This window comes from Centruroides vittatus, unplaced genomic scaffold (assembly GCF_030686945.1).
Source record: "Centruroides vittatus isolate TY-2023 unplaced genomic scaffold, ASM3068694v2 contig_482, whole genome shotgun sequence".
NCBI lineage: Eukaryota > Metazoa > Arthropoda > Arachnida > Scorpiones > Buthidae > Centruroides > Centruroides vittatus.
Window position 1 is genome coordinate 958,265 of NW_027122272.1, and position 288,358 is coordinate 1,246,622.

The 288,358-nt window shown below is 27.9% G+C and overlaps 2 protein-coding genes across 4 annotated transcripts; both read right to left on the reverse strand.

Moving 5' to 3' along the window:
- Nucleotides 1–4,394: 4,394 nt before the first annotated feature.
- On the reverse strand, nt 4,395–232,637 carry LOC136977914 (metabotropic glutamate receptor 3-like). Of its 3 annotated transcripts, XM_067273517.1 has the most exons (10): nt 231,429–231,534; nt 230,637–230,788; nt 71,737–71,953; nt 37,623–37,755; nt 18,976–19,130; nt 16,913–17,041; nt 11,511–11,702; nt 11,212–11,359; nt 7,070–7,991; nt 4,395–5,378 (listed from the first exon to the last, which is right to left on the reverse strand). In XM_067273517.1, exons 2-10 carry the CDS (start codon nt 230,649–230,651, stop codon nt 5,049–5,051), a joined length of 2,241 nt encoding a protein of 746 aa, XP_067129618.1. In that variant the 5' UTR covers nt 230,652–230,788; nt 231,429–231,534; the 3' UTR covers nt 4,395–5,048. The 3 variants fall into 3 exon arrangements, with proteins under 3 accessions (XP_067129618.1, XP_067129616.1, XP_067129617.1); XM_067273515.1 differs by lacking the exon at nt 230,637–230,788 and having other exon boundaries at nt 231,429–232,637; XM_067273516.1 differs by lacking the exon at nt 230,637–230,788 and having other exon boundaries at nt 4,396–5,378; nt 11,227–11,359; nt 231,429–232,637.
- An 8,992-nt stretch (nt 232,638–241,629) lies between these two features.
- LOC136977900 (uncharacterized) lies at nt 241,630–242,718 on the reverse strand. The gene has a single exon (XM_067273491.1). The coding sequence runs from the start codon at nt 242,716–242,718 to the stop codon at nt 241,630–241,632; it is 1,089 nt and encodes a 362-aa protein (XP_067129592.1).
- Nucleotides 242,719–288,358: the final 45,640 nt, after the last annotated feature.

Here is a 288,358-nt window from a genome sequence, read left to right on the forward strand (position 1 = left end):
CGATGATTTCACTCAGGTTCAGGGGAAGATTGGAGCATGTAGACAGTAGCGGGAGAAGTTTCATTACTTACAATAAAATTAATAATAATTCATAGAAAATATAAAAATAAATTGCACAAAAATAAGTAAATTCCATGCTACTTTTAGAGTAGCTTGGAAAAGAGAATTAAGCTGGCGCAGTTCATAGCAATTCGAACAACCAAACGACTTTCGTAGCGCAAGAGTAATTTCATATAAAAGAAAAATAATTTTTAAGGTAATAAATTTAAATTATCCGATGCAAAATATATAGAATTTAATGAATATATTTATTTTTTATATAAAGGCTGAATATAAATTAATGCTATCTTTTATACAGAAAATTCGAATTTGAAATTTCAAAATAGCATTCTAGTTCTTGAATTCTTAAGAATTGTACTATACAAAACATTAATAGGTATATCTATATATATAATCGAGACGAGTTAATAATAATAATAATAATCAGCGCAGAGCCCAAACGGTTAGGAGTTGAAAGTTGAAATTTGGTACACCGTTAGGGTACGTCACGAGAATGCACACTAAGAAGGGATTTTTTCGAAATTCTTCCCCACGGGGGAGAGGGACAGGATTAAGTCTTAACACTTCCATCAACAATGGAAGTGTTAAGTAACAATGGAAGTGTCAACAATGGAATTGTTAAGAGAAAGCGACGTGCAAGACGCAGATGTAGTTGTTTTCGTTTTTGCGGGAAATCGAACATATTTTTAGACCCATCTAAAAATTCTCTAATTAGTCTGGAAACAGGGGATCTCAATTCTTGCATTCTGTGAAAACGGGTAAGGTTGACTATAATGTAATAATCTTAATCTTCACTATCATTAATTTTGCCCGAGCAACGCCGAGCCCACCCGCTAGTATAACAATAATTATTTATTTATTTACACTTAAATAAAATTCCAATTGTTAAAATGCAATATATCTTATCTTAAATTGTTTAGTTTTACATTTTTTTTTTATAAAAGTGCAGTTAAAATTTGTTGAATGTACGGTACAAGAAAGTGGACAGTAAATATAAAGATAATCCAGTGTATAGTGTTGTTTTGGTCGTCAGTAATTTCCTACGAGATTTAGAAAAGCAAGTGTTATCAGGAATAATTTTTTATTTATTTAGTATAAATTTTTTTAAATGACTGAAATAGATAAAATTATTTAAATCATGATGCTTGACTTTAAATAATTAAATATCAATGTTCTAGAGATAATATTGATGTATCGGTACTAACTAATTAATTAATTAATTAATATTAAATGACAATTAACTTCCTATTTTAATTATTGAAAATTAATTTTCTAAAATAAATCATAATTTTCTATCTTAACGAGCAATTATTTATTGCGACATTGTCACAATGCCGGGCTGCAATTTTTAATCGCCTTTTAATTTAAAAAATTACGTGACTTCTGGTCAAGACCGCAAGTTCGTCTACACAGTATTTAATTGGGATATTCGGCTTCTAAGATTTCCGTATTTGTGTTGATTTTCATGGTATCTTGTGCATCGTTCTTCTCTTGATAACAATCGAGTCATGCCGGTCGTCTATCTAACTCTATGGTAGAGAAAATTTTGAATTGAAATCACGTGAATTCCGTTTCCTCTCGAAAGTTCGTATATACTTAATCGCGGCCTCCGGCATTTAAGCTTTCCCTATTCTCGTCGATTTTCATGTGTCTAACTCCGTTTTCGAGATTAACGAAGAAGAAACAGTCAGATCACCAACAGATCGACCACAGTAGGAATATATAGTTTTGCAATTTGAAAACTGTAGCCCAGCAACTACACTTCTGTATTTTTATTTATAAAATAATTGTACTTTAAAACAGTGAGTGGCAATCAGTTCCGACCCGCAACTAACGCGTAACTAGAACTAACATTATAATATTTTCATACGTAATTGGTCATTCCAGAAAACACTTAACGGTAAACGCGAAAAACATTTAGCTGAATGCACTAATAGAAATGAGGGTCATTAGTGAACACTTTCACTGAATGAGTTGGTATCACATGATAATTCAGCACGTTCGTATTGCTACTCTCATAAATCCGGTGCTGTACATGTCTTATTTGGCAAGTGACAAATGTTTGCCTGAAGATGTACTATTTGCCAAACTGTTTGTTAAATTACGAGCTCACGTGTGCTTATTTATCGAATGTCTGGATCGCTGTTCTGCATGTGGCAGATACTTGTCTGTTTTCATGTGGGTGAAAAGACCGACTCTGAGCGGTAATAGACAAATATTAGGATATATTTGGCTAATCCCGAACGTTTACCACAAACTACCTATCCACACTACTCTGTATTCGCCTAATTACAAACATACGTCATTCAGGATTTTGTAAACACATGTAGTACCGGCTTAACTCTATATAGAACACCTTGGACTGATAAGTTTGCAGCCGGTTAATTTGTATATCATAGCGAGATGTTTACTGCGGGTTGCCAATACTCCATAAACTGTAGATAGAAAGAATGAAGCACAATTCTTTTAATCAATGGTCATTTACTTTCATATCGCTGGATCAATTTTCCAAATCTTACGTTTAAAAATAATTTAAATGACATAGCCATTACCAGTATGAAAGTAATAAAATCTTTAAAAGCTTATGGATAATAGATGCACGACTTTGACTTAATGGAAGGGAAGATAAATGTGGAGTGGAAAGTAAAATGTAGTAAATATGGAGAGCGCAGCTGAGAAATATGGTCAATTTTAATGGAATTAAGTTAATTTTAAACAAAGTTTTAAAAGACGCCTGTACTGCAATGAGTAAATATTGGTATATATATATACAGACAGAAAAAAAGTAAAACGAGAGTAAGCTCGTAATCATTCTATTTTCGTAATCATAAGCGAAAAGATAAAAAAATTACAGCACATCAGCACAATTGGCAATTTAAACTCTTTGTCAACTCTGCTGATTTGATATAATCTTAGAAAGAATCATTATAGTTATTTCACTTAAAACGTTCGTCATATCTTTACTGAATGACATATTACAAAATTTTTTTCATTCTTAATGTCGTTTCCTTAATTGAAGACTGGTTACCATAACAAAGTACTACGTTTGTACTTCAAAAAGCATATGTAATTAACTAGAGTTGTGTATTTAAAAAGCGTTTTCATTTTTCCATTCTTGCAACTCTTGGTAATTTGGTTTATATTGAATATTGAAAAACTGATTCTCACGAAAAAGATCCTGTTCTAAACGAACGCATCTGTTTCGAATATCTTGAGAACTGGAATACATTTATTTTACTATCTTTAAACTTGTATTAAAAATTGAATCTGTAAACATGGTAAAAACCTTTTTACATGATCAAGATGTATATGTAATTTCAGAAAGTTTTAACTACAACTAATTAATTACTTGATTCATTTTAATAATATCATTAATTAATTTTAGTATTCAGCACCAGCTTTCGATAGGATAAACGTGATACCTGCAGAGATTAATTGAATATAGGAACAATTTCAATTAAAACATCTAAAAATGTGCCAAATAATTAACAAAATCATTTATTGCTGCAGCATGTTACTTAATATTAGAATTGAAGACATCAGTGGATGAAGGTATTATGTTGAAAAATCAAAACTTTAAGTTTTTATTTTATAATTATCTTGGTAAAATTATTGTAAATTTACGAAATAGTCGAAGAGAGTATTACAATAATTTCTAACACGTTTAATTTCTAAGATCCTTTATGGTGGTACATGATAGCCGGATACATTACATTGCATTGGATCATCCATGTATTGTATTGATTAAAGCATAACATCTTTATCCATTCGTGTCTTCAATTAAACTTTTTTTCCATTAAGTTTTATAATTGATACATTTCTACTACATCGCCGATTTTCGACTAAAAATAACTTTTAGCTTCTGAAATTTTATTATTTTTTATTAATTTTTAATGGTTATTTTGTCCTTAAAACATCCAAAAAAATGTAATTCTATTAGCTTAAATTTATGTAATTCTCGGAAAATACTGATTTTTAAAAAGTGGAAATTTATGAATGTATTATTTATCATTGATCATTATTCATTTTGGAACCTCTTAAGTGCTAACCAGTGACCGAGTGGTTAAAACTAATTAAACACTTATATTAACATTGATCGCCCTTACGTCGCGGTGCCTTATCCTATCAATCCAAACCAATTTCCTAAAGAATATTTTCAGGATATTAATAAATAATAATGATAATCATTAAGTTCTTTAAATCACTTTATTGTAATCAATTAAAATTTATATAATTTATTAGATTAAATTAATTTAAAACAAGTAAATTATTATTATATATGTATATATATATATATATTTATTTATCATAGATACATCCACTCATAATCCGTAAATAATGACTATTCTATTGACTGTAAATACAATATACATAATGTCAGTACTTATTTTATATGTAATAATGTGCGATTAAATTTGAAAATATTCTTCAATTCATTATTTTTCTTTCTTTCTGAATCAATTTCATTAGAAATTATATTCCAAGTTTTTAACCGATTTCTTTTATGAATTTTGGAATATTTAAATTTATAATTTATGAAATTTGTTAAAAACTTGGAATAATAATTTTGCCAAATAAAGTGACCAATGAAATTATTAGAAAATGAAACTGTTATTCAGAAAAGCTAGAATGATAATGAATTGCATTAAATGGTACAGAATTTTAAAAATTTAATTGATGAAACAAAATGGAAAATCTGAATTAACATTCGTTATCCATTATGATTTTAATGATCTTTTAACAATAAACATTTTAAAATAATTCATCTCAGTAGTACTGAGTCGGTTTTCAACATTTTCATAACATCATTTGGTCCATATCAGTCACATTGAGCAAATATAATTGCTGTTATTTCATTAACTTTTCAGTTTCTATAAAAAATTTGTTTTTCGTTAAATTCATTCTTCTTCACTTACCCCGAAAAAAAATAATACATCACATCCATCAATACACACGTTTAGCACGTTTAATATAGAAATATATGCACTTTAACTCAGACTGCTTTCTTCAACACTGGGTGAAGTTATCTCGCCATTCGTAGTGGATCGAAAGTCTGTCTCAATGGCGGGTCTTGCAGAACCGATAACGGCTGCTGTTGCAACAGTTGCAATGGCTGCACTGGCATTCGGTCGTGCAAACCTCATATTATGCGAGTATCCAGTTCCCATCCCGCTACTCGATGCTGTACTGCAGGATGCGGCAGCCCTAACATTCTTGTAAGGCTGACATAAAACGATGTAAATCTTTGGAGTGAAGAAACATCCCAATGCTACTGTAGCACTGATATTTATGCACATACAAAGACTTGCAATTTGTATCTGTAAAAATTATGAAGTGTAAGTTATATTTAAAACATGTTTAATTTAATAATAAACTTGGTAAATATCTATGAAATATACTACACAGGAATTGGATGAAAATGATTAATGCAGTCAATTTTTGACTGATAACAAGAAAATGCGTTTTCAGAATTTTTGTGTAAAAATTAATTGTAGCTGGATTTTTTGAATTTATTATTTTCAGCTATTTTCTAGTGTTATTAAACACCAAATTAAAAATTTCTGATTTAGTCAGTCATACTTTTTTAATGCCATCAATATATCGACGTTGCTTTAATTTATTAACGAATAAATCGCAATTTAATTTAACAACTATCATTTTACGAAAACTTATTTGAAATATTGTTTAAATTTATTAATTATAGAATTCCTGATTAGAAAATAAATGTATTAATATATTACTTTCGTATAATTTATTTTCAAAGGCGAATAAATAAATAAATATAATTTAATAAATCAGAATAAAATAAATAAATCAGACATTTTATAATTAATAAATTTCAACAATATTTCCACAAAATCGTTTCTTGATTTTAATCGTAGGTTATGCAGCAATCCAAAATTTACAATTTATGCCAACGAGAAATAAGGTTTGATGTGGTGTACAGTTAATCGAATTCTAGACAAGAATTTTGATATAACACGTTTACACGTTTCTGGGTTCACGAGCCGTAGCACTCCTGACCCTGATCTTGAAAGCTTCTAAGGTTGCAATTTTGTCACGGAACACTTCATACTTTGGAAAGTAATCGCACAGATTTAAGTTCGGAAAAGTAGGAGGTCCTGAATAACCAATGTCAAAATGCTGGGAACAGCGATGCGACAGAAGCTTTCGTCAAACTTCCATTCAAAAAGCTTCTGAGATCAGAGTCAGAGAAATTTTACGGCTCGTGAATAGAGAAATATAAAAACATTTTATATACAATTTCATGTCTAAAATTTGATTAATTGCCAATAATGCGGACAACACATCGAAATGTGTTGTCCGCATTGTTGAACCTTATTGTCGCAAAACTTTTAATGGGAAAAACACGAATAATATAGCTTTGTATTGACATAAATTGTAAATTTGGATTTGCAATCGTTGCCACATAATCTCATATTAATTAAAATCGTTTCTTTTTGGTGGGACACTGAACAATTACAAATGTTTAAACGTTTTAGATTGAATATCATTGTTTTTCTTCGATAAAATCTTTAAAAGATATTTAAAAGTGACTGACAACATTCATTATTGCTTTTCCAAATATTGTTTTTAGCCTTTTTATTCTAATCTTTTACTTTTTCTATAAATATAAAAATATTTAAACTTAAATCCTTTAATTTCTATAAACTGGAGACTAACTTGTAAAATAATAATTTGTTCTACAGGGTTCCCATAAGTCACGCACCATAAGGAAAATAATTGTTCAGATGATACGTTCGACGTGATTGCCATTCTGTTTCACAGAGGTTCAGATGGATGATCCAATCATTACGCACACCTTGCAAAATGTCAGGAGTCCACGCCTATGTGATTATAGCCTTTAAAACCCGTTACATTACACTTTGTATACGGAGAGTGATATATGGGAGACCCTGTATGAATAGTTATTACGCATTATAAATATTCTTATATGTGAAAGCACTTTAGCAAAAGATTTAACAGTATAAATTTGTTTAATATTTACCTTATAGTCATTCTTTGTGCCAAAATAAATTGGGATGAATGCTAACCAGACAATACACGTCGAATACATGGTAAATCCTACGTATTTTGCTTCATTAAAGTTCTCGGGAATTTTTCTTGTTTTGAAAGCATATGTTGTGCAAAGGACAATTAAAATCATATTATATATGAGTGAAACGACGAGAGAAATGCTAGAAATTCCACATTGTAATACAGCTGATCTGGGATTGCTGTGATAAACTTCTTTTAGACTAGGGGGTTCTACAATTAGCCACGTTATAGCAAAGATGAGTTGAACGGATACTAAACCCAAACAAATAGCAATCTGAGATCTGGGACTGGTATAACTTGGTCTTTTAATACTTTTAATTCCTTGATTAAAAATTCTAGAAATTCTGTTAGTTTTAGTGAAAATTGCCGAATAGCAGATGCTCAAACAAAGGCCTAGGCCAACCCTCAATAACATGCAGGTTATCGTAGTAGGCTTGGCTAAAATTATATAGGTCATAGAATAACAAAGAAGAATTCCAATTAATAGAACATAGCAAAGTTCTCTTCCGGAAGCCATTATTATCGGTGTTCTACTGAAGTGAAGAAATACTGTGAAGAAAAATAAAGTACATAGGATGCCGAGTGATGCAAATGCAGCAGGAATGATTGCCCAAGGACTGTTCCACGTCATATATTGAATTGGCAATTTTTCACATTCAGTTTTGTCAACTCGAGGTTCGTGACCCGGAGGGCAAGGTAAACAACTGTCATTTGATATATATTCATCTGATCTGCACGGAACACAGATCCAACAGCAAGGTTGTCCTTGATATTGTCTTACATAGCCAGTATTACAAAATTCACTGCATCTTGAAAATGGAGCAGAAATGTTACTGTCTTCCCATTTAATCAACGTCATATTTATTTGAAGGCTGCAAAATTAAATAGTTTATAAATTTACTAGATATTAACAATTTAAAATTACTTTAAAATTAATGCACATTTTTAAATTTACATTAATCTTTTCTAAATTTAGAAGAGATTTTGCATTAGACAAGCGTAAATTCTAACAAAATTGATAATCTAACAAGTTCTTTTTTTGTTTAAAAAGCTTTTTACAAAATAAAAAAGGATATAAAATACTTCTATACTCTTCTCGCTCTGTTATTCTTTATAAAGAATGTATATTCGTTTTTTTTTTTTTTTTTAAATTCAGAACTGCTATTTTGTTTCTCGATCATCGTAAGAATGTTTATATTTTTGTTTTGAAAACAACAAATTTTTTCAAGATCTGCAGAGATATTTCAGAACAAAAAATTCATATCAATATAGAAGATTCGGTTGGCATACGTCCCCCATAGAATTGGTTAAAATACCTACAGATAAAGTTTTAGTGCAGTTTTATTTCACTGTATTGTATATCTGTAGTTATTTTTAGAAAACATTTCAAACTTTTTCGAATTTATTAGTTAAGAGTGAGTATTTTTTTAATCCACATATCCTGGTGTACTGCTTTATAATTCTCTTTCCTGTATGTTAGCTAGCTACTAACTGAAAGTGAGTTATGTCATAAAAAATAGGTCTTAAATATTTGTTTATATTTATACCATTTGATTTATAAAAGTATTCGAAATTTTAAAAAATTAAAACATTAACTGAATTTCAAAATTAGAATACTATTTAAGGCTGATTATAACCTCTTTGGTTATGTACGCCATCTCCAGCAGATGGAGTTAAAAATGTAATACTTTTTCTATAGGAAAATACATTTCAAAAAACTCTCGAAAACGGAAGCAGATGGAATCAAACGATTTGTTGAGTTAAAATCGTATTTAATTCTTTTATTAACGTACGGTTCAAATGTTTAAAAAATTAAATCTGTTAATTTTCTATGATTTTAAAAATTTATAGAAAACTAACAAATTCGATTTTCGATTTTCTAGATATAATCTAGGTATAGTGTAGAGAACATTTCATTTCGGAAATTAAAAATAGTTTTGTTTAGTTAATTAATGGAATAGTAAAAAAAGTGCTTTGTTGCACACAAAAAAAGCTACAAGTAAAAAGTTTGTATTCGAAAAATAATTGTTTTTGTAAAATTTTTTACTGGGAAAAGCTGTTATTACGAAATTAAAAATGAAAATTTTTATAAAGCATATGCCAAAATATCATAAGTAAAGATGGACTATATAAAGTTTGGTATTAGTTTTTGCAAAAGAATCTTAAGTTTTAAATATTTGGAACGTATCCAATTGAAGTGTATCACAATTTATCTTTTATTTATATTGGCATTTCCCAACAGTGGCCGAGTGGATGAAACCACTGAAAACTGATCGGTTCACCAACACGTTGGACACACGATATTTCCTGGATTTTCTTCACGTGTGTAACATTTAAATAGAGACAAGTTTCCTATAGAAAGCTCTCCTGAAAGCGTCCTCCCTTGGCAGATCGCTCTCGTTTTGCATTGCCATATCTTATCAAACCAACCCACTACATTGACGTCTTCATGAACTTAACGTAAAACAAAGCTATACTGTATTAGCATGATTTAATATTCTGAAGGATGAATTTCGACCATTTCAGTCCCATAATTATTGCCAAAACTTTTATTATCGTTTCTATCTTTCTGTAATTTCTTTTTATTTAAGCAGATAGGAAAAAAATCTCAAAATTTACATAGCCAACAGTCTTCTTGTAAATTCTGATGAAATTTAAGTCTACTTAGTGTAAATCTAAAAGTCAAGAATGGTCTCTATAAAAATTTGTTAGATTATGATTAATGATACAACGAAAATTTATTTGTTCGAATAATATTTTAGTATTTAGCTAGATATTATATAAACATTATAGTTATTTATATTGTTACAGTAATTCTGTAATGCAAATCTGCATTTATCAATGGATCCAATTATTACAATAATTTAAAAAACTCTTTTTCTCTATTTGATACAGATATTTTTCTTTAAAATAATAAATGTTAGCAATTTAAACAGATTCAAATGTAAATTTCCATATTGAATTTTTATGCTGTGATTTCGTCCATCTAATAACAATTTTCTGATTTATCAACAAGTACAAAAACTTGTTGATAAATTAGAAAAATGTTGTTGTTATAAATTCGAGAGATATTTTCAATCCATTAATATCTCCTACTCGGAATATTTGTGACCTAATTCCGAAATTGTCGATTTTAATTTTGTGCATCCAGAACAGGGAAAACATCAATTTGATACTGCAAATAGCTGAATAGGAATGAAAAATTGAAATTTCGACAAAAACTATGAAAGCAATTATCCCAGAACTCCATTTTTGTAGTTATGTCACTTATGTTCTTAGCAGGTGATATGTTCTGTTTTTACTGCACACGACTTAATCTTCATATTGCATAAAATTATCACAAACGCCCGAGATGATCTTACTTGAGAACTACAATACGAATTTAATGTAGAACAATTAAGTGCAGAACAAAGATAGAACAACAAAAACGACTTCATAAGAACGCAATTAAATCGTTAAAATAATTATCTACAGTTTATCTATGATATTACTACGAGTAGGAGCTAAAATAATAAATAAATAATAACAATTAAAAATTGTCTTAGAAATTAAAGAAATTAATTTAAATACATTTCAAATCGCACTTTTTACTTATAATACTATTAATGCATTTATAAAAATGTAAAAAAATTGATTTATTAAATAATATACTTTTGTAGTGTAAAGTTTCAAAAATGTTAAATAGATTTATTGATAGGCCTATATCTAAAATAGAAACTCAGAATTTATTCTTAAATTTCTTTTAAAACTATTTAGTTTAAAACCAAACTTAATAACTTTATAAATTAAATAAATCGATAAATATTTGAAATCAGTTTTATTGGACAATATATAAGAAACATTTGTCCAAAGAATAACGTGTAATTTGAGTTATATGTAAATATTTAAGTAGAATTTAACGAATAGCCAAAGATTTAGTTTTAGCGATAACTATTCAATATTCGATGAATTTATTATTCGTTGCATCATTAATTATAACTTCATTTAATTATTAAACATTTATATTTGACCACGGAACTAATAGTATTTTGAAAAATAACTAAATAACTAAATGTAAATAAACAAAAGATGTGAAATATACAAATAAATTACATGTGATAAATTAACCTTTCAGTCCACTCTCCAACTACTTTATAATCATATTTATCCTGTCCTGTTTTCTGATATTGATAAATATGATAATTTCCAGGAGCATCGCCATCTTGATTGAATCTAACAATTATTCCTTCACCTTGTCTACCTAAACATTAAAGAATATAAATTTACTGAAAATATATACGTATGCAATTTTCATTAAATTAACAAAGTTTTAAAGTAGTAATAAGTTGTAATTATTAAGTTAAATTTTCTATTTTTAGAATAATTTTTCAACTTAAAAAGTATATAATTACTTGGAAATGAAACATTTTTGATATATTGCAGCAAATCCTTTCCTGAAGGTGGATTCATATCCTTGCATAACAAACTCGGTGGGATACAAACATTTTGCATCATATTATGCAATGCATAAGCCATGGCGTAGACAGCATCAACAACAAATGTAACAAGCCCTTCTTGCTCATACTTTGTACGCAAATTTTCGCCTTTTGTAAAATTTATAAATTAAATTAGTTGATTAATTTCATTAAACAACATCTAATAAACAATTATTCAAATAATAACATACTACACAATGAATATATAATAGAGAGAAAACAAATAAATTTTGTGGTATATAGTTTAAGAAGTTTTACGATAATTAAATATACAACAATACACTTTAATTTAAAAATTAAATTAACTAAAAACCTAAATGTATATATTCAGAACAATTGAAAATTTGCATTTATTATTTCATTAGAACATATTTTAAAATGTTTAAGAACATTTATATTTAATTAATTATAATAAATTATTAAGTAAACTTTAAAAGAAATTTTTATTAGGCCATTATTATTAGAAGATTTAATTTGAAAAATGTGAAAAAGTCATAAGTTGTAATGGAACGTATTCAATTTTATTAGATGTGCAATATATAATAAATTATTAATAGTACTGATTGACTCTTTGTGCATTTCTTAGTAAAAAGGATAGTAAGAGCGTTTTGTAATTAGCGTTTTGTAAATTTATTGTAAATTAAACTTATATAAATTGGTAAATTGCTCCAATGTATATAATAGGTTCAGCAGACATATTGAGGCGAACTGTTACTAAAAATAAACTCGCTTTGAAACAAAACCTCATTAAGCCGCTTTTAAATGAAGTGTTTATAATGCACCAAAAATTTCTTAATGCATGCTGTAAAAAGTCGCTGTAATGATCTTTACGAGAAAATTAAAATGAAAGATTGAAGTTTAATGTTGTTTTATCTTATGAAAAAAATTCGAGTTACTGTTAATAGAAAACTCTCCTGATGACTATACTATTGACTTTTTAACAGAAAGATTAAACGTCTGATCTTCTCATTTACTTGTGGAGACTTTACATCTGCATCTCGATGGTTCTCCCGTCTGTCTTGCAGGAGTGCTTCCGAGTTCCTGGAAAAAAGCAGCTGGAGAGGGAGAGAAAGCTCTGTAGCTTTTTTTCTTTTTTGCAGACAGTCGCTACCTCTCGAACTGCGAAGACGACTACTACGATTATCGAAAGACTGCCAGTAACAAACTACTCCAATAAGCTAATGGAAATGTTAAATGTTAACTGTATGCAAAACTTTTGTGAATGATCAATTTTAAAATTTGAAATATATAAAGATGATAAGTACGGATTTTTACCGTAGTGACTGTTTTCGTTTTAAAGCATGAATTCAATTTCAGGTTTATGTGAATCTGTTTGAAAAAGAGGTGCAGAAAAATATAGAGATAGTCTCACGACATTATTTACATTTTACTCTTGCTGAAAAAAGAATGCAACTATAGTTTCCCCCTTATTATGACTTTGAGTAATCGAACTAAAACTGAAAGAAAAATAATGACTTCGACTATTTTGAGTCATAGCAATATTTTTTATTTGAATGTAGAAATCCTGTCTGACAAATATTTAATAGACCTTTTTCGACGTTTGAAAAATTCAACTGCTTGAGATTGTATGTCTAAAATTGACTATGGAAAATTTCATAACATTTTTTGCTTGAGTTTAACGGACTGCCATCATAATCAAGTTTTGATATGAACTTTTGTATTTTATCCAAGCGAAGAAATAAGGTTACTTCAATACTGTTTCTTCATTTCTAATGACCTAGTAAATAAGCTTATGTTTTAATGGATTTTAACTATTTTTTAATATGCTAAGCTATAATATGTCAAAAGTAATTTTCCACATTCTAGAGAAACGTTCCTCAATGTAGTGAGAATGGAAAATCACTTCAGTTGTTTTATCAGTTAGGCGAAGCACCAATGTATATTTGCAGGTGTATATGAATGTAGTACGTAAGTTAGATTTTCGATAATATATTCTACATACGAGGGCTATTCGGAAATCAATCCCTGGTGAGAACTTAGAAAAAACAGGAAATGAAGAAAACAATTTTATTATGCACAAAAGTTAGCTAGATGCTGAGGCTACTTCTCGACGTAATCGCCTAGTAAATTCAGGCACTTGTCATAGCGTGGGACGAGTTTCTATATCCCCTCACCAAAGAAATTTCCGCTTGGGAGCTGAAGCAGTCATTTATATCATCCATCAGCTCCTCATTTGTGTGGAAATGCTGCGTTTCCACTCAGACCTTCATCCGCAATAAAAGATGTAAATCGCTGGGGACAAGATCTGCGCTATACGGTGAGTGTGGAAATAGGTCCCAACGAAACTGCTACAGAGAGCTTATGTGCAAACAGCTGTGTGTGGGAGCGCATTTCCAAGCAGAAACACAACACCTGACGTCAACATTCCTCTTCGTTTGTTTGAATGGATTTAGGCAGCTTTTTAAAAATTTCACAGTACATTTGTGAAGTTATCTCCCAGGCGACAACTGCTTTGATGAGGAGATATAGAAACTCGTCCCACGCTATGACAAATTCCCAAATTTACAGGACGAGAAGTAGCCTCGATATGCTTTTGTAACCTTTGTAAATAATCAACTGTTTACTCCCTTTCTTGTTTTTTAAACTACTCATAAGAAATTGAATTTCGAATAATCCTTATATATTCATGCTAACGGTAACTTTAAAGTTAAAGTGATACGAAAACGTATTCTTGCTTTATTTTTTGCTCCCGTGAGGACAGAAAAAGTTATTTTACGAATAAAAATGGATGAAAATAGAAAAATCTTCCCAAGAGTTTTCAATACAATATTCTTTTATTAAAACTTTTAATGTTCAATTTGAAGAAAGTTTGGTTAATAATAATTTTTCTTAAAATGGGCCGAATTTATAAAGTGTTATGTTGTCATTTTCATTATTATGAATGCAACCTCTTTTATTTTTCAGTTTGTCTCTTTTCATTATAAGAAAAGCGATTAAACGAAAATATTGAACCAAGTTATTGCTTCAGTGACCATGTTTAGTTTCAGAGAGATGTTTTAGTTTTGCTTTTCTGTAAAATTTCCCAACATAAGTTATAATATATTCAGATTATTAGCTTAACATGAAAAACCAAACATCATATTAGCCGTGAAGCATTATGTTTTTTTATCTTGTAAAAGAGCAGAATCAAATACATAATCATCGGCAGTATTATTTAAGAAAGTAGAAATTTGTATTCTTGTGTTTGCTGGTGTATAAAATTATTTTGTATTTAAAATGGTCAACTTGGGTGCGTCTAAATGGCAAGCAACTAAGTAATGACGGAATCCGTTTTACATGAAACGACGTATATCATTGACTTGCTTACTTAAATGCTTGCCACGAGACACATCCTTGGTGTGATTATTCATTTTTAAATTTTTGAATAGGAGAAAAACGAAATGTATTGAATTAAATAATTAATTAATTATTATAATAATAAATTCCATAACTAAATAATTACAATAAAAATTAAACATACATCGCTAAGAGTAAGTTCAGAATAAAAGAAGTGATTGTGATGGATTTCATTAACCTTTATTCTATTTCTTTTGACAAATATGAATAAACAGAGAATAATAATAAACATAACAGTTAATTCAAAATTAAATGTTTATCGGATGAATTCAAGATATAGTTGACAACTTTTAGAATTGTTTCTAATGCAACTTTATAATTTTTATTCTAAAATTAGTTCTAAATTCAATTTTAAACAATGGATCACTTGTTAATTAACAAAAGCTATAACGGTTTTACCGTAAGATTCTTCTTTCAAATATTTTCTTAAAAGTACATATCCAGAAGCCCTCTACCAGAGTCTATTCTGTTATTTTTGATAGATTACAAGTTAGACTTATTAATCAAGCTTCTGTGGTATTATATAAAAGAAACAAAAGTCTTCTACTAATCTTGAGATACAATAAACGTAAACTTGAGTAAAACATTCTGCAAGTCAGAAACAGAAACATTTGATTTTTTTCTCTTGTTTTTACAGGAATTGCGTGTAAACAGCACACATAGCAAGGATGACTTTCAACTATCACAATATATTAATGCTTCAATACCTTTTAGTTTATACAGTAATTACACATCTCACTCTCATTTACCGTATATTAATTAAAATTATAGTACTTTCAGTAATAGAATAACAACAACGACGAAATTGTCTATTTTTCGTATTTATCATGCAGATGATTCACGGAGCACTGTTTATGACGGTTGAGAAACCTACTCCAGAGAGATAAGTTACTAATTATTTAAATAAATAGTTGAAATAGGAGATCACAATACAAAAAAAAAAAGCTTTATAATCGTTAACTTTATTTGCTATTTATTTACGAAGCGTAGTATCATTTTTACTGATGAGTACATATTCTGTTTTGCTATACCTAAAAATTATTGTTTAATTCTGATTCAAAGTATAATAGTTCTCAAATTACGCGTGTTTCAAATACGTAATTTTAAAGTAATGCGATAGAAAAATCAACATGCAGTACATTGTTTAAAATTCATTGACGATTTAAAATTATACGCACGGCATAACTATACTTTTTTCATTAATGAGTAACGTTTACATACGTCATATTATTCTGGTGATGTTGACGGAAAATGCGTTGCAATGTAAACCTTGAAGAATAGTTAAATTATTCAACTATTTTATTGGTATACTTGGCTTCGTCGAAGATCCACGCATCCACAACACAAAACCTTCATTAAAATTTCAAATCTTTACTCGTATTTACAGAGATTTTTTATTTTAAAAACTAAAACCTTTAAACATACAACTGTTGAACTAAAACTAAATTTTTAAGTTTAAAGACCGTTTCTTTTCGTTTTCGTGTTTGTTCTCTCTTCTTTCTCGCCTGCAAAATGCAACTATGGCATTCACCATTAATTTTAATGGCAAAAGTTTGTTTATGTTACGCGTAATTCGAAAAAAAAGACGTGACTTAGTAATTGTAAAATATCCAAGTGATTAAAGAAGTGACATTGTCTTAACAGAAATATCGTATAAAATATTTTGAGTCATAATTTTTGATAAATCGTATTGTGTTTATAGCCTCTTACTTAAGAGGCTATAAACTACAATTTTCTTAAGAGTATTTTAAACTTATATTAATATGACGTAAACCAAGTTTATTCGAAGAATGGAAAATTGTACTTTAAACATACGTTAGCTTTCATTTACGTGCTATAGTGTAAGTTTAAACGTAAAATACATCCTGTTTGAATTTAAATAAGTAAAATAGAGAATTTCGAACATTCTCAATATATACTTAATGATAGTTGATATAAAATATAATAAAGAAAAACCGTACCTTTACATATTCGTTTTGCTGCTGTTTTGTTACTAAAAGTACAGTTAAAATGTTGTTTCCAAAACTCTTTAAACCAAGGGTTTCTTTTATTGTTGTCGGGAGTAAGAGACACAAAATATGTATCGAACTCTAAAAGCAGAACATAAACACATTATTTTAATCATTCAAAATTAAGGTAATAATTTCATCAAAATTTTTATTTTTATTAAAGATTTTATTTTGAGCTATAGACTGTCTTTTCAGAATAAACTAAAATAATATATAATAAAACAAAAGTCACAAAGAGATAATTTTAATTGTTTGCATAAATATCGATATATAATATATATTTCTAATACTGTATATAAATAATATAAGCATTTAGGTTTAAAGCCTGATGACCACGCGGTAGGACATCAGACTAGTGTCTTGGAGAATCAAATTCGAATCAAAATCAGATTTCCATAATTTATTACGCAGAATATGGAGTGGGACATCCATCTCGATCCACTATTAATATTGCATATTGGTTGGACCACATTTCCAATCGTATCCGCTCGTAAGCAAAGAAATTGTTTACACTCGTCTAGCGTTATCATATATAGGCCATACAGCCTCAATTAGTGCCGTGCGTTAAATAATTAATCGTTATAATGCTTTCAAACACTTCTAAACACAAATATATGTCATTCTATATGAATACACTCTTATAGAATTAAAAAAAGTAATTTAAAAAGTAAAAAAATGGCCGCTGTTTAGAGGCAACCGTTGTTGGATGTTCCACTGTGTTTAATTTAACTATCGAATTACTTCAAAATTACATGCTATTTGTGTTTTAATTTACAAAACTCATTCTCAATTATATTTATAAAAAGTGTTACTATACGATTACAAACTGCAGATTGTTGTGCTTAATAAAAAAAATTAATGATGTAAAATTCTATATTAATTAACTACCTAATAGTGCTCTGTTGTTCTAATTAGCAATTTAGAAAATAAAAATAAATTATATAATTACGAAAAGCCATATTTTCTGTAATTTAATACTAAAAATAAATTGATTTTACGTAGCTAACCTTTATATAAATTAACATGATTTTATATAATAGAAATACATAATTACAATCACTACTGTTTAACATAACGCTACATTGTTATGTTAATTATTATAGAATCCGTTTAAATATTTGTTATTTTAACTCGAAATTGCCTTGGTCTAAGACGTGTTCTATTTACTTGAAATGTGAATGAAAAATTATAAAAATTTAAATAAACGATTTCGGTGTCACTTTACTTAATACAAATGTAAATAGTTGAGCGTTTTAACAATACATTTTAAATGTAAAGAAAGGCTTTTCGTAAATCATAAAAACGGTATTATCAGATAATACTTATGCCCAAATAAACTATTTTTTATCTCTGAATCTCGTTACTAAATCATATTTCGCAATAAAGATCATGCAAATATTCATACATTTTTTACGAACAAGCCCGTTAACAACGAAGCACAAAGCACATATCTAAAATTATATTCATTTAGATTTGATTAATTTATTATTTTGTTAAAATTTAATTTAATAAATAATAACGGTTATTCTTCATTATAAATAACGTTAAACATAAATGTGCGCATGGATTTAAAGACTTTAGCTTTTATGCATTGCGATTAATTATAAAATGAACATTTAAAAACAATTATTTATCGTACGAGATTTTATTTTTTCCGTACTCGTGACAACGAAAAGTTTTATTCGATATATTCAGGTTTACTTTTAATCAGAATAATTTCAATTATCGGAAAGTATTTTTAGTTAATTATCGTTGTTACGTGTATAATAAATAAAATATTCAGTGAAATATTAAAAAGTTGATGTAATAATTTAAAAGATTGATTACTTTCAATTACCAGAGAAATAAGTTTTCTTCCAAGAGGAGATGTGAGAAGTTAAATTGCTTTATTTTTCTGATTTAATCTGATATCATTGTTGATAATATATCTGATATCAGTTTGAAAATATAAGTTATTTATTTCTAAATCTCATCTAAAATAACATGGTAAGCAAATATCGGAAAACTATACTTACTTGTAAGTGGGTAACGTTTTGGCAAAATGGTGATAGCTCCTTCAGCTGCAATTTCTTGATCTCTAACTGGATGAATTTTTGCACCCCAACTGTCACTTCCTATCCATAAAAAGTGACCACTCATGTTTTTCCTTATAGAGGCGGCCAACATCTTTCTAAATGCAATAAAATAAATAACTGTATTTACGAATTTAATTTGACTTTTTATTCTTTTTTCATTTGATTTTAAAATAGCTTGTCTCACAAATAAAACTTATAATTATTATAGCAAGATTTCTTTACACAATTTTAATTATATACAATAATGTCTATGATATTAAGTTTAAAACATCATTTATTCTTCAAGGAATTAACCAAAAAGTTATTATAATGATTAAATCATTAGAATTATATTTAAAATTAAAAATACTGTGCAGTACAGTACAAAGATAGTGTAATGTTAACGATGGGATTCTCTGAGAGGGGGAGTTTTCTCCAAGGAGACGAGACGATTAGAAAAGGCAGGGAGAAAATTAAAATTAAAAATTGAAAATTTAATATCTATCAAAAGTTACCGTACTTGTAGTCTGTATTACATGAAATATATTCACTCATTCAACACAACTATAAAAATCCAGGAAGGAGTTGCGTAACTTTCCCGGCAAAAAATTTACAATTGTAATGCTATCATCTGTTATGATGTTTTATTTAAAAAACTTTGCATTTATTGATTATTATAAAATGGCAAAAAGTTTAATATTGAAGCTAGGTATGAATTTTATAGATGCTAATAAAGAGTAAAATCTTCAGTAAGCCCGATCCCACTCGAGATATGAAACACGATCCCCTCTATCTTCCCACTCACCGACCTTTAACTATCAAAATGAAATAGCATCAATCCCCCTAACACGCAAATCTCCCTGCAAAATTTCAGAATATTTTGACAGAAAACACAGAAGTTATTAAGCTTCAAACTGTGTAAACAAAATCGTGCTCCTCACACAAGCTAACATTCATACATACAGAAAAAAACCCCCAAATTGTGTTTTTGCATTTCTCGACGTTTCAGGTCCTCTGAGTCCAAAAATGTAAAAATCTTGGGGGGTTATTTTTATATATAACAGTCGGGAAAGTAAAAGTGAATTACAAAATTTCTTTATATATTACATTTAAGGTGGTGAAATCAAGTACACATGTATACATGCAAGTACAAACAAGCAGTATACATGGAAAATATAGTGGGAGATTATCAGTGCGGTTTTTGTAATAACAGATCAATTATAGATCAAATCTCCACAATAAGTTTAATTCTGGAGAAATGCTACAAGTATAATATTGAGATACACCAACTTTTTATCGACTTTAAAAAAGCTTATGATAGTATTAGAAGAGAAAAAGTTTGGGAGAGTCTCCAGGAACTGGGGATACCTCAAAAACTTATAAATATAACAAAGTTAACTTTAGAGAAGACGGAAGGCAGAGTTAAGATACAGGGATATATGTCAAGAGCATATGCAATAAAGAAAGGACTCAAACAGGGAGATGCACTTTCTACAGTTTTATTTAACTTAGTATTGAAAGTGGTAATGAGAAAAGTATATGAGGAAATGGATGTAGATGCAGGAGGAACTATTTTTAAGAAACATTTACACTGCTTAGCATTTGCGATGATATAGTTATATTGGGGATCTATATAGTTATATTAGTTATAGTTATCTAAAGAGGTAATCGAAGAGGCATTTAAAGTAATGGATGAAGTAGCAACAGATAAAGGCCTAACAGTTAATGATTAAAAAAAATATATATATATGAAGTTAATTAGAAAAGATTGTCAGGGGCCAAGTGGACAAATTTTACATATAAAGGACCATAAACTTGAACAGGTGAATAAATTTCAATACTTAGGAACTCAGCTAACAGAAAAGAACGAAATTGATGAAGAAATTCAGGCAAAAGTGACAGCAGGAAATAGAAGCTATTATACTTTAAGACGAATTCTAACATCTAAAAAAATATTAAGATGCAGTAGGATTAGAATATATAAAACTACTATAAGACCAGTAATCATGTATGGCTCCGAGGCTTGGATACTGACGAGCAAACATGAAGAACAGTTGAGACGATTTGAGAGGAAGATTTTGAGAAGAATATATGGGCCAATACAAGAGAGAGGAGAGTGGAGAATAAGAAGTAATAAAGAACTTGAAGATTTATACGACAATTCTGATATTGTGACAGAAATCAAAAGAGGGAAATTTCGATGGATTGGGCATTTGGAAAGAATGGACCCGGAGAGAAATGTGTCTCAAGTGTAAAGAGAAAGACCAGAGGGGAGAAGGTGGAGAGGGAGACCACGGAAAAGATGGGATGAGGATGTGGAGGCTGATTTGAGAAGGATGGGTGTAAGCTGCTGGAGAAGGAAGGCTCAAGATAGAAAAGAATGGGCGAAAATCCTGGATGAGGCCAAGGTCCTTCAAGCACTATGAGGGCCAGAGAGAAGAAGAAGAAGAAGAAATCAAATAGAATCCAATTTTTCTGACAAAGTCTACTGGCTAACAATTCAGTGAATCTGATATAGAATTGTTACAAAATCTCAATAATGTGCAAAAATTTTCTTATCCACTCCCTACACAAAACGATAGATTAATTTCTGAAATTTTAGAACCCGACATCTCCGGAATCATCGGATCGGAAAACAAAAAGCTTATTGCACGTCTCAAGTCTGTAGACCCGCCTCTATCAATCAACGCCTAACATCCAAATACGCCAAGAAATCTAGGAGGAGGAGTTTGGGTTTACAATAATCTCCTTAGAGTAATATATAGATATGGTACAATATATAATTATATTCCCGTTAATATTACGTATCTAGTTCCAAAAGCAATAAAAGTGTACAATACATGGTAGTTATCACGCGATTAATTAAATACCAATTTACGAGAAAACACTTACCGCTAAACTATGAGAATTAGGAATATGTTATCTTAAATTATTGGAAAATGCATATATTAATAATAATAATAATAATAAACATAACTCACTTATTACTTAATTTAGTTTATTCTCACTTTTAAGGTTGGATTTAAATATCTTATGTAAGATGGAACTTACAAATAAAAATATTTATATAAAATACTATTGATAGTTACTTCAAAAACGTTCTCTATATTCATTTTTATTATTCGATTATATTTTTGAAAAACCATTTACGCAACATTTCCTTGAACATTATGAGTACTTGAGCACCGCAGTTAGACTTTTGTCAATGACAGCAGAGTTTTCGAAAACATTGCCAGAAGAAATTTTCCTCTACTTCTTGAAGATTGGCTATCGTCACTCATTGGCTTTCTTGAAATATCGCCTAATAGTTTTTCTAGGAAAGTGGTAAAAGTCGTTCGACATTAACTCAGTACCCTCACATTACCGCATTACCAAGCTGATCTATTTGCTAAGATATTGTAGCAAAAAATAAAACCATAAATTGTTTCCGGTGGCAGAAATTCTGACTGTATGATAACTTCTTCAATACTGGCTTCTGTTTTAAATGTGCTTGGTCATGTATAAAACAGACAGCAGACGTATAGGCAATTCGTGTCACATTATTGCATATTACTGTATAGTTAGATGCATTAAATTTTAGACAGTGAAAAGATGTATCTTCCATTTGTTTTGTAGGGTGAATAAATATACAGGTTACGAAAAGCAAGGTGAAGGAATTGCTATAACATGAAGTATAGTTTGTATAGTAGTAATATGACAACTTACTATAGAATTTATCATCAATTACTATAACTATTTTACAACTTTAACTAACTTTAAACTGTAGAATTATTCCCTCTACAAAACAAATAAAACATACCATCTTTTTACTGTCTAAAATGTAATGCATCTGACTGTACAGTACAGTACATTGTGCACAACATCGACTTGAGTGCATTTCGGGATTTTTATCTCGTCCTCATCCAACTGTATCTACTATCTCTCAAATTCTACGAATCACAAATAGCACTCAATATAAGGAATATTTTACAACATATCATAAATTTCTTATATGACTCCCTTGGTTATTTGTAATGTGTCCTCCTCATGCTTCTCCACATCCGTAGACATTCTTTTAAGAATTATTTGTAAAGTAGAACACCGTCTGTAATTTAATCTTGGCCATGTACTGTACTGTACAATATATACTTAATATCAGATATACTAATATTATTGTACACTACGTAATATACTTAAATATACTTGGTCAACCGAAGAAAATATCACTTACAATAAATTCGTTATAGGGCATAAAAAGGTTTCTTAATGTCACAAGGAGAAAGACTTTATCGCAAGTAATTAATAAGTATAAAAGCGATATTACGAAAAGAATATATTACACGAAATTATTAGAGAAAATTTACAACAAAATAATAGATGTTAATATTGATAATGGAGTAAAGTTTATGCATTTAATTTAAAAGTTAAGAGTTAAATAATCAATACAATGGCAGACAAGAAATTGCTAAAAACATAAGTAAAGAAATTCACCTTAAAATCTTGACACTTTGTATTTAATTAAGTAGCATTACTTAAAGTGAACTATTAATATTTTATTTTAGTTTTATTTAGATAAGAAAACAAATTTCTTATCTAAATAGAAACGTCAATTACAACAAATAGGGTTTTAAAAATGAGTAATTAAAAATGTTAATTATAAGAAAAATATTACATTTCCAATGCTGACGTGTAGAAAGAGTTCTTTTTTAGTTTATAAAATAATTTGAAAGTTTAAAAGGTCTATCTGATTTTCGTTTTTAATCAATTTCTTATCTTTTCAATTGTAGTTCTATGAACGGGATTGGAATTACTCGAAAACATTAAAGTCCTTAAAAATAGAACTCTTGAATGGAGAGTTTATTTAGTTTACTTTTGTTAAGTGAATAAATTTCGTGCTGGCAAAACACTCATTGCATCAGCGACCTTTTAAGGGAGTTCATTCACATCGAAACAGATATATTTAGATTTAAGAAAAATAATGTAGAGAATTAATTTTCTTTTAATTTAAAAAGTGATCAATACGTCGAGAGCTGTTTAGTTTTATAAATTAAAGTTTTAGCGTAATAGATCAAAATAATTATACTTAAAAACATCTATTTAATTTAATTTGGAATAATTAAGAAAATCAAATAAATCTTTTCATTTAGATTTTATAAGTGAACGACCGAAATTAATATAGTTGTATTCATTTAGATGATGGAATACAGATTTTCAAAAAGTATTTTTGGTATGTCATGAATTATTAAAATATTGTAACTATAAATTAATAACATTAATAACATGAATATTTAAAATAAAATATTAAACCGTTTAAGACGTTGAATTCCAAGCAAAGCACTATAAATGGACACACAAAGCATAAGTTTGCCACTGGAATTATTTTGTATAGAGCTGATTATATTATTGATCAACTATATCTATATATATAATCGAGACGAGTTGATAATAATAATAATAGTAATCAGCGCAGAGCCCAAACGGTTAGGAGTTGAAAGTTGAAATTTGGTACACAGTTAGGGTACGTCATGAGAACGCACGCTAAGAAGGGATTTTTCGAAATTCCTCTCCACGGGGGAGAGGGACAGGATTAAGTTTTAACACTTCCATCAACAATGGAAATGTTAAGTAACAATGGAAGTGCCAACAATGGAAGCGTTAAGGATGGAAGAGTCAACAATGGAAGTATTACGTAACAATGGAAATGTTAAGAGCACAAACGGTTAGGAGTTGAAAGTTGAAATTTGGTACTGTACATAGTTAAGGTACGTCACGAGAACGCACACTAAGAAAAGATTTTTCGAAATTCCTCCCCACGGGGGAAAGGGACAGGATTAAGTCTTAACACTTCCATCAACAATGGAAGTGTTAAGTAACAATGGAAGTGTCAACAATGGAATTGTTAAGAGAAAGCGACGTGCAAGACGCAGATGTAGTTTTTTTCGTTTTTGCGGGAAATCGAACATATTTTTAGACCTATCTAAAAATTCTGTAATTAGTCTGGAAACAGGGAGGACCCAATTCTTGCATTCTATGAAAACGGGTAAGGTTGACTATAACGTAATAATCTTAATATTCGTTAAAACGGTTAGGAGTTGAAAGTTGAAATTTGGTGCACAGTTAGGGTACCAGATTTAAGTACCAAAGTGTTAAGTAACAATGGAAGCGTTAAGTAACAATGTTGAACAAGAGAAAGCGACGTGCAAGATTTACGGCGCTGGAAAAAAAAGAAAAAAGAAAAAGAGTAATATGTTGGAACATATTCGATTTTCAAATTTAAACAGATTAGTTCGGTTTTTCTCGACCTTTCTTCTTTAGAACATTCGATGAAAATCGAACGATATAATCAGAACACGTCGTGAAAATCGAACAATATTAGAACATTCGATTTTCAAATTCGATCTTTCTTTAGAAATACTTAGTTTGTTGATGAAATTACTCTCTTTCTTTTGTGACTGTAACGTAATAATCTTAATCTTCGCTATCGTTACTTTTGCCCGAGCAACGCCGGGCCTACCTGCTAGTTATATAGATAATTGATATTTTCCACACGAAATTTAAGGTTATAATAATCAGTTTTACTTTTCGTTTTCTGTTAGAACATGAAGGTAATTTGGCATATTATTAAAACATATAATTACTTTATATATTGGCTATATATATATATATATAATTTCCAATAGAAGAGTTTGAGATACTTGTTGTTACACTAAAACTCTTTTCAAAATTATTTGGTTGCGATATTATATATATATATATATATTGGTAATGATAACGCATTCCCCCAACAATATTTCTGATTAGAGACAGAAAACAAGTGATAATGCACAGTAGCGGCCTTATGGGGTGGCTGCTCGCCACCCCCTAAGGTCACCTGACACTTATTTTGCTAGCAGCTGTATGCGTTACATAATCGTTTGTGTATATCTTTCAGTAGGTAAATAAACATTAAATGATATTAAGTTTCAGTGAATCTTACATTATTAACAATAATTATAGTAAAGAGTGAATTGTTAAAAAACTGTGTAAAACAGCTTGTAAATTATTTCTGAATTAGTTTTATGTGCGAAACAAGATTTATGAAATGAGTTCGCGTGATCGTGATGCCGGTAGAAAATTTGAGTCGGGTGGTTCAAAAAGGAAACGAGCTATCAAAAGTAAGCGGATAGAAGATAATCTACGTGGGCCTTTATACAAATATATAAAAAGTGATGGTCAAGAAACCTCTAAAAACCCGTCATTGACTGAAAGTGACACATTATTGCACTGTAACCCTAACCCAGCTGAAATTATTCCTTCAACATCGTCATGGGTACCGCTGCCACCTAGTAACAACAGCGAGGATAATGAGTCAACAACATCATTGTCTCTTACACCACCACCACCACCGCCGCCGTCAACACTATCCAGCCAAGAATACGTATCTGAGTCTATGTCTATATCCATGACTGGCGGAATTGAAAATCTGAATCCTCAAAATGACCCAGGTTTGTGGCCATTAACAATTACTGATGTAGACCGAACTGAGATTGTATTAAAAGGTCCAATCCGGAATAAAGTTGATTTTTTTCCCTTAAATGATAATGGACGGCAATTCAGCGAATATCATCACAGTAAAATATTAGCTAATGGTGAAAAACTTGGCAGGCGCGGGTGATTTATTCGCAAACAAAGGATGCCGTTTACCGCTTTCCGTGTCAAATGTTCGGACTAGAAAATACAAGAATTGGATCACAGTGAAAGAGTGTGTGATTGGAAACACTTGGGTGATTACCTAAAGTCTCATGAATCTAGCCGACTGCACAAAGATTGTATGTTGAAATGGTTAAATTTAGAGAACGGGTATACCACTATTGACTCATTAGCCCAGACTCAAATTGAACAAGAAAGGCAGCGTTGGAGAGATATTTTAGAAAGACTACTTGCAATTGTCAATTTTTCACAATTTGGTCTTCAGAGGTCATAGAGAGAAATTAATATCTGACTCAGATTCAAGTGAGGCTAGCGGCAACTTTATAGATTTAGTAAAGTTAATAGCCCGATTTGATCCAATATTGCGACTTTACCTAAAACAAGTAACAGACAAGACGACTAATGACCACTATCTCGGAAAAAAATATTCAAAATGAGCTTATACAATTGATGGAAAGTCACGTGAAGGCTCAAATTGTTGACAAAATAATAAAGGATAAATATTACTCGATTATTCTTGATTATACTCGTGACGTTTCTCGTATTAAGCAACTGTCAATTATTATAAGATTTTTTAATACAAATACAGCTGACATTGAAGAACATTTTATTGGCTTCTTAGCCGTCGAAAAAACCACAGCTGAGAGTTTGACTAATTATATAATCACAGAGCTAGAACAGTTGGGTATATCATTGCAAAACTGCATAGGCCAAGGATATGATAATGGAGCCAATATGCGTGGAGAAAAAAGTGGTGTACAGAAGCGTATACTTGAAATTAATCCACTTGCTTATTTTTTACCTTGCGGGAGTCACAGCTGGAATCCCATCCTAGGAGATGCAGCATCGTCTTGTGTTCAAGCAAATTTTTTTTTTTTTTTTTTTTGGTTTACTACAAAGGCTGTACACTCTGCCGGCTCGAGTCAGAGGTGGGCTATTTTAAAAGCACATGTAAAATCCTTATCGCTAAAAACACTTTCCGAAACTAGATGGGAATGCAGGGTAGAATCGGTGAAGGCCGTTAAATACCAACTAAGCGATATATGTGATGCTTTGAAGGATTTAGCAGAAAATACAACAGATTGTCAGTCGGTTAGTGAGTGAATGCCATTCTATAGAAAAGGAAATAACTACCTATTTGTAGTTGTTCTCGTCGTATGGTATGACATTCTTACAAAGACAAATTTTATAAGTAAAATGTGGCAGAGCGAAAAAATGCACCTAGATGTGGCTATACAACACCTAGACGAATTTACACATTGGCTTGATAATTATCGGGAAAATGGTTTCCAATCATCCTGGGTAACAGCGAGAGAAATAGCTCAGGAAAATAATATTGACAGAACGTTCAAAGTCGTGAGAAGAAGACGTAAAAGAACGAATTTTGATTATGACGAAGAAGATGAAGCTCTTGAATTATCTGCGGAAGAGATTTTCAAAATAAACTACTTTTATGTCATTGTCGACACTGTGCGCGCAAGCTGCCAACCTAGATTTGAGGCACTTAAACATCATGAGAGCATATTTGGTTTCATGTATAACATAAAAAGATTAAAGGAAATTAGTGATTTGAACCTTTGAAGCAATGCAGCGACTTGCAAATCTCTCTAACAGTAGGAGAAACATCTGATATTGATGTACATGAATTGTATGAAGAACTGAATATGTTTATCCTTGTATATGAAGGAAACGACGACATTATCTCGGTGCTGAAACATATAATAGAAAAAAATTTAACTGAAGTGTACTCCACTATCGAAGTAGTCCTAAGCATTATTGCCACCACACCTATGACAGTTGCGTCTGCAGAGGGGAGTTTTTCAAGGTTAAATATTATTAAAACATATTCGAGGAATTCGATGACACAAGATCGGCTTTCAGCCCTTGCTATTCTTTCAATTGAAAATGACGTAGCTCATTCGTTAGATTATTGTGCTTTAATTAAAGATCTTATTCTTAGGAAAAGCCGCAAACATGATTTTTAAATCCCTGCGTATATCTTTTAAGGCATTTATGTACCTTAGTTTATCATCATTAATAATTTGTCGTCTTTATGTTTGTCAACTTTTATAAATCTTCTAATAAAATATTTTAAAACTCTAAATTTATTTATTTATAACTTCTGCATTTTTCGTCAATCGTCAGAAATACCTACTTTCAATTCACATATTTTGCACAAAGGACAAGAGCCACGCAATGGTTAAGTCCGCCGCTGATAATGCATATAATTGTCAGAAATTCGGGTTATTTGATTGATCCTCTCACTATTGTAATTTCTCAGAAAAGTAATTATCTAACACAATGTAATTCATACCTTCGCCATTTAGTTGTTAATGAAATGGTTTTTCGTTTCCAATCAGCAGTGAAATGGCTGCATATTATTTTTTAAATATCTTTCATTCATTCAAAGTATGTGAATCAAAAATTTCATTAAGGTAAATTATGAAGATTTATTTTGTTTAAGTGCTTTTCAAAAAGATATGTTATATTTTTTACATCTGTATTACTTATTGTTAACAGACATTTCTATCTGATTAATTATTTATTAATTAATACACAATATTCTTAGTCTTATTTAATGTTTTCATTTGTTATGCTGTTAATCCATTTTTAGTGAGGAACTATTTGTTGTATCGGAGATAATAATCTGTTGTCTACACTGCATTACTTATAATTGGTGTAAAAATACATAAAGATATAAAATGAATTCACCTGTTTAAAGCCTTAGATTTTAAAGAAGAAAAGTAGTATTTCGAAATTTAAATAGTTCCATATCAAGTTTTATATAGGATGTTCCGCAAGAAAGAGGTAATATTTTTATAGCGTGTTGTAGAGATTCAAAAATGTTTTATAACCCTAACCTTTAAAATGCACTGTTTCAGCGCTTGAGGGAGTTAAAGTTCAGACTAGCTACACTTTAAGATGCTGCTCTATAGCACTGCTAAGCGCTGCCGAAAAGTCTCAAATATTTTGCCCTTTCGCTTCTGTTCTGTATTAAAGTACCAAGAAATTAAAGCGAACCTTACGATTTGCAAAAACGTAAGAAGATAAAAATCTGAAGAAGAACGAAATTGAGGCTATTCCACAACGCTTACCAATGCACAAAATGCATGAGAAACAAGCGCTTTTCAGCTATAGCAAGACCAAAGCGTTTTGAGATTTACTATAGCAAAATAAAGTTAACTTTTTATGTTACTTTATGTAATGTTGGTTTTTACCCTTTAGACTCTTTAGAGTCAGATATTCTTTGCACGTTATGCTAAATCTTCTTAAGTTAGATTCTCTGCCGTTATTCTTGCGCTCGAGAGAGAGAGAAAGAGAGAGAGGGAAAATTTTAGTTATTTACAACGGGATTTAAACAGGACTTCCTTTTTGAATGAATTTATTTGTTTTACTGTAAACATCTCAGTGGAACTATGCACATACTGCAATGCTGGAAAGATTTATTTTACGCCTGGATAAATTATTTACTTTTATAGGAAACTGGAATGGTAGGATTCAGTCTTGGTAAAATTTTACCAGTTTTTGTCTGGTAGAATATTACCAAGTCTTTCCGAGAGGACCGTGATTGGGGATTGTTAAGTTGGTGACCAACCCAAGACGAGTTGAGAAGTGTAGGGGACTGCAAGTTAGTAAGACATTTAATTTAAAAAGTTGGAAGAATAAAGAATTTTATCGAAAGACTTTCTGTTTGCTACCTTACAAAGATATATAATAATTTAAAAATACATTTCCTGTATAACACAGAATTTCTAGTCGGGCAATTCGTCAAATCTAAATCCTAATGAAAAAAATCAAAGTTTATGCATTACACATTATGTAAAAATGATATCAAATAATAAAGCGATGTTTGATTTTCTTCGTTATGACGAAAAGAGATAACAAATAAAAGTTTTTAGATTGAGTAGAAATTTTTTTGTTTTGAAAATCGGAAGTGTTTTGAAACTAAATTGGAATAGAGAAAAGATTACTATTTTCTGGTGACTGTTTTCTCGTGAGAATATTCTCTTTATCCCCAGAAAACCACATAAGAAGTAAATTGAAAGATTTTTATCCTTTTTAAAAATTTAATTGAGTCTCAATTTTCGGAACCACCGAAGAAGAATCGAATGGATGAAAATATGTAATGAATAGAAAAGAAAGTTTTAATAGAAAAATAAAATCTAATATAAATTATTACACGGTACCGTTGTCTGTATAATATAAACTTGGCATAATTAGAGTTTATTAAAATATTTCTAAAGTTAATTAAAATTCAGTTTTAAAAACTATCGATTTCTAGAAGTTGATAAAACATAGTTATTGATTTAACAGTTAGTAAAACATGATGAGAAATATAACATAATAATAATTTCATTTGCATTAAGGCTAAGCCTTGTTACAGGGGGTTTAATGATTACAATATTTATTAGTGTACTGTACATTTTATATCCGACAAACAAACAATATGCATATTCGTTATAGTCATCCATAACGTTACATTAATACATTTAGAAGAACATTAGTTTCTTTTAAACTATTTTAGTTTGAGTAACATAATTGGTAATCAATAATTATAATTCTAATAATTTAACATATATTTTTAGTTCTTTTGCAATTTGAATAAAAAATCCGTTAATTTTAAACATTTGACTTAACGTAAGGTTGTTTAATTTGGTTCTAAAGTCTTGATTTTTCCTTGTATATAATATTTTTTTAATTTTATATTTCTGATAGTATGTATTTAGTCCTTCACAGTCCCTTAGTAAATGATTCAAAGAATATTCAATTGAGTTGCACCAATGACATCTGTTTTTAGTAAAATAGAAATAAGTATTATTAATATAAAGTGAATATATAATATATATAGTGATAGGATTTTCCGGAGATTTGAATTCCTTCAGTATCACTTAGAAATAATTTATCAATATCATGTAAATAAAAATTAAACAGGTATGGCGATAGCGGTTCTCCTTGTAATAATCCACGGTTTAAGTTTAGTTCTGGAAATATTTGGTTATCGTGACTAATAGTAATTCTGTAGATTGAAAACAGTTTCGCAATAGTATCCGAGAATTTTTTCCAGAGCCACAGATTTGTAGTTTATTTATCAGAGTTGGAACATTGACTGAATCGAAAGCTTTGGATATATCGATGAAAGCTGAGTAGATTTTTCTGTGCCTTTTTATTAAGTAGATCTTTATTATTGATATTAAGAAGAATAATGCCATTTAAATGCGAATTGAAATCTCGAGTTCAAATTAAGTTCCTCTGTCCAACGTTGGAATCGTAAAGCCAGTATAGAAGTAAAGCATTTTCGCAGTGTTGGCAATAAGGCTATTGGACGATAATTTGCAGGGTCTTTTCTGTCTCCTTTTTTGTAAATCATTAATAATTTTGCTGTATTCCAAGTTTCCGGAAAGTTTGCTGAATTATAGAAAGAATTAAATAGTTCAAGCAGTACACGTTTTCCAGATGGTGGTAATAATTTTAAAAATTTCACTGTAATAAGGTCGATTCCCGGTGAGGATTTTGTTTTCATTTTATTAATTGCTTGGAGATATAACATGTAAAATCATACCATGGTTTCTTGAACTTGAGTTTTTTTTATTATTAAATTTTTTTATCTTAATGAATTTTTTAATTTGATTTTCCAATTGAGAATATATCTCTATTCCATTACCCGATAAGATTTTTGGCAAATTTTTATTTTTTTCTCCAATTAGCAGTTGAAAATTTAAATAATCATAATTTATTTTGTGGTAAGGTTGAAATTTATTATTATTAACTTGGATATTAGACACTTCAAAAACAGTCTTGACCGGGAAATGATCAGATAAGTTGCAATTTAAAACTAAAATTTCTACACATAAATCAGATAGCAATTCGGAACATATCGTTAGATCTATTACAGAGCTTCCAGTATTAGTAACACAAGTAATTTCAGATGGATAGTCATTTTTTATTCTTCCGTTTAAAATTATTAGTTGCGATTGTTGAGTATATTTTATTAGTTGAATACCCAATCTGTTATAATTTTTATCTTTTGATTCTCGGTTAGAGTGAATTAGCTGATTTGGACCTTTATAATCTGAATCTATCATCTGTGCTATTCTAGAATTAAAATCACCAAGCAGCAATATATATGAAGAAATAATTTTCCATTTTTCAAGATTTTTAAATATGTCATTTAGTAAATCTGACTGATCTGGTGGAACATAAACTAGCATTACTATAATTAACTTTTTGAATAAATAATGCATATCAGAATTATCGATTTGTAATAAGGTTAAAATATAATTAGCTGCTTTTTGTATACATTTGATCGAACCAATGTTTTTTCTTATCAGTAAACAGAGTCCTCCATACGGGCCCACTGGTTTCTGTGCCTCCACAGATATAATTGTATATTCTATTTTATTACTGAAGGTTTCATTGGCTGGTGAAACTAACCAGGTTTCGGTTATGCCCAAAATATCAGAGTTAAATAATAATTGAGAAAACTCCTGGGTTTTTATTGTGGATTAATCCTTGGGAATTCCAATTTGTGATATTTAATTTAAGATTACTTGAGATTTTCGTACCTAGATTGATTTCATATTCTATTTCTGGAATAATTAAGTTATTGGGTTTTTCTGAAGAGAACACAACAAAAAATCACCAACGTTTACTAATTTATTCTGAATATAGCTGTATGTAATTTTTTGACGATTTATTATCAAATAATCATCACGGAGTTTTACTTGGAATCCTTGCTTCTTAAAGTCCAAATAATATGGTAAAAGGTTTTTTCTTCTTTTGCGAGAATCTTTGGTCAAATCGGGTGACATATTAATTTCTTGCCAGTTACCTAGTGTCTTGTTATATTTCAACTTATTAAACGCTGCAAATATTCTATTTCTTAATTGATTTGATTTTAGTATTATGCAGTTTATATGAATTTTCGGATTGGGTATTGAGTAAATATTTTCAATGTCTTCTGATTCATTACATAGTATTTTTAAAGTATTGGAAAAAATTTTGCTAAGTCATTTTTCGTAATATCTTTGAGCTGATTAGTATAATCAAATATAATTATTTTATTATTATTCATAGTGTTAGTCACAGTATCCATCTTATATCAAGTTAATTCATTTTCTAGTCTTAGTTTATTAAATTCCATTTCAATTTTATCATTTCTCATATTTATTTGTTGAAGTTGATCTTTAAATTCTTTAATTTCATTTTGAATTATATTTATTTCTTGTCTTATGATTGTAAATTGACTAACCAACTTTTCATTACTATCAGTTATCAGATCAGCTATCTTAGTCCATAATTGTGCTGTTGAAATGTCTATTTGTTCCGAAGGCAATTGTTCTTGTGAGGAAGTTAAATTAATTAGCTCACCTGTTTGTAATGATGATTCAGCTCTTCTAGGATTGATATACTCGGTGATAAGATTTGATTCCGGTTCCAACGATTTGATATTATCTGATAGCAATTTTTGTCGAGTAAGTGGTGGTCTTCCTCGCTTTGTGGGAGTTTTCTGCAAGGGTCCAGGATTCGGTTCTATACCAGCAATTAGTAGCAATATAATAAGAAACTTAATATCATTCATTTTTGTCAAAAAATTGAGTATTCTTCATTTCTTGAAAAGAACCAAACATGATGAAAAATTATATTAGAAGTAAAATGTTTATTTTCTTTCAATTGATTTAGAAATATATTCAAGTCAGCTTTATCATTCTTACAGTTTCAATTGACATACAGCAAATTACAGTAAAAAATTCGTTATTTCGAATATTAATATTTCAAACTTAAAACTTCAATATGACAATAACAATGGTAATCAATTTGTTTTAATTTATTACGATTCTTAATTTATTATTATAAATTTTTAAAAATCATAAAAGAAAAACAGTTTATTATAGAAGAAATAGAAAAATGGATGTAGAAAGATGAAATAAATAAAAGTATAGAACATACAACTGTAGTTAAATTATAAGAGTTTCGTTGCAAGTATTAATAAGAGATTTTCTGAAAGCTTAATTAAAATTTATATTTAGAACAAACGTCAATTATATTTCTTTTAAAGCTTATCTGAATTGCTTCTGAAATAATATACGAATCAAATATATTTATGTATTGCCAACATATCAAAGATATTATGAGGATAATATGGATGATCTACTTACAAAGGACTTGATTTGAAGGAACTATAGTGCTTCGTAATCGAATTGAGTAAGAAATAAGCTTGATTTGCATATACAGTGGAACCTCGGTATACAACCTTAATCTGTTCCTGATGTTTAGACTTATACCGAATAGGACGTGTACCAAACCAACTTTCCCCCTTTCCCATAAGAAGTAATGTAAAAATGATTTAATCCGTTCTCATGTAAAAAAACTCCTCTTGATATGGTATATTAATGGGGTTGTAAAATAATTTAAACACTGTTTGAGCACATTAATAAAAATAAATTTTATTATAGATTTTTAAAGTTATTACAGTAATAATCGCAAATAATTGTTTCTGATACGCTGTCTCCAACACACTGTTTTTCAGTTATCCAAAGCAAAAGCAATTTCTCAACATGATCTAATGTCTCCGATCTCTGTTTAGAAATTGATTTAACCCCTTTCGCAACGTTAGCAGATTTAATAATGTCTTTATTTTTCACGATTGTCGATATCGTCGTTCTCGGAATACGGTATGCAACAGTTAAATCTCGACACGCATGCCACCTTCGTATTTCTCAACAATCTCTTTTTTCAGTTCCATTGTGATTCTAGTCATTTTTTTTAGTTTTCTGTTGCTTTTCATTTGCCTTTTTGCAATTCATGATTAATAAAAATAATAATGTTTTACTTACAAATTAAAATCAGAAGAAATTTAACAAAGTTATAGACCGTGACACCGCGAACGTCTAGTCTGGGCTAGTACACCGACAGGGCTACTTGTTCATAGATGGTGTGTATAATTGAATTAAGTCGTATACCGAACAAAAGTGTATACCGAGCAAAATTTGTTTCGTCCAAACAGGACGTACTCCGAATTCGACGTATCCTAAAGCAGACGTATACCGAGGTAGCACTGCAAGTTATAAGAATTTCATGGCCAATGTTAAAATTATATTTAATCTTATTGTGTTAGAATCGACAGACATTTATAGATGGGATTTAAAATGAGCAGTACATTAATCAAATTAAGAAATAAAAAGAACATTGGCATCTTTTAACAATTTAAAAATTTCAATTTTAGTCCAAGATTGTCATCTATCAATTCGGAATATAGAGCCGAGTGTAGGATATTTATTAGAGATAAATATCCTATAACTGGAGATAATTTGTAACAAATGTTATAACTTTATAAATGTATAGAATAGAGTACCTTATTATACGTCAATGGTACATACATTTATTTTTCGTATTAATTCAAAATTCTGCGTATTCGTTGACAATTTTATTTTATAATTTACGTTTGTTACATAAATTAAAAAAGCGCACTTATAATTGATATATTTCATTAATTTTAAATGTATAAGCATATTAAAAATGCACTGTAATTATTATTACATAAGTAGGAAACACCATTTCATGTAATAATAATAGAAATAATCAGTTATCATTTAAGTTTGCCGTGAAAATTTCTAAAAAGACTTTTATTATTCGCAAGTATTAGAAACTAGCAGATGAGCCCGGCGCTGCCCGCAATGGTTTATGAGTTAGTAAAAAGAGATAAAATCAGGGGAGAGAATGGGGTATCCAGGTTTCCTGATAGTTAAGCGTTCTCGTAAATATCGCGTTTAAAGAAAAATTAGTAAAATTAGTTTAGTGTATTTAGTTATGGCAACGCGACACGTGAGCGATCCGCCTAGGAGAATGCATCCCGGATAATTTTATATAAAGCTGGCCCCAATTGAAGTGTTACTAACGCGAAGAAAATCCAGGAAACTCCACGTGGCTAGTCCGTTGGCCATGCATTACCACGACCGATTACCGAGTGATCGGTGATTTTACCCACTCGGTTACTTAAAGGCACTTATTGGATTGCAATTTGAAAGAATTGTAGACCTATAAATTCCCACTCTTGTCCGTCCGTCTCTGACCTTTCTTAACCTTGAAAACGGAGTTAGATAGATGAAAGTCGAGACTAAACATGGAAAACGTAAGAGAGAAGGACCTGATTACCTATATATGAACGATTTGCACCGCAAATCACGTTATATCAATACAAAAATTTTCCCCCGAACGGAGTTAGATATATAACTGGCACGACTCTATTGCTAACAGGGAAAGTATGATTTACAGGTGCAAAACACTACTACACGCTAGCAAAAAGTGCTATGTGCTACCTGTTACAGTAATGGAGTAATGGCGCATCTATTTCGTGCTACATCATTGTCACAGTAATTCGGTGAATATTATATATATATTTTAAAATTATATCATTTTTTGTAAGAATTATATTTAGTTAATTATTTTTTAAACTTTTTTGCCAATAGATGGCTCTACGTGTAACTCAGAAAATTGTATGTATATAAAAATTAATAGATTTATAAAAAATTCAATCGATATTTTGGGGTGGAATGTACGACATGTTCTAAGTTAGAAGAATTTAAACGTAACTACCGAGTTTCATAGCTATTGGCCAAACGGCCTAGGAGTTTATAGCGTAAAAACAAACAAACATCCTCATTTATATACTGTATATAAATAATCATTATGCTGTGATTCTCTATTGTTTGTTGATAAAAATCTTCAAAATTACACACATTAGCAGAAAATTCAAAAATATATATTATATTAAAATAGATATATTTATTAATTTACATTACTTATTAAAAACTATTTTAAAACATTTTAAATAAATTAAAATTATTGATTTTCCATTAATATTTAATAACAGAGTTAATATTTTAGAAATTTCAGATGATATCACATTAGTTTTAGAATATATAAATGATCCAAAATCAAACCTGCAGTTATCTTCATCAACAAAAACTACAACGCCTCTTGCTTTTGGTTTTGAACTCAAATGTTCAATAATTTTATCAAAATCTTCAGGTTTTGTATTTCGAGTAATTTTCTCCGATACTGCTATGCATATTCCTACAAGAAATTATATTATGATTAATAAATTTTTAAGGTAAATTCCATTTTCTATTTATAATTTCGATTTTTAATATTAAATTTTATTTCCAGTTTGAAAAACTCTTAAAAACTTTCCAAACTAATCCCAGTCTAATACTTATTCGAAATAAAATATTAATAACAAATATCAAAAGTAGAATTAAAAATTAGAAAAATCCAATTACAATATTTAATATTCATCTGAAATTACTTTCATCCAGAATATTAATAACATTTAATTTTAAATAAAATTCATATTTTTATTTGCCCCCATTATTTAGTACAAATACACGTCGAAAAAAATCTTTGCATAAAATTTACAAATTATAATAAAACATATTCAGACTATCACAAGTATCATAAGTATTTATAATTCTAACCATTAACGAGCAATTATTTATTGTGACATCATTACAATGCCAGGCTGCAATTTTTATTATAATGTTTTAAATTTATTTAATTTAAAATATATGCTCTCCACCTCAAATTAGTACTGTCTTGCCCTGTACATAATACTTTTCCAGCTAGCAATAACAGGAAAAGTATAGTACATAATATATTTCCTGTTAGCAACAGTCATGCCAGTCATTTATCTAACTCCTTTCAGGGGAAAATACTTGAATTGAAATAACGTGTTTGCATCGAAAGTTCCTATATAGCGAATCCAGACCACCAGCGCCTAAATTTTCCATATCTGGTCTCGACTTTCATCTATGTAACTCCGTTCTCGAGATTAAGAAGGGACAAACGGATAGATGACAGTGGGAATTTATAGGTCTACATTTTTTTTCAAATTACAGCCTAATTAATAAATTTAAACCGCGTAGAATGAACTACATCTTATTGAATTCCTGGCACAAATTCTCCATACAATTATTTTCCAGGATGTTATAACATAACACGGGTAAGTATTGTAACCGTCTCATATTTGACTCGCCAATCTCTGAACTCAAAAAATCGAAAAAACGGGCAAAAGTTTATTGTGTGTTGGCATCTATTTCGTTTAACATCTTAGAATGGGGTAAAGATAAACGAAATTTGGAGTGGTAACTCGTATATAAAAGGCATTGATGCTATCATGAAACTCAAGGATGGGGAGATAGAGGGGATTCATATGTCATATTTCGAATAGGTCGAACTTAGTGAAAATTTTTCTCGTTATTGGCATTTGCAATACTTTTAGAAACTCTTCATTACTCCAGTTTAACTTTTTATTTTTTTAAAAAATAAATAATAATATAACAGATGGTGCCACAAACAATTTTAACTTTGAGCTAATGTCATAGTATTTTTTAAACTTATAATTAAAAAAAATCTCCATTTAAAAACAATATTTAATTCAACAAAATTACTCCTATTATGCTTTTTATTACTTAAATTGTATATTGTAGTATAATTGAAAATTATCGGACTTCCTAATGATCGTCTTAACCTGCAGTTCGAATGCCGGAAAGTCAAGAGTCTTTGCCAGCTTTTTTCAATATAAATGACAATTCTCTTAATTAAGTTATTCTCTTTTCTTATGATAATTTGCATCAAGAACGACATTTGTGTTTATAAATGTATTTAAGAAATTTATTGTTATCATTCAATACACGAACTTAAAAGAAAAAGTGTAGGGTTTGGAATCGCGTAGGCAAGCGATTTCCGCCCTGTTTTATTATAACGAACTTTCATAGCAGAAAAACCGTTATAAACGGCCGTTGGAAACGACCGTTAGAAGAACCGTTGAGTTTCAAGTCGACGACAGACGGACGATTGGCTGGCGGGAAATGACCGTTGGCCAGACGTTGTGGAAACATTCAAATTTGATTGGCGGACGATTCAAACGCCGGACACTATTTAAGCAGTAGTTTCGGCGGGAACAGGAGCTCGTATCGGGAAGATCGGATAAGATCGGATCGAGATCGTCGTTATCGAAGTGCTAACTAACTCTCTCGTTGGACGCCACGGAAATCTGGATAAAGTAATCTCCAGTGGTTTAGTACGAACTTGTTCCTGACTCGGAGGTGGTGTTAATTACAAGTCTGTTTGTGGAGGTCGTAAGGAGTTTCTTTCGACGAACGTGTACGGGAATAGTCGGTTGTCGTTGGATTAGTGTTTGTGCATATTTAATTGTGACTCTAATTTGTAGTATTTTGTACATTTATATTGTAAATATAAACTTTGTGTTTCGTTAAACCGACTGAGTGGTTATTTTGAACATTACTAAAAGTTTTAAGAGTTATTAATAATTTAATTTCGTAACTTTCATATAAAAATTATACAAATTAATAATCAGAAAATTAAATAACATTAATGTAATATAAAAAGCAATTAAGAATTAATTATTGCTTTTATGATTTATTTAAAATACTAAAGGAGTAATAAATATTTTTAATGACGATCTGTTATCGACATTTTATATGATTAAAAATCTAATTTTAACAATTTTTAGTTTAGAAAGCTTTTTTAATTCTGTATAAATATGAAAATTGTTTTAATCTAGAAATATAAAAAATGGATCTCGCTTTGTAAATTAACAATTAAAAAGAAAAACTAATATACGTGGTGTCCCAAATTCTTTTTAGAGTTCAATAACTTCGTGTTATGTAATTACTGGAAAAGTAAATTTAGCAAAGGGAATGTCTATAGATAAGTTGAAGTAGAATCTATAATATTTATACCTAATTACCTCGAATTAATTTTCAAGATCCTGCAATCTCTAATCTTTTAACTGTTGTAGCTTGCAAAATATTCAAATTATAGATTTACAGACCGAAATATTTAAAAAAAATCTCTCGTTTACAAATATATAAATCTAAAATATGTTTTAAATAAAAAAATATCATAATCATAAACCATAGAAAAGCATCATTTATTTGAAAATTATTATTAATATTACATAATAACAACAGTATATTATTTTCTGGCTGTTATATAACGAAGGGAAAGTTTGGCTAACTGTCAAAAAATGATCTCAAGATTCTTTCATTTTCGGATTCGGGAGACCTTGAAACGTCGAGAAATGCAAAAGAGTTGGGGATTTTTTCTGTGTGTATGGATGTTAGGTGTGTATGTGTGTGAGGGAACTGCATAATTTTTTCATCTAGCTTACTAACTCCTGTGCCTTTTGTCGTAAATTTAAATTTTTTAGGGAGGTTTGTGTATTAGAGAAATGCTTTTAGAAATTTTCTAGAGAATCGGACCATTGGTTCGGGAGATATTAAATGATGGAAACATATCTCAAAAAACTTCCAAGTTGTGAAAGGTTTTTTTTACTCGTACAAATTTTTAGTGCCAAAAATAAATATATCTGTTTCGAAAATTTTTTTCTAGAAATCACTAATATTAACGTGTTTTTTTTATATATTTTCTTTTATAACTTTAGATAGAATAAAGCAATTAGTTATAAAATTTTCAAATTAAAACTATATCTAGGTTCCACGTAAAAATATCAAAAAACTATTTTTTAATTAAATTCTTTGAGATAAATATTTTTTGTGTTACCGAAATTACACCGAAAGATCTTTATATGTCGAAGAGGTCAAATAGTTAAATGACCCCCATTTTACGAGTTTATCATTCGTATTAGTAATTTTATTTAAATCTGAAGACTTAAATGTAATGGTAGCGATTTTTAGAAATGAAAATAAATGAATGCTAAAAGAGTCCAGCAATAATTTCAGTTAGATGTATGTTTTCCTATAGCAACAGATCGAGCGAAGAATACTTAATTTAAGTATTATTTTAATCTATATATTATATAAGTATTATATATTTTATCTCTTATATCTATTATACATATATGTTAATTAATTAAAAATTTGTTATGCGAATTGATAGGTGGACCTATACAACAAGACTTACTTTTTATTATTAAAAAATGTTTATTTTAATTTTTTTAAAAATTGAAATAAAAAACTATTCACCAATTAATAACATACTTTATAAGTATTATTTTTCTATTAAAAGTTTTAAATATTTTATAAATCAGTTTAAGATTTTAATAGAAAAATAATTATTATAGAGGCGTTATTTAATAGCAGTTGCTCAATATTGTATATTCTAAAATATAATTCAATACTAATGTTTTCCCATCAACTGTTATATAAAAATATATGCGGTAAAGTAATTATACCTTTGGCTTTTAAAAATTTCAATAACGTTTTTTGATTTAAATTAACATTAGATAAATGAGATGGCAAAACTTAATTTAGTTCCAGAATGATATCACATGTTACAATTTATTAGATTCAAAGTAAAATTAATGAAAATAAAATTGCTAGACACTTTATATCTTCATCAATATCTTTAGTTCTATAAATTAATTCTATTTTAATATCAGATTAAGATATTACACGAATATGAATAAAAATACGGATATAAAATGAATTTATACGCTGAGAATATCTCGGTGTTTTGTAAATACAGTAAAAACATATCTAAACGGAACCTGAATAAAACAGAAGTCTGTCTAGGTGGAAAAATTCGATTTCCGTTTACATAGACTTTACTGCATTTTAAAATTCAAAATTGTTTGCATAAATTTAAAAAATGACGAAGATAAAAACAAGAAAATAAACTTTATAGACTTGCTTTCTTCCTTTCAAAACCTTCAAATCGGATATTTCTAGAATAAATAAAATTGTATTTTCAAAAGTGATTTCTTCTTTTAATTAAATGAATTTCACGAAGAGGTTTCGAAATTATTACTTATTTACTAATGGAGTTATAGAGTTTTAAACATTTAAAGTTTGTTTTAAACGATAGCAGGAAATTAATAAATGAATAACCCGAGAACATTTAAAATTGTTATTTATGCGATTAAGAGAAAGCAATAAATACAAGAATTATAAGCAATTTAACAAAGTCTCTTGTTCTCACGCTGAAGAAATGATTACATATTTGTTATTTATAAGAAAAAATAATTCTGATATACAGGAAAAATATTATACAGTGTGGATGGAAATCTTACAGATGAATACTTCATTACTATACGCATTTTAAAAATTTAAGTTTATTTCAATACTGTAATTTTCTTTTAAATGAATTAAAAATTAATTTTTATATAAAAAATCATAATGTAAGTTTTTAAACTAAACTATTCTGAAGTTAGTCAACTAATTTTTTGGAATATTTTATCAACGTAACGAAAATATATTTATAAGATGCGGAAGCAGTTCTATTTATTTTAAAAATTAAATACATTTTAAATAAATTATAATATAGTGTCATCATTAAAGGTGAAGGCTAATATTGAATTATTAATTAATTTACTTTATTAATATATTTTAAAAGCCTTATTAAAAGCGACGTATGAAATTAATTACAGTGTAATTATTTACATATCCTCTAGTTATCATAATAATCAGAGTTTTATTTATAAATGAATAATAAAGTGTTCATTTGCATAGACTCGTCTTAGGAATGTAATTATTATTATATTTTCATAAATAGTAATCGTGAAATTATCTATTATTGAGAGAAATTCCAGTGTAAGGAGGATAAAGTCACTCAGATTATTAAAAATATTAAAGTTCATTTATTGATAATAAAAATAAACATATAAGCTATTATTAAGTTGAAAGGAGAATGAACAATATAAAAAAATCATGTTATGAAATTTAAAGTTGCAGAGAAATAAATGCCATTAAGACGTCAGCCTATCGCTTTTTAACTATAGGAAGATAATGTTAAAGAAATAAAAATTTGTGTACACATTATACAATATTTGCACAACGAAATAAAAGGTTTATAAAATTCAGCATTTATTTAAAGTTTCCTTAAAATGATGCTTAATTTATTTTTTTTAATCCATATTATAAAGAAGTTAGATCTCATGCTTAGATCTCTTATCTCATGCTTTTCTATTTTGCACGTATTCCAGCAAAGACAAACATGTTGCACTTATTTTATAAAATTCAACAAACTCTCCAAGTACTTGAAAATCAGAATATATAGTACTTCGTGGATTCGTCAAAAATCGTATTTTGCCGGTATTTTAACATTCCGATTTAAGGAATGATCCCGATCATTCGCAGAAATATTTGTTTCTAGAGAAACTTACTTTTACGTTAGTATCATTTGAACGCGAATTGTTTCTTTTCCTTCGTTAATGAAATAAACTTAAGATCAAACCTCATTTCTTCTGACACCACAAAAATAAATAAATGTTATTGGGCTGCAACTTGAAAAAAACTTGTAGATTTATAAATTCTCACTGTCGTCCATCTGCTCTCTGTCTGTCCTTCTTTAATCTGGACAATGAAATTAGATAGATGAAAGACGAGACAAGATTTGGAAACAATTGACTAGGAGAGGAGGATTGATTAACTATATAAGATCATCATATTATTTCAATTCAAACATTTTTTCCTGAAAAGTGTTAGATAGATGACCGTCACGACCCTATTGTTAAAGGAAAAGTATGTTGTATAGGGACAAGAGGCTAACAATTTGAGGCGGAGAGCATATATTTTAAATTAATTAAAAATATAATTAAAACTTGCAGCCCGGCATTGTGACGATGTCACAATAAATAATTGCCTGTTTCTTATTTGACTCTTTCAGACAGAGAATTTCAAAGATAAGATAAAGAGTCTTTACACTTGTTCTTTAAGACTGTTCAAAATCAAATTAGTTGACGGCAATAGTCATATGGAGAGTGTAAGGTATGGAATCGCCAAGACGCGCGATTCCCACCTGTTTGTTATAACGAACTGTCATAACGGAAAAGTCGTTAGGATCGGCCGTTGGAAACGACCGTTAGGAACTTCCGTGGGAAGAACCGTTAAGTTTCGAATCGTCAACCATCGGACGATTGGCCGGCGGGAAGTGACCGTTGGCGGCCGTTGCGGGAACATTCAAATTTGATTGGAGCAGGGTTCGAACGCCGTCGACTATTTAAGCTCGGATCGAGCTCGTATCGGGAGTTCGGATCGGCTGGCATCGTATCGGAGGTGATCGGATCGGATCGGATCAAGGGAGATCGTCGTTATCGAGGTGCTAACTAACTCTCTCGTTGGAAGTTACGTGTTTGTGTATGAACTTGTTCCTGACTCGGAGGTTTTGTTAATTACAAGTCTGTTTGTTCGTAAGGAGTTCTTTCGACGAATTTGTACGGGAATAGTCGGTTGTTGTTGGAATTAGTGTTGTGCATATTTAATTGTAACTCTAATTTGGATTATTTTGTACATTACTGTAAATATAAAATTTGTGTTTTCGTCAAACCGACTGAGTGGTTATTTTGAACATTACTGGCGCAGTCGACAGGATATTTTGGATACTTTGGATTACGTTGGATTATCCTGGATTACACTTCAAAGAATCGGAAGAACTGAGCTACGACAGAGAAGCAGACGGACGGACAGAACATCACCAGCAATTAGACCCAGGTAAATTTTTTGTTTCTCGCTAGCACACAGAGATGCCTAGACGCGCGAAATCGCGGCAGCTAGAGGCTAGGAACTGGGAAGATGACGAGCCGAGTTCGTCGCGCAGGACAAGCGGGTCAGGAGACGACCTCGAAGCACTGAAGTTGCGGATCGAGCTCGCGAAAATTGAGGCGAGAAGAGCAGAAATCGAGGCGGCGAGCAAAGAAAAGGCAGAGGCGGAAGTGACAAAAAGAGCAGAGATCGAGTCCGAGGTGAAAAGAGCAGAGATCGAGTCCGAGGTGAGGAGAGCAGAGATAGAGTTAGAACGGCGTAAGTTACGGCTGGGGATTACCGGAAAATTAGACGATACGAAGCGGCAGGAACAGCAAACACGATCCGAAGGACTTAAAGTCAAGGGGAACTGCGACTTCGGGGATAGAACAAGCGCGTTGGGAAACAGGCCGCGGGTAGAATGGGATAGGCCAAGAGAAACTGACCGGCAGAAAAGAGGATGTCCTGATAGGCGGGTAGACGACGAGGCCGAACGCATGCGACCCAAGGCAGCGGACCGCGTGGTGGTGGAGGTGAGAGCATCCAAACTCTCTTGCCCACCGGGGAGCGGGGAAGCAAAGGATCGGGTCGAGGCAATGCGGGGAGAAGGGAGGCCCACGTTCGTAGCCAGATCGAGGACGGGAACCGCGGGGGTCAGGGTGGCCAAAGTCCCCATGCTAAGAGTAGAAAGTAGGCGCAGCTCACAGGTAGACCGGGACATTAGGGAGCCCAGTGGAGTCGCGGCAAGACGAGAGGAGGCAGTGCATAATATCCAACCCGAAGTTGGGAGGTCGCTGAAGGAAGCTGAGACAGTAAGCGGCAGAAATGGTCCCCCAGTTAAGGACGTTTCGGGAACGGAAGCGTCGGCGTTAAGGGAGTCATGGGTCCCTAAAGCGGTGACGGGAACGAAGGAGGAAAGGCAACTCGTTGGAGCCTTCGGTCACCAGGTAGAGGCAGGCCTAGCGTCAGTACCGCTTGGATTGTGGGAGGAAGGACGCGAAGAAACGCCAGGATCGGCACGGGTGACGTGTGCGATCACCAATAGGTTAGGGAAAGCGACAGACGCTCTCTTAACGGAAAGGGACTTCCGAGCGCTGGTAGAAGCGAGAGAGAAAGCGGATTCCGAGGCAAGAAAAAGGGAATTAGCTGAGGAGCAGAGTATATTAAGTGCGGTAGCGGGGATGTTCGTGGAAGCGAGCGAGGGGGTTAAACGAGAGCCGCCCGACGACAAAAACCGGGGGATGGTCATAGGACCGCTTGACCAGACACAAGGGCGGCAGCGCACGGCCCATTGTGAGCGGAGGGCGCAGTCTGAGCAAAATAAAGCAGGGGACGCGATTCCTATTGCGAGGAGATATTCCGGTAGCGAATCGGATAGCCGAAGCGAACGACCCGCCGCGAACAGGAAACTGGAGGGCGAGGACGCTGATGAAGGGAGGCCGGGAGTCAGAGCAGTAAAGAATGGGGTAGCTGGGACGCCTCAGGGTCAAAATTGTGGCGTCGGGGAAATAATCGACTTGGGAGATATCGGCCGGGAACCCGCGACGCAGTTGGCGCAACACGCCGATGACCAAAGACGAGCGATCGGGGAAACTAGCGAACCGCTGCTAGGGTTACCGAATGCGACACGGGATAAGCCCCTGGATGCTACGAAGGAGTGTCATTCCGTGGACGACTTGGCCGAATTGATTGGGCAACAGGCGAACCTGATCTTGGCGACCGTCAACCGGGTTCAAAGAAAACACAGCGGTAAAGAGACCCGGAGGTCTCGGGCCACGGCGGGCGCGGCCAGTGGCCAATCGGAACCACCCACACACGTGCTAAGTCCGGAGGGAGGCATATCGCCGGTCCGGAAAACGACGGACAACGGTCACAACCGAGCTCGCGGTAAGAAACCCAAATTCCGTGAGAAGGGCCGAGCGACATCTGGTGACCAACAAAACCGGATGACACGCCGAAGGCGACGGGGACGACCTCCTCGTAGGGGGACCCGCGCGGATAGGTCTCGGGGATCCAAGGGGTCCTACACTATCGCGAGGCATCTCTGTGCGCGGGTTATAGCGAGTTTGCCCGGTTGTACCGGAGGTAAGGGTCAGTCCGCACGAACGGACATTTGTAAAATTGCTGAGTGTTGTTGGATCAAACAGGCTTGGGCTAAGCTCAGTTTGATCCTTGGCCGCGGAGGTGTAAGGTATGGAATCGCCAAGACGCGCGATTCCCACCTGTTTGTTATAACGAACTGTCATAACGGAAAAGTCGTTAGGATCGGCCGTTGGAAACGACCGTTAGGAACTTCCGTGGGAAGAACCGTTAAGTTTCGAATCGTCAACCATCGGACGATTGGCCGGCGGGAAGTGACCGTTGGCGGCCGTTGCGGGAACATTCAAATTTGATTGGAGCAGTGTTCGAACGCCGTCGACTATTTAAGCTCGGATCGAGCTCGTATCGGGAGTTCGGATCGGCTGGCATCGTATCGGAGGTGATCGGATCGGATCGGATCAAGGGAGATCGTCGTTATCGAGGTGCTAACTAACTCTCTCGTTGGAAGTTACGTGTTTGTGTATGAACTTGTTCCTGACTCGGAGGTTTTGTTAATTACAAGTCTGTTTGTTCGTAAGGAGTTCTTTCGACGAATTTGTACGGGAATAGTCGGTTGTTGTTGGAATTAGTGTTGTGCATATTTAATTGTAACTCTAATTTGGATTATTTTGTACATTACTGTAAATATAAAATTTGTGTTTTCGTCAAACCGACTGAGTGGTTATTTTGAACATTACTGAGAGTATATAAATCATTAAGTCTAGTTTATTCAAGGATTGCAGCAACCAATTAAATCATATTATTTCTTCCAAAAGTAGTCAATTGTATTTAGAATTTCGTACCAAATTAACGCTCATTATTTTTCAAATATTGCTTAGTTTAGCTGTTATGTATAAAGAAAATTATAATTTATGCAGTTAACTGATATCAAAAGTCAGTTCCTCAAAAGAGTATTAAAACAATAATTTTAATTGAGAAATATCTTCCGCATGTCATCAAACCAAATTTGGTTACATTTGGCGCTCCAAATAACTCTCTAGACAGCGTTGAATACGGGTAGTTTAATTACGATTACTTGGTATTTATCTCACTGTACAAAGAATTACAATATAAAATGAAAAAATTCTTGGCTATAAATTACTTTAGCTTAAAAAATTTTTGTATTTATAATTATACAATTCAAGATTTGGAAGATCATCACAAAAATATGTTAAATAAAGCAGTTATGCTGTTATAACTTCTGATTTGCCTAGTCAAACTGCTTTTCCAATTAAAAAGTTAATATCATTATCTATTCGTATACAAAAAATAAAAACAGATCAAATTGTGACGGAGTTATAGATCCGAAAACAATAATGCATTACGCTTGTTTAATATTTTCCTTCCAAGCCCATAAAGTGCTGTTTGAGAATTACTGCACAAGCTTAAAAGTTATCGCTTTGCAATAATAAATCAAAATGAAAGATATTTAAAGAAATAAGCCATTCATTTGAAAAAATTTAAAGTAAATAAATATTCGAAACGAAACCATAAATATAGTTACATCAAATCATTAGTCAATTTTCCAATACTTCTAATGTTTTGTAAGTAAAATTTTTTTTAAAAATAAGCCTTATTTATTATATTATTAATCACTATTTACTATATCAAGAAGTTATTATTCTAATGAACATTAGTGTAACTGTATATGTTTCTTATAGTAATGATCATATTTCTTTTAATGGGAAATTTTATCAAAATGAACAATGTCTATCTAAAGTAAAAATGGTTACTAAAGTTTCTTGGAGACGTCAATTATAAATGCTTCGAAAGCATGGAATTTTGCCAAGTTGCTAAAGTAATAAATTAAACATGAAAGAAAATAAAAGTCATAGAAGACACTACCAGAAATCAGAGACTTTTTTATAATGCTCTAGTGTAACAACCATATTCTAATGAAGAAAATAAGAACAAAGCAGATTCAAAAAGCATTAGTATAATAAAAGAAAAAGAAGAGGCGACTAAATATTGCAAAGTAACATGAGAAAACACTCCTGATAAAAGTATAAAATTAGAATTGGCATTTAATTTTTAGAGAAAAATCCACAGACTACATAAATTCGAATCTGATGTCTTAAATAGTAAAAATTGGATCTACAAATTGTGTAGGCAGATTTGAAGATTGATTAGCAAATTATTTCTGTAAGTAATACGTAATAATAAAACAATGTATTATTTACGATAAACCGCTAGCGTAACTAGAACCAATATTATGGGGTGCCCAAATTATAACTTGAAAATTTATATTCAACTCTTTAGCACTGTGGATGTAGCCGATAGCGATGTAGATGATTGGATTGGAATTGAAATATTGGCAGAAAAAGGTCAATCAATCTGTCAAGCGGGATTCCTCCCAGAAGGACATTTTTCAAGAAGACTTTCTATGAGAAACAGGCTTCTATTTATGTGTTACGTAAAGAAAAACGAAGAACTTCAAGTGACTGGCGCAATGAAGTGCAAACCCGCGATCAATCAGTGTTTAATAGTTTCATCTACTTGGGTGCTGTAGATAAAGATTAAGCTTTTATATATTATATATACGTGTCTAGAAGTGACTTTGTCACATACAAATGTTTGCCTGTACTTATTAGATTTTTTCACTTATTTATTTAAAAAGTAAAGGGGAGCTCGAGCCCCTAGAAACCTCCATGGTGATACTAGTATGATAAATTACATTTATTTATTTATTTATTTGTTATACTGTCCTAGTGCACGTTTTACTTTATCCTTCACATAAAATCTAAATGGAAAATTGGATTAAAATATAATTAATTTCTACATTTAAGTTTATATTCTGTAAAATAATTTAAATAAGTAGTCATATATATATATATATAATCAATTATATTTATGTGTGTATAAGACTTCACGTCCCATTCAAGTATTTATTTACATAAATTTTCATATCAATATTACCTCAAGCTATTATCGTTATTTTCTTTCTCATAACCATTACTGCGATTGAAATTTAACGACAGTTTTGTTTTGCAAGTAAAAACAAAAATGACGAAAGTACATTCGAAAATATATTCAATAATAAATATCACGAATACAATGACAATAAAAACATTAAATGAACTAAATATTATGATAATTAAAATCGGAAAAGAAAATTTGCATTATAAATCACATACTATATAATACAATGTTGTTTCTCATTTTAATTGTTTAACTGTGTTTTTGATATAAAATTTTACTAAATGCGCGTTTCAGATCAAGAAATTTCACGTATTATCTGTAATATAAATTAGAACATCTTTAGAATCAACTAGATGATCATACTATAGCGTTTCTCTTATTATTAAGAGATTTAGATATTATCCGATCCAGGTTCCTACGATTTTTCTTGTGCAATTCAGCTCGTTTCCTTCCTTAATCCATGCTAGTCGATTCCATTCGATTGAAATCATTCCAACTATAATGAGCAAACTTCTAATTCCTTCAAGCACCGGTGCCTTACATAAAATGTCTAAACCAATTTAATTTCTTTCAACGAAAAATTTTATTTAAAAAAGTCGAGTTTCTGTATAATCGGATTTCAATTTAAAGTAAAGAAATGCCCCCTCGAAAAAACAAGCTGCTTATATTAAGACACTGCAAATTGCAAGACAAATTTCATTCACTTCTAATTCAGATAGAATTTTGAAACTTTGAAGATATACCTGCGTCCAATGACAATGCATTTTAATGATGTTTAGCAGGTGTCCACAACTCCGCCATCTCCTCACTCTAAAACCCGATAAACATAACCAAATGTAGAATTTAATCATGATGTGTGCGTGAATGCACTGCAGTGATGTACGGCCGTGGTTCTCAATATTTTTGAAGTCGGGGTACACTAAACTTTGACAGTTTTTTTCCGGGAACACTTACATCAGCTTTACAGCAGGGATGGAAAACCTTTTTGAAATCAAGAGCGCACTCGGTCTAGTATATGACATCATTGCAGATTACACTCCCATATAAAAATTATTATACATTGTATTGATTTTTCCTTTGCAATAATTCTTAATTGTATATTTGATTTTTTCGCGGAACACTTGAAGTGGCTTCACGGAGCACCCGTGTTCCGGGGACCACGGATTGAGAACTATGGATGTACAGTATATGTACAGGAGGGTCTAATGATGTGTTCACTTGTTTATAATCGATCAGCGCCGCCGTAACTTATCCGTTACAATTCCCAGACACGCACCTGTTATCAAAGAGTTGACCGTTACGATTTGACCGTTACGAGATTGACGGTTGCGATTTGCGCTGATCGATTATAAACAAGTGAACACATCATTAGACCCTCCTGTACAGTACAATGGCTCCATCCCGACCATTCCTACCCAATAAAGAATATCACCATTAGAAGCGTTTTTATTTAAATTTTTGAAAATATATTGATTAACAACTGAAAAATGTCTAACAAAATTAGCTTTTTTTTTTTTTTAGTAAAAATGAACAATACATTTTGTTTAATTTCAAATTTATGAGGAATAAACTTTACTACATTCTTTAGAATCGATATTTAAAATTATATGATTTACATTCTACAAATATATGTAGATGAAGATGCTTTCTTGGAATATAAGAAGGTCTAACGTCAACAATAACCATTATTGCAATAAGAAAAATATGCATGCTTATAAATACGCTTCTTTAATTAATAGTCTGTACTCGTCATCAATAAACTATGATGGAAAAACACTAAAGAAAATTAACATGGATATAATAATTATAACATTGTATTTTGTGTTATCTTTAATAGTAAACAGAAATATTTAATTAGATCAAAATTCGCAAGTTGAGAAGAAACACTAGAGCAGGAGTGTAAAACTTCAAACTGCTTAAGTGCCAATTTTTTGTCTCGAGTATGACAGCGGGCCAGATGTTTTTAGCTTTTGTAGCCAAAGATTTTCTAAAAAGTAGCCGACTCAAAAATTCCTTTTTAATAACCGGAGATTTCACAATAAAAAAAAACTATTTGTACTTTTCCAACAATAACTTTAATCATAGAACAAACATTTTCGGCAAACTTACAGGCCTGAAGCAGGTCTGTAAACCGATCCGGAAATAAGGATCGCAAAAATCAAAATACAAGCATAAACTGTAATTTACTAATATATCGAAAACACGTATTTTATATGCAAAATAGTGAGAATTATGTAATAAATGATCTTGCCAAGACGGACTTTAATTTGAAATTCAAAAGATGAAATAGAGAAAACATAATGTAAACAAGAAATTAAACACAAAAATAAATAAAATAAAATAAATATCATTAAGTAATAAGAATAAATAAAAATAAAAACAATAATAATAAATAATAATTGAGTTCAACAACTTTGTTCATTAAATATTATTTGCTTAAATACAAAATATCACATATTCTTTAGTATAAAGATAATAAAAAAATAAACAAATAGCATTATTGAATTTATGTCGCGAGCCGCAACTAATTGTCTCGCGAGCCAGTCATGGCCCGCGGGCCGTATCTGTGACATGCCTGCACTAGAGTAACAGTGCATTCACTATTTATTCCCCTTTGTTTATCATAACCCAATCACATTATCCAATTTCGAGGAGTGAAAGGGGATGAATTGTGAAGACACTTTTATTCTAATTTAATAATTCTTCTAAACTTGTGAATTTTATCTGTCTTCCTGGCGTTTTAATTAATTAATTAGATTGAATTCAATTATTTATCGTTACCAAATAATACAGTCAAATCTTTGAAATAACTGCCACTGACGATGAACACGAAAAATGGCCGTTATTTAGAGGTGATCGTCCTTGGAAGGTGGCCATTATTATATTATTATCTAAAATATGTTAATTTTCTATATCTAAAAACAGTATTTCGCCTTAAACAAATGGTCTATTAAATCAGGCATGTTTTGTATGATTTATCAAAAAATTAATTCAGTTTAACCAATTATGACTTTAAAACCGATAAATACTTATTGTTGAAAAATTTGATACATTATATTCCTTAATATAATTATTAATGTACAATAAAACTTCTATCATAATTCATAAAACAGTAATAATGTATTTTATTTCAACAGAAAATTCAGTGCTTATTTGTTATATGTAGGCTTCACTAAGTACAAAAACTATACATATGTATTTCGAATGAAATTCTGAACCATTGAATGGATTCATTTTAAAATGTTGAAAACATTGAAATACCGGCATTATATCATTAGTTAGAAAAATACGGTTAAGCATCGATTAAACTTTATTCAGAAATATATATTTCTAATTACTCGTATTTTAAACCTCTAAAAGTAAAAATATAAGAATTTAATAATTTAATAGTTTTCATATCATTACTTTTAAAAGTAAGGAAATGAAGATTATATTTACGTATTACAATAAAAATTTATAAATCAATTTATTGTAAACATTTTTTTCCACGTTTTTTAACCTAACACACGATTCATGGGTCAATGTTTTACAAGACAAACATTGAATCGCATCTTCCATCAAATCTTTACGGCACATCTCACAACACCAAAATGACTTCTGTGCTATTTTCGTTTGTTGTTTACAACTATGAAATTCAGAAACCATCTAAGATTTTTTGCCGACTTTTTTCAGTTCTGAGTTATAAGAACTGTCAATGACAAGAAGTGCCTTCGGTGTCCCGACTCCACCTATCTTTCTTATTTTTGTTTATAATACATTCTGATGTTTTTCTTAAAGGAAATATTTTCTTTTCAGAAAGAGAAACGACCAGACTTGCTATTTGTTTAGGGTTGATTAAGAATGCATTATGATTCAACGAAATTTTGAGTATTTTCATTTGAAATCATTCCAGATATTTCCATTATTGAAAACTGTAATTTGTTAACATTATAGCTAATAGTTACCACTAGATATTTTACTGTTTTCATAGATATAATCGCAGACTTATTTGGATGCTAAGAGTGAAATTAGAAGTAAAGATTCTTCAAAGAATGTAAAACATATGTATATAACTACCCTTATAATAAAATAGGCGTCATTCTTAAGCACATTTCATTTCCTGTAATTTTTTTTCAACTGTATCACGATTAGGACTTTTATTCTAAACAAAGAAACAAACCATAAAGTCGTTTTCTTTGTTTAAACTCAGCATTAAAGTATCATCTGAAACTTTTATTACGTTTGTAGTCCGCGATGGTGGAACGGGTGAACCGCAGGCAAACCTAAATTATTAAACATTAAAACTTTGTTCAATAATGATTCACTTTCAGTAGTTTACTTTCAATTCAATTAATTATGTTTCCATATGTATTAAAATCATGTAAGTGGCACAGTATGTTCCAAACGTCGGTAATACCCATATGGGTTTTAAAAAATTAGGCCTACATAACTTATTGTTCTGTATCATTTTTTCAGACATTCTATCGGCCATTGGGCTTAAAAACGGTTGAGAAACGCTGTTTTACTCCGTTTTTTTCTAGAATAAGTCGTTCAAATAGCCACGTATTGGTGATTTCAGTGGAACTCTCAGGTATATGAGCTTGAGGTAAGAATGAATCCTAGTAATTTCTCATGGAAAATTCTAATTAAACTATTGTTTCCTATTCTTCATCAATTTAGGTTCTACTCTATCATATGACTAATTGAGCGCCAATAGCTCGTGTCACAAATGCCATTCGATTAAAAACCTATAGAAGAAACTAGCGCAGAACTGAATACTTGAGGTTTTAAGCGTTGTAAAATAATAAAAGATACAAATAGACGGTTGAAAGTAAACAAGTTTATTTTTAATCTACTTAACAACGTAATATTTCTTTCAAAACTACCAAAACTTAAGCACATCGATTGTAATTTTTCATATAAAAAACATGTCCCGAGGGCAGAACGAACACTAATACTTTAATTATTTAAAAACGAACAATGTAATTTTATCATTGATTTTTAGTTTATTTTGCTTTATATAAATATAATTATTATTTGCCAAAATTTCTCAAAATTAGTTGTCTTGCAAATGAAACACTTGCTCGAAAAACATTTAAAATATTAAGTAAAAGCCATTTTTTCATATTTTTTTAATTAAGGGAACAATTCACAAGCAGTTTCATTGTCACTATTCACTCTAGGACATGAAATATGGGCCCATTTGAGGCAGCTATGGCAAACGATCCATCTTTGAATAGATCCTGCACGGACGCAAAGGTTACGTTTGAATGTTGTCAGCCCATGTTAGAAACTGAAGTATTACAAAATCAGTACATACATGAACCTACAGTTCAAAGTGTAACGTTAAAAAAAAATACCAGTGAGTATAACACTTAATATTAACTTGTTTGACTTATCGTGAAAATAAGAATCAGTAAAATTATAATATCTTGCTAGAAAAATGATTTAACTTTCAGCATGTTATTGCAAACTTACAGTAACGTTGACAGTGCAGACTTGCTGAAGGGTCTGTTATGGAGTTCTTGAAGTTCTAGCTAGTTTGCACCATACATTGATCAAAAAATATGGAGAGTTCCGCGTTGCTTTGGTTTCCCATTCTTAGACTAAAATATTATGATATTGAACATTTCAAAAATTTAAATAATATAAGGATTAGCCACCTCAGCGCTCATATAATTGAACACAAGACTAGACAAGAAGTGTATCCCATAAGGATTAGATGTTTATAATATATACACCTAACCCTTGAAATATATATATATATATATATATAATTATTATTATTATTATTATTATTCCTAAATCTCGATATATGTAGTGGATTGATTCCGTGTAAAATCGAGACTAACATTTATATGGAAAACAAAGAAGTAGATTTTAAGGTTCCATTTTTATTGACAGTTATAGAACAAAGAAAAATTAAATTTAATTGAAGAATATCTTTTGTTTGTTGATAAAGAAATCATTTTCCTCTTTTCTTTTAGTTGAAAATCTTGTCTCTTTTGTAACTTCTTTAATCCCAACTTTTTTTTTTTTTTTTTAATTAGTTTACCTAAGACGAAGACGTCGATAGGCTTATCTAAAAACTCTGTTATCAAACTCTATTTTTTATTTTTATATACTTTTTTAAATAAATTTCCTGATATCCAGTTAAGTTAATGCACCCGGTATAAAATCGTGACGTAATACAAAATGGAGAATCACATCTCTTTGTATGTATAAGTTCAAAAGAGCGATAGTACGATTCAACGTTATTATCAGTAGAATAAGCCTAAATATTAATTTTATCAAAAAAAAAAAAATATATATATATATATATTTTTATATATATATTGAATTTTTAACATAAAATACTAAAAATAAAATTCTGAAGAATATTTTAAATATCGTTTTAATTTGGAACTATAGTGTAAAAGAAAATTTTATCGCATTTTACCGACCGTACTAAATCGAAATCTTATATTCAAGTTATTATATAAGTGGAGAGTTGTGTATATTTTTGTACTGCTTAGCAATGAATTTTTCTTTAATCTTAAAGCATGCGAGTATTGACCTTAATAAAAGCATATTATTAACATATATAAACATTTAAAGCATTTATAACTTTTTGAAGCATTGTGCATAATTTAAGAAAAAGAATACTGAATAATTATTACGTTACTTGTCTCACATAATTATCTACTATTACGAAATGTTTGTAATAAAAATATAAAATGTAATAGGTATAGTTTATATTATATGATGCCAAACTATAATTTCATGTATTAGTTAGAGATTATATTATATGTAAATTGGTTTACCGGTAATCGGTTAAATTAAAATTATTACTTTACAGATATTTTCAAGTTTTAAAGCATCATATTGCAGTACTACGCTGGACAGGTTGGCAGTTTGTTTCTATACTTGTAACACAATCAATGTTGCCAATTTAGTTTTTTCCCTGGCAGAATATAGCTTTTTTGATGTCCGGTCGTGCGAGATGAATTTTCCCGATTAGCTGGAATTTTATCCTTTTCTTTCTTATTACCAAGCGGAAAATTTTTAGTAGACGTCAAAATAATTTATTTTCTTTTCATTCCTTTATCGGAAAATCTCAATAATGGCATTTCTAATCATAGGACTGGCAACAGTACTTATAAAAAGTCATTGGCAACGTTGATACAGGTGTGTCTTTAAAATCTATGGTATGCTTACATAAATGGAACACTAGTTTTAATCTTGTGGAGTTGTTTTTTAAAAACTATTTTTATAATTTAATTATGATTCTGCGTGTTGCCGAATGCATGATTGTAATATACCATTTTTTCTGATCTTGTCTTCAGTTATTTTCTATTTTTAATTTGAGAAATTCCGTAATAAACATTACAAGTTGTAACGCGTGTACAGAATATTACTACTAATGTAATACTGCCATTATATAACTATAGTTACAATTAATTGAGCTGTTTAAATAGTTATTATTATCATTAGCTCTAAAATAACAAATATAGGCTATTTACTTTTTAAAGCAGAATTATTTACTACAGTAGTAGTTAAATTTCATAATATTAATAGTATTCCTTTATTATTAGTTTTAATGAAATAAGATTTTTTATTATCAAGATGACTATTTAATAAACAATTTATTAATTTTTTAAAACTAAAATTCGGTTTAAATAGGGGAAAAATGTAATTATGAAATATCTAATTTACTCTAAATACTCGTATATAGAATTCTTAGCTTAAAATCGTCACGACAGTTTTCTCGTTACGAAGAAAGTAACAGAGGTTCAAGGAATCGTTTTGATTTCGTGAATAACGTCTATTAAGACTGTAATGAAACAGATGGTAGCTCGTTCATCAGAGGCGTACCCAGAGGGTGATTATGGTGCTGCAGTCCTCTTGATACCAAAGCAATTAGTTTTGTTACTTTAAAATAAAAATAATAACGCGTATCGCATGTCCTCGATTAGGTAAGAATAGGCAACGAAAGTAATTCTAAGGTAATTTAGTAACGTTCTTTGAAAAACGACAGTGGGCAGGTGCCTGGTCCCCCCGAATCTTGAGCAGCATCCAACTTCTAAAACCTGGATATCTGTCGTTCATAATTTTATCTGTTATTAATACTTGTAATCTAGATTAGTAATATAATCTAAAATTGTGTTCTTGTTTTATCCATACGTTGTTTACTTCCACGATGATAAAATTAATATGAATAGAGATAATATTAATACTACGCTGATTACATGACTCCCGTATTTAGCGTGCTGCTGCTTCACGTTGTCAAGATTAGTCATATCTAGATGATGACTGTTGTACTTCGTGAATTTGTTGAAGCTAGATTTACTTTTACTATGATAATTATTATTCACGAAAAGTTAATCCGAAGAAAAGTAACCTGTTTATTTCCAAAAATTACGCGTTATAACTTGCAAACTATTGATGTTGAAGATTTGATTTGTAAGAAAATTTGATTACTTATTCTGAAAGCCCATGTCTTAAAACGTATTTTATCTGCACTATGTCCAAATCTAACTCTTACGATTTGAAAGAGAGAGACGCTTTGTTATAATAAACAATAAAATGCATTAAATATTGTAATATAATACAAATAAAAGTTATATAGTGTGTACAGTACATTGATGTTACTCCAGTCAAAAAACGTAGAAACGGCGGTACGAGGAATCGATAAATTGTCACGAACTTTTTGTTATGAATGGTGACAATAATCTATATTGGGAATAGAGATCCTAGTATCGTAGAATAGAGACATATTAGTCTCACTGACTGAATGAAATGTTATTCATTGTAATGAAATTTTTGAGTGAAAACATATTTCATATAGGAACACAAATTTATATAATCGAAAGAGGAGACTCATTGTGTTGCCAAACGTTCTAAAATTTCGAAAAAGTCAAATATTTTGGCGCTATGACGCTTCAAAGTCCGATCCTTGACATCTCATAGGATAGAATGCTACAACTTTCGAGAGGTTGTTTAATTTAAGCACCATAATTCTACTTTTAAATATTATATTATTCATTTGCTTTGCATTATATTAAATTATAGTATTTTGTCTTATCATTGATTACTTTAATTTCTTTTTGTTATTTTCAGTTATTCAATGTATGCAAACCAAACGTTGTCCAAATACGAACTTATTGTAAATTTAGAAAAGATAATGAAAGTGTCGCGGAGCGATGCAACACGGACAAAGCGCTCAAAGACAGGTTCTAGTATAGGACTATGTACCAAAATGCAAAAATCTAGAAATACTTATATTTGAATGTTCAAATAATTAAAATTAAAAATTAATATAGGCATGTAAACTAAAAATCCGGAATAACTTACATTTTTTCTTGTTCGTATAAGCGCGAAAAAAACAAAACAAATGGAACGTACAGATTTTCTATTGAATGCGAGTTTCTTATTCGATTCCTGATGTTCTTTTATTGAAAATCGTTCCATTTCTAAATTGGGAAGGCCTAAAACAAGGCGAACATTGAAAAATCGTTGGAAGTTTTTATATAGAAAATTGATGAAGAATAAACTTTTCACTGTAGAACATCCTTAATGTATGGGCACTCCAAAAAGCATATGTGATATAACTTAGAGAGTGGAAGAGAAGAAACCGTTATTTAGAGCTGAAGAAATGAAGTGGAAGAAAAAGGTTAAAATGACTGACGTGAAGCATAAACGGCTAGCTGATGTCTTTGTTGGTAAAGGCTGGACCAAAAGTTTAAAATATTCTACATACATGTGCGTCGGATATTAAAGAAAAGGAATATTGTCATTAGGAAAATATTTCTGCATCCAAGTACACTATAAAGCAAGTTAGAAAATGAAAGAAAGTTATTCCGAGGACCGAACAAAGGAGATCTGAGGCTCGAAAACAACCCGGATGTATTTATGCACTACAAGTCAATTTCACACTGGAAGGCTATAAATGTGTGGAAAACAAAAGATTTTTCTGTAAAAAGGAAAAGACTTTATGCCAGAAGTAAAGTTTAAACGTCACGCAAAGTTTCTGATGAAGGACTTGGTATGGGTAGCCATACGAATTCCCTCGTCCATCGCGAGCAGTCTCAAGCCTTCGTCGCACGGTCTAAACTCTGCATTAATAAGAAAGTATGTAATATGGAGTGCATAAAGAGAAGACTGGTTCCATTCTTGAAGAAGCACTATACGAATGAAGATTACCTGTTTTGACAAGATAAAACAACGTCCCATCACACTCGAGACATAATTGTTGCCTTTCAACAACAATAGATACGGTACATTCCTCGTGGAAGCAATGTGCCTAATGTACCGCAACAAAGACCAATTGAACGAACTTAGTACCAATTAAATGCTAGACGGTGGAGCGAAATCCAGTTCCACCACAGAACATAGCAAAGAAATTCAGAACAAGCTTCACCAATTTACGATTGAAGACAGTACATTTAAAACGTGTAAAAATAAAAGTTCGAAAGGCAGCAGAGCATGGAATAGATACGATTATGTTAAAATGACAGACTGCTCAAATATGTTTAATTTATTTATTTTATAAATATGTACATAATTATTTTCTGTTTCGTAGTGATTATTTTCCATATTTAACTGATCATTTGTGGAGAAATCTTCCGTTAAATTAATGTATACTTTTCATTATCAACAAATTAGAAATATGCCTTCATTTCATCATTAAATTTCTGTAAAAAACTTTAATTTAACAACGCTACTTGACCTTCATTACATTTATTTGTTTTCATTGATGACTTTAGTATAACAACGATTATAAGACTTTTATTATTAAATTTATAAATTATAGATAGCAAATAAATAACATGATAAAAGCCGTGCTGACTTTTCAATGATAGTACTTTTGCGAGCATGCATTTTAATTTGGCATAAAGCATTACTATCAATAGTTCTTTTGATAGTTTTCTTTCAGAACATGCTGTTTCCTTGGACACTACTTCATTCAGAAGAGCCCGAAATAATAAACCTGCAGTTCCTAAATATATAATTTTAATTAATGAAAGATAATTTTTAAATCCAATTCTCAGCTAGATTAGATGAACCTCGGAAAATTCGTCACAGCTTTACATGAGTTATTATGTTTGCAAAATTTTTCAAAAAGTTATAAATTCCAAGTTCTTCAGCAATAGTTTTAGCTGTCTGTTTAATTAATAAATATCTGAAAATTTGTTACGTTTACAGCAAACAATTTAAAAGTTGAATGGTTAATTACTGCCTATTTATTTTTATGTAAGATATGTTTCCACCAAATGTCCTATTTCGGTTCCTTCTTATTTTTAAATTCCAGTAATTCGAATCTAATTAAATTCAAACTTTTTAGCAAGTTTACATATTTCCTATCCGCTCTTTTCAGAAATTTCTACTATTTTTATTTTCTGTTTTAATATTAGAAATTTCTTTGGTCGACGCAAATTCTTAAGCTTTTCAAAATGTAACTGAAAATAAAACTGTACTTAGATTTTAACTGTATAAAACTGTAACGATTCAACGTGAGATGAAATATGAAACGTGCTGCTAGACCTGTGAGCTAAAAATTTGATAATTTGAAGTAAATTATTAAAATTTTCATATATGAAACATGAATGTAAACTAAGAAAATCTTCTAATGAAAGAATATAAATATATTATTTTCAATAATTTTATTACTAGAAATAAATAACTATTAGATGTTTTCTAGTAAAAGCTATTTTTTCACGTGAATTCCATTGTATTTTGTTCGTATTTTCCGTATAATTTCTTAGAAACAATGCAGACAAGTCACATTTTTCCGGCAAACGTCCAATTACTTAGTAATAATTCAAAATAAATCTTTATTGAATGAAACGATCTATTGTTTTATAATTTTTAATTTAATGAAAAAGTGACAAATATTATTGAAACTTTAATAGCTTTAAATATCAGACTAAAGTAAATAAATAATTATTTAAGAAAAATTGTTATAAATTCATATTTATTCATTTACGAATGTGTAATCTTATATTAAACAAACATTACGTTTTTATATTTTCTGTTTTAAAAGCAAAATTCTTATTTTTCTAGAATCGGATTCAATATGATATTTAAGTAAAACCCTTTTTTCTTTTGAATATATTAACTAAACGATATTAATTTCTTTTTGTATTTTAATTTTTTAAAATAATAATAAAAGTTACATTAACGAAGAGTATCGGCTAATGGATGTGTTGTATAATGAAAAATGACAATACTTTTTAAATGTCATGAATAAGATTAAACAATACTTAATAAATAGAAATATTTATTATGGAATATTTTAAATTTAACACTTGCTGATTTAAAATTTGATATTTCAAATTTTATTCTTTAATTTCTTTTCGATTGCTTGTTTCACTTCCATTTAAATCATTCACATCTACTGTATAAATATTTTCTCAATTAATTTATATCCCTCTTATCTTCTAATATTCCCAATCATAGAGTACAAAATAAGGGAAAAATGCTTTTAATAAGATAAGTACTGTCTTTATGTTTATATATGACACATTTTATATGATTATTTAATCATATAAAGTGTGTATGTGTGTATTTGTGTGTGTTTGTAGGTACCCATATTTTTATAACCTATATAAAAACATATATATTCAATATGTGTGTATACTGTATTTCTAAAATGTTTTATCGTACAATTTTATTATTTTATTTAAAATGTATTTACAATAAAAAAATCAAAACTACTTTTTCAGTGACGACATATACGTTTTATAAAGACATGTGCCACTCCCTCACATCTTTGCCAGTGGGAAAAAATCATATAAACCTAAATATAAACCTTTAATAATGTAGGATTCCTAAAGCAAAACCATACAAAGAATTTCAACTAAGCACTTGACAGTCAAACACTAATCTCGTACTGTTTCTGAGGCATTAAAAACAAACGAGCAATTATTTATTGTGGCATGGTCACAATCCGAGCTATTAGTTTTAATCATCTAGTAATTCAAAAAATCAAGTGACATCTGGTCCAGACCGGAAGTTAGTATTCAGTTAATCGGGATCTCCGACCCCGAAATTTTCCATACCTAATCTGGATTTTAGTAATGTCATGCTCTTGAACATCATACTTCTCCTGATAACAATCGAGTCTCTATCAAACTCCTTTCTCGAGAAACTGTTCAATTGAAATTACGTGAGTTTCGGTCCATCTCGGTAGGTTTTATACAATTAATCGGGACCTCCGGTACCTATACTTTCCATATCTCGTCTTGATTTTCATCTATTTAACTCCGTTCTTGAGATTAACAAAAGGCATACAGATAGACGTACGACAATGGAATTGTGGTCTGAAGTGGAAATTTCCAGTCTAAAAGGTCATTTCTATAACAATTAAGCCCTTTTATCTTGAAAATTAAGCGCTTTAGGATAGCTCTATTCGTTTTTTTTCCTAATTACACTTATGTTTTGATGCTCTATCATCTCCCGAAATATGGCTAGTCTTATTGTTAACACTGTATAATATTAATAACAATGAATTTTAAATAGACATTACAAAATATTTTGTGAAATATAATTACTTTTTTCCTTTCTGAAAAATATTGTTATTAATGTAATAAAAAAACAATACATTTAGATATATCTATCATATGCTAACAGGATATCTTGTAGGAAAAACATATTGTTCTTATTTTTAGATAAATCTATACTCAAATACTGCATATAAAAATATATGTTATGAATATATTAAATAAAACCGAATGAAAGCATGAAAAAACTGAAAAAAAGATATTTATATCGGTTAATCCATTAACTACTCGTATAATGAAAATTAAAATAGATTTTTGATTTGGCAAGAAGGAAAATAAAATAAAAATAAAAACGAAATTTGGAACAATTTTAAGGTAATCAATATTACTTCTCTACGAATTATTATTAAATAGCATTTAAAAGTTCAATTATTTTTTAAGTTATGAGAACTTTTAAATTTGTTTATTAAAGCAAATATGGGTTAGATAATATAATGCCAACGTTAAATTTACATTTCGTTTATAGATAACAATAATAATACAAATCAATGTCATTAGAAGTAGAAACGACGAAAAATTGAATATAAATAATTTATTAAAGAAATTATCTCAATTAACTACAAAAATTTATCAAAATGACTGTGATAGTTTTAACTTTAAAAATACGATTAAATATTGAATAACAATAACAATTTTCAATTATATAATCAAACAGATACCTGAAAATGACAAATATGGAGATTTATTAATCTCTTTAAAATTAACATTCATTTTAAAAATATGCAAATCTCTTGAGAGGAATGAAGTTTTTCAAAACGCTCACTGAATGGATTATGCTTCTTAGTCTTATCGGAAATTTAAATAGTTAAATTATTTAAAAAATAATTTAATTTTTATAGTAGAACAATACTTTGTAAAATACTTCGTAATATATGAAACAAAAACTAAAGGACGAATTAATTTTAGAAATTATTTCACCAAACAAAATTAATTCTAATATAAATATTTTAAATTTCAATCCCAAAATGTTCTTTTTTCTAATCAATATTTTTTCTTCACAGTAAAATTCAGTTTTTTCGTTTTAATTTTTTAAATTTTATTTATATTTTTGTTAACGCTATTATCATGAGCATCCGTCCTATCTACACATTTGTCTTTCTTCTTTTATCTATTGCTCCTAATCTTCCTGTCATTAACTATTTTCTTGACAAAATCCATTTGGTATCCAGCTTGCCACTCACTCGTTTAAGAGTTTTTGCCAATCCACTTCTGAACAATGAAGCATTCTTTTCATTATTTCGAAGTTACTGTAACATTTAACACAAACTTTCACTTTGCTTTCTTTGTCTTTAATGAAAACGATGAGCTTTGCTTCGAAAACTTTATAAAATATTCTAATTATTTTCATTAATTTAATTACTATTTTTATTAAGTTTATTATATATAACAACATCAGAAACTTTAAAATATTAATTTACTTTTTGTTTTTTAATTAAAAGACAGTCTGCGAGCCTTCCATTTTAAAATTATATAACAATAATTATTATTTATTTAATTTTTGGAAACAAAATAAGAATAAAAATTATAAAATTGAAGTATAAATATAAAATAAACATGATATATTTCTGTTCGTAAGATATAATTAATATTGTCTCTAACACCAATTTATGTGTAGGTCTAATATAAAAATAATATTAAAGGTATTCCGAAATTAATTTCATTACATCATGTAGATTTTACATGTTTTTAAAATCTATTATACTTTACTATAAAATATTCATTAGAATTTTTACTGTTATTTGAGAATAAAATAATAAATACGTTTCTACATGCATGTATACACAAATATTTAATTTTTATTATAACCCAATTAACGTCGTCTTTCTAATGTATAACTATTTGGCTGTTTGTTTTTCTGTAAGAAAGTCATTCCAGTTTGTGAATGAATGCGTGAGTGACAGTTAATGAGGCCAATGTAGCTTTATATATCGCATTTCTTCGATTTTAGGAAATAGTTTTTTTTTTTGTTAATTCCATTTTTACTTGTTTGAAGTAGAAATGTTTTTACAATCGAAGGTTTCTTATGTTTGTAGTCAGAACAAACTAGAATTCATCTCAAAAGTCGACCATATAGTGCATTATGTATTATTAAAGTTGATTGTAATCACTTTGGTTATGCACGCAATCTCCACCAGATGGAGTTAGAAAATAATGTCTTTTCTATGGGAAGGATTCCTTTTACAAAAATTCTCGAAAATGGAAGAAGATAGAACCAAATAGTTTTCTGCGTTAGAATCCAATTTAATTCTTTTATTAATGTACGGTTCAGAATTTTGAAATTACAATTTGTTAATTTTATACAATTTTAAAAATTCATAGACAATTAACAAATTCGATTTTCAAAATTCTGAACCGCGTGTTAGCAGAAGGAATAAGAAGGATTCTAACGCAAAAACTCTTTGGTTGTAACAACTTCCTCTATCGAGAATTTTTGAAAACGGTTTTTTCCCCGTAGAAAAATCATTAAACTTTTATCGCCATTTATTGGAGATTGCGCGGATAATCAAAAAGATTACAATCAACCTTCGTGGACGTTTTCGGCTATAATCCTTAATGATCAAATCATTTAAAATAAACGTTACCAGTAATTAGAGTTTAAATTAAACTCCTTTTAATGTTTAAAATACGCGTTTTAAGGTGGCATTATAATGCATAAAAATAAAGGTTTTATACACGCATAACATGTAAATAGACTACCTTTTTCATGGCATTTATGTTTCTTTTATAACTTGTTACTTAGCAAAACTTAAAAAAAATCGATTATTTAAAAATTTTCTCTTCATAAAAATATGTTAAAATTCAGTTTTAAAGTTATACTGCGACTTGTAATCGAAGAAACGTATTGTATGTATGAAATTATACATATATACCGGTATAATTATTATAATATTATAATTAAATTAAATTATTAATTTACATACTATAATATTCTATTTAATTATACTGTATATACTTGTATATATTATATATATATATATTATATATATATATATATATATATATATATAATATATTATAAATTTTAAGTTTTTATTTAAGACAAATTCATTGTTTAATGCCGTATTTCTTCTATTACAAATCGCACTATGACTTTAATATGATTTTTATGTGAGAGAAAACTTTTAAATAATCGATTTATATTGTATATGTGTAGAAGTGTATATACAAATGTTATTTTAAAAAATACAATTATACATGTATATAGAGCGTATATTGTATATTTTCACAGTATATAAGTATGTGTGTGTGTGTGTGTGTGTGTGTGTGTGTGTGTGTGTGTGTATTTGAACATATATACATACGTAATTAGCAATAGCTAATTATATAAATAATTGCTGTTAAGAAAAATATAAAAAATTAACTATGTAACAAAATCGAATGCGGAAATTCATGTAAATTTATAAACGTTTAATTGGATGCTTATTTTCTAAAATTGGCAATTGTTTTTTCTAAATTAAACCACTAAATTTTGTAAATTAGAATTTTTCGAACTTTATATAAGTTTTTATACTTAGTTTTTTTAAAGAAAAACTTTGGAAAGTAATTAATGAAACACAGAAACAAAAACTTGATTTTAAAAACCAGAAAGAAGAAAAAGAAACATTTCACATTCAGCTGAGCTTTGTTTAACCAAACAGTTGAGAAAATCAATTTATAAATGAAGAAACAGAAAAAAGGCTGACCTAAAATTTTAAAATCTTTTACATACTTAACACCATTAACATATATTTTTAATTATAATATTTATTTTCTTCGTACGTTGATAAAAGTTTTTAATGAATTTAAACAATTAATGAATTATTTTTGTTTCCAATTAAGGAAACAATTTACTTAATGAAACGAAAGTAACATATTTGAATTGAAAAGTCTAAAAAATATTTCGAAACTTTAAGTAATTAATATAAAATACATTTTTTTAAATATAAAATTTCAGTTACTTAGATTTATTTTATATAAAAACTTTAGAAATTTACATTTAATCCAAAAAATGCTCTTTAATCTGAAGTATAAATAATAGAAAGAAAAAGAAAAATTTCTATGAATAAATTACGCTTACAGATGTTTTATTTTTTTAAACTTTTAGAAAATTCCTTTTAGAAAACGATTCGGCATGCATTAAACGTTTATAGAAATGGAAATAAATTTCATAACCTATTTTTAATTACTGAAATGATCTATTAGAACGTTTACAGCGTATTTCGTCCATTGTGATATGTTTTAAAGAGTTTTAAAAATCATTTTTCGTTTTGTGCAACTGAAAACTAATTCGAATATTTGTTTCTGATTTAAAAACTGTAAAAGTATAAATCGAAACATTTACTTATTGCATTTTTCGTGTATGGAAATATGTTTTGCAATAATCGGATCCATTTTTTAATTCATATATAAATGAAAAATACTTATAAATAGATATTATTTGGATTGAATAATAAAAATTATACAGATCACATCTTAAACTTGCACACAGCGACATATTTAGTAATGTAACATTTACATATAATTTACAGTTGAACAACGGCCATTGACCGGAACATAAAAGATAGCCGTTGTTTGAAGGTTATTTTGTATGCATTTTTGTTAGAAAAATTCCTGAAAAAATGGCCTCTGCTCTAAGATAGCCATTATCGGAGGTCGACTATATTATGATTTACATTAACTTGGTTTCCCTCTATAGGAAACTATTATTTCTGATACGAGAACTTATAAAAGCATACACAAATCTTTCTACCATTTTGTTACTTTATTGAAAATTTGGATTTTTTCGATGTACTTCATCCCAGTATGTAATTTTATATAAAAATTTATTTAAAAATTTTGAAAAATATTCAATTATCTACCGATAGAACTATAGAACTATTTAAAGGAAGATTTTTACGAATTACGTCTTACAGATATGATAAATAATATAAGATATGTGTTCATTATTATTGTGTTATTTTGAAATTATATTTTAAAAAATATTTGATAAATAGAAGTACTTATAATGCAAGATTTTTAAACATATGATTTATATCATATGTTATTTTGAAATTACTTTTTAAAGTAGCTTAATGTCCAGCAACAGAAATAAAGAAATGGAACGTAACATATTTTATTATGATGAAGTAAAATAAGTAAAAAAATTTTATTGCTAATATGCATTAGTATCAGCCAGCAAATTTATACTCAATCCAATAATCGTATTTCGTCAAGAGAATGTAATGTATGAAATACGATAATAATAAAACTAAGAAACGTTGAAATTTATAGATTTTTTAAGAATGTATACATTTTTAACCAATCATTTCGATGTTTGTATTAAAACCGGAGGGATTTATTACTATATTAATATAATTTACATGTAATAGCTCTCATCGTAGCGAATTTTAAAAAGCTGACAAGTGTTCTTGCATGACTTTCTCGGAATAGAACAGACGTTTAAGCCTTATTTTAGGACAAGAATGAGGTTTTCTTTTAAAAAATGTAAATGTCAATAATGTTGGTTTTTAATAAGCTAAAATCTCGTACGGGTAAAGTTTTCATTAAGTCCGACCTTACACGAGATGTGACTACTATTATCATCTATCTCTTCTCCCCTTGACTTATAATCTCCAAACTGTAATAGTATCAATGCCCCATAGATACAAGTATTCCTGTCAAATTTCAAAATATTTGGTGTAAGCGGCCCTGAGATATACTGTGTAAAGCAAACTATAGGCCCACACATATACACATATCCATATATAGGGTTTCTCTCTCTCTTTCTCTTTTTATTATTATTAATTTTTTGGAATGAGGGGAGTTTAAAACCCTGAGAGTCAAAATTTGACAGATTACAATGCTTTACTTCATGTTATTTTATAACATGTGGAAAAATAATACTTTAAGTTCGAACGTTTAAATGCATTACATCATCAACTTCGAATAAAATCGATAAAAGAATCGTATGAAATACTTCTTAATATAATTTTAAAACAAAAAATAATATTTCAAGATAAAATTTAATTAAGATTTCAATAAAGTAAAAATAAAAATCCACATTAATAAAGTATATAATTAAGAATCGAAATTAATTAACTCGAATATGTTTCAAAGCTGTAATGAGATAATAAAATGCCAGCAGCAATTTTTATCATTTTCTTCGAAATGATTTATATAGATTTCTATTTCCGAACATTATAATTTACATTTATAAATTTAAAAAATATTCTCTTCTTGTATTGTTAAACAGAGAATGGATTATTGATAAATTATATTATTATAGAATATATTTTCACCATCTTTCTCTTATAATTTTATACAGATCTTTTTAAAAAGTTTATATTTAAAATGTATTATTAATGATATATAAAGTAACAAAGAAAAAACACTATTACATTATGATACGTCTATTAAAAATGTTAAAGTTATATTTTAAAAATTAGAATAATTATTTATTACATAAACATTTAAATTTTTTATATTTTATTTATTTTACAGTTTAAATAATATAAATTAATTGATAAACTTTTTCATATTATCATGTTAATTGTTTCCAGAAAAAATCATTGAATTTATTCATTTTAACTTATATTTTGATTGATTATTATTTAATGACTAGAAATAGTTTTATAACTATATTTAAGATACTCAAACTTTGAAAATTTTTTTTCTTGATGTTCCATTTGTTTAGACTTAAACAGGAAAGAAACTAAATTGTATGTTGTTATTTAAATTTGTTCGAGAAGTTTGAATACTTTAATGTTAAATGGGGATTTTATATTTAAAATATTTATATAATGGAGATCTTAAAACAACTTGAAATTCTTTTAGTTGAAGTTATTTTAAGTGTCTAATGATTTTCGCAACTTTTTAGTGTAGATAAAATATACATTTTTGTTTATAAATTCTAAATGTTATACTTCTTAATACATTATAATTCTTAATATTTACTTTGACAAGTGGAGATATCGTTATCGAAAAATATGTTGTAACAAATTTAGAATATTTTTAAGAAAAATTGTATGATAGTAAAGTACTTCACCTTAGTAAAAACATTTCTATCACATCAATATTGAGAGAATTCTTTCAACTGGATTGATAAGTTATGATAGTATCTTAGAACCGAGCATCAGAAGAATAGTTTGAAATTGCAGAAAGACACTAAATGCACCTTAAAGGCTTTTCAGTCGAGCGATCAGGAGGCGTCTGGATGAAGCGTTTGTCTTGCTATTTTTAGACATACGATCAATCGGACTTTTCTCCTCTTTCTACAGATAGAGTTTCTCGTTGAATAGGTCACCTGACAGTGCCGAGTGCATCGTTCTACTTCCATATTTACTTTTTATTAATAAGTATAATTGGACGTGTCTTGACGACAATAAAAGATGTTCAAAAACAAGTACTCGTTTTAAAATTACAAAAACATAAAAAGTAAATTGTAATAACAATAAACTATGTAAGAATACAAAAGAATGAACTTTAGTTACACTTAGTTGCAGATTTATAGTTGTACTTAGTCCTTATAAGTGTATATGCTCTAATATGTAAAAGAAAGTTAAATTTTATAACATAGATAAAACATAGATTGAATTAGCTTGATTTAAATATTAAAAAAATCGTTTTAAATTGAATTTAATAGCCATTAAATTGATTCAATAATCTAATTTTAGCATTTATATTATGGTTATTTATAACTTGTAAATTGTACGCTTAAGCTTTTTCCGCTTCTTTTTTAACGATGTAAATCTTTTAAAAGATTATTAAACAATTTTAATATAAAATTTTATTTGCTAAAAATTGAACATACTATAATTAAAATATTTACCAGCATCGTATTATAATTTTTATATAAATTAATTATTAATTATAATTAATATAAATTACTTGTTTTATGGTAAATGTTTTGAAATAGAAATATATTATTTACTTCAATTTCGATATTTTAATAAATAATATATTAATTTTAATTGAACGGGGAATACTGAAGAGCTGTCAAAATTTTTAACATATAATAAATAGGTTTTACAGAATTAATTAAGGAATTTTACAAAATATTTCTAAAATAATATTCTTACCTGACTTTTCAGCAAGCATTTTAAAATATTCGATCCCCTTTTCACCGTAGTCACCTTCAGAAGCAACTGTAGAAACGTAATTCCAACCAAGTTTCCTAACTATATCCACCATTGCTTGAGCTTGAAAATTATCAGGTGGAACCACACGTGAAAAATACCCGAATCTCGTTTTATCGCTCAATTCTGTACTAGTTGAAGCGTAACTGATTTGAGGAATCTATAAAAAGTAAAGAAAAATATATTTATAAAATTAAATAATCTTCGTTTCGTATAGCGTTAAGTACATATTTTCTGAGATTTTATTTGGGCATAAAGAATAAATTAATTATTCAAATTATTTATCTATTTATATTAGTTTGATGCAGATCTTTACAATGAAAAAGAAAGCTTAAAAACATCTTAAAGTGTTTACTATGTAAATTATAAATTTAGATTAAAATTTACATAATGTAATTTAACAGAAATGTTTTTCATGCCTACAGAAATGTTCTCTTTCAAATTGATTTATTTAATCTAAAATCTAAAAGCTTGTAATTATCTTAATGCTTAAAAATCTTATAATTTAGATGAAAAAACACAATTTAGAAAAATTGGATGTAATATACTCTGTGACTATTAAGATTTTTGCTAAATATCTGCGATACTTGATTGATAAATCACTCTATTTTATTTTAGAATGCTTTCGAATTCTTTCAATGTTCAGAAGATTGATGACATACACTTCGTGATTATCGCATCGTTACTACCGTAAAAAAAGTTTTATCGGATTTTTCATACTAGATAAAGAAGTTTACATTTCTACTTAATCACGACCAATAAATTGCTCATTCTATAGATTAACTAAAGCATCTATAGTAAAGTATTTTCATTATTTCTGTTTTTAGTAAATAATCTGAGAATTTAATTTTTAGATGGAAGTTACAGGATTAAGTTATAAGAGAAAACTATCTCTTCCAATATTCATTGCATTAAATTTGTAATTATATACTGTAAAACAAACATATATTCAATTCATTATTAATTCTATGATGTGTCTATAACTAAATCTTTTACATTGAAATTTCGCAGCATGGATAGGATATTATTCTGATAGAATATTCATTTATCTCTTACGGTCAGAAATTCAAATAGAATAAAATGATTGCATAGAGTGTGTGAAAGGTTACAATATTTGCTTTCTGATCAGTTATGACAAATTTAATGCTACGTAGAACTTCAAAACATGTTATTACGCAATTATTCTATAGAATGATTATTTTGGATCCTTTTTAATATGTTAATATTAGTTGGGCTGCAATTTGAAAATTTCAGACCCATACATTCCCACTGTCGATCGTTTGTTATCCTTCGTTAATCTTGAGAACGAAATTAGATAGATGACTGGCATGACTCGATTGTTTTCAGGAGAAGTATGATGTACAGGAGCAAGACACTACTAAAACATCGAGACCAAATACGGAAAGTTTAGGGACTCTAATACTCTAATAAAGAAGGAGGGGCTGCCTAGAGACCCTGATTATCTATATATGAACTTTTGGGCTGAACCAGAAGTCACGTGATTTTTTCTAATTAAAAGATGAATAAAAGTTGCAGCTCGGCATTGTGACGATGCCACAATAAATAATTGTTCGTTATATATCTTTTCTCAATAGAAAACATCACAATTCATCACCGATTTTCCTATTGTTCTTTATTTTTGGATACTTCATTTATTGATTTGACACACACAGCTTTCTTTTACATTTTGTATACATTTTATTTAGTTTTAATCTGATATCAACAATCTAATAGGAAATCCTGATCAATAGCAAAAATAAATAGGTATATTTCATTTTTTGTGGCAAACTGATCCTTTTATGTGCGATTTTTATTTGTGCGATTTTTTTAATGCGAATTTTTAATTTGTGCGGTATAGTTGGCGACTAGTCTCGTGCGATTCGTCATGTCTCACGTTGACTTATTATAGCTAAATAAACTTATTATAGCATAAATGCACTTATTATAGTAATATTATTGCATGAATATGCGAAAAATGAAATAATTTACTTTTTAAGTCAACAAAACACCACCTGGACAAAAATATGTAAAACAGACGATAGACCAGACGATGCAGTCAAGTGCTGACATCTGTTGTCAATAAATTCTATTTCGTACGGTTTTGAGTTATTTTCTATGTGAGACTTTTTTTATGCGGTCCCTGTTGACCGCATAAAAAAATTATTTTTTTAATTGTGTTGCGAAAACTATTATTTACAGCCATTCGTGAAGTTTCGTGAGATTTTTTTTAATGCGTTTTTTTTAATGCGGTCCCTATCCATCGCAAAAATAAATAGGTATATTTCATTTTTTGTGGCAAACTGAAAATGTCTATTCGTATTCTCATGTTTAATACATATTATTATTATTATTTTATATCAATAAAGATTAAAAAATATTCTGAAATTGCATTCCTTTCAGGTGGTGATTTGTAGAAAAGTTTTATTGAATTTTTCTAGAAAGCTTGATGTTTAATTGTCACTTTTATCCACATTATAACCTGTATGTAATTTTTATAATATGTATGATCTCTGAAAATTTCATATATGTATTTGCGTGTAACTGATGATAAATTTCTTATAATTCTAGTTTTAAAGACATTGTTCAGCTCAGTATAAATAACTGAAACATTTCATAAATATTATTAAAAGCCTAAATTAATATAGTTTTTCAATAAACATATAAGTCAAACATTTTAATAATTTACCTATTGTTAAAAAGTAATTTTTAAATCGCCTTATCGAGAAAATATCTTCCTGTCGACGGAGAGATCTGATACTGAATGATCTTATGTTTACGGAAAATCACGATAACTCACGATTCTTGAGATGAAAATTCATGTAAATCCAGCGGGAATTCTACTAACGGAAAAAATCTCACGAATTCTATTCATGAAAAATGTTGAGAATCTTGGATTCTTGTGGTTTTTTATGAGTAGTTTTTTTCAATTCTCGCTTATACTGATTGCACTGTTGCAGTAAGTTCTGCATTTGATGATGCGATGATAGATCCAAAGTGCTCTGATTCTTCGAATTAAAGTTCTAATTCAATCCCAATTTTCACAGTTTAAAATTTTTAATTGTTCTGTTAACTTGTTCAATCGTTAATGATTGAAAAGTACTGCTTTAAATATATTTTCTGCAATTAGTTTCTTGAAAATATTATAAGTTTTATTATAATTGTATGTAATTGAAAATATCATATTATATATACTTTCTGAAATCCATGATTCGCAAATAACTACTCTGATGATTGTGTCATTACATGTATTATTATGGAAAAAGTATTAAGAAAATGTAGGTAAATTTATTGTCTTCCAAAATTAATAAAAACTGTAACTCATGGAATAGGAGTAATTTTTAATGTAATTTATTAAGTTAGTATAAAAGATTGTACGTTATTTTTGGAAGATGCCCCGTAATATCTAAGAAATTCATAGTTTTTTTCCTTACTTGTTAATAGCAAAATATCAGTAATATTTCTTCTAAAACTAAACAATATGCAAGTAATTATGGTAGGAAATATAGACTATGCCCATTAATTTTACATCAAATTCAGCAGCAAAATATTTCAAGAAAAGCATAAATTGGGGTAGAATTTCAAATTATTAGCGTCTGGAAATTATAAATTTACTGCATTTAACGAATTTTTCTTATAAAAATTATCAAATTAATATTGGCAAAATAAATGATTTTCATAGTTTAAGTTATAGTAATTAATTTATTCGTGATTAATGAATGTGTTGTTATAAGTTTTTCTTTTAAAATTGTTTTTTTTTTAAATTGTTTAATTGTTAAAAATTAAGCAGAAAAAATTAATTATTACAATCTCCATCATATTTTACTTCTATACAATAGAAAAGTGACGTCTCGTTTCCACACTAATGATATTGATATAATGTAAGTATTGTATATACAATATATAACAATATATAAGCTACATCAATTAAATATTTAAAAGAATTAAAAGAAATTTGTAAGAAAATGTTAAAAATATATCGAATTTATAAATATATTTTATTAAATAAATAATATTTCTTATAATTTTTTGTATAAGCTTTAAAAAACAAGATGAAAAGAAATACTCTTTATGGATTGATTAACTTTCTGCTTTAATTATTTTCTAATGAAATTCGTTCTTCACTTTGTAACTTTTAAATAAATTTTATAGTTTTTCAAAAAAAGAAACTGTGTTTAGTTTATGTTAATCTGTTTAATTTTCTTCAGTTCTCATTTCTTTGTTCAAATTGGTAAATTTAGTGATGTTTATTAAATTATACAGTATAATACAAAATGAAAAATTTAATTAAAATAATTAATTATTTATACTAAAAAATAACATCATTAAAACTCAAAATTTTTCTGAATAAAAAGATTTTGCTTCATCTGGATTAAGCAAAAGTCACTTAATTCACTTGATAGTTGCATTGGTTACGTTAGATTAAGTTAACACAGGTAGGTAATTTATAAATTAAGTGAGAGATGTAAACTTTTCTTTAATCAATTTGGTGTAACTTCCAAGATTTATTGATGAATAAACTCATTCAATTTAACTGGCGTGTGATTTTTCCTCGTAACCGAATGAAAGAATTATCGATGGAATTCTGTCGTTAATAACGACTTTATAATAAGCAAATTTTTAATTTTAAAATCGAAAAATGTTTGAAAATTTCATTTGAAATCAAGTACTTCATTCTGATATTTTTAATTGTGAATAGATAGATATTGTAATTCATGACTACGGATAAAATACAATTATCTAAATATTTCATTTCAATAATTTTATTTTAAAATAAAATTTAGATTTAAAACGTTTCAAACATTGTATTTTTTAACACATCAGGATTTTATTTAAAAAATATACTTACAACATATATAAATTTTGTTAAAAAAACTCTCTTTATCATTAAATATTTTATTAATTCATAAAACTAGTTAGAAATTATATTAGAATAGAATGTGCTTTATTCAACAACCAGGGAAATTCTATTGAGAAGTTCAATTAAAATTGACAATTACAGATAAGGTAAATACAACTATAAAAACAGAATACAATATATTATATAAACAATACGGTTTGAACATTGAGAGATCTATTAGAATATTATAATTATAACTTATAATTAAACAGTATTAGGACATCTATTAAATAGTCCTGAATATTTTGAATAAAGTATTTGTAATTTTTTGAATTAAATAAGTAGACATATTATTGAAATTATTACGAAAAATGTCCAGTGATTTTATTGCGAAGACCAGGCAATGTTTGTTGGACAGACAATGAGAATTAATACATTCAACTCTCATTGCGTTCTCATACTTATTGCGTTTTTTCGAATATGTCCTTTCATATTTTATCAATAGCATTAATGCATTTTTTTTATTACTCTTCTAAATGGTAATTTTGATTGCTCTTCTATACTATTGATTAAAATTGCTCTGAGGAATGTACTCTATTCAATACAATATACATTTTTAAAGAGGTAATATAGAACTTTATAATATAACATTTTATATTTGTACAGTTTTAAAATTTCATTAAGATATACTTACAAATTGACTCAAAAATATATCACGAAAATAAATAATAATAAAAATTTTAGTTTGAGATAAATTTTTTGAAAAAATAGAATGCTGAATATTTTAAAAATACAATAAATATTTGAAACATTCATATAACTAACTTACTTTATCGAATTTAATATTAAATATCAACAATTTATTAAATATTCATTATTTTATTTTAAAATAATCTTATGACAATATGGCAACAGCTTGCTTCAAGCTTCAGTAACAAGTATATATCTATTTATTATAAGAATTTTTAAAAAAAGTACATTTGTTATTAATATTATTTACCAATTGTTTAAATAATTAAACTTGAATTTATAATAAATATTTTAATTGTTTTGGAATTATATTCTGAGTTTACCGACAACTCGAAATCGCATATAATATGTATGTATGAAGTATGTTTAATCATAAGCATTATAGGAATTAGATAAATATTATTATTAATCATATTTGTATTTAAAAAATGAATAAATTTTTAATAAAACGAAATTTTATTAGAAGACGGATTTTTAATATTTTAGAAAAATATATTAAAAACAAATTATTTATTTATACATTATAAGACTTTTTCCATTAAATGAAGTAAACGTGTATGAATTATATAACGGTAGTTACAAATGACGAAGTACATTAAGACTATGTAAAAAAAATCACTTCTGGTAGGATTGAACCCAGCTTTAAAACTTAATATAATTAAAATAAATTTTTTGAAGGTTAAATCAAGCATTTTCTTGCTTTTAAGTGATGGAACTACATTTTAAAATTACACGCCTTTAATCAATTTTATCTTATTTTCACGAAATATTGTTATTTCGTTCTGTGAATCTTAATTGTTAATTATCAGATTAAAATATAAGAAATTACATTTTGGTTTGCATTAGTAAACAATTGTACAGTCAAACCTGTTTTTGTGCGGTCTTTTTCTGTGCGATTTTTATTTGTGCGATTTGTTTTGTGCGATTTTTTTTGTGCGGTATATGAAAATTTCAATCAAATCGGAACATAATTGACTCCTGTAAAATTTTTAAAAACTCTATTAGTTGTTTTCTATGACATCAGCAGGTTTTTTCATTTTTTATTCAGTAAAATTTTTTTCTCATGCGTTTATTTCGGTCCCCTCTTATTTTAATAGCATAAAAACCATAAATATTATGTTATATTTGAACAGATGTGGTAAGTTAGCTCCCCTCCAGCTTTAGACTGCAGGTGTGAAATTTCACGCCTTGTTAAATGAAATAACACTTCCTGCAGCTATATTTATCAAATAAAATCATTATTTAACGATTATTTTTAACTTTTTAATGTTAGATTCGTATTTAAGTGGAAATAATTAATTAATATATAAATTAAAATTCTTAGAGGATTTTTTCCCCCATTAGGTGTTGCAGAAAATGTCCCAAGGAGTTAAAAAAGCAATTCCTAGTTATTTCGTACGGTTTCGAGTTATTTTCTACGTGAGACTTTTTTTATGCGGTCCCTATTCACCGCATAAAAAAATATTTTTTAATTGTGTTGCAAAAACTATTTTTTATAGCCACTCGTGAAGTTTCGCGCGATTTTTTTAATGCATTTTCTTTTATGCGGTCCCTATCCCCCGCATAAAAATAGGTTTGACTGTATTTGTACATTAACAAGAAAACTTATAAGATAAAACTATTATTTTATTTTTTTCTCTTCTTGATCGAAATATTTATGACCTGATCGTGACGTCTTAGAACATTGAATTAAAAAATATATATATATATATATAGCCAATACGAATATTTCGCATGACTTCAACAGGATGAAGCAACATATACAGCTTTAGCGAAGGTTCTTTGTTAAACGCATAATTTCTAAGATGATTTGACCTCCATGCTCTCAAGTTCACCTTCAAACTTTTTCTTTTAAGGTTATTTAAAGGATCGTGTTTATGCTAACAATCAACAAGACTTGAACTCCTCGAAAGCAAACGTTATTCGTTGTGTAGAGGAAATCACGCTATCTACGCTGAAACATATTACAAATAACATTGCCGTCACGTGGATATTTGTCACTAGCAACTCTGAATAATTTCCAGCATCCCCTTTAGGTGGAATTTAATTGCTGAAAAGTTGAAAAATTATGTATAATAGTTTTAATTTTTTAGTTTTAAGATTTAGAGTTTGGAAACTTTACGATTACCATGTACAGTACCTGTACTTGTCTATACTTACTCTAATGAATTTTATTTCTTATAAGAGTTATTTTTATTGAAAGCGATAGAAAATACTGAAATAAAGTGGAAAAAACACTAAAATCTTCTATCTGATCAAAGAAATAAATATTTTTTTTCCTCTTCAAGGTTTATTGAATTTAATTAAAGTTTACATTGGAATTTAAATCATTGATATTTATTAAATTGGAGTAAACAAATTTCAATTTAATAAATATCATTGACTATAAATCTATAAAATATTTTATAAATTCGTTATTTTTAAAATATTTCATTTATATCGTATTCACAACCAAGGATCAAGAATTAGACTTAAAAGTTAACAAATAAGAATTCACGCACTAAAGGTAAAATGAATGGTGTATTGGGAGATTGATGCTATTAAATATTGATAGTTAAAGGTCAAGGGGATGGGCAGATAGAGAGGGTTTGTGTTTAGATTGGGGTAGGACTTAATAAAGATTTTTACTCGTTAGAACATTTACAATTTTTTTTTTAATGAAACTTATCTCTAGCTTCAAAATTAAGCTTTTTGCCATTTTATAATAATTCAAATATAAAAAGATTTTTTATAAATTTTTATAACAGATGGCGCCAAACACAATTTTAACTTTATTGTCCGGAAAGTTACGCAACTCGTTGCTGGATTTTTTAAATTTTTTGTTTTCAATTATTTAGATGAAACAAATTTTTCTCAAAATTCGAATTCACATAAAATATATAAATTCTTTAAACGGGTTTATTTATTTATTTATTATTTCCAACTCTTTTTACTCTGTGAATAATAAGAAGGCATTTTTCAATCCTGTTATGAGTTCTGCCAGGCCTACAATGAAGCGAATAGATGGTATGGGACGGGATTTGACTTATCCGAGAAACTTACACCCCGAAAAATTCCCGTGGTTTTTCGACACGCCAAAATTCGAACCCGGGTCCTCCAGAACGGTCGGCGTTACACGGCGATTAAGAAATTACATTATAATAAATTAAAGTTTTTGTAATTAGATAATTAGAAGTATTAAAGCTAAATTTTTCGCAATTCCTTGTGATTTTTCACTTAAATAATTTAGAAATTTAAAATGAAAATATCTTTTTTGCACATTAAATATTTTAGTTAGTTTAACAAAGAAAGTGCAGTAGTACTATATATATGGAAATCATAAACAACAAATCCTTTTAATAATTATACAATTGATACATATTAAAAGTTTATTTTACATAAGACTGTAACCTATTTTGATGATGAATAATTTTTAAATGATATAAGATTTATTATTGATTATTGATACGAACTTAATTTATAAAATTCTATATTATTATTATATATTATTATATATAATATATATATATGTGTGTGTGTGTGTGTAATTTATAAATTTAAAATAAAATATTTCATACTCAACAGAAATGCTTGAATGTCTTTCATTTAATCAAAACTTTAATGCGTTATTAAAACTTGCAATTACCGTGTTTACGTAAAGTTTTCAATAATTTTTCTATATATTAAACAATTTATTTTTCATCATTCATTAAAGCATCGTAATTAAGAAAATTAAGAAAACGAAAAGAGTATATTAATCATTCTCGTCTAGACAATTGATATTTCCGCAGGATATATTTAGTTAACAATATGAAGAAGTCATTTTTCCGTAGAAGACTAAAATAATTTAAGATTTATTTCCTAAATATATTACACCAAGTACAAATTATGAGCTTACATTATAATCAATCTGGAATATAAACTAATACAAAGTCAACTTATAATAATGTAGAAAATAATTTTTTGAAAAATGCTAAATTAGCATTTTAAATGTGAAAATTGCATACAAAATTTGGAATATTTTATTTCATTTGGTTGCATCAGTGACCTAGTGGATAAAACCATTGAACACTGGTAGTTTGTCTTTGGATCGCGCCTCAGCAATGTGCTTGCACGTGGCTTTCCGGATTTATTCACGTGTATAACATCTAAATAGAGACTAGTTTACATAGAAAAACCTGCCGAGAGACATTTCTCCTTGGCAGATCGCCGAAGTATTGCGTTGCCATAAATCCTAACTTATTCTTTTATTTCATTTAGAATGTTTACAAGGAAAGAATTTAAACGAAAGTTTTGTAGTGTCAGATATAATAAGCAATCAATTAAGTTATATGAAAAGAAAAAGAATGGACATTGATAACGCGATAAAGTTTTCAATTCAACATAGAATGGTTTGTTTTATTGGTGAGAGAAATGTTAAACTAAAGAAGAATTATTTTCGTATCTATATATTTCATTGAGTAGTGTATTTTGTCGTTAATGTTTCAATACCTGTGTCCTGGAAATTCTCCCTATATTTCATTTTTCGATTCTGAATTATCTGTATGTTATTTACAATTTATTCTCTAACGTACACTCATTCCTCGGCCTTACGGACTTCTCTTTAACAGATATCGGAAGCAACGGACAAAATCTGGAGCAGCCGATTCAGTTTGAAAGTTCCGCTCCCTACGGACGGAGTTAAAACGATTTCGTTAACTGTCTTCACTTTTCAGAAAGACCCTATCTTTCTGCAAAGTGAATATTTTTACTTACATAGTTTAGTACATAATTTGAAATAAGGTTTCGAATTATGTACTAAAGTATGGAAGTGAAAAAGATTCATTTGTACAATCCCTGTAGCGTAAATAATAAACAAGAGTGACCATCATCGGGGAATGCTGTAAGTTAACAGATTACTTATATTTTTCAAATATATCTTCCATTAACAAGATATTCACATTCTACATGTATTTAATCCTATGGATGAATTCTGATTCAAATTTTTTAAATCTGATTCGTTATTTGTAATGATATACGTGTATTATTTATATGATTTTTAAAGTCTTTCCGTTCCGAGGCACTAAAAGGGCCCGTCTTTAGCAAGCCCATTATAAGTTCGATTAGACCCAATGTGGTAGTGGGTCATTTGTAAATTCAGTACAGAATCGATATATACCGTATCGTATAATTTTTTTCGTAAAAATATTATAATTTCTATTTATAAAATTTCATTTAACTCATGCAGTCTGTCTAAAACGTAAATATTTTTTTAAATTTCAAATAATTCAACCGACGTTTTAAAAAAAAATTGTTCGTTTTCTTTTTCTAATGAAAAATTCGTTTATTCTACCGAATTTCGTTTACAGCACTGGGTACAGGTTTATTTTACGACTATTATTTAATGTCGCTCGAGATTTAAAAACACATTTATAAATGAGTTCATTTTCATTAAAGAAAACTTTCTTTTACTTGTGTTTTGAAACAAGAACAGAAATTTATTAGTTTGAACTTTTTTATTTTTTCCCTGAAGATAAAAATAATCCATTTGATTTCAAGTTATAGTTTTGTGACATATCAACATTTTTTTTTCTTTTGATGGATATAAATCTTTTTCTAGAAGAACTTTTGAAATTAAAATTGTACTGAAGTACATTATTTGTAAGATTTTCTCAAAAATTATGAATAACTTCAAAAGGCAAGTTGCTCATTTGCTAACTACCATTTATTAATTTATTTAGTAAATTTTATTTCGTTAATTATTTCTTTTTATTCTTTAAACTTTAATTGGGAATCTGTCGACAAAATGTGTAAATCGGATAGTTAATCTATTATTTTATTGATGTAAATGTGCATAAATTCTTTAATCGTAGTAAAATAATAACTCCTACTATATATATACATTTATCAAGATTGCAACTTTTATGCTATGCAGGATATATCAAGAGGAAAGGTAAATATTAATACTTTGGGAGTTGATTCCTTACAACAAGAGGAGTGAAATGTCTATGAAAATCCATATCGAGAAATAAACGATTTCTGAGAAAAAATGCACAAACGTCAGTAGACGTACCGAGATCCTTTCCACAGAATACGTCGAGCTGTGTATGGTGCTGAATAAAGGATGAGTGCTACTGAGAAAAAGTATACCCTCCCGTGATCACTTTATTGTCCGGATAAGAAATGCTTCCGCAGTTATCAGAGATGATAGGGACGCACTTCGAAGAAGTACACACAGCAATTTACTACGGCATGCCCAAAAATGTATTAATGCTGGGGGTGGCCACTTTGAGAACCTCCTCCGATGTGAGTCATCCTGTCGTAGATCACATCAAACGGACTGTAATATGCAACTATAGCTGATACATTAACACTTGACATGTAAAATTGTGAAACATTCATACCGCTGTATTTTTGTTATTATCAATAAATTATCCTATGTTCATACAGATTTTTTCTGAAATTATTCCTATGCATTTACTTCCCGAAATCCACCCGATGCGCCCTGTATAGTAAATTTTAAAACACGAACATTTTTTTTAACGTTTTAAAAATGAAGAAATATTTAAAAGCACAAAACATAAAAGTAAAATCTATTTTTAATCTGAAATTTTAAAAACAGTTAAATCAAAACATCATGAGTAAATATTATAAATCATAAAAATAAGGTACGGTATTTCAATCATAACATGATCTGAATGTATTAATTTAATAAAACTGTAATTTTAATTCTTTGAATCTTTTAAGCTAATAAAATATATATTAATTATAAGAAACTAATAAAAAGCCATTTAAAATTAAAATTTTTATAAAATATAAAAGTAAGATTATAACATAATTTAAAACTCATTTACATATTATATAAAACATAAGTGGGCCTAAATTTCAGTCCTAAATGTTAGTTACTAAATATTTTGTTTATAAATTCTAACTACGAATCAAAATAGTCTTTCCTTATCTATATAGTATCAATATGTTGCGTTGTAAAAAATAAATCATTACATTACTTTTTGAAAATATTGTTATATAGTTTTTTCTATATAGTAACAACATTAATATTACTTTTAAAATTAAATACTAAATATTGATTTTTCAAAAAGAGGAAAATTATTATTTGTCAAGCTAATTAACCGTAATGTTTTAATTACTATTTTACAAGGTAATTACAGGTTTCATTTATACTTTATTAACACAATAAAATGATTTTATAAGTATAAACTGTATAAATTAAAGATTTTCTTGACTTATATACAGGACGTACGAAGCTTGTATGGGACCGGGATAGAGCAGGCTCCTTTTACAGCTTGTTTTTGAACAAATGAAATACGTAGAACGTTTATTTATTAATAAAAAGTAGTCTTAAAGATTTTATTTCCTGTTAGTAAAAATAACGTTAATTTTATAGGGAATAAGAACCTCTACGGACTTCTCAGTTGTTTCGGGCACGGAAGAAAGTCCTCACCTCCCTCTTATCGACGGCCCTACTTATATATTCTATATATTTTTACTTGATTTAGAGATATTTCTTGCTAACAATATAGGAATTTATTTTTCATTTAGCAAATAACTAGAAATCTCTTTGAAGTAATTACTGTTACGAAACGACTGTCAAATATAAAAATTATAAATTAATCTACATTATATTAGTAATACACTAGTAGATAAATAGTGTTCTTGAAAACTGTACAGGAAAAGGAAATTTAAATTACTTCTCCCTGTAATTAATTTCAAGTCAAATAATCATATTTTTATTACCATTATACTAATTAATCTTCATAGAAAGAGTATTATATTATTTATTTTCCCTTCCTGTTAAGTATATTATCATTACTTTATTTAAAGATTATTATTCCATATTTTTAATAAAAATGATAAATTTAATTAGACTTCAATCAATTTATATATTTAAATTAGAGATATTATAAATCTAAAAATAGTTGTTATTCATCGTTATATAAAATTGAGACAGTAATAATACATAATACGATTTAAATTTAAAATTAAAAACAAAATAGTTTAAAGAACCTTGAAAAGAGTAAATACATTGAATTCTTTTTTGTAAAGGCATTAATATTTTTATTATTTATTTACGTAATTGTGCTAAATATGAACTATAGAAAAATTATACAAATATCAAAATATATTAAAATAAATATTGTATTCGCGGGCGTATAAGACTCACCCCATTTTCAGACACCATTTTTTTGGGGAAAAGTAAATTTTATACGCCAGCAAATAGTAATTCAATACTGATTCAATAAGTAAAGATGTACAAATATATTGGAAATATTAAAAAATAAATAAATAAACATATATTTTGTTGGTTCATTATTATATCAAATAATGTATCTAAGCTAAAACATTATATTCTCTATTTATTGTATTAAGAAAATCATATAACGGTTTGAGATTAAGTCGTTATTTAATAACTCTAACTAACGAATTGTTCAATAAAAATTTAATATTCTATTCCAAATATCAAAATTAAAAGAAATATTTAATATTAAAGATATACCAAAAAGTTATCATTAATAAAAAAATTAGAGAAAAAATTCAACAATAAAGTAAATACGAAATTCCGTAAATTATTCATTTGTTTCAAGTTTCTACGACAAAGAATTCTAAAAATATGTTAATCCATGTAAATTAACCTTAATTAGTTAACGAAGATTTAAAATTGATCAACATAGATTTCGAGATGATTAGCGCAAATAATTGCATAATTAATTTAATTAGAGATTAAATATTCACTTCATATTAATTAAATAAGTGATTAAATAACATAAATCGTATCGAAGGGTAATAATTTCTCCATGGATCATAAAACATTAAAAAAAGTTATAAATTTCAATTTCAGTTGAAACTCGTAAGACACTGATTGAAATATTCAAACAATAAATGTGTATAATTGTAAATGCTTGATAGGAAATAAAAATTTTACTTTTAGATTTTTATAAGAAAGAATATGACATGAAAGATTTCATCTGAAAGGGGTAGCAGGTGTGCTGCACGAGTTGCTGTTTGTGTTGTTCTGTAAATTCCAAACAGAAACATGCCAGGCTATTCTATGCATTTACTCTTTAAACGAGGTACTATTGAATACATTTTTTCTTAAAACTTAGTTTGAAAATCTGATCAGAAGATAAATTACACTTTTTTCGGTCAAAAAAAATATATTTAGTTGAATAATTCATAAGACAATAAAATAAAATATTTACTTTTATAATAACAAATCTCGGATTTAATATTAAAAAATGATTCGTTCTTTTAATAAAAAGGGGATTAAATAAATTTAAAATCGATATTAAAACTTCTCAAAGAATATTTGTATAGTTTTTTTTTAAAATATTAATAAGACTACCGAAATCAATGCATTACTGAAAGATAGACACAACAATTATTGAATTGCTGAGCATTAGAGATTAAGCAATTTGCTTGACATTCTTGACATCTGCCGTAATTTATTATTGCAATTTTTCGCATGGATAAATTTTCTATTTTTCCGTTCCAGCCACACTTCAGTGATCATAACTCAAGCTATTTATTTAAATTGTATGTGACAAGATTAGTGAAGATATCGCAGGTACTGTACAAGAAATATAAATAAAAAACCTTTAGAATAATAAAATAAAAAGTTTAAATATTCCTAATTTAACTCTTATACAAATGAGATTATCATCTATATTTGTACTAAAAGTAATAGCTAAATTTTATAGCTAGAAAAAACATTTATATATGTAAACGATTTACAGTTTTCTAACAAAGTAAAAATCTATAATAAGGACATTTAAAAAATATATAAATTTAATATTATTTTCATAAATAAAACATACTAAAACTATAATAATTCTGAAACACCAAATTTCAATTACAGCATAAAATAATTTTTAAGGCATTCAAGCAATTAGATTAAGATTCAAGCAATTAGCGACTACAGAACATAAAACTAATAATTTATTCACTAAAACGAAATTATTTATTTATTTTATTTTATTTTATTGTTTTTGAAAAACAGTTGAAAGATCACATTTTAAAAATTTATTGTCTGTAACTGTTTCGAATATATCTTTACTACAACGCCTAAAGAATACAAACTGTCTTTAAAACAAACAAACAATTCATTGTTTCATCTCATCCATTTGTGCATTTTTTCAAATTACATTAAAATATTTCTTCCTATAATTCAATTTTACATTCAATTAATTCATTTTTGTAAACTGCCAATTAAATCTATTTATTTTTACTTGATTAATGCTAATTTAGGTTGTTATATATTTATTTTTTCTGGATTCATTCGTATACCCATATGTGTATTAATCAATCGAGAAAAATGATTAAATAAATTGTCTAATTAATATATTTACAATATACCGAAATACATATTCTTCTGAGAAATAAGTTTAACGTTTCCTATTCAATATTTTGCTTATAATATATATATTTTTACAATTTATTATTTGATTATGTTATGTCTGTTATTTCTTATGCAAGAAAAATTTAAATTTTATTATGCATTATTTAATATAAATAAATCGTTTATTTATCAGCATTAGTCATTATTTATATAAAATTTTGCTATGAACAAAATTATAAAACTATAAAATATAGCAAAAATATATAAAATACGATATTTATCTAAAAAATACTTTAAACCTTTTAAATTTAAATTTTACTTACACCACATCTTAAATATTAAAGATGCGATTGAGAGAAATAAAATTTTTTAAATCTTGAATTGGATATTTTAAGAATGAATAATTTAAAATATTAAATATTCCATAGAATTTCAGATTTATGGGATAAGAGCAACATTTTCTTCATATAGTTTTTAAACTATTCACTTTAAAATAATTCAAACTTCACTCACTAAATAACATTGATTATACCAAGAAATATTTTTAATTTATTGGTAATTCCTAAAAAAATTTACATCTCTTCTAGTCCAAATTAGATTAAATCAGCCTAATTGCTTGAGAATATTTATGTCAATTTCATAATTACGAAAATCGGAATATAATGCTCATTCAACAGAAAGGAATAAGAAAATCAAAGTCAAACAGACTTTTCAATTGTGCATGTTTTTACAAAACTAAATTTTTGTCATCGTATTTGTTTAAGATGTATATTTTATTGTCTTTATAATTTCTAAAGATGTATAATTCATTTTTACTCTTAAGTGTACTTCATTATCGTTGCGTTTTTGAATGAATGAATAAATATATTTAATAATGTTTGATTCATATAGTTTATTTAAAAATTAAATTTTTTTCTTATAAACAAATATTTTGTAAGCTTCTCTTTTTAGTAACAGAATTTACGTCATAATATGTGTAAATATCAATAGCCCATCGTAATTTGGTTTTATCAATGAATTTAAGCAGGGTCATTTATAATGCCAAAATTTTATAATATATTTATGATTTGATGCTTAACCAATAAGTTAAATAATGATTTTAATATTAAAAAAATCTTTTTATAAATCTTCTCAAAAAGAAATTAATGTCTTATGATTATCAACAGGAATTTCATTACGAATAGAAATAAATTTTATTATTGATTTTATCAATAATTTTTTCCAGGGGTGCATTTCCCATTAGGCACGGATCTAGGGGCCCAAAATTTCAAAATAATGATAACATAAAATAACAAAAAATAGTTTTATATAGAAACAATTCTTTAAAAAAATAGTGCAAATTAAAAGCTTAATTAGGGACAAAATAAGACACCAGTTGGGTAGTATTAATACATCAATTTATTTTTCATGAACAGAGTCTACAGTACTAATGACGAGGTTTTAATAGTAGTGCCCTTTGTTCCCCCTCTCGATACTTAAATATCTGTAAAAATACAATTAATGCATAATTAAAATTATGAAATAGAATCATTCGTTGCAAAAGCGTCACTATTAGTTTAGGGCGCTTACATTTTGTGGGGCAAGGAGCGTCATATTTCTAAATGCACCACTATTATTTTCCTACCTTCAAATAGTGATATTGATTTGAATGAATGATATAATTTGATATATTAGAAAATTTTCTATATTTACAAACTATTAATCATGACTTGATGTTTTTAGAATTTGTTTATAAACGTATTACTTTCAAAATCTCTAAAAAATTTTAATCTGTAATATTGTATTTTTTTATACTTGTGTATTCATAATAAAATGTAATCAAATTCTATACATTATCAATAGACTAATATATTTTTCGTGTATGAACAATAAATGTCCATATTTAGAAGTGAAATAGTGTAAAGATGTGGCTGTAAATCTGTCAAGAAAAATAGTAAAATTCCGTATATACATAACTTCCGTAAATCGTTCGAATGAGTGAAGAGTTTTAATTGGTCATATTGGGAAACTCAACACAAAGAATCAATGGAAAAATCCTTTACATTTCATGAATAACTGTTGTATCGTTTAAATGTTTTAAAAAGTAAATGGTTTTACTAACAAAACTTTAGATTAGATAAATTTTAATTACAAATGCTGAAAAATCTATTATTAACACACCTTCAAATAATAATATCGATTCGAATCAATGAACTAGTACAGCAATACAGCAAGCAGTAGTGTCTACAACAATTGGTATCCCTGGAAAGATCGATGTATCAACATCGTGTGGAAAAGGATGATAGAATAAATCAGTTGGTCGAAACAAAGAACTGCCAATAGTAGCGTGAAATTTTGTTCCTACTACCTAAATAAACTATATGTTGAAACGAAATGACTTTCCTATTTCTCACACAAAGAAATGAAACAAAAAACAGTTTTTTTTAAGAGAAGAAATCACAAAATGTCAAGGTTGATCGATCGGTTACAAACGAAATTTAAAAAAAAACTAACTCGTAACTGAATCCCATTTTAAATTTTGGTTTCGGTTTCATTTCTTTTCACATTTTCAATATATATTACTGATTGAAAACAGAATTTTTATATTTGCAATTGTCAAGTTAATAAAATACACTAAAGAAATGAAAGAAATGAGACTTAAATACCAGAAAGTATAACTAAAGACACTTCCAGTTCCTAATATTAAAATGTTACGTTAATTGGGCTGTAATTTGAAAAAATTATAAACTTCTAAATTCCTACTATCGTCCGTCCGTCCGTCCGTCCGCCTGTCCTTCCGTAATCTCAAGAACGGAGTTACCTAGATGAAAGACGAGACCAGACGTGAAAACTATAGGGGCAGGAGACTCATGAACGTCTGTTGCAAATCGAAAGTTAGATTATTTCAATTAAAACAATTTCTTCCGAATGAAGCTAGAAAGATGAACGGCGCGACTCTATTGTTAAAGGAAAAGTATGCTGTATATGGGCAAGCCACAACTAATTTAAGGTGGAGAGCATATATTTTAAATTAAATAAATTAAAATTATGATTAAAAATTACAGCTCGGCATTGTGACGATATAAAAATAAATAATTGCTCATTTAGTATTAAAATGTTACATATATATAAAGATTATGTGTTTACTTTAAAAATTATAAATAGAAAAATAAATTTTTATAATTATAGTGCATTCGTATTTGTTATAGGCTTTTATTAAGAAAAACTGTAAAAGAAAATTCACATTTTCTAAAGTCATAACATTTTATTTTAACAAGTGGTTATAGAATAGATTTAAATCATTCCGTAATCTCAACCACTCTATTTATGTTTATATGAATTAATAATTTTCTGATTTTTGAGATCAAATAAAGTTGAAATTTTGTGTAAGATATATGCCACTTTTCCTTTTTTTTTTTTTTTTAAAACTCTGTCCACGTGAAGTTTTCGTAGTTTTCTTTACATTTATAACACTACAAAGGAGCCAATTTCCCATAAAAGTCCTCCCGGGAGATATTCCCCTCTTGGCAGATCGCCCATGTAACGCGTTGTCCTATACAAATTAATCAAACCAATCACGGTATATATACCTATACGTATATATTCAGGGTGCAATGAAATATTTTAGGGATAAATTATAAGCTAAAAAACAAACTTAAACTCTTCTAAATGTTTTTCAAAATCTCCTTTAGCAGATCGCCCACGTGTTGCATCTCCGTATCCCATCAAATCAAACCGAACCAAACCATACCCATTATGTGTTCGGTCAGGCCCAAAATGGAGATGAGGAACAGGACCCACATATCTGTAATAAACCGCTCATGAAGAATTCATAGAGTTACTCGCCCAAATTTGTTCCTGGGTCCTCCAGAGCGGTAAGTTGACGTTTTAACAGCTTCGGCTTTCACCTTATATGCCACAAATTTACTTTATGGAAGATTATAAGCCATTAAAATATAAAATAATTAGGAAAAAATAAAGTGGGTTTTTTATGTATAAAATCATAATTTTAGTAATTTAACTTCAAAATAAATGAGATATATTCGAAATATAGTTTCGATTTGATTGACATTTAAATTCAGTTAGTAATGAGCAAATGAGAATTAATGCTATTAGGTTATTGTTCATCCCGTAGAAATTATGAGAACGTTTGACGAATTCTTAATTACTTTTCACTTTAAAGATCCAGGTGTTAGCGACACATTGAGTCATATTAAGGTTGCAAATGTAATATCCTAGATAACCCGATTGTAATAATAAATCTCTGCTACATTCCCACGTGATAATGAATAAGTTCATTTCCTGTTTGCTAACTGATGTAGATCTGCTCACGTTTCCCTTCAAATAATGTTATTTTCAATTTCCGTACAATCGATCAACATCAGATTATTTACATTCTCTCGATGGGAAAACTGTTATTATAAAGGATTTTATATGTCACATATTATACATCATTTCTCGCTACGAGTTATCATTTTGTGAAAATTATGAGAACTTTTAGAGATTGCCATTAACAATTTGTATTTTATTCTATTTTTTATTCACCTAAACAATTATTCTGAATACTGTCATATATAAATTACTAGATTTAAATATAAATCAACCTGATGACAAAAATATTATGATATTAAGACAGGGTCTTCGATACTTTGTATACGTGGCATGGAGCAGAGTGGGCCCCCTTTTCCATTTTATTTTCTATTCTTTTGAACAAATGAAATACGTGGAATATTTCTTTATTAACTTAATAAAAAGCAATTTTAAAGATATTATTCTTGTTAGTAAAAATAACGTTAATTTTCAAAGATCTATAATTTAAAATAATAATAAAATATAAAAGTATGAAAATATACTAAAACTGTTGATTCGCGAATAGAAAGAAATTTCTGGTTAAATTCTTGTTATTAAAAATAAATTGATAAATCTAATCAAAAATTCTTATTAAAATATATAAAAATATACACATATAATTAGCTTTTACTTATTGTAATAATTGATTGGATTTTATCTTATTATAATTATTTACAGCATTTCGGTTGGTGACTTTTGCTTTGTGATTCAAGAAGTGTTAAGAAACTACTACACTTCTCTAGTCTTATTAACCCAAAATTACTAAAACTGTATAGAAATCATCATTCTCGAAGAAGTATTAACATTAATGAATATGCAGCGTTCACCAGCTAAACGAGGTAGACCTCCGCTTAACAGAACCAAACCGGAAAGTAAAAAGTCTCAACCAGGTGCATCTAACTCCAAACTTATTATTTACAACATTTCTATTATGATTATCAGTTGTTTTACTTCTTTTAATGAAGATTTTAATTAAATTTTCGTTAATTATCAATCCTTTTACGTGTTATAACGTAATGGGCCACTTTGTGGCGTATGAAGTTTGGAGTATTATTTTGACTAATAATTTAAACTTTGTGGGCCATAATGGGCTCCCCTGCCTTGTTTAAATAAATCATTTAAATAAGACCGAATCAGAACGTGCAAGTTATAAAATATTCTAAGAGAAATTTAACAGATGAAGAATTAAACATTAAAATTTATCAATTTTACTGAAAAATAAAATGTTGATATTTTTTCATAATTAATTATATTTAATGTTATATCTTTAATAGGACAAACATTAAAATATACTAATTATTGTTTTAAATTAAAGATATTTGGCTTAAAAGCTTTCTAAATGATATCGATAGAGAAAAAAATAAATCAAATCATTTTAAGAACTTTCTGAATTTTCATTGATCACATATTAAAGTTTTAAATTGGCCTGCGATTCTAGTATCCTGTTGCAAGTACTTTCAAAGCTGGTAAAGTCATTAACATGTTTTATACTGATATAGGAAGCGAACGAGTCAAAGGAAAGACATTAAGTTGTCCAGCGCGTCACCATCTGGCGCTTCATTTTGTTGCTGATTGTAGCAACATCTGCTTGGAGACTTTCCAAATTTTATTCAAGTTTACTGATTTGGCAAACAATTTTAGATCATTAGAAAACAATCTAACTTAAAGTGATTCGAGATAGAAAAAATTCTACTCATTCAATAAATATTACTTCTAAAGTATTAAGATGCAATTATACAAGAATAATAGACCTATATCAATTATATAAAAAATGACTCTTTAATGTGTTTGTCTATTATTAAAAAGACATCAAATAATTGAAATTCGAATTGCATCACAATTATTTGTGATTAATTAAGTTACTTATAATTTCAAAGAATAAGGAACGTAAAATAAATATATCAATTTTTTATTTTTATTTTTTCCTCTCTTTCCGTTCTATGGGCACTAAGAGGGGCTTTTATACTGTACAAATCCAACGTGGGTTCGACAGGGCTACAATGGAATAGGCCGAATGATGAGAGACGGGTCTCGACATATTCGAAATGGATCGCCACGAAAATCTCCAGGTGTTGCTTGCTGGAATTCGATCTCCTATTCCCTAGATTGGTGTGGTAATGCTTTTAACTCTTGGCCATTTGACCGTCAAATATACCAATTTGTTAAACATTCTCCAATAAAATAAAATATAATACTGTAATAAATTTTATATTGTGAATATTTTACAAATTTTAATAAATATTTCAAAAGAATTTAAACATGTGCTTATTATTTTTGATTGTAATATACTGTATATTATATACTTTATCGTGGAATGAAATGAACTAATTGTTTTACTTCTTAGAAGTTTTATATTTTACACCTCCCCAACGCGTGCAGTTTTCCGGATTTTCTTCAAGTGTATAAAGCATTCTCTCTTGGTAGATCGTCTTGTGTTGTATCTCATCAAACCTACAGTTACTATAAATTCATAATGCAGATATCATACAGACTACTTATATTGTATCAATTGAAAATGACATTAATATTTTAATATCCTGTTATTTGTTTTAATTATCTTCAAATGAATTAATTTATAATTTCTTCCTGTTTTAAAGTAATTATACTTTATTTATAAATAATATTCCTTTTATTAATGAGCTTTTCTTGTTTATGAATAAGTATTTTTCTTCGAATTTTTAAATAACTTTAAAATTAGATTTATTAACGATATAACATGAAAGTAAATGTTGAAAGTAAATGTTTTTATATATTACAATAAAAATTCTTCAAAATAAAAATTGCTGTTATTAAAGTGTTTTTAAAGTATAAAGTTGTGTTTCTGCTTTTAAAATAGCTTTGTTATACTTTTTATTTACACATATATATTTTAAAAGCGTTTTTGTACTTAAGATGCATTATCCTATTTTATTTTCGTAAAAATTGCATATGTTTTTATTTATCTTTAGCAAGGTGATCCAATTTTCTCAAAAATAAAATAAAAAAAAATTTCAAAATGTATTGAATTTCAGTAGGGAAGTGGAAAAATTCTATCGATTGACTAAAGTTTATACGGGCCTATATCTATTGTATATTTTATTTATATCTATAAACAGTTTTGTGTATAAAGTATATAAAATGTTATTATATTAGCTTATTATAGAGGATTAAGTATTTATTCATTTATTTAATTTGGATATGATAATCTAATATAATCTTAAAGACAAAGTATGGTAACAAATCATCATAGTCTTGATTAATTTAATGAAATTGGATTCATTTCATTATGTATGAGATAAATTATACTAAAAGTGAAATTTCATAGCCAAAATAAGAAATAAAAGAAATGATATATTTCAAAATGGACAGAAATTAATTAACCATGTAAATTATCTTTATAAACTTGATTGCTTGTGATTAATTACAGTTTTAGGAATACTGTAATAGTTCAGAAACTACAGTATAATTATCATAAAATTAGCACCTATAAATTAATAAAATGGGGAAAGATGATAATTAAACATCAAGAGTTTAGGCATTCATCTTATTAATTAGACATTGATATAATTTGCCCTTTAATGCTATTAACTGTTATCAAATGAAACATCTGAATATAATATTAATATATAAAATATTACATTCATTAAATTTATTTTTAAAATAGCTTTAAAAATCATTATAATAATTCTACTTAATGTTGTATTTTATAAACATCAAAATTTGTAATAAATTCCGAACAGATATATCATGTATTTATCTAATTTAAGTGATTCAATCTTAAGAATGTTGTTCTATTAATTATACGCTATGATATATTTGAGTTGAATTATCGCGGATGGATGGCTGAGACGGTTAAGGCGTCAGCCTGCCGCTCTGGGGACCCGGAATCGAATCCATGTCGTGTGAGAAATTCCCCAGGAAGTTTCGTAGGCGGTCAGTTTCGGATATGGTGGGTCCATCCCTCACCACTTGCTCGTCTCCATTATGGACCTGGCCAAACTCGCGGTGGTTATGAAAAGAGTCCTCCTTTCCGCTGTGTAGTCACTAAGAGACAAAAGTAGGGGAAAAGGGTTGTAGGATTAATGGGATAAGAAAACGCAACATATGGGTGATCTGCTAAGTGTCAGCCCGTCGATTAGGCGTGAACCCGCTACCAGTGTTCAGTAGTTTTATCCACTCGGCCACTGATGGGATGAGGCAAAATAAAACATTTCGGCTACAAATAGTAAATGATAACTTTATAGAATAATTTATTATCTTTTTTTGTAATTAACTATTCTATTCAATTTTTTAACTAGATTTTCACAACGGTTAGACACAGAAGATTACTTCTACTCCTTTATAAATCATTTATAAATTTAACGAAAATCCAAATTTATTTTATGAATAACTTATAAAAAGAATCGAAAATACATAAATCATAACACATTAAAAAATCGCTTAATATTTATTCTTTACTCTTTGCTGAATTATGATATTATGAAAGCAATACTTTAAAATGCCTGTTAAATGTTGACATGATTAACCAACTTTATTTCAGAAACATCATATTTTCAATTTAAATATTTTTATATTACATTATTATGCATATTTTAATTTCTTTAACATAATATGTTCTTTTAGAACAGATGTATTAAAATTTTCTGAATTTATAAAATTTAATAATTAAAAATACATGTAAATTGAAGATAAAATGAATCTTCATTAAACACTTATATGGTCTATGATTAAAGATTAAAGTTATTAAAGAATATATAAATAAATAGCACATTCAACTCAGGATAAAATTCATTCTATTTATAACTCAATCAATAATGGTGTTGAAGTTCAAACAAGATAAATAAAATCGTTTTAAGACGTTTATATCCGGAGGTGATGTCATTACAACATCTTCATTTACTTGCAGCAGTAACATTGATTATAAATAAGAACCAAATTACAATTTTACAGCAAGTGAAAAAGAATCTCTGCATTCATGAAATGAATAAATTTTCCCTTTAATTTTTTAAATTAAGCTTGAAGTATTAAATATTTTGGACGCATATTAGATAATTTATACATAAAGATAATTCTGCTCATTAAGAATAGCTAGATTTCACGTTATTCTCTAATCAATTTTAATTAACTGTAGTAAATACTATAAAACTAATTCAATTACAGAAATTATTTTGAAAAGTGTCTTGTATGAGAAAAATAATTGATATATAATGAGTTTTAAATTGAAAATTATTTAACGCGCAAAAAATTGACACTTTTCGTATTTTTAATCATACGAAATAATTTAATTTATTAATTTTTTCTAGTATGAAGTAAAAAATATAGAAGAATAAATTACATAACTATATCTAGAATATTGTTTGCTATATTAAATTTATAATTTTTCTACTTAAAATGTAACTCTTATTAAGTTAACATTCACTTTGTAATATGCATCTGTATTTAAATTAGAGGTAAAAGAAGTGAATATAAAAATTCAAAAACTTTTCTAAATATTTATTAAATAGCCTACATTAAGATAAATATAATTAATTTATTATTTTTATATATTAAACTTTTATTCTCAGTACAAAATTACCAAATTTAAATAATTATATATCTTCAACATATCTACTACCGTTTCATTTATAAGCAAAGTATCTCAGTTAATTTCTTCCGAAAAAACTCCTTTATCTTTATATATGGACATAATATATGTTTTATCGAAAGTATCTTGCCACAAAATTTACAAACTTCAGTAAGCAAAAAACTTTTCCTTTTTATTTATTTAATATTTTGAGTTTAGTTTTATTTACATATAAACTGCTTTTCATATCAGCCAAACGTCTCTTATATATATAATCAAATTCTATAGCATGCCATTATGTGTTAAAACTAATGATGAAAAAGTTCTTTGAAGCTTTTCATCTTAATTAACGATTGCGAGATTGCTGTATCAATTATTGTGATTTTTTTAAATCTTCTTACATAACATAAAAACTCTAAATGAGATTCCACATTTATTCAAAATCTTCTCTATTACTATATGTTTGATTAATACAGAAATTATGAATTTCAACTAAAATTCATCAATTAAATAATTCATATATGATATCAAAGAATGTTGCAATTGATGTAAACTTTTTAATTTCTTCATTTTTGCATTTTTATAATATGAAAAAAAAAACATTTTAAAGTATGTATAGATTATCAGGAAACTGAGTTAAGATTTCTAAAACTTCCAATAAACAGTCTATCACAGATTGTTGTTCAGCTTGTCAACTATTTTTTTGTTCACTTTATAGTTGACATGACGACAGAATAAACGACAGTTCCCTACTGCAGACTTGTTTTCACAGATATGAAATTTCTAAAAGCAGCTTCTTTTGATATCATCCATCGAAAAGCATCATCTCTTATTTTTTCTTAGTTGATGGACGACACGAAGACTCATACATGAAGTATACGAAATATACTATACATTGATACTATTTTTAACGCAAATATATATATATATATAAACTTTAAAAATTCTGTCTTTTTTTGAATCTTTAAGAATAAAAGTAAAATTCCAAAATAATGAATATTATGCATTATTTTAATGTTTATTCATTTATTTTTAAGCACTGTTAGTAAAACAATTTGTTCGGTTCTTTTTATTGAAAACGTGATAATTTAAATTAAAGAAATTTAATTAAATTTAAAATAATTTTTATAAAAATTATACAATCTTTTCAAGATTAAAACATTTAAAATTATTTATTTTCTGATTAAATAAATGCTATTTTTTAAATATTGAATACAGTATTATTATTACAAAATTTATTACAATAAATATTATATTAATTAATGTTTAGTAATAAATAATTCAGTTTATATTACTAAAATATTAATTAATAATAAAATTTTTACGTGAAAAATAACAATTTATAGATTTCATTTTAAAAAGTTTTACTAATATTTTCCTGAAATAACATTATTTTTTTCTAATAAATTTATATACGTAATATTAATTGCTATAAAGGGCTGTGCCCTTTTTGTAAAGGTTACAGAATATATTCATACAATATTATAGAAACAAAAAACATATAAAACTGATATGAAAAGTAACAGAACTACAAAATTTTATAGATGATGTATTATTTGAAATTTAATTATTACAAAAAGAAACATTAAAAAGTGTTAATTTTTAAAAAATTAGACACAGGTTTGAATATTAGAATAAAATTTAAAAAGCTATAATTAAAAAGTTCAATACTAAATGTGTCAAGTCTAATATTCGTTTATATATATATATATATATATTGAGTAGTATATGTGTGGGAAAAACCTGGAAAACTCCATGTGGCCAGTTCATTGGGGAGGTTTGAATCCGCGACAAAGATCCATCGTTCAGTGGTTTTATCTATTCTGCCACTGGTAGGCTTATTATTGAAAGTTTAATTTGTAATATAATCATATGCTTTACATAATTTTCATTAATGTTTATGAAATAAATATAATTAAACGCGTTTACAAGTATATTTTAATAAATTTTAATTTACGTTTTTATAAAACTAATAAATTAAGTAATTTTTAGTTAATATAGGCCTATTGTAAAGCGCTTAAGATTTTCATCAAATTTTCAATAAATTATTTCCTTCTATATATTAACTAAAATATAGTTGAGTATTTATTTTTTCATAATTTCTAAGTTTTGATGTGGTTATTACTTTATAAGGTTAATGTTACCTATGGTTCTAAAATAGCGGCTCGTCTCTGATTCCAGCAAATAGAAGAAAGGAAACAGTGGAAACGCACGTTCTAACCTAACCTAACCTAACCTAACCTAACCTAACCTATTCTAATAATTTTGTTGGTAATAATTATGGTAATTTATTAGAATAGGTTAGGTTATTGCGTCCCCACTGTTTCCTTTCTTCTATTTGCTGGAATCAGAGACGAGCCGCTATTTTGGAACCATAGGTAACATTAACCCTTTATAAAAATAAAGATTATGGTACAGCAATATAGGTTTTTTTCAAATTCGAAAAATTTTTATATTTTTATTGACTAGATGTTTACTATTACTTAATACAATAAATTAGTAATAAAATTTCGAGGTATTCGTAATAATTTCATAAAAAGTTAGCAATAATAATATTTAAAGTTAATAGACTTAGCAATAATTAGTTTATTTGATTCTCAAGAAAATCTTGACAAGATTTTCTTGAGAATCAAATAAAGAAATATAAACTTCTTTTTTCATATTATAAATAAATTTAATTAATTAAAATACTTCAAATAATTCATATCTTATGCATCTGTTATACGATGTAATAAGATTAATCTTATTATAATATAATACGATTAAGATTTAAGTAGCTAAGATTAATTGTTATCTTGAAAAAAATCTTATTTTATCTCTTACTTTAAGGATTTCCTATGACATTTCGTGTATCATTAATGATATCATTACAACCCTCTTAATTACTGTCTTGTTTCTTTTTATCCTGGATAAATGTCATTGTATTGTACACGAATTGTTCTACTATTCAGTTTGAGTCTACCGAAATATCTTCAAGATATTTCGATTATTATTTAGACAATTAATGTTAATATTATATTTATAACTCCGTTATCATATAACAGTTTAATCAAATATTCGGATTCACATAAGTTTATTTAGAATCTGAAATACTTAAACATTTTTATATCTGATTTTCAAAATATACAGCATGCCCAAGTCTGGAATCGTAGGACGTATGTTTATCTTTGTTTATTCTTTTACAGGTAAAGCAAGGGAGTGGGTAAGGAGAAAAGAATACAAAGTATTTTGATGATGGGAACTTGTAGTCAGTGAGAAGTTGCTGAATAGTTTAACACGCTGCATCCCAAACCTGTGTTTGATTGATGGGAAGTCTAGGTATAGCCTGTTAAACTCTTCAGCAACTTCTCACTGACTACAGGTTCCCCATCATCAAAATACCTTGTATTCTTTTCTCCTTGCTCACTGCCTTGCTTTATTTGTAAAAGAATAAACAAAGATCAACATACCTGTTATGATTCCAGACTTATAAGTTCCCCCTTAAAAAAATATCAAACACATTTTTTAAATAATAAACTGAAAAGTTTAATTTCATAAATTTATGCAAATCAAACGTAGTTTAAAAACGTTTCTGTTAATCCATATCTGTAAGCATTTTAACATTTTATGAGCTAATTCTCAAATTTGTCTGTATTTATGTTAAAAAAATATTTATCTAATAAATAAAAATGATGCATAGAAAAAGTAGAAAAAGACGTGGATGATTATTTATTTAACAAACATAATTTAGACAGTATATTTCCAAAAGAAATTACTAAACCAAAAGAGATATGTTATGAAAATCTCTATAGCTGATAATACAACATAATAAACCATTTTTAATACAGAAAATATACTAAAATTACATCTTTCTGCATCTGCAGCTTTTAGAGACTTTTCTTTATTTATTTTCCCTAATATATTGATGCCATAAAAGTCGTAAAATGTCTGGTTTCATCGTTCTGTGTAAAGACAGGCAACAAATTTCATTTGCATTATTCCCTTAAGAAACATAAGAATTAAAAATATAATCATTGTCGAATTTAATATTTAAAGAAACTTTAATGGATAAAAACTATTAAATCTAGAGAAGAATATTATTCGAAAATTGCAGCAATTTATCACTCAGTTGTAAAACATTTTTTGTGTTTTAGCCGAAGTCATAAAAATACTTAAGCGCATGCAAAATCGTCATAAAATAGCATTTAATTCTGAAATTCGTTTAAAAAACGCTCGAACCATCAAAGTAATTTATGTTAGTTTGGTGGTTCAGGCATTCTTCGAAATATGTAGGCCTATAAGAGTAATTTTGTTACGTTTAAAGGTTTGATTTCATTCTATTAAGGCAACGCGATACATGGGCGATCTGCCGAGGGAGAATGCCTCTCGGAGGTCTTTTATGGAAAACTGGCCCCTATTTAGGCGTTACTGACGTGAAGAAAGCCCGGAAGACTTCACGTGGCCAGCCCGATGGCCAGGCGCGAACCCACGACCAACCGTCAGTGTTCAGTGGTTTTATAGATCAATGATAAAATTTAATTCGAATTTCAAATAATTGTTTGCTAAATTATGTTTTGTTTTTAAAGCCATTGTATAAATTAATATCACGTTCTCTTATTTTATAAATTAGACCTTAATTATAATCTATATTTAAGCTCCAATTCTTAAACAAAACAAAGAAAATGGAAAACATTAAAAATTATTAACCAAAATATGAATTATATTATGTTTAAGAATTATAATTTTTTTTTATTCTATTTGGTTTGATTTACCGTGAAAATCGCGATAATTCGTGTAAAATCGCTTCATATTTTTACTCGCAAGTTATCAAATATTCAACACGTTTTACTTATGTGCAGCAATGGAAGATTATTCTAGGCATTTCTTGGTTTTTATTAAATTTACTCGAAAATATTGGATTTAAATCTTTGAAATGGATTGATTACTTCAATATTCTGAACTTCTCCGTAAATAATATTTATTTGCCGAAATTTTGATATAACTGGCATAATTTTCTAAAATCATTTAATTATTAGTTTGATGTAAAACTGTCAGAACATCATTAACGCTAAATTCTATTTAAAAATTATTATCAATTAAATTTTAGTAGTTATGTTTTAACGTATTTTGTTTCCTGTGTATTTTTTTCTTTTATTCTTTTCGTCCTGTGGACACTAAGGCGTTTTATTCATACCTATCATGAGTTCGGCTAAGCCCACAAAGGAAACATGATCTAATATACGAGCGAAAAATTCTTAGGATTTTTGAGTTTACCGCATTCGATTCCTGTTTTCCAGAGCAGTACGCTAATTCGTAATACAAATCTACCAAGACTGGGAAAGTATTTTTGTAATTTCTAAGTTTATTTTCATAACTAATTTTACTTAAAAAATATGTTATTTTTTACATTATTTGTTGTTTCTCAGTAATAAGTTAGATATACAAGAGGACTAATACACATATTTTGTATTAAATAAAATCAAAAATTATTATATTGTGATTAAAACAATGACAAACAATCAAAGTTTAAGTAATTAATGTATAATGCAATGGTTTCCAAAGCGTGCACCGCGGCGCCCTAGGGAACTGCGGCTTCCTCACAGGGTATTCACGAAATATTATAAAATTTTCATAATTTTACTTCCACTTTCAATTCAATATGATAAGATGCGGCATCTAGCAGACCTGATGCAAATCATTAACTCAGTAATAAAGATTGCACGTAGAATCGCAAAATGTAAAAAGCCTCTTACTATCGCAGAAAAACTCAATCTACCGGCTGCTGTAGATATGGTGAACATTATGACCGGTGGGTCTGCTGGGTAGCAGCTATCAACAGTGCTTTTGTCCAAAAACACTATCAGTCACAGAATACAGTACATAGCGAAGGACCTCCAGTTTTCAGTTATTGAAAAAATAGAAGGGAAGGAATTTGGATTGCAGCTGGATGAGAACATAGATAATAATAATGATGCTTACTTGATTTGCTATGTACAGTTTATAGATAATAATAACATTGTAGAAGATTTTCTCTTCTGTAAAAGTTTCATTGCTGGTGCTAAGGCTCACGAATTGTTCGAGATCCTTGATATTTTTATTTCTGAAAATAATTTGGAGTGGACCAAATGCATTGGTATATTTACTGATGGTGCTCGTTCTATGTCCGGATGTTATGGAGAATTGTAAGAACTTTTTCGAAGCAAAGACCCTGATGCACCGTGGACCCATTGCGTTATTCACAGGGAAGCACTCGCATCAAAATATCTGTGTCCTACATTGAACCAGAATATGTAGTACATGTAGCAAAGTGTTAAAACCGTTGAAGGCAAGATTTTTCAAAACACTATGTGAGGATGTGGGATCCGAGCACACGTCGTTGTTGTACTACAGAACTTCGAGAAAGCACAAAACAGATAATGTTTTGTCTCGTACGTTTGAACTGCGACAGGAAATTTTTACTTTTGTTAAAGAGGAAGAACACAAGTATACCGAAAATTTTGTAACTGAAGATTTTTTGGTAGAATAAGCATACTTACGTGATATTTTTGAAAAGCTCAATGCTCTGAATCTCTCTCTGCAGGGAAGCAACGTGCACCTTTTAAAGTCGATTGAGAAAATTTCAGCTTTTATAAAAAAAATTAAATCAATAGAAAAGAAAAATAAATGAAGACGAAGGAAAGGATGTTTTCCTTGTTGCAACAGTGTTTGACTTCCAATAGAGTTGATTTCTCTCGAGGTATGAACTTTATTTTTGAAGAACATTTATCACAGCTCATCACCTCGTTTGAGAAATATTTTCAAAATGATAATATCGATAAATTTGCATGGATTCTAAATCTATTTATTGACAGCGCTCCATCTAAATTTACTGCTGCAGAAGAAGAGAATCTTATTGAGTTGTCTTGTGATAATACGTTGAAAACAAAATTAGCAACATGGAATTAACTGAATTTTGGATATCAGTAAAAGATGAATATCCCTTCTGAGTGGTAAAGCTCAGAGAATTTTAATTTCATTTGCGACTTCTTATTTGTGCAAAGCTGAGTTTGTCGCTGTGATAAAAACTAAGCATTGCACGAAAATCAATGTGGAGAAGGAAATGAGTCCAATGAGTCCTGTATTAACGCTGTGTTCAGTTTGATTCCAAGGTTTGAGAAAATGTGCGGTGACCACAGGCTCATCCATCCCACTAATTATAATTAATTGAATTTGTTCAATTACATTTTTTGTTATCTTAAATACGTGTTTTATTTATTTTTTACTTAACGACCTAACTCTTTAATTAAAAAGATATTGACTATTTCACTATTTCGCAAATTGTACTTTTTAGAATTTGACATAAGGTGCCTTGTCAAAATCTGAATTTAGCAAGGGCCCCGAGAATCAAAAAGTTTCGGAACCACTGGTATAAAGTACGATATAAATAGTTACATTTCTAAATATTGAAAGATTAAGCTTTATTAACTGCTGAATAAAGTAACAATTATTAAATGAAACTAATTATTAAGCTGCAACTTGAAAAATTGTATACCTATACATTCCAACTGTCTTCCATCTGTCTGTCTGCTTGTCTCTCCTTCCTGATTCTCGAGAACGGAGTAACACAGATAAAAGTCGAGACTAAAAATGGAAAAATTAAAGCCAGGAGGTCCCGATCAACTATATAGGAATTTTACGTAATTTTAATTCAAACATTTTTCCCTGTAAGAAGTTAGATAGATGGCTGCATGACTGTGATGATACTAACAGGAAAAGTATGATGTACAGGGGCAAGCCACTACTAATTTGAAATGGAGAGCATATGTTTTAAATTAAATAAATTAAAAATATGATTAAAAATTGCACCCTGGCTGGCATTGTGACATAGTCACAATAACTTTTATTTTTATATAAATTGTAATTAGTAACAAGAAATTATTTTATTGTGACATTGTTACAATGCTGGACTGCAAGTTTTAACTATATTTTTAGTTTAATTTAAAACATACAGTATGTTTTCCACCTTAAATTAGGGTATTACCCCTGTACATCATACTTTTCCTGTTAGCAACAGATCCTGTGCCGGTCGTCTGTCTAACTCTTTTTAAGGGAAATTTTTGAATTCAAATAACGTGACTTCCGGTAAAAAATTATTATATAGTTATTATATAGTTAGAGCGTTCTTATATAGTTAATATGGGCCCACTGCCCCTACGCTTTCCACGTCTAGTTTAGATTTTCATATATCTAACTCCATTCTCGAGATTAAGGAGTGACAGACGGACGACAGTGGGAATTTATAGGTCTCGAATTTTTTCAAATTACAGCCCAATATATCATACTATAATATGTTTTATAGAATGATATACTAGATTAAAAGTTATGTCCGGCGCTGTCCGAACGAAAAGTAATAAAGACACATTAAAATGAAAACCATATTAAAGTTTAGGTGTTTCACTCTGCCACTGTTGTGTTTACAACTAAGTATTAGGGGATAAAATAGAAGTGAAGTTTCCACATTTCAGTATAATCCATATTTTTCGCAAAATTCCAGAGAGTAACTATGAAAAGCTTAGTCTAGATCGGTCGAAGGATTTAGAAGTGTGTACAGAACAAGCAGACATACTATTTTATATATACATCTATATTTTATAACTTATCTTTCTACTTATTAACTATATTATATCTTCAAATATAAATATGGATTAAAAGAATGGACTAGAAGTTTAGCACTATTAACATTCAATAAACAATTATCAAAATGACATTTTACTTCTTTTAAAAATTTTAATTAATTTAATTACAAGTAATAATGTTTTAATTTTTTTCCTATAGTAATCAAAAATGAAACAATTTGTTCTATACAAAGTTTTAAAACATATAAAAAATATAAAAAAGTAATAAAATGACAATAAAGAAAATTATAATAAAATCACAACTGATTTTTAATGCTTTTTGTTTGAAACTTGTAATTTTCTAGCATTACAGTAGAATCTATTTGATGGAACAGGTAAGTAGCAGACAGTTACTTCATCAACATGATAAATGGACCAACAAAACTAAAAGCTGCAGCTTCAACAAAATAGGTATGTGGAATCGGTGAACCGAATTTCTTTCTATTAATGCTCAATTAATCAACAGAGTCTCTTTTCTGCACAAAAGAAATCATTTCGCTACCATTTTTTTTAATAGCTATTGTTTTTTTATATAACAAAAATAGATAAGTAATGCAATTTAGAAACGAATAACAGTTTATTAACACAAATAACTAATTAATTTTGATAAAACTTAAGTACCTAAAAGCAAAGAAAATATCTCATCCTTGTTAAGGAAATCGAAATTTTATAAAGTTTTCATAATGATCGATGAAATTCGGCAAAAATAATTAAAAATTTAAGAAAGACACAACTAAATTAAATTATTTATTAATGAGTAAAATACGTCAATAATATATCTCTTTTCCTTTTCGATTATATATTTAAGATATTTTCACAAATTCAAAGTAATTTTAATATTCTTTTAGTTTCATCAAAAGTGTGAATCGATATTGAAAACGTCAGGTAGAAATGATGTTCCTTTTACAAATATTTTTGAAACAATGTTGTTTTATAACGCCTTTTACAAAATTTTATCAAATTTTGAGTAATTGAATCAATGGTAGGCCAACAGTCTTTCGTTATTCTTTTAAAATGGATTGCAGTAGATAAAAACAAGACGAATTCACTGTCAAAGACAGAGACTGTAAAGAAAGCGAAATCAATTTCATCTTCAAAGAATTTCTAGAGAGTTCTCCTTTCCCTTTGTCGACATCTCTTTCTTTTTTTTCATTTTTTTATAGTACCTATCCATTTCGTTCATACAATCATTCAACTATTTCACTATTTTTTTTATCAAATAGGTAGAGAGTTTCCTTTAATTTACCGATTTTTTGAAAAACATATTCATACAGTAACGAGAGAAAATGCACGATAAATACACTGTTAAAAATTATTTTTTATATTAGCGATATTCTTTTCTTTCTGATATTTTCATAAAGAAAACAATATAAGCCATTTGAACTGTTTTATTGATAGGATTATTGTTGCTATCACGGACATTTTAGTAAACTATTCAATTGAAATTTACACTAAAAACAAGATAATTAATGATTATATCGTAAAATTTCCGGATATAAATACAAATATATTAGCGCGGACGTACTGACGGCCGGATGCTGAGGCGATTAGGGGGTCAAACTATCGCTCGGTGAGCCAGGATCAAATTTCGGCAATCGAAAATTACTTGTTTTTTTTTTTAAAGGTGGTTCGCTCTAATTTATCCAGCTCCGTCCCTCACCATCAGGTTGTCCCCATTGTGGGCCCGGCTGGTTGGCCCCACAGTAGCATGTGTATGAAAAAAGGCCTTTTTGTGTTCACAGTGTGGAAAGACCAAAAATTTGAAAAATATTATATATATAAATGTATAATATATTTAAAAACGTCTATTTTAGCTCATACAGTTAACCCCAAATGCAAAATGTTGTTATTATGTAATGTATTTTAACGCATTGAATTACACTCAAAATTATATAATTTTAACAAATAAGTGTTAATTTTTATCGTAGATTTGTTATGAAACTTTCATTAAAAAATAAATGTATTTCATTGAAATATACAGATTATATTAGAGTCTTATTGTAAGTCTTCAGTCTTATTGTAAAACGTTATGTAAGTTATTACGATAATAATGGATAATTGAATACAGCGTAGCCAAAAAAGTCGGTTAATTGAGTTATATGTTATGATTATTTTGAAGAAGACATTATCATTCGTGATTTATTCGCTACATTGAGGAAAGAACTGGAATACGAATAATAAAAGCTGTTTCAAACCGGATTTAATCATTCCTAAAATAAACTTAAAATATATCCTGGTTACCCTGGTATAATGCTAAACATTCTTAAGTTATATTAATTATGATTAAGATTTGATCAATATCATGCAAATAAAAAAATAAAATTTTATTAATAGTTCCTTCTGAATGTTAAAAATAAAAGTCAAAATATTTAATAGGCATGCATTGAAATTTATTGAAACATAGTTTAATGCTTTAAAAAATATTTGTGATTATAACCAATCAAGTTTTTGATGATAGATTCATATTAGCGTAAAATTTGCCTCGTATTAATCATTGGAGTTATAATTACAGAACTTTTCTATTTCATTTGGAATTTTTCAAAGGAGTTGTATTAAAAAAATAACTTATATTAATTTAATTCGATACGGAAAGAAACGATACAACAGTTCAAATATTTTCAATATCAATAAAATAATGATGTTTTATATATATTTGATTCATCTTTGTAAAGAAAGCAACGATTTATTCATCTTTCTTATTTCGTATAACATCTGAATATAACCTACACATACTTTATATGTTGATCGAGAAAACGTCATAGCAAAAGTCCTTTCAAAGTTAATATCATTGAAAATATTTCCAATATGATTTATATTAATTTAAATGTGAAAATTTTAAATTATATGCTTAAAAAATATAAATCAATTATTCGACTCGTGTTTTCTTAATTTTGAAGGCCGGCCGATGTATGGGTGGATAAAACCACTGGACACTGGTAATTAGTCGCGGGTTCGTGCCTCACCAACGCGCTGGTCAGGTGCAGTTTTTCAAGTTTTTTCATGTGTATAACACTTAAATAGAGGCAAGTTCCCACAAAAGTCCACCTGGAGGGACTCCCTCTTGGCAGTTCACTCATGCGTTGCCTTGCTTTATCCCATTACATCCTATATCCTTAAGTTTGAAAATAACTTTTAATGTTTAGCTTATTTAAACGTATAATAAAGAAACAAACAGTACTTATTTAACATGCGTTAAATTTAGACAATGGCTAGATAAACAATGCGATATTTAAGCATCTTTTAAAGTGATAATTTCGTGACGAGTTTCGTAAATTAAATTTTCATGTTTTATCGATTAACCGATTCAATTCAATAATACAACTTGTGATATCACAATATAAATTTCAAAGGAAAACTCTTTTTATTGAAATAAATAGTTCTTCTTCTAGAATGAGACATTTATCTTGAAATTCTGGTGTATTTTTCTATGGGATTTCAAGAAAAGAAAATCTTTAAATACATAACTTCTTTATTGATTTTGAGATTCTTATTTTTTAAACACGCTTACAGATTATTATTATAACCGCATTTTGAAATATTTTCCTTTCAACTTTAAATTCAAATACCCATTAATGAGTGGTAACATGATTACAAAGCATGCATCGCTACATACAGTGCTTATAGAGCAAGGATTCTCAGTCTTTTTGCTCGTTGACCTCTTTCCAAAATTAGATTTGATTCGTCAACTCGTTTCTATATTGATTGAAAATAAGAATAAATTGCAAATAGGATGAAATAAAACATTATATATAAGAGTTAATATAAATGTTTTAATTAAACTTTATAATTTAAGTACATTTTTAGGATAAAATCTAACTAATTGATCTTTTATTAAAAATAGAATAAATTCTAATTCATATTTATTTTGAATTTTAATTTAATTAATCAGATTAATTGCAGATTTTTAAAAGTTTGTATTTTATTTTACTAAAATCTAAAGATACGTCAATTATTATTATAACTTTTTATTTTTATTATATTTTTAAATATAATAAAAATAAATTAGTTTGTAAATTATCGATCTCCTAGATAAATTACCAATCTCTCAAGGGTTGCTAGCGATCAGGTTGGGAATTCGTGTTAGAAGGAAATAATGAGAAATTAAAAATAAAACAATATGTATATATCAACAATATGTATGTATATATACTTTTGCGTGTTAAATTCACTTATAGAATATTTTGAAAAAATCGAAAGTTTATTTCAGATGTAAACTGAGTAAAGGAAAAACTATCAAAATTTTCGTTTTAACTTGAATTCATAATACATTTGTTATTATATTTTTGCTATTAAGCTTCTTATCAATTCACTTTTCAATTATTAAAAACTATTATTTTCAGATTTCTTTGAAATTGTAATTATGTATTCAATTAGTATAATTGAAATAATAAATATGAAAAAATAAGAATGAAAAACTTTTGCAAAGAAAAATAAAGCATGTAAATATATATATATATATATTTATAAAAAAAATATCAAAAATTCCACTATCGATCGCCTATAACTATCGATAATTTTCAGAATTTGAAACTGAAATATCTCTCTGTTAAGAAATTTTTCGAAGTTTTTAATATCGTTTCTTTCAATTGTTTGTTTTTTATTTCTATTCTTTTCGGACCCTTCCACGTTTGAATTTCTATCCTATTATTTTACATCTAAGTCCAACTTCTTAATTGTATAATGAAGATTTTTAACAATTTGTTATTGAATTCTTCTTTGTAGAGTATAGAAAACAAGCATTTCTTATGTTTTCGTCAGTGGCAGTGGCCGTTTTTACGAGGTTTCACTTTATATATTCGTTTACACAATTTTTATGTATTGTAAATATTATTAATTATTTATCCTATTCTTTTCTAAATTATTCATTCCTTTTTCTTATATAATAAGTTTTAATTATAGATATTTACATTTATGATTAATCAAAAACAATCAATTTCCAGATATAACAAACACCTCTAGCATAAATTTTTACATTTTGTTTTTTAATTTCGGTCTTTAATGTCTTCGAGAACCGAACTGATGTATTTAAAATTTTAATTTTAATTTTGTTAAACAATAAGTATAGTTTGAGTGCATTCTTACACCTGATATAGGCCTAATTGTTAATTTTACAATTGAACATAAGCTAGAAAATATTATTTTCATTAGAAAAACTGTACAAAAAGTTTGCTTGTTAATTAATTGGATAGTAAAAATTATATTCAATCAGTTTTGTTTTAACTGATCGAATAAAAAATAAACCGCAAGAACATGTAATTTACGAAAATGTGAAAGAAATCAAAATAATAATTCAGATTTTATATTGAGAAATTTCTCTATTCATAAAATATTTAATTAAGTTTATAAAACAATGATAGATATTAGCTCAAAGTTAAAATTGTGTGTGGTGCAGTCCGTTATGAGGTTTTCTTGAGCAATATTTTTTTATATTATTAATTATTATAAAAAGACAAAAAGCTCACTGAGGGTAGAGATAAATTTTTTTTTAAATATGGTTGTAAATAACGAGTAAAATTTTCATTAAGTCTGACTTTACTGGAGACACGACACACGACCCCACTTTGTTTCCCCTTCCCTTGACCTTTAATCGGCAAAATTTAGTAGCATCAATGCCCCATATATAGAAATAATGTTGCCAAATTTCAATGTTTTCGGACTTAAGTGTTTAAATTGCAAATAAATACTTTGAATTATTAAAGAATATTATTTAAAATGAATAATTTCATACTAGAACAGTCTGATATTACTGCACATTCTGTCATCTTAATCATTATTAAAGAATTGAATTATTCATAATTTTGAATATTACTGAAAATATAAAATTCACTTTTTATACTTTAAGATTTTTTCAGGACAGTTTTAAATATAAATTTGATCATAATTCTGAAAAATGTTACTCACTTAAAAGATCTATTTGAATGATATACTGTAGTGAGTGTAACATGGAGAAAATATTAATGTATGTTGCATGAAATGAGTTTATTAATTCAAGAATTTATAAATTTTAAGTTTATGTTAATAATTTGCAAAACGTTTATGTAAAATGCCTAATTTAATTAAATATTGTATCGTATAAAAGGAATGAATTTTCGGAAATTCTGTTATATACTAACATTAAATTATCTGAAGGAGTACTTCCAATTCTATTCACAGAACATTTTGTTATAATAGACTTATCCAAATTAATCTCATAGATAAATGTTTCTAAACAGAAATTATCTATAATATACAATTTATTTAGAAACTGATACTTAAAAATCTTAATTAAACTTTTGTTGAATAAACAACGAAGCAAGTTTTAATTTCATTGGTTATAATTTTGAATTAGAATTTTTTTTCAATATGTCGTAGATTAACGTTTAAAAATAAATAAATAATGGACGTTACTGTAAATTTTTCTTGGTTAAAGTAAAATTCTTTCTACGATCTCATGTCTGAAAACAATTTTTCCTTCATTGATTGATTGAGTCTAGAAAGTAAACATTCGTTAATCATAAAACTATTAGATTAAATAGTGATGTATATAGAAAATTACATCGTTAACAAAATTCTAAGGAAGAAAATATCAAATTTTAGCGATTGTAATTGAAATAAATTTATTTAATTTTAATAATAATAAGGTTAGATATCAGAATAATGATGATCATTTATGTAACATGTTTATGCAAATTTTAATTACGCTGAAACATTTTAGTTTTTTAAACATCATTATGTAAAATGCAAAATAGGTAACTGTTAGAGAATTTTACATATTACAAATTGACTTTTAACTCGTAATTTGTCGAGTAGATAAATCATTTCCAAAGACCGCTGCTTTAAATCTCAGCAAAAACCAAGAAAAAAAAATTCAGCTGAAAACACATCAATTGGATATAAACGTCAATTTTATTGCCTCTAAAAAACTAACCCGGCTGTTAAACTTGATGTTTTATTGTTACTTCCGAGAGTTTTACAACTCATTCGACGTTTCCTACTTCAAGGATTTGCTATCGATCTAAATTGGACGGTTGTTAAAGGATGTCGAAAAAATTTTGAAATTTTTCAAAAACTTGAAAGTTTGAATTTGTGAAACAATATAAAAATATTCGATAAAAAGTAGTTATATTGAAGTTATATAGATATAGTTTAATAAAAAATTATATTAATTTATAATTGAAAATGGATTTCGAATATCTCTTGTTAGAAATAAAAGTATTTAGATAAATATTTTTCTCTAAATAATATGTATCGAATAAAATTATTTTACTGTTATTAACAAAAAATATATTAAAATACTTGGATGTAGAATTATTTTCTTCTCTGAACTTAACTTTCTATTCAGTTTAAATTCTAAAAGTATGATGATTTTCGCTTTATGATTGTTTACTATGTCAAGCATTTTATGATAAGAACATTACTATATTATGCAAAAACGTTATTGAAATTCATTTAAATTTCAGATATTTTATTAGAAATATTTCATATGTATATGAAAAATAATCCAACGATAAATCTCTAAATATGAGAGTAAGTTTTCCTAAAGGATTTCATAATATAGTCGAACCTCTAATAATGACCGTCTGCCAACAACGGCCACCTTCAGTGGCCATTTTTCAAGAACATTTTTGAACTAAAATGTATACAAAATAACCTCCAAACAAAGGCCATTTCTATGTTTATATCAATGCCCGTTATTTAGAGGTTTGACTGACATATCAGTTTTTATATACTGTATTGTATTTTATTGAAAAACTTCATATATAAAAAATTCAAACTTGATTAATGTATTTTATTACTTATTTTTCATCTTTTACATCATCTTATATTTATTAAATACCTAATATTCTTAAACGTTTATCGAGCATGAAAATTTGAAGATAACAAAATCAGTAACCGTATATTTAATAATGAATCCATTTTTAGAGTTTCTGCTTTTAATGTTGCTCAATACATCAACTCCTTATATTAAAAAGACGTTTTATGTATCGAAATTTACGACGAGTTATGAATGAGTAATTTTAGTAGTATCATAAATGAACGTAATTAAGAATATTTTACATTTTTGTAAGATTTAGAAAGGAAAAACTGAACAGAAATTTAATTTTTAAGTATATTCTGACTGTAATCGTTAAGAATTTATTTAATTCGCCGGAAAGAAAAAATTCCTACTAAGATAATAAATAACGAAATGGTATTTTTCCAGGATTGTTTTATGAGAATCAGCTTTTAAATCGACCGATTAACAGTTCAATGAAAAGACTCTTAATAGTTCTAAGTTGACAATTCCAATAGTTAATAGTATTTTCGTTGAGGTCAGATAGGTTTGAGTGAATGGTTTTTTCCTTTCTTCCACAAAGTGGATAAAGGCAAAGTTAAATCTAAGAGTAGATTGTTGTGCCAGAGGGGATAGACCTTTTATTGAATTCCTTCTCAGCAAAGACAGGAAATTTCGATCTCCGAAACATTACCACCCTCTGCAAAGATTCTGTAAAGAAGCGATACTAAGTACACAAGGTTTCTATCTTTCTCGAAATTTCATAGATAAGTGCTACAAAGAAAACAAGAAGTTTGATTCAATAGAAACAGGGTGCCAGGATACATTGGGTTTTTTTCCCTCTAAATGAGCAATCTATTTTATTCATTAACAACATGAATATTTTATTCCGAATTAGAATTTAGTATATTACATTAAATTATACATATATTGCACGGAAAAAAATAGTTTTCAACATAACAGAATATTTAATTTCGTGTTTTCAATGTATACAAATTAAAAATTTACAACTATAAGAAAAATAAATTCAGCACATTGCGATTAGATTTTGAGAAAAAAAAAATTGTAATGTAAACCAAGAGTGGAAAGCACATGGTCAGGAGGCCCGGTTAAGTATATACAGTACTAACTTTCGGTTTGAACCGGAAGTCACCTTATTTCATTTCGAAATGTTTTCTCTGAAAGGAGTTAGATGGGTGACTGGCACGAGCCTATTGCTAATAGGAAAAGTACGATGTACAGTACAAGAACAAGACACTGCTAAAATCAAGGCCTATATTTTAAATTAAATAAATTAAAAATGTGATTAAAAATTGTAGCCCGGCATTGTGACGGTTCCGCGATAAATAATTTCTCGTTTAAAACAAATTACATTATGTGAACGAAAGCCAACTAAATAATAAAACAAAATTTATCGTGTATTTAAGTGACGAAATGACATTCTAAGAATTAGAAAATGCTGCGATAACAAATGTACGTAATTTGACTTTCCACTTCTTTTTACATATGAAGATTATTTATTTAGCGTAAGAATTTTATAAGTAAATTGAAAAATATGTGCTGGGATTTTGTATATATATTATATATATATATATACAATATATATATATAGTTTTATTATATAAATTTATCTGTATTTCTGTCCTATAATTTTATAAAAATGATTGAAATATAAGCCTATATCTTGAATAGTAAACTGTTTATTAAGGCAAAACATTATTTATTCATAAAAAATATAAATAAAAAGAAGTTAATTAAAAGTATTAATTTAATATTATAAAACATTCATTAAATTTAATTATAAGCTTGCATCGCAAACTAATCTGAATATAATAAATATTTTCAATAAAATTTTACAATGATAGTTTTAAAGAATTTTCTTAAAATTTGTATATCATTATTATTTTATATTAATTGGGATTTTTATTTATGAGGACCTTCCCATTCTAAATTCACGAAAGCTGTAATCTACTATTTTAATAAAAACTGTTATATAAAATTATCTTTATAGTTTAATTTAAAAATAAAAATGATATAAGAGTGTATTTAATTATTTAATTTATGAAAATGATTATATAAAATTTTCAATTTTAAAAGTATTTATCATTAAATTCATTAAAATAATCGCACAAAGACTGCTAAGTTATACAAAATTATAACAGTAGCATAAATTTCAATAATATTTGTATTTATTCAACAATATTCTTGACTTATTATTATTATTAGCTGTATAATACGATAGTTAATAACAGCAGATATAAAGTGGCAAGTAAAACATTATATTTGCCTTTTAAATAACAGCATTATCATTATTTTTGATGTATTTTTTACAGTATGATATTGGTTTTAAAATCTATAGTCTGATTATACAAATTTAATCTTGAAAAATTGCAAATATACAAGCATGGCTGATCTAAATGGGATGAAATATGACTAAAAGGGACTTTTACGGTTTAGTGTTTCATTTTTCATCGAATTTTAAAAAAGTTCTTCCTGGAAAATTCTATTAGCTGTGGAAAAATTGAAGTAATTTTATAAGAATGATCCCATCTGGGAATTTCCGGTTTTCAATTTCTTTTTTTTTTTTTTTTTTTTTTGTTTTCTCTAGTTAAACCAAATATAGTCTTATTTACACAGAGATTTCTGAATAAATTCCAAATAATACAATTTTTGCTATTTCATTTTAAAAAACTGTTACTAAAAATAGATAGCATAACAAATCTTTGTACACAATCAATATATATGCACTTATATATTAATAAAGCAATTGTATATTTATGTACGTTATTTAAAACTACGAATGCATTTTATGTGTTGATGGATATATTTACAAAAGACTTTTTAAAAGGATTTTTCAGTATAAGTTTGAAAAATCATCTGTTGAATGCATTTTCAATATTACTGAAATACTCCATGCACTGAAAAAACTTGTTATAAACTTGAAAGTTTTTCTTGGAAACTTCAAACTTTTTGTTTTAAAACAATGAAAACCGTCGTTAGTAAAAATGCTGTATATTTAGCAATATCAAAACAATTCTCAATTGTTTTCTTGGTTGTTTTATTAATGTATACCGGCTGACTTGCCGATTACCTTGGAATTTCTAAGACTTTTAACAAATAGTTAATGGAAAGCCTAAAAACATTTAAATCAAAGTACACAAAAATTTATAATGAAGTCATGAAATTTTTGTAATGAGAATAACAATTCTACAATTGTTATTCTCATTGTTATTATTTCACATGCAAAACTAAATGTACTAAGGACTATATGACAGGCCTAATTTTCATTCATTTTGTATAGACCAACGAGATCAAATAATATATTAAAGTATTGTACTTCTTAAAAGGAATATAACTACATTTAAAAAATATAAGTTATTGATTTATTGTATTACATTAAAAAAACTATTTAATGATAAAAAATTATTTTAAATATGATGAAAAACTATACAGTACTATTGTTTTAAATTATTGTACTGTACGTTGCACATATTTACGCTACTCTGTAACAATAAACTTTTTACTAAAAATAGTAACAATATAGAAATATATATTGTAATTTTACATTTTCTGTTACAATAGTATATTATCATATTGTATAAAAGTACATTTGCATAAATGACATGAGAAGAAAGTGGAGTGGAACGATGGAATAAGATAACTCAAGCACATGAGCATCTGTCAAAGGAGAATGCCTCTCGACAGGTCTTTCTATGGAAACTAGCCCCTATTCGAGTGTCAGATACGTGAAGAAAACATGGAAAATTCCACACGGACAGACCGTTTGTGATGAGAGAACCCGCGACTAATTACTAATGTTCAATGGTTTCATCCATTCGTCCATAAGAAGAAAGTTATATGCAAATCATAAGAAAGTTTATTCTGATTCGTTATATTATAACACTTATAATTTAAAAGAAAAACGAATTTTCAGTTTATAAACTAATAAATAATTTAAATAATTTTTCACTTTATAATTATTCCATTTTAGCAGCAGGAATATAGCTTGAATAAATTTTAATTTTAAACACTTTTTTTGAAAATCACTAAATATCTATCATATACTACTAGTCAATATCACAGAAATTATTTCGATGACAGACATTCAGAGCGCCATAACAGACAATTATCTTGTTTACAATACAAGCTGATTATTTTGTTTATACTTGACTAGTTGTTAACGAAATCAAGCACATAGCACGAAATTAGATCAATAAATTAGTGTTATCTCTAAGGGGAAAAAGTATTAACTTCTAATTTTTTTGTGAATAATCTACATTATGTATTGTCCTTCAAAACTCATACGAAATTATGTTGCATAATTATACAATTTTTAAATTGCATTTATAAAAAACAAAACTTTAAGTATTCTATAAGATCTTACTTCCGATGTACAGAAGACGTGGCAATAGAGATGCGATCGATGTTTATTTCCATCAATTTTATAGTCCAATGGATTTGGTTTCTAAGATACTCACCAACCGTAAAACCTTATGAATTACATGCCCATTTCACCGTAAAATACCGATGCAATAATATTAGTAATAGTGGCAACAGTAATATCACAAATATTTCACATCTTGAATTTTAAAAATTTCCCATTTCATCTTGACTATAATTTGAAAATCTTTCTAAACGTATTTTGATGCAATTGCAAAAGAACGTGGAATATAGGCTATATGTACTGTACAGTATAAATATATTAAACCAAATTATATTTCATTATTATTTCGTAAATGCTACACGTATATGATTATATATAATTAATATTATGCGATATTAAATTTTCGAATGTTTTTTCATGAATAAAATTTTTCGTCCTAACCTAGTCACTGACATAAGCGCCATCTGTTAATATATTTCAAAGTTGAGCGTAATATATATTTTTATTTCGCAAGAAAAATTCATATCTTTTTACTGGTGTTTTTAACAGTAATATTTCAGAGAATAAAATAAATTTCGTTTTCTTTCTATTCTGTCTTCGGTTTATATAAATTTATAATATGTTTATAAATAGTTTTAAATATTTTTGAATTATGAATTTTGTACTAAACTTCAGAATATATAGAAAAGTACGAGGAAAATGATGCAAGTATTCTATTCCCTCCTGTCTAAACATATATTTTTTCACTTGAATGATTATTATCGATATCCCTAAGAGATAGAAATGGAAAAAGCGTTAAAAAATATAAAGAAAACATAATTTGAAACATTTTGAAAAATGATGATTAATGCAATGCAAAAATATTTTGTAAAAGTAATCTGTAAATAAATAGGACATTTAATAATTTATACAAGTTTTCTGTTTAATACCATAAAATTGGAACTGTGTAATTAATTAAAATATGTTCAGCAAGGAACACACCACTTCCAGAACAAAGTTTCTCTAACGATCGTTATATAAATAGCATTTTAATGTTTATTATTTTAGTTTTATTATAAAAATTATATAACAATAACCAGTTTTTCAGTTTTAACATTTTATTATCTTTTATATTATACATAAGAATTAAAAGCTATTTCGATTTGTTTAAAAAGATAAAAGGGAGAGAAGAGAAAAATCTCCAATTGTCGGCTTCAATGTATTTATAAACATTAGCCGAGTAAATTTAAAACATTTTTTGTGTGTTTGTGAATATTCTTATCCTTTAATAACAATGGAATTAAAATTAAAATGGCGAAATTGATTTTTGAAAGTTTAATGATTCTTATCTCATAATTAATGTTAAAAACGGAGAAATATGAATATCAATTTAACATCACAATCAAATGAGCAGCTTCGCTTCTTTTTATTTACCACTTGATACTTCATGCTATCCCGACGCTGTTTATCTTAATTACAGTCCAAGTGACAAGATTCTAAAAATAGATTCGCACATCCTTTTCGTGGGATGACAGGTAAATGCATCATCGACAGGTATACGATACATCTTATGCCGAAGGTTATTGTTATTGTATTACTTCCAGGTCAGTATCAGCAAAAGATGTTATCTAAGAAAAATTTATTTAAAAAAATGATATGCTAAATGTGTAGAGTTAATTACTCTGCATGAAATTTATATTAAGAGAAGGATTAAGCATATAACGTTTAAATGTGATACAATTTAATTGTTTGTAAAAAGTGATGGTGATAAATATTATTCATTTATATGAATACTACTTTAAAAAGAAATATTTGTTTCTTATCAGGTAACATTTAACATTTCATTGCAAATAGCTGTTTATTACAAATAAAGATATATTGTAGTTATATAGTTTATTTTCATTCTTTGCACCCTAAGAGGCCCTTTTTTTCGAGCCCATGGTGGGTTCGGCCAAGTCCACAACGGGAAGGATGGGGCCAACCAAATCCGGAATAGACAACCTCAAATAATTCCTCACGTGTTTTCGACATTGTAGATTCGAAGCCGGGTGCCGAGAGCAGTTCGCCGACTCATAACCCCTTTGGCCATTCACTGGCTAACAAGCTTCATATTACAATTCATCAAAGAAAGATATAAGTTAAATTATTTAAAAGCATTATTATATAAAATTAAGTTACTTACATCTTTGTTTATCTTTTTCGTACTTATTGAAGCTGTTGTTTCAATTTTTAATAAAAATCGAAAGTATTATCTTTATAAGTTACTTATAAAAAATTAAGAAAATATAAAATTTTTATTATTTTATTTTTTAAAACTTATTATATCTTTGTAAATATAATTACATTACGTAAATAAATTATTTAAACATTTTTATTTTAATGAGATTTTATAGTTGATTGCAATAAACTCATTTCTTATCTTATATATATTATAATGTTAATTTGTGTAACCAGCAGCTAATATTTTATTTTATTAAATACATTACTGTATGTTCTTCTGACATAATTTCGTAGAGTCGTAGGTTACGTTTATATCTGCTTTTACTTTCAAAAATAAATTGTATTATAAATCATGTATTAAATATATATTTTTGATGAATAAAATTAATATATTGCACGGCATATCCGGTTAATTGAAACATATGTAAGTATCGAATTAATTAAAAACTTAATAATATAGTATAATCTTAAATATTTAATTTTATATTAATATTATATTTATTGAAAAAGAATACTGAAGACACAAAATATATATCTACAAATAATATGTACAAGTATTTGTAAATATTAAATGAACAGCTAATAAAACATGTATAGGCTATTACGAAAATTCTTGACAAGAAAGAAAACTCAAAAGATTTTAATTTTATATGCCAATATGAAATCGTACAAATGTAAGTAATATTGCATTATATGCAAGCAAATATCATAGGTGTTCAGCAAAAAATGTATATTTACAAAAAAAAAATCCAGCAACGAGTTGCTTAACTTTCTCAGCAACATTTAAAATTGGGTGTATGGTGTCATCTGTTATGATTTTTTATTTAAAAAACTTTTTATATTTTTAATTATTATAAAACAAGAAAAAGCTTAATTTTGAGGGTAGGAATAGATTTTACAAATAATTGAAAATGATAATAACGAGTAAAATCATCACTAAGTCCGAACCTACTCAGATATGACACACCAGATCCTCTATCTCCCCACCCTATCGACCTTTAACCACCAAAATTTAATAGCATCAATCCCCCTAATACACAAATCTCCCTTCAAAATTTCAGAAATTTTTGACAAAAAAAAACAAAACAAGGGTTATTAAGCTTCAAAGAGAGTGAACAAAATCATGCCCATCACACACACTAACATTCATACATACAGAGAAAAAAAAACCCTCAAAAATGTAAAAATCTTGAGGGGGAGTCATTTTGAATCAATCGCCATACTCTCCCTCTGTTATATACAACAGAGGAGGGAAAGTAAAATTTCTCAAGTTTTTTTAAATTCCTTTTTTAATATTTTAACCCCCTGAACTGGTGAAACAAACCAATATAGAAAATTAAGATAAAAAATAAACAGATAACGCATTAGTCTATTCTTTACATAAAGTATTGTACGTAAAAAATTCCTTTTGTTTAAAAACTCAAATAATATTTTTATTTTAAATTTAGCCATTTGCTTTTAAAGATGTTTCCGTTTACTTTTTTAGTCAATTTTCTGAAAACCCATTTCGAAGTTGAACGAAATCAGGGGGAAAAAAAAGAATTGTTTCACTGCAGCAATTGAAAATATTGTTTTACATTATTTTGTTAGAACATTTAAAATTTCTCACCAATATGCGCGATCCTTTTTTGTATGATTTAATTATGCAAGAAATTAAATTTATTTTATACAATAATTAATCCAAATATCATAATTATTAATTAATCATATTATTAAGAGTCTGATGACAGAAAACTTTGGAGTTTATCCTATATCAATAGTATCAGACTCTTTTGAACTTAATAAATAAACAGTCATATTTATAAATTTTTTTATCTATTATTATTAAAGATTTATAGATACTATTTTATAAAAATTATTAAAACACGCAAATTCTAAATCCAATAAAGAATTTAAGACATAAAAACTCACTCTCATTTGGCAGATCAAGATGATGAGATTGCAGTTGAGCAAATACTTTTATCGATTTATTCAGAATTAAAATTTTTTTAAATATGGTTAGACAGTAAAATAAAATAACAACTAAAATAAATAACGATCAATTTTACAAAGTTATTTTTTTACTTATAATCTTGCAAGATCATTTATTTTTAGTTTAAAATGTTTAAGGAAACAAAGTTCTATCCTTTAAACTGCTATTAAATATACGTCTTTTAATTAAAAGACGTATATTTGATAGCACTTTATAGTGTTTAAGAGACAACAAATATACGTCTATTAATTAAAATTAGTAATGAATAATAATTAATATACATGAAAAAATGTTAAATTATTTCAAATTAAGTGAAAAAATTAATTTATAGTTATTAATTTATAATAAAAAAAATTTGGTTTAAGTTTATATTGTCTGTATCTCACTAAAATAAAAAATGATCGATTTAAAATGTAGGGTTTTTTTATTATTATTTAATGAATAACACTTAATTTTATGCAATAAGTTTTTAAATATAAATTATAAATAATTTTTTAAATCGAAAAACTTTACAAATTTTTAAAGAAGCAATTTTAATTTCTTTCAGATTTGTAATTCAATTTTCGTAGAAATCAATTTTATTCTTTGAAATAAACTAATAGCTGAATTCAAAATTATTAAATTTCATTTATCAATTAATTTTTAAAAATAATTTTTATACTAAAAAGAATATAAAAAATATTAACAGTTTGTTCAATTAAAACAATTTTAATTTTGGTATTAATAACTCCATGAAATGCGAAAACAATTTTTAGCATCTTTCATTTTTATTTATTCTAAATTAAAAACAGATATATATATATATAATATTTTCCTAATATATTTCTGTTCTTTTTCGCCAAAAATTTCTGAAAGTTTGCAGGGAGATTTGTGCATTGGGGCGAAATTTAATAGCGTTGATGCAATTAAATTTTGGTGGGTAAAAGTCAAGGAGGTGGGGAAATAATGGGAGTTGTCCAAAAGAGTCTAACTGAATGACGATTTTACTCGTTATTAGCATTTACAATATTTTATAAAATCCATCCTTAAAAATTAATTTTTTTTATCATTTTATAATAATTAAAAATATAAAAATTTCTTTTTAATAAAATATCGTAACAGATGGCGCCACCAAATGTTGCCGAGAAAGTTAAGCAACTCTTTGCTGGATTTTTTTTATATCACTGAAAACCAGTTTAGCTTTTTAGAGAGCATCAGGGTCTTGTTATTTCTTTGTATCGAAACCTTTTCTCAGTTATGTTGTATAGATATATATCGAATAATGAAATATAATCGAACCTCTAATAATGGCTTCCTCCCAACAAAGGCAACCTTTAAACAGCGGCCATTTTTTACGTATCTGTCAGTGGGCGTTGTTCACAGGTTTGGTTATATTAATTAAATAAATATTTTAATTGAATGTTTTAAAAACTAATTTATATATTTAATGAAATTACCTTACATTACTTTGGATAAAATTAAATTATTCAAAAACTTTTTCTTCTAATTACTTTCATTTTTTAATTGTATTTTTATCGTGTCATCAATTACATAAAATCAGATATGTACAGTATACAATTGTTTAGTTATTCATATTAAATATGAATTAAATTAATATATTATAATAGTTAATTGAAAATTATTTTTAAATAGTTCATATTAAATTCTAAATGATTTATTTTACATAAAATTTATCTTTATAGAAAATTTAACTCTTAATTTGAGATTTCGTTTGATATCATTCTTTACGCATAATTATTTAGTAATCTCATAAAACAAAATTCATAAAAATATATTTTTTTATCTAGAAATAGCTAATAAAATTTATTAATTCTTATTTTATTTAGATATTAATTTACAGCAATTAATAAGTTAGTCAAAAAATATACATCGCTTTGTGACTTTTCTTGCATAATATGTACACAAGTTTAGTTGCATTCTTCATGTCTTACTTAATCTAATTAAGTTTTATTCTAAGACAATGTTACGATTATAATGTTACATATACAACTACAGTCATTTAAAAAATTAAGTTATGTAATAAAGAATTTTATATTAAAAAAACAGTTTGTTTTTATTGCGAGAAATATCTCGAAATTTACCGCATATCTGTTATTTAATATTTTAAAGCGATGTAAAATATTAACTTTTTATAAAATTTTCTATTTACCATGTTTAAAGTTATAATATAACTTTGAAAGTTTTGGCATATTTATTACAGTTTTATAAATTCAACAAGTTCTCAACGTAAGTAAAGAATTTATTTATAAAATTTTAAAGTTAAATTATATTTTTCGGAAGAATAATTTACGAGAGGGCATTAAATTATTTTACCAAGTTTCATTTAAATTTATATAAAGTTGCAAATTAGCTAATTAAATTCATATAAATAAAATGTAATTAAAACAGGTAAACAATATCTAAATACGAACTTAAAAAAATATCTATATTTGATTTTTTTCCTGTGATTATATTGATTCTACAAAAGCAGAAATATCTCTAGAGATATTCAGAATCAAATGGCAAGATTGAAGATAAGAGGAAAAACATGCCTCGGGAAATACACTTCTAGAAAAGGAATTTCATCCTTGTAATAGCATTGCATTATGATTTTCAGATTGATAAAGTCAAATAAGTTTTTATATTTATTCTGCATTATCATATTGATATTGTTCGATAAGAAAATCTATTAGTTTAGAAATTTTCAATATCGATATGATGTTAAGCTATATTTTCTTATACGTTTTTATGCACCAAAGAAAATCTGATAGATACAAAATATGTAAGAAAAGACCTATCCAATTTTCAGTTCTTATTTATTATTTACACAAGGGCCAAAACAACGAAGCTTAAAATCATTCTATCATTATATATTTTTAATACAAGTAATAATGTTATGTAGATTAAAAGTTTTGGTATAAGACTTGCCAAAATTACTATTAGTTAACGCATTAAACTTGTAAAAAATATACATATTTAAATAACTTAATCTATTTTAATCGATATGTTAAAAAATTTAAACGATTTTTAAAACATCGTCAGGGATTTAAATATATAATTTGTATAAGATAATATAATCGCTGAAGGTATACTACTCTATAACATATATTTAGTCTAGGAATTACTTAGTATTAATACAGTATCATGAGAACTCTTCTTCTACGGTAAATTACAAAATTCCATTGTTGTTTTTGTATTGGCCTATTTTTAAAATTAGCTTTACCTTGGCAGAAAATATGAATAAATTAAAATACTGTACATCTATTTTTTACAGAAATGCTTGATTTTAATATCGGGATAGTAGATCAAATGTGACATCAGCAAGGGAGATGTCTAAAATTCGGTGACAAAATGTGACAGGGAGGGGGGTAGGTAGTGAGAAAGGACTTAAAATTGGTGACACCGCATCTGAATGACACCGAAGCGTGCTTTAAAAATGTATGAAAGTAGTATTTATATTAATAGCTATATTATCTACTTTACATTTATAATATACAGACTATAATTATAAATTTTCAATATTCCATTATCATTATGTAAATTAATTTTGATTATAAACTATTCATGTTACATACTAATTGATGTTAGTATAATTTAGTACAAAAATAAATGTTATTTTATATCACATTTAGTTTTTTTTTTTTAATTCCTGCATCTAAGCATTCCATTTAGACTATAATTGCAGAGTTATATTATGTCTAAAAGTAAAATATTGTACTTTTACATACTAGCGTATGGATTCTTACAATTATACTAATAAGATCTTAGATATTTAGCGAAATACGTAGTAATAATTTAGTAGATTTTAATATTTTGATAGAGGTAACTTTAACTACTTCTAAAGGTTGATTGAACTTTTTCAAATCAAAAGATTAAAAATAGAATAAAATCAACAAATTATTTTATCAAAGATACACGAAGAAAGCAATTTACTTGAATAAAATATACATTATTTCATAAGGAAAGATGTTGACAATATTTTTACTGCTAGAAGGTTAAAAATATGAAAATATATTTAATTAAATTAATATATTGAATCTAGTTTATTTGTAAGCCTCTTTTTAAAGAGTAGGAGTATATTATATTATTTAAAAATTAATTTTGTAATGTAGAAAACGAAAAATATAGAATGATAGAGTAAATATAAATCAAAATACAGTAAGCCCTCAATTTAGCGGAAAAATTTCTTTTCTGAAGGAAATAACTGTAAAACCTTTCTATTTATTACCAACAGAGCACGTTAAAAGAGGTTTTGATGAGTCGATAAATTAATGAGTATAAATTACTTAATGTGCGTATAATCATATTTTTTCATAGTAATACATCATAACATTTTGTATAATATCCATGAAATCGAATGCATTTTAAAAATACAGTATATATTAATAACGATTAATATATACTTTAAAATCGTATTCGGTTTAACAGACGGCAATAGTGAACACTCCCTTCCTCCAATTAGTTTGATAAAATGAGGGAAAATACGTAAAAAGTTTTATAATTTCCTTTCCCCATAGCTGTTATATATAACAGAGGGAAAGTATGACGTCGGACAAAAATGATCCCCTAAGATTTTTACATTTTTGATCTCAGGGGTCTTTGAAACATCGAGAAATGCAAAAATTTCGAAATTTTTCCTGTATGTATGGATGTTAGTGTGTATGTGTGTTTATGTGGCACGATTATGTTCACTCTTTTTAAAGCTTAATAATTTCTGTGTTTTTTTTCGAAAATTTTTGAAGTTTTGCAGTGAGGTTTGTGTATGAGGGGAATTGATGTTATTAAATTTTGATGAGTAGTGGAGAGATAATGGAGATAGTGTGTATCTCCAGTAGGATTGGCTTGATGACTATATTTACTCGTTATTATCATTTAGAACTTTTTATAAAACTCATCCCTATCCTCAAAATTAAGCTTTTTGTCATTTTATAATACTCAAAAATATAAAAAGATTTTAAAAATAGAATAGCATAACAGATGGCGCCACGCATGCAGTTTTAAAAGTTGCCGGGAAAGTTAAGCAACTCGTTGCTGAATATATATATATATTTTTTTAAGAAATCATAAATTTTAAATACGATAATCTTATTATTATTATTATAGAATGTAAAATAAATTCTAAACATATTGTAACGGAGACACAGTTACGGAGAAATGTTATTAATAAGTCGAGATTCTTGTTTTTTCCTTATTTTATTTATTTATTTTTTTAGAGTAATAACAAGAAGTCCTATCAAAAGCACTTAAACATTATCCACTAAAAATAGAGAACTGTTCATTGACTAGGTCTATATCGATTTTATTGGCTAAAAAGGTCTCAGAAACAAGTAAGATAGATATCAAATTACAGAAATATAGATTTGTATAAAGGTAATTGGGTAAGGAAACAATTACTTTAAATAGTTACTTAATAAAAATTGTGGATAATTTAAAAAATATTTGAATTTAATAGATTCGTCATTCAACTTAATTACTTTGATTATTGAAACACGACACTATATTTTCTGCACATTATTCTAACTCTATGTATTTCACCGATATAAATAATAGAGGAACTTTAAAAAATTGAATTTAAATAAATATCAAAAAATAAACTCTTATAAATACAGTATTTGTTAAACGTAATCTGATATAAGTATCATTCGAATAAATAGTTGATTATTTCTTGAATTAAATTAAAAATGACAAAAAACACTTAATTCAATATTTTAAATACAGTCAAACCTGTTTTTATGCGGGGGATAGGGACCGCATTAAAAAAACACACAAAAAAAATCTCACGAAACTTCACGAATGGCTGTAAATAATAGTTTTCGCAACACAATTAAAAATTATTTTTTTTATGCGGTCAACAGGGACCGCATAAAAAAAGTCTCACATAGAAAATAATTTTAGACCGTACGAAATAGAATTTATTGACAACAGATGTCAGCACTTGACTGCATCGTCTGGTCTATCGTCTGTTTTACATATTTTTGTCCAGGTGGTGTTTTGTTGACTTAAAAAGTAAATTATTTCATTTTTCGCATATTCATGCAATAATATTACTATAATAAGTGCATTTATGCTATAATAAGTTTATTTAGCTATAATAAGTCAACGTAAGACATGACGAATCGCACGAGACTAGTCGCCAACTATACCGCACAAATTAAAAATTCGCATTAAAAAAAATCGCACAAATAAAAATCGCACATAAAAAGAGCGCATAAAAACAGGTTTGACTGTACTTGCATGTAAATATTTAATGTTAGAACTTGTAAAACTATTATTTCTAAGTGAGAATTAATTATGTATTTTGTTAAATTCAATTTATCTCTAACGATAATATTTGTATAATAAATTAAGTACAATGTCATTCCTATTTATGATTTATTCCTATTAATTTACTGTTTAAAATTAATAAACCTTAACTCCTTATTAAACTTTTAATGTTTACTGAAGAATATAAATTTAAATATTAAAATATATAAATACACATTTTTAAGTTTGAAAAACTTTAGTATATATTTTAATAATTAAAAAATGTAACTTAAAATAATTTTAATTTTTGGATAAAATGTAAAAATAAAATTTATTTGATTAGTCAATTACTTAATAAAAAAGTTTAAAGAGATAATTTTAAAAATTTTCTAACTACTTCAAATATAAACCTTTAATTGCTATTTTTTATTGTTAAAATAAATTTATTTAATTGCAAAAAAATAAAACAATAATTAAAAACATTATACTTGAAATAGAAGATTTTTTTAAAATTTAGATTTTAAAACTGGATAAATTATTTATAATTAATAGTACAAAAAATTTAAATTACATGTTTTAAAATTTGAAATAAATATAATTCTATGAATATAGAATTATATTTATTTCAAATTTTTAATTTTACATTATATCAAGCTTTTTAAGTTAATTTTAAAACGTTTGTGAAAAATTAATTAACGATGCATACTTATATTCTTTTAGTATTTTTAATTTTAAATTTGCTTACAGAACAGTATAAATTTTATCCAGGAAGTATAGAAATTGGTAAGTAACTTTTTTCTCTTTTTTACTTGACCTCCTAAAGAAGGGCACAAGTCTCTATAGTCGCAATTCTTTTGAAATTCAAACCTATTCATTATTTTACTTGTAGTTGTATCTTCTGTTATTTTACTCCGCAAACTGCAGTATAATACTGACTTACAACAAAAATAGCTATAAACAGTAAAATATTACAAAACATCTGTCACGTTAAACTTCACAAATACTAGAACATCAGAATAATTTTTGCGAGAATAACATATTAATTTGTCTATACTTTGACGAAATAATTCCGTTTGATCGTGGGATACGGCGTCTCTATTCTGCATAAAATCAGTCATATTCCCTGCAACGCTTTATGTTAAAGGTAAAATTCTTACGATCATTCACAGAATCTGCTCCATCGTTTTGCGAGGAGGCTTTTCGTTCATGGAATTTGTTCATTTGCTTTTGGCAGCTTCGAATACTTAGTTGTGAACACAACCGTTAAAGTAATACTGAAAGCCAATGACATAGCCCATCATTTCAAACTGATGGACTATATCATTGTCAACGGACTATTTTATTCGTAATAAAAGAAGGAACTTACTGTAATATTGAATATTAAATAATTAAATAATGCGTCGGTTCATAATTTATATATTTAAAGAGCTAAAATGCAGTAGGCAAGATAGCTATTATCCATATCAGTTTTAACTAGGCTATAAACACATCCGTTATACATAATAAGCATATGTTTAAGTGCTCATATTTGTACTGGAATATAATAGTGCTATTTGTATTAATTATGTGTAGCTATATTAGACAATATAAATATAAATGAAATTTCGAAACGTCAAGATTTTAATTGAATTTGAATAAAGAAGAGGATGCTGATTTAATTCGAAAGAAGATTACCTATTTGTAAAATCGTATTATAAGGATTATATAAGATTAAATTGATTAATTAGTTTACAGGCTTAATTTATTTCGATTTATTTTTCCATTTAAGTCGGACATAGAAATACATTAAATTTAAGAATTAATTTCATTTTCATGCTTTCAGAAATCAAGAGAACCTATGTGCTGAAGAATTCATATTACACCTATTTGAAAGAATTTTTCTAATTCTGAATTCTTAAACTCTTACATACAATCAAAGGAGATAACTTGGATTAATTAATTATTGCCCTTTCAAGCCAAATTTTCATGCATTCAAATTGAATAAGGCTAGAAACATCAAATATCATATTATATGGTCGAATTTAAGATGAATTTTTTGAATATTTTCTCTGGATAAAATGTGTGTATTAATATTCATATATAAATTTTGTCCAGTAAAATGCCCAGCGCATTTACGGTATGTTTAATTAGGTTAGCTATAATGTTAATAAGTAACTTATTTCATGTTGCATATTTGACTTAATATTCTTCATTAATATTTCATGATGTTCGTATTTAATCAATAACAGATAGCTAATTTGCGAAATGTTAATTCAAAAACTACAAACGAGATGTAGTCTTTCGATGATATTAATTTCAGCCATTCAGATTTCTCGTTTATTATGACGTTATTGTTTCGTGGCGAATCCGTCATTTTATGCTACAGTGTGGTGGCTATTGTCATGCAATGCTGTTGCTGTGTATTGTTTATATAATTTGTCACGATCCACGACATGAATAATTTAAGATGTCAAGTTGTAATGCACCAAATTACACTAATTTTGGTCGAAAAGAATGCAGAATGTTTCATTTTCTAGTGGAAAAGCAAAGATTACAGCGTGGGATTATTAATTGTCGGCGAGAGAGGTGTACCATAACAAATTTCGCTAGACTTTGTGAGATATATTTTACAATTGACACAAGAAATAATCCGCATAAATTAATGTTTAACGTGTTCAAAGCTGATTCCTGAATAGCATTTGTCAAGGAAATATTCTTAATTAAGAAATTCAGAATTTTGTTTCAGTGAAGGCAAGTCTGCGTATAAAATATTACTGGATTTACATTTAAGAAAGGCAAGATTCTATGACAGAACTATGCAACGTTGTGTAAGTAAAAAGACAATTAAAAAACCAAACAGATGTAACAGCTCTAAAAACTAAATAATTATAAAATTTTTACTTAAAAAGTTTGTGTTGAATGTCCAATATTAAATTGTAAAATTGTAAAACTAAAATTGAACATATGATCACCTATCACCTTTTAAAACATGATTTTATACTTAAATTACAAACAACAACATTTTCTTTTCATAAGATAGTGCTTTATTTTTTAACGGGATAACAAATTTATTGCATTTTATGCAATGTACTGTACAAGTTACCAACATTTATTCTAATTAGCACCAGTTTGTTTTTGAAATACGAACTCTTTTAATACGTTTCTCAGTTGTACGTTTTTCGCAAGTATACGTTAAATATTTTCTGCAAGGTTCATTCTCGATTATAAAATACTTCGATTATACGTTTTTTATTTATACGATTTCTCAACTTACACGTCAAATTTGTGGGAAGTCATGAAAGGACGACTTAATGAACGGTGCCCAACTTCTACGGAGGAAATAGTGACGTGCATTCGACACATTTGGAACTGCATCGCCCGAAACATTAATCCGCATCATGCCCGACAGATTGCGAGCAGTAATTATGGCATACGTCGACGCCACAAAATATTAAGTTTATTTTGTCGTATTTCCTATATGTAACCCACATTTAGCTAATATTCTAATTTTTGTCACAATCAAACTGTTATTCTATTTTTTTGTCATTTCATTTCCATTTATAACAAAAAAAAAAGTTTGAGTTAATTTGTCTGATTAATGGATATAATAAATATGCATAAGCACTTCTTATATAGTGTCGAAAAAATGTTTTGTACTTTGTGTTGTTCGTGAGAGAATGTACACTAAACTTTCAGTTAGGTGAATATTCGAATTCTTTGTCAAAGAGTTGTATTCAAAATGGCAATATAACTCTGGCAGTAAACAAATTTTACTCCATGTAATATTTGTTTGTTTATTTGGTATTTAATTATATTTTATTTTTAGGCCATTAAAAGGGACTGTGGCTATGTGGTCCACTTGATTCTTTTTACTAATGAAGATTGATTGATCGTTTATTAGCGCTGTAGAAAAAGTCTTTAATTTATTCTATGATTTCATAAAAAGAAATCCGGAATATAAATTGGTCACTTTGAAGTTGGATTAAAAAAAACAAAAGAATTTTGTTCGATTTCACTAAATATAATGTTACGATTGGCATGATGATGAAGCAGTCTCTTACTTAAATTACACAGACAGCCATGGATGTCTGCAGAGGGGGTCAAACAGGGCACTTGCCCTTTCCTGGGATCCAGTAAAAAATTCCACAAATTATAATCGTAAAAGTGATTGAGATACGTAACCTTAAATCCTCGACTATTGGACGCTTTTCCGTCTCTTTGTATTGATGCAGTATTGTATTCTATAATCAACTTGTGTAAAAATCTCAAAAAATTAAATAAAAATCTATTGATGTAATTATTTGTCTGCAAGTTTTGTTCCCCTCACAAAAATTTTCTACGGACGACGCCCATGCAGGTAGCTTATTCAAGAATTTAAATTCACATGTTTAATACCACATGACAATTTTTAATAACTATCACAGTTACATGCTTACTCTTTCTCATATATTGGGGATAAGCAGGTAACATAAGTTGTAATACAAAATGGTGGATGGTATACATGTCTAGATAGGGGTCACTTTGGACTCACTTCATTATACTGTTAAAAACTGAAAAGGTAGATTTTCTATTAAAGTAAAAGACTTATAAAACAGCGTTTTGATAAAATTGATAAAATTTAAATACCTACTCGTATAAATAACTTATTATAGTATAATATTTTAAATTAGTTTTAGCTCTCTTTAATTTGATTAATATTTATCTAGGTTGGATTCGATCCAAATTTTATAAATAAAATATGAATTCGCATTCAACAAAGAGTGTTTAAATCAAATATGTTTTATTTATTAACTGTTTAATTTATGAAATGAATAATTCTGACGCCAAATGCTTTATGCTTGGTAACTTTAATATTAAAATTTTGGAAAATGTTGCTGACAACGTTATTGATGAATCTTTCTATTAATTTGCAATATTTAATTAGTGTTTATAACTTCTTTGTCATAAATTATTTCCCAAACAAATATAATCATGTTATCTTTTGTAGGCGGAATGTTTGTCTAAAAATTATAAGAAAAGACTACGTCGATAATATTTTGTGTAAATCATAAACAAATTGTTAATTAATTAATATTTAATCAAAAAATTGTTTTAAACAGAAAAACCTAAAACTATTCAAAAAGAATATCGTAAATCTGAAAATAAAACGAAATTAAATGCACACTTTTTTGGTCTAGTGTACATTATTACGTCAATTTGACCTCATTTTGTCACTTTCTTATTATAAAAAGGTAAAAATGACGTAATATTGATGTAAAAGTATGTATTTTTTTCCGTCAAAACCAATGCCTCTATTCCCTTTTTAAATATATGTTACATGAATAAATTTTTTCAAAATATTATAGGATTATAACAGAAAATAAACTTGGTTTAAAACTAAGAAGAAAGTAAAGAATAAAGAAACAAATAGAATTATAAATAAAAAGTACTGAAATTTAAACTGAAGTTATTCAACTCTTTAATAATTAATGCACTAAGATTAAAGATTAATAAAAAAGTTTACCAATTAAAATTATTTTGTCGATAATATTCATAAAGAAAAATTGTAAAACCGACTTTGAAAACTTAATTTTAAAAATAGAACAGACAATATTCCGTAATTAAATAAACATGTAAATTTGTTTTGTATTGCGTATTAAAAAGAAATATAACGAGATGCCATTCTTGTACAACTTTTTAAATTTTCTTCTATAAAACACGTTGATTATTAGAAAGTTAGCTTTTCTAAACTTTGTAAAAGTTTCACTTTAATTTTTCAGATTGTTTTTTCCCCTGTTATTTGAAACGACAACTAATATTTCATTTCAGCATGTCTGCAATTAATTGGGTGCGTTTTTACATCTAATTAATTGCAGAAGCACGTGGGCAGAATTACTTCTTCAGATGTAATTCTGCCCACATGCTTCTAATATAACCACTTTAATATTCTCATATTGTTTATTCATTAGGCAATATTCATTTGTGTCTATTCATGCTTCACAAGTTCAGTTATATTAACTATTATTGAATCTGTTTTTATTCAATAATCCATCAAATATATAATTAATGCTAGGTTATATATATCTGGAAGAATAACTAAAAATCTAATAGAAAATAAGTATAGGCCTATATGCTGGGAGACATTAAAAATTTTAATGTTCGAAAGTTTTAATTTGTAATTTTCATAATTTTGAACTTTAATTTTTTCGAAGAAACGATATTAAAATTAAAATAGAAAAACAAACTTTTGACTTTAATGATTTTCATGTTATTCTGCATAAAATTTGTTCTATATTTAGATGTCCTAAATATTACTTTCTCCGGTTCTGTTATGTATAATAGAGGAAAAGTATGACGTCTGTCAAAACATGACCCCCTCCCAAGATCTTTACATTTTTTGGACTCAGGAGACCTTGAAACGTCGATAAATGCAAAAAATTCAAGGTTTTATTTCCCCTGTACATATAGATGTTAGTGTGCGTGTGTGTTTATGTGGCACGATTTTGTTCACTCTCTTTGAAGCTTAATAACTTCTGTCCTTTTTATCGAAAATCTCTGAAATTTTGCAGGGAGGTTTGTGTATGAGGGAGATTGATGATATTGAATTTTGGTGAATAAAGGTCGAGGAAGTGGAAAGATAATGGAGATAGTGTGTATCTCCAGTAGGATCAGACTTAATGACGATTTGGTTAATGTTACCTTAGGATCCAAAATGGCGGCCAGGGAAAATTTTCCCTACGTAGGAGACTGCGACGGGGAAAAAATTTTTCCCTCCATTCAAGATGGCCGCGGTTCCGGCCGCCATCTTGAATTTCTCTGCAGACTCCGCAGATTTTTTCACCGAAATAAACAATAAAAACAACAAAAAGAGGAGTTTTTTACTCACTTTTCGATTGTTCGATTGTTCTGAGTATGATCTCCTGTTTAGGGGTCGACGAAATTTTTCGAATCGTTGACAGTTCTATGTTCGACCACTACTCTTTCTATGTCGTCAATATGCATATATCCTTTCCATTCGTCCGTTATTATCGTACTGTCGGAATTCACGTATTTATAAACGATTCAATTCACAGTGTTTTCTGATCTGTCGTTCACTTGACATATGAAGCAATTCTTATCTTCATCGCAATGAATGCAAACGGACTCGGTCGGCTGTATGCCTAATTTTACAGCAAAATTCGATGCGTTATCGATACGGGGAGGCAAACCTAGCTCCGAAAAGTCGTCTTCCATCAACTTGTAGAAATCACGGGAAGTGCATCTCGACCAAAATTCGTCGTTGCAACTCAAATCGGCAAAACTAGTCATTATCGAACAATTGGCAATAAACTAAACGAGGGGAGGTAAGGATAGGGAAAAAACACGCTTTATCCTTAATTTCTGATTACTTGGTTCTCTACCTTTTAGGATTAAATTGTTATAAAAGAAATAACAGTACTTACTAATACTGGAGGAAATATTAATAATAAATATTCAACGATAGCAATTTGTGTGCGAATGAAATATCGTTACGAAAAACAAACACAGCAGTTAATCCAATACGCAATTCGTCGCAACACAGCAGTAAAGGATTCCAACTGGAAACTAGTCGATTTGCATAAAATTCCCCAGAAATGAACAGAAATCACGTCACAGATCATGCATTTCCATATTCGTTCGTAACACCCCTACGAATTTCCCGCCGATTTTACTCTCGCACGACGTCACGAAAAGGCTCCCTCCACCGTTGCAAATTTACACACTACCGTCTCCGTTTCGAGGTTACAGAATACTCGGCAACGTCGAACGCAGGGTAGAAACCGAACGGGGAAAAATTCCCCACGTCGTCGACGTCGCGACTCTAGGGAAAAATTTTTTCCCCGTCGCAGTCTCCTACGTAGGGAAAATTTTTCCTGGCCGCCATTTTGGATCCTAAGGTAACATTAACCGACGATTTTTATTCGTTATTAACATTTGCATTTTTTTTTGTTTCTTTTTTATAAAACTCATCCTTACTCTCAAAATTAATCATTTTGCCATTTTATAATAATTAAAAATATAAAAAGATTTTTTCAAATAAACTATCATAACAGATGGCGCCACACATGCAGTTTTAAAAGTTGCCGGGAAAGTTAAGTAACTCATTGCTTAATTTTTTGGTATTAAATATCAAAAAATAAGGAATGGAAAAATTTTAATCGAATGTTATAAAATATTTGTTTCAAAATATTTTATGTAACTTATATACATAAATATAGGCGTCTATCTTATGAGATAATTTAGGATTTTTCCCTATGAGAAGGGAGGTTAGGAATGCATAGCGACTACGTCTTCAAATAGCTCATTACCGATTAGCTATACTTTCGTTCAGTTATATTTAGTTAATGCGCAGCAGAAGCCAGATGTAGCCAGGTGCAATGTTCTTAGCTACATCTGTGTGATATAAAGTGTAACGAAACTCTGTTCTAAATCACTTCGGAAACAAATTTTAAACCTTTTGCCAAATGCATACTACTGTTTGTTTTCTGCCTGTCTGTTATCAGCACGTATCAACTACAGCCTTATTTTAAATATTCAAAAAAATTTTGAATACATGGAAATTTGACTTGTTTTAATACGAGTATTGAACATAAGAAGTAAACCTCCACGTTTGGGATGGACATTGTAAGCAATTCTTGTATATTATTCTGTTTAATTTAATTTTGTGAAAAACGAAATGTTATTCAAAATAAATTTGCATTGAAAAACCATCGTTTTTACTGCAAAGAAGATTGATACTGCAAAATCTTAAAGTGGATAAAGCTTTGTTTACATTTATTACTGTAAGGACTACTTGGACAATATTTACTCATTCCAGTCCGTTGACCGAAGCAAAAAAAAAAAAAAAAAAAAATACAAAATTACGGGTACTTTTAAAAGTTGACAACTCTAGCGTTAGTACATTGGCGGTGAATTTCAAAAGTACCAAATTTTGGCAGGCCAGACCTCGAAAACGAAGTAGATTTTGAAAAAACGTTTATAGAGGATTGAATCTAATTTTTCATCCTAGAATCTCTTTTTAAACTATTGACATAGAGTTTCATTACGCTTTATATAAAATTACACGTAAATATAAAAACTAATATATATGTGTATAAAGAAATAAATAATATAAATTCCTTATATGAAGTTATAATTGAGATTTATTTACACATGGGCACAATTCAGTTATTTTGAATTTTAAATTATTTTAAATAGATTTTTTTCAACCTTGATTGAAATAAAATATAAAAATAAAATTCTAATTTATTTTTATAAATAATTAGTATAAGTATAAATATATTTTAAGTTTTTAAATTTTAAAAATACATAAGTTTAAACGTTAAATGATTTCTTAACAATAAGACAATCAATCCCTAATTGTCTTTTTTAATTTATAAATAACAAAATAAAATATGATATAAAATAATATAATAAAATATTTAGAAAGAACTTTTCATGCAGAATTTACAAGTTTCCAAAGAAGTTTATATAAATTAGTTAATGTTATTTGTATAAGTAATATATATCTAATGGGTTAAAGTTTACCTAGGGAACCCCAATGGCCGCGCTTCCGGTCGCCATTTTGTTTGCTGTACTACGCACGCGTACTACGTTCAAAAAATTATGCAAATTAGTTAGTATGTATAATTTTTTGAAAAAATAATAATTACATTAGTAAAAATAAATGTTTTAAGATTGTTTTATATTTCATAGCTAGCTGAACTTGCAAAATAAACTGTTACTCACGTGTTTGACGCTCTGTCATACATTTTCTGTCCGTTTCTTCTTGCTTTTCCTTGATTTGCGATCCCTATCGCTGATGTTTCTCTCTTTACTTGATATTTTTACACGTTTTTTAGTTTCGCCACACGAATGTGCCTTACTTTTTCTTCCCTTCTTACACTCGTCGCTTTGTGGAGCAGCTGGAACGGACTCCGGTTCTTTCCATTTCGGCTCGATTCCGGCACGTTGCATCACGAAAAGTAGACGGAATAAAAACTTACCTATTTACTATTAAAAATAGCAGGAAGTAGCATTTTTTCTTCAAAAATGTTTACCTGGTGAAAAAAACCACTCGCAGCAGTCGAGCCATCACGAAAAACAAAAAATTTGCATACGATAGCGTTATTTAAAAATTGCGCCACCTACACCGAATTTCTAACATCACCTGCCGTCGAGATTACCGGAAGCGCGGCCATTGGGGTTCCCTAGGTAAACTTTAACCATCTAATGTTATATCCTTTTATTATTACATATAACGATAGTTTCTGTTATCATAGTAATGTAATTGCATCAAGTTGAAACTTCACAAGATCATTCATAAGTATAATAAATAATGCCTTTATAGCATAAAAGTTTTGATATAAAAAATTTAAATATTGAATATATTTCTATATGCATTAAATAAAATATTCATTGCTGATATGTGATCTAAAATTCATTATTTGTTGCATATATATCAATATAATTCTGTTAAATATAAACTTTTTAGTTTTAATTCTTAATGATAGTAAACTTAAAATGTAGATAAATTAAATCATCACTATTTACTTCTGTTCTGAATATTAGGACTTTTGACAATTTTCTAAAACTTTCAATGTAAAAACATTCACTGTACTTCCATGTTATTTCAAAATTTCAATTTATAACTAGTCTATTAGTTTTTATAATAATATTAATAAAAAGAAATATACGAATTATATTTAATTTAAATTATATTTTAACACAAATTTATAAATTTTTAATTAAAAATTAAATGATTTTTCTTGTATTCACTAATATATTATTTGCTTAAATGCAAGAATAAGTAAAATCTCATTTACATTATCTCTGTTTTATATCTTCAAATGTTATTTTTTAAACATATTTATTTATATTAAGAGATTTAATTTGGCATTTTGTCATATTCTACAATGCCACAAATAATCATTAATAACGTATTCCAACCCCCGTTTACAACCACCCGCCCGAGTTACGTACTCATAAAACTTGCTTATATGAACAAGAAAAGAACAAATGTTATAGAAATCGCTTTTCATTTTTATTATAATAGAGAACGGTAAAAACTTTTTTTCATTTTTATAAATTACATGCAGGCAAGAAGTTATCTATTAATAAATTTTGTAATGAATTGATCATGATGTTCCGTTAGATACTATTTGCCAAGATTTTTCGAGATTGTTTTAGATAAAGATGTTCTTTGATAAAGTAACTTCTCTTACGACAACTTCAATCATTCACAAAAAAGCCTTCGAGGTTCAATCGATAAAACGATATTTAGTTTTTTTTATTATAGCTTTTATGAACAATTTAATAATCATAAAAAATATCGCTGAAATCATAAAGATTAGTAACTTTTTATTTGTTCATTTAGAAATAACATTTTGTTACATCAGAATGCTGTAATCTTTCTCTTTAAGTTTTTTGTGAGATTCATTTTTCATAAAGAAACGAAAAATCCGAGTTAAAATGAAGGCTATCTCTTCTTTTCTTTCGTTTTAAAGTTGTGTTTATATTAACGAAGCTTATATTTGCGATGTTTTATATTAACCACCAATGTATGAAACATACAATGTAATCCTACGTTATAAACACATGGTGGCCAAAACTGCGGCTCTGCTAGACCCTTATTGCGGCTTTCGTATATATATATATTAGTTATGTATAAAGTACCATTCCAATATAGCAATATAATATGTGATCTCACATATTTCTGATACGCGGTATATGCTTCTATCGTGACAAGGTTTGGCCATCCTTGTTATAGTCATTGCAATATGAAACAAAGTTCAATTGTATTGATAATTGCTGTATGGTTGATCTTTATGGATACAGTATTTATAACTAACTAACAAATTAATATTATTCTTATTTGTTTTATTGGCGGCTTAAAAAACTATTCAAGAATTCCCTATTGTCTGGAATTATCCTAAACACTTTTTAAAGATTCAAAAATTAAATGTCTCACGTTGCTGTTGGCGGAATATTAATATTTCTAAACAACATCTCCAAATAATTGGATTTATTAAAAATGCATTATACTATAGTTTTTATTTTCATGAAGCTGCAACTATATAGTTTCAAAATAAAATATTTATTTTAGCTTTTATTTTAGGATATTTTCGTTTTGAATGAGTAAGGTACAATAAATGATTAAAAATGATAACCAATAGTTGTACAATAATGTCGAATTTAAAATTTCATTCATTAAGAAAAATTCATTAGCAAAACACGATGAAAAGTTTATATATTGTTTCAGAGATATTAAGTTTTTTATTGAAAATGTCAAGCAAAAAATGTATTTAGTTACAATTGATTCAGACAGACATGCAGACGTTTCTAGAAAAAGGATTTTGGCTTTATTCTTGGTCTAAGACCTTAGATTTGCTAAAATTTAGTGACGCAATAACTATTAATACTATTAAACGCGGTTAAGCGCCACTGAAGGGTCCATGATATAAGGATTCCATATCAGGCCCCTTATGTAACAGTATAAATAGAGAATTTTTTAAATTATATAAGAGGTTAATAATTCTTTTGTGTTTGTTCTTACTAGAAATAATTAATTTCAAATAAATGTATACTATTTATTTTAGATACTTTTTACAATTTATTTTCTCTGATTGCACTTCCCGTTTTTCAACAGTGTAAAATGGCAACACTTTATACTATATTATAACAGTACATTATGTAAAAATAACAATAATAACAAAACATTTATGAATAGCTGTTCATTTTTCAGCTGTTTTATTTTATTCTTTTTCTCGAAAATGTTGCACTCTAAAGTTTTGAAAAAAAACAACGTCGTCTGATTGTTAGTTAATAATTTGACGAGATAGAATATGTTCACTGGCATCACTTACACGAGACATATTTAATAAAAATAATAGATTCGAAATTTTTAATTTGATGGGTGTATGCCGTATATTTATATTATTTATCCATTAATCCAATTATTTAATCAAAATACGGGCTGTTAACCTTATGCGATTGCTGCGATTATTTGTGTAATTCCTTTGTGATTTCGTATTTTTTTTTATCTTTGTTACTTTTTGTTACGACTAATAATTTTTTTTATAAATCTTTCTGTAGATTACTTTTTGTAATGTGTTTTTTCTTTTTTTTGTGTTTGATATTAAATTTGTTTACAGCAAAAGAAATTTTTTACATATCTACTTAAATTTTAGATTGTAAAAAAAGATTATTTAAAATTTGTAATTTAAAAATTGTTTAAGTTTCTTTATGATTATCAACGTGAAGGGGCTAAGTCCTAAGCATTGAAGCCGAGTGGATAAAACCACTAAACACTGGTAATTAGTAGCGGGTTCGCGCCTCATCAACGTTCCGGCTGCTTGGAGTTTTCTTGTTTTCCTTACGTGTCTAACACCTAAATAGAGACCAGTTCTCGTAGAAATTCCTCCCTAGAAGCATCCCCCTTGGCTGATCTCCTGTGTATTGTTTTGCAATATCCTAAATATTAGAGGGAACTTTACTATATTTTGCTTAAGGGACTAAAATTTCTAGTTACGCCACCTCTAAAGTCACTAATGTTTAGATGAAATAGCGTCTGCAGTTTAATTTGTAATTTAAAGTCACGTTTATGCTTTTTTTCTTATTTATGTCAAATAATGACGCCAATTTATCGCAAAAATTACTATAACTTATGAAAGAGCATTGTTAATGAGAGTAGCTCTCAATTTCTTAAGAAGTGTTCTTTTAACAGAATGTAGCACGAAATCATTTATAATAAAATAATTATAAGAGTTCATTATTAATTATATAGGGTAATGTCAACAATAATAATACAGCTAGATCTAAACCAGTTTTTAATAAACATAACAATCTATTAAAAAGAAAATATTACGCTTGCTTCAAAATAAATTTGATATCTATACGGCTAGTTAGACAGTTTGAGGAATTACTTACGTTACAAATACTAAATACATGATACTAAATTAAATTAATCTGCTTTATAATAATTAATAACTAGTTTATCTTTATTAAAAATTTAAAAAAATTTTTTATTAAAAATACGTAAACAATTCCTTAATAAATTTGCAAATATTTTTATTTACTAATATTTCAAATATATAATTTTATCGCTATGTTACTGTATAATTATAATATTGATAAAGAAATATATGTATCATTTATTTTAGAGTTATAACAGATTTAGAATTTCAACAGAGCAAATTTTAAATATTATACAAACTTTTTAGTTAAAAGAACGTACTTTTATTAGTTATTTATGTTAGAAAAACATATCAATCTCTTAATTATACGAGATAATGCAATTTAAAGCAATTGCAAAGGTATAAATTTATAAATTATTTTATTTTTGGCATGAATTATTTTGATTATCTTAGATTAGAAAAGGAAAAGCCCAAGCTTATTTCTCTTACTTTCGACTATTTTATTATTTTTTTAACAAAGCAGTAATTAATTTAAAAAATTGTTAATCATATTTTAGTTTCGATATAATATTTAAATATTAAACATATAAGATAAACTTTGTTTTTCTTATACTGTACATCCCACACTGCCATAGCTACAGTTAGTGCTGGATTACCCACTAGATACGTGAGGCACATGCATAGAGGCCTTAATTGAAAAAATAAAGCAATTTTTACCGTTACAACTGTATATCAATTTATAAATAATTTTATAACTACTATTAACGTTGTTATTTACAATTACGTTTTTAATTTATGATATCGTAAAATCATGTAGAAGGGCCCAATCTGTGCCTCCGAAAGTCTTAATCCATCACTGGATAAATTATATTTTTTCTCAAAAGTAGCCTTTTCATTCATTAAATACCAAACTGTCTCTAGAGCAATTCAGTAAAGCTATTTCCTTTTATGAATGTTTAATAAAAGTTTTTTGAACTTGAATTTCGTAAAAATTCCAACTTTACATAGCCATAGTTTTCATTAAAATGTAAACTGTAACAAACGCAGAATTATAAAATATTTTGTTTTTCTCCATACTTTCCTTGAAATGAAAAAATAATAATCTAATCGCATTATACATTGAAAACAAACTATTTTACTACTGTGAGCATGATAACTAAATCTAAATGCAATTTATATTATTCATCATGTATAAGCTGGCTCACTGTACCTCTTTCAGCATATTCTATTTCTGTAATTATAAACAAAGCGATGCCGTGATTAAATTGGATTAAGCATCCATCCTGCAATAGAATGCTCTGAATTCCTACACAACAATCAGACACTCTGCATTGTTCATCAAAATGGCATCAAATTGACAAATTTGGATTTATTCGATACTAATTTTAACTAGATTGTTTTGATTATAATTCTTTTACATAAAGTTATTATTAATATTCATCGTGATTTTTTTAAGCATTGTTTATAATATAAATACTATTGTTATTTTCGTTAGATTAAGCAATTATCTATTTTAAAATCAATTATTTTTAAATAAAAATTTTAACTAGTATACAAGACGATATATTAAATATATGCAATATATGACAATACTTTATTGCATATATTTAATATTTTTTATTTGCGATAATTACAAGAAAATATACTTAGGATATTTAATTTCTTTTCTCAAAAATTCGTGTTAAGATATAGAATTTAAATACACAAAAATCGTGCTTTAATAACGTTAAAGTAATTAAAAGTTTAGTTTAATATTTCGATTGAAGTTGTCTAATGCAGTTTTCGTTAGGTTTATTATTGTAAATAATAATTAATGAGTACAATGTAATGATATCTGCAAAAGAGAATGTTTATTATACATAAATGCACAACAAAATATCATACAAATAATACTGTAAAACTTTAATACAAAAATTATTAGTTGAACTGTATATATATTAAGTATAAAGATCAGCTATGTTTAAAAGTATCAGCTTTATTCCACAGCCAAATCCGCTATGGAATACTCACTCAGCTACAGTGGTTTGTAGCTGAGTTAATGAAACTACTGAACATTGATAGATCAGGTGTTTGCGCCTGACCAATAGACTGGACACGTGGACTTTTTCGGAGTTTCTTCACGTATCTAACACCTGAATAGCGATTAGAATAGTTTCCCATAAAAGTCCTCCTGGGAGCGCTCCACTGGGCAAATCGCCCATATAATGCGTTGTCTTATCTCATTCGTCCAATCCAATAGACAGCAAATATCTAACTTCAAATTTATTTATTATGAATAATTATACTACCATTTGAATTAAGTCAGTGTAGAAATAAAATAGAAAAGAAAATCTTAACACGATTTCGCATGAAAATCAAAAATCGAACCCCCTGATCACTCAATACAACAGGAAATCTCTCTATCACGCGTCATCTAACTGACTATGAATTAGGAAAATTGTCAAAGAAAGAAATTATGTTAAAATTACTCCAGGAAGACCAGAATATTATCTTCAAAGCGAAAAAATGAAGCAGTTTAAATTATCTTCAAAGGAAAAATGACGCATATTAATTGGGGAAAACAAAAAATCGTATATTCTAATTAATTATAAATATAAAAGATTTTGTGAATCAGTCACAAAAATAATCCAGGAACGAGTTGCTTAATTTTTCCGGCAACATTTAAAACTGCGTGTGTGGCACCATCTGTTACATTTTATTATTAAAATCTTTTTATATTTTGAATTGATATAAAATGGCAAAAATCTAAATTTTGAGGTTAAGGATGCGTTTTATAAAAAAAATTCTAAATACTAATACGAGTAAAAACGTCACTAAGTCCGACCCTACTTGAGATATGACATGACCCCGTTTATCTCCCCACTCCCTCGACCTTTAATCACCAAAATCTAATAGCATCAATGCCCCTAATACACAAACCGTCCTTCAAAATTTCATAAATTTTCGACAAAAAACACAGCAGTTATTGAGCTTCAAACAAGAGAAAGGGTAAACAAAATCGTGCTCCCCACATAAGCTAAATCCATACATACAGAGAAAAACACGAAATTTTTTCGCATTTCTCGATATTTTAAGGTCCCCTGAGTCCAAAAATGTAAAAATCTTGGGGGTCATTTTTTGACCGATCGCCATACTTTCCCTCTGTTATATCCTATATAACAGATAGAAAGTTGCCATGTGTTTGCAAAAATTTCTTAATTCTATAATTTTCAAATCGTACTAATTAATTATTTTTGGAGTTTAATAACAAAAATAAAATATAATACAAAAACTAAACCAGCACCTGATCACTCGCTGAGAGATATTTATTCTTAACACAAACGTTTTCAATCCAATCAATGGATCATCATCAGGTAAAATAGAACATTACAAAAAATAGAACAAGTTCAAAATACAAAAAATATAACGGCTAACCAATATGTAACTAACAGCACAATAACTTTTCGAAATATCAAAAAATTAATAAAAATGCTGCTAAAATTAAAAATAAAATAATAATATATAACAAACAAATAGTGTATACAAAATAATAATACTTCTGCCTTAATAAACAAATTAATAACACTAAATGTTAACACTGCTTAATAAGCTGTACAGAGAGTTTGCAGTTGTAAACTTCAATGATAAGAGCTAGTAGCTCTTATCAATATGTATTGTTACAACTGAAAACCTCTGTACAGCTTATTAAGCAGTGTTAACATTTAGTGTTATTAATTTGTTTATTAAGGCAGAAGTATTATTATTTTGTATACACTATTTGTTTGTTATATATTATTATTTTATTTTTAATTTTAGCAGCATTTTTATTAATTTTTTGATATTTCGAAAAGTTATTGTGCTGTTAGTTACATATTGGTTAGCCGTTATATTTTTTGTATTTTGAACTTGTTCTATTTTTTGTAATGTTCTATTTTACCTGATGATGATCCATTGATTGGATTGAAAACGTTTGTGTTAAGAATAAATATCTCTCAGCGAGTGATCAGGTGCTGGTTTAGTTTTTGTATTATTTTCTGCTGAGCACGCTGTAGGTTGTTTATAAAATATAATGTAACTATTATTATTTTTAACGATTTTAAAATACTAAAATGTTAAATTAGGTTTCATATCAGACAAACAACAAGATTATATTTCAGTGACAAACTAATACATTGTAATTAAAATATGATTTACTTTATAATAATATATTTATTAATTCTTATAAAGTCTATTTTAATTTAGTGGTATCATTGCAGGATCATCAGGATAAATAAATGGATTATGGAAATTTTCGAAATACCTGATGAAAAGAGATACTTGTAAGAATGCAATACAAATAAGTTCGTGGTTTCACTACAAAGCCAACATATTAAGTCCTTTAACAGCTTACGTGATTAAATGGAATTTCAAGGAATAAATTAATGATGAAGGCAGCTTTACAGATATATCTGAACTCATATTACAAATTATAATCTAATGATTATAATTTAACATTATAAATTAATATCGAAATGAAAAACATGCTAATTATTTAATTTAATTGATATATACAAATTTCTACTAATTCAAAAATTTAATCTATATAATTAAATTTTCTGAGAATTTTAGTTGGTTTGAATCGATCTGCGTGGTGGATGTCTCCTGAGAGGATATATGGGAAACTGGTCCATATTTAGATGAAGAAAAGCCAGAAAAGTGTGAAGAAAAGTGAAGAAAAGCCAGAAAAGTTCACTATTGTTTAGCATTTTTATCCACTCATCTACTAGTTGGCCGAGTTTTAATAGAAAACCATTCAGCAAATTTTATAAACATAAATTTTTCAGTTATCCTTAATCTAAAATAAGTTTCAAAATTTTCTAAAATAAGCATTTGAAAATGTAATTTTAGTTTATAATATTTTGAAATTTTCAGTTTGGTTACATTTTATTTTGATATTTTACTAATAAAATATTCAGTTTAAAAATTCAATAATATATTTACAGATTTGATACGTAAATTAAACTTCCTGAAAACCTTGACTAATTTTATATCAATATTTTTCTCGTATAATTTTAAATTAAATATTTTAGTTTTATATCGTTTTGTAAAATGTCTTCCAATTATAAAGATTAGAAGTATTATTTATTAATTATTTAAGGAGTAATGTTTTAACTAATAACAATATAAAAAGGAGTAAAACGAAGTTTATTATAAATTAATTATATTAATATACATTAAAATACTTGCATTGTATACAGAATATGTTTGTTTTTATTCATTGAACGGCTAAAAAGGATATTTCAAAATAAATATTCTGTTAAATATTTATTTTTGAAATATCCTTTGAAATATTTTGTTTATGGGAAAAATTTGCATACGTCCAGATAATTTTTCTAGAAAAAGTAAAAATAATAAATAAAAATATAATTATCAATTGAGTTATTATAATTTTTTGAATCTTTTATTTTTGTCAAATTAAACATTCAAACTAACATCAAAATTATTAAAGAAAAAGCAAGAAAATTCAATCTTTTTTAATATCGTGCATTAGATCCCGGGATTCAATTTATATTAAAAGAGAAATGATCAAAATTTCGTAGATTAAGCAAAGCCACAACAATATGAAACAAAAAATTGCTGAGTCAATAGAATCTTAGATCGCTTTACGGATTGACAGTTCAAAGTCGCTTCGTTGCTAAGGTCTGGCACTCCTCTGGATTAAGTGAATGTCTGAAACCCTCAAAAATGCAACTATCGATCGCCTATAACTATCGATGATTTTCTGAATTTGAAGCGGAAATATCCCTATATTAAGAAGTTTTTCAAAGTTTTTTTTTATCATTTCTTTCAATTGTTTTTTTATTACTTTCTACTTTTATTTTTTCGAATTTTCCACATTTGAACTTTTATCCGATTATTATCTAACGAGTAAGTCCAACTTTCAAAATGTTTATGGAAGCTTTTTACAATGTGTTATTGAATTTTCCTTGTAATTATCATTAATTTCTGTACTATTTATTTGTTTTTCTTATATAAACAGTTTTAATTATAGCTTGATTAATCATTATTCCACAATGATTAATCAAAAACTATAGACACTGAAAAGCCGAGGAGGCCAAAGCATCAGTCAACTGCTCTGATGGACCCAGAACCTAATCCAAGAACCTTAGGAATTTTTCAAGAGAGATCTGTCCCGGATATGTCGATTCCCATCGCTCACCACATGGTCGCCCACATTGTGGGCCTGCCCGAACCTATCACTGGTATGATTAAAATGCCCTTTTAGTGCTTAAAGTCACTACAAATTAACAAATAAACAACAACCACTTTTAGATATTTTATTAATAATAGTATTTATAAGTTTCACATTTTTTAATTCAATATTTTTAATTATCGACTTGAAGGCCGTCATAAACCGAACTAATGTATTAAAAATTTTAATTTTAATCTTTTTAATAATTTTGCTAAACTTTTTAATACTTATAAAAATAAAGTCAGTCAAGCGTGTGGTCGTGTAATTAAACATAAATGAAATTTTTATTTATGTTTATATCGTGTTTATTATTGCTTAAAAGATGTTTGATACCGAAAAGTTAATCTATATTTAATATTTTTTTTCAAAGTTAAAAAAATATTAATTAAGTTTTTTTTGAGAAAAATTAGAATTTGTTTAATACTTCATCAAAACATGTTATGATATAAAATGAAATATTACACGTTTAATACATATAGCGTCACTTCCACTTTCTCATATGTTAAGAATATTAATTGAAGTATAGTTTAAGTTTATAGGCGAATATTTTTGACAAAGCGAATATAACTTGGTTTATAATTGAAAAGTTGAGCGTATCAGCTGTATAACTGTCTTCTATAACGTAATTATAAATATAATAATATTCCATTCATAAATATTGATGGAAACAAAACAAGTATAAGAGCAAAGTAGGAAAAACTAGCGTAAGCCTTTAGAGTACAATATCTCAACTTTTAAGAAAACTGGATTAGACACTGTTGCACTCGGCCTTTCAATTGTATTAGCAATTTATTAAATCTCGTTTTATAATTATTGTATTAACAATTTCTATATGAACTTTTTAATCAAGATAGTTATTATCTTCAGTTATGACATCTAGAGATTAGAATATGACAATAGATTATCATACATGCGTTCTACTAATCCAGAAATTACTTTTGAATTTCTTTCTACACCGATAGTGATATTGACCGAAAAAATAAAATTCTTCGGTAAATATCACTATCATGAATTTAGTCAAATTTAATATATTACAAATATAATTTGAGAGCGTTCTTAAAACTGATGTAACCAAACAATTTGAGTTTTATGACAAATAGGTGTATATATTTACCTGTAACATGATATAATAATTTAATTACAGATCTTGTAAATGATATTTAACAAACATTCTAACAGAAATTAGTTTAGAAATGATCTAAGTGAATTATAAGTTATGCAGAGAAAACTCATCGATATCACGTTTCAGTAATTCATAATAAACAAATTATATAAAGTTAATATAGTTGGAAATGTAAATGATACGTGACGTAAGTTACGTCACTATTTTTATTACATTAATTTAAGATATTGAGGTTTATTTTCAGTTTTATTAATTTATTCCATTCACCAAACATTAATAGTAATAATTATTTTGTTTGGAAGAGTCGGGGATAGAATCCGGGCGGCGAAAATTACCCGAGACATTTTTAGGGGAGGTGTTTTGTTCTGAATATTCGGGTCAGTTCTTTACTATGATGACTTATTAAAGACCCAAACCAATCATGGGCAAGGAGAAAGGTCTTCTTAGTGCCCTCAGGGAGGTAAGCGTCACTAAAAAATGTGAATATCAATTTGATCCGAAATTGTGTTTTTGAATTCCTAAATAATTAATTATATATAAAGTTTATATTTTTTACAATAGTAATGATTTTGCAATTAAAAATATCAAATTTTGTTATATAAAATATCTAAAATGTTGTTATTTTTTAATTTTGGCATATTTCAATTCATTTTTAGAATATATACGTATACATTTTTTTCGATTATACAGTATAAGAATGTTTATATTTTATCTAACTATGTTAAATTTTAATATTTGTGATTGAATTCAAAATTTATGAGTTCGGCAGAATTCCAAATTCCACCTTGGGAATAGCGTATAAATTAAAAAAGTTTAAATTAACATTTCTACATATCGTAAAACTTTTTCAAGATAAATTATTAAACAGAATAACATTTTATTTTTTCAAATTTCTTTCTCAGTTCTAGCGATTTAACGTAAAATTATTTTATCAGTATCATGGCTGAATGGGTATATTAAACTAAGATAAAATACTTTTGAATTGTACGTAAAAATTTGAATTAGCAGATTTCTATACTTTTTACAGGAATCACTTCAATGTGAGACGATCAATATTTTTCTAAATTTAAAAATTTGCTATTTTTTTTCTTTAAAAACATTAATTTTATATACACTATATTGAATTAATAAATACAATCGATAAAAAATCCAGCAACGAATTATGAGATTTTGTTTTAAAAGTAACTTTCGTATTACTAACCATAATAAATATATTTGTGTGTGGCGCCATCTCTTATGAAATTTTGCTATAAAATCTTTTTATTTTATTAATTATTGTAAAATTATGTTTATTAAATATTGTAAAATGTTTAACGTTGAGGGTCGTGACGTGTTTTATAAAAAAAAATGTAAATGCTAATAACATGTAAAATCTTTATCAAGTCCGATCCTTAACGAGATAAATAATGTAGTCTGAGGACTACGGCGATACAGACGCGAGAAGTTTATAGCGATTTAGCTCCCGAAAAGCAAGATCATGCATAGTCTCTCGCTCGCGGGACAGAAAATGTCTCTTTCATGAATATCTGGCACTGTTTTTAACGCAACTTGAAGTTCTCGCTTTATATTGTGCTTGTGCATTAGCTTGTTATCTCGTTTTCAATATGTGTACGGTTCAAACATGGCTTTTTCAGCATATAACAGTGAGAAGATAAATGAACAGCTTTCTTATTGAAATTAATTATTTCAGTCATGGCTTATCTCGAAATATGGAATAATCCATAATAAACATTACTGATTGACAATATTAGAGAGAAGGAAAAACGAATAAGCAAAAAACTTCTTAATCTGCTGTCATCATATTCGCTCGCTCCATAACATCTCGCGCCGGAAAATTCGCTTGCACCCGTCTGGGTGGCCATAGTCTTACCATTAAAGCAGAATCGATCTTTAAAATGGGACGAACTGTAACGATATTTTTACTGAAATTTTGGTATTTTTTCTGAATTGTAACTAAACTAATTACATTCCTTGCTCTGTTATTCATAACAGAAAAAAGTATGGCTATCTGTCAAAAAATGACCTTCCCTAAGATTTTTAAATTTTTGGACTCAGGGGACCTTGAAACATCGAGAAATGCAAAAATTCAGCATTTATTTTTTGTATGTATGGATGTTAGTGTGTGCGTGTGGGGTACGATTTTGTTCACCCTGTTTGAAGCTTAACAATTGCTGTGCTTTATGACGAAAATTTATGATATTTTGCAGGGAGGTTTACGTATTAGGGGGATTGATGGTATTCAATTTTGATAGTTTAAGATCGAGGGGATGGTGAAATAGAGGGGAGTCGGGTGTCAAATTTCCAATAGGGTCAGACTTAATTAATGGCGGCTTTACTCGTTATTCGCATTTAGAAGTTACATTTTATTCGCATTTTTGACAACTTATCTCTACCCTCAAAATTAAGCTTTTGCCATTTTATAATAATCAAAAATATAAAACATTTCAAAAATAAAATATCGTAACGGATGGCGCCACATATGCAGTTTTGAATGTTGCCGGGAAAATTAAGCAACTCGTTGCTGGATTTTTTTCAATGAGTAATACAATTGAAAAATTTCGTATAAAATAAATTATATTCGGAAAAATGAGCTTGAAAGAGAAGCTAAATAAAATCTGCATGTTTTAAGATTTTGTAAAATATAATAAATTCAGTTGATGTATTCAATAATTAATATATTGATCTAACATAAATTAAAACATATAATTTCATATTATTTTATATTTCAACGATTATATAATATAAATAAATAAAATAGGCCATATCATGAAACAAACATCAGGATATGGCCTATTTTATAGAGAATAAATATCGCTGTAATTTCTGTATTTGCATGTCAAAGATATTATTTTTATACAGTTTTTTAGTTAATAGTTATAAATAATTTAAAAACTGAATAGAATAACATCTAAAAGATTATTAGTGTAATTTTTATTTTCGCAAAATGTATTAACAATTCACATTATTTAAAAGTTTTAATTAAATAAATTTTTAAAATAAATAATTAATCTGTAAATATTTATTTTTAATTCAAAATTTAAATCAATGGATTTTGTTTAACAGAGATAAATTTTTATAATTCCTTTGTAAATTTTATATCATTTAATTTTTGTAGTTCAGAAAAATAAATAAACAGATGAAATTTATAGAATATAAATGTAATAATGTTAAAGATATTATTCATCTCCTTACAAATTATATAGCAGCGCTTTAAACAATTCTAAAAATAAAATAGAAGTCATGTAAAGATAAGTCATCTGCTGATATTTAATATAAATTTTTGAATTTTTTTTAATTTGAAAATTAAAAATAATATATTTTTAAAAAAATTGATTGGTAACAGTTTAAATTTTATCATCACTAAGAATTCATCATACGTATATTGAGTTAGCTATTATTAAAAGAGATATATGAAAAGTATTTATTCTCATATGACATATTTAACGCTATCGTAAAGACCCAAAATATAATTATAACTGCTTATAACGAAAAAGTGTTTTTTTTTCAATTAAAATATAATCAATCATTATTTTGAACTGTAAAATTTCACTTATGTCGCATCTTTATTTTATGAGTAAATTTCTTTAAGTATCGAGACAAAAGGGTAACAACTAAGTGAAATATTATTTCATATTCTTTTTAGGCGAATTTGATTAGCTTAAAAATTTTAACATTGTTTTTACTGATTTTTTAGACGTATTTTAACTTTCTTTGTCATTAGATACCAAGGGTACTTTCTGCTTTCAGATAGAATTTGTCTCTCATTTGATTTTTCTCAAATCTCCAATAGGATTATATCATGAAACAAACTTTATATTAAACATGAAATTTATAGAATATAAATGTAATAATGTTAAAGATATTATTCATCTCTTTACAAATTACAGTATATAGAAGCGCTTTAAACAATTCTAAAAATAAAATAAAAGTCATGTAAAGATAAGTTATCTGCTGATATTTAATATAAATTTTTGAATTTTTTTTTAATTTGAAAATTAAAAGTAATATATTTTTAAAAAATTTGATTGGTAACAGTTTAAATTTGAATTGGTAACAAAAAAAAGAAAGAAAGAAAGAAAAACGTCTCGAAAATGTGTATTTCAGAAAACGAATTTTCATCTTATATTCAAAAAGTTTACAGAAAATAGTAAATATAACCGTAATCCACTGTAAAAGTCATATGAAAAAGTGTCGTTGAAAGTTTTATGCATCTAAGTAAAAAAATTTCGTTTTATAACAAACTACATCTAAAAAGATATATATCAAGCTTGCGAAAATTTTTATTCAATTTATATTAAATATTAACATTTTATATACTTTTAACATATATATTCAGATTTTCAATGTTTAAGAGATTACTTAAAATATACAGCGTTTAGACTATATACTAGTAAATAAAACGCTTCTCATAAATATAAATATTTGACAGAGAAGCAAATTTTCTTGATCCAGAATAAAAAATAAACAGAACGAATATATATTGAAGTATTTTTACATGAAATATTCAATGGTATCATGAAAATTAATTGCATATTGCAAATAAACTTCAAAACTGCGACTCACGATCCTCATGCAACTCTTTTAGACTCTCACTGAGGTTCTCGTATACTTATACAATTCCCTTTAATAAATATAAGACATTTACTTAAACATATGTAATACTTTTGTAAGTTTGCTGACTATTATGTGATGTACGCTTATAATACGTGTACACGCGGATTATAAGCGTAATTCGCAACTTTAACAGTACCTTTTGCTGAAAGTTAAGGATACTGTAGAGTACGTTTGTATGAATCGAATTTTAAACAGTTGCAGTCTGTCTATGGAAAGAATTAACTTGGTTATTAACCAATGAGCATCAGTCATTGATAGCTTAGTTGTGGCAAGTTACTTCGGTTTCTTTCTCATTTGTTAAACGCGTCACCGTCATTATAAACAGTGTTATGAAAGTTTTACATTGTGGTATTGGAATACGAAGAAGTTCGTTATAGTAGTTGTTAAATGCATGACTATTTACAGTTAATACATGCTATAAAAAATTAACACAATTAATGAAAAAGTCGTTCTGCCATCTAGTGAGAGAAAATAAAATAAAATTCACACATTGCTTGACATATTAAGCGAAAACTGCTAACATCATTAGGGGATGTGCTGATTGGTTTAAATGAAGTTACATTACGCGTGACGTTGAACTCAAGTCAATTCTTTCCGTAGACAGACTATAGTCTTCCAATTATAAACTCACAAATCTACTAGTAACTTAAGTAATGAAGAAAAAACATTGATATGTACTGTACAGTACTTTAGTAAAAATAAAACAAAATTAATTCATGATAAATGTATTTTCTCAAAGTTTTTTTAAATAGCTTTCCTTACACACCTACATAAACGAACGCATTCTTAACCAGTGAGATTTACTATAAAACAGTGGTAAATATATTGTTTTAATTATATATAAAATACCATTTCAATAAAGGATGGGACTCTCGTATATCTGTGATAGGCGATATATGGCTCCAATAGCGATGAGATTTGGCTACCCCTAACGTATGTAAATGTACGATACATAGATACTAATGTGTAAACTATAAGCTTTCATGTAGTTTCTGAGTTACATCCCATTGACTTTAAACCATAATAAAATGAAATACACTAGTCTCTTTATATATCACGACTCCTTATATCGCTCATTCGGATATATCACATTAAATTTTTGTCTTTCAAATATAAAAGTGCTTTAGCTAATAATGAATAGATATATCGGTTATATCACTTACTTGATTTGTTTCCTTGCATGTGCAATATAACTATGAACTATTGCATATTGTAAAGAAATAAAACACCTATTAATTCTATATTTAAAAGTATGACATAAATTTATTTTCAAATTTTGACTTGAAGTCATCAAAATTCAGAATTATAGTTGACTGGCGATATGAGACTTCTTTGTCCAAGTGAATTAGCTGACAGAAAATGTATATGAAGTAAAGAAATTGCTTTTTGTTTTATAAATATTAGTATGTAAAAATGAGAACTTATATTTTAAATTATATAATACCTTTATATACCTGAAGAAATAGTAATTTATTTATCATTTGTTTTTCAATTCGCAATATATTGCTGTATCAAAGATTATTTAATGAAGGGAAATCTACTTGTAAAGGGCCATCCATAAATTACGTAACGTATTTTGGGGTGGGTGGAGGTCAAGGATTTCTTACAATTTTTTACTCGAGGGTAGGGGGTAATAGACCTCGTCTTACGTAATATCCTTATTTTTTGATCTCGTTGAATGGTGAAGTTTTAAATTTGGCGGTTTCTATTAAGAACTCTTGTTGTACAAATGCCATCTCGTGTGACGAGATAGAATAATAACGCTAGCAGAATCACGCTCAACATATTTTTTATCATGGGAGAAAGGCCATGTAGTGGTTTTTCTCTCTTTTTTATATTAGAATAAGTGCACCACTCCTATGGGGTGTATAACACTAAGAATACATAAACCAAAATACATGATACAAGGTAAACATCAAATTAGTATTCGGCTTTTAGTGAAAACTAAAATGTGAAACTAGAAATTAGAAATTATAGTTCTTTTCTTCCATACTTTTTGAACATAATTGTAAAAAGCTTCAAACAGTGGCTTCTGAACAAGCTTATCAAGTGGACATGACTACCTGAAACCAAGCGTAAAGATTTCTGATTTCAGAATAAATCTATCTTGATTGTAAATTGGGCAATAATAGATCATATGGTCGATGATGTCTAGGTTTTCTGTAGAGCAAAAGCAAGAGGCAGTTTCTGCCGGGTTATACATGCTCAGTAAGTAGTAGCAAACGTTAAATCTTTAAGTGGTGATGAGAACCTGCATTCAACACTAGGAAAATAAAGTCTTGTTATTCTACCAGTTTTACTGCTCAATTATTGTTGATTTCACTTTTACATAGCGTTGTCATAAATATAATTTTTAAGACTGCTGCGTGAGAGAGGGATGTGAGTGTAATGAAGTCAGTGTCCTTTGCAGCTGACTTAGCCTCAAAGTCATCTTTTTCATTTCCTAGTATGCCACTATGGCCAGGAACAAATATAAAAGTTATCTTATTTACAAGATTTTTAATATGGTGCTGGATATATGTGATTCTATTGCTATCGCAATTGGGATTTAATAGAGATTTTAGGACAAACTAAGAATCACTGTAAATGTTGATAGACAGAGTTTTGTTTGGTGGTGAAGTAACCCACTAAACAGCTTGGTAGACAGCATCTTCTTCAGCTTGATAGATGTGGGGGTATCTGTACATTCTAACATACTTTGGGCAAAATATGTCAGTTTGGAGGAAGATGCAGATACATGAGCCCACATAAAGGGGGCTTTTGACCCATCTGTGTTGATATTAATGTCTGCATGGTTATCCATGGAGGAAGCAGATGACACCAAATGTACCCTGGGGGATAACCTTCTTTACAGGGTGATGATCAGAGATAGGGTAATTGCAATGTGGTAGCATATGAACAACTGTAGATAGGAGTAGAGACTGTCGTTGAGTCTTGATGTTTGTAGTTCCGATGTAGTAGTTTAGAACCTTTAGAACTTTTAGAAAATACAATACATAGTGGCAAAGGAAGGAACTCTGCTAGTATCAGAGAGGCATTAGTAGAAACAGTTTTGCAGCACTTCGAAATTCTGATGGCAAACTGTCTTTGAAGAGAGAGAGTAATTTACTTGCTACTGAATTTTTACTAGTTACATGACCCAAGCTAGAGGCTGCGTAAAGTAGCATTGGTTGTATTGCCCCATTATATAAAGTTTTACAAGCTTTATGATTTAGTCCCCAGGTACACACACCTAGCACATTTTAGCAGCATTAGTTCTTTTCTTGGCCTTAGCCAAGATGTAATCAATGTGGCAACGAAATATGGTTTCTGTCTATTCTCTCTTGTTCATTTTGTATGACGTTTCTGTTTATTTGTTAGCTAGTCGTTCTGTCAAAGTTTTTTGCGTCCTTTTGTGAAAATTAAAATTAATATAAAAATGAATATTATGATGTTGATTAATGATGATAATAATAATAAAGATTGTTAATAATTAAAAAATAAAGTTCATAAAATATCGAATTCATTAAATTTTTATATTTTTAAATTTGTTCACATAAAGTATTTTATAAATAATAGTGCATATTAATTAACTAATTAATAATTATATATTTTGACCTAAGGTTTTTAGGGTTTCATAAAAGAATTTGTTTTTTTTTTTTTTTTTTTTGTTAAAATCTTTCTATAAAATCATGCCTAAATATTACGTAAGATAGGGAAGGGAAGGGGAAGGGGAGCAAAGAAAATATTACGGTTTCTTACACAGGGGTGGGTGAGGGTCTAGAATGACCGAAATCGTCCTTACGTAATTTATGGACGGCCCCGAAAATAAATTGAATACAACGATCATGTAAAATTAACATATTAAACATAAATAACAATTTAATTAACATTTTAAATTAGAAACTTATTATCTATTAATTAAAACTTTGCTCCAAGAAATATATTAATTACATTTTCGATTAGTAATTTATCCGAAGAAATCTCTATTCGAGATATACTTTTTTCATTTTGTTGATCTGTATCTAGTCTTATAATCGAAATTCATTTTTTCCTATACTCTTAAACTAATTTTTTGTTTTAAATAGCATTATTTACTATTCGAAATGTCTCTAAATTGATCCACACAATACAGAAGATTAAACCGAAAAAATATTTAAATGTAATTTACAAAATGTTTTCCATAAAATTATTATTTTTTTCTGTAATTCTAATATAAATATCTATTTATATAAATGATTTAATTGGATAATATTATTACAGAATTAGAGAAAAACATTTTGATTTTATCTAATTAAATTTGTATACAAAGAAAAACATGTTTTTGTTGATTCATATTATAATATGCAATTCTGTTAAAAACATATTCACTAAAGTAAATATTATATTACTAAAAATAAATATTCTTCGAAAAAAATTGTTAAGATGGTTTATTTTCTTTTTGTTGAGCATTAAATAATAGTAATTGATTCATTCAATTCATTCAAATAATGAACGTTTTTCTGGCTCTATGAGACCCGTGGGCACAAAAAGGGCTTTATTCCCACACCATGGCGGGTTGGATAAGGCCCACAATGGTGATGAAGGATGGTGTCCATCATATTTGAGATAGGCCACCCATTAAAAATTTTTGGGGAGCTGCCCGTCCGGAATGGATTGAATTATCTCCGTCTTCTTTCACGTCTAGTAACATTGCATTCATATTTATTCCGTTGTAAAATATATAAGCCAACAAGAGTTGATGGTTTCATGATTAATTTTATTTAAATGAATCGAATTTTTATGTTATTTGTGTAATGAAACGAAAGGAAAGTTAATTAATTTCTAATTTATTCAAATTTATAGAGAGATTAAATAGTTCAAAATAAACGCTTTCTATTTCATAACATAAGATAATTATGTAAATTTACACAACTTGAATTTTTATTTCATACAGAAAGAAAATGAATAACATTAAATTGCTTATTTTCGTAAGTTACTTATTAAATTAAGTGATTTATTAATTTTAAGTTATTACTATAAAATAATGTAAAAAATTGAGTAGAAGTGTATTGAATAATTTCTGAAAAGTTTCTTAATTTCTCTCATGTAAAAAGTCAATATTCTAACAATATAATTAAAAATTAATATCATACACCGTAAGACACAGATTTATACTTTTTACTCAGTAACTAACTGCGATGCATGGGCGTTAGCAGAAAATTTTCTAGGAGGACAAAGCTTGTAGACAAATAATTACACCAATAGATTTTTTATTATTTAAATTTTTGGGATTTTTCATAAGTAGATTATAGAATATAGTATTGTAATCAATACAAAAAGATAGATAAAACGTCCCATGATAAAGGGTAGAAGGTTTTACCCCCAATCATGTTCTTCCCAATCACTTTTACGATTATAATTTATGGACAGAATGTCCATAAATTATTTTTATTCGTTTCCAGGATATGACAATTGTCCCGTTTACCCACTTCTCCGACGCCCATGATAATAGAGACAGAAACAATAGTTTTATATAGTGCTTCATTAAACCCGTTAAACCCAGCAAAGGGTCTACGGTTTTTTAATTTTTTTCATCATCAACTGATAACAGAAAGACAATACCGAGTAATTAATTGTAAAATAGAACGTGTTAGTTTTGTTTAAAATAATAAAAAAAATTTTTTTAGATTGATATATTTATTATTATAATACAGCGTAGAAAAACAATGACTTTTCCTGCAAAATATCGTATTTGTAAATTATATAATCAGAGGGTATACGATATTTCTACAAAAACGCACGTGCTATATGACGTTTATCACCGTATACTTTATGCTTTTCTTTATAGTGGAGGACGGACGCATTGAATATATCCAATATACTCACTTCTACAGTCCTGGTTTTTTATGACGAAAATTTATAATCACATTTTCTAAATATATTCTTGGATTGATGGTATGAGGCAATGTAACATTTGGGCAAGCTGCTGAGGGGAAGATGCCTACAAGCAGGATTTTCTGTGGGAAAGTGGTCCCTATTTAGGTATTACACATAAAGAAAACTCGGAAAATTCCCGTTGGTGAGGCGCGAACTCGCGACTAACCACCGGTGTTTAGTGCTTTTATCAGTCGACCACTGGTGAGCCTGAATATATATTCTAAACAGCGTGTATCTTCATATTTTAAAAGAATTTCTGCATTATTACTTTTAACATTATACGCTATGCATTTTGTTTTCTATTTTAAATCAAATTCAATATATTTATTTATTAAATTTTTATTTTCTGGATAGCTGGTAAGTTTACACATCAAAATGTCATTCATGAAAGTATTTTTGTATTAATCTAAGTGTTGGAAAATCGTTTATTTCTTTTACTTTTAATTAAATATCCTATTTATAATAACTACTTTTTATTTTTTTATTTTTTGCTAATTTCGTTTTTGTAATAGTTCATCAAATTCAATTCTTGTTTGAAAATAATTATAATGAAATTTAATTAAATAGTATTTTGTGAAGCTTCTTAATTAAATTTCATTTTAATAAAGATGCGTTTAGAAATAGTGCAGTGATTCGAAGCCTTCTATAAATTGAAATTTTAATAATGAATCTAAACGTTTTGTGAAAAAAAATTATTCATTCATTCGGAATTTTTCGGTTTACAAAGAAGAAATTATTCTGTCTATTATATTAAAAAATGAATGTGTTTTTTAATTGATAAATCACTTACTACTAAAGTGTTACATAAAACACTGCTCTTTTAGAAGTTTGAAATATTTTTTAAAAATTAAAAACTTATTTATTCTTCTTTATAGAAAATTAAACTTAAAAAATTATATTTTATAGATTTAATTTAAGAATAATTAAATTTTAATTAATTAAACAATAATAAATTACAAATAAATATTTGACTAAAAGCTTAATCGAACATTGATTTTAAAAATGGGCGAGCGTTTAACGTGTCAATCTATCGCTCCGGGGCATCCGGGATCGAATCCTAGCGATCGAAAAGCTCAGGACGTTTTCGGTGTGGTCCTTCTCACCTCCCTGTCGTCCCTTGTGGCCTGGCCAAACCCACGATGAGCTTGGAGCTTGATTAAAAGATTCTCTTAGTGCCCACTGGGCGAAAAGGGTAAAGGGGATAAACCCCGAAAAGAAAAAATATTGAGTAAATGAAAAGGTAAAGTACTAACTGAATCATTAATTAAAATATAATCATTATATAAAAATAAAATTTAAATGTTTTTTTTAATTAAAAATATACTTTTGTAATAAGAATAAGAGGAATTTTTTAAAACAATTTCTTTAGCCGCAACGATAAAACGTAAGTAAATTTTACGCTTTAACTATCTTCATCCTAAATTCGGATGTAGGAATTGTGTAGTTGATAAAAATAATTTTTGTAACACGAATATACTGTCTGAAGCTAAATAGAGTTAATTGAAAACAACTATGATAGACACGTATCGCGAATGAGGAAATTAAGATAATTGAAGATACTTTTATTGATATTAATTTAGAATGATTTAGATACTTAAAAAGATTGAAAGTTGAAAAGTTGAGCGAAATAAATACTAAATGTGAAAAAAGACAAGCAATTGTTATTAATGAATAGTAAATGAAAGTGGAAAAACTGAAAAGGAGTTCAAAGGGTAAAAAAGCCATGTGAAGAAAAATTGATAATAAAAAGTTTTTCGAACAATATCCTTTGTTGTGTGACCATGGTAACCTGTGCACCCACCGTGTGCAAAGAAGAGTAATGATAATGATGATGATCTGAACGGAAAATTTTTCAAACCGATATTATAGTATCGATTTCAAAATTTTTAATACATCTGATTACTTACAAACAATCTTAAACAGTATTATCATATTTCATTCATTTTTTAAAGTGGCAAGTTGATATAAATATTAATATTAAGAAGTTATGAACATTTTAATAAATATGCAAATGATATTATACGAAATATTATTGATTTTAATAACTGTATACAAAAAAGTATTTTTTTTATTATTTTATACTCCGACTGCAGAAATTAACATTAGAAAATTTAAATATTTATTGTTAATTTTCATAAATGTTATATTTACAGTCCTATATTTTATGTTTACACACTAATTAAGAAATTTATTTAAAGCTATATTATTTCGATTTAAATTATAAGAAGTGAATTATTTAAGCGATTAAATTAAATTCAAATATAAAATTTAAAAAGATAGTAAACCATAAGTAATTATTTTTTAAAGTTTACTTTGATAATAAATAATTAAATTGAAAATATTAAAGAAATTACAAGACAAAAGGAAATTTTAAAACAAACAAAAACCATTTGAAATTTAGATATTAATTTATTTTATATCTTAAAATTACATAAACTTAATTAATTGAAGAAATAAAAATAAAAATTCAATTTTAAAAAAGATATTTTATTTAAAAAATAACTTTATTCAATTTTGCATTTATAACAGTTTCATTAAAGCGATGAAACTTTAAAAAATTAAGTGAATTTAATGGACTTTTTTTTATTGAAATATTTAAAAAGTAAGAGACACGCTGACTCCCATCGCTATTCTCATAATACAATTTTCTTGAAAGAGAATATAGGTTCATCGATCAAAAACTTTTGGCAGAAAAAGTGCTGGCAAACAACATTCTCAATACAATCTCTGCATCTTGTATTTATCAAATAACATTACAGATTGATACAATGAATTTAATTGATATCAATGTATATGAGAGCATTTCTGTTTTAAAACATTTAAATTCAAAGAAATTTTTATTTTAAAATATTGAGAACTTAATATAAAAATTGTGCCTATAGTTTATTTGTTAACAATTTTGTTAGAAATCTATCATTATTTTTAAATTGTAAAGTGAAATTTAAGTGATAAACAGAATGAAAGATTTAAACAAACTTAAATGAAAAACGAAATGTTTTCAATCGTGTTAAATTGTCTTTCAGCTGAATCAACTCTACTAGAAATTCTCTAAATTGTTGAGAAAACTAATATGGAAAATTAAATAAACTTTTCTAAGTTGTTTCTATTTTAGTTAATTTTCTGTACTATAATTTCTTTATTTAATAACATATTATAAACGATTCGCATAATACTAAAACATAAAAAATGATAGTTTTTTTAATCGATTTTCTTTACTATTTTTCAAGGATCAATTTTTATAATTTATTGCAATAAAATTTATATTACTTTTGTGTATCAACAACCATTTTACAAGAGCGTATGCTGATAAAAGTCATTCAATATGCTGTTTGTAAATTTATTGTAGCATTATAAATTTTGTTTTCTATTTAATATTACCAGAAATTATCCCTTGTAGGATATAAGATAAAACTTTATTGCAACTTACAGTATCATATATTTGACTTAAAACTTTAGAATTAGAAATTTTAACGCTAATATCTTACATAATAATAAAAATGCTGATAACATTAAAAATAACAAATAACAAATGTAAACTTGAATGATTAATGTGCAGAATTTTAAATTACTTTCTATAGATTTTATGTTATGATATGTTTCTAATAATTTTATTGCATTTATACTTGGATACGATCCAGATTTAGATTGTTTAAAATGGAATAATTCTCTACAATTCTGAAAATTACCAACTGATAATTAAACCTTTGCTCTATTCTGTGGTTCGTGACATTACAGAAAATGGCATAATTATTATTAAAGTTATGTTTACAACTCGTTTATAAATTATTATTATTATTATTTATACGTTAATAGAATTCATTATTTAAAACTAGAAATTTTGTTTCTTTTTCCTTAAATAAAATAAATTAGTCTATTTTAAAAATAAATCAACGAGAATCAATATTATCAATAACTTACTACGTCAATTAATAATAATTATTTTATTTCCAATAAGCGGAATGTGCGACATTTAACAACTGAAATGAGTTTAATGTAATTGTTATAATTTTAAAAAATAATTTAATAAAAGATGATTATTATATTTTAAAAATATATTATAATTCATGGGACTTATTTAGGAGATTTATTATGAATCGCATCGCATTTAGACTTTGTATAAAAAAATTGTTGGCAACTATATCAAAATTTTAACTTTTGAATAGAATAAACAACTGAATTAAAATATATTTAAAAATAGATAAAGAAACAATGCAAATAAAATATTAATTTTATATATACAGTATATGTAAAAAAAAGATTAATAATTTTAAAATAGCTATTACAATTTAGAATAGGGTATATTGAAGTAGAGTTGATTTTAAGTTTTAATCCAGAAATCGGGATATTGTGAGGTAGCATTGCGATAAAAATCCATGGGTACCCAGCATTATGTTGGTAGTAACTACTCTGGAAAATAAGTGAATAATTCTAATTATATTAATTTTATTTAATTATCAAGTACTGAACATTTTTTAATATTCGTTATTGTTACAAATAAGATTTTTTTAGAACTCTGCTGCACAATTGTGGATTGGTGGGCATGATTAAATGTAAAAGTCCTCTTAGAGAAACGAGAGCAAAGAAGTAAAATAAAATAAAAACAAGCTAGCCTAAGGTCAGATATAATCATTGATTGATAATTGCCTGAAATCATCGGTGGTTTTGAAGCCATTGCACAGCACTACACAGGGCCACAGAACACAATGCGCACGTTGAAGATTGCTAAACACACGTGAGAATGAGAGGACAGCTGGTGCGTGTATGTATGAGACCCATCGCTCACAATTTTTATTTGACTTTTTTTGAAATACAAATCGGAATATCTTTTAGTGGAAATGAATAAATCGGAACATTTCGGAAAATTTTCTAATCGGACGAAATAAGCTATTCCAAATCAGAATAGCTTATTTCTATTCATAAGCTATTCGTATTAAAAATCGAGACATGTGGATAAATTGAGGAAAACGAACAAAATCAATTGCAATATTTTCAATTTCTTCGAAAATATGTTGTAATTTCTTTTGCAGAAATGTCAACCAACCTTTGAAAAAGTTGCAGTATTACTGTATATAATAGAGTTTGATAGCATTTTACTGTTACAAGTTACTTAAGGCGAGATAAAATTTAAAAGTCGAGAAAGTAGAAAAATACTCCATCTTTTTAGAATTTCTTTTAACGTAACTGCTATAAAATAACTTTCCATAACTTCTGGCATTCTATTTGCTTACAATTATATAAAGTTGTACTTGTAACTGATAAAACTACAGATATTGTTGAACAATCGTGAATTTTATATTCGAGGAATGATTGTAATTTGTTACAATTAATACAGAATAGATATGTTTATATATTTATAATTTTAATTTTCTAACTTAATATATTTATTATCTTACTAAATGAGAATACAAAATTAAATTTCATAAAATAAACTACATAAATAAATTGCGATTTGTGTGATATACTGTATAAACATTGATTTCATTTAATAAAAGTGCTATTGTCTTAAACATAAGTTTAATGCAAGATAGAGTTTTGAATTACTAATTATATTTGTGCATAAACTATTTCATTGTTTATTTATACACATTTTAACTTCATATATTTTATAAAATCGTAGTTTTTCCAGAGTCGGATGGTCAAAGATTCAAATTTTCATAATTGTCTGATGAATAGTTAACTCCGAATTAGATCTTCAACTTTAATCCATTACATGCCAGATGGATTAAGAATTTCCTGGTCCCCAAGGATCAGAAGATTAGGAGCCATCTACGTAAATTTACATCATAAAATAATAAAATAATAGTTATAGAATTATATGTAAATTATAATATAAATTTCTTTATTTTTGTCAGTCTCGGGATTCTGGAGACTTGGAACCTATAGGCAATATACCTCGCATGCTTAGGAGGCAATCCAGTACTGATAATGAGCAAAATCGAGAACAGCCATTCAACTCATTGTGTCTATTCTCCTCGTCAGAAAACGAAATGAAAGCCAAATAAAAAGACAAACTAACGACTTTGTTAAAAGGAGTTTTACTGTATACTGTTACTTCTGATCAAGTGACAGAGTTATTTGTAAAATATTACCTTTGTGTAGATTTCTTAAATAAAATGTATGTTTCGTAATGTTAATATTATACTTATATTAGATTTAATAATGTATAAAAGTAAGTCTGTAACATATTTTTTAAGTACGTCGTATACTATGTTAACTTAACGAGCTTTATAACAATGTTATATATTTTTATTTTTTGTTTTAATGATACAGGTCTATAAAAAATAAATAAATAAATAAATAATTCAAAAGCTAAAATAATACAGTTGTCCTGTAGTCTTTTCTAATTTAAGCTGCAATATTGTATTGCAAGTGTAAGATATCTGAATTCAAGAATCTATGTAACGAGCTAGAGCTCGTTATATAAAAGTAATTTAATTCCTGAATTCAGATGTTCTTGACTTGATCTGAAAGTTTTATTTCTGTTCATTTAAAAGTTATAGTTTTTATTGTAATTGATTTTCAAAAAAATTAATTCGAAAGATGCCAACTACTATGAAAATTACCTGATTATTAAGTAAAAGTTTATATTTTAATTAATAAATATAAAAAATTAGCGATGATTATTCAGATTATCGATCATTTTTAGATGTCGATAATAATAATGTTTATTAATTTGTCTATTTAGTCAAGCGTTTTATATGATTTTCAATTACTTTTGTCTGTAAACGCGAAATTTTGTATGAAAATCACATGAAGATTTTAAATTTTCTCGTTACAAAAGGTACAGAACTGTTATTTTCAGATGAACAAACTCTAATATGAATATTTTTATGCCTCAATAGTTTCTAAACAGTTTAAGAACAAATATAAAATTTAAGTTAATAAGCTAATAGCTTTTGTTTTTTAAAATTCTTGCAGATTATATAAGGTAAAAATATTATAGAAACTGTTATTATTCATAATTGTTTATTTCTAGATAACTGACCAATGTTTATTTAACTTGTTATGTGAATGGCTTTAAAATACAGGTATGAAATACACACAAAAAAATTTAATTATGTTTTTATTAGAAATTATATTTTCAGAGATAAGTAAGTAAAAATAATTAATTATAGCATAAATAAATCATGTATTAGAATTAATTTAAACATAAGTTCATTTGAATTTTTATTATAAATAAAGAATATATTATTTTGTAAGAAGGAGAAAAGTTAGTTAATCTGTAGAATATTTAGAAGTCTCACTTTTTCGTAATAAATAAAAGAATGTTACATCTCACAATAAACGTAAAAGTTAAGAAAAATTTGTTGAGTGATCAATCAAAAAATACCTTCTAGAAATAAACAACTAGAATTTTGTCTAAACTTTCTTGCACATGACGATATATCGAAATATAATTTTTATAAAAATAGACCTACACTCTTTTATATCAATAGAAATATTTATTGTTACTCTTCATAGACTATTTGTCTTGTACTTCTTAAATCTCACAACTCCAAAAATGTAAGACTTATCATACAGAATGTGTTTTAAAAGGCATGGCAAAATTAATCACTTTGAATTGTCGTTTTAGTTTGCATTTCGGGTCTAAACCCCTCTTCGGCTGTTGAAAATTCTTTAAAATCTGGTCCTGAGTAAAATCACAAGAAAAATTAAATATTAACACATAAAAGGCATATATATTTATTACTCAGGATATGATATTATTAATATATATGTCTTTTATGTGTTAACATTAAACTAAATATATTCTTCTTGTGATTTTACTCAGGACCAGTTTTTTTAAAGAATTGTCAACAGCCGAAGAGGGGTTTAGACCCAAAATGCATACTAAAACGACAATTCAAAGTGATTAATTTTGCCATGCCTTTTAAAACACATATCCTGTATGATAAGTCCTACATTTATCAGGTTGTGTGATTTAAGAAGTACTACAATTGAATAGGAGAAGAAGCTTTGAACACAACAATATTTATCAGTTGTGGTAGCTATTCTTTCATTCTTTCAAAGCTAAATTTACAAAAAGTATTTGTTGCAATTTATATTTATTCGAAAAATCTAGTATTTATCTTCAGAAGAATTTGATTATTGTTTCGATTTTTTTATTGGCAAGCATTCTTTCAAATTCACTGTATCACGTAAACAAATTTCTAATATTCTGTAGTTCTCAGGCTAGAATTTTGAAATCATTCTCGTTTACTGACATTTGTAATCATTTGTCACTTCAGGCTTTCGGGCAAATTTTTCACGTAGTTCGTCTCTTAATACTTGATTATTAACTGACAAATTGTAATAAAGTCTGAAAACACTTTCCATAGTTTATACACAAAACTGATATTCCCGGCAGGTAACAATCATCTTCAATCAATTCAAAATTAAATTCTATATAAAATTTGCCAATATGTTCAAAAAAGTTATAATAGTTTTATACTCAGAAATTATCTTTAACACGCGTGCATTATCCATAAGCTACGTAATTTTTTGCTGCTTGTAGCACAACACGTGCTTTAGAGGCGAGTTTATTGTCAGCCCATCGTTCTAGGGGATTTGGGAACAAATCCATACAGGTCAAAACAACCCCAGGAATTTTTTGGGATGGTCTGTGCTGGTTAGGTCGGGTCCCATTCTTCACCACCCAGCCATTCATTGTGGGTCTGGTCGAACTCACAATAGCTATATTTAAAAAGGCCTTCTTAGCGCCCACAAGGCGGAAAGAGCCAAAAATGAAAAAGTAAACAAATATTATTTATACGAAATAATTTATAAGTTGAATGATACCAGATATCTTTATATATCTGGTATTAATATCTGGTATTATTAGATTATAGACTGGTATTATAGATGTTAACAGGGTTTTACTCTGTTTAAATCCATAAATATTGAAAATATATGAGTAAATTTACCTTAATCTTTAAGTATTTCATTGCAAATACAAATGCATTAAAATTTAAGTAGATTTGCTGTTATTCAAGTAAATATTTATAATTTTTCAAAATAAACAAAAATTTCGAAAACGATAATATGAAAAATTTTAGCATAATTTAGTAATAAATTGATTTTCTTTTAATGTTATGTCATGCACAATACTGAATTTTAGTAATTATACTTATTAATAAGTAATGTTTATTTACTATTCAAATTTTAGAAAGTTATACTAAAACAAACTTTAGAAAGTATAACTAGAACAATTTGAAATGCAAATAAATTAACTTTAATGCTTTGTTTTTGATTAATTACAAAAAATATCACATAATTATTTCTTGAATTGTTTCATTTTAATGTCATTGTAAAAGTTCTCAAAAAACATAAATCTAAACTTTAAATATATGTATATATAATATATTTAAAGTAGAAATTTATGTTATATATATAACATAAATCTCTATTTAACAGATGCAAAGATTAAAAAATATATATATTTTTTTAATCTTTGCATCTGTATTGTTTGTACTGAGAAATAAACGAAATTATTTATTTATTTAGCTGAGAAAATCAATTATATCGCTTTATTTTTGACCTGCAATTAAAATATTTATTAAATTTCGAAATAATGTCCAATGCATCAATAATTAATTTACAAAAACATTAGACTACTACGTAGTATGTTTACCAGATTTTAAGCATTATGCCGTTTATTGAGAGTATTTTATTTTATTTATTTAGTTTAAATTTAAAATCAGATAATCTTTTCTATCTTTTATAATTTATATTCATAATTTATATTTTTGCTCCTGTTTTTTGATTACAAATGAAGGTAAAAACTTACTCTTTATTCTTACGATGCAATTAGCTTATATCGTTAATTGCATCGTGAGAATAAAGAGTAAGTTTGTACCTTCATTTGTAATAAGAAATGTATCACTGAGTTTGTACCTTCATTTGTATCAAATGTATCAAATTTATACCTTCGTTTGTAATAATAAGAAATGTAAATATGCTGAATGTGGTTTAAACCACATTCAGCATATTTATCAGCAGAGTGGTTATATAAAACAGCCCTAATCTGAACCTAAGTGCACATTCAATCAATCCTCCATTGCATTTATATTAATTTAGTTTTTATTTATTAATTTATGATAAGAAATAGAATATTTTACAACATATTCTTGTAAAGGGCACGCATTGTCTATTTAAAATTGATTTATTTTTGTTGTTGACATCTTGTTTCATTATGTAACAAGTAATGAAAATTTGTAATGTATAAAATATTCATTGAAAATTCTATTAAACATTAAAAAATTCCTGCTAATAAGTAAAATAGAAAACAGCATATAAAAAAATAAATTGTTTAAACCAAACTTTTAACTTCTAAGAAGAAAAACAAAATCAATAATTATAATGAAAATTTTATATTTAAGTCATTTTTCAAGTCTTAAAATTTACAAAATGTTAAGTACAAATTCATCCTATCTTAATTGAAGGATTAATTATAATCTCTCTACTTCCACTTCGGTTATGAATATTTTTTAATGACGAGATTAATATGTTTTTTTCTTCGGTTTGAAATCTGATTGACGACCAATAGAAAAAAAGCTTTAATATTTATATTATAATCATGCAATATCAATAATGCGTCTTTTAGAATTGAAAGGAAATCATCATCCGTGAATTGACAACTCTCTTATCTTTACCAAAACAGTTGCTTAATTTAATAGAGGATTAAACAGAAAAGGTTCATTTTAAGCTGATTTAAGTGTTTAGTATTATAATGGAGAATTAAATAAGCTTACATTTTTTCAAAGAAAAGAAGGATTTAAAATTAATTTCTAAATACGATTTCCTGTAAGAAATAATTGTAAATATTTAAAATTATTTTTTCAATTGAGAATTTTTCTGAATAATTTTAAAATATTCAGTGTATTAAATTAATAACTTAATGAATGAAATTGTTATCAGCATATAATTCTTATAAACCTCTTTTTCCTCCTATTATATATTGAATCGGATATTAAAAATAATATTTAATCGCATTTTATTCAACTAAAAGATAAAATATAGTATTTTAAAATAAACTACTTTAAAATGAATACATCAAAATTAATTTAAATCAAAATATAGAAGATTAAGCAAACAATTCGTACGTAACTAGTGCAATAAATTTATTATAATTAATTTCGTTTGAAATATATAAATATAATGCCAATAACTGAAATTACTTATTTGTAATCTTAAAATGAATTTTCCCTTTTTTAAGAAATTAATGTTGTTTAATTAATTTTAATTAATCAGAAACGTACTTTATATTTCATATTAATGTAATGAAAATTAAAGGTTAAATGCAATTTGTATTAAATAAACCACAATTGGGTTATTGGTTAGTTACATATTTCGAGAATGGCAATTGCTGTACTAGTTGCGTGAGTTTACAATAGTAGAATTGCCGGTTTTATCTTAAAAAACAAACGCTTTATATTAAATAAAAGCAGAATTTATGACTTTATAAGATAAATGTATTTATTCTGTATTCGAATTTATTCTTTAAATTTTGAAAAAGAAGTGAATGAGAAAGTAAATTATCGAAATGATTTATAGTTAATGAATTCAAATTTGTAAATAGAATAATCTTATAAAAGATTTTAGAAATGTTGTATTATGAATAAAGTCACGTTTGAAATTTTGTTTGTTATGATACTAAAGAAAGTTTTTTTGAAATAGACTGATCTGATATAGAGTTACGCAAGTAGCGTGAAATCGATTATCGAAAGTAGTTCTTGAAAGTAAGTTTAGAGAAGCACTCAGGTAAACCATCGATCTTAATGGACGATAATTGAAACAGGAAAGTAAATCACAAAGATTACGGAGAAACCGAATTAAAATTGCATTTCTTTTTCAAACTTTCAAAGGTATTAATGTGCAATAACAATGATATCAAATTAATTAATAATAATAATTCATGAAAGTTTATTAATTTGTACAGTACATATAAATGTTTAGTCTTATATAAAGGCTATATATACGAATCTGAAGAAATGAAACTTTGAAATTATAGTATTTAAAGATGCAAAAGACCGACATAACGTTTATAGTAAAAGAGTTGTTCTATGAATATTCTGTTACGCAAATCCAACCATTGTTATACAGTATATTTTGATGAGAAAAATTTAATTAAAAAATGAAAATAATAACAACGAATCACATTTTTATTATAGCAGCAATTATTTTCATCATTTAATACCAAATATAAACTCAATTTGTAAATGAAACAGAAAATTGCAAGCTACAGTCAATGTAGTTTAGCTAATGATTACTTTATAATTTACAAAAAAATACAGATTTAATTAAGTATTAAACTCATTACTTCATTATTAAATAAATAGCTACGTGAAAATAAAATCATTCTCCATGTTTTCTTCCTATTTATAAATATTTAAAAATTCGATTGCAACTAATGACAACTTTATTGTATCAATGTGTAATTTAGTACGATCAGTCTCTAGATTATGTCTGAAATAATAATATCGTCTGTTCTTCGGTAACTTCTACTTATTAATCATTCTCTTTCTAGCAGGCAAAGACACCGGCCGTATTATATAGTCTGTTACTTCAAATTTATTACAACACTTTATTAACGTCAAGTGCTTTACATGTCTTTTTTAAAAATCAATTCAAAAGATATAAAATAAATATTTCTCTTTGAAAGATTTATATTAATTTTGATGCTACTTGCTTAAAACATTTATTTTAATTTTTTTTTTTTTTAGTTTTTGACCATAAAAATTTTCTCTATACTCTGTTTATAATTTTTTAAAATGACACTATTCTCGAATATCAAACTTAATATTTTTAGGATAACTTCGAAAGAAAATTCTAGTAGCTTTGTAAAGACCGAATAATTAGTCATACAAAATTAAAGTCAGACAAATGATTGTGCGGTAAGATATTAACTGACTGCTATGGGAATTCGTGTTCTAAACAATTAAGGTTTTCATAATTTATCACGACAGTTCGGAGTGTTTAGTCTAGAGCTACACACGTAGCACGACAAACGTGTTGAAGGTATCACGTGATACAATCTAGTCCTTGAGACTATTCACTAAACGAATTCGTACAACGTGACATTCTCAATACATTCATGTTGCTATGCGTATAGTTCGAAATTAAATCTCCAGATCGAGCCGTCGTCTTCCATCTCTTTCGCTCGTACAAATTCAGTCATTGCAAATCTATAATTTTTATATTCTTTGAACTTTTGTAAAATATTTGATTTAAAAAATTAATATTTACAATTTATAAACATTGTAAAATTATTATTGATTTTCCAATTAGTAAGTTTATTTTATTATTAGAATAATGATTTTTTGTTTCTTTGTTGAAGATATTAAAATTTTCATTTAACAACTATAAAAGCTATTGCCATTAAAGTTTTTATTTTTTATCATCATCCCAAATACTTTGCATAATAACAAACCTATTTATAATCTTGTCCTCTTTTCGTTTATTAGCCTATTTCTTTTCATAAATATTTCTTTAAGTAAGCGGTTAATTTGTGTCGAATTGCAAGAATGCGTTTCTATACTTTTATAACTAGTGTTAATTTAGAAAATAATTCTTATGTTTATGTGAAATATTCAAATTAATAATAAATTTCACTGACTTAATTGCATGCAATATAATCTTAAAATATTTTAAAGAATACTTTATAAATTTCCAGAGTAAAATTCAGAACAATTTTTGTTTTTGATATTTCTATTCAGAGAAGAAAGGACGGATCTCTGCTTACTACCCATCTCATTGCTTATTTTTTGCTCATTATGCCATATAGGTAGCCAAAGATTCACAAGATGGTTGACTAGTATGGAGTAGTCAGCCCTCTTGTGACTCAGGCGTATTCATAATAAACAAGAGCGAGACAGGTTGTATAGAGTCTAATATTTATTCAGAGTGATCTGTTTTCCAAACAACTTTCTAAATATTTTATTGGATTCCTAGAAATTTCAAGCTTTCAAGGTGATACATTTCACTAAGTCAAACTAATATAAATCAGCCTATTTTATTTTGCCAAAATGAACCTATACTACTTTATAACTTTTATGGTCTTTAACACTTTCCTTCTTAAGCATTTCAATAACCACATTACGTTATCTATATTTATATTAATAGAAAATATCTAAAATGTATTAATATAACTTGGTAACACGCAAAATTCTCTTTACCAAACTGTCTCCGCCTTGCGGCAATAAATAGGTCCTTTAGTCAATCATTATGGGTTCTGCCGAGTTACAGTGGATGCAGTTGACTGACGAGGGATGAACTTGACTTACCCGTAAAAAATTCTGAAGTTTCTAACCCAGGTCCTTAGAGTAGTAGACTGCATTTTTACCGCCTCGGCCATCTGACTGACATGATGCGAGTATTATTATATAAAATTATTATAATCTAGTAGTATTTTCGTTTGATATAACGTTTGATTTATATTTAATTTATACAGTAAATATTAATAGTTTTTTACATAAACATTATGTGTCGAATTTAGATTGGATTAATATAATAAGGCAACTCAACACTTGGACGATCTACCAGAGGGTGCTCCGGGAGGACGTTTTATGGGGTACTGACCTCTATTTTGGTATTACACACATAAAGAAAAACCTGAAAAATTTCACATGCCAGTCCGTTGGCGAACCGCAAACATGTGACCGACCGCTAATGTTCGGGTTTTCCATTCAACCACACCTATTGTATTGAACACAATCGAATAAATAATAATGACGTTTCTGACTTACCATATATTATTCTGATAATTATGAATTTTTAATGAAAATTTGGATTCTTTATGAAATTTTATCAGAATTTCAGGCTTATATTTTGTTTTAATATTTTGTGCTTTCATATTAAGGTAATTACGAATAACTGCCGACTGGCAATCAAGCTCTTATTGTAATAGCTATTAAGTTAATGCTTGCTATTAACATAATTTCTCATAACGTATTTTCTGTATGTTAATGACCGTGTTAATTATAAATTAATATTAATGAAATAGCTATGCCATAATAAAATATGGTACCAAATTGTTTCGTAATTATAACAACAGCACTTTTATGACGTCTGAAAGATGTAATGTGATTTTGATGTAATATGGAAATAAGAAACAATGAAATTTTTGTTTTGCTGTAAATATATAATTAAACAAATACCAAATAATAAGATAAATAAATAAATTTATCTTATATAAATTTATTTATCTTATTATTTGGTATTTGTTTAATTATATATTTACAGGCAAAACAAAAATTTCATTGTTTCTTATTTAAATAAATTAATTTATTAATACTAAATAATAAGATAAATAGATAAATTTATTTATTTAGTGTATATAGACCTTTATTATTTAGTATTGTAAATAATAAGTTATACGTAATTAAAGAACTAAACAATAAATAACTTGCTCTTTTACAGTCATTCGTTATTCACGATAATATCGGAAATTATACTGCACGAATTCTCATTTTTAAACAGATGCTATTCGTTTCATTGTCAAACTTCCAATCAGCATACAAATATAAAAGTTTCGTTTCAATTAGAAAAACACAAGAAAAATTATAGTTTGAATACAGAGTATTGCAAAAAAACACTTTTACTGACTTTTTATTTAATTTTTATTAAAAATAAAATCGCTAATTAAAGTCTACGAAGAGAGGGAATAATAGGATCACACACTATGAATGACTTCCTTTTATAAAAATTAAATTTTAAATATTTCGTAAATCTTGAAATAATTATTTTTTTAAAATTAATTTGTTTAGAAAAGTTCTAAAATTCATTTCAATAGAATATAGACACTTTCAAGTTACGTCTGGGAAAAATGTTTTTGCAAGGAAGTATTCCAATTCCTCTCGAAACAAACAACGTTAAATTATATTGAGAAAGAAACAACAGTGATTTTGAATGCTGAAACATTTCTTACTTGTGAATTTTGTAAAATATTATTTTATAAGTCACATTATTTTACATTGATTTATTATCTATGCGCTTTTTCTCGTTATTAATCATTTTTTATTCTAAATTTATCTCGAAAAATAATAATATATCTAAGTGACATGTTTTTGAAAGAATACTAGTTGAAATATTTTGTTTACATTGAAACATTTTTATAACTTTTACAATTAAACATGTTTTTTCAATGAAATATTAATTTAAAATATTTTTTGGATATAAAATTTATTTCAAATTTTTATACGTTTAAACTTAATTTTTATTCAAATTCATTTTACTAAAATTTTTTTTTATTTCTTCTTTTTATTGAAACAATATTTCTTACCTGAATAACATAAAACAATTACTCGTATACATTTATTAATAGGTTTTGCGTGTAGATACTCGTCTTTTACAATTATTTAAATATATATATTTTTTTATTTTGCTTTAAAATAAATAAATGTCAAAAGCTATAACATTTATGATCATTTCTCAAGTTGTACAGTACATTTATTAACATACTGATAAAGTTGAAATTTACTTTCAAAAAATTTTTTAAAAATAAAATTCATTGACCTTTCTCTTTAATTTCGTTAATTTAATCTATTAAAGTTTACTAAGCTTTGTTGCAATTCTTATTCTCTTTCATATATTTTTAATCCACGATTGACATAAGTGGAATAAAATATATTATTTTTTATATTTTTCAATTATTTAAAACTATACAATTATTTAAACTTCCAAAATGTTTACTATTATGTAAACATTTTGGAAGTTTAAATTTAAATTGAAATTATTTTTGGTGACAACTAGGAAATTTTTATTACCAACATATTTCAAAATAAACAACCCAATCATCGATTTTTCCTAGCTGTTGAATAGGAAGAAATGCACTCTCTTAAGATCAACTGAATCACCACCTATCCAAATAGTCTGCTGAGTATTTACTTATATTAATCCATTCTTTGGATATCTTTAATTCCATGATAGAGTACCATATGTTTTTATTCTCACGATTTAATATCTTAGGTGTATTGAACGACAAAGAACTAAATATATTCGTAAATGTCATCCTAGGATAATAAGAAAAAATTAGTTAATATTTAATATTGTTTACACCAGTGCAATAGTACACAAATGCGGCCCGGAAATACAGACAAGTTTTATTTTTTTGTAAGTTAAAAAGTTTTTCCAAGTCTGGTATTTTTAGTTGGATGGTATTGTTGTTTTTTAATAGTGTATGTTATTGTGGAATGTAATAATTGTCACATAAGTATTTAAAGAAATAAGAAATAAATAATACTACGGCTGGGTTTAAGGATCATCTTCCTTCAGATAAACTATAAATTGTCTTACCCTCCTCAGTAGAGATTATTATCTTAAGTCCACCTTCAGATCGAATGAAAGGGGCCTTCCGGTACTAAATGATTGGACATTACTTATTATAGACTGTATGATATTAATTACACAGCTGAGGTGAAGGTGGGGCCCGACATATCCGGGACAGACCACAACTCAAAAAATTGCTGAAGTTTCTCGATTGGATTCGATACTGGACCCCCCGAACGATAAACTGATGCCTAACTAGTTTATCTTTGTGTAATAACTGTTGTTAGTATGAAATGACCAACAATAAAGACTTCGTAGTGATTACTGAGAAAGAAATAAAACATCACGTAAACTTTTAATATTTGAAATTAATTCTGTAATTTTATTTCGGTGCTTTATGTTTTATTTTATTTTATTTATTAAATAAAGCAAAAGACATTGTATCAGCAAATAAATGAATAAAGCAAAACAATAATTAGGATAGATTGATAGAATAAGGCAACGCAATACTTCGACGACCTGTCTTGGAATGCCTCCAGAGAGAATTTTTTATGAGAAAGTGGCCTCTATTTAGGTGTTGGACACATGGAAAAACCCAATAAACTCCACTTGGTACTAACCAAGTGGAGTTTATCCAATCTGTTGGAGAGGCGCGAACCTACGACCAACTACAAGTATCCAAGGATTTTATCCACTTGGCTGTATACAAATAGCAAAAGTAAACTGAAAAATTAAATGTTTATTTAGTTATTTATTTATTTTTGTTATAAATTTGAGAAAAAATGAATAGTTCTCAGAATGCACTTTTCATTAAAATGTAAATGGTCTATAACAAAGTCAAAAAATAAAATAAACTAATATATTATAATGGAATCAAAAAGTTTTTAAATTCTGTAAGAAAATCTTTATAAAGTCTATTCCTATATTTTATTAACATGATTTTATCAAATTTTGTAAAATTATATTTCTGTTTAAACTTAACAAAATGAGATGTTACTGAGTTTTAAACAGTACAGTAAAACAATATAAAATAGATTAATACTAATAAATTATAAATATATAAACAATTTTAAAGCATCAGATTTTAATAGATTAAATATAACAATCACAACAATTTTATTACAACAAAATAATCAGTAAATTATTTTTAAAAATTCAGCAACGAGTTGCATAATTTAAAAAGTTAAAATTGTGTGTGGATGATATTTAAGAAAATTTTTCTATAATTAATTCTGATAAAATAGAAAAAAGTTTAATTTTAAAGCTAGAGATGAGTTTTATAAAAAAAATTAAAAAAAGAAATGTAAATGCTAATAACGAGTAAAATCTTTATTATGTCCTACTCTGTTCGAAATAAGACAAACAATCCCCCGGTCTTGCCAATCCCTGGACTTTTAGCCACCAAAATTTAACAATATCAATTCCTCTACCACACAAACCTCCCTGCAAAATTTCAGAAATTTTCGACACAAAGCACAGGAGTTATTAAGCTTCAAAGAGGGTGAACAAAATCTTAAATGTAAAAATCTTAGAGGGAGTCTTCTTTTTACCGATTGCCATCCTTTCCTTTTGGTATATATAACAGCTATGAAAGTAATACAGTAATAGGATAATAACTAGGTAAATGGTAAATAGATATACCATTTATCATTATGACCAATTATAGACATTTGCAAATATTCTTACATTATATTATCTCATCCACAGCACATATAATAAGAGTTATATGAAGTATCATCAATAGCATCTAATGAACAAAACTATAGACATGTCAATAGTTATACGCTTTGTTAGATACGCATAAAACACAATTAATGAGAAATATGAAATAAAACCTATTATTAAATGCATTTATGAAATTATTTTGAAATATTTTCATTTTTGAAAAATCACTTGCCTTAAAACGGTTAATTTTACTTAGCTATATATATAATATATTTCAAATAAATATACTTGTACATTGTTACAAATTTTTCTAGTTAATAGATTTATATTAATAATCCAATACCGTGAATGCTTGCATGAAATTACTCTTTACAGAGAAATTGAAAAATTAATTATTCTGTATCAAAAAAAAAATCAATTTTGCGCTTAATAACATTATACCAGGCGATTTTCAAGATGGATCTTTATATCAACTTTTCAATGTCATATAAATTTAATTTGAATTAGGTAAATGTAAATTATATAAAAACTCTTAAATTATATAAACTGATTCAATGATAATTAAAGACATTTTATATTTATTATACAATGATAATTAAAACCGCAATTGCATAATTACTTTCAAAATTTTGTATTATCCATAATTTCATAATCTATTTTTTTTAAATTATGTTTATGCAGAAATTATTACCTGGGATATAACATTAAGTTCAAGAAACTAAAAATAAATTACGTATATTTTTTAAAAGCTATCTTTGTCAATATAAAATGATTAATATAATAATCACTGTCGATACGAAATATGTATTCCAGAGCCCAAATATGTATGAAATATGTATGACTTTTCAACAGAGTTTTGCTTCCGATAAATGCGTGATGGCTATCTCAAATAATTTTGATTATCTTAAACATAAGTTAACTTTCATTTTTCTTTTGCATACTGATGATAAACTATAATGTTCTCAACTACTTCATAGGTAAAATCACACTCTGACTCAATCTAACTGAAACTGTTGATTTGTCTATCATAAACTACGGATTATTCTCAGTCGTAAAAGGAGCATTACAATCTTTTTCCTAATTACAGCTAAGGATACAAAATTATACTAAAATGAGTTTTTAAAAATTACTAAAAAAGTTAATATCGTTGAAATATTCTAAAAATTATTAAAGTGAACAAAATTCAAACACACAAAGATTCATTGTACTTTTAAAGAATTCTACAAAGAAAATCACTCAGATCTTTGATTTTAGATAATTTTTAGAGAACTTTTATAAGAAAAAAAATGAAAATCAGAAAAGTTTTGTAAGAATTTAACAAGAGAATGGTTTTGAAGTTTTGGAATGTCTCCTGCAAAATATCATCTTCAAATGAATGTAACTATATTATTGGAATTTTTATTTGATTTAAATTTAATTGAGTTAAATTCCTATAAACGTAAAATTAATAAAAATTAAATTAGAAAACAATCCATTGTCATCTAATTGGTTTAATTTTAATTTAGATAATTCGTTGAAATGTACTGAATGTCTTTGATTAAAGTAGAAAGTGAAAGTATTTTTATTACTGCGAGTCTTTAATATACTGGATTTTTTTTAAAAAACAGACAAGCTTATATTGAAAACAAAATTGTTTTAAATGTAATTACAATGATTGTGATATCACTCTTGCGAAAGTGTATATCTGTAATGAAAATTAAATCCGAAACAGTAATCAAGTTTATCGACTTGTAATATGCTGCAGACTATTTAAAAAATATGACAATTTTTAAGCAGTATCAACAACATTGTTGATTAAAGTATTTAAAAATATATAGAGAAGAAGGTGGTATTATGGAACCCCTCCATTTCAGACTGATAATAGATTCGAACTCTAGCAAATTGTGGCTGTGCTGCACCAGGCAGACATCCATAGCAAGAGGAGGATGCCTCCCATTTCAGTTATGCGGTTAAGCTCAGTGAAACAGGACATTTGTGTTTTTCGCAATTCCAAACTTTTGAATGGTAAGTGACTTTAATTATTTCTAAAATATAAATCATGTAGTTCTAGGTAACTGGTGCATGTGTCCCGTTCTATAGGCCTAGGGAAACATGTTAATCTGTCTGACGTTTACGTTTTTAAAGTTTGGTGTTGACAGAAATTAAGTTAACCCAAAATGGAGATGCGTGAAATATGGACCCCATTGGTGCTTTTAATATGGAACCTGACTCCTTTGGGGTTCGTAACACCCACAAATTAAAACCATAGAATATTTTTGTAAAAGTATGTGGTAGACGAATGAAAAAATTAAAAATAGATACCTGAAACTATAGATAAATAAATCTAGCTAAATTCTGAAGTTATTTTTGGTTTTAAAAAATTGTTCTGGATAGACAAGTGTTCTTTTAAACTGATTTTTTAACTGATTCTTTTAAACTGATTTTTGCGACCCAAGGCAGCGGACCGCGTGGTGGCGGAGGTGAGAGCATCCAAACTCTCTTGCCCACCGGGGAGCGGGGAAGCAAAGGATCGGGTCAAGACAATGCGGGAAGAAGGGAGGCCCACGTACGTAGCCGGATCGAGGACGGGAACCGCTGGGGTCAGGGTGGCCAAAGTCCCCATGCTAAGAGTAGAAAGTAGGCGCAGCTCACAGGTAGACCGGGACATTAGGGAGCCTAGTGGAGTCGCGGTGGGACGAGAGGAGGCAGTGCATAATATCCAACCCGAAGTCGGGAGGTCGCTGAAGGAAGCTGAGACAGTAAGCGGCAGAAATGGTCTCCCAGTTAAGGACGTTTCGGGAACGGAAGCGTCGGGGTTAAGGGAGTCATGGGTCCCTAAAGCGGTGACGGGAACGAAGGAGGAAAGGCAACTCGTTGGAGCCTTCGGTCACCGGGTAGAGGCAGGCTTAGCGTCAGTACCACTTGGATTGTGGGAGGAAGGACGCGAAGAAACGCCAGGATCGGCACGGGTGACGTGTGCGATCACCAATAGGTTAGGGAAAGCGACAGACGCTCTCTTAACGGAAAGGGACTTCCGAGCGCTGGTAGAAGCGAGAGAGAAAGCGGATTCCGAGGCAAGAAAAAGGGAATTAGCTGAGGAGCAGAGTATATTAAGTGCGGTAGCGGGGATGTTCGTGGAAGCGAGCGAGGCGGTTAAACGAGAGCCGCCCGACGACAAAAACCGGGGGATGGTCATAGGACCGCTTGACCAGACACAAGAGCGGCAGCGCACGGCCCAGTGTGAGCGGAGGGCGCAGTCTGAGCAAAATAAAGCAGGGGACGCGACTCCTATTGCGAGGAGATATTCCGGTAGCGAATCGGATAGCCGAAGCGAACGACCCGCCGCGAACAGGAAACTGGAGGGCGAGGACGCTGATGAAGGGAGGCCGGGAGTCAGAGCAGTAAAGAATGGGGTAGCTGGGACGCCTCAGGGTCAAAATTGTGGCGTCGGGGAAATAATCGACTTGGGAGATATCGGCCGGGAACCCGCGACGCAGTTGGCACAACACGCCGATGACCAAAGACGAGCGATCGGGGAAACTAGCGAACCGCTGCTAGGGTTACCGAATGCGACACGGGATAAGCCCCTGGATGCTACGAAGGAGTGTCATTCCGTGGACGACTTGGCCGAATTGATTGGGCAACAGGCGAACCTGATCTTGGCGACCGTCAATCGGGTTCAAAGAAAACACAGCGGTAAAGAGACCCGGAGGTCTCGGGCCACGGCGGGCGCGGCCAGTGGCCAATCGGAACTACCCACACACGTGCTAAGTCCGGAGGGAGGCATATCGCCGGTCCGGAAAACGACGGACAACGGGCACAACTGAGCTCGCGGTAAGAAACCCAAATTCCGTGAGAAGGGCCGAGCGACATCTGGTGGCCAACAAAACCGGATGACGCGCCGAAGGCGACGGGGACGACCTCCTCGTAGGGGGACCCGCGCGGATAGGTCTCGGGGATCCAAGGGGTCCTACACTATCGCGAGGCATCTCTGTGCGCGGGTTATAGCGAGTTTGCCCGGTTGTACCGGAGGTAAGGGTCAGTCCGCACGAACGGACATTTGTAAAATTGCTGAGTGTTGTTGGATCAAACAGGCTTGGGCTAAGCTCAGTGTGATCCTTGGCCGCGGAGGTGTAAGGTATGGAATCGCCAAGACGCGCGATTCCCACCTGTTTGTTATAACGAACTGTCATAACGGAAAAGTCGTTAGGATCGGCCGTTGGAAACGACCGTTAGGAACTTCCGTGGGAAGAACCGTTAAGTTTCGAATCGTCAACCATCGGACGATTGGCCGGCGGGAAGTGACCGTTGGCGGCCGTTGCGGGAACATTCAAATTTGATTGGAGCAGGGTTCGAACGCCGTCGACTATTTAAGCTCGGATCGAGTTTGTATCGGGATCGGCTGGCATCGATCGGAGGTGATCGGATCGGATCAAGAGAAATCGTCGTTATCGAAGTGCTAACTAACTCTATCGTTGGAAGTTACGTGTTTGTGTATGAACTTGTTCCTGACTCGGAGGTTTTGTTAATTACAAGTCTGTTTGTTCGTAAGGAGTTCTTTCGACGAATTTGTACGGGAATAGTCGGTTGTTGTTGGAATTAGTGTTGTGCATATTTAATTGTAACTCTAATTTGGATTATTTTGTACATTTACTGTAAATATAAAATTTGTGTTTTTCGTCAAACCGACTGAGTGGTTATTTTGAACATTACTCCTTGTTTACAATTTACTATAATGAAAATGGAGTTCCATAATACCACCTTCTGCTATACTTTTTCTTTACTGCAAACAAAGATTTCTGTTTGCAATGAAAGTTAAATTTTATATTTTAACACAACAGTAGATTCTCGATAAAATTGAAAGTGGAAGAAACAGATATTTTCGAGTTAATGAAATTTTGAGTTGTGGAAACTTCCATTATTTTAATAAAATCATAAATATCAATACAAACAATATAGGTAGACTGAAATACATTATATTTTATTATATTTTAGATTCGTATATGCACAAAATAATAAAACATTAATACTATTACTGAAAAAGTCTGTTATATAGATTTTCTCTAACCTTTTATTGTTTCTTGTACCATAATATTTTCGTTTCAGTCGCCCGCTATGAAAGCGTCTTGTTTTACGAGTGATGTTTCCGGGAAGGAGGATAATTATACTTTACGAAATTCGATATTTATTTCATTCACAACTTCATCACTTGTTTCTTTCCTAAGGATGTGTTTGCAAATAACGAGATCATTTCGACGTGAAAAATATTCGAATGACACTTTTTACAGCAGGCACGTAGGAAGGTAGGGGGCACGTGGAGCTAAAGCACCCTTCCGAATTTCCGTAGAACAATACTGTCAGTAGCAAAATGACAGAAGGCCGAGGCGGCCCTCTCGAAAAAAATTCTGGCTACGGGTTTGTTTTGCAGACCCGTAGCCAGAATTTTCTTTCGAGAGGGGGTTCATTTCGCAAATTTAATATTCTAACTTCACTTTGAAATGAGTGCCTTGATGTAGTAAGAGCGACTATAAAGTCGACGAATTCTAATGGAAATTTCAAGTTATTAGGAGCATCAACAAATTGTTAACTAAAATCTGATTTTCAAAAGACATTTGAAAATACTTTCTGAACTTTGATTCCAAAGCTTTGACAATTATTTGCATCGCATCAAGTAGATTCAAACTTACGTTATCCATCTTTAATAATATGCAACATCTCTCGTACAATAAGTCTTAACGTTACGAACAAACCTTCATCTACAGATTTTAGTATAGAAGTTGTAATTAGTGATAAAAATTAAACTGTTATAGCGTTCAAGATGGAAATCATCAAATGTGCACTTAAATTGTCAATAATAATAACAATTTTCTGTTTCAGACAATTATTGAGATGTTTGACTTTTTCAGCCAGTTAGAAAAAAGCTCTGACGACAACCGTCCTCTTTTATTTGCCACGTATTGTATAGATAACATCTTGGCATTGCAGAAACATCGTGGCTTTAAAGATTTTTTAATTAATAACGATGGCAATTTTTTAATTATCTGTCATGTTCGCTCCCAAAAATAAAGTTACATGTTCTTTGTTTTTTCCTTCCGTGACATGAATCACTTTTAATCATGATGGTTTTGTCTGGTAGACATTTAAAAATAAGCCCGCCTCCTCTGTTTGTAAACGTCATCCTCGCTACAGTTCTGTACAATTTCTGGTAAACTTCGCGCAATTCTCCTTTTGCAATTTCACCACAGATTTCATTGAAAACTATTCCATGCCTCTTCTTAAATTCATATAACCATCCACTGCTTGCTTTCATTTCCATATATCCCAACTGTAGTACGAATTGTTCGTCTTTTTCTCTAAGAAGTTTCCATCGACTTGAATATTTGAAGTGAAGTTATATAAGTTATATTGTTGACGAGAGTAACCGCATTCATTTTTAATTTGTAATCAACATGTGGGATGAGTAGACGATCGTGATTGTTTTTCTATCTAATTTTGACAAAAATTTTAATGTAAGTTAACCAGATAATAAAGATATTAAATCACTAGTCATATAAGTTACGATTTCTATCATTATTTATATGGTTTTAGTGCCTAAGGTATCCTAGCTATATTTATTTAAATCATTCTATTTTTATATGTTTTAAATTTGAAAATACTATGCATTTACGAAATCCTAATGAATTTTTCTATATATTAAAAAATATAGAAAGATTTATTAAAAGATTATTTAATTAAATATATACCATATAATTAATTATTTAATTTAAAAAAAACTATTTTTCTCCGGGAAGTTTTTAGTTTTATTACGTTTTTGATATGCCTTTCTAATCATTAAAAATAACATAAAATTGATGAAAAAGAAATCTATATAAAATTATTTTAATTTGACTTTTATTATTTGCATTTTTTTATAGTTTTTACAATAATTCAATTAATTCATACAAGCGATTAAAATTAATTAAAGAACAACCTACTCTTTTTCCTTTGATCTTTCCTACTTTGTTTCTTCTCAGGCCAACGGAAATTTTTTGTCAAAAAATTTCTAAACCACTCAGACTTATTATTTTTTTCAATTTTATTACATAAGAAATAATTATTAAGATGGATTTATTTTATAATTATATCGTCGTTTTCATAAAAATCAAAATAATTAAGTAATTCTATATTCCATATCCAAACAGCAATATGTATTTAACATATTTATTAAGAAAAAATAATAAAATCGTAGGATAAAATTACACTAATTTAAATTATTAATTAAAACAATTAACTTTAAATTTAATTAATTAATGTGCCTCTGGAATAATCGAAAGAAAATAGCCTAATAGCTGATATATATATATATATATATATATATATATATATTTTATATATATATATATATATATAAAAAAAATATATATATATATATATATATATATATATATATTTTTTTTTTTCAATTAACGTGGATGCATTAAGTATAAACAACTATATGAATGTTTTTCTCGTAAAAATAAAATATTTAATCATTCTTCATTTTTAATCGTCTTCTATAATTTTTTTCCATCTCGAAAATATATCTTATCGTATTTACGAAAATGTACAGGAAAGATACAAGAAATAAATTGATTTTACATTTACAGATTTCTGATGTTATAGATTATAATCGAGAATCAATTGATCAATTGATGAATAACAAAATAAATCTTTAAATCACGCATATAAATATAATTTAGAGATTTCGAACTTTTGTGTGTACATGGTGATCAGTTTTGGTGAGATGATTTAAAAGTTGTGTCATAATAAAAATGTTAGGTGTACGAAGTTCAAATTCTGCGAGGAAAGACAGGAGTTTCAGTATGTAGTGTCTTCACGTAACAAAAGTTTTGTCATGAGTTGTTTATAGTTTTAGGAAGGCGCTTAAGTACGATTGATTGCGCATTTGAGGAAAGGAAGGTCAATTATAAAGCCATACTCCATTGGTCGCAAGCGTGATCCCGAGAAAAAAGCCCGTGTTTCCGCTGTCTTGATGGGTAACTTAGGGAAAAGTACAGTATATGACGATTGTCCTTAGAGTTGACACATGTCAACACATTGTTACCTGAAGTTACCTGAAAATCTACCCGTAGTGCTTCTGCTGTCTGTACATGCTGTAAACAGTACATGAGCAATAATTTCAGTTTGTATATCAAACATATTTATCGCGATGCTCTACGATCAGAACTGTTTTTATTTTTGTCACTTCACGAAATATCCCAATCAAACTCCCACCTTCATTTGCCGTTGTGAAAAAAATTTGAACTTCATATAACTAATGTGTTTATTATGACACAGCTTTCAAATTACCCCAACCAAACCAAATCACCGTGTATTATTATTAAACTATTTTTTAAATCATAACACTGAATATTAAAATATTATGAAGAGAAATCAGCTTGATAGCATCACTGATGTATTAAGGAAGTTTAAAATATTTAAATGAATATCATCGTTTTTTTATAATTCTGATAAAATGATATTTTATCTTATTCTATTTCAATTTGACAACTAAAAAATAACTTTTCATGTGATTTCAAAATATAAATTGTTCTATTTTTTAAAAATCTTCAATTTTCTTCATTAAATCGATCAAAAGTAATGTACTCATTATTTAAAGATGCATAAAATTATATTTGATAAATGCCAGTTTAATTAATTAATTTATATGTAATTTAAAAATATCTAAATTAATATACTGTAGTTAGAAAAAAAAATTTTATTTTTGAAATGTATTATAATAATACCTCTTTTAAAATAAAGTGTTGTTTTAAGCTTTGTAGGGTCATTTGAAAAGCTAGAAAATTTAATAAAGAGAATTATTATACTCTTTGAAAAATTTATGGTGTCAATTGTTTGTCCTGTATTTCAATAAAGATATAATAACAGATTTTATCTCCATGGAAGCAGAAATTCGAACTACAGCAGTTACTTGATTTCATTCCACAAACTAGTAGGTTTGTATTATATAATAGCACATTAATATAAATTGGAAACACTTCTTTAAAACTAAATAAATGACTTCCTTATATAAAGATTAAACTGAAGAACTAAATAACATTTAAAAGAATAAGAGATATTCTGAGAAACTGTCAAAAATAATATTACGAATTCACTAATTGAAAATAATTAATATACTGTATTAGTGAAAATATGAAGATTTTAATATTAGTATATTATAATGAACGGATTATTACAGTTCGTATCAGGTCAAATAAGAAATTAATTATATATTAAAATTATAAGGAGGATAGTTATATAGAACTAAAGACAAGAGCGCAGAATATAGAATTTATTTCCTCGGACAAATACATATTAAAATATCTTCTTTAGTTTTCTGCTAGTCCTGCTATAACTAGCAGAAAACTAAAGATATTTTTAATATGTAATTATCTGAGCAAATAAATTGTCGTTTTCGCTAATTATTCAAGTAAAATAAACAAGATTCTTACTTATAGAATTATATTTTGAGGAAAGAATAATTAATAATATGTGTATTCTTCTCTAATATTTATACGAGAGATTCACAGCTAGAAATCTCCACTGAATATACTTCTCTTGAAAAATATCTTTTACTCATTTTGTCCAAAAAGCGAAGGGCCAGGAGAGGCAAATGTCCTCCTGGTCCGTCCCTGTAAAAAGATCGGGTGTGATATTTGGTGAGAGTACATTTATTTGAATAGTCATCACTCTGAGACCGACGATACTTCTAAACCCCAGTCTGTTTCGAGAGCTATAGTAGTTGAAAGACTCCATGCTTTCAGGGCAAGTATTGTTTTCCCTGTTTACAGTGCTATATGTATTTATTAATTAGCTGATAAGGCTTCTTTTATTTAACAGACTTATTATTATGCGCTGTACTGTTAGTAATAATGTATTCTGTACTGGAATTGATATTGATGATTGTAATATCTTTTTGTAATTAATATGCCCGTACATACATAGTGTTCCTCGTAGTATTAAATAAAATAAATAATAAATAATTAAGCTGATAAAGACAGTTGAAGATAGTAAAAATAGAAAAGCATTCGTTTAAGGAACTAATTTTAATAAATTAGTTGATTGGTTAGTTGATTTAATTGTATGTTTTGTTCTATTGAGAAAAAATTCTGATAGTGTCATTGGCAGGCATAGAAACTTATAGGTTAATCTTAATAAAATAATTGTTTTCATGTGATTTTCTTTTATTAGTGGAATCCTCAGATAAACAAACAGCCTTATAGAATTTAAGTAATTTAGCTGAAATAAATGCATCAGTTTAGTAAAATTCATTATTTCCCCTAGTTTTTAGCGTCGAATGTTTGCGTTTCTTAAAATAGTTTGAAAAATGCCGTTTTGGCCTATTTTCTTCGTGAGCGATTTAAGACTCATTCAATGGCCTTCTCCAGCCTGGAGGATCACAGGTTGTACACCACTATCCCATTCTAGGGTAGACAGTTTTTCATGAAGTCATTGTTCCTCAGCTCTAAATGTTTAAGAGCTGCCTTGCAGTCGTTATCACATAACGACGTGTATTAAATGACACAAAGCTATCATTTAAATAATTGTAATTCTTTAATGATTTTGTTCTGATCTTACATTTCCAAATTTCTTGAAATCTTTTTCAAACTATTGTATTCGGTTAAATACATTTTAAATTTTCTTCAAAAATTATAATTCAAATTCAAAAATCTTTAATATGTAAAGCATGCATATATATATATATATTTACATACATTAATTAATTAATTACATATAATTAATAACATTATCAATTATTATATTATTGTATAGTGATGTCTAAACATTAAACCCAAATAAACAAACTGGATTTTCTAGTCTGATTGTTTATTTAAACTAAATTTATAGAAATCAGTGTACAGTATTATAATAATTATTAATTTTAATTAATTAATTAGTAATATTTTGTTATTATTTTAGTTTAAACTTTTCTTCAAGCATAAGATATTCTATTAACATAATTCGAGTTGCAGTTACTTGATATAACTTATTTTCATGATTGTATTCATTAAATCAAACATAGACTGAATTGAATTGATAATCGATTATAAAGCAATGCAACATATGACCACTGCAGTGAGGGAGGTGACGGTCTGGAAGAAATTCTATGGAAAACTGGCTCTTATTTAGGTATTAGACACGTGATAAAAATGTGGAAAACGTCACGTAGGTAGGCGTGAACCAACTTTATCCACTTGTAATTTCAATGGTTTTATCCGCTCGGCCACTAGTAAACTTAAATTCAGCATGGACTGCTCTTAAGTTTAGAATCATAAAATTAAATAAGGAGAGAAAAACGATATAAAAGTGATAGTGTGTGTTCAATAAATGAAAAATATTTTCATATTTTGTTGCATAAATTTCATTATATGTGATAAAAGACCAATAATTTGATTATTCACATCTCTGATTAATTGAAAAATGAAGCAGACTTTAGTGATATAATATTTTGATGAGAAGATTCAGTATCAGTATGCAATAAGATGATATAACGATTTAATTATTTGGATGATGACTTAAAGAATTTAAAATTACATTCTAAATTTAGATGAAATAGTATATGCACTTAATAATTTCAATATTAATAATTACAACAATTTTTCTGTTACAAATAAACGTAATATAATTAATATTTTACTCGGTAATTTCAGGTTAACAAATGCTATGTGAATAGTAATTTAATAAAATTAACTTGTAGCTCTTTTCTTAGTAATAATTTGAATTAAACATCGTTAGAAATAGAAAATTCACTAACTTTTCTTTCTTAGTCTATAATATAAAAATTGGTTTGTGATTCTGTACTACTGTATAAACGTAACAATCGCTACATTTTTAATGAAAATACTGTATATTCATTTTAATTATTACTCTATTTTTTTCAATTTTACTGTTATCGAAATATAATCATAGAATTATACATATCATTAAATTACAAACAATTTATTTCATCATTCTGACGATGTAATCTATAACATATTGCCTGAGATCGCTTGCACAGTACTTATTAATGTTATCTACTTCATTCGTGTTACTTTTACACATTTCACTTTCTTCATCGTATGAAAATAACTTAAATAAAATATAAATTTTTGAATTTTATTTCATTTGAAGATATTTTGTAATTAATATTTACACGCTTTTCTTTTCAAAATAATCTTTAAATTGAAACAAGAAAGAATTTGTTTGAAGGAAAGATAGCAATATTGTAAAAGCCCATCGGTATCCGAGTGGATAAAACCAATGAACTCGTGGGTTAGCACCTGGCCAACGGGCTGGCCACTTCGAATTTTCCGAGTTTTCTTCACGTTTTTAACACCTAAATATGAGTAAGTTTCCCATAGAAAGACCTCCCAGGGGTATTACCCTCTTGGAAGATCGCTTAAGTATCGCATTGCCGTATATAAACAATCCAAACCTAGTAATACTATAAATTTAACATTTCCTTAAAATAATGGAATATTTTTAGATTTTCCTTCGTTTCTTTAAATTTATTAAATATTAAAAATTGCCGTTTATACAGATTAGGATAATTCGAATATTTTTCAAAAATTGAATAAGTTCAAATAATAAAAGAGAAAGATCTATGAAAATTATTAATTCGTATAAAAGACAATAATCAAAATGATTTTATGAATATAATATTTGTAGATTCTTATTTTGTTATGTTGCATTTCGCCAAATTTTAACAATTATGATAACGAACCAAAGCTGTATTATATAAGCAAGTAATTTTTTAACAAAAACAAAGCTATTATACATTCTTCAGCAAATAATAATAAAAGACGTTGCATACATAAATAAAGGAATTACAGAAAATAATAATGTTATATAAGAATTTAAAATATACTGAAAAAGTAGCATGGGCATTTCCATTAGAAAAATAAAAATGATACTTTTTTATTTTTTTTCTATTTTTATTTTTAACTTTCCTCTCTATAGACACTAAAAAGGTCTTTTGTCTATGTTAGGGGTCGCCAAAGTGGTCGATAGCGACCCCCAGGGGTCGATAAAACATTATTTGGCGGTCGATGAAAAGACTAAAACTTACACATTTTGAACCAAATATTGCTTATCTTGCTAAGGATCATTAAGCTTATCCGCCTCATTGATTGTCAGTTGCAAAAATTATTATTAACATATATACAATAAATGTAAAAATTAAAAAATATGTATTAAAATAGTAGGTGCTTTTTTTTTTTGCTTGTAACACAAACTTTTTGGTGGGGGTCGATGTGAGGTTTCGAAAAGTTGTAGGAGGTCGACGATCAAAAAAGTTTGGCGACCCCTGGTCTATGCCAATGTTGGGTTTGGCCAAAGCTACAATGGAAACGTGAGGGAAGGGACCCGATATATCTGGAATAGACTGCTCAAGGAAAATTCCTGGCATTACTCGTCCGGATTGGATTTCAGATTGTCCAAAGCTGTAGACTGAGGCTTTGGCCACTCAGTCGTCATGGATATCAGTCTTTACGGCTCAATTCAAACTCTGAATGAGACGTTTGGGACCTTATCAGATCTGTAGAGTATACCTATAGGAGCAAAAAAGTCAAAGGAATCATACCTCTACAAGCTATGGTAAAGAACGATGAGTAGCATATTTCAGATATGGTAAAGAACGATGAGTAGCATATATCGTTATCTTATAACCAAAGAAAATTACTTCAGAAGAGGCACTCATCTGAATTACAAAGAACATGCAACCTGAGCAAAAATGTATTTAAACTCTCAGTTTCTATCCATTGGTATGTAATATACAAACTTTTGAAACAAGCAATTCAATGATTCATAAATAGGCAAATTTTAACGAAACAGACAACTTTGATGAAATGTAATAACAATTAATAGCGAGGTTGAGGCCGAAGTTTTCAACGCGAAAACGTGTACGTCGGTCGTTTGGCGCCGCTTTCCTGTAAGCCTAGAAGTTTGGCAATGGTGTTTGGAAAGTCAGTGGAATCATGCTCGACATTCCAAAGGCCATAGCCATACTTCTAGGCTCACAGGAAAGCGGCGCCGAACGTCCGACGTACACGTTTTCGCGTTGAAAACTTCGGCCTCAACTTCGCTAATGATTTAATGATCGTTGAGAGGAGAGAAATTTTTTTATTTTTTGGCTTAACGTTCTAAGCATAGATGGCTTCATAGTTTTAAGCAACGTCATCATATTAAAAGAATTAAAATTCATAGTAAATAAACATCTACTTCTATTACTGATAACCGCATGAAGATATAAAATTTAATTGAAAAGATCTCAGGTTACAAACCTGAATATATTTATAATTTTAAAGGATTAAAGGAACTATAAGAAATAATAAATTATCAAAGTCAAAAATTATAGTGAAGAAATTTATCTTTACATAAAATCAAAAACATAACTCAGAATAATCTCATTTAAACTTTAAAGTTTCATACAAGTTCTTTTGCAATAAAAACAAGTTCTCTTTTATTTTTGTTTTCATTAAATTTATTTTTATTTAATTTGGTATTTGTTATATGTTATTTTAATTATAATAACAATCTTATTTGAAGGTAAAAATCTAATTGATTACAAGGAACATAGAGAATACATTCTCTTTTTCTAGTCACACCTCAAAAAATTGTCTTAAAATTGAGACCTTAGACAGGTCTGACTGTATATAATATTCAGATATCATTAATTATTTTACAGATATTATTATTTTTTTAAATAAATGTTTCTATTTCAATCAAGTATTACTTTTTACCAATAGAAATATTGTGCCCACCAGTGGTCGAGTAGAAAGCATCACTGAACACTGGTCGTTTGCGCTTGAGCAATATGCTGGCCGCATATTGTTTTCCGGATTTTCTTCACGTGTCTAATACGTAAATATGGGCCAGTTTTTCATGGAAACTTCGGGAGCAAACCCCTCGGCAAATCTCCTATGAGTTTCGTTGCCTTATCCCATTTATTGAATCAAAATAAGAATGGTTATTCTAATGCAACACTACGTTTTTTTTAAATGAAAAATCTTAAAGTTCTATCGTTGAACAGTAATGTCGTTATCAAGCAACTATTACTACGAGTACTTAAAACATTCAAGATTTATTTCAACTTTTCCCTGGATGACTGGACTGGACTGGACTTTAAAAAAATTTATTATAAATAGTTATTTCAACGTTTTTTTAATTTAAAAAATCATTCACACTTATTGTTTATTCTAACCAAGAAGAAACATAGATCTATAAAGTCTCCTTATAGTGTATGTTTGTTCTGCTTTTTTCAATGTACTCATTCAAAAAAATAACGTGAAATAATAGCGCGAGATATATTTCATGCAGCACATATTATTCTCGCATCAATCAAGCAATCCTTCATTTTTTTAAAATATTTTTTGTAACGTAATCAATCACGTTTCTGCGATTCTGATTGATTCTGTTTTAACAAGACTATTGTAAGATGTTGATTCATGTATAAAATGAAGTAAAAACTTTTTAAAATGCGTTACGTAAGTGGAGGATATAGAGGAGAATATCAAAATATTTTCGATATTCGCGAAGAAAAATTCGAATATTTCTAAAAACGAATACATTAGAACACAAGAACATTTAATACGTTTTTAATGTAATATAATAATTAATTTCTAGAAGCATTTATGTGGTTTCTTAAAAATAATAAGTTATTTGTCGTAAGTTAAACTGTTTAATCATTACCAAATCGGAAAAGCATATTTCTAAAATTACATATAAAGCATTTATTTCTGTTTAATTTATATACTTATGTTTATACAGATTTATTCAGTTACTACATTGACTCTGTCAAAAATTTTTGAAATCAAATTTAAAAAATTTTAATTTATCGCCATTGCAAATAAGACAGTCTATAATACAGATCTATGTTATTAAGCTTAAAGTCGTGTTATTTAATTATGAATAATATAACTTTATACTATATTAATGTAATTTATATATATCGTATGTTCAAATACAAATTCAAGCAGGTAATTGAAATAATACATTTTAAACATCTCAGGAAAAGGATAGAATATGTCATTCGCTTTAACGCTGCTATATTTTTTGTGAACTTTATATTACAATTTCTTCTATCGGTATTAGTTTTACTAATTAAAAAAGAGTTCGCGCCTCACCAACGTGCTGGCCACCTGGAGATTTCTGGGTTTTATTCACATAAATTTTTTTTTATTTTATTCGCATTAATCCAACCCAATACAAATCCTAGCGAAGGTTTACAATAGTTTTCGTACCTTTAAATTTATTAAAAATTAAAAACAGCACACAAATAAAAATTCAACAATGTTAACTTAGAAAATAATTCGTATTATGAGAAGGAGAATATAAAACAAAATAAAATCTACTATCATTTAAAATATTAATGTGAAAATTTTATTTTCAGTAATTTACTGCTTAACAAATAAGAAATTACGCAGAAAATAAGAAAATAAATTAGTTTTATTTCATAGCATTTACTTTTGAGACCCGCTTGCAAAAAATGTTTGCGTTGCATGAATATCAGAAAAACGAAAAAAAAACTTTTTTACAAAAAAACTCTATTTGTAATACATATAAGTAATTTTAAATTATTATTATAAACTTTTAAAAAACATCCAAGCAGCGAGGGGTTTCCTCATTGCTGGGTTCTGCAATGCTTAGTTACTGTGTTTATTATACAAAATGAATAGCTAATCAAACATCTTGCCTAACTACCACTAGAATTATTATAATACACAGAATGAACTCATAAAAAGTACAGTAGAAATCAATGGTTGTTTAATAATGTATGCTCATTATTACTTTCAGAGTCATTAGGCGGTTTGTCTTAGTCATCGTTCTTTCATAATGATCACTTCGGGACGATATCCATCTAAGAATGAGAAATCCGCTACTTCTCTAAAGAATTGATCGTTTTCTAACCAACCTTAAAGAAACCTATTATATCAGCTAATTTCCTAAAAAATTGGCACTAAAATAAATCAATCAGCTTTAATAAAATTTAAGTAAAATTTTAGTTATTTCCGAATTTCAAAATTGAATGCAATGTGTAATTTGAAAGTTTTTTAAATAAAAATTCCTATTTGTTGGGTAAGAATACATTTTATTTAAAAATGATTGATTTTATAATTGAAAAATTTCTCAGAGTTAAAATATTAGAAATAAATCTATCCAAGTTTTAAAATATATTATACTAGTGTTTACTGTATTTTGTATTTGTTTTTATATAATTTATAATTCATATCTGAAATTAGTTTAATATATTACAATGCAATGTGTAGTAGTTGTGTTTAATTATTTTAGTATGTTAATTCAATTGAAAAATGTTCGTTTATTATTTTTTATATACTTGAAGAATTCGTTGAAAAAAAATAGTCAGAAAAATATGATAATATAAAAATAAAATAAAATAAAATAGCCATATATGGTTAGGTAGGTTCAAGTTTGAATCAAATATAAAATTTCATGTCTGTCCGTTTTCAGAGTTATCCTCTAAGAATCCTGCGAAAAATATGATGGTACGCTATATTTTCTGCAGAATCTCACAGAGTTTGTATGAGAATTTGATGCAGATCAGGATCCCCAGTGGCCAAGTGGATAAAACCACCAAACACTGGTCGTGGGTTCGCGCCTGGCCAACGGGATGGCCGCGTGGAGTATTACGGGTTTTCTTCACGTCAGTGACACCTAAATAGAGGTCAGTTTCTCATAAAAGACTTCCCGGGAGGCATTCCCCCATTGGCAGATTGCCCATGTGTCGCGTTGCCGTAAACGAATAAAACCAATAAAACCGATACAGATCGGTCAAAAGATTCAGGTGTTAAATAGAAGCTTACATTATTTTTCGCCAGAAAAAATCTGCTAGTAAACTTAAAAACTGCAAAATTTTCTAATAGTAATTACAAACAATGATTCAATTAATAAATTATAAACTATTATTTATAAACATACAATCTACATTAAAAATTTAGACTGTAAAAGTTGAATTACTCAACAACATTAATACTATTTAATGTTAGAGTATAAAGATTAAAAATCATTTAATATAATGATTTTTAATTATAAGAGATATAAATTTAATATTCAATGTTTAATAAATAATAATAATATTCAGCAAATAGCAAATAAATGGGAGATTTAAACTAATATTTTTTCTATTTAATTTTCTAAACATTATAATAATTGCTTATAATCATATTTTCACTAAACGTATATGAAAATAAATATATGTTATATTTTATATTTATTAAATAAACATATATCATAATTATTATAATTACTTTTTGTAAATTTTTAAAAACAAAAGGAGTCATTAGATATAAATTTGGCAAAATAAATCTATTCTAATTGCAAAACATTTAAATTTCTTGAAGTAGAATTAATTTAAGTAATATTCTTAGAAATTAATTATATAATATTTATTAAAAGTTTTCTGTAAGTTTTAAAAATAAACAAGAGACAATCAAGGATTAATGAATTTCAAATTCATTTTTAATCCTTAATTGTTTTTTTTAATTTAAATTTTAGTCTCTTTTGTATAAGAGATTTACAACAAATATTCTCTGAAGAATTGAAAAATTATTTGTGTTTCGTTTAAAAAATTTGTATTAAAGATAATCTAATTAACTGATCTTTTCTTATAATTTTAAAATAATTAAATTATAACTACTATCAGAGTATAATAATAGTTAATAGTAAGCTGTTGACTTGAAAAGCTAATCGACAATAAATAGAATAAATTTATTTAGTTTAATATTAATGATTAGATTAGATTAAAATGATTAATTAATTACGTAGAGAAGATGAAATTTAGAAAAACATTTAAACTAATTTAAATGATGACGTGACATTTAAAATCAATTTATTTTCTGAGTAAATATACTACTGATGTAATGGAAGCTTTGCTTATTTGGCACTATAGAGTTTACAATAAAATATTTACATTAGTATTGCTTTTGATTTAAATTTAAATTCAACAAAAAGTTAAAGGAAAGACATTAGCTAACATGAAACTGCCCTTATTAAGACTCCAGCCCTGAGTCAGATTTGAACATTAGCTTAATAAATGTTCATGTTATATGTCCTTTCCATGCACCAAATAATGATTAGTGCTTAAGACTATAAGTTTAACTCCAGCACTTCTCTACCTTTACAAAATGAGGGGCAAATCTTTTATATACTTATAATTTATTTATGCTTTTGGTTTTTAATTTATTCAGTCATTGTAAATTTAAAATTGATAAATTATTTTTTTAATTATATTAAGATATTAAAATATTTTAGATCACATATGTGAAATGTATTTGCAACGAACTATTATAAATTTTCATTATTTGTTAAAATAATCTAATATCTTAGAAGCTATTCACAAACATTATAAAATTGCTACTTAATTAAATGATCTTTATTTCTACATTTGAAATGAAAAAAACGTATTTTTGTTTAAACACTGATTTTAATATTATCGTTAATTTGATATTACATTTATCCTAGAAATATATTTAATATATATTACAATATTTTCAAGCTATTATAAAGAGGAATTTAAAACTTACACATTTCTTTGTATATTTAATATCGAGAAAATATTTTTTAAGAAACTTTTAAAACATAAGTCTTTAGATTAAATTCCTTTACAAAAATGATATAAAAAAGTTGAATTTTCAATTAACATTTGGCAAGACATTTGTGTGTTAATATAATTTATTCACCAAATTTTTAATAATTGCAAAATTAATTTAATTCATATATTCACTTAAAATATTATAATCTTAATAATGAATTTATTTAAATTTTATAACTTCTTTTGTTAATGGACTGTTTTCCGTTATTGAAATGCAGGAAAATATACCATTCTGGCAGATTATCTTTCTCAAATTTAAAGGGCGAGTGGCGAGTGGATAAAAGCGTTGAATATAGTTGGTTGCGGGTTCACCTGCCTCCAGGACGATAGTGTAAGATTTTCCAGGTTTCTTCACGTGTCTAACACGTAAACAGGGGTCAGTTTCCTGTAGAAAATCCTCCGAGGAGGGTAAGGCATCCCCTTGGCACATCGCCCAAGTATTGTGTTGCCTTGTTTAATCAATCTAAGGCTAATTATTTTTATTACTTATATATAAACTTCAACGTTATTTTAATACGGCAATTATCGCTGTTCACAATTCTAATTATTATTATACAAGTTTGCAAGACAAGTTAATAATTAATTATTTAATCATATTCTCATTTTCATTTATTGAATAATTATAATCCATTAATTTCTATAAATATTAAATAATTGTTATTTAATAATCATTAAATAGATCAATAGTCTGTATATATATTCCTGATGAATGTAGCTGAATTTGGTATTTGGTGATGACGAATGAGGAAAAAATATCAATAAAATTCCAAGAAAAAATCTCAGTCAACTAAAACTTTCTCTTAGAAATTTCGATTCACTTCACTTTTTCAGCAAAAAAGAAAAGGAGAAGCTTAGGAAAAAGATCAGGTAAAAAGTGATTTAAAAGATTAAAATGAATTTATCAGTAGAGATATCGATAATCTATAATTGAAAAACTAGATTGGCAGGAAAAACGGTAAAACCTAATTTAATATAAATTTAATCTAGAAAATTGTTGTATAAGAAAAAATTTCGAACAAAAAAAAATAAATTCTATTAAAATGATGTAATAATATTTGATAATTTAAAGCCTTTGCATATTAGCGTTTAAAAAGCAATAAAGATAATGTATTATTTAGCCTTAAAAAAATAAAATTAATATAAACTTAAAACTTCTCTTATACTTTATAAAAATGCTCTTTAATTATTGAAAAATTTATTTTTAAACAAATTAGAAATAACATTTTTTATATAAATCTAAAAAATCCAACAAATTTAATAAAAGCTTATACAAGAATTTGATTATTTATTTTCGGTTAAGAAAAATTATGAGTAAGCTTATGAAACAATACAAAATCCATGAATATTTATATAAAAATAATTTTTAAATTGCATTTCTTTACAGCCAACGCACTAAAAAGTACGAATAAAAGGTTATTTCTACAACATCATGAAACAACTCATGCTTGATGTGTCATTCATGTTTATTTTTTTAAGGGATTAAGAGAAGGTGATGCTTCAATGATTTCAAAACATAACTGTTTTTCACTAAATTTTTAAAATTCCTTTTTTTACAGCAATAAATTATTTATAGTTAGATAATAAAATTTCCCTATTAATAATTATAAAGTTTACAAAATGCGTCAAATCTAATATGCCAAAAATTTATGTCTTATAGAGTAAATGGAATATGTTATCATAGCAAAAGGTCTTATTCCTCGTTATAACTATGCCTAATTTTAGTTAAAACATTTTATAATTATTTAATTACAATACTCAATAGATAATATAATATATTTTCCATATAAATATTGTTACTTTAAAATGTTTTAACTTATATTTATAGTACTTAGAGAATGATTCCGTAGTTTTTACATAAATATAGTAAACAAATATGCTGTAAATGCTGTAATATTATACTTTTTATTTGGAAGTTTATAATTTTATCTTATCACTAATAATCGTGGTGCATATTAACTAATGTAATATGAATTTATTGTATATTACGGAAGATCGATTAAAATATATTTATAAAAAGATGTATAATATATATATTTTTTAAAAATATATTAACTTATTGTTTAAACTATTGTATAAGAATTGAGTACATTCGACGAAATTGAAAAAATAAACCAAAAATTTAAAACATTTCTTGAGCAGGTGTAGTAGCCTATTACAACTAATTACAATATGTTTTAAAGGAAAGAAAGCAATGAAAACAATGTAACAATAATAAGATTAATTAAGGAGAAGAGGCAAGTGGAATATCTGTTTTGTATCAGACAGAATAAAAATTTGTAGAATTAAATCTTGAATAAATGAAAACATTTCTTTTTACTCTTTCCGATCTATGGGCGCTAAGAAGGCCTTTACATCAAGTCCGTACGAAGGGGGTGCCCTGTATATCTGGTAGGGACCACTTTCCGAAAGATTTCTGAGGTTTTCGACCGCTCAGATTCGATTCTCCCAGAGCAGTATACTGACACCTTAATCGCTCGCCATTCTATCAATGTGTAAATATATTGTGCAAATATTACTTTTATATTAAATTTTTCCGATAGAACCATTTTTCAGTTGTGCTGTTGGTGTTTCTAAGCATTTCAAACTTTCATATTAATATCGGAAATATAAAAAAACTTTCCCTTATATAATACAGAAGTTAAATCAATATATATATTAAAATATATATAGGTCTATATTAAGCTACATGTTAGAACTACGACATTCTTCATACTGCCCTACATCGAACTATTCAAGATGATAATACGAAGCTTCATTTCTTTATAGTACAGAAAGTTATTCCCCTTTCAAACGCATCCTATTGTGCTAAATCATTTTTATGCAGCTAGATACTGACTTATCTCTTAATGGCAAATCTCTTGACATTTCGTATCTGTAATAAAACTGAAGACAAATTCTATAATCATTAAAGTTTTGATTTTAAAATATATATACATACTTTTATATACTTTTTGATGCTTTGAATCTCAACAATTGTATTTTACCGATTTTTCACATGAAATTAATATTTATAAAATGTATGAGGATAAAAATAGACTATATCTGATGATTTCTCCTTGAAAACTTAATGAATAAAGTAATTTTTAAAATGAATAATTTTTCTCTTTATATAAATCTGTATTGATATTTTACTCTAAATATTTATATAGAAAATGAATGTATATTTATATAAATTTAAGAATGAACAAAAACAAATTTTATTGAGAGCATCTTTATAGTTTTGCTAATAAATGTTATAAACAAATATAAAGTTTTAATTCGTATATTACTTTTTATATATTTAAAATATGAAAATAGTTTTAATGTATTTATTTAATTTGTCTTCAAATATATCATTATGAACACTCTTCTCTCTAATTACATGTAATTTTCCGAATTTTTTTTAAATAGTTGACAAATTGCATTAATTACATGATTGGAAATGAAATTTCGTACAATAATCACTCTGCATTAAGAAAATATATTCTTCATTTATATGATAGACTATTAGATATAAAGAAATAGAATTTAAAGAGAACTATGAGAATTATTATAAACCAATTGTTTGTAAATACTAGCTGTGACATTGCTTAAACATTCTCGTTCGTAGTACGCTTCTACAAATTTCGCAGTGTTATCTTTACTCCAATTGTTGACACCATATTTTTATCAAAAAGATTCTCAAACAGTTTCTTGTAAACATTTTATTAAACTGACTTGTCTACACCTGTTTATTTCACGTAAAATATGACGAGATACATGGGTGGGAGTAGTTGACTCGCTTAAGTAAATAGAACTAATTTCATATTACTTGACTAAACAAACTCACTAAATTTAATGCTTGATCAAGTACGAAATTTAGTGAGTTTGTTTAGTCGAGTAATGTTCACATGATTCAAGTAACTAAATTTATGGGGCTGTCCATATATTATGTCCGCATTTTTCTTGACATTTTTATTCCACCTCCCCCGTTGTCCAACTTTGCAAATTTCCGTAGCATCTTTCCTCTTCGGACGTTCAACAAAACTGAAACCCCTGAAGCCTTTATAACTTTATGAATGTTAGCTGTCATAAGTAGAAACATACAAAAAACTATGAAGTAAATACAATAAAATTCATAAACTGTATAAAATTTAATGAAATAAAACGTATGTCCAGTGAAGCTCAACACCTCCTCTCCCCCTTATCCGACTTTGTCCGACTTGTCATAACCTTCTCCCCCTTCCAATATGGACGTCATTTATGGACAGCCCATAAGCTGCGTTTGCATCGTGCAAGTTTTGCTTGCACAACAACTTGCTTTTAAGTACAGTACTTGCAAAGTATAAACGGATCTACAAGTATAGTACTTGCTCAAGAGGTTGCGCAAGCAAGACTAGCGTGCAAGTAAAGTAGAGCAGCTATCTACTTTTCTTGCATGCCAGAAATTGTGTTTGTGTAATGTAAACGCGGCTTAACATATACGGGAGAGTTGGATAAGACTGGGTACTTAGTTGAAAATTGGCAAAAATTCGCTATATTTTACCTATATAATTCTGACTTTTTTCATTGAGAACTATGATCGGTTCTACCTCGTAGGTGAAACATATTTCCTCTCTGTGGTTTTCCTTTTACATTTTAAAAAGCGTTAAAAGGTGCAAAGTTTTAATAAGATTTTCTTGGTGTCCCGAATTGATAAAATGGGACACCCAGTAAAACTACTTGAAAACGCCTATTTTTAATGCAATTTAAAAGAAACTGTTTTATTTATAGTGGAAGCAATTTCGCTACGCAGTAAATGGTTTTTACTGTGAAAGTAATAAGTTCTAGATGCAAAACTCACAAGTGTAAGTTTCATCTTCATTTTCAAAGCTGAATAAACTTATCAACTCTGAATGCGCTTGCTCTGGATCTAATTTTCTTAATTCGTGACGACTGTGAAACGTTAAATTCCTTGGAAACCTTCAGAAAACATGATTTTGAACATCATCGTGTGAATGACTCTTTTATACTCTCTTCTGACCAAAGCTGTCGATTTGTTTCTTTGACCATGTCCAGATATACTTCTGTCCAGACATACTTTTGATTTTTTTTCAACTTAATATAAACTAGCAACAGATATAGTGTGTATGATAAAATAGTATTTTACCAACCCCACGGGTACCTCGTTTTATCAAACTGACAGATAATTTGAAAAACTTTGCAACACAAAAATTGGGTTTACATGACACATAACATCCAATTGACAGACTTTTCACATCCAATAGATTGGATTTGGAAAGATAGCTTAAACAATAATTAATTTCATACTTACTTTTCAAAAATTGCTTTCTGTCAGTGCTCAGATCAATTACAAAAAATATAAGTCAACATAGTTTTAAAAAGTCAATTAAATAATTTACTTTCAAAAAATGAAATAGGTGGTCGTTGTTTGTTGAAACAATGCTCACAAGTAAGAAAGGTCTAGACTCTTCATAGTAGACTAGCTTAAATGGTAAATAGAAGCACAGAGAATACCTCGTTTTGTTAACCTATTCAACCATATCCCACTGTTCCCTATAAAATATACGAAACTAAAATCTTTTACAATATTTAGCTAATAATGAAAAGAATACAAAAATTTATTTAAAACAATAACATAGTATCAGTAGCGTAATCAGGGAGGGGCTCTGATGTCCGGGCTCCCTTACTTTTGTAAATAAATAAATAAACAAAACATCAAATAACTGCGGAAAAAAGATCTGAATGTGACAAACACATTTATCTATATACAGTATATAATAACTAAGATTTTACTCTTTATCCACAGCGCTAATGGTTACATCTGCAGTACCTACAGGAGTAAATGTAAGCTGCACATTCTAATTCGGGTTCTCCCTTAATACCTGTTCTAGTTACGATGTTACATAGTCTACAATACTACACATTAAAGGTAAAATAGCTTTGACAATTTTAAAAAATAACAAAATTTTATTGTCATTTACTTTTTTTGTAACAAAATTTCAGTTCTTTATTCATTCTATAAACACGCCATTTTTGATATATTCTAATGATTTTCTAAAGAAAAATAATATTGGAAATGGTAAACATTTCATCCTTTTCTTAAATTCTTTATTTAATATGAGTGAGTCTATACTATTCATATCTAGAGAAAGAATTTATATTTATATTTTAGTTATTGTTAGATCACAAAAACAATTCAAGTATCGAGTAAAAACGATATCATATATTCTATATAAAACTTGCATTAAATTTATGATGTTTACGAGTATACACGAATAACAATCACTAATTTGCGTATATTTGTAAAATCATTCATTGTAATATGTTCTCCCATGCTGAAATAACCACAAAATATTCATTAGATAAACTGAATAGTTTTAATTGGAATGATAACATGCAAAGGAAAACAAATATTATTATAATTCATAGATTTTTACTTTTTTTAATCTTATTAATAGTGAATAAGATTTTTGTGCAGAAATATCTTATTCACTATTAATAAAATATAAAATCAACCGCTATTTTTAAGCGTTTCGATTGCTATTAATTGTCAAAAGTATAAAATTAAAATTTTTCTAAGCAATTTTTGTATTTATTAATCCGCTATCTTTTTTATATAAAAAAAGAAACTTTTTATCATAATATAGAATATACTGTATTGAAAAAAGAACATAAACAAAAACAATTTAATAATTTATTAAAATAAAATAATATTATATTATTTTAGAATATACAGCAATTTGTTTTTATATTTTGAATAAGTTTTGTGAATAGAATTGTCTATAAATTACGTAATTCTATTTTATACTTTTTAACTATTATCCATTTCCTGTAACACTGTCACCATATCCATTCTTAAAATTACCGAATTCCTATCTTCGATCAATTTTCTTAATTGTAATAAGAAATAATACACAGCACGAGCTACCGAACGTTACATATTTCATTTATTACGTGTATAACGTACAAAGCAGTGATATAAACATTCAGAAACAAAAATGAATCAATCATTTTGTTACCCAAGGATTCAGACCCTAGCATTACGTAACATATTTGTAAGCACCCGACCCATGTAACGCATCTTAACGATTACTTGCATACCTGTGTTACGACAGCCTCAATGTACAGTAATCGAATAAAATCATTGACGATCAAGAAAAAATTTACTAAAATAGGATATTTAGAAAAAACCATTTTGAATCAGTGAGTTTTACATTATTTCATGTTTAACAAAAAATTAACTGTTCTTTGAAGATATCTGTCAATACAGTACATTAACCTTAGCTATAGTGATCGAAGATATTAATAGCAAGCACGATTCTTAGTTATTCTTGTTGAAAGACAATGAGATGATAATTCCGTTCTTAATTAAACGAAATTATAAAATGCTTCTAATTGTTGTAATTTAATTTAAAGCAAACAATTACAAAGAACTTATATTTAACAAGAAATACTTTAATTGTAAATACTCTTTTCACTTTCTGAATATATACATTAAATATGTATTTTTTCAGAAAATGAAGAGTATTTACAAATTATAAATATTGTTATTGTTATAATAAATATTGGTCTTGTCTGAATCTGTTAAAAACTATTTGACTGAAAAAGTATTAAACTAATCACTCCAATATTGTTCGACTTTTCTTTAATGAAAAGTCGAACAATATTGACGCCGATTTTGCCACATTTATATACTGAAAAGTACCTAAAAATCTCCCTATTAAAAAAAAGCTTTTATAGCATCACATTTTTTTCTATTTTGGCTTTTTATTTGTAATAATGCTTATCACAGAGATGCCACTGAAATCAGTACATTTACATTTAATTTACATTGACAAGGCAGTGCAGTATCTTATAGCCGAAAACAAGTTGGTAGACATAAGACATGCAATTATAATCGAAGCAGAACTACGAAAACAAGCAATTATTACATACAATAGCATGTTTTTATTTGCACGGAAATACAATATTTTTTTAAAAGAAGTACGTGTGAACATAAGTAATTCTAATCCAGATTTGAAAAATAAAAGTAGTTTAATTTAAGAAGGAATAATTAATGATAACGGATTAGTGACTGGGGGAATAAAAATAGATTTAATTCCATTTTATGTTGTAAATTAATTCTTGTTTAAATATACTTAACCCATTGACAGTGACAGATCCAAGTGGAGTGCTGCAAGAGATTAAGCCCTCTTCACTGAAACGCACAAAGAAAAAAAAAAAAAAAAAAAAAAAAAAAAATGAAATGTATTTGTTCCAACATTTATGATGGCAAATATGGTTCATCAAACCATTCGCAATACAATCGTATTCAATACAATACAATCGTAAAAGGGCCTTATTAATTATTCAAATAGTTTTAATTTTTAAGTTAGTAAATGAGCAATAACGGATCCAGAAGTACTCTGAGTGTTTCCAGAGCTGCTATTGCCATGAATTAACCCATGATACAATATTTAACTAAAATGAAAAAAACTTACAGAATTGAAAAAAGTAGAAATAAATGATATAACTATAACGTAATAATTTAGTATTTATTAAATATGCTTGCAAATATTGTTAAAATTATTATAAAATAATCAATTATTAAATGTAATAAACGTTTTATTTTATTTATTTATGAACGTAAATGAAATACGTGCAGTACAGTACGAATACATAAACATTATGTTTTCAAATTATACATTTTAACGAATTCTTTTAATATTAAAGTCAAAGAAATTATAATTTCCTCTAATCGCAGTTTTATGTAGTCTACTTACTTTGCATAATGTTATCAGTCGGTTATTGTTATCATCTTACACTAGTGAGTCCCAAAGTAATTACAATAAGTGGAATCTACTATAGTTGGAAACAATGCAATTAAAATTTACATAATGGTACAAAATAAGAAATCAGTTTATCGATTTCTAAGATTTATAAACATTAGTTTTTGACGTTATCTCTTTAAAAAGTTAGAATAGTTTTACATAAACATTCTAGTGTTAGATTGTTCGACAAAGCATTATAAAGATATTATTTGCGAAACAAACCAGTTTTATTGATTGTAAAATAGCACAGAAGTCACGTTCAAAATAAAAAATGAAACAATTATATTAGTTTAATGTTTGGATATTTAAGAGTGGTGTTAAGTTAATTGAAACTACGATTAAGATACAATTGATGTTACATGATAAGTGGTTTACTTAAAATATTTTAAATTCAATTAAAATCTTCTGATACTAATTATGATTACGTCGAAAGATTTAGTAAAAATATAAAATGTAAAGTGCCCTATTCTATGCTAAAGTAGCGAATGTACGACTCACTAATTCTCGATTATTCTGACAAAAAAAATAATAAAATATGACATGGATAACATTACTATGGTTAAAAGAATATAAACTATAAAATGATAAAAAGTAATTTTATATTTTAGTAATAACTATATATTTCTTAAAGATATATATCTTATCGTGCATTACAAATCTGGGTATATAAATATGGAAGCATAATCGAATTAGATTTTAAAATTATTTTTTAAAAGAAATTTAGTGATTATAAATTATTTTTAGAACTGAAAAAAATATGATTTATTACCTGCTACACACGAAATAATTAATGTAGATTAAATTAAAATTAATTTATTGAAATCAGTAGAGAGTAATGATTTTGAAATGGCAAACGAATATAATTTAAAATCGAGACTAGAAGCAGGAATTGTCATGAGAAATCATATATTATTTAGATACTAATATATACTTTGAACAACGTAATATCAAGTCTTAATGATAGGATAGTAAAACCTTCGCACAAGCCCATAAAATTGTTATTTATATCATGATATCCAGTAGTAGTCATTGACAACTACTACAATAACACTAATTGTAGTAATATTAAGCTAAGTAAAATTGAGATAATTGCATAATTTAATGACCATGTTATTAAATCCAAAATAACAATTCAAATGATTTCTAATTTCATTATAAATGTTACAATGAAATTCATTTTTTAGACCTTCAGAATATTTCTTCCATTTAATAAAGTTGTTATTTATTTTTATTTGATGGTATTAATTTCCAAAAATTTTCTATCAACGTGAATAATTTATCAAATATTTAACATTTAATTATATACAGAGATGATTTTTCCAAAATTAGAACGTCTTTAACAGTTATTGGGCTGCAATTTTCAGATTGCAGATTTATACATTCCATAGTCGTCCGTCCGTTCGTCTAACCGTCAGAGTTAGATGAAAATCGAGACCATATATGGAAAGCTTGAGGCTGGAGTCTTCGATTACCTATTTACGAACTTCCGTTCAGTACCGGAAATCGCGTGATTTTTTAAAACTAAAAGATGATTAAAAATTGGACCCCGACGTTGTGATAATTTCACAATAATATATATTCGATTTTTTTATTAAAAAGGTATTGATTTAAGCTATATAGCTGGTTACAGTTTGGTCTTACGAACCGGACCCAAATTGGGGCAGACAACATGGATAAAAAATGGGAAACAATATCCCGATTCATACAATCCACAATAAATTATGGGGATCAAAATAGGATAGAATCCGGATTCTCTATAGCTTTAGAACGACAGCGACCATCTGGCTGACATTAGTATATTAGAAAGGAAACCAAATGTATTGATTATGTTTTCTCTCTGCCTTTTCTTTTTTAAATTATATTTCCGTTCAATTTTATAGATATAATATACGCATTTGTTTATAAATAGTCAGCAGAAAGTTAAGTTTTGAATTATTCAGTGTAAAGTCTTACTTTAAATGTTTTAATTTTCTTTTTATTTTTGAAATAAAATTCTAAAAATCGTAAGTTAAAAAATAGAAAGAAATTTAAATGATTAGTCAAGTAAGAATAATTTAAAAACTCGAAAAGATATTTAAGATAAAACGTGTAAAGCATTTCAGTTTTGATAATTAATGCTTTATTCGACCGAATAACAATTGCACTTTAAACATCTTTCTAAGTTCTTAATGAACCTATTTGTTTGAAAGTATTGTTTTTATTTCAAATTAGTTTCTAAATTTAACACGTCTTTCATTTCGATTTCTTGTGTCGTAGTAAGTTACTTTTTAAAAAATTTAATAAAAATCACATTTCTTCAGAAAATACTTCAGAAAACTTCCGCAAGTTTCAAATACTGTACTGTTTTATATCTTTTGTGTATTATTCTGTTGTAATCCAATTTACTCTGAAAATATATATATTTCCTGTTTAACGTTTAACTCGTAAGTGGAATTACTAATTTTATGTTACAGTATTTATATAATGCATAAAAGTATTAACTCCAAAAAGCATGCTGATATTTTACAATATATTGATTAATTCAGTGTATATTCATTTAAACCTTAATTATTACTTATAATATAAATAGAAAATATTAACTGTCGGAAATCAGCCATTATCAATTAAAAATAGCTTAATTTCTGAATATTGAATACTTTTTATACTGTATTTTGCATATTAAAAGGATAAAACGATGTATGATTTCTTCACTTAGTCGAAACTTATAGAGTTATTTTAGTTTGATTTATTAATTTGAAATATCTGCATCTTACAGTAGACTCTCGAGAAGTCGTTAACTCTCGTTAAGTAGTATTTTGAATTTTGTCCCGTCTTAATTCCCCTAAACTCAATGCATTTTGTATCTAAGTCGAAACAGTTTCGATGTTAATTCGAAGTCTAAAGTTCTGAGGAATTCCCTTCTTGTCTAATTTTGTGTTCTCCGAGTTTTCAAGAGAATGGATTATGTCAAACGAACTTGGAATAAAAACAAATATTTAATTATCTTCCTTGATGATATGTACGGTGCAAAGTTACTTGACATGTTAGCATGAAGCTACGACCCGAAAATACAAAAAATTCTAACAAAGTTTCCTTCCTGAAGTAACGATTTTATTTTTAAACTTCAATTGTCTAATCAAATCTCTTTCCAAATTTACAAAATCGTTTTTAAAATAAAAAAAAAGGTGACGAAACACTTCTTTTTTTTACAGTTTACTGATTTATTAGCCAATCCGACCTACGCAATCGTCAGCATGACCTGATAACTGGGTGAGTATGCTGGTAATCGTTACCATGCATTACAAAGCGGTATGTTTACAATACTTAAATCTACTATCTCAATCCTTGAGTAACAGAGTGATTCATTATTGCTTCTGAAGTGTTGCGTAATGAACTGTACTGATTATGTCACTTCTTTGTACGTTTCATACAAAATTAATAAAGCAATGTAACATTCGACACTCCGTACTTAATATTATCCGTTAGTATAATTAAGGGGTTGATCGAAGATTTGCGTTATGGAATTTTGTGGAGGGGAATGTGCGAAAGCGTTACGGAAACTTGCAGGGGGTGAGATGGTAGTTGAATAGTGTTACGTAATTTATGTTACAGTACCAATGAGTAGGTTCAGTGTAGTGGACCATTTTCATTTCGACTGAAATGGTGAGTAACAAGCGAAAACTGAACACCTGCCTATAACAGAAATATATCCGTAATAAACTGTAGAGAAAGGAAAAAATCTTCCAAATCGTGAAAGAATTTGGCATTTTATTAAATATTCTATCTAAATGTCTGCAGAATAAAGAGAGTTTGTTGGAAACTTTTATATAACAAAGGTGCCAGACAAAACAAGAAAGAAATTATCAACGTAAGTGTTCTACCTCTTTCACTAATCTACGAATAAGATATATATTTTTTATTTTGTACATGTATATATCCAAAAAGTAACAAAAGGACCGAATAACATATTTAAGTTTAACTGTATTATTTACATCGCGATATTTACGACCTCATTAAAGTAATGGCAATTTCCGTAACTGGAAAATTCTTTATCTGCTACTTTAATGTTATTGAAACGAAACGGTACAGACTGTACCGGCCTCAATTTCATTTATTAAGCGATCTGATTTGCTATGAAATCGGCTAATACGAGCCAAGAAATGAAATACTTGTAATTCTTAACCTGAATTATCTACAATAGAAAAAAGGGGAAAATGTTTTTAAAAAGTTTTGATCCGGATTGAACTCATTAACACACACAGCAGATATCTTAATGTGCAATTCTGGTTAATTCAATAGCTCATTATTAAAGTCTATTATGATGACTAAGACTTATTAATATTCATTTAACTGAAATTTAAAATCCATTCTGCAAATAATCATTAAATTTATAGCATATTTGCAAATTTTCGCTAATTTTCTATTGGTGCAAACCTTTTCACTTTTAGTGAATTTTAGGCTTAATTTAATTTTTATTATTATAATAGTCTAGAACAGAGATGTAAAAATGCCTGACTATTTGTGGTTCTCCCGGTTCCTCTTTCAGGAGTACAAACCAGGTTTTGCACACCAGCGACTGAGAATTCCATATCTCCTGTGACCAGATTACAGTGAAAACCCCTTGCTGTTAATTTTATCTCTGAGCAATTGGTAGGTCTAATTATTAGTTTTAATTGAAATGTTTACATTTCAATTAAAACTAAGAATTAGACCTACCAATTGCTTATACTATACAATACAATACATATACAATAATAGATATATTAATGAATGGATTTGGCCTCTAAACATTAGGTCTCTTTCAGAGTTTATTATTATTATCATCATCATTATTAATATTTAATTATGGCAACAGAATGGAAATTAATAGTTACAAAATATTGTAATACGCGCAGATATTTATTGTGATATCGCCACAATGCCGGGCTGCAATTTTTAATCACATTTTTAATTAATTTAATTTAAAATATATGCTTTCCGCCTCAAATTAGTAGTGACTTGCCCCTGTACATTATACATTTCCGTTAGCAATAGAGTCGTGCCGGTTATCTATCTAACACCTTTCAGAAAATATTTGAATTGAAATAACACGACTTTTGGTTTGCAGCGGAAATTCGTATATAATCAATAGGGTTTCCTAAGGTTTCCATATCTTGCTCTGTCTTTCATCAACCTAACTCCGTTCTCGAGATCAAGAAACGACATTTACTCGAGATTTATGTTTACGCAGGCTTGAGAAATGTTATAATAATATTGTCTTAATATTTAAAATAAAGTAAACATTTTAAAGTAATGAAAAAGTTTTCAATGTTTAAATTCTAAAATAAACGTTCATCCTTTAAAAAGTTTATCTGCTGTCTCCTTACGATTTTTCAATTTTTGGCTCTTTCGCCCTGAGGGCACTCAGAGACCATTTTTTTCCATACCCATTGCGGTTTCGACCAGGTCAACAATGGAGATGGCAGGATAGTAAGATACAGGGCCTGACTGTTCCTGCAGTCGCTCAGCTGGATTCGATCCCGGGTTCCCAATAGTAAAATATTATTATTATTGAATATTTGCTATAGCAGTATTCAGTGTTTTTCATTCTTTCACCCTATGGGCACCAAGAGTGCCTTTTAATCATATCTATCATTGGTTCGGCCAGACCAATAATGTCGGCGGTCGGGTGATAAATTAAAATATTTTATTGCTAAATTAAAAGAAAAAGTAATTTTTAAGCATTAATGTTTTTTATAGTGTAGTTGTCTATATCATATTAAAAATGTTTTTCAATACTTGCATTTAAATGCAGCAATTTGAAGCCAATTCGAAATAATCCCAGATCCTTAAGAAAAGTAATAATTGTTTCCTACCTGATTATGTTTTATAATAAATAAATATATTAAATAAACATAAATCATTAAGATAAAGCGAGATGAAGTTATCATTTATTGAGTTATCATTTATTGATTTTCCTGATTTTTCAATAAGCAAGCATCATTATTATATATTAACTTGAAAGAAAATTCAATAGACTACTATTGTCAATAAACTTATTTGATTCAGCTACCTATTATTGTTTATTTATATAGAGAAAATGATTGACATCACTCTAAAATTATTGAATCGCCTGTCTCAGAATGAGTTTTCTAATCTTACACTGTTGCTTTACATAATGTATTTTTTATGATTTAATAATAATATCTATACACACTTTTTCAATCAATGTCCTAGAGATGATAATATGAAAAGGAATTGATAGCAATTGTTATTTATTTCATTATAAAATAAGTATAATTAAGCATAAAATTAAGCATTATAAATGAATTAGAAATAACTATGAAAATGATAATCTTATTACTTATAATATAAATTAATATATTATATAGTTTTTACGAATTAAACTAATGAAAACAACAATTCAAATAAGTTAAGTCCGTTCTAAATAATTAATAAATTATTAAAAAATAATGAACTTATTTAATATTAGTTAATTATAATGATAATTAAAATTTGTTTACCAATATTAATCTTCTACTTTTAATAATTTAAAATCATTTAATGAAACTAAAAACTTTACCTGTATATAAACATATCTTTATAAGGCTAGATGTAATAACACGAACAAAATCAACAATTTATATTTGTTTACTAAAGATTAAAAAAAATAATAATAATTTATACATTTAAATTTAAAAATCATACTTTTATTTATTTATTACATACTTTTTTCTTAATCTAAATTACTTTTTATATCGAAATTAACGTGAAAAAATTGGCCGGAGAGACTTAAAACTTGATTGAAAAATGAAACAAGTTATGGTGATATTATTAATGTTTTTATCAGTTATTGCTCTCATAAAATCGACTTTTGATTTCCGAAAGCAGCAGATAAAAATCTTATTTTAAACATTATCTAATTTTTAAAATAAAGATATATTATTACACGAAATAGAGCTGTAAATCTTTATTCTGTATACACAATTTCCTAAATACTTATACAAGAGTAAATCACCTTAAAAGTAAATTTAAAAATAAATCCAAGATCCGATAGCAGATTTTTTAACCATATTTATTTTCAAATTTACATATGTTGAATAATTGAACAGTATATAGGAGTATTTTTTTAAGTTTCTTAATTTAACTCTTATTGATAATATTTAATCATGACTCAAAACAATTATCTAATTAATTAGTTTACTGGAAACAGTAGCTAATAATTAATTCTTCGATTATATAGTGAATAAAAATAATATATAATAAATATATTATTGATTATATATAATTAAAAAAAATATATAATAAAAACAAAGGATAATGACAGAATTTCTTTTAGTTATTCCATTAATTATTTTAGTGTGATAAGAGTTAATATAATTAAATATTTCTTACCAGTATTAGTAAATCGATTTTTAAAAAAAAATATAATAGAAGTTTTAATAATTTTGGAATTAAAGTTCATAAAAATTATGATAAAATTTTATCATAACTTAAACTATTATTAAATCCAATATATTATTATTTTTTCTTATATTCAAAGCAAACAAATCTATAAAGTAAATATAATTAATTAATGATTTTTAATTAAAAAAACACGAATTAAGCGACTGCATATTCGTATAATTTTAACATAGATAGGTAACATTTTAGTCCAATAAAATAAGAGGCCACATCCATTAAACACTATCTTCGATTTACGTGCTGTGTGTTAATTTTGTGTCTTATGGGTTATTGGTTATTTGGTTAGGATACTGCCATACTTCACTAATAAAGTTAGCCCTAAAGTTCATTGCAACTTGATCGATTTCCTAAAAGTTGTTGACAACTTAATCAATTGTTTTTCAATTAATATTGAGATAAATCTAAATTTTTAAACAAATATTTACTCTAATACGATTAAATTTTTACATCAAATTACACGATACTTATTTAAATAATTTATCAGTTAAAGGGGTAAAATATAGTAAAATTTAAAGAATAAATTCATTATTTTTATAACGTATTAAAATCAATTTATCATAAAGTTTAATAATATATAATATCTGTATAATATCTAATATATATAATATCTGTATTTAAAACTTTTTTCAATAATCAATATTTTATTTTATGTTGACGCTTGTATCATCTATAAGTTTTTAATTATATAATTATCGGTAAATATTTCTTGAAAGTCATAAAAAATTTATATATTTGTAAGTCTACTTCAAGAAAAAAAAAGAAGTTGATAACTGAAAATAATCTGAGCACTTGATTTTGTTCGATAAATCGATATTTTTGGACATTGATGTAACACAAAGAAAAAAGAAAATAAGGTGACAATGTCAGCAAGCAAGCATGAGGAAAAGTAAAAAGAAAAAAGAAACAAATTTAGTACTTTTATTTAATAAAGTTTATATTGAACAGATACAGCGTAGAAAGTTAATGTGTTCGTTAAGTTTTCACATCATCGCTTCACTGCTTTTCACTTTTTTTCCTTTTTACTAAATTTTCAAATTTCGTAGTTAGGGATAATTTTAATAATGTAATAGATTGAATTATAAATTATGCAAATTATAAAAAATGTTGTTTATAGGTGAATGTAGGTTATACCACTTATTAAGACTAATATGATAATGATATAATAAATTCATAAAAATTTCTTTAAATATTCATAGAAATTTTTCTAGTTCGATATTATAATTTAAAATATTAAAATCTTTTCTAGTAATAAATAACAATTATACTTTTATTGATATTTAAATAATCATACACTTTTATTCCTACGAGAGAAAATGATTTATATATATATAGAAAATCAAATATAAGTTTTCTCGAATTTTATAGTCTGTATTCCAAACACAATAAGAAATTTCTTACATTTCCGTAAAACAATAAATATGTTGTTAAATGGGAAATAAAGACTCATTTATTTCAAAATAATTTATAAAGGATTCATTGGAATATATCAAAAATTTACAAGTATAATTTTCTTGCTAATTATTGCCTTGGATGTACGCTCGTATAACTGAAAAAACTTTGTGTGTGTAATTAAATTATAAAATAATAAAGTAGTCAGATTTAAATATATATTTAGTTTCTGGCTTATGACTGGTCGTACCAGTAGCCGAGTGGAAAAAACCCCTGAATACTGGTTAGTCGAATGTTTTCACCTCACCAACGGGCTATCCGCAGGTTTCTGGGATTTTTTTTCATTTGTCTAACACCTAATTCGGACAATTTTCAAATAGAAAGTCCTCTCTGGTGCTACCCTTTTCACAGAATACAATCTCTCATCGCCAGTCGAACATAAAAAATAACGGTGTCAACGGAATACAGTTCCTAAGACTATACACAAGACTACATAATACAGTTATGTGTGTGTTTAAGCACTTATTTTTACGCCTAACAGCCATGTTAATTGAGTTATTTACTCAAACATAAAATAACATAATTAATTAATTAAAACGTTATGAATAAATATTCATTGACACACTAAGGTACCACGTTCAAAGGAATCAAAAATCATACTTGAAAGAGTATTGAAATCTTATGAAAAATTGATTTTACTTATATTGTTAATTTTTATTTATTTAATTGCCTATTAATTCATTTAGCCTTATTATAAAATTAAAATTAAAATGATAATTTTGGACCGAGAAGCTCTCAAAAAGATAGTTTGGTTTTCAGATTTTGACCGCAATAGCGCCAATCTAAACTATACTTAATGGTTTTAATTTTTATAAATAAGCTTACCAGTTATTGTTATATTGAGCATGTTAATTGTATTTAACATTTAATTGTTATACAATAGCATTAACGAATGAACGAATTGTTTATATTGAAAAATAATTTAATATAAGCTGTAGGGTTTGGAATCGCTAGGCGAGCGATTTCCGCCCTGGTTTATTATAACGAACTTTCTTAACGGAAAAGCCGTTGGGATCGGCCGTTAGAAACGACCGTTAGAAGATCCGTTGTGTTTCAAATCGACAACAGACGGACGATTGGCCGGCGGGAAATGACCGTTGGTGGCCGTTGTGGAAGAATTCAATTTGATTGGCGGACGATTCGAACGTTGGGACTATTTAAGCCGTAGTTTCGGCGGGAACGGGAGCTCGTATCGGAGTTCGTATCGGGATCGACTGAAGTTCGTATCGGGAAGATCGGATCGGATCGAGATCGTCGTTATCGAAGTGTTAACTAACTCTCTCGTTGGACGCCACGGAAATCTGGGGAAAGTAAACCCCAGTGGTTGAGTACGAACTTGTTCCTGACTCGGAGGTGCTGTTAATTACAAGTCTGTCTGTGGAGGTCGTAAGGAGTTTCTTTCGACGAATTTGTACGGGAATAGTCGGTTGTCGTTTAGATTAGTGTTTGTGCATATTTAATTGTGACTTTGATTTGTATTATTTTGTACATTTACTGTAAATATAAATTTTGTGTTTCGTCAAACCGACTGAGTGGTTATTTTGAACATTACTTAAGCGTACTGATTTTAGTCATCGTAAGTGCGAATAGTCGTAAGTTGGATGTTGTAAGTGGAGAACTGAATCTACTGACAAGTCACATAATTCAATGGATTGAATAAATCTAAATTTAGTAAGCTATTTAGTAAGCTAGTTATATGTTATAGACGGAAGTAAACAAACAAAACAAATTAAATTATACATTTGTAGTCTTCTTCTACAAAACTCTTAATAACAAATAAAAAAACTCTATTATAAAGAGCAAAAAAGAAAAATCTCAATACGTTATATGCAAATTTTATTATTAAGCATAATAATTTTCATTAATTAAATGTACTTAGATCGATTTATTTAATAAATATATAATTTTTTAAAATTCAAACTTACGAAATGGAAAGTTATAAATTATTATATTAAGCTTTAATTTATATTTTACAAAGTTTATTAATCAATCAAGGAAAATTCCTATCATAAACAGACACATTTCAAATACTAGGAAAAGAGAAAAAATTTCAAATAAAATAATTTAATTAACAATGGAACAATATAACAGTTTATAAGAAAGTAACATATCTATTATTTATTTATCATTCTTATATAATAAATTAATATGGATAATATCCGTTAAATAAATACCAAATTAATTATATAACTGGCAGTTATTATTATTATTATTTTGTCATACAAAAGTGCTTTATCCGATAATAAACCCACCTGGTATTTAGATTATGCTTCGTAGATTTGCCCTTATGCAACCACATATTATAGTTTTATATGTTTATGTAAAACAACATATGAAAGTTATGTTTTTAATAGCTTAATTATAATTTTAATATCCTTTATATTACGTTCATTACTAAGTTATAATTTTACAAATTTCTTCTCTCTCAGAAATACAAGAATTTTGTTGTGAAAGTATTTTTCTATATGATAAATAAAAATCTATACAAATTGATTTAAGTGATATCGACCCTATTTAAAAGTAAAGAATGTTTATAGTAAAAATAATTGTAATAAGTAATATATTATAATAAACTAGTGCAGCTTGAAAGTTCATTAGTTTATATTTCTATGGCGATCTGAATATTTAATGAAAGAAGTAAAACGTTTATATCATTATACCGAGTTAAGATTTATTTACATATTAGCATTTACTGCGTGAAACATTAAATCTTTAATTCGTTTAACTCAGACAAATTGTTGCTTATTACAATACATTCTTGTTAATTTAAATTTAATTTCAGAATTGGAAGTGGCTTCTGAAGATGATGAATGTTTCTTGTTAAAAGTGTTGAACTTTATGCAAATCTTAGAATTCCTATTTCATTAATAATTATTATAATTATAGTAAATTAGAGAAGATTCCAATAGATTTTGAGATAATTTGAGTAAGATACACCTTATAGATGGATGGAGTTCATTATAAAAATGAAGCACAAAATCTTATTTATGCATTACTATTAACTTATATAGCTTATTTACATTATTATACTGTATAAATTATAACTTTTTAACATGTTTATGAAATATATCTAATTATTTTTAGGTTATACGAAGGATTGTAACATTTGAAAACAAATCCCAGAATAAATGAAATTCAATAAGATGAAAAATTTGTATATGCTGTAATTTATTTATTACATTATGTATGGGAGTAATTTATATCTTATAGGATGAAATTGTGTTTTATAGGCACTTTAATAATTATACTAAAAAGAAATTTTTACAAAAGTTGATTACCTCAAATAATTAATTAATTTATCAATCAAATTTGTCACTTTTCTTGCATAAAAACTGAATTTTTATCAAAGATTTCAAAGATAAAAAAAAGTTATTAAGTTATATAATATGCAAAATTTTACTGGAGTATTTCATTGTGTTAAGCCGATTAAAATTAATTATTTATTAAACTTCTGTCATAGTTTGGAATTCGTTTCCTTTTTATTGACAAAATGCAACGCACAAACATTAAAAAAAAATTTAAATTAATAAACGACACCGCAGGATTTTAATCAGGTTTAATATAGCTAATTAATTGTAAAGATATTACTTAATTTATAAGTTACATAAATTATTCTAAAATTGTTCTTGAAATGAAATTAATTATTAACAAGCAAATATTTATTGTGGCATCATCATAATGTCAGACTGCAATTTTTAATAATATATCTTATTTATTTGATTTAAAATATATTCTCTCCACCTCAGATTAGTAGTTTGCCTCTGTGCATTATACTTTTCCTTTAACAACAGAGTCGTGCCGGTCTATATCTAACTCATTTCAGGAGAAAAGATTTGAATTGAAATAACGTGACTTCTGATTTGTATCAGAAGTTCATACATAATTAATTGGATCCTCCTGCCCCCTAAGGTTTGTTTCTATATCTGGTCTCGATTTCATCTATCTAACTCCGTTCTCGAGATTAAGGAAAGACAAACGGACGGACAGTGGGAATTTACAGGTGTACAATTTTTTCAAATTTCATTCCAATCAACTTTTATATGTGGTTTATGCATAAAACCGAATATTATTATTCACTAATTCTTCGCAAATAGTGCTTTTATTTTACAACATAATAATTTTAAATCCAAAATGGTGTCATTGACAATCTAAATTTAGAGAACGACATTTAAATGCTCTGTAGTATACATTGAATAACAAAGTCGTTTTATTTCCCAGAAACATTGATACAAAGAAAAGAAAAGAATCATATTACTCTATATACAATTCCCGGAAACCATTTACACAAGATTGTGTTGTCTTAAAGCTATTGCCATATTTCTGAATACATGGGTGAAGTCAGAATTGTGTAGTTAAGACATTATGTATTGATGTTAGAGTGAACCTCATCTGATGTTTTTCATAGATGTAATAAGCAAGGTTAGAATTCGGATAGGTTGAAATTAGTTTTTAATGTTATATACCGATTTTCCTCGACTTTCCTTTCAATACAGTTCATTATTGTTTTGAAATGTGTTATTTTTTTAAATAATGAATTGGGACTCTTTTCAAGTATTTCAGCCTATCAAACTGTATTGTATTAATTAATATTCAGTCCATTTTTATCAATTAACTTCTATAAAAAATGTCGTTTTTATTACTTATTTTATTGTAATATATTTCCTACAGAGAATCATCCTGTTCTTTATATTTTAATGCTAGTGAGATATGCAAATGATATCCAAAGATACTTGTATTAGCTTATTTATCGCATTTACTGATAAAATATTTTGTTAATGTATGAAATATATTGATCTTTTAAAACTGATGGAATGTACAGTACAGCAAAATAGTTAATATCACATTGCCAATTGTTTAAATGTGGATTTTAAAAACGCGATAGGTAAATCAACTTTGTGTTTCCTCGTAGAAAATAAATTAAAGGTGTTCGAATTCCGTTGATAAATCATGAAAAATAAAAACTTTTCATAGCATTATTGAATTACAGGCAAAATTACGAGAATATAAATTGAAAATGATAACAAAATCTTGAAAGCAGTTCGTAAACAAAAATAACATAACATGTTATTAAAATATATGGGTATACTTTTAAAACTTACAATGCATTTTTTAAAGTAATTTTCATTTTTATTGTTGCGGAATTTTTAAAATTAAGAGTATAGATACTTTCTAATAACAGAAATAATATTACAAAACTCCGGTAGGAATATAATTCTTTTTATTAAATTACAGCTTTCGTTTCTGATATAAATTGAACCGACAAAGAAAATAAAACAATAAGTTACATTATGAGTAAAACGAGAATGAAAGACAAAGTTAGTTGTTTTTTTAAATGTATTTGTTTAGTATTTACATTTCCTAATATTTGTTTAGAATACTTCTATATCATTCCCTGCAAAACAGTAGTGTTCATGCGTAAGTCTCTACATTTAAAAGAAATATTACGAAAGTTTTCTTAAAATTATGTCGTCTGCAATTGATTGTAAATTAAAAGGATATTTGTTCGAAGTTTATTGAAATATTTTAATAGTAAAAAGAAACCATTTCATTTCATTGATTTTTGTAGAAATTCAGTGTAAATTATTAAGCAACGCACTAAAAAAATATTTATTTTATATAACGTTTTGAAAATCAACAAGCTACGTAGAATTTACATTATAAATTTTTAAAATTATCTAGTATTTTATAATTTATTACTGAATCTTTCCAGTGTTATTTATTTATATTTTAATCGCGTGGAAATTTATATATATATATATATATATATATTTTTTTTAATGCATTATACAGTCCAACTTCCAACAACAGCCACCTCCCAACAACGACCACCTCTAAACAGCAACCATTTTTTATGTTCCCGTCAATGGCCGTTGTTCAGAGGTTTGACTGTGTATAACATATTTTCTCTATAATTTTTTAAATAAAATTTAAAATTTTATCGCTGAAATGATCGCATCATTTTAAAAAATAACGACAATTGTTTTTAATTACGTTTCTGATAAAATTAAAGATTATATAAAATTTGAGTACGAATATATAACGAAAATGAAATTATTCGTTATAGTGCTTTTATATCAAATTACTTAAGGCCACTCTAAAATAAATGTGATTTTATGGGAATATAATGGTTCTTTAGGGAGTGGCCAAATAGCCACATAATGATGTTGCCTGTAATAAAAATGTAAAATGAAAGAAATTCCTTAATAAAAACAAACCGAATAAAATAATTTATCCTAATTTTATATTGAAACATTGTTTTAATTATACTATATATACATTGTTAAGTGACTAAAAGTGTGATATATGAAAAATAACTAATTAACTTTTTTTCCAAGATTATAAAATACAACGAGGAAGAATTAAAAATGAATTCAATCACAAATCGAACGACGTTGGTGCCACTTGATAACACAGACACCTTTCTTGTCATTCATCCTGTTTTAATCGATGATAATTCAGAGATAAAAAATTCACTAAAAAATCAATGCAGTTTCGTAAATCTTTACATTTAAATAATAGATAATACACGTAAATAAATCAACTTATTGACAAGAGTGTACATTGAATGTGTTTAAAATCATTTAATCGCAGAAAATTAAGTTCTATAACAGGAATTATATCGTCAAAACATTAACGTGTATTTCAGTTTCATGAAAGCTTTTTAAATATATGAAATTATACTGAATTATTCGAAAACTGATGTTAATAGATTTACAATTTTCCTATATGTATTACGAAAAAGTAATTATTTACTTTCAACAGACTTAATAAACAGAATGTTTACAGACAGAAATGATTTACATATTGTCTGTCTGCATTTCTAATTAAAATCTTTTGTGTTGATTGTTTTACCTTTTGACTTGGCACAGCATGGCCTATGCATCTTTTATACCATATCAGCCAAGCAATCAAAATATTTCGAGAAGTTTTCCGAGCTTTGTTAACTTCTATGACATTTTTAATTGGTTTTGATAAACAATAAAGTGATTATAAGCTAACAACAAAAATATTTGTAAAAAATACAAATATTATGGTCCAAATCTTATTTTATTTGAATTGGACAAGAAATAAATTTCATGATTAAGATAAATACAAATTATTACTTTCTCAATTTTATATTTTATTTCTTTACGAATAAGAATTTCTTTTACATTTGTTTATTAGATTTTAACAAATCTATAAAAGTTTCGAATTTTATTAAAATTTTTTATACAAATATTTGCACTTATTTAATTGTTTACTTAGATAACTGCTATCGGATGTAATAAAAAGAATACAATACTACATAAATTTAATGAAAATCATGAAAGTAATACATTTGTGAATTGGTTCAAATGAATTTTTATTTTTTGACAATGAGAAATATGCTTCCAGGGTTAATGAATTTGTTTATTACACTTGAATTGGTTAAATAAAATCTATTTCTACGAGTTATAATTAAAAATTAAAAATTATTATGAGATTTTTTTAATGCTATTTAAGATAAATTTACTGGTCTGGATATTAACAATTTCTCATCTTATAAAAAGCAAGTTATATTTCGTGAAGATCGTGAGTTTAATTATCAATAACATTTATCACTTTCTATGAACTCATTGTTTACATTTTCAAAATAATTAATTTTCAAGTATGTGTTTAATTATACATACATTATTTTGTTAGTTGAATTTATAGTTTTACTTCAAGTATCATACTTTAAAGTAGTTTAATCGTTGCATGTATTATGTTCAACATCTCAAAAGTTCATTATCCTTTTATGTTCAAACTTCAGAAAAAAGTAACAAAGCATTATAAGGTTAAATCATATTGAATTGGTGTGAATTCGAATTAAAAGTTGTAACTATTTCCTAGAAAATCTCTAATATGTGTAGGCCTAACTGATATTTTTTGTTTATTCTATTCAAACAATTGCAAACATTAAAAAATTCTTAAAAATTTCCTCTTTATTTTAAAAATATATTTACGATTTTCATCCGAAATTATGTCGCAATTTTTGAATTATTCTCTATCATAAAATATAACAGCGGTTAAAATTTTGATTGAAAAAATATATATTTTAAATAATATATATAAACAAAATTAATCAATCAAGTAATGTTTTTTATAGCAAAATAAAATATTACAAATGTAAAATGATTTCCTTTACTACTGTATTTTCAAACAGAAAGAAAATATCAGATAAGAAAAACCGTCGATCATTCGAATTGTTTTTAAACTAGTGTCTTCTTGACATCTTTGACATTATAAAACTGAATTGTTTATAATCAAAGCGTAGCTTTTTTTTACAGCGAATATTATATTTCGTTGTTATTGTATTATATCTTATAGTTTTACTACATAAACGAAAATTATAATTTATTTTTATACGGTAAAAATGTTTACGCTACGTCTATAAATAATTTAAACGAGAGAAAAATCGATAAAATAATAATAAAAAACATATTAATAATAAGTTATTCATAAAAATTTGATTCCTTATTAAATTAAATTAATAATATGAAAAGTAAATAAAAGAGGAAATATAATATAATTTGAGCAGATATTTTTGAAACACATATATATTAAAAATTGCAATTATTTCAAAAATTTCACCTTATCATCACTTTTGTGATATTTATTACTCTCTTTAACACACCAATTCAGAAATTCATTGAGAAGAAAATTCATTTTGTGTCATGTAATAAAAGGGATTAAATCAATTCGGCGCAATAATTCAGCTTCAAGCTTCATTACGCTCCATAAAGAAAAAAATATGGCAGAAATCCAAAGGCATCACATCACTAAATAATATCTTAACTAAGGAAAAATAACAAAAAAATGCATTACAGAGCAACATTGCAGCATAAGAAGTAAGCAAATAAAATTTTCAAAACTTATTTTCCTATACTTGATTTTATTAGATTTTATGTATTTCTGAAGATTACATTTATAATTTCTATATATATATATATATATTAAGTTTTCTTGTTCGCTATTTTCTGTAAGTTGTTTGCTTTTGTCAAACTTCAAAGATGAAACGAAGCTATAGTGTATAATTATATAAAAGGGCAACGAACTTTAAAACGAATAACTTTGCATGCAATAGTTTATTTAATTTATAAATTTTTAATATCATACATGAATGCCATTAGGATATTGCTTTTGATGCGAAATTAAATTATGAATCAAAAATCTAATTAGATATAATTTTTTTTAAATTAATTTAGTTTTGTTGGATGCTATTTTTGCTAATTTATTATTTTTTTATTCAGGAAATAAATAAAAGACTTTAAAATAATTTTTCGTAAATATAAATCTATTGAAATTGAAATTTGATTTTAAAATATAAAACATATTTTTGTTGTTTCAGGATTTTTAAAATTTAATTTCGGATTAGATTTATTTTGAACTTTTTAATGTTACTGTTACCATTTCCCATGGTAACTCAAGTCGGATAGAATTTGATATTTGTAATTAATTTGCTAGATTTAAACAAACTAATTTAATTATGTAACATTTTATTAAGGATCACTTTCATGACTGAACATTTACAGTGATTCAAATATATAAAGTTTATTAATTGAAATTAATATTGTATGTTGTGAATAAATTCTAAATTATTATAAAACTGTAAAAAAATTATTTTACCCTTTACACCTTTACCTCTTGTTACAGGAAATAAGCCACAGATTTAGTTAAAAAAAAAGAAAAAAAACTTTTGTTTCCTTTTTCTATCATCCTAGCATCAGTAGAATCAAAATTTTTGTACTTTTATTGCTAGATTATGTTTAAATGCAATATAATCTCCCACGGTTTAGAAAGATTGATTTATGAAAGTAGGAATAACATTAAATTCAAACTGATTACATAGTTGGATTCACTATTATTCACCCATACATTATCAATTTTAAGATACTTAAACCATATACATAACACAAGAAAATGAATATTTAGCTAATATAAAACCTTATGTAAAGATTTTTTTAATTTTTTTATTCAAGGAAAAAATATGTTTTAAATTAATATAAATTTAATGAAATTGTTTTGGAACTTTCGAAATTTAATTTAGTATAAAAAATTTGATTAAAAAATTGGTTTCTGTATATTTTTTTGAATAAATCGTACAGAAGAGAATTAAATTGCTCAATGAAGTAAATAACCGGATTATAAAACTGTTTTTTTTTGTGATTTATTTTGATAAAAAGAATTTAAAGTAAAGGGAGTTAATATATCAAATTCTGTTTTGCTTACATTCAATCTGATTTTGAAATATGTTTAAATTTTATATATTTATAAGTGAAAAAAAATATATTCCTGGACAAAATGGACAAAAAAATATATACTGAATATTCTTAGATAAAGTATTTTTATTAAGTAACAAATCACATTTTGCATTTAGGCTTATATATATTTTATACAAACTCGTATATAGTAACTATATTTTTTTTTATATAGAACAGGAAAAAATATAGGATTATTGGCATATCTTAATAAATCTGGGTGCAAATTCAACACTTCCCAGCTTACGACTTTGTTTTGATATATGAGTTCACTAATATCATAACATTAGTTGGATAACCTCCATAATCAAATAATTCATCATAATAAATAATAAAATATCAAATTTTTATTCTGAAATTAGCTTCATTAAAAACAATGAAAAAAAAATCTTTACACAGAAATTGATGAACTGTTTATAACAATCATTGCCTTTTTATAAGTTACATATAAATTATATAATGCCGATTAAATGAATAAAATAAAGTACATTAAAACAAAATATAATTGTAAATTTAATATTTTATTAAAAATTAATTTATTAAATAAACTAAATAAAAACAAAATACTCCAAGGATCGGTGTAGATAATCGCGAATCGAAACTCAATTATATCTGATAAAAAAGGAAAAAATATGAAATTATGTTTACTTATCAGTAACACGGGTAGAATATCATCTACGATTTCATTAATAATTACAAAATGCCCTTTCAAGTTGTAGATGTCACGACTTCTTTACATTAGGTAAAGGTGTTTCGGTCCTACTTCTAAAAAATTAAACAGTGTTTTTATTCTTTCTGTAATGAAATAGAATATTTTCTTTCTTTTCAATTTAGAATTCATCATACATTAAATATGTATTATAAAATCAACAAGTTTCAAATTTTTATTATAAAAAATTTAATAAACTGGTCTTATTTTAATCTTTTATTAAAATACTGATATTAAAATAAAATATTTCGTGTTGCAAGAAAGAAAAATATGGAAACGTTCTCAGAAACAATATATTTTTAACAATTGATCGTTAGGCCTATGTGAATAAGATTAAAAATAAAATTGTTAGAAAATCTAATGCTAAATCTTCACCAAAAATTTAGTTAATTGATTGAATATGCCAGTTACGTATCTTCCGAAATCAATTTAAAGGTTAAATATTTCAGTGTGGACATACTGATATATAACATAAGGAAATGCACAGGATTTAAATTACCGATTAAAAATAAACAGGAAATGCGAGGATTTAAAACATTGATTAAAAATAAATAAAGAAATAAGCACTGGATATGTAAAATTTTAATGACTTGTTACATGTCTTTAGTTTTAGTAAAGATCATCATCATTTAAGATGCAGAAGTTTAACTAATGTATAGAAAACATTTTATATAATTACGCTTTAATAAATTTTAAATTCCGCTTTATATAATTTTAAAAAATTTTAATTTTAAATAAATGCTAAAAATACTATTGTATTCTCTCAAATATATTATATCGACTGCATGAAAAGATAGAAATAATATGAATAGAGGTTATTAAAGGTTAGTGATGTTAATAAACTGAAATTCAATTACGTTTAACTATTGATGAAAATATGATTACAAAAGAGGACTTTAAGGACGTTGATAGATTTATATACTTTGTTTAATCTATCAATAAAAAGACCGATGAATTTATTTAACAAATATTCAAGGAATAAATGAACAGATTAAGAAAAAAATTAAAACATAATGCAAATTAGAATTCTAATTTGCATTTAGACTAATAAAATTAACTTTTTCATTATAATTAAAGTTGATATATAAATAATATTAACATATAATTAACTTTTAAACGTTCAAATTTAAATTATTATTAAAAAAAAAGTTTTAGACTTAACATCATCTTTTATAGAATTAATAATATTCATATATTATTTAATTTTAAAACTTTTAGTTTAATAAAATAAAATAATTTACGTTTTTTTGCATTATTATTGTACAATAATGAAAATTTGTAAAAAAAGTGATTTTATATTTAATTAATTAGATTTAGAAGTAAATAAGATACAATTATTTTTGTTAAACAATTCTTAAAATGTATCGTCTTATTAAACATAAAAGTGTACTCGTAAAATCAACAAGAACTTTACTCGAGATTTTCTTCAATATTCCAATAAATTTCAATATCTTGAGAGATTTTCGACAAACAAAAAAATTTGAAAAAATTCTTCAGAAATAAAATCGATGAAAGTAACTTAATTATAAAAGTCTTTCTTAACGATATAATTGAAAGTTCACAGCAAAAAATAAAAAATAAAAAAAATAGCGAGTTCAATAGAAGAAAAAAAAGAAACATTGCTCGAAAACTTTTGCTTTACATAGAAAAGTAATTTCATAAGTTTGACAAATTAAAAACATCATTTTTATGTTTAAAGGGAAAAAAAATAAAAATAAAAATGAATTAAACGTAATATTTTTCATTTAATTGTAATTTTTATTTTCTAAATATTCTATATATTTCGTTTTAATTCTGTGAAAAACCACAAAGTATCGATCATTAAGAATTATATGTTCAGTTCAGTGATATATTAGACAGTTTGTTAATTAAATCATTTGACAGATAATAGGGAACTTGTTACGTAACAAGTTTGATCAAAATTATGATTCTAACTTTAAAGTTATTATTCTGTTGATTCAAAATTTAATTTTTATTTCCTGTAACCATGACGCTTTATTAAAACTATATAATACGCCATGATAAATTAAGCATCTCTAGATAATACGCCGTTTCTTTCAGATATTTTAAATAATTTTTCTAACCTTTATTTGCTTGCATTAATTGTATACAAGCAAATAAAACTTATTTAGTTGTAATAAGACCAAAAGTAAATAATTAAAGAAATTCAATTATATAACTTTAAATTTTATAAGTTTATTCAATTATAATCAATTAACAATTCTTTCTTTTTCTTTTAAATAAGAGAAATTCTTTTCTTCATTCTCATCATTCTTTTCTTCTCAACGAAGAAGGTGATGTTAAAAATAGACTATTAAAATCATTAACTTGTAATAAATATATATGGGAATTAGCATGTGTTTGTCTCCTTTCATGACATATAAAACTGAAGGAAGTCGTAACCTTTTGTTTTATTAATTTAACTAATGTAAATTTTTATTTCTACTTATAAATGTGACAATATAAATGCCACACCATTATAACGGCCTATTATAAATATTATTATTTAAATTCATTTAATTCTTAATATAAACGAAGGAAATTAAATTTTATATAATGTATCGAATGAAAAATTCTAATGAAATTTCTAAATTTACTAAAAAAAATTTATTCAAATAATATAAAATAGAAAATGAAAAAAATTAACTTACTGACGTTATACGAAAATCTCCTTAATTCATTATATAATATAAATACTGATAAATATATTTAATTATGTAAATATATGGTTACCAATTTATAAAATATAAAATAAGTTAACTTTATGTCTTATTAACAGACAATGATAAGTTTGTAACAAATTAATTCAATATTTTTAATTATATTAATAATAATTAATATATTTATTACAGTTTTATCATTATGATTAAATATTAAAAAATTCGAAAGTTTTTTTAATAAAATTCTGTCTGTTTCCCGAATTAGTTATCGTTAAATTAAAAAAAAATCGCCAAAAATTAGATTAATAATATTCAAATCTCGTCAAAAATTTGATGATAAATTGTTTTGATAAATGTATTAAAGTTAAGGAGTTTTATTCATGGTTTTTTCCACTCAACTGACTGATAGTTTATTTAAGTTTGGCTTACCCAGCTGAATTTCATCAGTCTTCTCCTTTGTCAATATTGCATAAATCGTCTTTTCCTCATTATTTCATTCAAATTCAATTTTATTGTGGTGTTATCAAATTAACTTAGTCATCAAAAATTAAATTGATTAATTCCAAAGTAAACACAAGAGTCTATATTTTAACAATGAAATGATAATTAGTGAAGTGATATCAATATACAATTTAAAATTGCAAATTAATTAATTAATTAATTAACCTATTTATTATCCAAATATAATAATTTTGACGATCTTTATTTGCGTTATAAATGTTTAGGTTATCAAATTTTTTTAATATACGCTAATGAATATCTTTTTATTTAAAATCATTTAAATAAAGCTGTTTTTAATTATTTATAATATTAACTCTAAATTAATTGAACTTTAGTTAACAAATTATAACTTTTTCTTTAATTAAAGAGTGAATTTATTATGTTTTTTTAAAATTATGTTGTGAAATGAATATAGTTAAAAACGCAGAATTTGTGTAATTTATTTCAATTAAATAATATTTATTTAGTATTTTAAATTGCTTTTAAATAACTAAATATAAGTTTTATCAAATGAATGTTCTTTGAAGTGTTTCGATGTAATTTTCTGTTTACTTTTTTATATGATTATGCTTTTAAGATGCAAATTTAAAAACAAAAAAGTCTATTAATACCACTTCAAATTAAGATATGGAAATAGAAAATGAATGAGAGCGTGCAACATTTCTTTAAATCAGCAGAAAATTATTGATTGAATTAATAAAAATACGAACATAATCCTACCTTAAAGAGTCGTAATATATTGGCAACCATAACAGATTCTGTACTAGAAGCGGCTCCAATAACACCAGAAACAGGCTTCCTTGGAGTATAAATTGGACGATTTCCATCTCTACAGTGATATTCGGAATCGTCCATAGAAGTTAACGACGTCTTAACAAACTCCATGCTTTGTTCTAGAGCGTACGTATCTCTGGAACAGGTGTCCAATATAAAAGCGCCCAATGTGACATTAGGTAAAAGATCATTATCTTCATTTATCTGATCTAGAGCGTATAACATTGCTTCCATTCTCTGTATACCTTTCTCTTCTTTGATTTTTCCACACGCCCTATCTGGATCGGTTCCGATTCCAGCCTCATGCATTGGAAATAAACCACCCAATATCAGATCTCCATTTAATTTTAGATGATACGATTTAGACTTGGCATCTATCTTCGGTACGAATTCCAGAAAGAGGCACACACTTATTAATGTTTCTCTATTAAGAAATGTTCTATATTGCCTCATAGTTTAATTAATGAATAAATTCTTCTTCTAATTGCACAAATCTTGGCACACCAAAGGAGTTTTTCTCACTTTTCGAATAAGAAAAGTCATATAAATCGAAAGAACAAGAAATTTTGAATCAGACAAACATCATTTAATTAAAGAGTTTGTATTGTGTTTGCGCTCAATGCAGAATTTATCTATTGACAGAGACTAAATCCAACGCTTTAGCGATTAATGAAAGAGGGATGCAAAGGTCCACGTGCTGCAAAGGTCGAACAAGTACTGCCGTCCACGCGCTTGCCAAGAACAAGGAGAGCCATGCGCAAGCGCCATCGGAACAGTTCGTTGGAATGAGGATAAACGTCAGAGAAGACAAGAAAAGCGGATGTGATGCTACTGTATTATACTATTGTGCTTCCGCACAATCTGTGTAAACAGCACCTCTCACGAATGAATTACGAAACGATGTTTGATTAATCGTGTTAGCAATTAAAGATAAACGTTAAAACGTTTAACGAGAACATTTATCTAAATTCCACTTTTTGCTGTGTAAGATTAATATCGACTGATTTGAAGATATATTCTATCAAATTCACGCGACTGAAGGACATATAAATTTATTCTTTAATAGATACTTGAGTGTAAAAATAAAGCAAATAATGCAAATTAGATACGATAATTTCCTGTTTTGCCTCATTAAGATTAGGTTCATAGACACTATTCGAAGATAAGCTAACATTATGATAAATGCCTTTTGTTTCTAATTGCTTCGTTTGATAAACAAATAAATTCAACAAAACATTCTAAACTGAATAAAATAATTAACGTTTCACAATTAATTTAAATCGAATTATAAATTCGATTAATTATAAATTCAAACGTAGAAATTTAATTCTATTTAAATTTTATAAAAAGTTAAAATATATAAAATAAAATATAAATAAACTGTAATTTTATGTATATAATAACGTTTATAATATGATTTTTATGTTAAAATATCATTATTATTATTTATACTTTTTAAAAATTACTATCATAACTATAAAAGTATTCATATCTGCGACTAAATAGTATTCGTATGTATGAAATTAAATTATCTAATATACAAATATTTCATTTTATACCATTTTATAATACGCGTAATTTCATTAAATTTTCCCGTGTTATATTCATTTAAAAAAATGGCAAATAGCTATTTATCAGAACTTATTGTGTTTTCCGAAGGACTATTTAGCACTAATTAAGCCTTTGAAGCCAAGTTAGATTAAAGAAAATAGAAGAAAGAGATGTTATTAGTGAATTGATTCTCCATCTATTGCTATCCTTGTGGTTGTTGAAGTGGAGACGGTATCTAATCATTAATGTTAAGTCTGCAACTTGAGCCTTTATACCTTCCTTATTTCTGTCTAGAGAGCAGAAATAAATTGAGAAATAATGAGAGAAAACTCTTCTTGTGGTGAACAATTATTATTATTTTTCGATAGAGTAAAATACTTTTTACAACAATAATTTTCTCTACAAAATTTATCTTGATAAATATCTTATATAATTTTATAAACTCGTAGCTTTGAGTACATTATATTTTTTATGCAATAATAATAATTCTTTTAATGGTGTATATATATATATATAAAGTAGTATGAAAGCTTTATATTAAGACATACAATTAGTTTGTATTACGGAAACTCATTTACTGACAAAGTAACAAAGTTTGTTATGTCGCCACTGTCTAGAATCTTGTCCGATTACAGAGACCGTTATCGATAGCTGCACTTCCAACAGATGTCGCCATTATCTTTAACGGAAACGGATATTCTATACACGCATGCGTACAAAATATCGAGTTAAATGTTTCTCAGAATAGTAAATGGTCAAGATTTATCTGAGTCATTGAAAAAATAACTCGAGAAAAAATCATTTCTGCTAACATTACATTTAGTGCTGTTTTGAAAATTGACTTTTTCCAATTTCTAACTCAAAAGTCATCTTAATTAAAATTAAAGTGCCATTGAGAAATTCCAATGAGATATTAACGGTTATTTAATGCTTATATCGTAATTAAATAGAGGTTGATAAGCCAATCAAACGGTTTCTTTCACATTCCAATTTAGTTTTTATCACACAAATAAAATTTAGTTGCAATTTAGACAACTATTTCTTTCATATTAAAATATTCTCTAACATTCAACACGCGGAAAAGTTATAAACGTTTATCGTTTTACGCGTCAAAATATACGTTGAACAGTTTTGTTATAGAAAGTGAAGGGTTTTTTCAAATATTTTTATTACTTGTTTCGCATTTAAAATATTCTGTCTACTTTTATAAGAATGCTATTTCGTCTAGAAAAACTAAAAAGAATAGTTTTATTTAAAATAAATGTTTAGAAATAAAAAATTTAAAGTGCAAGCGATGCTGAACGAGTTTATACGTCAGCATTTTGGATCGAAGCGTCTAGCTCTGACGGTTCGATTGAATATTTAGCACAGCCCACATTTAAGATAAGCTATATAATTTCTAATTGTTATTATATGCAAAGTATATTAGTCTTAATACATGCTTTTTTATATTAAGCATTTAGTATTAAATATTAGCAGATAGATATAATTTATTTTTCGAATACTGCATTAACTTTGTAGTAAGAGCTGCAAATGTATGAGGGATTTAATTTTAAATGTATTTATTTAGAAAATATTTCAATAAAAGTTTTATAAGATATTTAACTTTGAGAAGAATACTATGGTTATACTTGGCATCACTCTAAACAAATATAATGTGAAATATTTAAAATCGTGTATAAATATCAAAAACACGGTTTTAATTTCACCAAATATACACAAATTTTTAAATAACTATGCTAAACTTTCTTAACAGAAAAATATATAAAAACACATTAACATTTTAATCTAGAATTTATAGCATAATAATAATTAACTGTTTATATAATTTTGTTTTAAAATAAATACACTCAAAAAATTAAAATATGCTTATTCTACGTTATAACACTTGACTTTTATCAAATATTTTAACATGCTTAAACTCTCGTAACTAATATTTATCTAATAAATATATACAATTTTCCGTCCATTAGCCTGACAACTTCTACGTTAAAGGTTTACATAGCCTATATCTAAGCTTTAGCCTATTATCTATACAAACCTGGAAAATTTAATTAAATTCCTTTCAACAAGATCATTGAAGTATAGTTTTGAATTTTATAAAATTACTCAACTTCCTGAATTGCCTCAACTCTATAAATTAGTGATATTATTTAATGTCCTATCAACATTTTAAATTTAGCCTTTTAAATACAAGGCCATTTTATCGTAAGCTGATGCAGCATTCGTAAGCAAGAATTTGTGACAAATACGTGCTCGAGTGTCAGAATTTTGCCTCTACAAACTATTATAAATGACATGTATTTCCAATATTCAGCGTTGACATTCACTAACATTAGAAAGTTTTGATAATGAGAGAAAGTATAATTATCGAAACGATGCAATTCAATAACACTCGACTAAAATAAACGTTTATGTGTACAAAAATGTGCGTAATAAAATTCCTTACATCATTAGAATTATTGATTTATATATATATTCTTATCACTTTAATACATGTTTACATTAATTTCCTTATATATTTACATACATTTTTTTCTAATATACTGTTAACTGCATAATTCGAAGAAAGCAATAAATAAAAAATGTATTAGATCATCGTTTAGAAAAGTATTTTCTTGCATAAAAATTTATTCTGTCTTTCGATAAAATTATAATTTATAATTTTTATTTAATCATTTTAAATGTAAAATTATTATTATTATTATTATTGTAAACATTAGTTAAAAAAATTATTCTAAATCAGAGTTTTTGTGGCTTCTAGTTACCTGATCGAATATAAAATAGTACAATGTACGGCATTAAATATCTGTTTGTCTTCAGGTTTCGGATAAATTAACTAAAATTTTTATTAAAAATGAAAATGTGTATATTAAAACTGTGTTATATGTACCGTACGTATGCTGAATGTATAAACTTATGCAACATGCAATACAACTTTCGGCTTTATGAGATATCTTTGAATTAGGATCTGGTCTTTCGATTAAAGAAAATTTCTTATGTATGGTTAAAATAGTTTAATAGAGTAACTAGTCCAATAAATAAATCAATTTATCATAAAAATTGTTTAAAAATCTTTTAAAATTTACTTAATATTTATTACAAGTTTAATAAAGATGATTATGACGATAATATATTTCGTAATAATCGTTTTTATATAAATATGATGAATTACAACAACCGTAGTAATCTATTGTAAATCTGATATTGAAAATTCGATTTAATAAATTGAACCTAATGCAGTGCATCAATCATTAGTAGTAGCATGCGTATCAGTCTGGTAGTGGCTCCAGGGTGATGGTATTTTATCAGTCATGTGATGTCATATATACTTGTTTATCAGCAGTTGGAAGCATTTTAGTAATGTTTATAATAAAAAGTGAAAATTTGTCTATCGTAAATAAATTATATACAGTATATGTTTCGTTTAGTGAAGCAAGATTAGCAAAATCTTTTGCTAACCCCCCTGTAATTGTTTGATTAAAACATTAGTTTTAATCACATTTATTGAACATATTACCAACATATTACTTCAGAGGTAAGTACTTTTTATATAGATTCCTATCTGAACTGAAGACATATTTTTTTTTCTTTTTCGAATTAAATCCGGTTGTGGAAAAGTTTACTTATATTTTATTCAGTTTCGATTAGATTATAGAACTATCTTCAATCATTTCCATAACATAGTTCGGATGAAACTTGAGAAATTTTCAACTAAAATATTTCGTCAGATCTTTTCTTAGAGCATATTCCAGAAAAATATATTTACTTCATATTACGAAATTCTATTCTAAGAATTTTTGACAACAGAGAAATAATTTCTTTCTAAGAATATTATTATCAAGTATAATGTGCTTCAGAAAAAAGCTAACTATCGTATTAGTTTGGAGTTACAGAGTTTTGTAATTTTAAATTCTTTACTACATTTGGATCTATACTTATTTAAATGAAATTTTTATAATCAGAATGTATTTATCAATATTTTTTAATCACTGAAATATCACTAGTGTTTACATATTATATGTATGTTATAATTCACGTAATTCTAATGTAATAAAAGTTTTGTTATTATGTAAGTACTGAAATTTGAATACAATTAAAAATTAGCAAAACTACATTTTTATTTTTTATATTCTTAATGTTATTCTTATGCACTAGAGATAAATAAAATGTATATCTTATTTATCGCCAGTAGATACGAACAGTGTTTAGTGGATAAATCCACAATAATAATTTATTTAGTTCAAAAATAAGAAAATATTAAATTAAAAAAATGGAGACAATAAACATTGGCATGTTTATTTTCGTATGTCTAGTATAGAACTTCATATTTTATAAATAACAATAATACAAACGTATTTATTTTTTTAACTGTTGCTACCTTTTTTCTTGAATGCAATCTATAATTGAAAAAAAATATATAAAAAAAACTGTTCGTCTGACTTCGTAAATATCCTATTCTCAAATATGTCACACCGAGATTTCTGCTAAATCTATAAATTCAAAAAGTTCTATGAAAAGAAAAATTTTCGAGAATATGTAACACACCAACACAATGCTGTTAAAGATGATACAAAAAGGAAGATAATGCTTGAGATATTTTCAAATTGAAAGAAATATTAAAATAAGTATTTATACATTGTAGACGTTGAATATTTTATAGAGCACTTAGTATAAAAGATATGGTTACCTACATTGTTTCTATCTAGTTCTATTGCTTAGTATTTTTAAACAGAGGCGATATATAGCTATTTTATTTATCTTTTTCTTTATTATTGATTTTTATTTGTTCAATAAAAATATTTAACTAGTATATGATTTTAATTACACCTTACAAATATATTTCGATTTTCTAATTTTATATCAATTCTATTACCAAACTACTTTTAAAAAATGATTCTTCAAAAATAACAAATTATAATTTATGTTAACCGAAACGAATTATTCATCGATGTAAGAAAAATATGTATACGCTAGACTCTTGTTAATCCGGCTATTCCTTGCACAGACGAGTGCCAGATTAGCGAGAATGCAGCATTACTGAGAATGTATAAGCCTAAGGCTTGTTTAATGGCAATGAATGATGTGGCCTGTCGCTCTGCGTTGACGATTCAGTTTGGAGGCAGCGGCAAATAATACGGCGTATTGATGCGCAATACAATACACAAAAATAAAACCCGAGTAAACAGGTAAACAGAATGTGTGACATGACACATTTTCATGAAAAATTTACGGCAATGGTTTGGGCTTAGTACCGGATCACTATTCAAATCAGCTGACAACAAAATCAAAATCATGCGACTGGTTGCCAACGTTCTTGGAGGACAGGGCACATAAAGAAGAAGATATACAAAAGGTTATTTGAAAAATATAAGAGTGAATTTAGTAAATTTTCTATAGCGTTGGCTCCTTCTCAAAAGAATAGAGTATCAAGTTTACTATGTGAAAAAGAAGAGAAACTTAAAACAACTGGAATAGTCTACAAGATATTTTTTACTTATAAAAATCAAACAAAATGTTATATAAGAGAAACGAAAAGACTATTTGAGAAAAACATCAAAAGAGTACCAAGAAGCTATCAGATTAGGTATTATGATGCCACCATGATATTTGTATTGTAATGATGTAAATTGTAACATCAATACAGATAATACAGATAATATAAAAAGTTTGTGTAAAGAAAAAATACTGTTAAAAGAAAACCTTAGAAACATTTCTCAGAAATAAATAAGGAAAAATCTAAATAATATTAATTCAAATAATGGCATTAATGTTGATGCATGTTAGGATAGATTTTTAAATTACTTTGTATAAGTACACTGCACGCAGATAGAATTGTATTGTCACTTCGGCTAAATTCATTCGATTTGTATATAGTTAACTTATAATTGCATGATGATGTGTGATATTAAAATAATTTTTCTATTATTGTGTAAAAATAATGTTAAGCAGATAGTACATTACATGTTTTCCATAAATACCATGTTTATGTGCTTATAGTCTCACGGGATTTCTTTGTTCGGTTAATGTTACCTATTGTTCCAAAATGGAGGCTCGTCTCTGATTCCAGCAAATAAAAGAAACAGTGGGGACGCACGTTCTAACCTAACCTAACCTTTTCTAATAAATTACCATAATTATTACCAACAAAATTATTAGAATAGGTTAGGTTAGGTTAGAACGTGCTTTCCCACTGTTTCCTTTCTTTTATTTGCTGGAATCAGAAACGAGCCGCCATTTTGGAACCATAGGTAACATTAACCCTTTGTTCTTTTAAACTTGTCAAACGAAGTTTTCAAAGTTTTAGGTTTACATAGTACTCTGACATTCTCCCCATGAAACATCAGTCGATTGATGCTGACATTTTATAATGATATTAATCCATTCAAAGATTTTTTTTAAATTATGAATAAATCGTAATATAAATCTAATAATAAATAGTGTTTGGTAGTTAGTTTCCAAACTCTAAAAATTGAAATTCTTGTCAAATAAATGAGATATTTCTTTGTCTAAAAGATAATTTTACAATGAAGATATTTCATACAACACGTGAAATAAATATTAAAACATGATAAAAAACAATAATATACAATTATTTATTGTGACATCGTCACAATGCCAGGCTGCAAGTTTTCGTCATAATGATCTCAATTTTAGTAATATCTTGTTCCTGTACATTATGCTTTTCCGTTAAAAATAGAGTTATCCAGTTATCTATCTAACAGCTTTCAGGAGAAAATTTTTGAATTGAAATAACGTGACTTTCTGTGAAAGCCGGACGTACGTTTGCATATAGTTAATCGGGATCTACTACTCCTTTGCTTCCATATTTTAAAACCATTTTCATCTGTTTTTTTTTTTTTTTTTTTTTTTTTTTTTTGTAACTCTTTCCGCCCTGTGGGCACTAAGAGGGCCTCTTACAGCAAGCCCATTATGGGTTCGGCCAGGCCCACAATGGGGCGGCCGGGTGGTGAGGGACGGGGACCGACATATCCGGACGAACCACCCCCCGAAAAATTCCTGGGGATTTCTCGACCCGTCCGGATTCGATCCCGGGTCCCCCAGGGCGGTAGGCTGGTAACCTTGACCGCTCGGCCATCCGGCCGCTTTATTTTCATCTGTTAAAATCCATTATCCAGACTAAAGACGGATGCCATTGGGAATTTATAGGTCTACAATTTTTGAAAATTGCAGCAGCTCAAAAAGTTAAAAATTTATGATGTAATAATTTTTATTTGTTAATTTTACAGAATTTATTATAAAATAATTTTTTCTTTATTATTTTCTATTTATAAATAAATAAATATTCAATTATACGTAAAAAGAGATGTTCTAATCAAAGAGTTAATTCTGGAATAAACTAGTTTAATATCATATAGTCCAAGTATTCAGAGTCTTTCAGAAACAAAGATTCATTCCTGTGTAAAGTAATTTAATAAAAAGAGCAATTATTAAAAAGAGCAATTTTAAATAAATTGAATGTGTTTTGTAATTGAATATATGTACTTTTCAATAAACTTCAATAGCATTGTATCAAGTATCTGTGATAATATAGTTAGGTGTGGAAAACTTATTGCATGCGTGCCCAAAATGGCACGTAAGGTATCATTATTTCGATTTATCATCTGTCTTTTTCAAACATCCTTTCGGTTTATCACCCGATCATTCTTTCTTCAATCAGTTTTTTTTTTTTACATTTATTCTAAAGAATATTCGTTTAACTTATTTAAATGTCGTTATTCGAAGATTAAAACTTTGGCACGCATAAACGTCTTTAAAGCTAGGAATGCTTACTATGTGGTACGCGGACTCAAAAAGGTTCTCCAATCCTGATATAGACAATCTTTGATTGTACAGTACGTTGAGACGTAATATCACGGAAACTGCGAAGTAAAACAAATTGAAAAATTCGGATCATTATTAGCTATTAACAAAATATTGAACTGTTTCACTGTTTCTGAAATAACGTTATAAAACGTACCCAGAGTTATTCTAAAAATTTATGAATATATAATAAATAAAAATATAAATACGACTTTTCCACATAGGTAAAAACCTTGCTATTGTCCTTCTTTTCACCGTTACACAATCAGCAATCACTAAAAATTCACAAAATTAGTGATGGTGTAACGGTTATAGGTGGAAAGTTTAGAAGGCATTACTCAATGGTATTTCCTTTAAAGGGGATGAAAAGGATTGAGAAGGTGTTAGACAGAAGGGGAAGTTATTTGTGGCAGAGGCCTAAGGGGATGAAAATGTGAAAGAGAAGTGAGAAGGGGAAGGGGAGGTCACCAGCCGCACCAGGATTTTATTTAAAACAATAAGTTACATAGTAAGAAAATAAATTTGACTACACAAGAAAATGGTTACACGGGTGCAAATGGAAGCGGCTATACAGTGGATATACAGTGCTACAGTGGTATAACATTAAGTAATAAACAATACATACAAGAACAAGCAGGAACGTGCGTTAACGATGAACTGTAGTGTGATGAACGAAGCCCATACCTGAACATGTGTGGGGCTAAGAAATGGAATGAATAAACTGTAACACAAGGTGACAAACGCGTTAAGCGAAGTCCATTAGAAGGGGAACTCAGTTGTTGTTTGTTTGATGCTGGACATGGGGTGGGTCGAGAGCTGCCGTCGTCTTCAGGAAGGTATTCACTGCATTGAGAATGTCTTGGTCCTGCAGAAGCCTGTTGTGAGGGCAAGGCCAACTGTAGTTAGATTTGAGGACGTGGCCCATTAGTATGATCCTCTGTTGCGCGTAGAGCTTGCAGTCCCAAATAAGATGGTCGGTGTCCTCTGGAGAGGTGTTGTCGCACGAACAGGTGTCAATTGTCTTGATGTGAAAGCGCTTCAGGTACACGTTGAAATTGCCGTGCGCAGTGATTAACTGGGTTAAACGATAGTTTGGGGTGAAGAATTTCCACTTAAGTCTCTCACTAATATTGGGGATGAAACGGTGTGTTGTCCTTCCAGTAGCACCGTTGTCCCACTCTTTCTGCCAGAGGGATAAGGCCTGGTTGAAAGCCCAGAGCCTGATTTTCGAAATGAGTATCTTGCTGTAGTCGTAACCTAACGTGGAACTGGCGGCCTGCTTTGCCAGCTGATCGGCAGCCTCGTTGCCAGGAACACCGGAATGGCCACGGACCCATTTGAAGTAAACAGTGTGGCGGTGGGTGTTGGCAGAAAGCAGACGATGGATCTTAGTGACGTTCTTGCCCCTTTTGAATGGGGTATAGATTGAGTGGAGGGCAGTCAAACTGTCTGTGTAAACACAAATGTTCAGCTGCTGAGGGAACCATTCCTCGTGTATGTGCTCCATGGCTTTAGTGATTGCCAGGATCTCAGCCTGCGGAACCGAGCAGTGGGGCCCAAGCTTATAAGCAGACCTATGATTTGAATTATTTCTGTGATTGTAAAGGATGAAGGCTGCCCCAACACCATCGCTATGCAGTGAGCCGTCGGTGTAGATGGAAATGTCAATTTTCTCAACTTGAGAGGAACGGTCTTGGAGCCATGGGTACTCCTGACTATTGCTAAGTTCGTAGGAATTACTTTCTATTGTGTAGTGTTTCAGGTCCTCTTTAGTTTGCTGGTCAAGAATGGAAAGAAAGTCTTTGCAGCTATTGCAGGAGCTTGTTGAGTGGTTGCAGGCATGCCACAGCCACATAGCCATCCTCGCCTTAATGTGTGCCGGCATGAGATCAGCAGTCACCAGCAAGGCCGATGTTGGAGCCGTGCGGTAGGCCCTACAGATACGCAGGGCGGCGATCCGTTGAGCTTTTAGGAGTTTTCGCTGAATATACACTTTTTTCGCTGCTGAGGCCCAGATTGGGGAAGCGTATAGAAGGATCGGCTCGATAGCGCCAAGATAGATATAGCGAGCTGCCTTGTAACCAACACCCCAGGTGTTTTTAGCAATGCTCAAAAGAGCATTTGAGACCCGAGCAGCCTTTGCACTAACTGATTCAATATGTCTAGTCCACTGGAATTGTTGCTCTAGGACAACACCAAGGTAGGTAAATTCAGTCACTCTTGGTATGCGGTTCCCATCAATGAGTATCCTTGGGCTTTTTTGTAGAGGAGTGTTTTTAGAGAAAATGATGTAAGAACATTTGCTATAATTGATTGGGAGCTTTACACGCTTGCTCCAGTTCGAGACTTTGTTGAGAATATCATTACCAAGGATTGGGAGATTATTACTGTTTTTGTTTGACACTAAGATGACAGTGCCGTTCTAACGACGTTCGCATAGTCCTGTATGAGAACGTCGTTAGAGCCATTAAGGGAAATCAACAGATCGTTGTTGACGATTGTCCAGAGACCGGGACCCGCAATGGAGCCCTGTGGACAACCCTTTGTGACGTGGTGAACATGGTGGTAATTGGTGGTGTACATGCCCGCCTGGCGGTCTTCTAGGAAGCTGCTACAGATCAGGAAAAGGTTCCTTGGGCAACGGTAGGCACGAAGCTGATGGAGAATCATAGGCCACCATAAATTGTCAAAGGCACCCTGGAAGTCAATCGAGATAAGAAGTGTATGTTTCCCATCCTCCTTTGCCTGCTGAATGTGATCAACAATTTTAGTTAATGAAGTAATAGTCGACTTTCCAGGGGTAAAGCCATGCTGATGAGGACTTAGAATGTTATTTGTCCTTAGATGATGTAGAATCCTATTATTGACGAGTCTGTCAAGAACCTTCCCCATGACGGAAAGGAGACTAATTGGCCTGTAGTCCCTAGGGTAAGTAGGCACGACATCAGGGCGCTTGCTGATAAATATTACAGAGGCACTCTTCCACTCTGTAGGGAAGTAACCCAGTGAAAGACAACGATTGAAGATGGTGATAAAAGTCGTGGGGATTGCTTTATAAGCCTCCTTAATCATTTTTCCGGTGATATTGTCAATTCCTGGAGCTTTTTTGATTTTGATTAGCCTTATCGCATGGGAGACTTCATTATAGCTAAAGGCGTTGTCATCCCCTTCATCTGGGGGGTCTCTGAAGCTGGTGCGAATGGGATAATGGTGGTCGTTGTCCGAGTCCTGGATGTCATGTGGGAAATGATAACTAAAGAGCTCCCTCATGGTGTCAGGAAGAGAATTTGTAAAGTTACCATCAGTGGTTAAGACTGCTGCAGGCGTGTTCGCCTTGCTTTTCTTCTTAAAGGCGATATAGTAAGGCTCACTCCAAGGTGTATTAAAACGGCTACAGTAACTCTGCCAAGCCTGATGACGTTTGTGGTTTATCATGGTTTTATATGCGTTAAATTTCTCGATGTAGCGGGTTTTAAGAACCTCCTTTAAGCGTATGTCGTTCTGCCGACGGTATAGCTTTCTAAGCCTGTGAACCTCTGTACGTTGAGTAGACAGTTCGCTGTCCCACCAAGGGGCCATGGACTTTTTATTGGTGATTTTCTTACTTGCCATTTGATGGCTATGGAGGATGACCCTGTTCAGTCGAGTAATACAGTTGTCAATTTCACTTTTGGTCATATTTATAATTGGAGTGTCGATAATCCAATTGTCCCGGATTAAGTCTTGAAAAAGTGGCCACCGAGTGTGGTAGCCGTTAGTAGACGGCTTACTGCTATCCACATTGATGTTAAGGTGCGTCTCAATATACCTGTGGTCACTTGCACTAGGGATATCAAGCGTGGAGCAAAAGCTGACCATCGGTGCCATCGGGGTGTTGGCCAGTGCAACGTCGATCCAACTCTCTCCCCTTGGTGAGAAGTATGTGGGAAGGGTACTGGTGTTGCAAGAGGTAAGGTGAAGGGCTGCAACAAGCTCTTGAAAAAGATAGCCCCTAGGATCTTCCGAGGGACTATGCCAAAGAAAGGATTTGGCGTTTGCGTCACCACAAATGGCCCATGGCCGGTCAGCCACAGTGTTGCTGATTCTGTCTAAGTCGTGGAGAAGTGGTTCAATACGCTCAAGGGGAGAGCAGTATATTGACGAGATAAATATGATGGTGTTTTGGATGTATATAGACCCAGTAGTAACGAAATTGGTTGAGAGGTGGGGCATAAATTGCACAATCAAGTTAGTGTTCCTGATCAGAATAGCAGTTTTAGTCGTTGGAGTGGTTTTAGGAGGAATGGCAGTCCAGCCACTGAAGCGAGAAAGCTTGCCACTGTAAAGGTAAGGCTCTTGGATAGCTATAATGTCAGAGTTGTGCTCTTCGGCGATCTTGATCAGGAGGGAAGATGGGGCCTTGCCCCTTTGCAGGTTAATTTGTAGAATCTTCAATTGATTGTTTGTCTGAGTTGTGATGGAGTGGGAGCTACTGGCCATAATTGGTTCTACTTACTGTGTTAAATTTTATTCTGTTAGTTGTAGGACAGGCAGGATCAAAAGCATTATGATCTGTCCTAAATTTCCCTCTCATCTGGAAGCTCACTATTTGCTTTTTTGCAGTTAATGCAGCAAGGAGTCTTCTCGAGCCGGCGGCAGTCCGCAAAGCGATGCTGTTTGGCGCAGTGACTGCACCTCAGGTCCTCGGAACAACCACTAGCTTGATGGTTGTAGCCACAGCAGTTGTAACAGCGGACGACTGGGATATAGTCGTCTGCTTTTATGTTGGCCCAGGACAAAGATAAATGTTTATTTGTCACAATAATTTTTCTGATAGAGGGTGGTACAGCAATAATTACATGCCGGCAGTTTTCTCTTATTCTTCCTTTGCGTATAGTAGTACTTATTCTGCTGTTACTAAGGAACTCCTCCTTGCTAACTTTTTGTAGGCATTTATTTTGTTCATAAGCCACTGTGAGGACATCGTTGTCCTCGATCGCGTTTGGTACATTCAGTAAGATAACTCTAGGCTGTCTGCCAGTAGAAACAGTACATTTTACTTTGCCCCTGATGCTATCTATGCTGTTGATAGCATTCATAAGTGTCTCACTCTCTTCATGTGTACCAACGCGCACACAGATCCCTTCGTTCTTGATATCCCTAACAGATTTTACCCCAACTTTAATCTGCTGCGGCTTGATGGTTTTCATGATGGTAGCCTTTACTTTCTTGATATCAAGCCTGGGTTCTGAGTCGCTGTCTCCCTTTGCGTAGACTAGAACAGCATGACTGCTGCTTGTTCCCTCTTTATTCAGCTTTTGGCCGAGGGTCTGGTTTATCACCTTCGTTGTATAGCTTGGACGTATGCAGTTGCTTTTTTGCACCACCGCAGAGTAGGACATCTCTCCACTGTTAGTGCTGGAATTAGTAGCGGGCTCCCGAGACGAGCGTAGCTCACGTAGGATCCCAAACATTTGGGCTACGCATGAATGTAACCGTGTCACCCTCATTCTAACTTCCTTTTTCTCTTTTGTTCTAAGGTTTCTGCTGTAAGTTTCAGGCAGAATGTTCATTATCCTCCCCAGCTGGCTACTAGCCTCCTCAAGGATTGACTCCTCGAGCGAACCAATGACAACACTAGGTTCAAGAGGCACACTCATCTTCACTGACTCCGAATCAATTTGCGGTTGTTGATCGGCTGGCTCCATTACCACAAGAAACTTGAATTAATCCGAAACAACGATATATGACAAGCACACCAGCTACCAGAAGTAGGGCGACATACACCAAAACAAGAGACCAGATTAGGGTCAGTTGGGGGAACAGAAAATAACGAAGTGGAAAAAAACAGCGAATTCAGTAGATAGAGCAATTAATTCTGAATACAACGGTGTACTACACGACCAGAACGACCCGAGGGCAGCGAACGAAACGAACGAAAAAGAGCGAACGAAAAAGAGATCGAATTAGGGTCGTGTAGGGGAGTAGGTCAACCACGTGGCGAGCTCAGTGACCTTTGATCCTTTGTTCGTTATTGTCACTATAACTCAAGAAATAGTTAATAAAATTAAACGAAATTACCACAGTACTAGTACTATGACACCGTCTAAGCATTAACCAACTAGCAGCACCAACAGCCTAATAAATCGGCCAGGTAGCCCGCCGAAATTTGGCCAACAACGGTCGCGATAACGAATGATCTAAGAAACGAAAAATAACATTTAATATATCCAACAGGACGGTATATAGAGGCATACAACGGTGCATACAGCGAATAAGTACGACGAGGAGTAAACGAGATAAGTACGACAGTTTCCCAACCACGTGGTCGCGACCAAAAAAAAAGAAAAGGCCGTAACTCCCGAAAAATATACCGATTTTAAAAAATAAAACGGCGTTTGAAAGCGCACGTCTTAAGCAGTAAAATAATATGCGAATCACTCACCAGTGACAAAAATTCGCAGAGAAATCGCTTTCGAAATTCGGAGCACATAGGAAGCACACTATCCACTCCAGAGACTAAAGCGTCTTCTGCCCCCAGTGATGGTGTAACGGCGAAAAGAAGGACAATAGCAAGGTTTTTACCTATGTGGAAAAGTCGTATTTATATTTTAATTTATTAAACGTAAATAACGCCGGCCATGTTCCTTCGCTATATTTTTATTTATAAATATATTATAATTAAAATTTGTTTATATTAGTTTTAGTTTTACTAAAAGTAAAATTAAAATCTGATTTTTGTTACCCAAATATAGATTGTGTACTAAAACTAAAACTAAAATCACAATGTACACAGGTTGAGTCTGAAAAAGGCATACATAGTCAAATATATGTCCGGAAAGTGAAAATATTATTATATACTGAAAACTAAGGCTATACAATCGCTTAACAAAAAAAAGAAAAGAAAAGAAAAACATTGTGAAATTTCGATAAGATTAAAATTAATTCAGAAATCGATATCCTAATGCTTTATATCTTAGCACCAAATACTCTTGCAACTAACCAACTAAGCTCATATTAATTAAAGAATACTGTAGCGCAGATTTACCTTAATTTCAGAAAATATATGCTAATTTATATATATAATCGAGATGGCTTGATAATGATGATGATGATGATAATAATGAGCGCATAGCCCAAATGGTTAAAAGTTGAAAGTTTAAATTTGGTAGACTATTTGGGTACGTCATCAGAATGCACACTAAAAAAACTTTTGGAAATTCCTCCCGCGAGGAAGAGGGAGAAGGTTTAAGGAATATCCTGAAGAATTCGGCTCTTACTCTACTATTTTAGATGCGGTTTTTTTTTGTGGGAAATAGAATATATTTTTAGACCCATCTAAAAATTTTCTAATTAGCCTCGGAGGAGAGATCCTAATTTTTGCACTCGATGAAAACGGGTAAGATCGGCTATACAACTATAAAGGTTATCTTACGTAAGAGTTTTTCACACCGAATGATCAATCTAACACGTTTTAAAAAGTCTTTATTTCTCTACTGTACACAATTTAAAAGATTTTTAAAATGTGTTGGATTGGGTACACGATGTGATAAACATTCATGTAAACTCTCGAACTCTTTGCGAAGAATTTAATTTGTATACTAGTACTTTTTATATATTAACAGGACTTATTATACTGGAAAATATGGATGCAGATATTTAGTCTTACAGATCAAAAATAATGTTTTTTATTTAGTTCACCTGAACACATACAATTTGAACTTGTGTTTCGGACTTGTTCGTCCCTCCTCAGCAGGCCTTTAAACGACACTTTCTACAATTAACAATAAAACATTTCTTGGTACAATCACAACTAAAATCAATTAAAAACACAATCATTTCCCGACAATAAATTGAAAATTCTTACAACTTTTGTATTTCCGAACTTCTTTACATTTCCAATTGAAACTAGGATCCACAGCAACCATACAATTTGACGCATTCCTAATTTTTATACATTAAAATCAGTTGATAACTATAAATTTAATTTTTATCTAAAATATTTTTACTTCAATTGACTTACTTCTTTATGTTTACTCTTTTCTACTTAATTTCTATTCTAATTCTTTCTCCATCTCTTCTTTTATACTTCTTCCTCCCCCTTTTTATAATGCTTATCCATGATTGGTGGATCTCTCTACCGTTGTTGTTATTCATTTTATTATTTTGCCTAATTATATTTAAATGCTCATACAGTTGTCTTTTATAATTGTTTTTTCCTTTCTTTTTACGGTAAAAATCCGAAAAAGGGAAAAAACAATTATAAAAGACAACTGTATGAGCATTTAAATATAATTAGGCAAAATAATAAAATGAATAACAACAACGGTAGAGAGATCCACCAATCATGGATAAGCATTATAAAAAGGGGGAGGAAGAAGTATAAAAGAAGAGATGGGAAAGAATTAGAATAGAAATTAAGTAGAAAAGAGTAAACATAAAGAAGTAAGTCAATTGAAGTAAAAATATTTTAGATAAAAATTAAATTTATAGTTATCAACTGATTTTAATGTATAAAAATTAGGAATGCGTCAAATTGTATGGTTGCTGTGGATCCTAGTTTCAATTGGAAATGTAAAGAAGTTCGGAAATACAAAAGTTGTAAGAATTTTCAATTTATTGTCGGGAAATGATTGTGTTTTTAATTGATTTTAGTTGTGATTGTACCAAGAAATGTTTTATTGTTAATTGTAGAAAGTGTCGTTTAAAGGCCTGCTGAGGAGGGACGAACAAGTCCGAAACACAAGTTCAAATTGTATGTGTTCAGGTGAACTAAATAAAAAACATTATTTTTGATCTGTAAGACTAAATATCTGCATCCATATTTTCCAGTATAATAAGTCCTGTTAATATATAAAAAGTACTAGTATACAAATTAAATTTAAATTAAGATAGAAAGGACACAAATGCATAATAATTAATTTTTGCGAAGAACCTTTGTAAATATAAATCAAATACTATAATACTAGTAGCCCGGGCCGCTCCCTAGTGAGCATTCTAGCAGCAGCGATGTTATTCCGTGGTATCAATAATAAATTCATATGAATGGGGAATTATTCCTCTTCCCGTGAGGGAAAATCCCCTCCCCTTGGAGCAGAATTTATTTCCCTCTCTGTGGGGAGGGGTAATCCTTAACCCTCTCTCCTCACGGGAAGGGCGTTCTAGTAGCAGCGGTGTCATTCCGTGATATAAATAATAAATTTATATCAATAATAAATTCCTATTACAAATAAAATTAATTTATTGTTAATTTAAAATCATCGGTCGGGCGCCCCTAGTGGGCGTTTTAGGTATACCGAGACATACTTACAAACAGCGCGTCAATGGCTTATACAATGGAACCTCGCACGACGAGTATTTCGCATAACGAGTGATGAGGAGAGGGAAAGTCCCGAATTGTGCGCATGTAGCATGCTCCATCAGTCTGTGTTCAGCATTCGTTCCGCTACCATCTTAATGTCGCTTGTGATCACGTGTTTTTATAAACTTGTGTTTACACATATTACTTATAAACATCAACAACCAAAGCCCATTATACAATAAACACGCCAAACGATATGCCAAATTCTTGGGTCGTTAAATTTAATGACCGATTCCAAATTAAATTTTAGAAATGTTTGAATTAAAAGTTAACTATTTATAATTATTAAATTTAATACGAGATGGAAACATAATTGCCTACCTCTAGTCAAATTAATTAATTTCTAATATTTGATTATAGCCTTTGCGTAGCCCAAGAATTTGACATATCGGTTGGAGTGTCTATCAAACATATTAGCTGCGATTTTTTTTTTTTTTGTTTCTGCAAATGAAATTCTCATTTCAGGATGGTTCATTCCGCACTAGAAGAAATGATGATGATGATTCACGCTACTTAACAGTGTATCTTGTACAATGTTTTCTAAATAAACGTTATACATAAAACATTTGGGCATTTTTTGGCGTGGCATTATCATATTTTACATTAATTTCTATGGTAAAAATTGTTTCGATTAACGAGTGTTTCGCATTACCAGTAAGAATCTGGAACGAATTATGCTCGTTAAGCGAGGTTACACTGTATTATCTAATAATATGGTAAAATGGTTAGAAGTACAGAATAATCTGATAATTTTAATCTTTGCTGTTGTTATTTGCCCGACAAACGCTGGGTTCATCTGCTAGTTAACAATAAGAACTTTCGAACGACTTCAGTAAAAAACGTGTTATTTTTAATGTAAAATAATCTGAAAAGTGTATATACTGTTGGATATTCTTCTGTTGAGACTTTCAATCTAGATAAAATAAAATACCTGGCATTTAGGAATTCATTATATAAAAACGTACCTATAAATTTTCAGAGTTTAAGCAACTAATTGAAATCAGTCTCATTAATAAATTTGAAATGCAATAATGTTATGACTTTATTAATTATATTTTTATAACTATTATAATTTTTATACTTTACTGTATTTATTTTTAGGAAAAATATTTTTTTATATTTAGCTTCATAAATTACCTAACACACTATTAATAAAAAAAGTCTTTCCAATTACGTAAGTAAACGCGAATAATCTACTTAAGAGTGTATAAGAATAGATTTGTGACATTCTCATAAACTTTATCTGTAGACCAAATATGTAAACTGATCATTCGTACAGAAAATAAAAGACTGTAACTTTATGTTAATGTTCGCACACCATCGAAAACCAGTTAAGTCATTTAAGCCTTTGCGTATTCCATTTCGAACTGAGTAGTTGTTGACATATCTCTTCATCTCAGCACATCCGAGTATCGAGTATCGCCGGAAACGAAGATATGCTACGTTTTAATGGAAGAACTGTTGACATAAGTACAATAGAATTTCATCCATGACAGTACTTGATGATCCCTTTTTTCCCTCAAGCATTATTTTCTCTATATTTGCGAATTTCCTGCAGGAATAATCATTCTTTTATCTGTAACGTTTTCTTAAAATTGATTTCCTGCTTAATATAGTGATTCAAGCAAAGATATTAATCAAAGTTTTAACTTAATTTTCATAATTTTTTCTTACACATAAACTTATATCAGATCATAAAAACATACTTTGAAGTTATTAGGAAGTAAGAATATAATATTATGTGCTGCGTTTACAATAAGAAAGGTTTTAAAACAAATATAAATTGTTTCAATTATATTATATATTTAATACAAAAATTTAGTAGATTTATTTTAATTACATGCATAGGCCTATATTATAACATTAGATATGGAATTAAATAAATAAATAATACAATTGAATTGAATAAATATATCCAATTATACAGCAATATTTTTTGCATTTTATGTTTTACGTGAGAGACTAAAGAATTAGAACCTCAACTTTGAAATTAAACTATTTTCTTATTTGTAAAATCTGCTTCTACGTATTTACATTTTAAAAAGTGTATCTCTTTTATTGTAATTCTATTTTCATTAATATTATGTTCTAATGCATTGGATTAAATTAATTTTTGGATTACTTGCAGAAATAAGCAGAAAATAAATGAAAAAGGTAATAAAAACTAGTCTTTATTTGAAAACTTTTGAATATTATCTGAAAAGAGATAATACTTTAGTTTATTGTATTAATAGTTTTCCAAAATCAATATTACATGTCCCCTTATTTGAATTAATATAATTGTAGTGATATAAGTTGTATAATACAGTATTATCAATTGACTTGATTATTCTACACTACTGTGGGTATGATTATTCTAGTCTCGCTATTTGAAAAGAATCATCTACTGCAGGATGGCCCACGTAAAATCGACTGATCACTGGAAACGATACAAATGAATTTAGCCAAAGGACATTTGTTAGAAACTTTATTTTAACATTATTTAAACGTACAGATACTTACAGAAAATGCAAAAAGAGGTGTTTTTGTGCATCTATGCATGTTTGCGTGTGCGTAATTCTTTGTGTTCAGACTGAACTTACGTAAAATACTGATGTCGATAGCTTCAATGCTTCTGCTAATGGTTTCCTTTAGTTAGCGTATAGTTCTGACATTGATCTCGTGTCCTTTCCTTTTTAAATGTCTTCTAGAAAATTTACATCGCTAATGTTTCATTATCTCAGTCGGACTGATTTTAAGCAAAATATCCGTATTCTGAAATTGAATTCTTTTGAAATAGAAAATCTGAAGTTTCATCAAGAAAATACTAAAATTTAAAATAAATATTTGAGATTATATATTTTGATCACGTAAGTAATAGGCCAAAAAAGATTCATAAATTCTTTAGTTTGTTTTTCAGTTCTTGCTATTAGTCAGACTTAGCTTTTTTTAGGTTCCGTCGCCAAGTTCAATGACTTGAATTTCCATCTTTCGAATTAAACTTTAAAGAAAAATTAACTGGAAATGTAAAATTTTATTTACACTGTTTTTGATATTATTAATAAACTTTTTTCATTTTTTTTCAGTTATTTAATAAATTTAATTTTTTATTATTAATTTTGTATTTTCTTAGTTTAGAGATTAATAAATATTTTAAAAATTTGTTTATCATATATGATATGTAAAAAATTAATTAATAAAATTATAAGTTATTCTTTAAAAAAACTTACAATTGAAAAATATAATTATTTGCTTGAGATTGCTATTGTATGGCAATTGTTAATTGATTAATTAAAGAGGGACCAGGAAATTCTGGTTATATGACTGATCGCAATTTCGCCCTATTATAGGTAGAGAAAGGTATGGATCCATATACGTTAAGGATATAAAAATACAACTTAGAATCGTAAAATCAACAAAAAATATGGATGTCTAAATTAGATTTGATCTTATCTTTATTGGGGTTGATTGACATTTTATTTTGGCGGTATCATAATTATTTGAATTAGAGATTGTTAAAACATTTATTTCCACTTAAATGTTTTCAATCATTAACATAATATATAGACATATATTACAGCATAAACAATATAGGTAATGATTGATAATGGTCTAATATTATATATATTATTATAGTATAAAGAAGAAATAGACATGTATATTTAAAAACTTAACCTAAACAATTAAGTTGAATACCTTATTACAATTCTATTGTTATGGAGTTTTCAAATTCAAAATGTTTTTATCAAGTTTCCCCATAGATGAAATCCTAATAAATCATATATATGTTAAGGGTAAGAACGTAATTTTTAAACCATGTCGCGTGTTTCATGTACCTGTTTATTATAACGAACGAAAGCTGAACTGAAGATATTATAGATATGTGCCCATAGAATAAATGAAAGTTTTTATATGATTCAATGGTAAAATATATTTTAAAGAAATGTAATTTAATTAAAATTGCCGAATTAATCGCGAATTTCATAAATTCCTTTTGATATGTGTATTGAAATGCGAAATATAAATATATTTCATACTTTATATATAACAAACTTATTACGTAATAAATAATATAATGCTTATTATTTTTTATATAAATTTGCTTCACAGAGTAAAAACTAACTGTTTGTATTATAAAAATACAAGCAGTAGCTCCTCGTTGTCTCGCTTGTTGGGAGACAAAGAAAAAGCGCGATATAACCGAGTTCTAAAAATTTTGGGCTTTTACTAAACAGATTATTCATGCTATGGAATATCTAGCCTCTATTCTTTCATCAGCAAGTGTTTCTGATATAAAATAAGATTAGGTTTTTAATATTGAGTTTTATTCGTTTGAATTGACGTTTACGTACACATCGTTACCGCCAACGCCCATTTAGCATTATTGTTTCTTTAACAATTATTTTAAAGGCAAATACTGTTCATATAAAAACAATATTAGTTGCGATTTTATTATACCGTACTATACTTCATAATAAATCGCTTATTAAAGATTCATGTAATTTATATTTTTCAATAAAAATTTAAATACAGTAATTGAAAAATTAAAAAAAAAATAAATATTGAACATATAATAAAACATCAAAACTCATAAAATTATAGAGTAAAAATTATACAAAAAGCAAAATAAAGTTACTACTGTATAAAAGTTTTAGAACACTTCGTTCAGAAATAAAGAAAATTTTTTCTTACACGTTACGCGGTGAAATTTCGAATTCACAGAAACTTTTAAATCAGATGACAGTACTTAAAATCAATAAACAACTTTTAATATCAAAAGGAGACATAAGTAGATAGATAATTATCATTTGTTCTGTTTATTTAGATCTTCACGAATTTATTTTTTCACTGTAGTGGTAGTTTTTAGGACAATGGTAGGGATAAAATATCATATTCCGTTGCAAAAGAAAATTCAATGGCAATCGATAATTTAAAATTTATTGATACGAGTGCTTTTAAAATTTGAAGGAGCAAAAAAAAAAAAAAAAAAAAAAAAAAAAAAGGCGCGATGTATTCGAATCCGCGATATAACGAGGGCTATTGTATTTGAATTATAATATATTCAAACGAAAAATAAATCTGTAATAATGTGAAAATTGAAATTAAAAAAATATATATGTTTTTTCTTAAATGAAAATGATAGATCTAATTTTAAACATATACGAAAAAACACAAATTTTTTTGTTAAATAAGAAAACTATTTACCAATTCCCAAATATACCGCACCTTCTTTTAAATTAAGAAAGTCATTGCGTGTTCTATTACAAATTTAAAATGACATTTTTTTAAAAAATAAAATTTGAATACAACAGAAAATATACCAAAGGTACTATAACAGTTCACATCGAAACATTGAAGATACAAACGATTTTGTCCTCATAAATGTTGAATCATTTAAAAATACTGTATATTCTTTTTTGTTTTGTACAATTGTAATAAAATAAAACTTAAAAATTGAATAATATAAGTGTTTTTTCAATAAAAATTCTTTTTCTTAACTTAGATTCTTACCAAATAAATAAATAAAAAAATATTTTATATAATTTTTCTCTACAAGAACGTGAAGTTTCCCATATCATTTCCCTGTGAATAAATCTTTGTTTTATGTTCTCATATTAACATAATAAACTCTCATTTTTGAGAAAATATATCTGAATTTTTCTGACATTTAGAGCTTACAAATTTCTTAAATGGCTCAAAAACAGTAGAAACATGTTTATTAGATTTTAATATCAGATTAATTAATAAACAAATATTACACAATTGTAGATGTACGAGGCTCAGATAATTATACATAATATAATTAAGATGTAATTAACTTACTTTCAATTTTTTAAACATGTAAAAAATTAGTTTGAAATTAATTTCACTAAAATAACTTAGAATTTTTTAAACTTTAAAATGTAATTTCAAACATTGTAAAATTGCATATCAATATTTGAATGAGCGCAACTTGACACAATAGCAATTTAGAATAAATTTATTCTTATGAAAATACCATTCCTTATATTTTGCATCTCATCTTTAGTATTTCCCTATTGCTGAAGAACAAAAACGCAAAGGGACATCGCGCGCCGAATTCCAATTAACTTTAAATAGAAGCGTTGCGGTGCGTGCGACAATCCAACGCGAGAAAAACAATTTTAATTTTGATAACTTAAACCGTTTTATAATTATAAAATCTTTGTTTATTTTACAGCAGTCTTAGCAACACATCAAGACAAACTATTTATTTTGATAAAATTGAGATAAATTTTTACGTTATAAAGCTAGTCGCCATCATGTAATCGCTTGCCAAAGTTTCGATGGTCCAAGCATTATTTTTTGATCGCTTCATTTCTCATATAGGAAAAATTCCTGATTAAACAATCCGCTAAAGTTTTAATACTTTCTTTGTTACTTGAAGCGATATTAATTTTTGACTTAAGACAATGTATTTTTGATAATCTTTTTTGAGTGACCATACGCATTAAAAAAAAAAAATGAAAATTAAAGTAAAATAATCAGTTTTGACAAAAAGAATTGTTATATGTTAATGAAGACATATTTCCGAATAAAAGGAAATAAAAGTTCTGTTATTTAAAAGAATTTACAATTCGGGTAGAAGCTTTTGTTTAGATACTCAAAATACGCTTTTCGATCTGAGTTAAAATAAAACTTAGATTCTCTCGGTTTATTTACATTGATTTGAGTGAGGATCGTCGCTTGGTCTACTGAGAATATCTCTTTAAAAAAATATCTCTCTCCAATTACAAAGAAACTTACCGGTGTCAGTCCATGAAACCTGAGATATTTTACCACAAAGTGAAATTTGCTGTTTTATTTTTTACTTTTTCAGATCAAATTACAAAAATTAAACATAAAATACACATGTTCGTTAATTTACGAGTGTTTTACATCATGAGAAACAAGGTAAATTATGGAAATAAAAGATTTAATCATACTTTCTGAAGTGATTCCCATAATTTCACAATTTCAGAATAATGGGGTCTGAGAGAGTCCATGCGAGCTAACTAATGCAATAGACTTGAAGTAACTCTCGGAGGATTAAAATAATAATCAAATAATAACTATTAAGTTATTTTCATAAAAATGATTGTGCATGTTTTTCAGCTTACAAGCGGCATACATATTGTGCGTAAAATATCGCCAACAGTGCGCGTACTAATGGCTATTTATTTATAAATACATAAAATTAGGATTGGAATAATGAAAAAAGACAACACATAGGCAATCAGCAAAGGGGAGGTGCTTTCCGATAAGACTTTCTATGGGAAACTGGTCTTATTTAGAGATTAGGTGAGGCGCGAACCCACCCCAACTATCAGTGTAAAGTATCTTCAACATTATCGATCACTGAGCATTAATAATTATTAAGTAAGAATTATTAAAGTGTTTTGTATAAAAATATAATTATCAAAACGTAATAATTAATTTCTTTGACTATTTGACAGAGTTATTTAAATAAAATTCCTTGTTATTGGAAAGTTTTATAGATATATTGGGTAAATTGACTTTTGATCTAACTAGTGCTTATAAAATAGAAAAAAAAATCATTGAATTTATATATCTTATAAAATAGTTTGATTCATGTGTCCAATAAAACCACATTTGGCCAAATCGATTTTTTTTGTTCAATTAAAAAAGACTATGACATATAAATAAATTTAATAAATCAAAAATATTAAACTGGAGTGAATTATTACAAAATCTCGATCGATTCTTATGTTGATAATTGTTATTTCAATAATTAATATTTAAAATTCACTTCTGAAATTGTATCTAAATTCAGCTAATAATATCAAAAAGAAAATAATAAAAACGAGCAATTATTAACCTCTTGGGATGCCGAGTGTCGTATATGACACACAATTTTTCTTTCAAAGAATGAGAAGCAGCTCTTCTTTTTTGCTTGTTAAACAATTATGTTAGTTATTCCTTTTATCACTAGAGTTTAGTGAAGCTTATTAGACCACATGCATTTCACTGTGATAGAGATAAAGGAAAATATAAGTGATTGTCTGAGCACATGTTTTTGGAAGTGATCACAAGTATGACTGTTTCATGTAAGTATTCATTTTTCTCTATTACTATTGATTATAATTTTACAATTTAAATGTGTTTTTGTTCAGGAGACTTCTAAGATTATATAAGAGTATTTTTTAAAAACTGTATTAATAACAGTATTTCATAAGATGAGCTAACTTTTGAATGTGTCGTATATGACACGTTGGTTCTTAGTGTTACAATAATTACATTACAGCCTATGAACTGTTTTCATATTGGCAAGTTATTTACTTTTATAGTTATTTTGTCATTTAGTCAGCAATATGTATTCTATTATTTATTTTCATTTTTTATTAAATTAATTTATTAATAAAAATGATTATTTATTTTTATTAATAAATTTATAAATTTATAAATTAATTTCTGTGATTTGTTTTTGTATAGTTATTTATCTGGTTTGCAGGAATTTGTTAAGAATTTATAAATTATTAATATGATAAATCATATATTAAAACTAAATCATTGACATTTATTATAAATTTTTCAGTGTCAACAGATGAAATAAGGAAGGAACATGATAGGACACTTGATATTGATAGAAATTTGTGTGGACTGGAAGGCTGGTCCAGTGATGAAGACAGTGACCAAACATTTAAACCAGTCAGAACATTTATCAACCAAACTGTCCTGAAGAATGTAAGTCATTAGATGATACATTTGACGATGATGAAAATGATGCTTCAGCTATGTAAATAGAGGAAGATTTCTTGACATCAGTGCAGTAACAGACTCCACCATGGCGCCATAAAAATAGATTTAAGCCCTTGCTACCAGCTGCTGCATTTCAGGAAGAACCCTGAAAGGGTAAGGAGTGTGAGTCTAAAGAATATTTCTTGAATTATATTCCTGAGAATCTCTTTGATGTCATTGCTTGATGATGACATGCACAAATCAAATATCACTGATTCACCTGGAAAAACTTTTGAACTTTACTGCTGATGAAATGAAAACAATTTTTGGATAGTCTACAGAAGAGATAGCAGAGCAATAAAAAAGAAAAAGAAAAACACACTTCAATATTTAAAATTTAAAGTAAAAATGTCAAAATGGCTATTACATTCAGATAGTACAGAAAATAAAAAAATGAATAGTGAAGATGACAAAAAAAGGAAAATAATAAAAAATACTCCAACTCTACATCCCAGAAAAATAAAATGCAAAAGTGGGGCAAAACACATACCAGAAATCATTGCAAATGGCAAAAATCACTGCTGCCAAATGCACTGATATAAAAGTGTATGAGCTACAGTGTACTGTATCAAATGCAAAATCCATCTGTGCCTTGTGACAAATAAAAATTGCTTTAAAGCATGTCATATGTAAATATAAAATGTCAATTATTGTACAAAAACAGTCAAATAAACCATTTTTACATGAACAGGACAGTTTGCATTTTGTACAGGTAGAGACCCATTGTGTCATAAATGACACATACCATTTTTTAATGACCGAAAACAAAAAAATTTAAAAAAATGATAATTTACTAACAAGTGACACCCAAAGGTCAATAATATAACAAAACTTCAATTAAAAAAAAAGTTTTTTCTAGTAGTGGATCTCAAGAGGTTAATTGTGAAATCGTCACAATGCTGAGCTGTAATTTTTAATCATATTTTTAATTTATTTAATTTAAAATATATGCTCTCCACCTTAAATTAGTTTTGGCTTGCCCCTGTACATCATACTTCTCCTTTAACAATATTGTCGTGCCGGTCATCTATCTAACACCTTTCGGGGGAAAATTTTTGAATTGAAATAACATGATGGTTTGCATCGGAAGTTAGTAAATAGTTAATTGGGGCCTTCTTTCCCAAAGGTTTCCATATCTTGTCTCTTATTCTATAAATTCTCACTGCGACCATTCGTCTCTTAAAGACAGACGAATGGTCGCAGTGAGAATTTATAGGTCTACAGTTTTTTTCAAATTTCAGCCCAATAAAATAAAGATTTTTACCCTAACAATTAAAAATAATTTAAACTAAGACTAATGATGCTATAGAAGACGTTAAATGTAATTTTGCAAAAATCGGTGACGGTAAATTAAAAGTTGTTCAATTAAATTAATCACAAAATGTATACGAAATATCTCATATATCAAATAAATACAGTTGTTTTAAAAAATTTCAAGAAAATATTAACAAATTTGAATATTTTACAATACTAAACACTCATTAAAATGCGTTTAACATTTCTTGCAACAAAACTTAATAAGTTTTGTGTAAATTACGAATTTTTACTTCTCTATAATCATTTTAAGATGGATCATATAATCATTATGAAACGATTACATTTAATTTTTAAAATTAAGCGTTAAATTGCCCATTTTAATTACATATTCTTTAGATAAGATTCAATTAAAAAAAAACTAATACTCGCCTGAATTACGTTAAAATTTAAATAAACTGAAATATTCTATGATAAAGTCATTTTGAACAGCAACGTTTGCATAGTTTTTCTTCAAAGTTTAATAACATCCTTTTGAATAGATTTTACATAAAAAGAAAAATAACATTTTTTATATGAATAAATTATAATTTAGTCAAGCATGGAAATTCTAGTAAAATGGCAGTAGAAAGAAAAGTTCTTTGTGAAGAATCGATGCGGCTGTAAATCAATTTATTTTTTTAGAAGTCAAACTGTTTATAATTTTTTCATAAATTAAAAGCTTTTCAATGCTGTAATTTAAAACATTACCTTACTTTCGTTATTTTATTACCAAATTATTAAAAACAATAAAAAACTATAGACCTATAAATGCTCATTGTTGTCCATCCTCCTGTCTGTCTGTCCTTCTTCAATCTTGAGAAAGGAGATAGATAAATGAAAGGAGAAACAGTGAATGGAAAGCGCAGGGTAGAAGACCCCAGTTAATTATACAAGAACCTTTGGCTTGCACAAGAACTCACGTTATTTTATTTCAAATATTTCCCCCTGAATGGAGTTAGATACATGACTGGCACAACTGTATTGCTAACGGAAAAGTATGATGTACAGGGGCATGTCACTACTAATTTGAGGTGGAAAGCATATATTTTAAATTAAATAAATTAAAAATATGATTAAAATTGCAATCTGACATTGTGACGATATCACAATAAAATAATTATGGATATTTTTATTTTCGGTTTTAACCTAACGGATCGTTCTTAAATCCATACATATAAAAAATAATTTTAAAATAAGAGTTTAAAAGTTATTAAGCAGGTAGAAATATAATAAACAATGGAGATTTCGGCTGCATATCATGGAGTTTAATCTGAAAGATCTTTATAGAACTTTTAAATTAAAACTTAATATTCTTTTCTTCATATATCAAAATTTTTAGGTGAATTTTGATTTCTGATAAGCACGTTTTAATATTTACCTTTATATATTAAGAGTATTCGTTATCATATCTTTGTATTTATTTTTATCTATGTCTTTTTATAAATTTCACGGAATAATTTTATTTATATATAAACTAAGCGAATGTTATACGAACTGGTAATACATATCAGAATAAAAAGAAAGCCTGTCCTACTAATAAACGTTTCATTCAATGAATAGTCATTTAACAAGACTACGTAATTATCTACTTAATTATAATTACTAAAGGGAGTTAAATAATATAAAGAAATTGTTGTGTGATTATTTTAACAGCTTAATTTCAACAATTTAAATGATTACGATTATAGATAATGAGGCATTTTTACATTGCAATACAATTAATTATATTACTGCTATTAAAAATGAAATTTAATTCTATTTTTTTCTTTTTCATAACATAATCTACAAAAAAATTGATTTTATTAAATAACTGCAATGACGGCCGGATGGCCGAGCCGGTTAATACATCGTTGTGTTGGGTATAATTTAAAAAGGCCTCTTAGACTGGCCCATCAGTGGCTGAGAGGCTAAGCACTAAATACTGATAAGTTGGTCGTGGGATCGTGCCTCACAAATGGGCTGGCGTGGAGTTTTCCGGGTTTTCTTCATGTTTTAATATCTGAATAAGGGGCCACTTTCCCCATAAAACTCCTCCTGGAAGGCATTTCTTCTTGACAGATCACTCGTGTTGCGTTGTCTAATACTTTCAAGCCATACCCTCTTAGAGTACACAGGACAAAATAAGTAAAAAAATTAATATCAATGACCATTTCATGTTTTAATGGATTTAAATGTTAGACTCTTTTTAAAACTGTGTATGAGTGCGATTTGGTTATTTGTTCTTTTTAACTTAAGAGAAATAAGCTGCATCTAAAAAATATTTTAGAAAATAAACATGTGAAGTGATTTAAAATATTTTTCTGAATTGTTAAATACTTACTAATATTTAATTTGTTTTACAATAAAAATCAATCAATCAAATCAATATTTGCCATGGCTTTCGCCTTTGCAAAGGGGGTTACAAAGTCATAATGACATTAATAATTACAGACATTGTTATATATATCAATAATTACAAAAATAATAAACGATATAACTTAATTAGTAATATTATGTTAACATATTTAGTGAATAACAGAAAAATTTATAAATTTTATATAACATAATGGAACTTAGATTATCATCGTATAGACAAAACATATCAAAATCGGTTGTCAAAACAGTGTCCTTTAAGTGCTCGGTATGTTCACAAGATACAAATAAGTGGTTCTTAACGCTTTTACAGAATCTGTTGCATAGTGGACAATTGGAATGAGCCGATATGTTCATTCTACGCCCATTTAATACAATAGTATAATCATTATGTCGTAATTGTATTATTAGAGATTTAATATTATAATTTAGATTTGATAATAGATAATATCGAGGTGTCCATGGGGATGCTAAAGAAGTTTCAAAAAAACTACACTTTTGCTCAATATAATGAATATCTTGAGCCTAATATTTATGTTTTAATGACTGAAATATTTCAGCTAGAAATAGTTTTTTATCAGAAATTTGAGTATAATAATCAGTAGAATAACCTAAATCAGATAATAAACGTTGAACTGAAGAAGGCAAAGTTACAACCGAAGAATTTCTACCTATTAAATTCAATTTATTATAAACCAACTTTCTAGGATCATAATCTGGTAACTCTAAAATTTTAATCCAATATCTAAAAATGGCCATTGTTAAACGTATAGCCATTGGCGGACGGCTCAATTCAAATCTTAAAACAGGTCCAGGCACCGAACGATTAATATGAAATATCCATCTAATAAACCTCAGTTGAGTCTTCTCTAGCTTATCGATAAGAGATGATCCCCAAATAGGGAACATAAATCCTAAACTTGAGCGTATAAAGGAGTCAAATAATCGGAAGTATGACTTAATGGAAGACTGCTTCATTTTAACCATAAGCTTTATAAATTGGAAAGCTGAAGTTTATATTTCAAAAACAATTTTTCTAGGTGAAAAGAAAATAAACCCCGTGGAGTAAAATAAACACACAGATATTTGTAGGACGAGACAATCTCCAACTCAGAATTAGATAAATAAAATTTATCAGCCTTCCCTAGTCTGCCCCCTCTCCGAAAAACCATTACTTTAGATTTAGTCTCATTAATAAGTAGTTTATTAGACTTACAATAATCTTGTAGAAGGTCAAGTTTCTTCTGAAGGCCAATAGATGAATACGAAAATATTACATCATCATCGGCAAACAAAAGACAGTTCAATTCTACCTCCGGTGATATAGATATACCCATAGTATTATGACTGCAAAAAAGTCCGGGAGATCGTTAACGAATAAATTAAACAAAATAGGACTAAGTGGTTCACCTTGTGGAAGACCTTTATTAGCAGTTACCGCTTCCGAAAGACAACGATTAACTTCAATTTGGAAAACAGTGTCAGAAAACAATTGTCTTATGAGGTTAATAAAAGATGATGATATACCTATCCGAGAAAGCGTCGACCATAAAATATCATAATCTATTGTATCAAACGCCTTTGAGAAATCGATAAATCCAACGTAAAATTTTTTACGTTTCTTCGTCAAAATTAATTGTAAAATTCCAAGAAATATAAATAGATTATAATCAACACCTCTATTCGCTACAAAAGCACCCTGACTAATAGATATATTATGAGATCGCTCGAGCCAGAGTCGCAAACGATTAGCCAATAACGTAGAGAAAATTTTCCTAATTACACTAATTAGCGATATTGGACGGTAATTCAAAGGATCGAGACGATCACCCTTCTTATATATCATTTTTAAGCAGATATTTTTCCAAGTAGTAGGAAAAGAATAATTAGTTTTAAAATTATTAAATAAAGATAGCAAATCATTCAAAGCATTAGTCGGAAGAAATTTAATCATCTCAGCCTTAATAGCATCTAAGCCATTATTTTATTATTTATTTAGATTTATTATTTTTTAGAGAGCGAACTACAGATTGTAATTCGTCAAAAGAAAATTTGTCATCAAGTAATGGGTCCATATTGTCATTAGCACTAATAGACAGTACAGCCAAAGATGGTCCAGAGAAATAAGTTTGCAAATATTCCGACCAATCACAAATAGAAATGTTATTATGCACGAGTTTATTAGTTCTAAATTTATTAACAATCTTCAAAAATTCAGCAGAGTTTTAATATGCGATAATTGAAAATGAATCTTATTCCAAAATAGTTTCTTTTTGGCCTTACAGAGGGATTTGAAAGTTTTTTCCAAGTTAGAGTAAATAATAAATTGTTGCTTAGATCTTGATCGCCGAAATGATCGTAGAGCACGATTCTTCTCTCTTTTCGATCGTAAACAATCAGCGTCAAACCAAGACTTTGCAAATTTTCTTGAACAATCATACTTGACATACATATTACTTTGAATTACAGATTCAAGGATCACGTCAACAAAGGACGAATAAAAAGAAAAAGAATCCAAAAAGAATTCACTTTTAAGATCTACGTAACGCTTGGTAGCATTACACAAATACTTATCCAAACATGAAGGTCTCCACACATAACGACAAGTTTCGGTAGGCGATTCTTTACTGAGAGGAATAGAATTAAATCTGAAAGCAATAGAAACTGGGAGATGGTCGTAATCAAATTTATTCAAAACCTTAAAGTCCACTATGTTACCAACTAATTCAGAATTTGTAACTATTAAATCAATAACTGATGCACCCAAAGAGGAAATAAACGTAAAGTTCGCAAGGAAATCAGTAACGAAACGACCATTTAAAAGAATCAAACCATAAGATTTGACCAAGTTCAAAAAATGTCTTCCTCTACAGTTAAAGATCCTATCTTTAGACTCTCTAAGGTTATAAAAATTTAGATTAGAGCCTGTATATAATGTGTCTATTTCGGAAGCAATTTTAGCATCAGAATCACAAAGGATCAAGATGTCGTCGTCATCTTTAAAATCAAGAATCAATCTATCAAGATATTCAATCAGTGAATCATATTTATTGATAGAAATATAAACCAGGACGATTAGAAGTCTAGGACGATCATTTAACAAAAGTTTATCGAATGTAAGTTTAGCGATAATAAAATTATCGGAGAGATGACAAATTTCTAACTTACCAAGTTTCCGAGAAATTACTAATAACAATCCACCAGATGGTTTTCCAGGTCCCTCAGATTTATGAGCTAGAAATTCAGTAAAATAGAACTGAGAATCTAATGATGAAAGAAGGGTTTTCAAAGAAGATGTCATCCAGGATTCAGTTATGCCAATAATATGATATGATAAGATGAAATCAACAAAACTCTTATCAGTGAAGTTAGTATACAATAAACCTTGGCTATTCCAAGACAACACCTTTAACGTAAAGAAAACTTCTGAGTAAGGAATAACAGGTAAAGTTTTTAATTTTCGTCCATTCGACGATCCAGCGACTTCCCTGGTAATAAAAAAGGTTCAATCTTCATCAGCTTATTATTCAGTAAGTCAAACGTAAAGTTATCTCCATCAATTGTTAAACAATCAGCTCTCATAAACGCAGATTTGCCTGTCTCCTTAGCCTCTCGATAAAAAGGGACAAGATTTCTTCTCCTAATACTCGATCTCCAATGTAAATCATCAAAAAACTTTACTCTAGAACACTTTTCCCTCTTTCGGATGTTATGTACATTTCGGTAAATGAGTTTTTTATCGGAGGCAACATCGAGTTCAGCCACCACCAAATTATTCTTTGAAACTAATTTAAGATCTTTCACCACAAAAGAGTCGCCATTGGGTCTTTTAACAGATGACAAAATGTCGGAAACCAAGGTCAGAACTTCAGTCGAATTTCCCTCTAATCCGGCAATAACAATATTATTCCTCTGACGTTCGTTAGACGATGAATCTAAGCGATAAAAAATAGGAGGTCGGAGTAGTAGATGAAACATTTAGGTTAGAAAATTCTTCTACCTTCTTCTCAACATTAAGGAGACGCTGTTCAAAGTCCTTATGCAAATTTGCCAGCCATTCGAATTTAGTAGATACCTTGTAAATCTTCGAGTTTAGTCAAAATAGTATCAAATTTCTCCTCTAAGAAAGAAAACAAATTTTGAGGTACAGTACATTAGTAGACGAAGCCAGAGGAGGAAAGAAAGATTCCAGTCGTTGAGATTTTAGAGTTGGTTCGCTAGGAGATCTTTGTCGTTTGCCAACAGATGATATGGACGACTTTGAAGGAGGGGAGGAAGGAGGAGTGCGAGACATCGGGCCAGGGTTAGACTCGATGCCTCCAATTAGTAATAAAGCACATAATAATAAATATATATCAAAAACTTTAGTAAAACTAAAGTAAAGAAATACACAATTTGTAGAAAAAGCCATATCCAAAGCGTTAAAGTTCAGTAATGAGAGCTCACTCAAAAACTCACCAACACTGACGAACGTCGCAAGCACCCCCACAATAAAAATATTACGACATTTATTAAATATTACGTATTAATGTAAAATAGTAAAGCTAATAAATAAATGAATTTTTTTTTACAAAAATCGCTTAACAAAACACTGGAATTTATTCAAATCAATGAGCATAGAAGCTAATAAAAATTCACTTAAAAGCTTTTACTTTATAAAACAAAAATTTTGTTTTCTCTAAGAGTTTAATGAATTTTAATAGAAAAATGCTAATGAAAATTTAGTTTATTCTCAACTTTTGATATTTTTATTCTCCTTTGAGATTTTTAAAATGCCTGTTACAATAATTTTATATGTAATTTTTCGTGTAAATCTTAATACTCATAAATGTATTTCAAATATATAGAATTTAATTTATGTTTTTAAATTATTTTTCCTTAAATATCACTTCAATTTTTTCAGAGATAAATAAAAATAATTTATAGAACATTTCGTAATTTTTTGAAATTAATAAAATCGCGATAATTATAAAGAAGTGCTTTAATTTATTAATCAAATCATTTATATAAGAAATTTGAAAAAAATAAATATGTCAACATCTCATTAACTGCTGCTTCAAAAGTCACTAAGGTGTCACCTAATGTAATTTTCGATCAACGGTATTTTCCTGGTTTTTATTCTTCATCATATTTTTGACTGTAAAAAGAGAATTGTCATCAGAAATTAAATTAAAACGAAAAATTGTCAGAAATTTTATTTCAATAAATTTCGCCTACATTCGATTTTATATACATTCAAAGTACACTGCTAGGAAATTCTTTAAATTTAGTCAATGTTAGTTTCTTTCCGATTTTGTGGATTATAAAGAAATGTATCATAAGGATAGAGAATTTCTCTAAATTTTTCGTCGATAACTCTCACATCAACTTTCATTAGTACCACTCAATAAGATGACATTGTGCAAAGGCTATGTTGACACAGATTTCAGCCTCAATGCTTCAATGAAACTCAAGTTTTTATGGCCATATACCACATATAAAATTTTATAGATCGAATGCGAAATAACTAAAATTTCTTGAAATTGTTTGGCGATACTTTTATTATTACTTATAATTTTATGATCTTCCTGAAGATATTCATCTTTCTTTTTGTACTGATTTGATATTATTACGCTATTAAATTTAATTTTTTTGTTAAAACGTTGAAATGTTTAGTAGACTTAACATATTCAAAAATTACACAAAAATTTTATAACATTTTAGAATTTATAAGATGATAAAATGATGTATATTAGAAACAATATAACAAATTAGTGTTGGAAAGAACGTGTATAAAACTCTTTTCAAACTAATTAACGTATTTTTCAAGATGATTTGTTTTATTCTATTTATTGCAAAATTTATTTAAACGATTTAATGAATAATTAATTGAAGAAATGATGATTGTTCTTCCAGAAAATGCTGATAATTCAATGATTTTCTTATTCCCAATGATTGTTGTGAATTTTTAGTAAATTAAATTAATAATTTATATTATTTAAAATCTGTAAAATTTTCTCTGCAGTAATGTATAAATACGAATTAAAATTTCTAAAAAATATTAAATTTTAAATACATTAAACTTTGCTTCCATTCAGTGACAAATTTAATATTTACATCAAATTAAAATTGTAATTGTTAAATCTACTTGTTGAAACATTTTTAAGCCAAAATTATTCATTTTATAGCTCTAAAGTTTTAATTCTTCGTCTAATTTACATACTTTCTGTAATTAGGTACAGAAATTTTTTTTATTAAACAGAAGTTATTCTTTGACAATAAGCCTTTAATCTCATTTTTAAAAACTAATACAAATATACTTTATTATACATACATAGAATATTATTACAATGAAAGAATTGTTCCTTTCAATGTAATAATATTCTATATATGTGTAATAAAGTATATCTGTATTAAATAAAGAAGTTATTCTATATATTTTAATGAATTTTTTACAATTAAAAGAATCAACTCTTATATAGTTAGGCCCTATACTGAAATTTACTTTTATCAATTCTTGCAAAATATTCTGATTTTTATATTCTACAGAAGAAATCATTTGTTTATTATTGATTCATTCATTTATATCTTTTTGAAAGTGTACAATAAATCAAAATATTTCTAACCGTAAAAGTTCTAAATTGGGTATCCTGGAACATTAATCTTAAAATTAAATTATATCTTTTACGCAATTTTTGTATTATTATTTTTCCAATTTCTGATGATATTTACGTTCAATTCAAAAAGTGAAAAATTTTAAGACCTCTTTTCTAATTTAAAAAGTATATTTCGAAGCATTAATATAATTTAATCTGATACCACTCAATCATATCTACAGGTGAAGCTAACTAAATTATAGTAAAATTTCTCTTATTAAAGTTTCATCTCAACTAATATCTTCCTAATTAGAAAAAAAAATATCCTTCATATTATTAATGTAATGATAATGAAATTAGATATCATTTACTTGTTTCTTTTAAAGAAATTTTTAATTACAAGAAATGTTTTTCCATCTAAAATAAAGTGAATCACATCATGAAGAGAATAATTATAACTTATCTAAAATAGTTTCTAACCTTTTTAATAATTATATTTTACAATTTTTATTTATCTTAACTGTTGTAATTATTATTTCTCCATTTTTTAATAAATTATTTAATGTAATTTCCGTTTTACTGCAATTTTATTAATAAATATCTATTATTATTTAAATCAATACTCATAATATAACTATTAATTTATATTTGTATGAGTTAGTACAGAAAACTTGTGTTTAACAATAGTAATAATAATAAAACAATGGATAAAGGAAGATATTATTTTTAAATTTTCTTATAAATTTGGCAAACTGAAAGATCGAAGTTTGCCTGTAAAAATTAAAAAAATGTGAGATGATTGATAGGTGATTATTTCCCCATAATAATAAGTAAATGTTAAAAAAACTAATAGTTCATTGTTCATTACTACTAAATAACTGTGATTTTATCTCTATTAATAACTTTAAGGCTTTATTGTTATTATCTAACAAAAATATACTTGTAATTAATGTTATAATGATTATTATTTATATATGTAAACTGTTCAACCTTTTTTGTAATTTTCCCTATTAAATGTAACACTCCCTTAACAGGGAAACTTTCCCATTTTGTGAACATGCGTTTATTATCATAAATATTACAATTATTAAGGTAAAATAATTAAAAATTTAAAAAATACAGTATAATTAACTAGCAGATAGCGTGTTGCCCGGGCGAAAAGTAATAAGGACAAACATTGAAATGAAAACTATATCAAAAGTTTGGCTATTTTAGCTTACACTTTTTATTGTGTTAGAGGTATTAAGGGGATGAAATCGCGGATGAATGGGTTCATCCGGTAGTCTATATTTTCACAGAGACCTGAAGAGTAACTATGAAAACTTTGGTGCAAATCAGTTAAACAAATAGGAAATGCATACAGAACAGACGGGCGGACATTCTATTTTATATAAGTAGATAAGAATTGTCCACAACGTGTTGTAATAAGTTATATACAGTATTATTCTCAATATAATTCTGGTACATTTTAAAAATAAATAGTTCTTTAATATTTTTGATTAAAGGAAATTATTTTTAATCTAATAAAAAATGTTAATAATAAAAATCATGATATAGAAGATAAATATTAATTATATTTCTGTATAAAGTTTGTTGTTAAAATGATAAAAACTATAATTAAAACTGTTAATGCAATGTTTAAAATAAATGCAAATAAAATTTAAATTTTTCAAAAAAAAGAAAAAAAATCAAAGTTATTTGCTATAAAAATAAACACGAAACTGCGTAAAGAAAATAATAGAATTCAGACTTTAAGAATCAATAATATTTTTAGTAGTGAAGCAAAACAATTTAAAATAATATTTAAACTTAAGAAAATAAAATAAAATAAAAGGTTAAAAATAAAATCTCTATTCTGCTAAAAATCAATATTAGATAAAAATTCTATCTAATATACTCAACTTAGATCTTTCAGACAAGTTTAAAGATGTATTTTGGAAAATATAGATTCCAAATATAGGAAAACAAGTACTAATGGCTTACCTGCAAAATCGATACGTTTAACGTAAAAAGAAATTTTCTTCCTCATCGTTAAATTTTATCGATAAATAAGTGTAAGATGATTTTTTCGTATCTTTTATAAAATATTCACAAATAAGAAAAATTTCTTTATAAAAAACAAAATAATCCATAAAAATATTATAATAGAGCAAGTTTATAAATAGAACAAGACAAGATTTGATTATACAGAATTATTTCAATTTTTATTGAATATTTTCAATTTAGAAACATATACATTCAATAATAATTAAGTGAACATGAATTCAATTTTTATCTTCGAAGAAAATTTAACAATAGATCAAAACTGATCCAATTTCCCTGTAAGGAAAATTTATTCAAAATTAAATAAATAAAATGATTTTTATTAAGATTAAGTTATAAGATAATTTTATTAATTAATTTTTTACATACCATATATGATAAACAAATTTTTTAAATATTTATTAATTTCTAAACTAAGAAAATACAAAAATAATAATATAAAAATTAAATTTATTACATAACTCAAAACAATGAAAAAAAGTTTATTAATAATATCAAAAACAGTGTAAATAAAATTTTACATTTCCAGTTAATTTTTCTTTAAAGTTTAATTCGAAAGATGGAAATTCAAGTCATTGAACTTGGCAACGGAACCTGAAAAAAGCTAACTCTGACTAATAGCAAGAACTGAAAAACAAACTAAAGAATTTATGAATCTTCTTTGGCCTATTACTTACGTGATCAAAATATATAATCTCAAATATTTATTTTAAATTTTAGCATTTTCTTGATGAAACTTCAGATTTTCTATTTCAAGAGAATTCAATTTCAGAATACGGATCTTTTGCTTAAAATCAGCCCGACTGAGATAATGAAACATTAGCGATGTAAATTTTCTAGAAGACATTTAAAAAGGAAAGGACACGAGATCAATGTCAGAACTATACGCTAACTAAAGGAAACCATTAGCAGAAGCATTGAAGCTATCGACATCAGTATTTTACGTAAGTTCAGTCTGAACACAAAGAATTACGCACACGCAAACATGCATAGATGCACAAAAACACCTCTTTCTGCATTTTCTGTAAGTATCTATGCGTTTAAATAATGTTAAAATAAAGCTTCTAACAAATGTCCTTTGCCTAAATTCATTTGTATCATTTCCAGTGATCAGTCGATTTTACGTGAGACATCCTGCAGTAGATGATTCTTTTGAAATAGCGAGACTAGAATAATCATACCCACAGTAGTGTAGAATAATCAAGTCAATTGATAATACTGTATTATACAACTTATATCACTACAATTATATTAATTCAAATAAGGGGACATGTAATATTGATTTTGGAAAACTATTAATACAATAAACTAAAGTATTATCTCTGTTCAGATAATATCCAAAAGTTTTCAAATGAACACTAGTTTTTATTACCTTTTTCGTTTATTTTCTGTTTATTTCTGCAAGTAATTGGAATATTAATTCAATCCAATGCATTAGAGCATAATTTTGTATGAAAATAGAATTACAAAAAAAGAGAAACACTTTTTAAAATGTAAATACGGAGAAACAGATTTTACAAATAAGAAAATAGTTTAATTTCAAAGTTGAGGTTCTAATTCTTTAGTCTCTCACGTAAAACATAAAATGCAAAAAATATTGCTGTATAATTGGATATATTTATTCAATTCAATTGTATTATTTATTTATTTAATTCCATATCTAATGTTATAATATAGGCCTATGCATGTAATTAAAATAAATCTACTTAATTTTTGTATTAAATATATAATATAATTGAAACAATTTATATTTGTTTTAAAACCTTTCTTATTGTAAACGCAGCACATAATATTATATTCTTACTTCCTAATAACTTCAAAGTATGTTTTTATGATCTGATATAAGTTTATGTGTAAGAAAAAATTATGAAAATTAAGTTAAAACTTTGATTAATATCTTTGCTTGAATCACTATATTAAGCAGGAAATCAATTTTAAGAAAACGTTACAGATAAAAGAATGATTATTCCTGCAGGAAATTCGCAAATATAGAGAAAATAATGCTCGAGGGGAAAAAAGGGATCATCAAGTACTGTCATGGATGAAATTCTATTGTACTTATGTCAACAGTTCTTCCATTAAAACGTAGCATATCTTCGTTTCCGGCGATACTCGATACTCGGATGTGCTGAGATGAAGAGATATGTCAACAACTACTCAGTTCGAAATGGAATACGCAAAGGCTTAAATGACTTAACTGGTTTTCGATGGTGTGCGAACATTAACATAAAGTTACAGTCTTTTATTTTCTGTACGAATGATCAGTTTACATATTTGGTCTACAGATAAAGTTTATGAGAATGTCACAAATCTATTCTTATACACTCTTAAGTAGATTATTCGCGTTTACTTACGTAATTGGAAAGACTTTTTTTATTAATAGTGTGTTAGGTAATTTATGTAGCTAAATAATAAAAGATATTTTACCTAAAAATAAATACAGTAAAGTATAAAAATTATAATAGTTATAAAAATATAATTAATAAAGTCATAACATTATTGCATTTCAAATTTATTAATGAGACTGATTTCAATTAGCTGCTTAAACTCTGAAAATTTATAGATACAGCATTGAAGTTATCGACATCAGTATTTTACGTATGTTCAGTCTGAACACAAAGAATTACGCATACAAAAAATGCATAGATGCACAAAAACACCTTTTTCTGCATGGACAAAAACATGCATTTTCTGCATTTTCGCAGGAGGTGCAGTTGGATACCGCAGGAGGTACGACTCCTGCGGTATCCAACTGATGATCTTGTACTCTATTTCTTTTTTTTTAAATAAAGTTTATTATATTATATAATCTAATTTTGATTTGCTATAATATGAACGGAAAGTTTATTAAACTGGCTTTCATATTTTTCATATAGGCAATTTATATATGGGAACAGAATGTATCGGGAATTTATTTTTTCATTTTTAACGTTGTATCGGTTACTTATATAATGATTATACCACTTAAAATTTTTTCTGGGTAATCATTCATTGAATATAATTTTTTTATCGTGATAAGGAATTATACTTCCGTAGGTATGAGAGAATTTGCAATGTTAAAAAACAATTAATTTTAAATCATACTGTCCCACAGAAATTAAAAGAAATACCTTTTTGATGGAGGTAAGAAATATACTAAGAAGAACAACATTACATGAAGACATCATACTAGAAGGAAAACGGTTATTCAGAAAATATTTAATGAATGATTACCAAGGAAAAATTTTATGTAAGTGGTATAATTATTATATAAGTAACCGATACAACGTTAAAAATGAAAAAATCAATTTTCGGTACATTCTTTTCCCATATATAAATTGCCCATACGAAAAATACAAAAGCCAGTTTAATAATCTTTCCGTTCGTATTATAGCAAATCAAAATTAGATTATCTAATATAATAAACTTTATTAACAAAAAAGAAGAAAAAGTACAAGATCGTCAGTTAGATACCGCAGGAGTCGTATATAAAACGTTATGTACATACTTGCCCACAGCCTAAATACTACATAGGAGAAACTAAAAGAAAATTAGAAAAACGATTCAAAGAACATGAAGCGGCCATAAGATTGAAACGTAGTGAATATCCTTGGTTTCAACACTGCAATTATTTTAAATATAAAATCAACAAAAATAATATAAAAAGTTTATATAAAGAAAAAAATCTTATTAAACGCCATATCAAAGAACATTACAGTATTAAAAGTTATTCAAATAACATAAATTTGAATACCAGCATGATGCTGGGATAGCATCGTTCATCACAACAAGACACTCGTTAATTGAAGTCAGTATCCACTGAAGAGGCCGAATAGGCGGAATGCATTTGGATTTTTTTTTAAAGTAAAATAAATGTTTACCTTTTTTAATTGTTAACTGTCATACCGCAATTTACTCGAAGTCGGTGGAGATTGAGTGTTTTTACTCGAAAATTGTTCTGAGAATTTTTATTTTTAGAATTATATTTAATAACTTGTACAGTAATACTGTTGCGAAGTGAATGCAGATGAGGTGGAGCTGTGAATAACTTTATTAATAGGATTTTTATTAGCAGAGTTATAGTCTAGACAGGCGAATATATCCTGTAAGCCATGTCAGTTAGCCACACAGTGTATTCGATCACTGTCGGTTATAAAGTTCGGGGATGTTTTGTAGACATTGCCAATTAGTCGAATTGCGCCAATATCATTTAATAAAGAAATACTTCATCTAATACGGTATAGCTCTATCAAAAATAATTTATTTTGTTTTTTATAGTTTTCCCGAATTACAATAACTTTTCACGATTTATATTTGCAAAATTTCTTAGATATTGATGTTTCTCTGGTAATTTTTTAAAATAAAGATAAATGAAGTTTGCATTATTTTGGAAATCGAAGATAATATAAATTTTTCTCTAGAATAATAAGCAATTTAGTATGTGTTGATAGTAATTAGATGCTAAAAAATTAGATTCAATTTTTTTCATATATGCTTGTGTAAAAATAATTAATTATTGTGACAGTCTTAAGGGTTTAATACTGTATATATTTATTTTAATTTAGATCATTTTAAATGTATTTAAAGCTATTACTATATAACGATAAAAAAAGTTATAAAATATGACAAAACAGTCGGAGCAATTATTTAACTGTAAATTAGGACATATATAAATATAAAAAGCCTATCAGATTTGATAAAACTCTTCTGATATAATTCAATGTTTATTCGAAAAAATTGTGGAACACAAGATAGAGTTCGTACTTTAGAAAAAATATAATGAAAGATCATACGTGAACTGTAAGGGATCGATATAAATTGTGTGATCTCCATAAAAATGTGAAAATGTTTTTATGGTGATTTGATTATTGGAAATGTACGTCCAAAGGATGTTAGAAAAGCGTAAGTCAAAAGGACTGATATTTTAGATTAGGAAGTTAGAAAGTTGACAGATAAAAAGAATGAAATAAAGTCGAATTTTCATTTTCTATGAAACATATCCATTGTCAAACATTTTGACAATTGCTGTTGTTACTGTTCATAAATTTGAAGATTCGGAATAGAGTTTGCCTGTCCAAAAAATCTTATTTTCAATAATTATATTCTGTTAATGTCTTGATATGTTTAAAAGGAATCTGAATAATTAATTATTAAATGGGCAATGATGCTATGTATAGTTATATTTCTTTAAATAATTACAAAAATAAATATGTATAAACTGTTCAAACTATTATCATTCAATTTAAAGTAAAAGCAGTGTTTTGATAAATTTAGAAAACAGTTGAAGACCTTAGGTACATGTTAGCTCAGTCTCTTTGATGAACATTATTGAATTTCTATGCACATAGAGTAGATATGATTTCCTGACGAGTAAATTTTCATAGACTGGCCTATCAACTAATATCATTAATCACCTGGTTTAAACACAGAAATATTCGAAACTTTTGGATAATTTTCCCAAAAAATGCAAAAATAGGTTAACGTGTTCTGGCTTCAAGGTACGAAAAATTTATATATATATATATAAGTGAACATGTTCTAGCTCATGTTACACATAAAATTTGTGTATAGATACATATGCAAATTTTATGTGTAATTGTATATGTAAATGTATATATTTTATGATATACTTTGAAAATTTTGATGAAGAGAATTTTTAATGAAACATTGGAGATTTCTGAACTTTATCTAAATGGAATATGTAGCCTACGGGTTAAGGACGGATTGCTTTGTAGTACTAAATTTATAAAATATTGATAATTTGATTTAACTGGGTGAATTAATAATTTTAGAAGGAATAGATAAATCGTAATTAGTGAAACTACAGAATATATTGCCAGAAATAATTTATTTATTCGTACTTATATTATTAATTAACTAATTTAAATCAATGTATCAACAATTTTTAAATTTATTTCTAAACTTTCTTTTGTAATTATTTAATTATTAGAAGAATATTTTATATATTTGATTAATTTAAAGCAGATATAAATCAATTTAAAATATTACAGGTATTCGATAAAACGATTTTCAATATTTATTTTTTCTATGTTATTTTTATGTTTAAAAATTATATTATCGATTTATATTATTATAATTTATGCAAAACTGTAACTAATAATGAATGGATATTTGTTTGGAATATCTATTTAGCATTTTAATTAAATAATATATATAATTAAAACTATAATTTAGTTACTGATAAATCGAAAGTGTAGCTTTTTGACAGAATAACATTAATAATTTAGTAGAGGATCTACTCAAAATTAAAATAACTTAATTATATTTTTACATTATTTCCTACTATAACTTTTAATAAATACATACATTCTATGAAACGTTATTTTAATTATAAAAATCTATGATATTTTAGTTATATAACTCCAATTAACTTATATTTTTATGTAATCAAAGTCATTTGCCAGCGGGGTCAGCCTACCGCTTTGGGAGAAATGAGATCAAATCCAGGCAATCGAAAACCCTGAGGAACTTTTCGCGGACAGTCTGTTCCGAATATATCCGGCTGTCCCTATTATGAATCTGACCAAACACATAACGGGTATGTATTAAAAAAAATTATTCATAATTGCGCTGCAGTTTGAAAAAAATTGTAGACCTATAAGTTCTACTGTCATCCATCCATCTGACTGTCCTTCATAAATATCGAGAACGGAGTTAGACGGATGAACTTTGAGATAATATGTAGAATTGTTAAGAATTAATATTTCTACATATTATCTCAAAGTTGGAGGGGAGGCCCTGATTAATTGTATAAGAACTTAGGATTTAAACCGAAAATCACGTTATTTCAATTCAAAATTTTCCCTCGAAAGGAGTTAGATAACAATCACGATTCTACTGCTAACAAGAAAAGTATAATGTACAGGGGCGAGACACTACTAATTTCAGACGGAGAGAGTATATTTTAAGTTAAATAAATTTAAAATATCATTAAAAATTGCAGTCCTGCGTCGTGACGACGTCAGAATAAATATTTGCTCGTTATTTATTCAAAAACAATGGAAATTATAAATTTTCACTCGCTATAAAAAAATAAATTCAAAAATACAGAAAAATAATTTCAAGAGTATAAAATCGTAAAATGTTATTAAATTCATATTTATTAATTCTTGTTATTAATGATTTATTTAAATTTGGTTTCATTTATGTAAATTTGAAGTTCTACTAGATTTGTTCTGCAGATAGAAACAAAACATTTAGATATATAAAAACATTTCTTTTTCATATGTAAATGCAGTGGTATACCAACATAATCTGAATATCGAGCGTTAGTTCTTAAAAAACTTTTACATTAAAATCGTTGTGTTATATTTTCTTAGAGTTTATTTTAGTTCGATCTCGTTTTATATATCTGAGAATAAGTTGGTTTTCTGTTATTTTTCTTCGGTGATGCTTATTATTACCGAATATAATAATATTCGGTGAACCTCTGAAGGTCATCTCAAGCGTGATAATTTTAAGCGCAGCTCAACAAAAGCATCGAAGTGGAAGGGCATTATTTTGAACATTTGTTATAAAATTTTTCCTGGAACCAACATCTCAAGCAATGGCAAGAAGTAATGGGACTCACAAAAAACAAGCAGCACGATAATGAGAGGCAAAGGGAATCACTGGAAATAAGCATCTCAAAGGGAGCAGAAAACTTCTTCCACATTGTTACTCCTGGATAGTGCTAAAAGTAGCGAATGCTTTTAAAGGTCAAAGCAATAAGGTCATGAAAAAATATAATTTTTACCTCCCTGCCCATTCCAGTAAAAAAAGTATGGTTTCCCATTAGAAAAAGCTTATAACCTTAAAATAATCGTGACCTTTGACCTAGACCATAAGGTCAAAGGTATACCTGGTTGTGAAATTTCCCGCTCTTTCCATTGCCGGGGTCAAAAATGTGTATTTCCATTGAAAAAAACAGACTTGACCCTCAAATGACCTTGAAGGTCAAGGTCACATTCAAGGTCACCAATTGATTGGGCCTTCGAAATCCTACAACTTTTCTAGATACCTTTTTCTCAAAATAATGAGATCCAAGTAAGTTATTTCATTGTCTCAAGATAAAAAAAACACCCTGTATAATGAAGGGCAATACAATTTGGAAGTTTCATTTATTAAAGGTATGAATTAATCTGAATTTGAATTAATGTGTGTATTATTTCGTTATAAAAATGTTCTGTGTTATTGTAAGAAATATAAAACAAAATACATTATCGATTATATTATTTAAAAATCATTTGATATAATCCACTCAGAAAATCCAAATATGTTTTCATACCAGTGTAATTAATATAAGTGCCACTTGGGGAAAATGTAGGAAAACATTGGTTGAAGCGTGTGGTTACATTTCAAGTTATAAAATTATTCTTATTTTATGAATATAAAATACTAGTATATTCATTTTTATGGCTCCTATTATAGTAAGGAACAGACATGATGTCTAATCTATTGTATTAAAGCCAAACGATTGCCGAATTATATCGGGCTACATTACCACTATTATTAATTAAATGCGAAATAATTGGGCAGAGAGGCTGGGCGTTAGGTGTCATCTCTTGCTAAATCTAATAATTATAATTAATTTAATATTTATGTAAGAAGGTTCTAGAAGAAAAGAATCGGCCCAAAGCGGAACCCAAACCTGCTACTCCCAATTAGTGTGCGATCGCCTGCCCGTTACGCTACCGGACCTTCGTTTATCCTCTCTCCCAGAACCTATTAATTTAGATATGACTATATTCGGTTACTTACGCCGCCGGCTGTGGAGACGACTCAGTTCCGTGGCCTATAACGCCTAGTTTCCAGCTGCTGTGTAAATAACCGAGTATTATTACCGGTATATCTAATTAATAGGTTCTAAGAAGCGGCTATGCTCAATTACATATGCAATAATTATCTGAAAATGTATAACAGAACTTATAATTTTTATAACGAAATGTAGAATGATACAATAGTGAAATTACACTGAAATTTTTATTATGAAATAATCATTTTTGTACAGTATTTTAACAAATATATACATAAATATTGCAAGTAACTTTTTTCTATTGTCAAGCGGAAAAAATATATGTTTCATAACTGAAAGAATTTAATTAATGAAATGACAGAGTGACTGAATACTTGATATTAATTAATAATAGGTTGAATAAGTCGAAGCTTCTAATCAGTACAACTGATTATTCTTCTCATTATCTTTAATTAATATTAATCCAGCCGCCTTAGAGCTTTAAACTAACTCGTTTGTTTGACTTAAATTTAACATAATTATTCAAAAATTCATTTACCATTTCGGTCATCAGTTTAGATCAGTACATTGAGAATATTATTTTCTCTCAACTTTTGGAACTAGTTAACATAAACCTTTTTTATTATATTTCACGGAGCATTTAATTAAAAGAAATTAAGAACATTTTATTTCAGATTTTTTTTGTAAAATATTTAGCAAAAATAAAATTGAAATCTGAAGAAAGAATCTAGCTGTTTTGCTTGAAATTTGATTAATAATTGGATTATCAAATTAATAATTTTCTTGGTGGAATTATATTAAATGTATACTGTTATTACATATAGATAGATTGCCTTATAGCCGAAATGGTTAAAACATCAGCCTACCTCAATGAGGAATCCGAGATTGACATGGGTGAGCAACTCCCAAGAAATTTTCATAGGCGATCGCTATCGGATATACCTACAAGTGTCCGAATAGATAAAACTACTAAACAGTTAAAGTTGGTCGCAGGTTCGCGAGTCACCAACGGGCTGGTTATATGGAGATTTCCGGGTTTTCTTAACGTGTCTAATTTCTAAATAGGTTCCAGTTACCCATAAAACGTTTTCCCAGGATGTATCTTCCGAAGGCAGATCGCCCCACGTGTTGCGTTGCTGTATCGTAGTTGTTTTCAACCGGGTGCCGAAATGACACTTTACAAGTGCTGTCGAAATATAATGCTTCTTACATATTCAATGGGGCACTTAAGATTGAGTGAGTCGAATTGAACGGATAAAAAAATTTCCACGGTACATGATCGCTAATTCATAAATAGTATAGAAACAGAAGACAATATCTAATTAAAAATTTGTTATTTCTTTTTAAGAAAAGAATTTTGAAATATTTTCTAGTGTTTTTTTTTTCTTTCTTTCTTTTTTGAGGGTTCCAGAGCCTCTTGGCTCTCCCTCTCACTGTTCCACTAAAAGTGCGAAAAACGCACTAATCCTAATAAAGAAATAGGGGAGTCGCAAGAAAAAGTTATCACGCTGTAATGTCACTAATAGGGATTGCAATCTAGCAATGTTTTGAATCCAGCTGGATTTTTGCTGGATTGAAATCATTCCAGCTGGATCCAGCGCGGATCCAGCGTGGATGTATTTTTGGTACAATAAAGTGTTATCTGTCTATCTATCTATCCTGCAATTTATGTTTTTTTAAATGAAATAAAACATTTTTAAAAAATACTTAAGTAGCTTTTATTATTTAGACTGGTCATTATAAATCTTCTTACACATTTAGGTAGTAAACTTAACTTTGGTTCGGTTTAACACTTGAGATAGAGATAATTAACTTTAAATGTGTAGTTAGATTATAATTATAATGTAATCTTTAAGTTAAATAATAGCAAAGGTAATTCTACTGATTAATTTATATTAATATATTATAATAATGTAAGGACAGAGAATCAGTGGCTAAGTGGCTATGTCTTACCAGTTTTCATATATAGGCTCTATATATTAGTCTGTAGTTATTTATAAGTATATAAAACTATGTACTGGAAATAGAATAAGTTAAATAAACTACATCTTTATCAATCCAGCAAAATTGAATAAAATAATAACGTATTCAATCGCTTTTAACGATCTTCCTCAGTTACAAAAAAATACAGCATTAACTATAGAACATAAAATGTGTTCGGAATAAATATAAAAATTAACGGAAAACGCCCAAACGAACAAAATATAGATAAATAAACAAAATAAATAGCGGAAAAAATATATACAGTGTGTTTTTTTTAAACTGACGGTACTCAGAAACATTTGTAGAGCAATCTAACAGCCGGACTGTCGTCAAATTTGGGAGTGGCTAAGGATGACATGGAAAAGAGATTCCTCGAAGAAAAAAGTAGTACCTAAATTCGCCTGTAGAGGAAGATTTGGCGCTGTTACAGCAAAAAAGCTAGCAACACTTCACTGAAGAAAGGGTCATCAGTCGCTTTTTTCCACTTGCATGGCCGCCTCGCTCCCAGGATCTAACCCCATGTTACTTTTTCCTGTGGGGTTACTTAAAGTCCAAGGTCTATCTTGGTAGTGTCCCAAACTTGATGACTTTGAAAGACAACATTTCTCGAACTGTGATGAACATTCCTGCGGACATGTTACGTTCGGCCATAGAGAGCACGGTGTTCAGGATGCAATGAGTTGCCCAGCAGGACGGTGATCACATTGAAGAAGGGAGGTTATTTGCTGATTAATTAAACTTTCGTCATTACACTGAAACCTTTGTCTGATTATTCATTCGTGTGTTTGTTAATTGCAGCTGGATTTTATGCAGATTCTTAGCTGTTTCGCTACAACAGCGCCAAATCCACCCCTACCGGCAAATTTGGGTACTACTTTTTTCTTCGCGGAATCTCTTTCCCATGTCATCCTTAGTCACTCTCCCAAATTTGGCGACAGTCCGGCTGTTAGATTGCTGTACAGATGTCTCTGAGTACCGTCAGTTTAAAAAAAACACCCTGTATATAAGATCCAACGAAACCAGCATTGTCCGTTCTTCTTTAAAACCGTGTTTTGTTGATTGTTGGACTATGGGATGTAATTAAGTACTATTCTTTTTATATTTATTCCGAACACATTTTATATTCTATAGTTAATGTTGTATTTTTTTGTAACTGAGGAAGATCGTTACAAGCGATTGAATACGTTATTATTTTATTAAATTTTGCTGGATTGATTAAGGTATAGTTTATTTATAAGTAATTTAATTATTAGTGTTAGTAAAGTAGTGAGTAAGTAATTAGTAAGTAATTAGTAGCAGTCTAGTAGTTAACAAAGCGGCAACGCGACAACGTAGACTTTTGCGCAATTATTTAGAAAGTTACTTGAGTATTTGCGGATCGCAGCGCTGGATCCAGCACCAAGTGCTGGATCCAGCAGGCCGAAGAATGCGCTGGTTGCAGCTGAATTGCTGGATGAGGGATCCAGCAATTGCAATCCCTAGTCACCAATAGGAAAAGGTTGAAAAACACTGCCGTATCCCATCATATCCAAAACCGAAATCATTCTCCAATACACTGTGTATATCTGGCTTCGATTTTCACCACCCGTCGCAACCATTGTGAGTCTGGCCGAACTCATGCTGGTTATGGATGAAAGATTCTCTTCGTACTTACAAGATGGAATGGTTAAAAATGAAAAGAAAAAATTGCATATCTCTTCGTAGTTAATAAAATAAAATTTAAAATACTATATGTGTAAATAAACATTTTTATAAAAGTCTAAAACATATAATCACATTTAAGTTTTAGGATAATATATAATAAAAATACGTTAAATTTTTATTTTATTTTCTAAATTACGTAACTTTAACTAACTTAGACATATAAATTTTCCAATATCTAAACATAAAACAAGTTATTTTGTTTGCTTAACAAAAAACTGAAAAATGATTTTGGATATATAATTGGAGATTGATTCATTTATAATTTCAAAATTTTACATTTAATTTTTATTTTTCAAATGAAAATAGGAGTATTACAATTCATTCATTGCTTAAGCAAAAACATTAGTAGATTCTTTTATAACGTTCCATCAATTTATGTTTTGTGATGAAAAAAACTATTTATCCTTTTAAATCGTGAATAATTTACGTAGAATAAAGTACTGAGAATGAAAAACAGTCACAGCATTGCACTCTACACAGCCTAAAACGTACATCATTTATCTCTTTATCAAATGTCGCTCTGCTTTATGATAAAAACTTGAAAACATCCCTATTTCAGATGAGAAGTTTTATCTTATTTTGTATTAAATATCAGATTTAGAAGAGTTTAATCCGAGAATCTCTTAATTTAAATAACTTATTTGCAAAATAGACTAAAATTCTAAGCATAAATTTTACAGTGACGTTCTAAAAATACAATGAATTGTACAAAGTATATCAAAATAAAATTAAATAAACCTAAAAAATAAGCAAAATTGTATAAAATACATTAAATGAATATTAAATTGTAATTAAAATATTTAATTTATTTATAAATAGGATATTATCCATAGAAATAATCATGAGTACTTCTTATAGGCAATTTTCAGATGGAGTAGTCACTAATTGAAATTCATAAATTTTTTGAGTTTATCCGCCGCTTAAAGGCAAGTCGTGAAATTCTACTGTAAAACTGTATAAGTTTTAAAATAAATCAAACTCTGTCTTGGTGGCCACTGACCAAGATAGAATCGTCGTAAAGTGACATTTATATTCATTTACGGACCCAACAGAACAGGAAAATCTCATGTTTCTAAATTCAACCTATTGTTTAAACATAATTGAGCTTTGTTGATATAGTTAGGAACGGTTTATCTAGATATATATAAATTATTTAAAGGGATTCAGTACTCTACAGAATTTTATATCAATATTTTCACTTACACTTAAGTGACCATCTCATTTACACGGCCAGAAATTGTATACCCCGAAGATGGCCACATAAGTGAGGTTTCACTGTATATTACAATCATATATTAATATACTTATAAAACATAAACACAAAGTATTTTAAATAAATTAAAAATTCTTAAAATTTTTCAATTAATTATTGCTGTTTGACTTTTGATTTTAAAAATTTTACTATTTTTAAATTTTACTATCTATTTTACATTAAATGTATTACAAATTTCCATTATTATATCATTTTTTTTTTTTTTTTGCATTCTGCCAACTGTCAATAGTATTTTAAATGAAACATCTCTAAACTAGTGTTATGTAATAAAAATAACAGACTTTCGGTGAAATTCAGAAACATCACTTAAGAGCCAATCACTGTCCTCACCTTACACTTTTCTCGATTCTTACTCGGTTGAGGATGAGTGCAATTCATTCTCATATTTGACGTTAAAAGTGAGGTTGTAATGAGTGATTAACATTAGTACGCATATCAGGGATACGTCATACTTTCATCATTAAATTGTGACATAACAGCAATCACCATCAAGGCGTAATCTCGCCATATTGCATCCGAAGGTACTTATTTTATTACATTTCTGAGGTTATCGGAAGTTAAGTGTAAATTATGGCAGCTACGCAGAGAAAACCACTTATAGCGAATGATAACATTATTAAACGGTGACCAAAAACAAAGATATCACTGAATGAAAGAAAACTGAGTGTCAGCATTTCTAAGAGAAGAAATGCATATGGCGCTGTGAATTCAATTCAGTGGCACAATATACATTCATTGCCTTAAAAATTAGCGGACCAAGAAAGAGTTGTCGTATCGCTGCAAAACTTGCCATGCAGATAAGTTTGAAAAAGGTATAAAAATCGATCCCGGTTTTTAACATGTTTATCAGAACACATATCAAATTTAAACGAATACGCGTTCTTTCGAACAGATCAATTAAGGCCGCTGCGTGACATTATTTAAAATTTTTTAGTATGTCTGTGGTACGTACTGTACGTTAAAAAAAATCATATTTACATAGAAGTATGAAAATGTTTTCCTTTATTCAAAATAAAATCTCTAAATAAGCAATAGAAAAATGCCAAATCAGACGCAAATATACAAATATTCAAGTCTGAAAAACTTCCAGCTTTTCGAATAAAGGATGCTCAACCTGTATAAATCGTGTCACTGATTTGAGTTCATTGCCTACAGTGTCTCATTTTTTGGAGAGGCATTGACAAACATGAAACATCTATAAACGAAACGTTACGTTGAAAATCTGCAGTTTTTCATAGAAAAGTATAGAAATGATAATTAAAAATAGACAAAAAAAAAAAAAAAAAAAAAAAATTTTAAACGAGTTTTTAAATTTTTTTTGGTACTTCTATTAGAAGTTCGTGGCGCACCAGAGTGTCACGGCACAAGAGATTGGGAACCACTAGTTTAAAATATTAAACTTTAATTACAAAATCATATAATTTTTAATTTTATAAAAAAATAATTAATTGTAAATATAAATAAACAAATGATAAGAATTAGAATAGATTTGTGTTTCCCTTTCCCTTTCTCAGAAGTATATATTTATGAATAATTAAAAATTATTTATAGAACTATAGAAAAAACAAAATTTATTTTTAGTTTCTACGTATTATATAAGGTATGATACTATCTACTTTTTAAATTGCATTACATATTTGTTTTCATCACTAAGTTAATATTTGCAAAATGTAAAAGTTTATTTAATAATTCGATCGATTTGTTATTTTTTTAAAAACAAAATTAAGGAATAAATTCTTCATGTATAATTATTTCGTTTGATTTGTCTTTGAAATATTTTTTATTTTATCTTTTACTTTTTCATTATTAAAAAACCAAAAGAATTTAACGAGTACATTAAGAATCACAAATATTTACTCGTAAACATTATTTCAATGAAATTATTGCAATCAGTAATTTTCAGAAGAATCTCAAATATTTGTCCTTATCTATAATTTTATTATAAAAATACTCTGAAATCCTTGTTATTTATTTATGAACTTAACTCACGCATAAGTTATTTAATATATTTTAAATAAAAATTTATGTAAATTTAAATCGAGCGTCGAATATACAAGATAATCATAATTTAAAAAATGTGGTTCAGATCAAATTTGGCATATATACACTGTCCTGAGTATGCGTTTTCGAATATTAGCAAAAATTTTTACTTCAAAATTCAGTCGCTAGGGGTAAATTTGGCGTTGAAAAATTCTAAATGTAACTGACATAATACAAAAGATAATTTATTCATTAATTTCTTTTATTTTTAATGGAATATTAAATTTATTTTACAATTAATGAATTGAAAAAATTTCCAAAAATAAAAATATCAACACGAAATAAGTTTCATGTTTATCGATTTAAATTTATAACTATTATTATTTGTTTAATTAAAACTTAATTAAATGTTTTTATCTTGAGAGTCAAATATTCCTTTAATCGTGAATAATTTCTTAAATTCTTTTCTTAGTTATTACGTAAATAGTTATTACGAATGGAATAAATGATTCTTTGTAAATTTACGTTGAAACTTGAATTAAGATATTGAAGAGAATTATTTTTAAAATTTATTTTAGTATAGTGATATTTTCACATTTATTACAGTTTAGAATAAATTGTCAGTTATTTTTACTGTTGAATCTATTAAAAATTAATGGCAATTATAAAGATTTTTAATAATTAAATAATTTTTTTGCTAAACTTTTGTCATATATTACGTAAAAATATTCAAAATTTACAAAATCTACATTTTAAATGTTATGAATAAAAATGTTTTTCAGTTTATTAAAGCCAAAATATCATTAACTTTGAGATTAATTTTATTTTTACATACAATGGTAGATATAATTTTGTGAACACCACATTGTAAGAAAACATGTACAGTAAGGCCCCCGCTTAATGCGGGGGATGCGTTCCTAGACGACAAAGCGCTAAACGAAACAGCGTTAAACGAGATCATTTTAACATAGAGTAAATAGGAATAGGGGAACACGCGACCAAAAATAAACAAATTTTACTTTAATTTTAAGTTATTTTTATATTAATTTGCATAATAATATATGTTAAATAACATATAAACATGTGCAAACAGAAATGTAAAGTTCATTTTTTGTGACAAAGGTCCTGACTTTTCTGAAATTTTTGCAATAAAGTCGTGAAGTTTGATTTGACGCTTTTTTCTTTCCTTAAGCAAATGTCGATAGCAGAAGATCGCATCCGAAACGCCTCGTTTCGTTGTTGCACTCCTTTCAAAATCTGGATCATTCGCTACAATTTGATCAACAATTTCGGTTATCGTTACCGAACTTTTACTGTGGAAATCTGTAGAGAAATTTTTTGGGTTCTTCGTTTTCAGAATCGCTATTTTCCAGTTCTACACGAATTGCTTGTTCTACCAGTTCTAGTCATTATGCAAGAAATTTTTCGAGTATCTTTTCCGTTGTGAAACAGTTTTTTTAGCTTCTCAATGGTTACTTGTGGATG

Coding starts and splice junctions, on each gene's coding strand:
- LOC136977914 (XM_067273515.1), bottom strand. CDS start 231,935: ATGAGGCAATATAGAACATTTCTTAATAGAGAAACATTAATAAGTGTG. Junction 71,954..231,428: donor ATATATTACGACTCTTTAAG/GTAGGATTATGT, acceptor TACTTTTTATAG/ATTCCTCAAATCAGTTACGC. Junction 17,042..18,975: donor AAAACGTTACCCACTTACAA/GTAAGTATAGTT, acceptor TTCTGCTTTTAG/AGTTCGATACATATTTTGTG.
- LOC136977900 (XM_067273491.1), bottom strand. CDS start 242,718: ATGGCTATGTGGCTGTGGCATGCCTGCAACCACTCAACAAGCTCCTGC.